This window comes from Malaclemys terrapin, chromosome 21 (genome assembly GCF_027887155.1).
Source record: "Malaclemys terrapin pileata isolate rMalTer1 chromosome 21, rMalTer1.hap1, whole genome shotgun sequence".
NCBI lineage: Eukaryota > Metazoa > Chordata > Testudines > Emydidae > Malaclemys > Malaclemys terrapin.
The window spans coordinates 9,310,080-9,548,379 of record NC_071525.1 but is presented as its reverse complement, the minus strand read 5'-3'; the positions used below and the strand labels follow the sequence as shown (position 1 = coordinate 9,548,379).

The 238,300-nt window shown below is 54.6% G+C and overlaps 6 protein-coding genes across 13 annotated transcripts; 1 reads left to right on the top strand and 5 right to left on the bottom strand.

The window, feature by feature from the left end:
• Positions 1-6,246: 6,246 nt before the first annotated feature.
• Positions 6,247-46,017, bottom strand: LOC128827184 (junctional adhesion molecule A-like). Its single transcript, XM_054010976.1, has 9 exons — positions 45,899-46,017; positions 28,304-28,363; positions 19,916-20,029; positions 16,694-16,849; positions 14,421-14,542; positions 14,233-14,335; positions 10,216-10,338; positions 8,457-8,619; positions 6,247-7,813 (listed from the first exon to the last, which is right to left on the bottom strand). The coding sequence occupies exons 1-9, from the start codon at positions 45,954-45,956 to the stop codon at positions 7,759-7,761; spliced, it is 954 nt and encodes a 317-aa protein (XP_053866951.1). The 5' UTR covers positions 45,957-46,017; the 3' UTR covers positions 6,247-7,758.
• Positions 46,018-61,145: 15,128 nt separating this feature from the next.
• LOC128827030 (thiosulfate:glutathione sulfurtransferase-like) lies at positions 61,146-70,497 on the bottom strand. Its single transcript, XM_054010721.1, has 4 exons — positions 70,364-70,497; positions 64,476-64,598; positions 62,553-62,715; positions 61,146-61,933 (listed from the first exon to the last, which is right to left on the bottom strand). Exons 1-4 carry the CDS (start codon positions 70,473-70,475, stop codon positions 61,879-61,881), a joined length of 453 nt encoding a protein of 150 aa, XP_053866696.1. The 5' UTR covers positions 70,476-70,497; the 3' UTR covers positions 61,146-61,878.
• A 7,007-nt stretch (positions 70,498-77,504) lies between these two features.
• Positions 77,505-90,439, top strand: LOC128827004 (immunoglobulin superfamily member 11-like). The gene is made up of 7 exons (XM_054010645.1): positions 77,505-77,602; positions 80,564-80,724; positions 81,965-82,169; positions 83,447-83,602; positions 84,052-84,174; positions 85,068-85,224; positions 88,868-90,439. The coding sequence occupies exons 1-7, from the start codon at positions 77,521-77,523 to the stop codon at positions 89,223-89,225; spliced, it is 1,242 nt and encodes a 413-aa protein (XP_053866620.1). The 5' UTR covers positions 77,505-77,520; the 3' UTR covers positions 89,226-90,439.
• A 78-nt stretch (positions 90,440-90,517) lies between these two features.
• Positions 90,518-117,326, bottom strand: USF1 (upstream transcription factor 1). Of its 6 annotated transcripts, none has more exons than XM_054010648.1 (11): positions 117,288-117,326; positions 102,356-102,444; positions 101,660-101,709; positions 100,859-100,977; positions 99,223-99,324; positions 97,695-97,893; positions 96,835-96,922; positions 96,443-96,501; positions 94,737-94,831; positions 92,184-92,312; positions 90,518-91,734 (listed from the first exon to the last, which is right to left on the bottom strand). In XM_054010648.1, the coding sequence occupies exons 2-11, from the start codon at positions 102,361-102,363 to the stop codon at positions 91,645-91,647; spliced, it is 939 nt and encodes a 312-aa protein (XP_053866623.1). In that variant the 5' UTR covers positions 102,364-102,444; positions 117,288-117,326; the 3' UTR covers positions 90,518-91,644. The 6 variants fall into 6 exon arrangements, with proteins under 6 accessions (XP_053866623.1, XP_053866621.1, XP_053866624.1 ...); XM_054010646.1 differs by lacking the exon at positions 117,288-117,326 and adding an exon at positions 117,171-117,275; XM_054010649.1 differs by lacking the exon at positions 117,288-117,326 and adding an exon at positions 117,171-117,275 and having other exon boundaries at positions 97,701-97,893.
• Positions 117,327-125,099: 7,773 nt separating this feature from the next.
• On the bottom strand, positions 125,100-179,583 carry ARHGAP30 (Rho GTPase activating protein 30). 2 transcript variants are annotated; one of them, XM_054010941.1, is made up of 12 exons: positions 179,146-179,583; positions 165,566-165,668; positions 161,364-161,508; positions 153,616-153,698; positions 149,060-149,167; positions 148,409-148,536; positions 144,113-144,284; positions 143,435-143,535; positions 142,340-142,417; positions 138,821-139,309; positions 129,053-129,279; positions 125,100-128,166 (listed from the first exon to the last, which is right to left on the bottom strand). In XM_054010941.1, exons 1-12 carry the CDS (start codon positions 179,252-179,254, stop codon positions 126,088-126,090), a joined length of 3,822 nt encoding a protein of 1,273 aa, XP_053866916.1. In that variant the 5' UTR covers positions 179,255-179,583; the 3' UTR covers positions 125,100-126,087. The 2 variants fall into 2 exon arrangements, with proteins under 2 accessions (XP_053866916.1, XP_053866917.1); XM_054010942.1 differs by having other exon boundaries at positions 143,435-143,532.
• Positions 179,584-189,430: 9,847 nt separating this feature from the next.
• Positions 189,431-237,035, bottom strand: NECTIN4 (nectin cell adhesion molecule 4). 2 transcript variants are annotated; one of them, XM_054011406.1, is made up of 9 exons: positions 236,688-237,035; positions 206,522-206,875; positions 203,669-203,959; positions 203,045-203,165; positions 200,597-200,748; positions 199,235-199,385; positions 195,707-195,785; positions 194,814-194,903; positions 189,431-193,152 (listed from the first exon to the last, which is right to left on the bottom strand). In XM_054011406.1, the coding sequence occupies exons 1-9, from the start codon at positions 236,752-236,754 to the stop codon at positions 192,883-192,885; spliced, it is 1,575 nt and encodes a 524-aa protein (XP_053867381.1). In that variant the 5' UTR covers positions 236,755-237,035; the 3' UTR covers positions 189,431-192,882. The 2 variants fall into 2 exon arrangements, with proteins under 2 accessions (XP_053867381.1, XP_053867383.1); XM_054011408.1 differs by having other exon boundaries at positions 199,235-199,382.
• Positions 237,036-238,300: the final 1,265 nt, after the last annotated feature.

The following is a 238,300-nucleotide window of genomic DNA, read 5'->3' as shown; positions in this document are numbered from 1 at the left end:
GCCCAAAGAACGCGACCCCCGCTCGGCGCTGATGGGGGCGGGGCTGCACCCAGGGACTGAGGCCCCCCCCAAATCAGAGAGGCTGCTGGGAGAAACCTGCCCCCCCCGCCCTGCCCCCAGCCCAGCTCACCCCCCACCCGTGTCCTGCACCCAGCCTCCTCCCCACGGCCCAAGGTCCCCCCCCCACCCCCGTCCCTGCCCCCAGGCTGATCCCCCCCCACACCTCCCCTGTGGCCAGGAACCCGTCTGGCCAGGTCATCTCTCCCTCCTGCATCACCCAAGCCAGCCTTCCTCCCAACCCCTGTGGCCCGGCCCAGCTCACTCCCCACCCCATGGTCCCCCCTTCTAGGATGACCAGATAGCAAGTGTGAAAAGTCGTGTCAGGGGGTAGGGGGTAATAGGTACCTATGTAAGAAAAAGCCCCCCAGATCAGGACTGTCCCTATAAAATCAGGACATCTGGTCACCCTACCCCCTTCCCAAGCCCAGCCCCACTCCCTGCCCCTTGTGGCCCAGCGCCGCACCCTGCCGCCTGGTCTTAGTGTGCCAGGGCGGCCTGAGGCTGGGTGCTGGGGAAAGGCTCCCCTCCCCCCCCCCAGGCTCTGGCCCTGTCTCTATTCCGGGCCACATGAGCAGGTCTGAGCCAGGCAGCGCAAACTGAAGTTCCAGGTGGCAGCAACAGTTTCACCAGGAGAGCAGGAGAAACAGCATTTCCCTCCCCCAGGAATCCTGACATTTGGGAAATGTTATCGGTAGAACAGAAAGTCCAAACATATTCCATTCGGTGACCTCAAAACATTTTGATCCTGCTGAACCATCATCATGTAATGTAACATATGAAGTACGTCATATGCACAGATGCTATATAGACCAGTGCAATCAGGTCACAGATTTATGGGCAGACTTTATAGGCATGGAGGAATAAATTGGCAGGTTAAGAACATAAGAACAGCCATACTGGGTCAGACCAAAGGTCCATCAAGCCCAGTATCCTGTCTTCCGACAGTGGCCAATGGCAGGTGCCCCAAAGTCAATGAACAGACAGGTTATCATCAAGTGATCCATGCCCTGTCACCCAATCCCAGCTTCTGGCAAACAGAGGCTAAGGACACCATTCCTGCCCATCCTGGCTAGTAGCCATTGATGGACCTATCTTCCATGAATCTATCTAGCTCCCTTTTGAACCCTGTTATAGTATTGGCCTTCACAACACCCTCTGGCAAGGAGTTCCAGAGGTTGACAGTGCATTGCGTGAAAAAATACTTTCTTGTGTTTGTTTGCTACCTACTGATTTAATTTGGTGCCCCCTTGTTCTTGTATTATGAGGAGTAAATAACACTTCCTTATTTACTGTCTCTATACCACTCATGATTTTATAGACCTCTATCATATCCCCCCTTAGTCGCCTCTTTTCCAAGCTGAAAAGTCCCATTCTTATTAATCTCTCCTCATTCAGGTCTATACACCTAATCATTCTTGTTGTCCTTTTCTGAACCTTTTCCAATTGCAATATATCTTTTTTGAGATGGGGCAACCACATCTGCATGCAGTATTCAACCTGTGGGTGTCCCAGGGATTTATATAGAGGCAATATGATATTTTCTGTCTTATTATCTATCCCTTTCTTGATGATTCCCAACATTCTGTTTGCTTTTTTGACTGCCGCTGCACATTGAGTGGATGATTTCAGAGAACTATCCACAATGACTCCAAGATCTCATTCTTGAGTGGTAACAGCTAATTTAGACCCCACCATTGTATATGTATAGTTAGGACTATGTTTTCCAATGTGCATTACTTTGCATTTATCAACATTAAATTTCATCTGCCATTTTGTTGCCCAGTCACCCAGTTTTGTGAGATCCTTTTGTAGCTCTTTGCAGTCTACCTGGGACTTAACTATCTTGAGTAGTTTTGTATCATCTGCAAATTTTGCCACCTCACTGTTTACCCCTTTTTCCCGATCGTTTATGAATATGTTAAATAGGACTGGGCCCATTGGTTTCCATTAGCCAGCTCCAATCAGCCTGATTCAGAGAAAGGTGGAGGTAGTCAGTGGTTGCAAAAAATCAGTTTTTCTTCTCTGTGTGTCCCTACAAGGTGTGTTGATTGCTACAATATTACTTGTGGTGAGGGGGACAATGGGGCTCACCTCCCGGGTACTGTGGACATTGTTATCACTGGTGGACGAGGGCCCTTCGTTTTCAGTTTTTATTTATTTTTTCCTGGGAATTGATCAGTGTTTATTACCACAACAACAACAACAACAAAAAGTTCTAATAATTTTTATGGGTAAACATCGGAGTTTATTTTGGTGGTCTGAAAGATGGGGAGTATTCAGTAGATTACTGCTTTAAATTCCATTAATCAATGTGGTTTGCTGCAGAACTAAAGCACAAGGCCACCTCTGAGTTTAAGAAAATAATATATCTCTGATCCCCAAATAAAAGTTATCATTTGAAGAAAGAGTTTACTATTGTAGACTTAGAACTATTAGCCTATAAATATTTACAGTAAAATCTTTTTTATCCAGCATGTTAGGAGTATGGGGGATGCCAGTAAGTGAAAAATTCCAGTTAACTAAAAGGGAGGGAGGGAGTTTGGGTGCGGGAAGGGAGTGCAGGGCTGGGGGTTAGGGCACGGGAGGAGATGCAGGACGCAGACTCTGGGAGGGAGTTTGGGTGTGGGGCGGGGCTGGGTGGGGCGGCGCAGGAGGGGATGCTGGATGTGGGCTCTGGGAGGGAGTTTGGGTATGGGAGGGGGTAGGGGTGTGGGAGGGGTTTTGGGGTGCCGGATCTGGGGGGCGATCAGCTTGGGCGGCTTCCTGCAAGCAGTGACCTGTCCTTGTTGCTCCTAAGTGGACATGCTGCAAACGGGTCTGCAGGCTGCCCCTGCCCCAGCTTAAGTGCTGGCTCCGCAGCTCCCATTGGCCACGGTTCCCGGCCAATGGGAGTTGCAGGAGCGGCACCTGGGGGCGGAGGCAGCACGCAGAGCCACCTAGCCACGCCTCTGCCTAGGAGCAGCAGGGACAGATGGCCGTTTCCAGGGAGCCACACGGAGCCAAGTAGGGAGCCTACCAGTCCTGCATCAACCAGAGCATAAACCGGACTTTCTATGAAAATTTTAAATGCTGGTTTATAGGGCTTTCTGGTTGGTACAGGGCCAGATAGCACCGTTTTTACTGTACATTTAATAATTGGGCCACACAATTTGCAGCACATACACTCAACTTCATCCTTTTCTCCTGTTTTTGTTTTTTTTAAACTTTCAAATACTTCCTTGTGTTCTGAAATGTAGTCTCATACAGATTTTCATTTTCTTCCCATTTTAGTGTGTCAAATCTTTAAACCATTATCTGCTAACAGCTTGAAATGTGTACCTGGTGGGCATGAGATTCATCAGTACGTTCAGAGGTGCACACACTTCAAAGCTTGCTTGCGTGCGTGCCTGTTTGTTTATTGTGTGTATCTTCTAGACCCGCGGTTCTCAAACTTTTGTACTGGTGACCCTTTCACATAGCAAGCCTCTGAGTGCGACCCCCCCATCTACAGTATATAATTAACACCATTATAAATGCTGGAGGGAAAGCGGAGTTTGGGGTGGAGGCTGAGAGCTCGCAACCCCCCATGCAATAACCTCGCGACCACCAGAAAGGTCCCCCCAGTTTGAGAACTCCTGGGCTAGACTGTGGCAGCGTCTCAAACAGGTGCTGGCTCACAGCAAAGCTGCCCTGCCACTAGGTCTCCCCCTCTTCCTCCCACAGCGGGGGTCTGTCTCAGGCTCCTCTGAGGTATTTACGGTGGTTGCATATAGAGCAGGCAGCTCACTGTAAGAGCTGCAGGTCTGTGGCTCAGCACCTGGTCGATTGCTGGCCTCCCTGGCCACGGGGTCTGCCCACTGCAGTTCCTTCGCTTCCAGCCGGCACCTCTACTGATCCCCGTTGTACCCCTCTGGCTGCATCCCCCAGGCAATCTTCATAGAGATCCACCGCCTCTTCTCCCCCCAGGCCCAGGAGCTCCAACAGCTCCAGTCTGCTCTAGATCAGTGTTTGGAGCATGTGGCCAGCATACTCCATTGGGCAATTGCACGCAACAAAGGCAAGCTGCGCAATCAGGAAAAAGCATTTCAAAAATATGTGGGGGGTTTTAAAGGGATGGGAAGTTGTTTCCAGTCTCTGTAGGCTGGGTCACGGAGTTCACAACTGTGACCAGAGCAGCCACTGTTTGGTATTGTGGGACAGCTGCTGGAGGACTGTAAGGGTCAGCTCTCCTACTGGGTTGACTGCTATAGGTCGACCACAGTGCAATGCCAGTAGGGAAGGTGGTTTTCCAGAATTGCCTTCATGGAAGCAGGAGACAGTTTGAGCCTAGACACACACAGCTAGGTTGGTGCACAGTGGCTTACATCAACCTCACTTTCTAGTGTAGAAAGGCCACCTCCCTGCAGGATGTAGCCGCATTTACACTAGGGTTTTTGTCAACATCACTATGTTGCTGGGGGAGGAGGCGTCACATTCCTGCCCCTATAACTTTACTGTGTAGACTAGGCCTTAGTTTCTGTTTAAGTTTTGCACTTAACTTAAACCTGACTTAAGCTAAAGCAAAATAAGTGGCTCTTAAACTGAAATAGAAGCGTCCACAGAGAGGTCTGCAGCAATTTAACGGCCTGTTTCAGACAACGCCTTAAGTTAAACCAGGGCAGTTTTCTTGTGTAGACAAAAGCTTAGATCATAGCTTAAAAAGAACCAACTTCCACGTGCTCCGGAGTTCCCTGTTCCCCACTGCTCTCTGGAGCAGAGCCTCCGAGGTGTTGGGATCTGCTGGAAGATGCCACCCGTTCATTGTGTTCCACTTCCCGCTGGCAGAGGGGAGACGTTTGCCAGGATGTGACAACACCTGTGGATTATTCAGAACAACTCCAGGGGATGCTTGTCATGCTCTAGACCAGGGGTCTCAAACACGCGGCCCAGGGGGTTATTTTCTGGGGCCTGCGAGCCCCTCGCAGCCCCCCAGCCCTCCCCCAGTGTTTACCTAGAGCAGCTCCGGCCGGACATGCACCGGGGGCAGGGCAGGCTCCCTGCCCGCCTGTCCTGTGCCACACTGGGAAGAGGCTGGAACGTGGGGAAGGGGGGGGACGGAGGGGCTGTGTGTTGCTGTTGCTTCAGGCAGCGCCCCCAGCAGCTCCTATTGGCCGGGAACGGAGAACCGTGGCCAATGGGAGCTGCTGGGGGCGGTGCCTGAAGCAACAGAAACAGCCCCTCCGCCCCCCCTTCCCCACAATCCAGCCTCTTCCCGGAGCAGCGTGAGGGCAGGGCAGGACAGGGAGCGTGCCCTGCCCCCAGTATGCGCTGGGCCAGGCCCTGCCCCCCAAGTCCCCTGCCCTGAGCCCCCTGCCTCATCCCGCACCCCTCCTGCATCCCAACCCACTGCCCTGAGCCCCCGCTGCACTCTGCCCCCCTGCTGTACCCCTCATCCCTCCTGCATCCCACACCCCAACTCCCTGCCCTGAGCCCCCCCAATCCCCCTCCTGCACCCCCAGGGGGCAAAGCTGGGGTGGGGATTTTGGGGAAGGGGTTGGAATGGGGGCAGGGAAGGGGCAGGCCTCATGGAAGGGGTGGAATGGGGGCAGGGCTGAGGGTGGCAGGGGGGAAAGATGTCAGTAATGCAGCCCTCGGGCCAATGTACTAGTCCTCATGTGGCTCTCATGGTCATTTGAGTTTGAGACCCCTGCTCTAGACGAGGGATTTTCAATGGGTGGATCACAACTGTCCCAGAAGATCAGGAAAGGCCAGCAGTAGGGTCATGAGGCGTTGAAAATATTTCAGTCTAAACCAAAGAAAAGTCTCGCTCCCCCCATCCCCACAGCCCCTAACCCTTCAAGATCAGGTATTCTCCACCCTCCCACACATCAATTCTATATTCTAAGTGTAGGTCTGTGCTTAAAACCCCGCGGCAGCACTTCAATGTAAATACTCACTATAGCACTGGGAGGGGTTCTTTCAACACTGGAGATAATCCACCTCCCCGAGAGGCAGTAGCTCGGTCAACAGAAAAATTCTTCCATCCCTCCAGCTCTGTCTGCACTGGGGGTTAGCTTGGCATAGCTACGTCTCGGAGGGTGGGGTGGGGGGGAATTTTTCACACACCCCACACCTCCCCCCCAAGAGACCTAGTTTTGCTGAAGCAAGTTCTGCATGCAGACCAGCCCTAAGCATGGTCAGAAATGAGACTTTTTTATTGTTATTGGGGAGGTTGTGCAATTTTTTTAATGTGAATAAGGGCTCACCCATGTGAAGAAGCTGAGAAACAGATCCGTACAAAGACTTTAATATAATATAAAACCTGGCTAACCCTGAGCAATTTCCACTGTTGTCTTGTTGCCATCATACAATCATAGAATATGAGGGTTGGAAGAGACCTCAGGAGGACATCTAGTCCAACCCCCTGCTCAAAGCACGACCAACACCAACTAAATCATCCCAGCCAAGGATTTGTCAAGCTGGGCCTTAAAAACCTTTAAGGATGGAGATTCCACCACCTTCTTAAGTAACCCATTACAGTGCTTCACCACCACCCCTAGTGAAATAGTGTTTCCTAATATCCAACCTAGACCCTGCCCCCCGCCAGCAACTTGAGACCATTGCTCCTTGTTCTGTCATCTGCCACCACTGAGAACAGCCGAGCTCCACCCTCTTTGGAACCCCCCTTGAGGTAGTTGAAGGCTATCATCAAATCCCCCCCTCACTCTTCTCTTCTGCAGACTAAATAACCCGTTCCCTCAGCCTCTCCTCGTAAGTCATGTGCCCCACCCCCCTAATCATTTTCATTGCCCTCTGCTGGACTCTCTCCAATTTGTCCACATCCCCTCGGGGCGGGGGGGAGGGGGAGGGAAAAGAAGATGACGGATGGACCCAAACTGGACGCAATATTCCAGGTGTGGCCTCACCCGTGCCGAATAGAGGGGAATAATCACTTCCCTCGAGCTGCTGACAGTGCTTCTACTAATACAGCCCAATATGCTGTCGGCCTTCTTCGCAACAAGGGCACACTGCTGACTCATATCCAGCTTCTCATCCACTGTAATCCCCAGATCCTTTTCTGCAGAACTGCTGCTTAGCCAGTCAGTCCCCAGCCTGTAGCAGTGCCTGGGATTCTTCCATCCTTCACATACGTCCCACCCCTTATCAGAGCCATGTACTACATCGGAGGAAATGCTAGAGAGCTCTCTTTTCCAGGAGTGGCTGCAGAGAAAATCCCCCGTGCAGAGGTAGCTGAGGGGCACCCAATATGTTATAGAAATAGCAGGCTACAGCTGGAAGTGGCAGATTCAGCTGGAGAATGAGGTGGGGTAGCAAAATGACCATCAAATCTACCTCCTTGAGAGCTGAAGAGCAAATGGATGGGGTCCCAGATTCCCAGGGGAGGTGAGGGAGATGGAGTCAATGGGGGGGTGCAGATATCTCCCCACCCCGAATAAAGTACCTGAACCCCCCAGCTGCTATCAGGGACAGGGGGAGTGACTACATTTGGAGCAGGTGAGACACTGGGCTGGAAGGTGAGGCAGAAAGTAGAGTGACAGCTTCTCAGACAAGTGCGTTAGCCAAGAGCCCACCAGGGCCCAGAGCGTTCCCATCCCAGCATTAGGCATCAGCAGCAATGGGACGACGTTGCAGCAAGGAAGCAAAGGAAGAATCTTCAGGGAAAAGCCAGCTGCTGGGTGTGGAGGGACAGACACCAGCCCTCGTGGAGTCGTTCCCACTTCACTTCCCTTCCTTCTCAGACCATTCCTTGTAGCTGCCTTCGTAGTTACGAGCCCTGAAGAGACAGGAAGTGACATGTGGCTTCAGAATGGGAGATGGGAGGGACTAGCCACAGCTAGATGGACCCGCTGCCTCTGGAGTGGAAGAGACAGACCCAGCCCAGCTGTGACTGTTCATGGGCCAGAAACCCAAGTGGGACCAGAACATCAGAGGCAGAGCTGTGCCCAGAACTTTGAGAAATAACCTGTCCCCAAGCACAGGGTCATACGGATGAATTTGAAGGGTCCCTGAGGAACCAAGGTAGCTGTGGGAACATCCCCTATGGGATTAGCTAGGAATTATTCTGTCCTCTCTCTCAGTAGCTAACCAAGACTTTGTCTGTGGCCCTAGTGAGAATGTGGAGTACCACCCCCCCCCCTCTAGTGGGTTTACTCCAGAATACACCAATATAAGCAAGATCAGTGCTGAGGGATATCTGAGCCCTCCTCCTCCACCAGACCCAATGATTTCTCTATTAATAACCCTATATGTGAGAGCTTAGGGGGGCGCTCAGAAGGGCTGGAGTCCATAGGAACCAGGGCATTTTAAGCACCTACAGCCCTTGCCTCCAAACCCACAGAGCCCGTGGTACGTTCACAATCTCCCTGAGAGTCTGGTGCCCCATGGTACAAGAGCCCAAAATGGAGGGGCAGGCTCACTTGGCATAGCCGAGGGTTATGGCGATCTTTGTGGCCTGAGCCGCTCTCCTCCCCCTCTGGCAGTAGAAGATCAAGTTCTCATCATCCATCCGTGGCTTGTCCATGCCATATTTCATCTTAAACGCCTCAGGGTCCATCTTCAGGGCTTCCTCGACTTCTGACACTGGGTGGGGGAAAGAGAAGAGGGAGATGATCGCGATCAGCAGTGGTGGTGTATCACATCTCCACTAGATGGGGATGTGACACTAGCTATTGGAGTTACTCCTTTAGCTCAAGTGGTAAAGGTCTGTATCTTGATGCTGAAGTTGTGGAGCTAAACCCTGATGATGATGATTGTGGGCGATTGCTACACTGCTCCATAAATACAGGCGATGATGCTCTTATGTTTATGCATGCAAGTCCCACGTGCTTTACAAAGGGACGCAAGCTACCACTTTTCCCACTCCTGAAATGCAGCACCCTCTGTGGTGAAACACAGCAAATGACCAAGACACGGAAACTCTGAATGTCCATTTAGGACAGGAAGTGAAGTAGAAGCCTGCATCCATTTAAAACCACCAAGGTAATTTAAGGAAGGAGAGAATTCCAAGCTGGAATTTGGCCGGGGTTACACCCTGTTAGGAGTGCTAGTAATGCAGAATTCAGGCCTGTATTTTTGCCTGAGATAGAATTTTAGATTTGTTTGCTCATTTAATTTTTGATACATTTATATTCCTACTAATGTGTAAACAAAGGACAGACACTGTGCATGTTGCTTCTGCCTAGCCAGATATGTTTGTTAGTATAATGGGAACAGATAACAACAGTTAAAGTGTTACTGGGTATAATGAAAGTATACTATAGGAGTGCACATGTTAACACTGCCTCAACCTCTATCTTAAGGGAAGGTCAAAGAACCCGTTGGGAAGGGCAGGAGGGGATGGGGGGAAGGTATAAAACACTAAAAGGCCAAAACCCCCCAGACTCATGACCCCTAAAACGGAACATGACCATCAATTGTAAGGGGGGGGGGGACCCCAAGCGTGCATTGCAGGTATAATTCTGCCTGCTAACGTGGGGAGAGAACGGAACACTGGGGAACAAGGCTCTGCAGTGTCAAAGTTATTGACATGCTGCCTTAAAACCAACCCCAATAAACATCGCATTGCCTGCACTTCGGACTTCTGGTCTTCTGCTTTCTGTCTGCGTGACAAGAAGGGAGGGGGTGAAGGAAAAGCCCTCTACACACCCATCTGCTTGTGCACACATAGTGTCTTCATTGATCCAGCTTTGGTCTCACATCACTTCCCCAGCAGAGGAAGAGCAGGGAAGAAAGAGCACCCGCTGCTGAGTTACTAACTCCAGGGCTCTAGTGCTACGTATCAGGAACGATGGGCCTGGAGTCCTTGCAGCTGACCTGGGGTTGGCTGGCTCAGCCCTCAGGCAGGCTAATGAGCCCAGCTGGGCTGTGGCAAAATCGCCTGATTGGCTCTTCCATTGGCTGCAAGGAGACTACAGATATGCACTTAAACTCAGCGGCAGGTCGCTGACTCCTCTATGCGTCTGCCCGCAGCTGCAATCACTCCTGTGCCCGCCTTGTTTCCAGTCCTGCTCCAGCCCTGCTCAGTTCCTGTCTCCAGCTTTGACCCTTGGCTCTGACCGCTCATGCCCTGGTCTGTGACACTACATGTTGCCCTCTGCAGTGCGGGGGGGGGGGGAGAGACGCTCCCTCTACGTGCAATCGAAGCCCTGGTTGCTGGCACCCACAGCAACCCCTCACCTGGAATATTGACCGAGCTGGCGATATGGCCATTTGCCACCTCCTCCGGCAACCGCACGTCGATAATCCGAGCATTCCTGCTGTCGACCAGCACTTTCATGTCCTTGTGGGAAATGACGTTTCCTTTGTGGAAAGCAGAAACCAGCAGTCACTTCTTCCGCTCCCCTCGCAAGCCTCCTCCCCCAGCAACCAGGGGCAAACCCCTCTGCTCCCCCCAATCACAGGGACGGAGAGTTGGGGGGTCATCCACAGCTGCAGCAGATCAGCCCTTGCAGCCCCTCACATGGTCTAGTCTCCTCCCCGTGTGAGGCCCTGTACACTGCTCTCAGTGAGAAACTGCACTTCACACCACCAGGGCCAGTGCCGTATAAAAGGGCCTTTGTCATATCTGTCAGAATTCTCATTTACACAAGCTCTTGGGCAAAACTGGAATTAAACTTAAATTGGTTGGGTTTAATGTAAGTATTTTGGAAGTCCAGGGATTGTACAGCACTTCTCAGGGAGGATGGCCTTGACTAATCCAATTTCTGGACGATAGTAGAAACTTCTGGGGATGTTTTGGGACAATACATGGGAAGTGGATTACCCAGGGAATACTTGGGAGGCTGGGGGAAATGCAAATGACCCACCTCCATCTATCCTTTAGAACAGTGATTCCCAAACTTTAACAACCTGTGAACCCCTTTCACTAAAATATCAAGTCTTCCAAACCCCCTCCTAAAAATGAATATTTCCAGGAATTTTCTCCTTTACCTGAGTATAAATTATAAAAGCAGTGATCTTGGAAATATAAAATTTGTTTTTATGGCATGCTTATTACACACTATTTATTATTTATCATTACAGTATGTTTATTATATTATGAAAATGGCAACACTCTTCCAAGATCTCACTTGCGTAGCTTGTATCACTTTGAATAAGCCTGTTATAAGACAAGGCTCCTATGTTTCATCAAGGAGCATCAGATGTGAAACAGCAGGAAGGTACTGTATTTAAGAAGCCAACTCAAAGAGTTCCTCCTACACAAGCATTCAGGTCTTGAGCAGTCCAGGCAAACAACGCATGTTACAACAAAGCTTAAACTTGTTGTTCATAATAATGTTAAAAACAACACTAGCTGTCTATTTAATTTAAAAAACAGCAAAAAATATCCACCTCCCTTTCCATTTCTTATAAGGAGTCTTGAAGTTTAAATCTCCTCAGTGTGATAGAGATGCTTGCTTTGATCTGCTTAGCTCTTGGAAGTCCAGGGGCTCCGGGCTACTGGACCTGTGCTGCCCAGGATCCCTGGGGACAGCTCTGCCTGCCATTAAGGAATCCCCCCCCCTCCCCCCCCAACTCCCTGTAACATTTCACGAACCCCCAGGGGTTCACAAACCCCAGTTTGGGAACCACTGCTTTAGAAGCTGCACTTGAAGCAGAGATTGTGTTGTCTGGTGGATTATCTGATCAAGGTCACTTCAAAGAACCCAACTGGATAAAGGAGTGACTCTCAGTGTTCTCTTCTGAACAGAGTGTGGGATAAACTTGACACCGCAAGGAAACCCCTGAGCGGGGCTGGGAAGGGCTGCTCCAACCAGAGCCTACATTGGAGGGGGTGATCTCTAGTAAGCTTATTAGCAGACGTTTAGGTTTTTTAATTGTTTTTTCATATGTTTTCTCTGCAACACTTTCGCCTCAAAAATTAATAGGCTCGTGTAGGAAGAACTGCAGTGCCTAATTAGCGCCAGGGCTTGCCAGGGCTGAGCCCCGGCATCTCCAGGTCTGGCAGTTCAGAGCCCCGGCATCTCCGGGTCTGGCAGTTCAGAGCCCCGGCATCTCCGGGCTTGCCTCATGAGTTATGAAAGTAAAAAAAAAAATTGCTTGAGCCAACTTCCCCTTTGCCAGGTGGGTGTTCAACCTGCCCCCTGCCCTGGCCCACCCCTACACCACCCTCGCCCCACCTGCTTCCCCAAAGTCCCCGCCCCCATTCCACCCCCTTCCCCCAAGTCCCCACCCTGCCTTTTCTCCACCTCCTCCCCTGAGCACGCCCCCTCCCCCCTGGAAAGTCCAAAGCACCGCCAAACAGCTGTTAGGCAGCAGGGCAGCGGGAAGCGCTGGGAGATAGGCGGAGGCGTGGCGACACAGTGCACTCAGGGGAGGAGAAGAGAGCTTGGCTGCCAGTGGGTGCTAACCACCCACTAGTTTTTCACCATGGATGCTCCAGCCCCAGAGCACCCACGGAGTCAGAGCATATGAGCCCCAGCACCGCTTTCATTACAAATTAAGCGCTGAAGAACCATGCGGTAACTTCTAGTTGTAGCAATTCCACTGTTATTAGTCTCTGAGGGGAAAGCCAGCAGGCCTGCTTGGGCAGACTAACCCAACACAGGGAAGGCAGGGAGCTGCAGCAGTCTGGAGAGACCAGCCAGCAAGGAGAGAGACCCATGTCTCCACCCTAGAGAGATGACAACCGGGGGAGCTGCAAGTCAGGTGCCCTTGCTGGGCCAGTGAGGTGCAGGTGCCCTGAACTGACACAAGAATCAGGCCCCTTGTCTTTAGTAGGAGTCACTCATGGGCAAAATCTGGCCCCTACAAGGCAACAGCAGAGCCGGGTTGTTCCTTTAGCCATTGATTTTCCAGACACAGGATTCATTTGCTCCTGACATGCTGGAGCAGGGTTCAGGCTGTGCAAGACACCGGGGAGTGTGTGCACCAAATTCGGCTCTCGTTCACACACTGTAAAGTTGGGTGTAACCTCTCTGACTGCTGTGGGCTGTATGCAAAGATACACACACACACACACACACGCACACACAGAGAGAGAGAGAGAGAGAGAGAGAGACCTGAATACAGAGCGTGGAAGTGAATTTTCCCCATAGCCGGCCCTGGACCTGTAGACACGGCCGAGTCCAGTACTGAGGGTTATTGGGGGAGATCTCCCAGCATTGCTCCAGCACCTGCAGCTTTGTCTAGATGAGGGGGAAAGGTTTAAAAAAGGCACGGGGGTAGCTCAGCCCATTTGAAACCCCACCCAGTGTGGATGCAGCTTACCACCTCCACAGTCACATCAGCAGGTCGTGCTGCAGTGTAGCCCTTGTCTAGCCAAGGGGCTCTGTCTACACACAAGAGTTGTCCCAGGTTAACGATATCAGTACAAGAAAGGGAATAAGTCACCCCAGTCTGAGGCACCCTCACACCAGTATAACTGCATCCACAACTGGGATTGTGCCAGAATGACTATCTGTAAAAATAAAAATCACACCCCCCCACTCCTGCACTGCCTCACAGCAATTATACCAGGACGGATGCTGTGTAGATAGGAAAAAAACCCACTGTTTTCCCTATTGAGTTTAACCCCAACTGAAAACCCCATTTAGCACCAATGTAGACAGTCTAAAGCCTTCAGCTCAGTTTGAATAGGTCAAGTTACAGCCTCAGCTTTAACCCAACCAGTTCAGCATCTAGGCTCATGGGAGGGGCTGAGCGCAAGAGGAAGAGGGCAGCTCTAGGGAACGGGGGCTGACGGCACGGTAGCTTTTTAGAGGAGGGGATGGTTGGAATGCTTGTCACTGGGGCTGGGCCCAGCAAACACACCTATCCCCAACTTCAGTCACTCCAAATCCCAGGGTGCACTAGACTAGGGCAGGAGCCTCCTCTGGGTCTGTACTGAGGTCCAGCTCCGGAGGTCACGTAGGAGGCAGGATATGCCAAGAACCACTTGTCGGCTCTCAGGAGACTCCGTTCTCTGCGAAGGTTGCTCTTTTAGCAGGGCAGCCCAATGGGCTTCTGGTTCCAGGCTCTCCCCAGCCCTTGCAGCAAAGCACATGCCTGTTTTCCCATCAAGACACTTGGGCACTGTCCAATCTTTAATCTATCGCAGCCAGTAGTACAGGGAGTAGTTGCAGGAGGCCGGGGAAGGGGCAGTGACACCACTGGCTATTGTAAGCTTGCAAGTGTCTTCCAAAGAGCCCAGTGCAGACTTGAGCACGCAACCACCCACCCGCACGCAGGCTCTGCAAGTCCCCATTTCCTTACTGGCGTCCAAGTGGATGGCTTCCAATTTCTGAGTGGTCCCAACGTTGTTCTGAGCCTCGCAAAAATAATTCCCCGTGTTGAAGCTGGTTACGGGCTCATTCATCTGGAGTGGGAAAGAAGGCGTGAGGGAGGCATAGACAGAGGCATAAACTCCCCACGAGTCAAGCAGCCCCCTGCCCCATGCATACCAGCACTCCTGTCTTGGTGTCGATCGCGTAGCAGGAGTTCCTGAATTTCTCGTTGATCTTGGGGTTGGAGGTCATAAGGACGTCGTACCTGTAGCATTGGCAGGTAGGAGGTGGAGAGCCATCTGCTTCCATGCATGTCAGCACAAGGCAAAGAGGCACATGTTACAGATGACCCTTGAACCCACCGCTGTGACCCCCTGCCCTAAACACACCCAAGACGCGGTCATCTGTATTTGTTAAGTTGCGTTTAGTCTAATCCGGTCAGTCATGGGTTAACAGAGGACCGGCTCAGTGACACGAAGGCAAACAAATGGCCAGCTCATTTTAAGTGAAGTAAATGGCAAGCAGCAGCCATGTCTAGCTTGACAGTCCGTTGACTCGTGAACTAAGTCAGTGGCTGGGCCTCTTCCATTGGCAGGGCTTTCCTGGCACTGCTCCAGGGCTGATCAGCGACGTTCCAGAGCTCAGGCCAGTGTAACTGTCATCCCCCGACAATGCACCTTTCATTGCGATGGGGAAGGAGTGAAAAGCGGTTCCTTCCTGACCCATGCAGAGATCCTGTGCTGCCCTGAAGCTTGATTCTACTCATGTCAGCACAACTCCAAATAGTAGTGGACTTTTCTTTAAAACCCAGCCACACTATTGTCTGGATCTCCTGGGACACGTTCCACAGAGAGCAGCAGTTCCTTGCGTGGGTTCTGAACCAGCTGCCCTTTAATTCAATAGAGGATTAATGGCTGGCTCTTCCATTGCCCTGCTCCCTGGGCAGCCATTTAAACCACAATAAAATGGGTGTGGAATGCAACTAAATCAGAGCAGCTCTCGGGGTTCTGGTGCAAACGACTGTACGAAGAGCAGGGAGACAGAATCAGGTGCCCGGCGTTCAACATAAATGGCAAGTGCACGTGGGGAGAAGTGTCACTGACCAGAAATTAATGCTTTGACTACAAGCCCTGCTGGGGGCAGTAGCCACCCTGCTGACAGGTGAAAGGTGCGATGCTGGCCGCGTGGGTGAAACCAGCGTCCCTCCCACTTTGATGGAGCAACTTGTAGAAACAAAATGTTTGACCAAAAGTGCTGCGATCCTGAAGGAAGGAAACAGAGTTTGGTCCAACACTGGGCTCCCATTCGGTGACTGACTTTGCAGCGCTGGTGAAAGGTGCTAGACTGACAGCATTTGTGAGTGAGGCTCTGGGTACGACCACAGAACAGGCACTGTAAAAGTAGTGTAATCTTCCCCCCCTAATCTTTTGCCAGGGACCTCAGCCCAGCCATGAAGGGACCAGTTCTGGGGGGAGGACTGGTCAGTCTCCATTGGTCTCTGCAGACAATACACCCAAGGTTCAGATTGGTGCTGACAGTGAGTCTTCAAGGTGTGAAGAAGTGGACTGACAGCACATCTGTATGAAGGGGGATCTCTGCTTAAATGACATTCGCATGTAATGCAAGATAAGCATGGACTTGCCCACGTCAGCAGGGGGAACAGTTACAGTGTCAGACTTCCTGAGTGCGTGTTACAGAAATAATGGTGCCCCCGTGTAGCTAGGATTGTTTCTTCATTGCCACATAATGGGCTATGTATTGACCCGTGCGAGGCAGTCCTCGAGAACCAGTTGTGTTTAATGATTCTGAAGACGTGGAGCCAACAGAACTGGAGGCTTTTGAAACCATTGGATAATCCGGGCATTAGGCTTTCCCCAGGGCCCCCCTTCGAACCTGGCTAGCCTGACTGGATTACAGGATACTTGCCACTGCCCAAAGCAGCCTTATTCCATGGCTCTATTCCAGCAGGACTGACGCTGCTCTCAGCAAGGCCCTAAAGCTCCATTCATGCGCCGCTCTGGCCCTGCAGGTCCGTGGTCAAGGGACATGGGTGAGAATTTCAGAGAACCGGGTTTAGACGATTGAGGCTTCCCTACAGTCTAAGTCCAATGTGGAAAGAGTCTTGTTTCAGTGACCTCAGGCTAGTTTGCTATCCACTGATGATACCATGGTGTGCGGAGAGCAACATTGTTCAAATAAGCCATTGGACTCTTAGTAGGGAAAAATACTACCCTCCTTGCGGCAGGAGTCAGTGGGGAGGTTCCCCGGCCTGTACCACGCAGGTTAGAAGTTCATAGTGCTCCCTTCGAATCTTAAACTCTATGAAAACACACTCCTTGCTCACAATTGGCAACATGCCCCCAGGGGCCCCCTCTCTCCGAGACTAGAAGCCCTGGAACTTTAGCCATGGCAACCGGTCCCAAGTTGTAATTACAGGAAGGCAATAGTACCTTGGACGATGAGGTCAACTTCTGACTTTCTTAGTTGGTAACTGTCCCCGTTCCCGGACCAGAGGACCTCGCAGATGTACTTCCCCGTGTCCTTCTGAGTCACCGAAGTGAAACGAATCCCCGTGGCTGTGACCTGAGCACGGTCTTTGTAGGGGTCTGCAGAGAAAGGGGAGACAGTGAGAAGCTGAGAGCACTTGGAGGTGGAGGAATACAAGTGAGAGCCAGAACAGGCTGCTGGTGTGGAGAAGGGGAGGAAGGGCAGCCCCATGAACCAGCCTTAGAGCAGAGTAAGAAGAGCTGATTAAATGGGGTTCAGTTCAAATACAACAAGAGGTCTCCCCATTGCAGAAGGAAGCTACACGCCCCTATGTCCAATAGCCAAGCCAGCCCAATCACAGCTGGCCGGGGGATGGAGGGGTTTGTTGCAGGGTTTAAGGGATAGGTTCTGTTATGCTGTGCTGCTGGCGGATATGGACTAGCTAGTGAGCAGGTTACTCCACCCCATTTCTTTCCTCGTAGCTTTTCCCACGAGTGCTCAGTGCTTTTTAAGAAATTAGTTAGCAGTGGTAAAGCTGATTCCAGGCAAAGCAATCTAGAACGCTGTGTGTGGTTACCCCAGTCACATTAAAAGACTGTTCTCAAGCTGTTCAGCTGACATGGCTGAGCGACAAAGGGGTCTGCAGAAGGCGAGGAAGCCATCGCTAGGACAGAGGACACAAAATGGCTGGTTGGTTCTCGCCTGTCTTCGTAACACCTCAGCACATCTGTACACCACAGCTCAGCCATGGAAGCGTCAGTGCATGCTGGGATTCCTGAAACACCTACCCCACAGGGTCCAGCTCTGTCACTAGGAGAAGGCGCTTCTGGCTAATTTCCAGAGGTGAAGCACTGCACTGCGGGAAACAGTAGCTGCTGCCAATGCCTGAGGCTTCCTGCCCGTATTGGGAAGTTATGGACTGAACTGGTTCAGAAGGACCCAAGCTAAAGACCTCACTTCGGATCAGGGTGGATAAAATCAATGATTTAAAAAAGTTTAATTTAAATTGGATACAGAATTATTTTCAAAAATAAACCTATTTAAAAATAAATGTCAAATTATTACACCCTGTATTAAGGCCAAACTTACTATCGTCTATTAAAATAATTTAAATTAAATTTTAAAAAAAAGGAACAGTATGTTCACTGCTGAAGTTTTAATGAAAGTCTGAACTGGTGGAAGTCACTGGCTAAGGTCTTGAAACCAGAGTTTATTGACATGCTGAACCAGCTTTGGACTGCACATGCAGAAGAAGCTACTGCTGAGAGAATTTTTTTTCCTATTTTCAGTTTATTAACTAATTCATCGGAATGAGTAGTTCATTCATTTAACCAACTGGGAGCTGAAAAAGCAGAAGAGCTTGTTTTCTTCTTGCAGACTATGAATAAAAAGTAGATGTAAGAGAATGAGATCTACTAGCTCTAAAATCTTGCCATGGTGACCAGAAACAATTAGTTCAATTCACTAAAGTTGTACTTTGTTTAATAAATTAGTTTTAAATGCTAAACATATGGTCAAACTTTTCTTATTTATCCAGTGCACATAAGGTGGTTTTATTTAACTGCTTAAAAAACGTTTAAATGCTGAGTTTGTGCCTTTTTATTTGAATTCTGATCTCCAGAGTTTGACACAAATCAATCACAATAAAAGTTAAATCAAGTAAATAAGAAATGCAGAATTCCCTATTTTCAAACAATAAAAAATGTAAACTAAGAATCTGAAGAAATGTATGTTAAGCTATATAATTGCTTAACTAAATGTGGATCCACCTGCTTAGCAAAGAGCACCAGCAAACTTGGGGTAACGCTATATTTAGTTGCAATTGAACACATTTTAATGAATAGCAATTACTAAAAATCAATGCTTCTTTAGGAAAATAACCAGGGGCAGAGGCAGCCTCCCAATTCAACAGGTGAACTATACTAAGCTACTGAGGGGGCACCAACCACCTGCAGCAGCACCCCAGCACTAAAACTTTAATCCCAGCCCTGGTGTGGTGGAGCAGGCTGGAGAGAGAGTCTGCCCCACACTCATCCGCACTGCAAGGGTTGTCAACTTTCTAATAGCAGAAACCCGAACACCCCTACCCCACCCCTTCTCCAACGCCCTGCCCGGCTCACTCCATTCCCCCTCCCTCCCTCTCCCCCACCCTTGCAGGGAGTTGGGGTGCAGGAGGGGGTACGGGCAGGGATGAGGGCTTTGGGGCACTGGAGGGGGCTCCAGGCTGGGTCAGGGGGATGGGATGCTGAAGGGGTGAGGGCTCCAGGATGGGGCCAGAAATGAGGGGTTCAGAGTGAGGGAGGGGGCTCAGGGAGGGGGTTGGAGCATGGGAGGGAGTGCAGGCTCCGGGAGACAGATCAGATCAGGGTGTGGGCTCTGAGTGGCACTTACCTCAGGTGGCTCCCGGGAAGTGGCCAGCATGTCTCTCCAGCTCGGGGGTGGCCAGGTGGCTCTGTATGCTGCCCCCATTGCGGTACCTGGCCAATGGGAGCTGCAGAGCCGGCGCTCGGGGTGGGGACAGCATGCGGAGCCCCTGTGGCCGGCCCCAAGCCAGAGGGACATGCCGGCTGCTTCCCAGGAGCTGCGCCGTGGAGCCTGCTAGCCTTGCTGCACTGCCAGCCTTGCTGCACTGCCAATTGGGTCCCTTTTCCACTGGGTGTTCCGGTCGAAAACTGGATACCTGGCAACCCTACCTACAGCGGTGGCTCATGTCTTGCAAGGCAGGGCCCGGCTTCCTGCTCCAGCATTGTGACCTGGTGCATGGGGTTGTAGCACCACTCAGGTTTGGCCTCTCCATTAGACAAAGCAAAACCTGAGTGGTACCACTACCCCATGCACCAGGTCGCAACACCCAGAACGGGGATGCAGAAGCTGATGTTGCAGGAAGGGTGCAGGGCAGGCTCACTCAAAAAATATTTCCCCCCTTCCCCTCTGCCCACTGGGGCCTCCCATTCACATAAGTTATTTCTGTTTTTGCACCCTTGGTTTCATGCTGTGGGTGCAAGTGCAAGCATCAACCCATGCTAAAGCCACCCCAAATGCAAAACAAGATAAAAATCAATAATTTAAAGCAATCCACCCTGCCTCAGATGCTGCAACCAGCTGGTATAACCTGTGCTTATCCAACACCTGGCCCAGAGACCGTAAAGAGGCCCTCAGACATTCCGTACAATGGACTCACGTACCTGTGAATTTCGAATTGTAGTAGAACAGCACTATTGAAGAGCCCTTTTCAAACTTCCACTCGACCCTGGATGTTCCGCTTTGCGATACGTACGCAGTACAGGGTATATCAATTGCTGGAAAGAAACGGCAATAAGTCAGCATTTGCACTGCACCCCAAAGGTAATGTCATGTAATAAGATCCTATTTGTAAACACTTGGCAGAGCTAAGCCACGAACATATTTGTTTTAAAATGGACTGGGAGCCAGATTTTCATTTATACCCAGGACTAATTACAACGTAGTGTGAAGGGATCATCCTTCCAGAATCCCAAGGGCTGGAAAAAATGCCTAACAGTGAGAGGCTTAAAGAGGATGTGCACGGTGGAGTTTGGGAGAGCAGGTAGGAATGTTGTGCAGGGTAGCCCGATGGCCCTGAGCTCCATGGCACTAATGTGGAGCCCCAAGTTTCCTGGGTACCAAGTTTCTTGCATCTGTAGATGGTCTAGGTGGGTTCCCCAACATGTTCCTGATACATCTGTGATTAAAGTCCTTACCAGAGAGGGGGAGGAGAAGAGCACTTGGGTTCCTACCATCGTCTCAGTTCTGTTATGTCTGGTGGTGGAACCACAACCTTCTTGTTTATCAGGTGTTTTACTGGGGAAAAAGACCAACTTGAGCCTGAGCTCGAGCAGCCGCAGGTGAAGCCTGGCAAGCGATGTCATGTATGTGAACGTTAACATATGGCCCCACAGCCCCAGACACATCCGCATTGTCACAGTCTGGTTTGATTCTATCCCAAGTACTAAAGACTACAACCTGTCTCCAGGAAGGCTCACTCTGACCTATCCAGAGTCAGTCAAGGCTCCTGGGAACTCTATTGCCTGTGGTGAGATAAGAGATTTTTTCCCTAGCTCACCAAGGGGCCCAGCTGAGTGAATAGGGATAGCGTGTAGTCTAGGCTTTCCGCCATTTCCTCCTGGGATCTGCCCCCAATCATCCAGCCGTCGAGCTGAGGGTAGAGGTGAATGAGCCTTTGCTACCGCGAGGCACTTTGTGCCACAGAGTCCGAAGGGCAGAACGTTGCACTGATAATGATGGGGCCCCCACTGTGAGCTGGATGGATGGCTATGTGGAAGTACATGTCATGTCAGCAGAGAGCCACCCACCAGCCTTGAGCCTGAAGAGATGGGATGATGGAGGCAAATGTCACCATCCTGAATTGGGCTCATGTATGTGTCCAATCTTCTCAGGTCTAGGATGAAGCTTGAATAGGACAAAAACCTCCTTCCTTCTTCAGAAGATATAACAGGAGTATAACCTTCTTTCCCAGTGCTCCATAGGTACCTACATGCCATAGAAGAGATGAAGCAACTAGTACACTTCTGTTTATAATAGGTTCTCATGACAAGGATCCCTGAAGAAGGATGGGGCAGGGGGTAATGCGTGTGTGACGGGTTGGATCACAGAAACCCCCTTGGGAGCTGCCACCCGATGTGCAAAGACTACCCCTGCTTCTGTTTTCCCTGCCAGCTCAGGACTCCAGCACCCTGTCTTGCTGAACCTGACACTCCCGTCTGGCTCCAGACACAGATCCAGGGTCTGAATCACTTGTCCCAAAGCTGCAAGTTTACCTGAAAACAGCTCACAGTAGTGTGCTTGTCTTTAGCACTCAGATGCCCAACTCCCAATGGGGTCTAAACCCAGATAAATCCGTTTTACCCTGCATAAAGCTTATGCAGGGCAAACTCATAAATTGTTCGCCCTCTATAACACTGATAAAGAGATATGCACAGTTGTTTGCTCCCCCAGGTATTAATACATACTCTGAGTGAATTACTAAATAGAAAGTGATTTTATTAAATACAGACAGTAGGATTTAAGTGGTTCAAAGTGGTAACAGACAGAACAAAGTAAGTCACCAAGCAAAATAAAATAAAATGCGCAAATCTATGCCTAATCAAACCGAATACAGATAATCTCACCCTCAGAGATGCTTCAATAAGTTTTTTCTCAGACTGGACACCTTCCAGGCCTGGGCACAATTCTTTCCCCTGGTACAGCTCTTGTTGCAGCTCAGGTGGTAGCTAGGGGGATTCTTCATGATGGCTTCTCCTCTCTCTGTTCTCTTCCCCCCTTTATATATCTTTTGCATAAGGCGGGAACTCTTTGTCTCTCTGGGTTTCCACCCCCCCTCACTGGAAAAGCACCAGGTTAAAGATGGATTCCAGTTCAGGTGACATGATCACATGTCACTGCAAGACTTCATTACTCACTTGCCAGCACACACATATACAGGAAGACTCACAGGTAAATACAGCCATCTGCAGACAATGGGAGTCATCAAGATTCCAAACCATCATTAATGGTCCACACTTTACACAATTACAATAGGCCCTCAGAGTTACATTTTATATTTCTAGTTTTAGATACAAGAGTGGTACATTTATACAAATCAGATGATCACACTCAGTAGATTATAAGCTTTGTAATGATACCTTACAAGAGACCTTTTGCATGAGGCATATCCCAGTTACTTACATTCACTTATTACCGTATTTTCTCTAAAACTATCTCAGTTACATTATATTGACTTATCAAGTTTTTTATAAAACCATATAGACTGCACAACGTCACAGCGTGGAAATGGATAGGGGAGCCACGGGCAATTTCTAGCACCCATTTGTTGGCTCTGATGGCTGCCCAGGCCCAGTGGAAAGGCGGTTCCTGAAGGTGGACACAGGCTCCACACTGACTCCAATGCAACTCCCAATACTCCTGTCAAATCTGCTGCCTCAGAGGGAGTCTGGTGCACTGAGGTGATGGGTGCCCCCAGGAGTATCTGGGATTCTCTCTTTGTGGGTACTCTGGCTGTCGATCCCACTAGTAGGATGGTGTCCTCTGCTTGGGCTGCTACTTGAAGGGTTCCTTTAGGTGTGTAAATCCATAAAAAACACAGAGCTTTCCTTGAAGGACTGAAATACTTCGCTTGTTTTCTGGCTGAAGAGCTTCATCCCATTAAAGAACAGGCCATCTATCGTGGCCTGTACCCATGAGGCCATCTCAAGGACGACCATGGCCATACCAGATGCGTTCTTGGCCGCCTGTAGGGATGCTCTCATGACCATCTGGCCTTCCTTGATTATTTCTTTCAACTCGTCCTGGTTATCTTGAGGGATCTTGGATTGGGAGAGGGTCACTCACTTCCTAATGAGAAAGGTGTATTTGGTGAACAGGGTCTGGTAATTTGCCAGCTGGAGGGAGACTGATGAGTATGGCCTTGTGACCATGGAGATCCAACTTTCGGGGTCTGTCATTAGGCATGCCTTTCGTGGACTGTGATTTCTCCTGTGCTGCCGCAACAGCCAGGAACTCTGCATTTGGATGGACATAAGTGTGTTCAAAGCCCTTTGGGGGCACTGGTATCTGTTCTCCACCCTTTTCAAAGTGGGAGGAAAGGTGCCCAGCATTTGCCACAGTCCTTTAGCCGGTTCCAGGAGCCCCTTGTTAATAGGAAGGGTGATTCTGGCCAGCATGATGGTGCTCAAAATAAAGACTTCTCTTGTATAAATGTAGTCCCAGTATCCAAGGTCTCTGCATGCAGAAAAGGAGGTCTTGAAAAGTTTTAAAATCAAATCAATCACTGGGGCTGGTGTCACTGCTTTGTCCTTGAGTGGAGATGGGGATCGTTGCAATTCCTCCTTTGCTTCCTGCTCTTGTGGGCCCATGTGTGGTTCTGGTGTGGGTGGCCTGGTTAATGATGCCACTGGGGAACGGGATCACCTCCTTTCTGGAAACATGGGAGAGGGATCTTGCTCCCAGACACAAGAGCTGATGGTCCCCAGAAAGGCTAAGGTGACGTCATATGGGTACTAGGCTCCCCAGCAACCTCTTTCGGGTCTGTGATGTTATCTGATTAAAATATGACCATGTAAACCATTGTTGCTACCATTGTTATATAATTGCAGCAAATCTTATACAAAGTAGGACACATGGCCAGAAAGGGTTAAGCAGCCTGCAGGCTATATAACCCAAAGCCAACCTTTAGAGACATGAGTATGTGAATGGTAATTAGGGCCATTCCATGGTAGATAGATTTGCATTTCAAAGTTCTAGCCTATGTTAGAAATTAAAGGTGATACTATTTTTATGTTTACTTATATCTGTTTACATGGCTAACATTAAACAAGTCAGTTCCTGTCTGTCACTATAGCTCAGGGGTAGGCAACCTATGGCTTACATGCCGAAGGCAGCACGCAAGCTGATTTTCAGTGGCACTCACACTGCTCGGCTCCTGGCCACCGGTCCGGAGGGGCTCTGCATTTTCATTTTAAATGAAGCTTCTTAAACATTTTTAAAACTTTAAACCATTGTTATATGTAAAAAGTAAATAATTATCTATTATAGACTTATAGAAAGAGACCTTCTAAAAACGTTAAAATGTATTACTGGCACGCGAAACCTTAAATTAGAGTGAATAAATGAAGACTCGGCACACCACTTCTGAAAGGTTGCTGACCCCTGCTATAGCTATTGATTCAGAGATCAAAAGGGGATATTAACATTTAGATGAGTCTTGGGTGAAATAATGTCACTGTCTATATATCACTTTAAAGTTTGTGATAGACTGCGTAATGGATAAACTGCCTTATGTAAATCCATGTAGCTAATTACCTGTAATGCTTAGGAAATAGGTCCACTTCAAAGTATCCGTGATTGCCTATTGTTCACCTAAGGACTCCGAACTGTAAATATGCCTTGGGTCCCAATCCTTTATCTCAGATCTGCTTGATGCTTCATGCAGGGGAAGCTTAAGCCCAAGACTGAGACCCCTGTCCTGACTGGGCCACCCTGAATATAAACATTGGACTAGAACCTATGCACAAATTCTGAAGACTCTTTGCAACTACAAAGCTCACCATCTCTGCTATGAATCTGAATCTCAAGAATTGTACTCATGACTGTTTGGATACTGATCTTTTAACCAATACACTCGCTCTCTTTTCTTTTTTAATAGATGTTTGTTTGGTTAATAAGAACGGTAAGATCTGAAATATTCATTTACCTGGGAGGTAATGTGTCCAATCCTTTGGGATTGGTAGAACTTATTTATATGATGAATAAGATTTTCAGCAATCCTCATCATATTTGACTTGCGCCTCTGGGTGGAGGCCTAAGGCTGGGTTGCTTTAAGGAAATGGTGTTGGCTTCTGGGTAACCAGTGAGGTGTTATAGAAGCTGTTTTGTGCTGGTTTGGTAAATCTAGGTATTGGAATATCCACCAGCTTTGCGGTTGTCTGTCCCATTCTCTGCAGTTCACACTAATTGAGTGACCTCAGTTGGCTCCCCCCGGGACTCCGGTCACAGGGTCTCACTCCAAAGGAAGAGGGGGATCTCTACTCAATTTGAGCAAGGCCGAGTACATGGGTTAGGTGAGGAGGAGTATCTCTGAACAGCAGTGCCGCCGGACGATGTGCCATTGGGGCTGGTTCCATTAGTCTCTTCAGCACAGGGAACATGTCTGGAGGTGATCCAGATTACTCCAGGGCAGACACCTGTGCCAAGACTGGTGCTGGGTCCCTCATTCCCTGTGCCATTCACAGCCTATGTAGACAATTCAGATGCTTGGTCCTTTGAACAGATGTTTTGTTTCCTCCTTCTGGGACCTTCCTTCACGTTTGGTGCTACATATGGGCTCTGTCCAGTCCCACGAGTGCGTCTCATCTTTATGTACGGGCACGGATGCCACCTTTACTGCCTGGGAAGCCAGCGCCAGAGTGACCGATGCAGACACCAGGGTTGTCTGTGCTAAGAGCATCAGTACCGCGGCTTTCAGTACAGAGGCCTTTGCCAATATTGAAGTGGTTGGCATCAAAGTGACTTGTGCCAGCTCTGCCGATACTCTCTTCGCCTTTTGTCCAGCACTCAATACTAGACCATGATCTACGCTCAAGATGTTATACTAATAGAATAAAAACCAGCAGGATTTTATTAAGAGGGATAAGGCAAAGATGCCACATTTATTGTAAATATACTGATAAATCAAAAGATAAAAGTAAACAACGTTGTTTGACTACTTATTTCTTACCACACAGGGAGGTTCATTCCCACAATCATTCATTCAAGTTCTGTATAGGTGTTATAGTTACCAGCCTAGAAGTTGCTCATGCCAAGTTACTGGCCAGGTATTTTGGTCATGAGGATGGAGCCGAGTGTGTCAGGTGCACCTGATGCCCCTGGAGGCTGGCAGCAGAATCCAGAGACTCAAAGTCCTCAGTCTTTAGAGTCCATTCTTATAGGAATTAATTCCTATGTTAGTCTATGGGAGCTGTTTCATCCTGCTGTTGCTGACTCAATCAGCAGATGGCACATTCCTGTCCAAAGTGGCACATTCCTGGTGGCTCCACACTGTCCAAAGTTTGTTTCTCATCCTTCCAGGTGATGAGGTGGATCCCAGTTTACCCTCAGGGGGTTGTCTGGTCGTCATACTCGACACATTCTTCGGCAGATGGATACTCCCTTTCTAGGCTGGCACCTCCCTAACCATCCATGTATATACCATATTTTAATTTACTGTCTCCACCACTTTCAAATGAATTAGAACACACCCTGAGACTCCCGGCCCTTTAATCACAGAGGGTGGGGGTCTGTCCTAGGAGCCCTTGAATGAAGTGAAAATCACTTAACAGCTTATAGCATTTGTTTACATTGTATCAATTACTTCAAGAACAAAAGTCAATTAACTTGTTTGTAAGTTTTACATAGTAGTAAAGTATCTTTCACAGGATAGACATAATCAATGGTTTCTACAGACAGTAGCTTACAAGTTTTAACAGAAGACCCAAGAGATTTTTGTACTTGGTGAAACTGTTGGATTTTAAAGTGTGGGGGACAAATTATGAGGGGGTCACTGTCACTTGGGGGAATCACTGTTAGTACCTTCTTTAATATCCCTACAAAGAGAGCGCTGGCCGATACCGGCTAAACTAGCCTGACACTGGTAATGGCCGTCATTTCTGTGTCTGAAGTGACCCATGTGGACTGCTCCAGCATATGCTGCCTGAGCAGAGTGTCCCTGGATTTGCAAGTCCTGGATGAAAAGGACTTCCCACGGAGCACCAATCCGGGAGGTGGCCCTGCCACAGGCAGAAGCTGCCTTGACTGTGTCCATCCTTGACAGGCATGAGTCCATCACAGGATAGGCAAATTTTGAAGTCCGCCTTGAGATGTGGCAGCTTGCATGAGGTATGAGGGGGAGGGGTCCTCACTAACTTTTTTTTGTTTTTTAAATGTCCACATGAAAGGAGTGTGAAGATGAAGATTTTTTCACAAATCTGATTTAAAAAAATAACGTGTTCAATTAGGGGAAACAGTGGGCCAGGCACTCGCTCGGTCCCGTCTTGCTGCCATGGGCATCAAAGGGAAGTGAGGGAGGATCGCGTCTGCTCGGCCTTTTACGCCCTTAAACAGGAGCATGAAGGGAGTGGGAAGGAGGGGGGAAGAAGATAAGCGGCTCCAACAAGCTCAGGTAGACAAAAGAAACCGAACTCATGCCCAGGAGACACACGTGCAGCTGCAGTGGAATCCACACGGACACCAAGTCGAAGAAGAGCTGACCTTACAACATCTTAGGGACAAGCGGTCATGACTAGATCACATTCAATACGTGCAAAGAGAATCACATCTAAACCAGTAATTTTTTTTTTTAATATATATTTATATACACACATACATATACACACACACACACACAAAACTGGTGCTGTACAAGGGCCCGTTTCCCAAAGCTGAAAACAACTGAACCAAACCAGCTGGCAGGAACCAACCCAGAGATAATCTTTGCAGTTTGTGAGCTCCGAGCCATCAGTGCTCCTAAAGATCACTACGCTGACTTCTGCTGGAAGGAAGCAGGACCACAGTAGCAGTTTGTCAGGGTGAGCGCTTGAGCACAGACACTACAGCGAGGGAGGGATTCTCGTGTCACTGTAGTTAACCCACCTCCCCGAGAGACAGTCGCTAGCTTAATGGAATAATTCTTCATTCACCAAGTGCTCTCTACACCGGGGCTTAAGTTAGCATAGATGTCTCTCAGGGGGGGTGGATTTTTCATACCCCTGAGAGCTGTTGCTATGCCAATGTAAGTTTTCAGTGTAGACCAGCCCTCAGCCAGAGATCATTCCCCAGCTGGGAAAGGCCAGTGGGTGGAACTACACCTTGACTGCACTGTCAGCAATCAACAACTTCTCCATCACTAGCAATTTTTAAATCAATCGTTTTGTCAGAAGATCTGCTCTAGTTCAAACAGGAATGAATTCAAAGAATACCTATGGCCTGTGTTATCAAGGAGGTCTGACTAGATCACGGTGATCCTTCCGGCTTTTGAATCTATTAATTTAGCACTCTGCACTTACAGTCATTCTCATGAACTTGAATGGTTTGTGTGTCCATCACCTGGGCTGATATCAAGGACCCTGTGGGAAGGAGAAAAAATACGATTAGGAGAGATGTTTGTTTACAAACCACAGACCCCAAGTGATCCCAGAGCCAGCAGAACAGCTGCCAAGCTCAACCCCACAGAGATTCAGCTCTCCTATGAAGGATCAACACCTTAAGAACATTCTTTTCTACCTCATTTTCTTGGAGAACTCTTACCCTTACAGTAGTTGCCAAGGGTCTGCACCCCATTGTGGGAAAGGGGTTTTAGTCAGACTGCTTCAGGCTTTGCTTTCTGGTTGGTTTTTGTTCAGACAAATTTAAATGTTTGTATTCGGTAAGGCCTTACGACGCTGAACAAGGATCACTAGGACCACTAGGCTACACACTGCACGCGTACAGACCAGTCCCTGCCCCAAAGCGCTTACAATCTAAAAAGAACAGGAGTACTTGTGGCACCTTAGAGACTAACACATTTATTAGAGCATAAGCTTTTGTGGGCTACAGCCCACTTCTTCGTAGCCCACGAAAGCTTATGCTCTAATAAATGTGTTAGTCTCTAAGGTGTCACAAGTACTGTTCTTTTTGTGGATACAGACTAACACGGCTGCTACTCTGAAACCTTACAATCTAAAGACAGATACAGATTTCTTCCCCGCTTCCTCTTTAAACAATTGCCCCCAAATCGCCTCCCCAGTATCAGCAGCACTCTTCTTCCCCACACAAAACCACTCAGCTTATCTCTGATCCACTGAGAAAGAGCCCAAATTCACTGAAGTGTGCACAGGCTGGTTCCTCTTCCCCACACAGCTTTGCACTTTGCATAAGCAAAAATGACTGGTACGATGGCAATCACAGTTTCTAGCACTGTTACAGAACTTTTATAGCACCTATTGCCCTTGACATGAGTGCAATCTTAGATCTATAAATACATTGTGATTGCCATTGGGGCTGAAGCCACAATGCCCTAGTCTTGCCAGGACCACCAAACACACAGACAATTTTATATTACACTCAGAGCCCTGAGGTTCTGGCTCCGATGAAGAGCAAGTTCCAAATGGGATGAGGAATACTCCGTGCTGGTTCTAGGCCAGAAAACAAAAGCGATCGCACATGGCTATGACGGGCTAGGACAGAGGAATCTTTCCGGGAGCTGGGGCCCTGACAATTCAGATTTAAGGATTCTCACCAATACCCTGAATTGCACCTGTGCCCCAAAAGGGAGCTGGTGCACTGCTCTGAACGTAGTTCTGGGCAGCAGCATGTTCCCCAACTGGAGTTTCTGGGTGAAATCCCAGAGCAGTCCTACACTGAGCTCCCTCCAGCCCGGAGAGGCCAAGGGCACAGACGCGATAAATCGACCCCCCCAAGCGCTCTCCCGTCAACTCCTGTACTCCACCGGCGTGAGAGTCACATGCAGAGTCGACGGCGGACCGGCAGCAGTCGACTCACCACAGTGAAGACACCATGGTGAGTAGATTTAAGTACTTCGACTTATCCCTAGCAGAACCGCTGGCACTTCCTGCGTCGCGAACAGGTCTATGTGGGGTGAAAATCGAGTGTGCAATGTCCAGCCTGAGGGACCATTTGTGACCGTGAAACCAGCGGCTGAGGCGGTCGGCTAGCTCGTTTTGTGCTCCTGGAAGGTGCAACGCCTCTAGGTGTATCAAGTGGGCGATGCAAAAATCCCACAGCTCGAGGGCTTCCTGGCACAGGGGAGAGGAGCAAGCACCACCCTGTTTGTTTCTATAGAAACATCGCTGCAGTGTTGTCCGTCAGCACCCACACACATGCGCCCTGCATGTGGGCTAGAACGCTTGCCTTCAGCTCCCTTACATTGATATGCAGCGATAATTCTGTGTGGGACCATAGGCCTTGGGTTCTGATATTGCTCAGGTGCACTCCCCAACCGAGAGCTGAGGCATCCGTGACTAGGGATAGCGTAGGATGGGGTTTGGCAAAGGGTACTCCCGCACAAACAACGTGTGGTTGCAGCCACGAGTGGAGAGATTCGAGGATGAGAGTGGGGAGGGTAACTATCGTGTCCAACGGGTCCCAGCCCGGCCTCTGCACCCGCGCCAACCATGCCTGGAGGGGCCGAAGGCGTAACCTGGAGTGCTGGACCATGTATGTGCAGGCTGCCATATGCCCCAATAGTTTCATGCAATTTCTGGCCGTGGTTGTGGGAAACCGGCAAAGGTTTTCGATGTCTGTGAGTGCTTGGAAGCACAGCTCCGGCAGGAACGCCCTCGCCTGCATGGAGTCCAAGAGAGCCCCTATGAATTCTATTCTCTGAGTTGAGGCCAGTGTGGATTTGGGCACATTCAATATGAGGCCCAGCCTGTGGAATGTGGCCTGGGGCAGGGACACATGCTCTGCGGCCTGGGCTTGGGACTCTGCCTTGATGAACCCGTCGTCTAGGTATGGGAATACTTGCACCTGACACTGCCACGACTGCCATACACGTGGTGAATACCTGGGGGGCCGCCGAGAGCCCGAACGGGAGCACCCTGAACTGCTAGCACTGGCCACTGACCATGAATAGTCTGTGGGCCAGGATAATATATGGAAGTACACATCTTTCAAGTTAAGGGCGGCATACCAGTCCCCCGGATCCGGGGAAGGAATTATGGCGGCCAGAGAGATCATGCGAAACTTCACCTTCCTTATGAACGTGTTGAGATCTCGCAGTTTCAGGATAGGCCGGAGCCAACCCTTGGCCTTGGGGGATAAGGAAATAGCAGGAGTAGAACCCCTTGCCCCTGAACTCCTGAGGAACCTCCTCTATTGCCCCTGGAGCAAGGAGCGATTGCACCTCCTGCAAGAGGAGTGCTCGTGAGAAAGGTCCCTGAAAAGGGACAGGGATGGGAGGGAACAGAATATCCCACCACTACCGTGCTGAGGACACAACAATCTGATGTGATCTGGGACCAAGCACAGTAGAAGCGGGAGAGTCGATTCACAAACGGGGGGGTAAGGATCAGAGAGACTGAAACTGATGCTCCGTCCTTGGGCGGATCTTCAAAAGTTTGGCTTCAGGCCAGGGGGCTGTTTGGCCGAACCCTGGCTTTGGCCTGAGGACTGTGGCGGGCCTCCTATTATTTCTGCCCCGTCTCCTTGACGATTCTCATCTACGATGCCCAGAGTAGAAGCGGGACGGGGGCTGAGGCTTAAAAGGATCCCCAAAGACTTCAAAGTTGCCCGCGAGTCCTTAAGGCTGTGCAGGCGAGAGTCTGTATTTTGGGTGAACAGGCCTGCACAGTCAAAGGGGAAGTCCTGTACTGTGTTCTGGACCTCAGGTGGTATTCCGGAGACCTGGAGCCACGCACTGCACCTCATTGTGATGGTGGCGATGGTCGGAGCCCACGAGTCTACCGCGTCTAACAGCCTGGAGGGAGTTTCTGGAGACAACCCTGCCCTCCTCAAGGAGCGCGCTAAACTCTTTGTGCGAGTCTTCCAGGAGTGCCTCCTGGCTCTTTGCCAACAAACTCCAAGAGTTGAAAGCATAGCGGCTGAGTACCACTTGCTGTTGGCCACTCAAAGCTGGAGCCCCCAGTCAACTAGGCTTTTCAGCCAAAAAGGTCCAGTTCTTAGTGTCCTGTGACTTAGGCGTGGGACCCGGCTGTCCTTGCCGCTCTTTGTGGTTTGCCATATCGACCACCAGAGTCCCCGGTTGGGGTGGGTGAAAGGTGTTCGTACCCTTCCTGCGGCACAAAATATTGTCTTTCCACCCCTTTAGCGGTGGGTGGTATAGAGGCTGGAGTCTGCCAAAGCACCTTTGTGGTATTTTGGATCATTCTTATGAGGGGCAAGGCCATCCTAGAAGAACCCTCAGGGGCAAGGATGTCCACCAGCGGGTCAGACTCCCTCCATGACCTACTCTGCCTGGAGATTAAGGTTTAGGGCCACCCTCCTAAGGAGATCCTGGGGACCCTTGGTGTCCATCACTGGTAGGGTGGTGCCCACCCCTGCCTTGTCAGGCGAGGAGGTGGCGGCCCGTGGGGACAGGGTCTTCCTGCCATTCTGGCTCTCTGGAGGTTGGGTCAGGTACCTCGGAGCCTCCCATGACAGGAGGTGGCTCTAGTGTCACTGATGTCGCTGGATCGGGTGCTGCGCCTGAGCATGACAGCCCAGGGTCCCTGTCTCATACGGGGGTGTAGCGAGCCAGCAACGTTGCTGGGGGGGCCCCATGGGGTGCAGATACCACCGATGCCAGCCTGGAGCCCTGACCCTGAGCCTGGTGGTAGGCCCAAGGGGTCCAAAAGGGCCATTGGACTGGGCCCTGCCACTAGGGTGGCCAGGCAACCGATGATTCCACCAGTCTGTGGTGCCAGGTCCAGGAGCGGTAGTGGCTGCATCAAGAGACGGAAGACTCGGCATCTGACTCGGATGAGTAGTCTGTGCCCAACCACAGGAGATGGGAGGGCACGGAGCAGGACGGTGCCGGGGAGCGGTACCAGTGTGATGGTAAGCGGTGCCGTGACATCATAGGCTTGCCACAATGATGAACCAGAGGCGGTGCTGCCATCGGTGCCAGAGCCACATGTGGTGCTGGGCTAGATGTTGTACCCGGGGCCGCCGCTGGTGCCTGGGCTTGCAGGGCCAAGCCCCGCACCTGCGGGGCCGGGGACTGTGCCGTCATGGCAATGAGGTCTCATGCTGCCTCGTAGGTGTCCGGCATGGAGGGACAGTCGATCTCTTCCTCCAAATCCTCCTGAGTCAGGGAGTCCATCAGTACTGGACTCAATGGGCCTCCTGTTGGGGCCGGAGTCAACGGTGCCAGGTCTTGAGGCCCAGACCATGGGTGTCCCACCGGAGGACGCACCACGCTGGAGTTCACTCAAGGCTTCTTGACGGAGGAACGACCCCTGTCCACCTTCTTATGCGGCACCGGGGACAGCAAGCAGTGCTGCATGGTGGCACAGACCTTATGGGTTGGGGAGCAGCACCGGTGCTCCTTGGAGGAGTCCTTCCTCAGTGCCGGGACATCTCGCACTGGGGCGCTGCGCACCGATGATGCCAGTGCTGCTTCCGGTGCCAGCTACGGCTGGAGGGCAGACTCCGTCAGGAGGAGCTTCAAACGCGCTCTCTTAGTCCTAGGTATGAAGCTCCTGCAAATTGGGCACTTATCTGTCTGACCACCTTCTCCTAAGCACTTGAGACAGGAAGCATGCGGATTGCCTGCGGGCATAGGTTTCACACACACCTCTCACATGTCTTAAATCCCTGTGACTGAGGCATGCCCCAGTGCCTGGGGAAACTAGGACAGGGGGAGGGGAAGCCCCCCCCGAAGTAAATGCAACTAAACTACAAACTACCATATAACGAACTAAACTATATACGACTAAGAAAGGGAACCACTAGGTAGGCACTTGCGAATGCAAGAGACTGAGCTGCTCCAACAACCGTCACTGGCGGTAAGACGGAACTGAGCAGGCAGCGGGTCGGCAGGGACCTATATACACTGCCATAAAGCTCCACTCCAGGGGTCTCCACAGCCAACCGACGGGTATCGCTAGGGGAAAATAGCTTCCTATGATTGTGCATGCAGCACGCGTGTGCACGCGCACCTATTGGAATGCACATGAGCACTCACTCGAAGAAGAACTCTTAGTTCCTTTCTCATGCTGCTTTGCCAGGTGTCCTGGTTCCCCAGAGATGTGGCAGGTTTTTAATGGTATCTGCTGCCCCATTTGTTTTACATTTCCTTGTGGGGTTGTTTCCTCCAGATACCTACGACTGGCAGGCAAGTTACCACCCCCCCACCAGCATGAGTATTTGAGACTTGCTAGTGATCTTGTGTGCTTCTGGAGCTTGACACATTTAGCGTGTGCTTCAAATGGATGGGATGCTTCTATAGTGGCAGTCATCTTGGATGCCTGATTGCTAAGAGCTAGTCTTGGCTCTGCCTTGGGCAACTCACACAAGTGCCTCAGTTTCCCCATCTGTAAGTATTCTTATACTTAATCCCTTCTCAAAAGGGGTGGCTTTCTACAGTGTCGTAAGCGTGGGGAAGGTTTACAAGACATGGTTCCTCCCCAAGAAGTTCACAATCTAGAGCCCCACTGATTCCACAACCACACTGGGGTGACAGCTAAATCATGGCTCCTCTTTGTAGTAGAGACAGGTCTTGGGAGGATTCAGCCCTATCTGGGCTGTGTAAGAGCATTCCCATCGGGAACAGCCAAGATCTAGTCTACACCACCAAATGTAAACCAGGCTTTGATTATTCTCAGGGAAAGCTATGTTGTAACCGGGACCAGCGACTGGGCTGTTCTGTAGATGAGGCCTTATAACCAATTTAAATGGTCATAACATCTGGCCATGAGCCACCCATGTTTATGACATTTCCTTCTGTCACAGCCAGGCTAAGAAACTGATTTAGCCTAGTATCTACCAGGATTAAAACAGTTCCTTAACAGTTGTATCCTGTTAATTTTCCTGACCACAAAGATAAGCTATACATTTCACAGCTGCCTCTAAATATGGTTCTTGCAGCGTTCAGGCCGGTGACACAATGGCGATTAGGGTAAGCAGAAGACAACGGTTAATACAGTTTAAGGTCCCATGATCAGGTTTCACTACATCTTGGTTCTTTGGTATACCTTAAGTTAAATGATTTTAACTGTATCAGTATTGCAGGTCCACCAGGGACAGAGCAGGATGGAGAGAGAGAGAGAGAGAGAGAGACTAAGCTAGGCTGGTACTTTGCAAGCCAGGAGAGAATGTCAGAGGTGTAAAATGAAGTGTTAATGGACATTATGGCTGTAATTTGAATCAGGCAGAAAAAGCCTAAGCAGCAATCTGATAACAATAGCTGCTAAATGGCAGCAACAGGCTGGAAATGGGGCAAATCAAATTGCAGTCATTGATTCAAGTCAGGCCTTGGCTACACTCCAGACGCTGTGAAGCGTGAGTGGAGTCTCGCAGCGCTGTATGTAGTCCACCTCTCCGAGGGGAGTAGCGTGCAGCACTGCGAGCGAGCGTGCAGCGCTGCAGGCTCTGATTACACTGGCGCTTTACTCGCTGTGCTCAGGGCGGTGTTTTTTCACACCCCTGAGCGCAGCAAGCTGCAGCGCTGTACAGCGGCAGTGTAGCCAAGGTCTCAGTTAAGTAACTAGAGAGTGAAAATCAGTAATATGCAGCACTAAGCACATGGCAAACTAAATCAACTACATGACAATCAGCAGAATTAACACACAAAGTAGCGGTTCTTTGAGTCAGTGAGTTTCAGTCTGAGCAGTAGTCTGAAGTCTATACAACAACCCGACCCCATTTCACAATTAAACAGATATAACAAAGATGCACCACCGTGGCGAGGTCCAAATGATAACATATAGCACACCCTCCAAGGATGCTGTACCCAGTGGCCTTGCCCCACAGTTCCCTGAGAGCAACGTTTGTGGGAGTCAATCCTTCGCTGGCTGGTCCTGCACCAATGTTTCAGAATGTGAACCACAGACGTGGCATTTTTCAGTGTACACAAAAGCTGATATCTTACTACATTAATAGCAACCCCGTCTGGCATAAGGGACTCTATTCTTTGGAAGACAAGACACAGGACCATAGATTTTTAAGTCCTGAAGGACCAGTGTGGCCATCTAGTCTGACCTCCTGCAGAGCAAAGGCCTTAGAATTTCACCCAGCAATTCCTGCCTCAAGTCCAATAACTTGTACCTGAGCTAGAGCATATATTTTAAGTTTCAGAGTAACAGCCGTGTTAGTCTGTATCCGCAAAAAGAAGAACAGGAGTACTTGTGGCACCTTAGAGACTAACAAATTTATTAGAGCATAAGCTTTCGTGGACTACAGCCCACTTCTTCGGATGCATCCGAAGAAGTGGGCTGTAGTCCACGAAAGCTTATGCTCTAATAAATTTGTTAGTCTCTAAGGTGCCACAAGTACTCCTGTTCTTCATATATTTTAAGACACCCAATCATGATTTAAAGATTTCAAGTGATGGAGAACCCAACAAACTTCTTGGTTCACTGTCCCAGTGGGCAATATGCCCCCTCACTGTTAAAAATGTGCCCCCTTGTTTCTGGTTTAAAATTTTCAAGTTTCACTTGCTAGTCCTCAGATCTGGCATTCTGCCTTTGCCTGCTACATTAAAGAGCATCTGCCTGTTACTCCTGAGGGTATTCAGTGCCAAAAAAAATAAAAATTCTACACACGATATTTTTAAATTCTGCAAGCTTTATTGTCAATAAATAAATGCAGAGGCTCCAGCATGCAGTGGGGAGCACAGGCCACTGGTTGTACGAAGGTGGGAATCACCCTGCAGCCTCCCCACCGCCCACCCCCAGGACACGGACTCAGTGGTGGGGCTGCACTTAGGGTGACCAGATGTTCTGATTTTATGGGGACAGTCCTGATATTTGGGTTGATTTTTTGTTTTTTTAATATGGGCTCCTATTACCCCCCCCCCCCCACTCCCTGTCCCAATTTTTCACACTTGCTACCTGGTCACCCTAGCTGCACCTGACCCAGCACAAGGCCTGGGCCTACTGCAGACACACCCTGGGGCCCTGCCCCTCTGCGCCAGGTGTGGGGCAGGCAGGCAGGATTCAAGTGTGGAGGGGCTCAGTGTGGGGTGAGAGGATTCTGTGTGGGACAATCAGGGTGCAGGCTGCTCCGTGTGTGGGGGTTCTAGGTGTGGGGGGATCTGAATGCACAGAGGCTCGTTGGGGGCAGGGGTTCCAGGTACAAGGGCAATGGGACTCTGCAGGAGCTTCCAGGTGAAAGTGGTTGGGTATCAGTGGAGGAGTCTGGGTGTGAGGGTCTCAGCAGGAGGGTCTGGGTGAGTGGGACTTGGTGGGGGTCTGGGTGCAGCTAGTTGGGGGGTCAGTGGCAGGGGGGTCTGGATGTGGGGGCTCAGGGGGGTGAGGCTTGTCAGGGTGGGGGGTTGAGTGCAGGGAACTCCATGGGGGGTGGTCCGGGTGCAAGGTTGGGGTCCGGAGGCAGGGGCTCCAGGTGCAGGGGGGCTCCAGATGCAGGGGTCAAGGTATGGAGGGCTAGGGGGGTTCTGGGTGTACAGGGTGAGACATGGCAGGGGTGTCTGAGTATGGGAGGTCCAGATGCACGGGGGTTGGGCGGATGGGGGAGCAGCTCCCTGTACAGTGACCCCTCTCCCCACTGCTGAGGAGCGATGGGGGCAGGAAGCAGGGAAGGATGCTGAGCGTCCTGCAGCCGGATCCTACAACACGATCAGCAGGCTGCCACAGCCTTACCCTGGTCTATGTGGCAATGCTCAGGCATCGCCCATGAGCCAGCAACTGTGTGGGGCATTGTGTCAGCTTTAGATACTTCCAGTAAGACCCTCCCACTTGTACAGTCTACAGATATGTCCTCTTTGGTCAGCTGCCCTTGCAGTCTTTACCTTTCCACTGCTGTTAATTCTTCAATATACACTCTTCCCTCTGCCGTGGGGCAGGGAAAGCTTCTCCTTAGGAGCAACGTGGCTGGGGATGGCCTTGTAACTTCAGCTCAAGATCTGACTCTCTGAAGCTGCAAAAATCAGGACCAGAAGTCCCAGCCAAAATTTCCAAAACAATTTCTCGGGGGGGGGGGGGGGGAAATCTATGACCCAGTCTCTGTCCTACAAAGTGTCTCAGCACTTCCTGTATTTCCTGCATCCCTGCAGAAATGGGGCGTGGTTGGCACACTGGGGATGTGGGGAAACTAGTGTGGTTGAGTGATAAGGAAATGCATATTGCAGCAATTGAAGTAAATGGAGGACAAATGGTCAGAACAATAGATTGACTAACTGCTTCCTCACATACCTGCCAGGGAAACCAGTTTCTCTTACAATAGGAGTACAAGGGAAAGCTTCTCCCCCACTCTTTTAAAACTTCCAAGTCTTGTCCAGTGGTACTGATTACCCATCTTTTTGCAACGAATTAGTGCAGGAGCATTTGTACCAGTCACTCAGTGCACAAGAAAGAATTACCCAGCCACTTCAGCCAAGCCTGCTTGCTTTATAAAGAGGTGCTGTTTACTAAGGGCTTGGCTACACTTGCAAGTTAGAGCACATTAAAGCAGCCCCAGGCACCCTAACTCATGATGCGTCCACACTGGCAAGGCATGTAGAGCACCCAGACTCCGCGCTGGAGCACTCCTGGTAATCCACCTCCAGGAGAAGCATAACGCTTGCTGCGCCCCAGCTGGAGTGCCACAGCACCAGTGTTGATGCCCTGATCAGCCTCCAGAAGTGTCCCACAATGCCTGTTCTAGCCAAAGTGATAACCAGAGTGAACTCTACTGCCCTGCCCTCAGGTGACCAACCGTCAGACCCTGCCCTTTAAATTCTCTGGGAATTTTGAAAATCCCCTTCCTGTTTGCACAGCAAGGCGTGGAGTGCTCTCAACAAATCTTTCCAGGTGACCATGCCTCCACGCGCCAGGCAATCCCCAATATGGAGCAATGGCAAGGTGCTGGACTTCATCAGTGTTTCGGGGGAGCAAACTGTCCAGTCCCAGCTGCGCTCCAGCCGTAGGAATTATGATACACCTCTACCCTGATATAACGCGACCCAATATAACACGAATTCAGATACAATGCAGTAAAGCAGTGGTCCGGGGGGGCGGGGCTGCGCACTCCAGCGGATTAAAGCAAGTTCGATATAACGGAGTTTCACCTATAATGCGGTAAGATTTTTTGATTCCCAAGGACAGCGTTATATCGGGGTAGAGGTGTACCTTCGGGCAGAAATCAAGGGACATGATGGAAAGCGGACATGACCAGGACGCACTGCAGTGCAGGGTTAAAGTGAAGGAGCTGCGGAGTGCATACTGCAAAGCGCGCAAGGCAAACTACCACTCCAGTTCTGCCCCCGCGAACTGCCGTTTCTACAAAGAGTTGGACATGATACTTGGGGGCAACCCCACCTCCACTTCAGAGCCCAGTTCAACAAGGCAAGGAGGAAAACAGGAGCAAGGGTGCTGAGGAGGAAGGAGACAGCCCAGCATCCCTAGATGCATGCAGCCAGGAGCTGTTCTCAAGCCAGGAGGAAGGTAGCCAGTCGCAGTGGACAGTGCTTGGGGAAGGACAAACGCCAGAGGTGGTGCCCTGTAAGCAGCTTTTATTTTGGGAAGGAAGTTGTTCGGTGCAGGCTCTTGGGGCGAGGAGGGTTAGGGCTGCATGCATGCCTAGATGCGGAATAGGGCGTTTGTGGGCTCTCTCACATCATGGTAATCAGCCTCAGTAATCTCTTCAGAGGTCTCATGCAGAAGTGAGATATAACTGAGTTCACAATTTCCAAAGGTAAACGGGGATTTAGGATTGCCTCTCCACCACATCCTTTCCACCCAGGCACTAGAGGCAGCAGTGTGGTGCTCATTTCTCTAATCTGAGCTACAGAGGTTTGTTTTTATGTATAATGAACCCAGATTTAGTATAAAAAAAATTTCCCCCCCAAAATCCATACCCCGGAACACCAACATCCCATAGAGCAAAAGCAGATCTAGGTAGTTATAGCTGAGCTCCTCACAACCACCAATGGATTTTAACCTCACACTGCCGTGAAGGTAGATCAGTATTATCCTCATTTTACAGATGGTGAATTGAGGCACATGGTAGCTTAAGTGATTTGCCAAGGTCACACCAGAAGCCTGTGGCAGAGTAAGAAACTGACCCAAGTCTCCTGATTCCTAGTTCAGTGCCTTATCCAATAAGCTATCCTTCCACCCTGCATGAGACTAATTACTGAAATCTTTGCACTTCCAAAGGAGATTTCCCCTCCAACATCTGGGTCAGCAATCACTGTGTCACTACATCCCCCACAGATGAGAAGTTCAGGTTTATGAAAGAGTTATGCTCCCGCTGGGGATTTTAAAGGCTCAGGGAGCAAAAGGCAAGATCTCTGACCTAACAGGATCCCATTAAGACATAGGCTAGGTCTATACTACCCGCCTGAATCGGCGGGTAGAAATCGACCTCCCGGGGATCGATTTGTCGCGTCCCGACAGGACGCGATAATCGATCCCCGAATCGGCGCTCTAACTCCACCAGCGGAGGTGGTAGCAAGCGCCGCCGACAAAAAGCCCCAGAAGTCGATTTTGCCACCGTCCTCACAGCGGGGTAAGTCGGCTGCAATACGTCGAATTCAGCTACGCTATTCACATAGCTGAATTTGCGTATCTTAAATAGACTCCCCCCAGTAGTGTAGATGTACCCTTAGTCTAGACCAGTTTCTCCAGAGGTTCTTACATCCTTTTGAAACTCCCGCCCTCTGTCTGCACTATTGAGACGACCCGTGCTGATACCTCTACCATTAACAGTCAAGCATATTGCCCTTATTACTAATGTTTTAGAGATTAAATCTGTAAATACATTTTATAGGAAAACAGGAAAAATGACTAAGTGCTTTTTAACCCACTTAAAGAAATATCTCTGTGTGGACAGACTGGAGCCTTGAGCCTTCTGCAATCTGCATTTGTTATAAGCACCTCCATCAGGAATTAGGGCCCCATTGTCCTAGGCAAGGTACAAACAAATCAGACAGTCCCTTACCCAGAAGGCTCACAGTCTAAGACAAAAGATTTGACTTGTGAACAGACAGGAGGGAGGAAGAAGGGATGTTAGGTTAGTTGTAACAATGATCTTAGTACTCCCGAGTGATCACTAGTCTAGTGTCCTCACATGGTAGTGATAAATAGGTTTCACAAAGATAGACTAAGGATGGATTTAAAAGACATAAGGCGGGGACTGCAAATTTAGATGAGGATTTCTTCTTACAAGTAATGGGAAAAGCAGACACGCAGGTTTATTACTAACCCATTAACACTAGCATGTAATTAATGCAGAGGAGGAGACCGTGCTCATACATCATAAGAATGTCATTACAACAGCATCATGTGCAAAGGAGACAGCAAACCCCCATGATTTAATCAAGAGGGATGGTTAAAAGGAACTGGGAGGTTTTGGAACACAGAAGTGGTCAATTTGTCTGACTTCATCAAGACAACCACCTGGAAGTAAAAAAAAAAGGGGGGGGGGGGGGCAAAAGCCAAACGCTGATTGCAGGAGCTACACATGCATTCTGGAATTATTTGTAGTTTTAATTCAAAGTTAAATTTACACACATGTAACATGCATTACTTAAGACTAAAAAAAAAAAAAACCTTGCTTTTCAATGGAAAGAGAGGCTACCTTAAAAAGGATGCTGGCAGGTCAGCTTTGACCCAGAAATTAAACAAGCACAAATGGTTTGTTTTTCTTTAAAAGTAAGTTTTAAAAACTAAAATCACAAGTTTCCATTGATTTTTAGAAATTCAATGGAAATGGGCAGGGTTTAATGTTTTTTAAGTGACCAGCAAAAGGGGAAAATATGTGTTGGATTGTAAAGAAACAATGCACAAAAAAGGCCTGAATTGATTTGTGTTTTAATAATGGGTTTTGTATTTTTGCCCTCCCCCCCCCCCCCCCCCATGAGAGATTAGAGCTTTTGCTGAACAAATTCACTGAGTCACTAAAGAATTAACCAGATTTTGACATCAAACAGAGCTATTGAAAGGAAACTGTTTTCCATGACTTCCAGTTCGTTAACTTGGTGATGTCTCATCCCTCTTCTCTGGAATGGTTGTTGATTCCCTCCATTCTTCACTTATCCACCCTTGACATTTTTCACCCCCTTCCATCTGAAGGTCCACCCTGCCAGCTTCCCCCTGCCCCCATGCTGACCCCCAACATCTGCTTCCTCCACTCCTGTTCTTGCATTGTGGTGTGTTCCTGGCAAAACCGCTATGACCAGGCTAATTGCATGCACTACAAATTCATTCTCTCCTGTTCTACCATCTTCCTACATGAACCACTCTGCTACTCCATCTTAAATGAATCCCATGCCTCCAATCCCAGCTGCCTTTTCACCACTTTTGGGTATGTCTACACTGCAAACTAGAAGTGTGTTCTTAACTCAGGTTAGCTAACTTAGGATAAAATAGCAGTGAAAACACAGCTACACAGCATGTGTTAGCATCTGGAGTTAAAGTCTTGCACTGGTAACCCAAGCTAAAAGACAGGTTACTGTGTCTTCATTATTATTTAAACCCAAATTAGTGAACCTGAATTAAGAATACACTTTTTTCCCCAGCAGTGTAGCCCTCAATCCTCAAACCTTCCTCTCCTCCTGCATCTCGGCTTCTCTCTCGACACAGGATCTTATCAATTTCTTCCCAGGAAAAAACAAAACCCTGACATGACCTTCCCTCTCCCATCTGCTTGCCCTTTCTTTACCTTGCCCTCCCACCTCACAACCCTCTCCTCCTTCTCCCTGAAGACAGACAGAAGTTTCTTATCTTCTTTCCTTCTCCAGACCCTCCACTTGCCTCACTGACTCCATCCCACATGCCTCACACCCAGTCTCATACCCTCCCTTACTCTTCTCCGGCTCTTTCCTCCCACAATACAAACATGCCTTAAAACACCCACCCTTCTCCCTCCATTACCGTACCATTGCCTCTCCCCCTTTTATCTCTAATCTCATTGTGTCATAACTATAAAGGGAAGGGTAACAGCTGTCCTGTGTACAGTACTATAAAATCCCTCCTGGCCAGAGACTCCAAAATCCTTTTCCCTGTAAAGGGTTAAGAAGCTCAGGTAACCTGGCTGGCATCTGACCTAAAGGACCAATAAGGGGACAAGATACTTTCAAATCTTGGGGGTGGGGTGGGGGGGGGGGGAAGGCTTTTGTTTGTGTTCTTTGTTTGGGAGTGTGTTCGCTCTCGGGACTGAGAGGGACCAGACATCAATCCAGGTTCTCCACATCTTTCTAAACAAGTCTCTCCTATTTCAAACTTGTAAGTAAATAGCCAGGCAAGGCGTGCTAGTTTTCCTTTGTACATTTACAAGTTGAGAAAACCTTTTACTAGAGTGTTTATCTTTGTTTGCTGTACTTTGAACCTGAGACTAGAGGGGAGTCCTCTAAGCTCTTTAAGTTTGATTACCCTGTAAGGTTAATTTCCATACTGATTTTACAGAGATGATTTTTACCCCTTTTTTCTTTAATTAAAAGCTTTCTTTTTAGAACCTGATTGATTTTTCCTTGTTTTAAGATCCAAGGGGTTTGGATCTTGATTCACCAGAAGTTGGTGGGAGGAAGGAGGGAGAATGGTTAATTTCTCCTTGTTTTAAAATCCAAGGGGTTTGGATCTGTATTCACCAGGGAATTGGTGAAGGTTTTTCAAGGCTTCCCAGGGAGGGAAAAATTGAAATGGAGGCAGCGGAACCAGAGTTAAGCTGGTAGTTAAGCTTAGACGTTTTCATGCAGGCCCCTACATTTGTACCCTAAAGTTCAAAGTGGGGATCCAGCCTTGACACATTGAATACATGATCTACAATCCCTGGCTGGAATTCCTCTCTGCCAATTCCATCCTAGACCAGAAGCAGCACTTCGGGGGAGGGGGGAGCCTTGCAGGGCCTATAGCCACCCCAAAATTTGCCTTAGCCCTCTCTCCCCACCCCACCAGCCTCCGTTCTCCGGTCACCCAGCTCTGAAGGCAGAGCAGAGGCTGCTGGCCGGGCATCCAGCTCCAGCAGCATTGGAGAATTAAGGCCAAGCATGGGGCCTGAGACTAGCCCCCCAGCCTGTGTCCCCACTAGCTGGGACACGATGCCCAGGGTAGGTGAAGGGCTGGAGCTCTCCACAGCGGTCTGGACTGACTCACTCCAGCCTGGGCGCCTGGACCCTGCCCCCCCCCCTACAATCACTGCTATCCGAGGATTCTGCTGGCCCTGGAGTCAGGTCCCCACACCCAGGCAGCTCCTGCCAGCTGCAAGCAGCCAATGCCCCACACTGCTCAGCTCCAGTTTCAGACCTGGCTGGAGGTCGGGCCTCAAGGCGAGGGGGGGCACAGCTCCCCAATTTTCTGTCTGGCCCACCTCTAATAGCTTGAGAGCTTTCAAAATTAGTTAACACCTATTTAAAGCAAATCCTGATAGATTTGCGTTAATAGCTCTTTCTAGAAGATTCATACACCCTTTTGGGTTGAAAAGACTCCAGTTCTCTCATCCTCCAGCAAGGACAGGGACCACAAGACTTGATATTCCTGATTGTAAAGTTACAGAAAGCAAATGAAACTTTACAACATTCGGGCTGTTCTTATACATCATAAAAGCAGCACAAAGGAAACAGCTTTAAATAAACAAAGCTTTCCCAGCAATATTTGCAATCCAAGCATTCAAAGTGCCTGAAAACACTGGTACAATGACAGACAGGCTACCCAAAAAAATTTTCATTGTTTAAGTGCAAGAAGTGAATAACCTCAATGGTGAAAACCAAACTGGATTTCTAGAGTGCTTCCATTTTCCTGAGTTTGAGACGTTCTTGTTAATACAGGAAACGAGATTTGTTTAGCAGCATCTAGGATTTGTGACTTAACTGGGTCTCCAACTGTGAGCACTGTGGAAACAGCCTCCTGCAATCAGTATGTCTGGACAGGCCCCTGCATGCATCTGATAAGGAATCATCAGCATTTTACAACCGGTGTTTAACTCACAAGGAAAGAAACTTCTTCCCCCAATTCAGACCAAGCAAAAATTCAGAATGAAGCATCGCTAAAATCCACCCTCCCAGGCCTTTAATCTGCCCAGAAGGGCCCTGGCAAGGGCTTTACAGAGGTTCAAACTCAAAGCACCAAATAGAACAGGAGTACTTGTGGCACCTTAGAGACTAACAAATTTATTAGAGCATTAGTTGTCTTACCAACTCCCACCTGTTCATGCTCTCTGTGTATGTGTGTATATATATCTCCTCAATATGTTTCACTCTATATGCATCCAAAGAAGTGGGTTGTAGCCCACGAAAGCTTATGCTCTAATAAATTTGTTAGTGTCTAAGGTGCCACAAGTACTCCTGTTCTTTTTGCGGATACAGACTAACACGGCTGCTACCCTGAAAGCACCAAATGTTTAGCACAATCCTCAAACCCCAAAGGGAATAGGGGTCAATGCAGGGTGGGGACTCAGCTGAGAAAAGGAGACTCAGCAACAAAACGAATGATCTGCGAAGCAAGGAGCGAGACCCCGGAGCAAAGGAGCCATGGGCAGCCCCAGGGTACTGGGGTCCCAACACCTCAGAGAGAGACAGACACAGCTTCATGTACCACCACCACCAGGATCATGCCAGGCAGACACCCCCAGCGGGATGAAAAGTGAAGCTCCTGAACTGCCTCCTGCCCCGGCCTCACAGCCCCTACCCCCCCCTCCTCTCTCCCCTCCCCCCGCCCGCCTCACTGCCCCTACCCCCCCCTCCTCTCTCCCCTCCCCCCGCCCGCCTCACTGCCCCTACCCCCCCTCCTCTCTCCCCTCCCCCCGCCCGCCTCACTGCCCCTACCCCCCCCTCCTCTCTCCCCTCCCCCCGCCCGCCTCACTGCCCCTACCCCCCCCTCCTCTCTCCCCTCCCCCCGCCCGCCTCACTGCCCCTACCCCCCCTCCTCTCTCCCCTCCCCCCGCCCGCCTCACTGCCCCTACCCCCCCTCCTCTCTCCCCTCCCCCCGCCCGCCTGCCTCACTGCTTTCCCCTCCCCCGCCTCACCGCCCCGCGCCCCCTCGGTCTGACCGCCCCGGCGCGGCACTCACAGGAGCTGACGCTGAGGAGCAGTAAGTGGAGCCGGCCCCACGCCCCGGGCCCAGCCATCGCCGCGCACCCAGATACCCACGGAGCTCTGCGAGATGCCGCTGCCTGACTGAGCCCCACCCGGCCCCGCTCACCGCCTGCAGGTGAGGCCCCGCCCTCTGTGCCCCCATTGGCTCCCGGCCCACGCCCACCGCCCCGTGCACCCCGCCCCCACGTACTGATTGGATGCCGGTACGGTGTCGTCAACCAATAATATAGTCAACCCTGTGCCCCGATTGGCTAGCACACCTACAGCTCCGCCCTGATTGGCTACCGGTGGGGGCCCTTAACCTCGCCCCCGTGAACTTAGTCCCCGCCCCAAGGCCCTCCCCTCCCCCCGCCAGGACTCTCAGGTTGCCATGGTGACGGAGGCCACACTCTGCTCGACTGGCCCAAAGAACGCGACCCCCGCTCGGCGCTGATGGGGGCGGGGCTGCACCCAGGGACTGAGGCCCCCCCAAATCAGAGAGGCTGCTGGGAGAAACCTGCCCCCCCCGCCCTGCCCCCAGCCCAGCTCACCCCCCACCCGTGTCCTGCACCCAGCCTCCTCCCCACGGCCCAAGGTCCCCCCCCACCCCCGTCCCTGCCCCCAGGCTGATCCCCCCCCACACCTCCCCTGTGGCCAGGAACCCGTCTGGCCAGGTCATCTCTCCCTCCTGCATCACCCAAGCCAGCCTTCCTCCCAACCCCTGTGGCCCGGCCCAGCTCACTCCCCACCCCATGGTCCCCCCTTCTAGGATGACCAGATAGCAAGTGTGAAAAGTCGTGTCAGGGGGTAGGGGGTAATAGGTACCTAGATAAGAAAAAGCCCCCCAGATCAGGACTGTCCCTATAAAATCAGGACATCTGGTCACCCTACCCCCTTCCCAAGCCCAGCCCCACTCCCTGCCCCTTGTGGCCCAGCGCCCCACCCTGCCGCCTGGTCTTAGTGTGCCAGGGCGGCCTGAGGCTGGGTGCTGGGGAAAGGCTCCCCCCCCCCCCCCCCAGGCTCTGGCCCTCTCTGAAGTCCCAGGTGGCAGCAACAGGTTCACCAGGAGAGCAGGAGAAACAGCATTTCCCTCCCCCAGGAATCCTGACATTTGGGAAATGTTATCCGCAGAACGGAAAGTCCGAACACATTCCATTCGGGGACCTCGAAACGTTTTGATCCTGCTGAACCCTCATCATGTAACGTAACATATGAAATACGTCATATGCACAGATGCTATATAGACCATTGCATTCAGAAATGGGTACAAGAAAAACCATAATCAAATACGTTCAAGTGCTTAACAAACTATTAGATTTAAAGCAAAGTTTCTCTCCACATGCTTCCAACAGCATTACTGACCAAACTCCAAGTCAGGACCCCTCCCGCAGAGTCTAATGGCTGCTTCTTTTGTTTTCTTAGGCGCAAGGAGTGAGATGGATGGGTGGGGTAGGGGAGAGAGGGTCCCTTGGGGTATTTGTCTCTCGTTTTAATAGTTTCAGTCCCCTCTTGAAAAATGCCCATGACCCAAAGGAGCTGGGGATGAGGGGTTTGGGGTATGGGAGAGGCTCAGGGCTGGGGCCGAGCATTGGGGTGCACGGGTGAGGGCTGCGGGGTGGGGCCAGGAATGAGTGGTTCAGGGTGTGGGAAGGGGCGCTGGGCTGCGGCAAGGGGTTGGGGTGCAGGAGGGAGTGAGGGCTCTGAGCTGGGGGTGCAAGCTCTCAGGTGGGGCCTGGGTGAGGGGTTTGGGGGGGGGCTCAAGGCTGGGATTGGGGAATGGGGTTGCGGCGTGGGCTTACCTCGGGCGGCTCCCGGTCAGCAGCGCAGCGGGGGTGCTAAGCAGGCTTCCTGCCTCTCCTGGCACCGCGAACTGTGCTGCGCCCCAGAAGCGGCCAGCACCAGGTCCGGCTCCTTGGCGGAGGCACTCAAGCAGCTCCGCGTGGCTCTCACCCACAAGCACTGACACACACACACACAGCGCGCCGGTGCTTGGGATGGGGGCTGCGTGTGGAGCCCTGTGCCCCCCCCTCCACCCACCTAGGAGCCAGACCTACTGCTGGCCACTTCTGGGGCGCAGGGTAGTGTCAGAACAGGTAGGAACTAGCCCGCCTTAGCTGGGCAGCACCGCCGACGGGACTTTTAACAGCCCGGTCGGCGGTGCTGACCTGAGCCGCCGTAACCCGCAGCTTGAAAAACACTGCACTAGGCGATCTGGAGACTATGCAGTACCAGCAGAGAGCTATGCAGTCTAAGTCCCCTAGTGGATCTGCAGGGTATACCAACAAGAGGAGTTCTTTTGCTGCTAGCGTTAAGCTCCCAAACGACAAGAGTGGTCTACATGGGATGGGTGGCCAGCATGACTACAGCAATTGGGATGTGAATTTTTTTCACACTCATAGCTATGCTGGCAAAACTGTTTAGTGTAGACCTAGACCCAGCCTTAGGCTCCTAAATCATTTAAGTGCTTTTGAAAATGGTCTAATTGACTGCAGCTAAATCGATCTGAGGAATATTTATATCGGTTTAAGGGTGTCCACTCAGCCTCATGCACTGGGTTAACAAAACATAGTTTTCATTACACCTTGTTAAAACAGTACAATTTTGCATGTCTCTTCCCCTCTTTCTCTCTCTATCCCCGTCTTCCGTTTTCCATATTCCTGTCGTTCTTTCTCTGTGCTCCCTCTGTCCATCGCCTTTTAGCTTCGCTACCAAAGGCTGTGGCGTTATAATTCAGCTGGTTTTGATTAAGCAGCATCATAAAAATAGGTCCATCATTTTTATTTACAATGGAAAAGCCCTTTCCTGGCTTCCCATCCCTCCCCCCCACCATTCAAAAATGGGTTTTCCTCAACTTTGCAGGAGAACCCACACCCCAGAGTGATGTAGCTGTGCTGATCTATCTTCCCACCCAATGACACAATATTACACCTCTCACCTGCCCCAGGTACTAATGTTACATATGCCTCGTGTTATCCCATTGGTTTCCATTAGCTGGCTCCAGTCAGCCTGATTCAGAGAAAGGTGGAGGGAGTCAGGGCTTGCAAAAATGTTTTTCTTCTCTGTTACTCTGTGTGTCCCTACAAGGTCTGTTGATTGGTACAGTATTACTTGAGGTGAGGGGGACAATGGGGCTCACCTCCCAGGTCCTGTGGACATTATTATCACTGGTGGATGTATAGGGCCTTCGTTTTCAATTTTTATTTTATTTATTTTTTCCTGGGAATTGATCAGTGTTTATTACCACAACAACAAAACCAGGTGAAACTCAGTGCAAAAAACTTCTAATAATTTTTCTGGGTAAATATCGGGGTTTATTTTGGTGGTCTGAAAGACAGGGCGGGAGGGGGGAAGTATTCAGTAGATTAATGCTTTGAATTCCATTCATCAATTTGGTTTGCTGCAGAACTAAAACACAAGGCCACCTCTGAGTTTAAGAAAACAATATATTTCTAATCCCCAAATGAAACTTTTCGTTTGAATAAACGGTTCACTGGTGTAGACTTAGAACTATTAGCCTATAAAGATTTACAGTAAAAGTATTTTTATCCAGCATGTTGGGGGAATGGGGGGTGCCGGTATGTGAAAAATACTGGTTAACTAAGAGGGAGGGAGTTTGGGTGCGGGAGGGGGCACAGGGCTCGGGGTTGGGGTGCGGGCTCAGGGAGGGAGTTTGGATATGGGAGGGGGCTAGGGGTGCGGGAGAGGTTTTGGGGTGCCGGATCTGGAGGCGATCAGCTTGGGTGGCTCCCTGCAAGCAGCAACCTGTCCCTGCTGCTCCTAGGTGGACATGCGGCAAGCAGGTCTGCACGCTGCCCCTGCCCACCTCGAGCACAGGGTTGGCTCTAGGCACCAGCAAAGCAAGCACGTGCTTGGGGCAGCCCATTTGCAGGGGCGGCAGGGAGCCAGCCTGGGAGCTGAGAACCAACAGGGGTCCCTGGGAGCTGTAGTTCCTTGGTTAGCTCCCTGCCTATAGAGCCAGCCCTGGAGCAGGGAAAGAACTACATTTCCCAGCATTCCCTTGGCCACTACCAACAGGAAAGAGGGAGAGGGAGTGAGGAAGCTGAGACCTCATGCTGCAGCCTGCTGTGAATGGAGAGCTGCACTGGGAAGGGCAGGGGTACCATATTTTAACATTCAAAAAATAGGACACTCCATGGGGAGGGAGGGTAGCCCCACCCTGCCACCATCCCCTCCCTCTGACTGCCCCCCACAGAAACCACAACCCATTCAACCCCCTTGCTCCCTGTCCCCTGATCACCCCCTCCCGGGACCCCTGCCCCAACTGCCCCCCAGGGCCCCACCGCCTATCTAAGCCCCACTGGTCCTTGTCCCCTGATTGCCCCCTCCTGGGACCCCACCCCCATCTAAGCCTCCCTTCTCTTTGTCCCCAACTGCCCCCTCCTGAGACCCCCCCAACTACCCCCCTAGAACCCCCACCCCCTACCTGTCCCCTGACAAACCCCTGGGACTCCTATGCCTATCCACCTGCTGTCTGTCCCCTGACTGCTCCCCCCGAACCCCTGACCCATCTAACCCCCCCTTCTCCCTGCCCCTGACTGCCCCCCCGAACCTCCGCCCCATCCAATTCCCTGTGCTCCCTGTCCCTTGACTGCCCCCCCAGTACTCCCTATCCCTTCTCCAACCCCCCAGCCCCCTTACCGTGCCACTCAGACCAGCGTGTCTGGCTTTGCGCAGCGCCAGACACGCTGCTGCATACATGCTGCCGTGCTCCCCTGCGGAGCCACCGGCCCCCCCCATCCCCCAGCACCTGCCTTCCGGATTTGAACACCTCAAAATTCAGGAGAGCTCAAGCTCAGTTTGGGCAGCTGTTACTTCATTTCTCCCAAATCAAATATACTGATCCACTGTAACTTGCTATAGAAGAAGTAGGATAAAATTGAGCAAGAAATGCTTCCCAGTGGTTATTAGGACTGGAATTGCTATTTTCAACAGCCATTGCCTTGTTTGTTTGTTTGTTTGCTTGTTCTAAAGGAAGACAGTGATTGCATTGGCAAATTCCCCATCAAAAGAAAGAATGGAACAAAAGAATAATAAAGGCACCTCAACTTTTCCTCATTTATGTAGGACAGTCTTATAATGTGCATCCAGATAACATCCAATCACACAAGCTGAAAATTGTTCCACTTTACTGCAGTTCTGTAACCATATGGGAACCAATCCTGTCTGTGTTCTGGGCACACCTAAAATTCCTGCTGAATGACCTGCTCTGGGAGCGAGTTACCAGTGACCCAGGGCTGCGGCGGAAGGAGGGTGCAGGTGCGGGGGGGGGGAGAGCCCAGGGCTGGGGCGGCAGGAGGTGTGTGGAGGGGGCAATGGTGGGGGGGTAGGGGAGAGCCCAGGGGTTGGGTGGGGGGGTGCGGCAAGGAGCTCAGGGCTGGGATGGGGGGGCAGGCAAAATTTTTTTTGCTTGGGGCGGCAAAAAACCTAGAGCCGGCCCTGCTCGAACGCTGGCTCTGCAGCTCCCATTGGCCGCGGTTCCTGGCCAATGGGAGTTGCAGGGGCGGCGCCTGTGGGCGGAGGCAGCGGGCAGAGCCGCCTAGCCACGCCTCTGCCTAGGAGCAGCAGGGACAGTTGGCCGCTTCCGGGGAGCCACGCGGAGCCAGATAGGGAGCCTGCTGGCCCTGCACCAACCAGAGTATAAACCGGACTTTCTATGAAAATTTGAAATGCCGGTTTATAGGGTTTTCCGGTTGGTACAGGGCCGGATAACACAGTTTTTACTGTACATTTAATAATTGGGCCACACAATTTGCAGCACATACACTCAACTTCATCCTTTTCTCCTGTTTTTGTTTTTTTCAAACTTTCAAATACTTCCTTGTGTTCTGAAATGTATTCTCATACAGATTTTCATTTTCTTCCCATTTTAGTGTGTCAAATCTTTAAACCGTTATCTGCTAATGGCTTGAAATGTGTACCTGGTGGGCGTGAGATTCATCAGTACATTCAGATGTGCACGCACTTCAGAGCCTGTTTGTTTATTGTGTGTATCTTCTAGACCAGTGGTTCTCAAACTTTTGTACTGGTGACCCCTTTCACATAGCAAGCCTCTGAGTGTGACCCCCCCCCCCCCCCCGTAAATTAAAAATACTTTTGAATATATTTAACACCATTTTAAATACTGGATGCAAAGCAGGGTTTGGGGTGGAGGCTGACAGCTCGCGACACCTTCCCCCCCCATGTAATAAACTCGTGATCCCCTGAGGGGTCCTGATCCCCAGTTTGAGACTCCCTCTTCTAGACTAATACATAGCCTTACCTCAACAGGCAGCTTTGCATATACATACAGACCAATATACTATCATAATGCATGTATCTCATGCAATTTATTGTATTTTCCTAATAAAACAAGCTATTTTTTATTTATTTGAATGATACAAAAGTAGAGTGAAAAATCAGAAAAAAATGAATAATACTTTTTCTAAAACCTGGGAAATTTTCAGTAAAAATCGGTTTGAACTGAAAACAAAGGGGCTTATGGAGGTACGGCAAATTGATCCTTGAGGGTTTGCTGACCTCTGATGGTCATTGCTAGACAGACAAGTTAAAAAAATTCTGAACAGAATCATAGAATATTAGGGTTGGAAGTGACCTCAGGAGGTCATCTAGCCCAACCCCCTGCTCAAAGCAGGACGTAATCCCCAACTAAATCATCCCAGCCAGGGCTTTGTCAAGCCTGACCTTAAAAACCTCTAAGGAAAGAGATTCCACCACCTCCCTAGGTAACCCATTCCAGTGCTTCACCACCCTCCTAGTGAAAAAGTTTTTCCTAATATCCAACCTAAACCTCCCCCACTGCAACTTGAGACCATTACTCCTTGTTCTGTCATCTGGTACCACTAAGAACAGTCTAGATCCATCCTCTTTGGAACTCCCTTTCAGGTAATTGAAAGTAGTTATCAAATCCCACCTCATTCTTCTCTTCTGCAGACTAAACAATTCCAGTTCCCTCAGCCTCTCCTCATAAGTCATGTGCTCCAGCCCCCTAATCATTTTTGTTGCCCTCCGCTGGACTCTTTCCAATTTTTCCACATCCTTCTTGTAGCGTGGGGCCCAAAACTGGACACACTACTCCAGATTAAGCCTCACTAATGCCAAATAGAGGGGAATGATCTCATCCCTCAATCTGCTGGCAATCCTCCGACTTACACAGCCCAAAATGCTGTTAGCCTTCTTGGCAACGAGGGCACACTGTTGACTCAGATCCAGCTTCTTGTCCACTGTAACCCCTCGATCCTTTTCTGGAGAACTGCTGCCAAGCCACTCGGTCCCTAGTTTGTAGCAGTGCATGGGATTCTTCCATCCTCAGTGCAGGACTCCACACTTGTCCTTGGTGAACCTCATCAGATTTCTTTTGGCCCGATTCTCTAATTTATCTAGGTCCCTCTGTATCCTATCCCTACCCTCCAGCGTATCTACCACTCCTCCCAGTTTAGTGTCATCTGCAAACTTGCTGAGGGTGCACTCCATGCCATCCTCCAGTCCAGATCATTAATGAAGCTATTGAACAAAACCAGCCCCAGGACCGACCCTTGGGGCACTCCGCTTGATACCAGCTGCCAACTAGACATGGAGCCATTGATCACTACCCAACCATCTAGCCAGCTTTCTATCCACCTTATAGTCCATTCATCCAGCCCATACTTCTTTAACTTGCTGGCAAGAATACTGTGGAAGAATGTATCAAAAGCTTTGCTAAAGTTAAGGAATAACACATCCACTGCTTTCCCCTCATCCACTGAGCCAGTTATCTCCTCATAGAAGGCAATCAGGTTAGGTCAGGCATGACTTGCCCTTGGTGAATCCATGCTGACTGTTCCTGATCGGTTTTCTCTCCTCGAAGTGCTTTCCCCTTTGATAGAGACTTGTATCCATGGATCTCTGATCTTCACAACTCTCTTGAGGAGTAGGTAATTATTACTATCACCCCCATTTTACAGGAGGCACAGACAGATTAGTTAATTTACCTAAGATCACTCAAAGTATGTGGCAAAACCACACATTATCATTAGCTCCTGAAGTTTCCAGCCAAAATCAGGGCCATGAGGGGTTCTCCCGTCAGCATAGTGAATCCACCTCCCCGAGAAGCAGGGAAGAATTCTTCTGTCAACCTAGTGCTGTTTACATGGAGACTAAGTTGGCTTAACAATGCCGCCTAACTGACGTAATTTTCTAGTGTAGACAAAGCTGGAGCCTCCACTCTGCCCCATAAATGAAAAATGTTAAAGCCACGATCTGGTGTGTAAAGCTTTGGTTTAGTCTACACTTATAACTTATACTAGCATAGCTATGTTGGTCAGGGATATGAAAAAACATACCCTTTAGCAACCTAGCTCTGACCACAAAACCCCCAGTGTAACCACAGCTATGTGACAGAAGAGTCGTGCTTCTGTTGGACAAACCAATATAATTTGGGGAGGGGGTGTTCTTACACTGGCAAAACTCCTCCTTCTGTCCACATATGCTGCATCTACACTAGGGGGCTATGTTGGCATAGGGTCTATAGCAGGCTGTGTCCACACTACAGCGCCACAGCTGTGTTTCTGTAGTGAGGACACTTCCTCCGTTGACAGAAGGGGTTTTTCCATTGACATAGTTAATCCTTCTCTCCATGAGACAAGTATTCTTTCGTCAACATAGCCACATCTACACTTCTAACTACGGTGGTCAGGGGATGACATTTTTCAAAGCCCTGAGCAACATAGCTAGGTTGATTTTAATTTTTAAGTATGGACCAGGCCTTAGGCATCACCCTGACTACACCGACATAAGCTCTATGTCTCTCATTGCAGTGGGTTTATTATGTCGGCATAGCAGGGGAATTACATTGGCGGGAGGAGCATTTCAGTATGTTCACTTCCACTGTTTTGTTGACAAAAGCTGACTCTTGTCAACAAAAATGTGTAGCGTAGACAAGGCCTTAGAGTATGTCTACACTACGGAGGCTATACCAGCATAGTTATGCCAGCATTGTCTGCTAACGTAGACACAGCCTACACTAGGCATTTTCTTTAGGGTCATGTCTACATTACAAACTTTGGTCAATGCAAGTTACATTGTTAGATAGCCGCTGCCGTTAGTATATCACTCGGGCATACACATACTTGCCTGCTTCCGTCGGCGCTCAGCGTACTCACCACTAGTGCTTGTGTCCATGCACAGTGTGGTGCACCATGGGTAGGTATCCCAGTAGGCCACACGCCACCATCTGGTGCAACGTCTTCTGGGAAGATTTCACTACATGTTGTAGGATAGAAATAACTCACCCAGGGATCTCTGGGAACTAGGGTTCAAGTTCCCAGCATGCACCTTCCTCCATCCCATAATGCCCTCCTTATCCCATAATTGTTGTGGGGGTTTTTTAAATCCCACGAACCCAGCCCACACTGTTTTGTGTCCGCCATCTCTTTGGGGAAGCATGGAGCCTGCACAGCTATGTACTGGTCTCATGAACGTTGCAAATACAGGACACACAATCCTCTGGTACTATCGGAGCTGCAGGAAGAACTGAACAGTTTCTTCAAAGACAGTTTGTTGAGGGACATAGCGAAAAACATTTCAAGGTTGTTGGTGGCATTTATGGCACAGCTGCAATGGTGGAACCGCTTCTGGGCCCAAGAAACAAGCCCTGATTGGTGGGATCACATAATAATGCAGGTCATAACGCCATGATGTTTTGTTCAGATATGAATATTTCAGAGTTACGAACAACCTCCCTTCTCAAGGTGTTTGTAACTCTGAGGTTCTAAGGTACAATACAAACTCCTAACATAAATTAACCAAACAGAACTTGAAATTTAGAAAGGCAGCAAACAATTCTGTCCATTTCAGAGCACAACTAAAGTCCATTTTGGCTACACATACACAAACCTATGAGAGGCACGGCTGGTGTACGTGAAGCTGTGGTTGTCCTTCCTGTGCGCTGGCCTGGAGCGGCAGGGGTAGGGATGTGGCCCTGGTGAAAATTGGATAGTTGGGAGGGGGCAGTTGCAGGGAGCTGCCACCATGGAATTCTCCGTGGATTGCAAAGGGAGGTGAACCTGTGACTACTGCACTTGTAGGTCAGCTAGAGACCACAGCATTTGTGTTTGCGGCCCTGAGATGCCCCATTCTATCCTGGTGCATCTGCCTCTCCTGCTGGGATTCATGCCTCTTTCTCCATTTTCTCCCGTCCTTTCTATCCTGCTTCCACCAGGCACTTTGTTCATGGTCCAATGCAGCACTAGCTCATCATGTTCTCCCTAGTCCTCTTTTTTTCTCCTCTGCATCAGGCTCTGGCATGCTGCGGGTGTGGAGGGGACACCCCTCAAGGCTGCAACAGCAGCAGCTACAGATAAAACAGACAGAGATACCATTGTAGTTATTGTCAGTTGTTGGCTCACGTGTGTCCTCTCTCTCTGCTGTCACGGCTCTGGCCAGGTAGCCAGCCCAGCCAACCTCGAGCGAACTGCCCAGAAAGACCACAGACTCGGTTTAGTGGTGAAGGCACTCAGCCAGGTATTGAAGAGCCAAAATCCATGTGCTGTGTATGTAAAACCCTGACACAGGCTCTGTGAGCAACTTTTTACAGGCCCAAAGTCCAAAGTTTGGTCAAGAGGCCTAGGGGCCTAGCAAACAGTGAACAATATTGGCGAACAGAAGCTGAACAAAGAAGAGACAACCTTGTTTTTTACTAAGATAAGCATAAGCAAAACGCCAGATGGGGAGCAGTAATTGGCACCCTCATCAGAAACTACAGACATACCAAAATATTGAAGGGGGCCTCTATGTCCACTCCTTCTGCAGGAAAAGGTAGCCAATACCATCCCCACATACCAACCTTGATTTCATGGAGAGGTTCAAGCATGTCAGTATGAGATATGACCCCTCCCTCCCAGATTCCAGTGTCTGCCTTTAAACACAACAGGCAACCTGAAAAACAATTTCTATTGTCATATACTTTTCAATGTCTTTTTGCTTTAACCCCCAGAAACGTACCTGTTGGACAATTAGAGGAGCTACCTCATTCCTATGGACCCCAAATCAGAATTCAACATATATATTTTATAATTATACACTTTATACATTGTTTAAAGGAAAACACCTGTGTACGAACAGTATGTTACATGTTAACCTGAAACCATGGGCGGAGACATTATGTAATCTTTAGTCTATTGGCTTACTGTGCTTATCTTGTCTTGCTGCTAGGCCTATCTAGGGGCTTGGGACCTCCCACCCCGTCACTTCCCTCCGCCCATGAATATTCCATATAATCAATTGTAATCAATAGCTTGGCAGTGTCTCTGAGCCTAATAAGCAAAGTGACACTCCGCCAACGCTGTGCGTAATAAACCCACGTGCTTGATTCTACACGGTGTCCATTTTGTCCATTCAGGTACATTGCCAAGAAAGCACGGTACTAGCACCCCATAGCCACTACAGGGACACTAATATATGTATGCTTGTGACAAAGGACCAGCTTAGTGAGTGGTGGGACTTTCCACTGCCCCCTAGGCCACATGAAGGGTTAAAGCGAGGCATCTCAACATTTATAGACTGAGACCATCCATCTGGGATAAACAACTTACGTGTTTGTTACCTCCCCTTTTACCTTTCTCCTGAGGTTTCAGACAAAACATCCCTTTTTATTCCTTCTGTCAAACCAGCTTATGTGCCAGGCGGGGTTGTTCTTGTGCTGGAAGCTGGTTACATATTCAGTGTGGTTTAGCAATAGTAGCAATACCAGTGCTGAGTTCATGCACTGGATGCTGATTTGCAGGCAAACGTCTGCTTTTGACAAGCAGGGCCGGCTCCAGGCACCAGCTTCTCAAGCAGGTGCTTGGGGCGGCCGCTCCGGAGAGGGGCAGCACGTCCAGGTATTCGGCGGCAATTCGGCGGACGGTCCCTCACTCCGCCTGGGAGTGAAAGACCTCCCGCCGAATTGCCGCCGCAGATCGCGATCGCGGCTTTTTTTGTTGTTGTTTTGGCTGCTTGGGGCGGCCAAAACCCTGGAGCCGGCCCTGTTGACAGGGCCTGACTTTTGCTCATAGCGTAATTTTTGCTGATTTTGGTTGAGGCCCCAGGACTTGCACCAGGCCCATGCTTCAGGCTCTCTTTTTACTACGGTAGTTACAATCACAGCAGAAAGTGCAAGTTTCAAAACGCCCCTCCCTTATTCCCATAAAATGTTGTAATAAGACATAACGCTGACTGTAATGATTGTGATGATTAGCTTTGGAGTGCCTTGCTCCAGTCCCTGCCATGGCGAGTACAGCCTGCCAGGGGCCGGGCGCAGGGAAAAAGAAGAGGGCAGTAAGATTTTTGGCTGTATGAAACAATAACATTTTGGACCCTATTTCTGCACTGAAACTTGGCACGGTTTTCCACAGGCAGTGGTGATTTTAGCTGCTAGCTCGCTCACGAGGGTAACAAAGGCGCAGAGCACAGCTGCTGCTGGTGTCCCAAAACTGCCAGGGTTTGTGAGTCACTAGCCTGTTTGGTGTACTGGTGCCAGCTGAATTCATGGCCGAGTGGCATGGGAAAGTGTTCTACTGCAGAGGAAGAAATAAGGCTGCTACCCTAGAAACCTGTGGGAGAGGATCACAGAGTACCTCCGGGAGTTTCAAGATCTCTCAAGAGGCTACATGGGACATCCCTGTGTACATAAACAACCCCTCCCCTGCCTCCCCTAGCCCAGCAGAAGGAAAAGCTGATGCCAACTCTGTTTGTTGTACTTCTTCCTCTTCTCATACAAATAAAATGATGAAAAGTTGATACCTGTGTGTTGAAACATTGCCAGGAAAAATGCATGCACGCACTTACGCAAGGTTCTTCCCCTTCAGCAGGCTTGTGCATGCTTGCCTGGTGTGACTGGCTAGACTGTGGCAGCATCTCAAACAGGTGCTGGCTCACAGCAAAGCTGCCCTGCCACTGGGTCTCCCCCTCTTCCTCCCACAGCGGGGGTCTGTCTCAGGCTCCTCTGAGGTATTTACGGTGGTTGCATATAGAGCAGGCAGCTCACTGTAAGAGCTGCAGGTCTGTGGCTCAGCACCAGGTCGATTGTTGGCCTCCCTGGCCGCGGGGTCTGCCCACTGCAGTTCCTTCGCTTCCATCCGGCACCTCTACTGATCCCCGTTGTACCCCTCTGGCTGCAGCCCCCAGGCAATCTTCATAGAGATCCACCGCCTCTTCTGCCCCCAGGCCCAGGAGCTCCAATCTGCTCTAGACCAGAGTGCATTTGGAGCATGTAGCCAGCATGCTCAGCAGGGCCGGTTCCGGCTTTTTTGCCGGCCTAGGCAAAAAAGCCACCCGCCCCCCCCCCCCACCGCGGCAGGGGAGGGCGCTGAGCAATCCCCTACCGGCCAGAGCGCCGGGAGGAGGGCGGAGAGCCCCCGGCGGCCAGAGCGCCGGGAGGAGGGCCCGGCCAAGGCTCTCCGCTCTCCCCGGCGGCCAGAGCACTGGGGGGGAGCGTGGCGAGCCCGGCCGGGGCTCTCCGCTCTCCCCGGCAGCCAGAGTGCCGGGAGCAGGGCGGAGAGCCCGCCGCAGCTCTCCGCTCTCCCCGGTGGCCAGAGTGCCGGGGGGAGGGCGGAGAGCCCCCGGCGGCAGGAGCGCCGCGGGGAGGGCGGCGAGCCCAGTTGGGCAATTGCACGCAACAAGGGCGAGCTGCTAGGTGTGCTCGCCCAGCTGCGCAAGCAAGAAAAGGCATTTCAGAAATATGTGGGGTGTTTTAACGGGGGGGAGGGGGAAGAGTTGCTTCCAGTCTCTGTGGGCTGGGTCACGAGTTCACTATTGTAACCAGAGCAGCCATTGTTGGGCATTGTGGGACAGCTGCTGGAGGACTGTAAGGGTCAGCTCTCCTACTGTGTTGACAGCTGTAGGTTGACCAGGGTGCAATGACAGTAGGGGAGATGGTTTTCCAGTATTGCCTTAATGGGGCACTTCATGTCAGCTGGGGTTACCATACATCCGGATTTTCCTGGACATGTCCGGCTTTTTGGGGTCTCAAATCCCCGTCTGGGAGGAAATCCCAAAAAGCTGGACATGTCCGGGAAAATAGGGAGGGAGGGCCCGGCGGTGCTGGGGCTGGCGGTGCTCGGCCGGGGCCGGCGGTGCGGGGCTGCTTGGCCAGGGGCCGGCGGTGCTCGGCCGGGGGCCGGGGCCAGTGGTGCTCGGCCAGGGCCGAGGCCGGGGGTGCTCGCCCGGGAGCTGGGGCCCCAGGGCCCGAGCCGAGCCGGGCGGGAGATGCCGGGGCCAGAGCCTCTTGGCCTGGGCCGGCCGGCCGCCAGAAGGAGCTGCTCGGCCGGACTGGGCTGCGCCGTGCCCCGCCCCCGCCCCAGTTTACCTGCTGCCTCCCTGTTTCAGGCTTCCCGCGAACATTTGATTCGCGGGAAGCAGGGGAGGGGAAGGAGCAGGGGGCGGACTGTTCAGGGCAGGGGGCAGAGTTGGGGTGGGGACTTTGGGGAAGGGGCCGGGGCGGAGTTGGGGCGGGGCTGGGATCCTGTGGAGTGTCCTCCTTTTTTAAAATTAAAATAGGGTAACCCTATAGGAGACAATTTGAGCCTAGCCACACACAGCTAGGTTGGTGCACGGTGGCTTACATCAACCTCACTTTCTAGTGTAGAGCAGGCTAGGGTGTAGAAAGGCCACCTCCGTGCAGGATGTAGCTGCATTTACACCAGGGTTTCTGTCAACATCACTATGTTGCTGGGGAGAAGATGTCACACCCCTGCCACTATAACATGGGTGGGTCACGACTGTCCCAGGAGGTCAGGAAAGGCCAGCAGTGGGGTTGTGAGGCGTTGAAAATGTTATTACAGTCTAAACCAAAGAAAAGTCTCGCTCCCCCATCCCCACACCACCTGACCCTTCAAGAGCAAGTATTCTCCATCCTCCCACACATCAATTCTATATGCTAAGGGTAGGTCTATGCTTAAAACCCTGCAGCAGCCGCACTTCAGTGTAAATACTCACTATAGCGCTGGGAGGGGTTCTCTCGACACTGGAGATAATCCACCTCCCCGAGAGGCAGTAGCTCGGTCAACAGAAGAATTCTTCCATCCATCCAGCTCTGTCTGCACTGGGCTTAGGTTGGCATAGCTACATCTCTGGGGGGGGGGCGCACAGTGGATGTTTCACACAGCACATGCCACCCCCCCAAGAGACTTAGTTTTGCCGATGCAAGTTCTGCATGCAGACCAGCCCTAAGCATGGTCAGAAATGAGACATTTTTTATTGTTACTGGGGAGGTTGTGCAATTTTTTTAATGTGAATAAGGGCTCACCCAGTGAAGAGGCTGAGAAACACCGATCCGTACAAAGACTTGTTTAGTATAACATGAAACCTGGCTGACCCTGAGCAAATTCCACTCTTGCCTTGCTGCCATCACAGACGTCCCACCCCTTATCAGAGCCATGTACTACATCGGAGGAAATGCTAGAGAGCTCTCTTTTCCAGGAGTGGCTGCAGAGAAAATCCCCCGTGCAGAGGTGGCTGAGGGGCACCCAGTATGTTATAGAAATAGCAGGCTACAGCTGGAAGCGGCAGATTCAGCTGGAGAATGAGGTGGGGTAGCAAAATGACCATCAAATCTACCTCGAGAGCTGAAGAGCAAATGGATGGGGTCCCAGATTCCCAGGGGAAGTGGGGGAGATGGAGTGAATGGGGGGGTGCAGATATCTCCCCACCCCGAATAAAGTGCCTGAACCCCCCAGCTGCTATCGGGGGCAGGGGGAGTGACTACATTTGGAGCAGGTGAGACACTGGGCTGGAAGGTGAGGCAGAAAGTAGAGTGGCAGCTTCTCAGACAGGTGCGTTAGCCAAGAGCCCCCCAGGGCCCAGAGCGTTTCCATCCCAGCACCGGGCGTCAGCAGCAATGGGACGACGTTGCAGCAAGGAAGCGAAGGAAGAGTCCTCAGGGCAAAGCCAGCTGCTGGGCGTGGAGGGACAGACACCAGCCCTCGCGGAGTCGTTCTCATTTCACTTCCCTTCCTTCTCAGACCATTCCTTGTAGCCGCCTGCGTAGTTACGGGCCCTGCAGAGACAGGAAGTGACATGTGGGTCAGAATGAGAGATGGGAGGGACTGCCTCTGAAGTGGAAGAGACAGACCCAGCCCAGCTGTGACTGCCGAGGGGCCAGAAACCCAAGTTGGACCAGAACATCAGAGGCGGAGCTGTGCCCAGAACTTTGAGAAATAACCTGCCCCCAGCACAGGGTCATATGGATGAATTTGAAGGTCCCTGAGGAACCAAGGTAGCTGTGGGAACATCCCCTATGGGGTTAGCTAGGAATTACTCTGTCCTCTCTCTCAGTAGCTAACCACGACTTTGTCTCTGTGGCCCTGGTGAGAATGTGGAGGATCACCATCCCCTCCAGTGGGTTTACTTCAGAATACTCCAGTATAAGCAAGATCAGTGCTGAGGGATATCTGAGCCCTCTCCTTCTCCACCAGACCCAATGATTTCTCCATTAATAACCCTATACGTGAGAGCTTAGGGGGGCACTCAGAAGGGCTGGAGTCCATAAAACCCAGGGCATTTTAAGCACCTACAGCCCTTGCCTCCAAACCCACAGAGCCCGTGGTACATTCACAATCTCCCTGAGGGTCTGGTGCCCCATGGTACAAGAGCCCGGGGGGGACGGGTAGGCTCACTTGGCATAGCCGAGGGTCATGGCGATCTCTGTAGCTTGAGCCCCTCTCCTGCCCATCTGACAGTGGAAGATCAAGTTGTCGTCATCCATCCGTGGCTTGTCCACGCCATACTTCATCTTAAAAGTCTCAGGGTCCATCTTCAGGGCTTCCTCGACTTCTGTCACTGGGTGTGGGAAAGAGAGAGATGATCGCGATCAGCAGTGCTGGTGTATCACCCTGGAGAAAGATGTGTCACATCCGCACTAGGTGGGGATGTGACACTGGGGATGTGACACTAGCTGGTCCACTAGAGGATAGAAGCCTACTGCTGCTACTAGCTAATGGAGTTACTCCTTTAGCTCAAGTGGTAAAGGTCTCTATCTTGATGCTGAAGTTGTGGAGCTAAACCCTGATGATGATGATTGTGGGCGATTGCTACACTGCTCCATAAATACAGGCGATGATGCTCTTATGTTTATGCATGCAAGTCCCACGTGCTTTACAAAGGGACACAAGCTACCACTTTTCCCACTCCTGAAATGCAGCACCCTCTGTGGTAGAACACTGCAAATGAGTGAGACACGGAAACTCTTCACATCCATTTAGGACAGGAAGTGAAGTAGAAGCCTGCATCCATTTAAAACCACCAAGGTAGTTTAAGGAAGAAGAGACAATTCCCGAGCTGGAATTTGGCCGGGGTTACACCCTGTTAGGAGTGATAATAATAATGCAGAATTCAGGCCTGTATTTTTGCCTGAGATAGAATTTTAGATTTGTTTGCTCATTTAATTTTTGATACATTTATATTCGTACTAATATGTGTAAACAAAGGACAGACACTGTGCATGTTGCTTCTGCCTAGCCAGATACGATTGTTAGTATAATGGGAACAGATAACAACAGTTAAAGTGTTACTGGGTATAATGAAAGTATACTATAGGAGTGCACATGTTAACACTGCCTCAACCTCTATCTTAAGGGAAGGTCAAAGAACCAGTTGGGAAGGGCAGGAGGGGATTGGGGGGAAGATATAAAACACTAAAAGGCCAAAAAAAAAAAAAGTGCACCTGTTCCTGACCATAGCACAACCTCGCTCCTTACCCCTCCCATGGGATACAAAAGAGGTGGGACAAAACCCCCAGACTCATGACCCCCAAAATGGAACATGACCATCAATTGTAAGGGGGGGGGGGACCCCAAGCGTGCATTGCAGGTATAATTCTGCCTGCTAACGTGGGGAGAGAACGGAACACTGGGGAACAAGGCTCTGCAGTGTCAAAGTTATTGACATGCTGCCTTAAAACCAACCCCAATAAACATCGCATTGCCTGCACTTCGGACTTGCGGTCTTCTGCTTTCTGTCTGCATGACAAGAACCAGGGGAGGGGGTGAAGGGAAAGCCCTCTACACACCCATCTGCTTGTGCACACATAGTGTCTTCATTGATCCAGCTTTGGTCTCACATCACTTCCCCAGCACACTGGAGAGCAGGGAAGAAAGAGCGCCCCCTGCTGAGTTACTAATTCCACTTTCTCCAGGGCTCTAGTGCTACGTATCAGGAACGATGGGCCTGGAGTCCTTGCAGCTGACCTGGGGCTGGCTGGCTCAGCTCTCAGGCAGGCTAATGAGCCCAGCTGGGCTATGGCAGAATCGCCTGATTGGCTCTTCCATTGGCTGCAAGGAGACTACGGATCTGCATTTAAACTCAGCGGCAGGTCGCTGACTCCTCTATGCTTCTGCCCACAGCTGCAATCACTCCTGTGCCCGCCTTGTTTCCAGTCCTGCTCCAGCCCTGCTCAGTTCCTGACTCCAGCTTTGACCTTTGGCCCTGACCGCTCATGCCCTGGTCTGTGACACTACATGTTGCCCTCTGCAGTGCGGGGGGGACGCTCCCTCTACGTGCAATCGAAGCCCTGGTTGCTGGCACCCACAGCAACCCCTCACCTGGAATATTGACCGAGTTGGCGATATGACCGTTCGCCACCTCCCCCGGCAACCGCACGTCGATAATCTGAGCCTTCCCGCTGTCGACCAGCGCTTTCATGTCCTTGTGGGAAATGACATTTCCTTTGTGGAAAGCAGAAACCAGTAGTCACTTCTTCCGCTCCCCTCGCAAGCCTCCTCCCCCAGCAACCAGGGGCAAACCCCTCTGCTCCCCCCATCACAGGGACAGAGAGTCAGGGGGTCTGCAGCAGATCAACCCTTGCAGCCCCTCACATGGTCTAGTCTCCTCCCCGTGTGAGATGATTCCTAGCTACACCGAGACCCTTTACACGGCTCTCAGTGAGAAACTGCACTTCACACCACCGGGGCCAGGGCCGTATAAAAGGGCCTTTGTGTAAATCAGAATTGTGACAGATATGATAATCTCTTGGGCAAATCTGGAATTAAGTTAAACCCGACTGACTGAAGTTTAAGTATTTTGGGAGTCCAGGGCATTGACAATGCCAGTGTTTGTATTCTATTATGGGATTGTACAGCACTTCTCGGGGAGGATGGCTTTGACTAATCCAATTTCGGGACGATATTAGAAACTTCAGGGGATGTTTTGGGACAATACATGGGAAGTGGATTTCCCAGGGAATACTTGGAGGCTGCGCCCACCTCCATCTATCCTTTAGAAGCTGCACTGGGAGCAGAGATCCTGTTGTCTGGCGGGTTACCTGTTCAAGGTCACTTCAAAGAACCCAACTGGATAAAGGAGTGACTCTCAGTGTTCTCTTCTGAACAGAGTGTGGGATAAACTTGACACCGCAGGGAAACCCCTGAGCGGGGCTGGGAAGGGCTGCTCCAACCAGAGCCTACATTGGAGGGGGTGATCTCTGGTAAGCTTATTAGCAGGCGTGTAGGTTTTTAAATTGTTTTTCCATTTTTTCTCTGCAACACGGTTACCTTAATCAATAGGCTCGTGTAGGAAGAACTGCAGTGCCTAATTCGTGCCAGGGCTTGCCAGGGCTGAGCCCCGGCACCTGTGGGCTTGGCTGTTCATAGCCCCAGCACCTCGGGGCTTGCCGCATTAGTTCTGAAAGTAAAAAAATTGCTTGGGCTCTGGTATCTAATTGCTTGAGCCCCGGCACCTCTTGCATTACAAATTAAGCACTGAAGAACCATGCGGTAACTTATAATTGTAGCAATTCCACTGTTATTAGTCTCTGAGGGGAAAGCCAGCAGGCCTGCTTGGGCAGACTAACCCAACACAGGGAAGGCAGGGAGCTGCAGCAGTCTGGAGAGACCAGCCAGCAAGGAGAGAGACCCATGTCTCCACCCTAGAGAGATGACAACCGGGGGAGCTGCAAGTCAGAGCGGGTGCCCTTGCTGGGCCAGTGAGGTGCAGGTGCCCTGAACTGTGACAAGAATCAGGCCCCTTGTCTTTAGTCAGAGTCACTCGTAGGCAAAATCCGGCCCCTATAAGGCAACGGCTGAGCCGGGTTGTTCCTTTAGCTATTGATTTTCCAGACACAGGATTCATTTGCTCCTGACATGCTGGAGCAGGGTTCAGGTTGTGCAAGACACTGGGGGGGGGGTGGGGGGGAGGAGGTGCGCCAAATTCTGCTCTCGTTCACACACTGTAAAGTTGGGTGCAACTCCTCTGACTGCTGCGGGCTGTATTCAAGGGCACACACACAGAGAGAGACCTGGATACAGAGCGTGGAGGTGAATTTTCCCTGCAGCTGGCCCTGGGCCTATAGACACGGCCGAGTCCAGCACTGAGGGTTATTGCGGGGAGATCTCCCAGCATTGCTCCAGCACCTGCAGCTTTGTCTAAACGAGGGGGAAAGGTTTAAAAAAAAGGCACGGGGGTAGCTCAGCCCATTTGAAACCCCACCCAGTGTGGATGCAGCTTACCACCTCCACAGTCACATCAGCAGGTCATGCTGTAGTGTAGCCCTTGTCTAGCCAAGGGGCTCTGTCTACACACAAGAGTTGTCCCAGGTTAACGATGTCAGTACAGGAAAGGGAATAAGTCACCCCAGTCTGAGGCACCCTCACACCAGTATAACTGCATCCACAACTGGGACTGTGCCAGAATGACTATCTGTAAAAATAAAAATCACACCCCCACTTCCACACCGCCTCACAGCAGTTATACCAGGACGGACGCTGTGTAGATAGGAAAAAACCCACTGTTTTCCCTATTGAGTTTAACCCAACTGAAAACCCCATTTAGCACCAGTGTAGACACACTCTAAAGCCTTCAGCTCAGTTTGAATAGGTCAAGTTACAGCCTCAGCTTTAACCCAACCAGTTCTGCATGTGCTACAGGTCAATTGCTTTGGCCTGGCTAGACCGTTAGACGGAGTTAGTTCGACTGAGCCAGGTAACTCAATCCAACATCCCACCTGGATACGGCCACGGGGGGATCTACCACGGAACGCAGCCCTGCAGTCCCACCCTACGCACGGTTGTGATAAGCTTTGTACAAAATGCCGTGCAAGGTCCCATTGGAAAACTGATAACTCGCTGCTTAATGACATGGTGAAATGTGTGTGGCAACATTATCATGAAATCCCCCCAAGGAGATTATTAGCACACCTTCAAAACCAGCCAGCCCTGCCTAGGCAATGGTTGTTGAACAGGTCTGTCCTCAGAGGAATGAGTGTTTACCTCAACTTACATATAAGTAATAAACAGGGTCCTTGAGACAGCAGGGGGGGAAGGGGCAGGAGACAAAGCAAATTTAAATCTCAGCAAACAGAGATGAGTAGAAAGGGCTCAGAGCCTCCTTCGCCCTCAGACTCCAGGTCGCCACCTTTACTGTTTGAAAAAACTTTGCTTGGAGGAGTAGTCATCAGAAGATTGATGGGACTATAAAAGAAAGGGGCAGAAAACCCCAAGTTCTCTCTCTTTCCACTAAGACAAAGGCACCAGCACCTTCTGGCCTGGGGGAAGAGATCCTGGCCAAGGAAAGGGTCAGTCACCATCTGGCTGGAAGACTGGGGGTGAGAGAGGCCATCTGAACACAGCCTTGAACCAAAACTTAATCTAGTAAATTTCAGGGAGACAAGGTGGGTGAGGTATTGGACAAGCCAGACCTGAAGAAGAAGCTCATAAGCTCGTCTCTCTCACCAACAGAAGTTGGTCCAATAAAAGCTATTACCTCCCCCACCTTGTCTTTCTAATACCCAGGGACCGACCCGGCTCCAACACTGCTGCATACCAATGGAAGATGAAGTTTTAGATTGGATGTGCGTTTTCACTTTTATTTCCTTGTCACCATCTCCAGCTTTATCGCCTGTCTTTGAATTCACTTACAATCCTATCTTCTTTTGTGACCGGACTGGTTTTATTTTTTAATCTCAACCAACCCAGTTGGCTTAGTTTAAACTGAACTCTTTGGCAAGTCCGGTGAAAGTAGCAAACTGTTGAATATTGACTGTACAGGAACAACGCAGTGTTAATATCTGAACTGTCCAGGAGAGGGCTTCACAGTGCAGAAGACAGGCTTTTGGGGGAAATTCAGGACTGGGAGTGTGCTGGGGGCACCCATGGAGTACTAAACCAAGGCTGATGGAAGCCAGAGGGTGACAGGTGTGTTGCTGGCAGGCTGTTGGAGCAGGGTATGACTTGTAGGCTGGTAGGGAGCAGCCCAGGCTGGGAGCTACAACATCAAAGCATTGTGAGGCAAGCCCAGGTTGCACAGCAGGTGGGTAACACAACCCCTGACTGGTCTGGATTGCATCCCAGGATCATAGGGATACTAGGGGCAAAACTGCATCTACACTGGTGTTAGATGGTGTTTCAAATTGAGCTGGTTACCCCAAGGCAGCCAGCCCCATTTATAAAAGTGCCTTTTCCCCTAGTCTGGACAGGTGCAGGTATAGCCCTCACAGGTATTTTACAACTGGGTCATGAAGCCCGGCTTTGCACAGGGTTAGATGAGGTGACCGTCTACACTCACGCCCCCCACCCCCATGGCAATGCACTTCTCCTTATCCCTGGAAAGCACCCAAGGAATGTTATTGTTTCATTTCAAAAGCCAAATAACCCAGAGCTAATTACTAGTTACAGAAGAAAACAGCAATTCCTAGCCGTGGGTGACGCAGGTGACCACTCAGTGCCTCTGATTCTCCATGGTCATTACTTACCGGTGGGATCTCCCGGCTGGAACATATAGCACACGTGTGTGTGTGTATTTGGGTCCCAAATTAATGAGCCCGCTCCAGCCCTGTGCCTGCCATGAGTACACTCACCAGCAGAGCCTGACAACTGGACCCAAACCCGACAGGACCTGACTACCAGTGTCAGGGTTGGGTCTGAAAACAATCTGACCCCGTGGGGCTCAGGTCAGGCAGTCTCTGATCACCTCCTCCCGCCTGTGGGGTCAGCACAGTGGCGTCCGCATGCCCCACTCCTCTGCCACTTGGCTGTGCTGTGTGCATGCCAATGAGTCACAGCGTCTCTCACTCCACCACACCCACAGCGCAGCAAGGCAATGGTGGCCGGCCGCAGCAGGGAACGTAGCCACAGCTGTGTAAAGTCCACAGACAGGAGACGGGAGACAGATCACAGGCATGGGAAGCAGGAAGTCCCCACCAGACCAACCCGCAAGGACAAGGTGGACATGATGCTGCCAGAGGTTTAGGGAGAAGCATCAGGTTCAGGTTAGGTGGAGTCTGAAAATGACTCAAGTCAGGTTCGGGTCAGCTGAGCTTAGAAGCTATGCCCTTATCTGGGCTAGGATCTAAAGGGGTGATGTTAGCACATTAACTATTATGTTTTAGAAGTCTAGTCTAGACGAGGCAGTGTGCTGGCTTTAACACGTGTTAGCCTGTTTGCATTCAAGTTTAGGAGGGAGGCTAGGGTTAGAATCAACCGGCTAACACGTGTTAAAAATACAGCTTGCCTTGTCGACACTAACGTGTTAGTTGGCCGATATAGCTTAACCAACACACTTTCTCTCCTAGTGAAGACAAGGCCTAACTCGGCCAGTTTGTAATGTAATGTAATTAAACGGTTTACAAAGCTTCATTTTAACAGAAGAGTTTTTTAAAAAAATTACGTCTATGAAAGTGGCGAGGAGGGAGTGTGTTTGGGAGAGCAGAGAGCACGAGCAAAGGGCTAGCTTCTGAGAGAGCCCCACATCAGAGTGCCCCACAGTTCAAGCATCCCCATGAGAAGTTTAAATCCCGTCTCCCCCTCAGGTGGAGGGGGGACTTGAACCAAGGGTCTCCCACATCCCAGATGGGTACCCTAACCGCCAGGTCAAAAGTCATGAGGGAAGTCATCCTCCTCCTCCAGCCCTTAGCTCACCGAGAGGGGCCCGATCCGGCAGGCAAGGTCTGAGCACACATGGGATTGGGCCCTGCGGGTGAGTTAGGTGTAAGGCAGAAATTTAGGCACCCAGGGAACATTTACTGCAAACATTTCTGTGCTAAGGGCATCTAGGCACCTACAAGGTTCAGAGACGTCTGAGTGGGGGGGTTATGAATCCCAGCCTGGCTTGACTCTGGGATTTAGGCACCTGAAGTGGCAGTTTGGTGCCTAAGTACTTCGGTGAATCTAGCCCCACCGCTATAGGGAATGAAAAAGGCCCTGAGGTCAGGGGGATGAAGCAAATGTGCAGATTCTCCTCCCTCACAAAGCCTTGGGCTGCCCCCTGCAAATAACACAACGGATCCCGGGGGAGCGGCTGGGCAGGAGTTTGCAAGGTCCAGCCCAGCCCAGCCCATCCCCGTGGGGGTGGAACCCAGGGGCCGGGGTCCCCGCCAGGACCGTGCACACGCGATTCCCTGCCCATGCTGCTATGGGGCAACTGCCTCCAGGGCTCTGCCCCCCTCCAGGCCCAGCTCCGCGGGGGGAGCCTCTGGCGGCCAATGGGGGGGCTCCCTTACCTCTGTCCATGCTGCCCGGCGCCGGGGTGCTGCTGACTCGTGCCAGCCCCAGGGACCTGCCCGCCTGTCCTAGGAGCTTCTGCAGCTGAAACACGGGCCGGCTCAGCGGCATTGCTCCATTCACCTGGCAGGCGGGGCTGCCCGGCAGGCACCGTCCACAAACTCCTCTGCCGCCACCACCACCCGGCAGCGTTGGTGGCTGCCCAGGTTCGATGCCGCGCCAGGGACAAACCTCGCCCCAGCCCCCCACGGACCCGATCCTGCTCCCCCCACGGGACGGGAGGCCGTGCCGGGCTGGGCCCCTCTGGGAGCCTCTCGGGTGCTGTGGCCAGGAAGAGAACAGAGCATCATGGAGCAGAGCCCTGCTGGGGCTAATAATGAGACCACAGGGGCTGATCCCTACCGCCCCCCCCCCCCACACGCTGCCCCCCACCCTGGGTTCTCCCCCAGCCACGCAAGGCGGAATGATGGGCACCATCGCCCTCCTGGCACCATCATTTACACGAGCATAACGCCAGTGTAGTCCCGCTTCGCGATGTGCTGAGCCAGGGAACAGGGACTCCGGCCCTGAGCCAAGGTGGAAATCCTGACTGGGATTTTCAACCGAGCCAAAGGGAGTTAGGCACTAAAACCTCTTTGAATCGGGGCTCTTTACTGCCCAGGGGGTGGTTCGTTATGTAGACTGTAAGCTTTTTGGTGCAGGGATTGTCTGCTGCCCTCGGGTAATATAGTGATTGGCACAATGGGGATCCAGATCTCAGTGCGGGTGTCTGTGGCGACTAGCACTGTGGGGGCCCAGATCTCGGTCGAGGTCTGTGCGGCGTCCGGCACAATGGGGGCCCGGATCTCAGTGCGGGTCTCTGTGGTGACCAGCACTATGGGGGCCCGGACAGAGCTGGCCTTACCATGAGGCGAACTGAGGTGGCCGCCTCAAATGCCAGACTGGGGGTCGGGGGGGGGGGGGCGCCACTAGGACCCAGAATTGAGACCTTTCAAAGTTTTGGCCCAAGCTAGGGAGCGTCATTTGAGCTCCCCGCCTCAGGTGCCAAAATGTTGTGGGCCGGCCCTAAGCCCGGTTCTCGGTCGGGGCCCGTGTGGCGTCCGGCACTATGGAGGCCGGGATCTCAGTCTGGGTCTGCTTGGCGTCCGGCACTATGGGGGCCGGGATCTCGGTCTGGATCTGCGTGGCGTCCGGCACTATGGGGGCCAGGATCTCAGTCTGGGTCTGTGTGGCATCAGGCACTATGGAGGCCCAGATCTCGGTCTGGGTCTGTGTGGCGTCCAGCACTATGGGGGCCAGGATCTCGGTCGGGGCCCGCGTGGCGTCCGGCACTATGGGGGCCGGGATCTCGGTTGGGGCCCGCGTGGCGTCCGGCACTATGGGGGCCGGGATCTCGGTTGGGGCCCGCGTGGCGTCCGGCACTATGGGGGCCGGGATCTCGGTCGGGGTCTGCATGGCGTCCAGTACTATGGGGGCCGGGATCTCGGTTGGGGCCCGTGTGGCGTCCGGCACTATGGAGGCCCAGATCTCGGTCTGGGTCTGTGTGGCGTCCGGCACTATGGGGGCCTGCATGAATGAATGCTGAACAATTATTAGGCACTTTAGAAAATCCCAGCTTAGACCCACCCCTCAGTGCCCCTTGGCACCGTTATCAGGGGGTGTAAAGTGAGTGACCCGGGCCGGGTGAGCGCTCAGCACTACCAGCCCCCCAGCCCTGCAAGGGAGGGGGAAGTCGTGTCAATCCCTCCCCACGGGGGCTGGATCATCCAAGGTCGCCTTTGCCGTCTACGTTTGCAGAAGGGGTTTGGAATTTTACCCCGGTCCCTGAGGGCTCCTCCCCTTGTCCGTCCCAGGAGGCCCGGGCTGCGAGAGGCGGGACACGGCTGATGAGCCGGTTCCTCCCGGGCGATCAGGGCGGCGCCACCGGGGCTGGGCGGCCCCTGGCCCGGGCGGCCCGCAGGCTGCTTTGCCCACCCTCCGAGGGGGTTGCCCAAGTCTAAAGCAGCAGGGGCCCGGTGTTACCCGAGCCGGGGAGCTTGGCACAGGAGAGCTTGTCCCGGGATACGAACCAGCGCCTGCTAACCCCTTCCTGCATCGCTTTAACTGAGCTGCTGCCAGCAACAGCTAAAGAAGGAGCGTGGGCTCGTCCCCAGGACTCCTGGGTTCTAGTCCCAGCTCCGCTGTGTGACCGGGATAAGGCCCTTCCTCTCTTTGTGCCTCAGTTTACCATCTCACCCTGCATCAATTTCGATTGAGTTCTTCGGGGGCATGGACTGTCTCTGTGCAGCGCCAGGTACCAGGGGTCCCCCTCTCAGCTGGAGCCCAGACCTGCTCCTGATATACAAATAATAATCCTGGCTCTTATCAGTAGATCTCAAAGTGCTTTACAAAGGCAGTAAGTAAACGTATCCCCATTTCACAGATGGGGAAACTGAGGCACAGAGTGGGGCAGTGACTCACTGAAGGTCACCCAATCAGGCAGTGGCAGCGTTGGGAATAGAACTCAGGTGTCCTGCTTCCCTGTGTTTTAGTTATGGTCAGTGCATGGAAATCTGAGAACCCCAGCTGGGCACTAACCTCCCTTGTAGAAACAAGAGAGCTGGGTTAAAAAATGAACACAGCCTTAACATCAAAGCCAGGCATGTTAGGGAAGGGCTGGCCCTTTAAATGGGCAACAAGAACATTGACAAGTGGTAGAATAGCTAATGGGTTTCAAATACACATCAACAGTATCTATCTATCTATCCCCATACACCCCCTCTATCTATCTATCCATCCCCTTACCCCCATCTCTCTCTCAGTGGTTCTCAACCGGGGTACACGTATCCTTGGGAATACGCAGAGATCTTCCAGGGGGCACATCAACTCATCTAGATATTTGCATAGTTTTACAACAGACTACAGACTAGCGAAGTCAGTACAAACTACAATTTCATACAGAAATGACTTGTTTATACTGCTCGATATACTATACACTGAAATGTAAGTACAATATTTCTATTCCAGTTGGTTTAATGAGAAAGTCAGCAATGTTTCAGTAATAGTGGCTGTGACACTTTTGTATTTTATGTCTGATTTTGTAAGCAAGTCATTTTTAAATGAGGTGAAACTTGGCAGTCAGCAAGACAAATCAGACTCCTGAAAGGGGTACAGTAGTCTGGAAAGGTTGAGAGCCACTGATCAATTAATCGATCTATCTACCTTCCTACATAAAGCATTCATAAGGGCTGAGGTTTTCTGATAATTGGTCTTTCATTATAATTACTGTGGAATTATTTACCATGCACACCAGAGGAGGGTAAATGAGACTCAGGCTCTAATGTTACCAGTTTTGCTCGTTACTTTGGGGTACGCTCATTTATTAGGGTTACTCTTCTGGGTGTGTGGGGGGGTCTGTATTTCTATCCATGTACTGCTTGTGTCACTTGTGTTCTCATACGGAGCTCTACTTCTCCCTTCTGCAAGTCCCCTCCCAGTGGAGCTCTCCTGCAGGCCCTAGGTTCCCCAGGGCTCCGTTCTTCCAGCCCCTGAATCAGCTGAACACCCACACACACACACTAACAGAGCATCCGAAGAAGTGGGCTGTAGTCCACGAAAGCTTATGCTGTAATAAATTTGTTAGTCTCTAAGGTGCCACAAGTACTCCTGTTCTTCTTTTTGCGGATACAGACTAACACGGCTGCTACTCTGAAAACTAACAGAGCGTGGCTGAGAGGACCGGGTTAATCAGCACTCCCAAGCTGGCCCCTTATATGTCCCTGGACTCAGCAGGCTGGCTCGAGCAGCACTTCCAAGCTGTCACCCTCATATGCCATGGGCATCGCAATAGCGTACGTCTGAGCAGACTGGGTCGAGCAGCACTTTCAATCTGCCGCCCTCCTATGCCCCAGGTTCAGCACGTCCCTATCCCCACTTTCACGTTCCAATTGTTCTGGTCGTAACTCACTTGATGAGGAAACCCCACAGGATTTTTGGGTGCTGCAGGGATCTTTACCTTAGGTACGAGGAGTGTTGCTGCTAAGGTGACCAGATGTCCCATTTTTATACGGACAGTCCTGTTTTTTGGTACTTTTTCTTATATAGGTGCCTATTACTCCCCACCCCCCGTCCCGTTTTTTCACAGTTGCTATGTGGTCACTCTAGTTGCTGCAGAGCAAATGGGGAAGCCAAAAAACACCTGGGAGAGAGAGAGAGAAGCAACCAGCTTAACCATGAAAGTGATTTACTGCCAGGTAATAACCACAGGGGAGCCAAACAAACAAAACAGTTATAATATTAAATCTAACTTAAACTTGATTATAAAAGTCAGGTTTAGAAAACTGTAAGTGATCATACAAGTCAGGGTCAGAAGGCTACACTTAGAGAGAGAGAGAGAGCTGGGTTCTCACCGCTCCGTGAAGCTTGACTCGATCAGGGTTCCCAGGTGGTGGTGGTAGCTGAGGGTCCGGAGTGCTGGAGACAGGCAGAGCCCCCAGCACGATCAGTCAGGAGAAGATGAAGTCCCAGTGGAACTGATGCAGCTGTTGGATCCAGGCATCAGATCATTGACTTGAACATGGGTAGGGGTTTTTTGTAGGGAAACAACAATGGTTCAAGGGAGAACACTAGATTTGTTTATGTGCAAACAAGGGAGTATACCAAAGTTGTTTTGTTCAGGCTAGACAATAGAAACTGCTCATTCCTGGCTATGGACGGTGTTCCTTCCAGGGAGCTCACAATGCAACTAGGCAGCTTCAGTGCGACGTTATTGACATGAACTGTGACCATATAGATCATTGTTGCAACCAAGGTCCTATAGTTGCACCAGATCTTGTACAAAGGAGGTCCAGTAAGGTGTCTATGGAAAGGTTATGATTTGCTGGTTATGATTATGCTGTCTGTAAGTGTGTATCCTTTTTGTAGATGAAGTTATGAATATTGGCTATGTACTTGTATCTCAATGTGTTTTGATTCTACCTAGCCTCAGTGAAGCATTTGGTCAGCTTCTTGAGAGAGGACTATTCTCAGAAAGTGCCCAATCAAGAAACACTTAACTGACAATGAACTTTAGGAGATGCCAATCCACATCTGAGCTTTCCTGGGAACTAATATGTAAACAATGGCTTCGGCCTGTAAAGAATTGAGTCATGCATGGACATGTGACTTGCCCATGTGACTCCAAACTCCATCTTGTTGCTGTGATTTTGCACAGGAGAACCAAGGGGTTTCTGCCCACAAGAGAGAGAATATAAAAGGCCCTGGAAACCCCTCCATTTGGTCTTCAATCCTGCTTCTTACTTCTGGAGGAACCTTGCTGCAAAGTGAAGCTCTGAACGACCCATCCCAGCTGTGGATGTACGCCAGAGACTTGATTTGAATTGGTCTCATAACTGTTGAGCTGGGGGCATGCAGGCATGGGTTCATTAACATCTGGAGCAGAGATCCCCCATCATGCAGTGCTTCCCTGCTTTTCTGGTCCCAGAGTTCAGTGTGGTTCTTGCCTTGGAATCTCTGTTCTCCAATCTGTATGCTAATGGGGATGCCTCCCTGTCCCATCCTTGATGCAAATGCGGCTAGGGGAGTTGCCTTAATCCTGTCACCCTTGGCCGGAGGGGTTTAGGTGTTTCTCCCACGGCCTTTTCATTGCTTTTTCTAAGTCTTTCTTCTGATCGGCTTTGGTTCAAACGGAGGCTGTGGGTGGAGGGGAAGGTCCTTCGTGAGTCAGCCAGGCTGGGTACTGCACCCTGGTTCCCCAAGCGCACAGAGCTGACAGGGAACACTAAAGTTAGGCATACACCAGAATTTTTACTCCAGTGTTTGCTAAATGCTAATCCAGACACTTGTAAACATTGGGCCAAATCACAGTTAGGCCTTGTCTGTACCCAAACATTGAACTACTTTAAAGGTAGCAGACGCTGACTCTGTGGGTGCTCCAGCCCCGGAAAAAATGGGGCAACCTCCCTATGAGAACCTCCCCCTCCCCCCAGCTCCTCCTGCCCGCCAGTGGGACCCGCCAGTCAGCACCTCACTGCACCTCTCACCCACCACAATCAGCTGTTTTGCGGCATGCAGGAGGCTCTGGGGAGGGAGGGGGAGGAGTGAGGACACTGTGTGCTTGGGGGAGGGGTGAAACGGGGCGGGAAGAAGCGGGGCAGGGCAGGGGTGGGAAGAAGTGGGTGGGGCCTGGGGGGAAGGCATGGAGTGGGGGGGGGGGGGCTTGGGCAGAGCCGGGGGTTGAGTACCCCCCCAGCACACTGGAAAGTCAGCACCTGTGGTAGCAAGGTAGTTAAAGTGGTACAAGGCCCGCTTCTCTGCTGTGTGTGGTGGAACACACAGCTGTAAAGCATGTGTCATGTCCCCCTCTAGTTCCATATGCAGGATAACAGCTTTCTACTGCTGCCAGCAAAAAACTCGAGTGGGAGAGGCATGTGCAGCCATGCTGAAGGGCGCAGGGGTTCAAATGCTACTGCTGACCCCTGGGGAGTCATCACACACATACGACAGGGGTGCGGCCTGGAGAATTGGGAATGGGAGCCGAGCCTTTCACTTCCACATCAGAGGAGCTCTCCCCCCCCCCCCCGACAAAAACCACCCTTGCAGCTGGCATGAAGGGTCACCCACACTGGCAGCCTCAGTGGGGGGGTCAGGAACGGCCTGAGCTAAGGAAAGTCATCTCTAGGGGGGGTTCCCTTAGGTCCAGGGGGAGGGGTGGAATGGTCTGAAGAACCCTGGTGCTGGCACCTTAAATCCATGTTGGCGGGGCCCTGGGTCTGATAGGGAGGGACTCAAGAGATGGCTGCTACAGGGGGAGGGTCAGGAGGAAACTTCCCTGGCGGCAGGGTATCCTGGGGTCTCTTCCATGCTGGTGGTGGCCTGGAGGCAGGATACCGGGCTAGATGGGCCCCTGCTGTGCTCCACTCTGTCAGTAACTGTCCCTATTCTCTTTCCGTAAGGTGTTAGTGATTCCCCATTAAAATGGGGAGTGGGGGGAACTGGGCCCTGGCAGCTTGTGCTGAGAAGGGGGGTGGGCACCGTCGATTGTGCTTGTTTCCATTGAGCCATGCCCTGGATTCGGGAGAGGGAGGGGACTAAAGGCGAGTTCAGAAGGGAACAGACAGAGCGAGACTGGGAGCTGAGCACAGCATGGGATGGACGCGCTGATCTAAGTGCCACAGCCATGGCCCCGAGGGAGAGGTCCAGACCCCGCGGCCACCCCATCGCCCCCGCCAGCCTGTGGCTTCTCCACTGCTACCTGTCAGGTACCCTGGGGGCACAAGGGGAACCAGATGGGGCGAGGGAGAGGGGACAATTCCTCCCGTGGCCGGGATGGTGACCCCACACATTCGCCTCCAGCCCCTTCTGGGCCTGATCGCTACTCAGGTCAAAGCCCCTGCAGATTGCGATCAGCGGGGTGAGCAGGGCAGCCTGGGGGCTGGAGGGAGGAGGTTTTGCCCAGCATGGGGGGGGGGTGTCAGTCTCGGGGGCTGGGCGCTGGGAGGAGAGATGGACTGGAAGTCCCTGAGCTAGGTGCCAATCCCAGATCTTTCACCACCACCACCCCCCATGCCCATGGCCAGGGATCCCTGCAGCACCTTGCACGGAGCTCTGTCTCATCCCCTCAGGCTCCTGGTGATGCAACCAGCTGCAAGGGAGCTCTGGCGTAACGCGTCCAAGGGGTGTGAGTAGGGGGTGGCACAGGGTGCCCCCGGGGAGGCAGAGAGGTGAGACCTCTGGTAGCTGCTGCCTGACACACACTGGCATCCTGGATGAGGGGCTGGTTATGCCCGGCTGGCCCAGCTGGGTGCTAGTCCCTGCTTTGCCACAGATTCCTTGTGTGACCTGGGGTAAGTTGCTTAGCTTCCCGTGCCTCAGTTTCCCCTGTGTGCAATGGGGATAGTCTGGGCAGGGTGACACTGCTATTTGCCCTGCAACATTCGTCCAGGGCCTGCTAATACTTCTCAGAGGGGGCAGCAAGTCTAGTGGTTAGAGCAGCAGCGGGGGAGGGGCTGGGAGTCAGGATTCCTGGGTTCTATTCCCAGCTGGGGGAGGGGAGTTACCTAGTGGTTAGAGCAGCAGCAGGGGAGGGCTGAGCACCTGGACTCCTGGGTTCTATTCCCAGCTGGGGGAGGGGAGGGGAGTCTGAGAGCGGGGCAAACTACAAATCTGGACTCCCGAGTTGTATTCTCACCTCTTTCTTACCCCCTTGAGTTACCGTGGGCAATTCACATAATCACCGTGTGCCTCAGTTTGCCACCTATCAGTTACCCCTTGAGCCCTCCAAGTGGCAGATCTGCCATAACTGCCTTGTGTTACCAGGCTAAATCACGGTCCATCCATGACGCCTGCCTGGCGCCTTAGAGCTGCCGCGGTGCAGTGGCCTTTCCTAGCCTGAGAGGCTTCTTTGTTCTGGGTCGCTGACATGGGGAGGGAGGGGGGTGTTGATGACACCCCCCACGGGTGTGTGACCAACCACTAACCCATCTCCCAGCAACACACCAAGGAGCTGGAGACGACCCATGGGCTGGGGAGGGGCGGGAGCCCAGCTGACTGGAAGCCCAGCAGAGCGGCCTTTATGGACGCTGGTGTGGAGGGAAGTGTGGACTAGCGGTTAAGACACAGCCGGGGCACTCAGGGTGCCTGGGTTCTAGTCCCGCCTTGTGGGCGAGTTGCTTTCCCTTCTCTAAGCCTCAGCTTCCCCATCTGTCACATGGGGCCAGCAAGCTTCCCCATGTGCACAGCTGTCTGGGAAGTGCTTGGAGATATTAAGGGCTATGAGGCAGCAAAGTCTTTCTCATGGGGGCCTCTATCGCCCCCACCTGGAATGGACAGGAACCTCTCATGGGGGGCCACTCTTTCCAGGCCGCCTTTGGGGGCCCATTACTGGTGTTCGCTGCACTGTGCTGGGGAGGGGCTGTCTTAGCCGGTGGGCACCTTAGTGACCAGGCCAGGGCCCCTCAGACATGGCATCAGCGCGGCTGCCTGTCCCGTGGCCCCTTGCACAGCGCTTCCTAATTAGTGCCAATTACCCTGAGGAGTTGTCATGCCCCTCCCCCCCCCATGCCTCCGTTAATTATCTAGCATGGGAATAGAGCAGGCAGATGGTTCCCACTTTGTGCAGTTCCCTGGAGCAAATGTCCACAACAATCCCCTCCCCGCCACTGAAGGACAGTGCCCCATTGTTCAGCCCCCCCCATCTCCTGCATCCAGCTGAGATCCCGGGGAGGGGGGGTGTGAAGCGGCGTCCCAGCCTGGAACGGGTTAAGCAGGCTGGAGCTGATGTGTGACGGCTCCTAATCGCTCCTCCGGCCCCGAAGGGGTTAACCCAGCCAAGCTGGGATCGAGGCAGGACAGGAGACAAATCCATGTTAATTACCGAGTGGGACTAATTACTATTGATGGTTCATTGGCAAAATGAATTGGCCAAACATAGTTGCCCGGTGCAAGCCAGACAGACACACTGGCTGCAGCTCCAGACTTATTCCAACTCCTCAGTCCAGAAATCACGCCCCAAATCTCTTGTGCGCTGGCTGCCCCTTGCGTGTGGCTTCGGGCCAGCCTGGTCGCTCTTGCTTGGGAATCCCCCAGCCAGCCTTGGGCTAGTTCGGTTTCCCCGCAATCGGCCCAGCCTCAGCCCTGACTTTCTCCTCCTCACGGTTTCTCCAGGGTTCCTCAGGTTGGAGCAAAGATTCAGCCAGGGTGAAATTCCCCTCGGCAACCAGGGATAGGCCCCATGTACCGCTAGGCCCCGTGTAATGCCCAGCTCTGCCTGGGGGACCCTGCGCGGGTGAGGGCTGCGTCTCTGGGAAGCTGGGTGGCTAATGCGGGCCAGTGGGGAATGCAGCTTTACGTGGACTCTTTGTTCATGGATCACTTTGACAGTCCTCACGGTAACAACCACTGGGCTGGCACAGGCCGGATGCTAGAATTGTTCTGGCCCAGCATGGTCAGGAACCGTTCCTGTGCGCAGCTCTAGGCCGTGCCAGCGTCACCCACTGCCTGGGGGTGTCAGGTGCCCTCACACCGGAGGGTGGAGGCTGTTTCAGCCACACAGGCCCTTAGCTCTGGTTGTCCCTTGTCAGTCCCTGCATTGGCTGCTGGCAGCCATCCCGGCTGGGGGAGCTTGTCTGTTTTTCACTCCTCTGGCTCTGAATCTTGGCCAGGCTTCCAGCTTTCGTTGCCAGGATCCTCCGTGCTGACTCCACCCGTTGTGCCTTTTCCAGCAGTGGGCGCGGTGAAGGTGTCGGTGGGCGCTGCCAGCATCCAGGTGGCGAGGGGAGGGAACGCGCTTCTGCCTTGCAACTTCCACACCACGGCCTCGCTGAGTCGCCTCAACATCATCTGGACGGTCACCCCGCTGGCGGAGCCAAACCGGCCCCAGCAGGTAGGTGGAGCGTGGCCCTTTTCCTTCCCGTCTGTTGCTGGAAGGCGGTTAGCTTCGGTACAATCAGGGATTGAGGTCCCAGTCAGGGATCGGGGCCCTAGGATGCTGCACACTGTCCTTGCCCAGAAACCTCACAGCCTAGGATGGTGGCCAGACAAAACAGGTGGGAGAAAGCAACGGAAGAAAGGGGGTGCGAAAGCAACGGCGTGGGGGGAGGGGGAATCAACACACGAGGACAAATTAACTTGTGATGCCCAGTAAACAGCCATCCCGGTTCACCAACTGCTGTCAGATGGCAGAGTCTTGCAGGCATCGCAAGAGAGAGGAGCTGTTGTGAGCGCGCTGTGCAATTTCTCAAAACTGGGGCACCATTAACCTGTGGAACTCCTTGCTGCAGGATACTAGTGAGGCTAACAGTTTAGCAAGGTGTTGACACACAGGAATAATAGCAGCAGCTGCAGGCACGCTGTCTGGATAAAACAAGAAGGGGCAGATTTCAGGGTGGAGCTCGCTAAGGAGTCATGAAGGAGTTCTGCTCCCCCACACCCCGCTCTGCCCTGCCCTGCCCCCATGGGGTACTGCTACATTGCTGCTTAGGAGCATTGTATGGAGAGGGCAATGAGCCACCTGCCCCTCTCTCACACTGCAGATCACAGCCTGGCCTCGCCTTTCAGGCCACCAACCTAAACAGTGACTTTAAAAGCAGCCCCCTCTCCCCGTCACGAGGGGGAAGGCAGTGCTGGGGCGAAGGTGCTGCCTGGAAGCACCACCCTAGGATGCACTCTTGAACAGACCCCTGTTGGGCTTCATCCTCCTTTTCAGTAGGCCCAGTCCTGCTCCTGCTGACACTGGGCTTGGCACTAGCCCCTCCGGGTATAAGAACATACAAACGGCCACTCTTGGTTAGACCAATGGTCCAGCTAGCCCGGTATCCTGTGTTCTGACAGTGGCTACTGCCAGGTGCTTCCGAGGGAATGAACAGAACAGTGCACTTATCGAGTGAGCCCCAGAGCATGAGGTTGTGTCCCTGACTATCTTGGCTAATAGCCATCGATGGACCTAGCCCAGCTAGTTGGTGGCAGCAGTGGGATTTGACGTAGACACTCCTGGCTCCCAGCCCAATGCTTTGCCCACTGGCCCACACTGCCTCTGCGAGTGCAATGGAAGTGCCCTGTGCTCAATGAGGGAACAAGGGGAGGCGTCATGGCTGGGTTCTTCCCTCCCTTCCCCTCCACCCCAGGTCCTGGCCTATGAGCAGGGAGAGGTGGTGGAGAGTCTGTCCCAGTACACGGGCCGCGTGGGCTTCGCCTTCCCACCCGCCCAGAGTGCCACCATCTTCCTCAACAAGACGCGCAGCTCGGATAGTGGGACGTACCAGTGCAGCGTCATGAACCCACCCGACCGGGACACGCCCAACATCGGGGTCATCCAGCTCTCCGTGCTCGGTACGTCCCACCCTCATGGGGAAGAAGCCCTGCCCTCCCCTCCCCCCAGCATCCCTGCCTTTACACTGTCTACTGGGTGCTTGTCTCAATGTGTGTGTGTGTGTGTGTGTGTGCAGGTCTTGGGGTGGATCTGTCTGTCTCTGTGTGTAGCTCTTGGTGTGTGTGTCTGAGTGTGTGTGTGTGAGTCTTGGGGGGCCTGGTTGTGTGAGTAGGTCTGCCTGAGTGTGTGCAGTTCTTGATATGTGTGCGTCTGTATGTCTGTGCAGGTCAGGGGTGTGTATCTGTCTGGGTCTTGGGGTGTGTGTGTCTGAGTGTATGTGTGTGTGGGGGGGTTGGGGTGTGTGTGTCCCCATGTGGCTGGGAGTGAGTGCTAGTGTGTGTGTGTGCCCCTATCTCAGTGGGTGCATGTGCACACACATCTGAGCAGCTGTCTGGGTGTGTGTTGTGTGCACACTTTGCTGTGTGCCTCTGTGTTACTATCTGTGATATCATGAGATTTAGTGTAAAGTGTGCACGTGGGAGTAAAGCCTGTGTGTGAGCATGTAGCAGTGTGTGTGGCACCTTGGTCTGACGCCTGGGTGTGTCTGTACCATGAGGGTGTATGTGTGTGTGTGTTTGTGTGCATAGTGTTTGCGCTCAGCTGATTTGTCTGGGTATTGTGTATATATATGCTTGTGTGTGGGAGTGCATGGGCATTGTGTGTGTTCATATGCACTGAGTGTGTTCACTGTGCAGTGTGTGTGTGTGTGTGTGTGAGTGCATGTGCACTGTGCCCTGTGTTGTGTGTGTGTGAGAGAGAGAGTGCATGTGCACTGGGCTGTGTGTGTGAGTGCAGGGCCGGCTCCAGGCACCAGCTTGGCAAGCAGGTGCTTGGGGCGGCCACTCCGGAGAGGGGCGGCACGTCCAGTTATTCGGCAGCAATTTGGCGGACGGTCCCTCACTCCCGCTCGGAGCAAAGGACCTCCCGCCGAATTGCCGCCGCAGATCACGATCACGGCTTTTTTTTTTTTTTTTTTGGCTGCTTGGGGCGGCCAAAACCCTGGAGCCGGCCCTGTGTGTGTGTGTACATACCTGAGTGTGTGGCTCTTTGTCTGTAGCTGGGCCAACCCACCCCCCAGCTCTCTGACGAGTGCTAACAACCCCCAGTGCCGGGGCTCTCAGTAGCTGCTGTGGGCACTGGGAAACCCAAGGGCCCTGGGGGGAGCGGATGTATGTGGGGGGGACTGTCCTGTTCACAGCAGGTCCCCCTGACAGGGCACTGGTCTGTGTCCTCGCAGTGCCCCCCTCCAGCCCCGAATGCTCCAGCGAGGGGAGTGGGGAGGAAGGGGGGGACGTCCACCTGTCCTGTGCTGTGCGGGAAGGCGTGCCCGCCCCTACCTTCAGCTGGGAGAAGATCCCCCCCGACAAGCAGCCCCTGGTGATGAGCTACACAGGTACTGGGAACGGCGGGGTGGGGGAGGAGTGCAGCATGGAGAGGGGTCTGGGTCCCATCAGGGACTCGCCCCTGAGCACGTGAGCCCCACAAGTACCTGTGCCAGGGTCACATGCCACAGTACCTACGTCGTGCACACAGGGCAATGTGGCATACACGGTGTTGCACCCAGACATGCAGAGTGCCAGATGCCATGTGACGGGCATCTTCTGGCAGAAGAAGCCAGTGGGGAGTGGGAGGGGATATCTAGTGGCTGGACCACAGAGAGGAGAAGAGTCTTGTCCCACCACCGGCTAGGCAGCCGTCCCCTTTAGCCCATGTGGCAGAGGCCCCTGTACTTGGCCCCCAGGGAGCTGGGTTCTAGCCCCGGCTCCCCAGCTGGCCTGGGGGTGGCTCCAGTGTAACCCGCTCCCTCTCGTTTGTCCCCTCGCTCTCCGGCTGGCGGGGCAGAGGCGCGCCGGGCCCTGCTGACCCTGCAGAACCTGACGGCCGCCACCTCAGGCCTGTACCGCTGCACGGCCTCCAACGCGCTGGGCTCCGGCTCCTGCGCCCTCCAGCTGCGCGTGCTCCTGGGTGAGTCAGGGCCAGGGGGAGGGAGGGGAGTGGATCCCTCTCATCAACACTGGGCACTGATTGAACACTCGCCAGTGCCGGCGCCCCACTGGAGAGCTTGACCCCAATGAGCCCTCTGATTGGCTACCCAGACGCCAAACTGGTCCCAGCTGTGAAGCCAGCTAAATGCTCCAGCCATGGCTTGAGGCAGAGAATGTCCTGCTGGAGCCAGCTGCCCACAGTACCCCGCCCTGTCCCTGGGGTAGGGCCCTTGCCTGGTTCACTAAACCTGGATCAGATCAGAGCAGCTTGCATTTGGGGCTGAAGCTCTAAGAGGGGAGATGCCCACAGCCAAATCCAGCATCTCTGTGCCTCTAAATCCCTGTGGCTAACGGCTTGGCCTGGTCGGAAAGGATCCGTGGGAAGGTTTCTCTGTCGGAAAGGGCTGATTCGTTGACAGCAAAATGCGTCAATTTCGATTTGAATATGGAGACGGCCAAGACGCTCCAGGTTGGCCCATTCCGGACGGGAACGTCTCGACTTTTCATTTCGAAGCCACATTCCGGTTCAGGATTTCTGTCCTTGTACAGTAGTAGGGGGGAAAGGAACCTTTTTAAATAATGAAACTGGAAGGAAACATTTTGATCAACCCAACGGTGTCTTTGTTCTGGAATTTTATTGCCTGGGAAATGTGGAAACTGTTCATTTTTGTTCTGTGCCGGAAATTTTTTTCCAAACTTGCGGAAAACCTGATTCCCGCCCATCTCTGCTGACAAATCCCGCACTGGGGCCGTCTGCTTTGGCCAGTCCAGGTCCTCTGCACCCCCTGCTACCAGGATCCGCCTTTCCTGCCACCCGACCATCTAGGCAGCAATTGGCCACCGAGCTGTTGGTGACCTGTCGCTGTGTTTCAGCCCCGCAGGGCACGCTGGGCATCGCGGTGGGTGTCACCGTCACCCTGACCATGGGGCTGGTGCTGCTGGCTCTCCTAGCCCTGGTGCTGTGGTTGCACCACCAGAGCGTGCGGAAGTGGCCGGAGGAGGAAGTGGAGGATTCGTACAATGAGATCAGGTGAGCTCAAAGGCGGTGGGGGGAGGGATGAGGATGAGAGGAGGGGTGAAAAAAAGCAAAGAGAAAGGCAGAGCAAAGCGGTGGGGAGGAGGCATGAACTCCACTCCCAACAGGGGCACGTAGCTGCTTGATCTCCAGGGGTTCAGAGGTCTTGGGAAGGGGTGTGGGCAATACGGACACTCTTCGAGAGACAAGGGATTAGACTGAACCCCGCTACGGCTCCTCTGCACCCCTCAACCGTTGGGGGTGCTTCCCCTTGCACCTAATCTATTATGATGGCTGCTGTGCACTGCTCCAGAGGTGGCTGCATTTCAGTGCTGGGTGAACTGATTCTCGATGTAGGGCCTAAGTCACATTTCCACTAAGGCCCCTACACTGCACTCTAGCAGCATACCCGTTATCCTGAAAGGGGCCTTAGAGTAAACGAGAATCGGGCCCCTTGGGGACCGTCTCAGAAGAGCTCAGAAACGCCAGGGGCTGAGCTCTTGAAAGTCTGGCTCCACAGTGTTCGTAACATCCTTTAGCTCCAGGCAGGGGGGAGTGCCAATAGGTTCAGGGTGCTGGAGCCGTATCAGCTCCCGGAGGGATCGAAACTCACAAGTCAGGCTCCCAAAATCCCGAGATTGTCTGAAAAAAACCATGCGATTTGATGACAAGTGTGTGGCTCTTCTCCTTCTGATTCCTGAGCCTTTCGAAGGCACATTTCCCGGCTTTGCCCTGAAACCGGCCATTTCTGTAAAACGTAAGCCCAGAGTGTCCTGGCCACAGGACTTCCAGGGAAACAGCAAAGAGCTGGGAGTCCTTTCCACGCTCAGGCTGTGTGAGTGTTACCATGGACAGCGAAAAAGAAATTGCACCAGAGCCTCTGAGCTGCCCAGCCCTGCTGTGAGTGCCTGGGAGAGTCGGTCATTTGGATTTTCATTTAAACCACAGCCTGGCAGCAGGATAGAGACACAGCAGCGAGGAGGGATAGTCCAGGAATGAGCAGGCTCTGGGGAGCCAGGACTCCTGGGTTCCCACCGGCTAGTGCAGGGGTTCTCACAACACACTTTTTGGTGGCCTCAGAATGTGGCCACCAACCCTTGCTGGTGGCTACTCTGTCAAACCGCCTCCCACGGCCCTTCATCCAGAGCCGGCCCCGGGGAAGATGGGTCAGGAACTCAGGAATCCCAGGCTCTCCATGCCCCGGCCAGATGGGAGTGGGAGAGCTTCCCAGGGGTGCGTCCCAGCGACCGAACGCCGCAGACGCCTCCGCTGACAAGTGCTGCCTCCAGCACCGTGCAGGCCTCCAAAGGCACTGCCTGGAGCCCCCCAGGAGCTGCGAGTCCCTGCCACCTGCCCTCGGTAACAGCTCTTCAGGACCAACTGCTGGGGGCTGCAGGGAAGGGCTTCGCTCCCCCCCAGTCTCCACCCACGCTTTGGAGGCTGTCGTGGCTGCGAAAATCTCCACTGGTGGCTGCATTGGAGAAACGCTGAGCTAGTGACTCTGGGCAAGTCAGTTTCCCCACTTTTTGCCTCGGTTTCCCCATCAGTACAATCCTGTCCCAGTGGCCAATCCTGCCATGGGGTGTGTCTGTGAAGGGCTGTTGGTTGGCCAGTGTGCATGCTTGTGAACACACGTGCACACGCACACACACACCCCCTCCCCAGGTGGAATCTGTGGGCAAAAGCAGCTTTTATCTGGTGTTTAAAGCCTTCTCCCCTCTTTTGTGGAAGGCTGGACAGGATCAGCCTGGCTCTGAGATTTCTGTGTGTTGCCTGATTTTGTGCTGAACTGTTTGCAAAGAGGCCTGGCTGAGAAATGCACCAGGGACTGGAATAGCATAACAAACCAGGGTAAAGCAAATGATACGGGCTGGATGCAGGATTCGGGGGGGCGGGGGAGTGTGTCTCCGGCCCGTACCGTGCAGGAGGTCAGACGAGACGGTCAGAGTTGGGCCTTCTCTGGCCTTAACATCTATGGCTCAGTTACCTCCCTGCTGCTGTTTGCAGCCTCTGCCCTGTGTTGCCAAGTGAGTCTCATGACATGTGTTTTTCTTAAAGCCCCAGCAGCCGGAGTCCTGTGATTTTAGGAGACACTGCTCAGCTTTCACTGGGGCAAAAAAGTACATTTCTGGCTTTTACAGTTGTGTAGAAAAGCTGGAAACTGTGACCCTGAATGGCTCAAAATCTACAAACAAAACCTGATACAGATGATTTAAAAAATATTGTATTATTATCATTACTTATTAGGTGTATTACGGTAACACCTGGGATCCCCAGTCCTGGACCAGGCCCCCTTGGTGTCAGGAGCTGTACAAACACAGCCCCCTTCCCCAAGGAGCTTCCAATCTGCAGGGAACAGGGTGGGGGGTCTTAATTAGGGGTGCTCTCCCCTTGCAATCAGTGATGACCCCAGTACTGTGCTAGGGGAGCGAGGTTGGGGGGGGGACAAGGAGAGGGTGAAAGTGGGGTACAAAGTATAAGCCAAGAGCCAACAGCTGGCGCCCAACAGACCGATGGGGGTGTACGACACCAGGCCGTGTTCTCCACCCAGCAGCAGCTTAGCTGGGGACAAGTGTTTTGTGGAAGGCTTTGGAGGTGTTTACAAGGAGCGTTCCCCACGTGAATGGGGCAGGAGGGGAGCGAGCATGAAGGGCTTGCTTGAAAAATCTCAGATTTGAAGCAGCTGTGATTTTTTCAGGGGGAGGGCGGGGGATGTGATTTTGGCACACGTGGCGGGTGCCAACGGTGCTGATTCGGGGATCACTGCGGGAGGTGCGCTGGCCAGTGCAAGCCAGGAGCTCGGACGGCATCACGCTGGGGCCGTCTCACCTTGGCAGCATGACTCTGAAGTGAAGGAGGGGCAAGGTGCTGCAGAGGGCGCTGGCCGGAGGCGGGCAATTCTCATCCACACACCTCCAGGAGCTTCCCCCAGCCCCAATCCCTGACGCGCTCCTTGAAAGCCGTGTCCTTGTAATAGAGCTGGGGGAGGGACATCCCGTGATGAGAGCCCAAATGGGGCGCGGGGCGATGATTAGCAGGGGTCCTAGGGTGGATGGCGTTTAACAGGCCACCACATGGCACAGCTGTTTAGGCCAGGAAGTGAGGCAGACGCATCCAGGCCGCTGAAAAGCAGGGGGACTTTGCGGTGGTCGCGTGGAGGGACCTGAGCTGCAACGTGGCCAGATCTGGAGAACAGGGCTGGGGGAGCTTCACCGCTGGCAGGCAGCCGGCCAGGCTGGGCTGAAGGGGCCTGACTTAGTGCGATGCTGGGGTCAGCACTGACTGGGAGGGGAGCATGTCCCCCACTGTGCTCCCGCCCCACCCCCTTCAGCACAGCACCCCCCCACAGCGCCCCCGCCCCACCCCCTTCAGCACAGCACCCCCCCACAGCGCCCCCACCCCACCCCCTACAGGACAGCACCCCTTATTGCATCCACATCCCACCCCCTGCAGCACAGCACCCCCCCCACCCTGCACCCGCAGCACAGCGCCCCCTACTGAGCCCACACCCTGCCCCCTTCCACACAGCACCCCCTATTGCACCCCAGCTCCCCCCCCCCCCGTCCCTTGTTTGCCCTTCTCAATGGGCACTGCTGCTTCTGTGCTGCCGTCACGCCCAGGGCAGAGGCTGACGTTGCTGTGCACAATGTCTCCCCAGAGTCGACAGCCTCTCACCGCGGCGTCTGCTCGTAGCCAAGACTCTCGCCAGCGACATCCCCATGGCCAACCAGGCTGCAAAGCCCCTCTGGATCTTCACCAGCTCCACCCCCAACACCACCTACGCCAAGCGCCAGCGCGGGCTGGGCGAGGGGAGTCAGGCGGCACCGCCCGGGGGGCTGCGACAGCCAGCGTGGGCAGCGCCCCGGGGCAGGAGGAGGAGCAGCAGCAGCCTCTCCGAGGAGGGGTCCCTGCCAGGCAGCCAGGCAGAGGAGGAGCCAGCCTGGCACCCTTCGTGCCACCGAGAGCCAGCCCCAGCCAAGGCGCTTCCCCCCAAGCACCGCAGCTTCCTGGTCTAGGGGCAGCGGGTCCAATGGGCACAGAACGTGGGGGCCGATGCCGGCAGCCAGGTCTCCCTGGGCAGGCACATTGGCCTCTGTGCACATGCAGCAGCCTTGGGCCAAGCTGCTCCCACCCTGCCATCAACCCCCCGCAGCCAGCCCCATGTCCCTTGGCACTCAGCCCCCAGGCCCTTTCCCTTGGGCAAAGCCCCCATGCTGGGTAGCCCCTCTTCTGGGGAGGCAGCTGGCCAGCCCCCCAGCCCTGGGGCCAGTCAGGTGTCAGCCGTGGAGGCCTCTACCTTGAACCCAGGTCACATACAGACTGGGTAGACACAGGGTTAGCTTCCCCGTGCTGCCCCTGCATGGCCTCAAGAGCCCCCCCTGCCAATCTGGCCAGGCCGCTGCCCCTCCACGTAGCCCGCTGCCGATGCCAGCTCAGATGGGAGCAGCGACCTCACCAGCAAAGGCTATCTTGCCTGGCCCGTGGGTCAGTGCCCTGGTCCCGGCTCAGCCCCCCAGTTGCAGGCCTCCGCCGCGCAGCACCTCCTGCTGCTGAGGGGCCCTGTGGCCAGTCACAAATGCCCCCAGGCCTGGCGAGCTAGGGAAGGGGATGGGCTGGAGCCAGTGTGGCCAGAGCTGTTTGGGTTCGGAGCATCCCCTGTCTTGGGCTCGCGGCTATTCATGGGAAAAGGCTGGAGAGACTCAGGTGATTCTGGGACCTTCGGCCAAGGCCATCTGGGCAGGCGAGGGGATAGTCGTGGGCCCCTTTGAGGGGTCTCAAGCTGGGCCCCTTACATCACACGTCATTTCTGAAGATCTTACCCTGAGCACCCCCACCGCAGCCCCCATGCTTGGGCCCTAGGCAGAGGGCAGGAAACATGAAACCACAGAGGAAGGAAAAGGGAAGCGTCTGCTCATGGGGCAAGGGAGAGAACAGAGGCAGTTGGGGAAGGGCAGGGGATCCCCAACATTCAGGGGGTAATTGCCTCTGTGAAGCCAGGATGTTCTTTATCTCGGCCCCCACCCCACAGGGATGAGCCAGGACCAGACACTGGCTACTGCTGCATCCTTGGCTCCCAGAGGGGGAAAGTCAGGTCCTACATGGGGATCCTCCTGGGGAAAGTTCTGGGGCCTGTGCACTGCAGATCAGTGATCGAAGTGGCCCTACAGGTGAGCTGGCCCTGTGCTTCAGTAGCCCAGCCCCGGGGGCTGGAGGGGGTAGCAGCAGGGGTCCTGCCCCCTCTCCCGCCCACCCCTTCCAGAGCTGGATTGGGGGGTCCCTGCCAGTGAAATAAAAGCAGCACCACATGGAAAAACAAATCACTATTTTTATTTATTCTGCTTTTTAAATTCAGAGAATTAAAAAGAGTCAGAGACCAGCAGAACCAGGCAGTGCCAGCCATGGGAGGGGATTGGGGGGGGGGGGGCAGGGGCTGCCCCCGGTACAACGTCATCCGCCTCCCCCACAGCGAAAGGATCAGTGGCTCAGCTGACAGCACCTGCAGGGAAGGCCAGCCGGAGACAGGCTAACGCACTCCAGGCACACCCGGGGAACAGCAGTGTTTCCCCAATGCTGGTAGCTGCCCTCCCTGGCACATGCTCGAACAGCCCAGGCTGGGGGTGGTGAGGACACCAGGGAGGAACGGCTCAAGGCAGCACATGGGTGGGGGCGGGTGCCGGAGCCGGCTCCGGGAGAAGTGACCGGCTCCCTGTAGGAGCAGGGGGGGGAGATGAGCCGGGCTGGGGAGAGGAAAGTGTCAAGGCAAGGGGTGAAATGGGACAGAGTGTGTCTGTCTGCTCAGCCGGTGGTGACGAGGACGTGACAGCACGCGGGAGAGAGGATACGCGTGGGCGGGTGCGTGGGGCTGATGGGTGGACGTGCTACTGTGCAGGCCTGAGATTGTGTGCACATGCGCGGGAGAGCTACCAAGGGAGACGTAGCTGTGGGCGAACACAAGCATGCGTGGCATCGTGACTGGGCACAGAGGCCCACGCGCGCGCCCTGCCTGGCTGCCCACAAGCAGGGGCCACGCCGGGAGCAGAACACCAGTTCGTTCCACCACAGCAATAAAAATACTTTTTAAAGAGACAGCGTCAGCTTCTTTATTCAAACCAGCTCCGCCGGGGAGGGGGGCAGCAGGCCGAGTCTCTGGCCCAGGCTGGATGGGAGCTCTAGGGGGAGGCAGGGCAGGCGGAGGCTCTGGGTCAGGCTCGGGGGAGCTCTGAGGGGAGGCCCGAGCGCTGGGTTCAGCCCCAGGACGCCGACGCTGCTGCTTTCGGGTCTGTACAGCAAGAGCGAGGCGCTGCAGTTCAGGAGCATCGGCAGGCGAGAACGGTCTCCTGCGGGCAGTCGTGACTGGGGGGGTCCCTCCTCGCCTTGTGCCTTGGCAGACCCCGAGGCCGGGGGTTCAGCCGCTCCCCCCACGCCCCTCGCCAGTCAGTGGGTGTCGTTCTTGATGATGATCTCCACCCCGTGCTGACGCAGCTGCGCCCGCAGAATCAGGTTCTTGTTCTTGAGATCTTCCACCTGGAAGGGGGAGAGGGCGTCAGGCTGGGGACCTGCCCCGGCCCTGCCCTAGCCAGAGGTGGGTGCTGCCTCCTTCTTGGCTAGAAGCTCCTTCCCCAACCCATCCCCTTCAGCTGTCCTGGGCACACGGGGTACAGGAACAGTGCTGGGCTGGCTAGCCTGGCACAGCCCCTTCCTCTGCCCAGCGGCAGGATAGGCTCTGCCTGACGCTGGGCTGAAGGCGGAGCCCAGTCCCTGGGGCCCATTCAAGTCCTGGTAGCTGCCAGGCAAGGAGGCCAATGAGCAGCAGAATCAGAACAGAGTCACCCGACCCCTAGCCATGGCACACCAGACAGGTGGCCGCTGCTCCCAGCCCCCCTCCAGCTGGGCTGGATTGACTCTGGTGGCCGAACGGGGATGGCTGCCCAGGCCCCAGGGCCAGCTGGCCCCCAGCAGCACCCCATACTCACCTGCTGCCGCAAGACGTCATTGTCCATCTGCAGCTGGTCGAGGCCCTGCAGCTCCTCGGAAAGGCGGTGGTTGCTCTGCCGCAGCTCCTGGATGTAGTCACAGGCTTTGGAGAGGATCCCTCCCTTACTCTGCAGAACAGAGACACGGCTGGGAAGGGACGGGGGCCAGAGCAGCAGGACATCGCCACTGGGGCTGGCTGGGAACCATCAGCCTCGGCCCCTGCTAAGCTGAGGTTTCCTTACCCCTTTCACCAGGGCAAGGCCCTGTGTGGAGGCTCCCGTTCCCAATCAGCAACGGGTTTAAACTAAACTGAAATAAGTATTCACACTGGAGCTAAAGCGGCACAAGTCTGGGTGCACACACGGCCTCAGACAGCTCCTCGCTGCATCTGCCCCTTGCCAGCCCCAGTGGCCAGGAGCCCAGCTCTCAGTGACAATCACCCCAGCCAGGGATTTGCTTCGGCCCGAACTTGGGAACAGACGTCTCCACAAGTCCTGAGCACGCAGGAAGGGGGCTGCACTCAAGCATGACCATGGCCATGCTAGGCTGTGGGCTGGCAGGGGACGGGGCTGCACAGAAACATTTGCCCCCAGTTAGGTTGTAAATTGGTTTCATCAGAGCAACGCAGCCCCATGTGGATGCAATGAATATGATTTAACCCCCACCCCGAGCAAGCTAGTGCTGTTAGGAATCAAGTGACACCAGACAGACGTGAGCCAGGCTGGAATGAATCCTGGGTCCAGGCAGGGATCTGCACCTGTTGAGGTCAGTTAGCTTCCCAGCCCTTAGTTAATCTGCTGCAGCGGGTGCATAGGCCGGGCTGGATTCATTGATCCAGATTCCCTGTCACCTGGTCCCTTGTGCAGCCACTTACACCAGTGCAAAGTGTGTCGCACACAAGGGGCAAGGGCCCGTCCCTACAGGGGGAGGCGCTGAGTGCAGAGCTACGCACTGGCTTCGGCGCACTTCGTGAGCACTTAAACTAGTGCCTTGAGCGCACAAACCACCACCTGGGAACGAGGCGCGGTGGGGGTGGGGTGATGCTGTGGGAGGGACACGAAATAGTCTTGCCAGGTAGCCCAGAGCCCAGCACTGCGGGGGGGAGGGGAGTTACTTCCATACACTAGGACCCAGAATCCTCCTCCCTCCGTCACTCCAGAGCCACCTGGAGCTTAGAGCAATTCTCCTCGCTCTTCAGCTGGGCGGCTCTCTCCCGCTCGCCCTTTCGCCCAGCACGAACATCGCCCTCTGCAAAGCGCTGCCCAGCCGTCAGCAAACACCGCTGGGCATGGAGCTTCCTGCCCTGGTGCAGCCAGGGAGAGTGAGGCAGAGACGCTGTGGCCCTGGGCAAGGAAACGCGTCTGCCGACTTCAGGGCCAAGAGTCAGTTGCTGCTTTTTACCCTCTTGCTAATGCTGCACAGCCAGCCTGGCCACGGGGGAGGGAGCTGGAGGAGTCGGGGGAAGCGATCCCCTTTCTGACAGCCCACCAGGGCCAGCCTGGCCACGGGGGAGGGAGCTGGAGGAGTCGGGGGAAGCGATCCCCTTTCTGACAGCCCACCAGGGCCAGCCTGGCCACGGGGGAGGGAGCTGGAGGAGTCGGGGGAAGCGATCCCCTTTCTGACAGCCCACCAGGGCCAGCCTGGCCACGGGGGAGGGAGCTGGAGGAGTCGGGGGAAGTGATCCCCTTTCTGACAGCCCACCAGGGCCAGCCTGGCCACGGGGGAGGGAGCTGGAGGAGTCGGGGGAAGCGATCCCCTTTCTGACAGCCCACCAGGGCCAGCCTGGCCACGGGGGAGGGAGCTGGAGGAGTCGGGGGAAGCGATCCCCTTTCTGACAGCCCACCAGGGCCAGCCTGGCCACGGGGGAGGGAGCTGGAGGAGTCGGGGGAAGCGATCCCCTTTCTGACAGCCCACCAGGGCCAGCCTGGCCACGGGGGAGGGAGCTGGAGGAGTCGGGGGAAGCGATCCCCTTTCTGACAGCCCACCAGGGCCAGCCTGGCCACGGGGGAGGGAGCTGGAGGAGTCGGGGGAAGTGATCCCCTTTCTGACAGCCCACCAGGGCCAGCCTGGCCACGGGGGAGGGAGCTGGAGGAGTCGGGGGAAGTGATCCCCTTTCTGACAGCCCACCAGGGCCAGCCTGGCCACGGGGGAGGGAGCTGGAGGAGTCGGGGGAAGTGATCCCCTCTCTGACAGCCCATCAGGGCCAGCCTGGCCACTGGGGGAGGGAGCTGGAGGGATTGGGGTGGGGGCAACCCCCTCCCTGTCAGCCCAGCAGAGGCAGCCTGGGGAAGGGGGAGGGAGTTGGAGGGGTTTCTGCTGACAGCAGTGAAACAGTGACCGTGATCTTTACAGCTGATATCATTAGGGTTCAGTGTTGACATCCCTAAGGGATGAACAGGGCAGTTGACGGCCCTGGCACCAGCAGTTCCCACCTGGTTCTAATTGAGAGGGGCTGAATTCGACACTGGCGTAGGGAAATGCAGCCAATGCAGTTTGGCCCCCTTACGCCGGACTCTGGACCGTGACCAGTTCTTCCAGGGGGGCTAGCTTACCTGCCCTGACTTGGTGTTCTCCATGGAGCAGTCTGGGATGATCTTGGAGAGCTGCACAATCCAGTTATTGATCTTGTCCCTGCGGCGGCGCTCCACTGGGGTAGGGAAAGAGGGGATGGAATTTCAGGAAGGTTCCCAAGCTTACAGCAACCCCAGCCCCACGGCCTCTGGGACTGCAGACAGCTACCCTCACCTCAGCCCAGGTTTCCCTAGAGAGAGCTGTGCCCTGAGAGCTGAACACCACCCTCCTTGACAGATGTCTCTACACCCACCCTGGCCATGGCTGAAGGCAGGATCCTGGGAGGAGAGAGAAAACGGGAATGGGAGTATGGCAGAGAAGAGGATCTGGCGCGGGTTGGATTGCAGAGGGGAAGGGTGGAGAAGGTAGGATGCAGGCTGGAGATGGGACCCCAGGCTCGTTGGGGTGACACTCTAATTAGGCTCATTAGGACAAAGAGCCCAATGGGTGGGGCAGGAGTGATTAATCCTTTCCCCTGCCAGGATGCTTCCATGTCTGGTGCAGTGGGAACAAAGCCCCCTGTCTAAGGGGCAGGCACAGCCGCTTTGTCGTGCTGGGAGAACACTGTCATTGGAAACCCGGAGCTGAGGTTAAGCTTAAGGACCCAACCCTTTGACAAACGGGCAACGCACAGGCCAGGCACCCAAATCACCTTAACTCTGCCCCCTAAGCCTGGGGGAGGAACCTGAGGCACCATATCTGTCTAGAAGAGTGGTTCTCAACCCATTTACCATATGCGGTCCACAATTTGTTATGTGGGCTGCATCCAATACTATCTGGGTGGCCCTGAGGATGTCACATGGGCCGCAGCTGTGTGCTGATTGGCCGCAGGTTGAGAACCACTGGTCTAGAACATGCCACTTCCCTGAACGCAGACATTCGAGTCCTTTACTGGGATCGCAAGCTCTGCCCTTCGTACAGCCTTACACTGTGCGCGGAGAGCCGCGGGAGAGGCTGATGAGGCCTGAAGGTCCCCAGCCCCTGCTCTTCACTAGAATGCCCTGTGCTGCCGGTTACACTGAGAGCTGGGCACGTGCACATTCGAGCCCCCTGGGCCCACCTCGGGGCAGGAAGGCCCTGCCCTGGGAAGGGAAGCCAGTGCGACAGCAAAGAGCCTTCTTATTACCCACAAGGGCAGCAGCTCATCCAGACGTCCTCCGAAAGGCCTTATGCCGAACGATGCTAGGGATGGGACGAGGACAGAAGCGTGGCCAAATTTAAGATGCCTACAGCTGTAGCCTGAGCGTCTTCAAACCCTTGCTCCCAAAGTACCATCTTACAGGGAGCCTGCAGAGGTGGGGAACATACGGGGTTTTCAGGGTCAGCCCTAGCTAGGAGCGGAACTACGAAGGGATGGCTGGAGGCAGAGTTAAGGCCTGTTTGGGTGCCCTACCTGTGCACTTCCAGACTTTCAAAGGACTGAGTTGGTTTTAAGTTTAAGCTTCTTAGCCACGGATTTCCTGGGCTGATAACTACAGCGCTCCCACTGATATGTGCTTTCCATCTTAACAGAGCTTTGCCATCTGGGTGGGAACAGATCAAGAGTTAACCAAGGGAAACTGCTCCCTACATCTACCTCTGAAGGCAAGATTCCCCTCGGTCTAAAGCTACTGTCAATGGAGGACGCTCTTGCTTCTCCCCGCCCCAAGCCTCAAGCCTCCCCACCGCCCAGGGCCCCTGCCCCTACCTTCATTGTGTTGTGCTCGGCGTTTCTCATCCCGGGTCGTCCGAGGAGCTTCGGACTTCCTGAAAAGCAAATAACCCCACCAGACAGTGTAACGCAGACACTCCGCACTAAACAACGAGCCCCATGGCACATCTCAAAGCGCTTCACTCAGGGTACAGGCAACATCAGCCCTGTTTTACAGGGAGGGAAACTGAGCCAGCAAGCCAGTGGGACAGCCAGGAACAGAACTGGGAAATCCCGACTCCCAGCCCCACAGCTGCTCCCCATAACTGTGGATCAGAACAAAGACTCCCAACTCTCCCCACAAGTGGGAGACATAAGAAAGAAGGCTACTAGGGAAGGAGGAGGAAAGCAGGGTTAGAAGCCGCGCATGGGGCTGGACAAACACTCACGGAGAGTAGGGGTGATTCCTGGGCGCGATAGATCTCTGAGCTCCGCCCTGCAGAACTTCCTGGGGTGACATCATCACGAAGAACTGCCCTGAACAATTGGAAACACAAGAGACGGGATCACAAGGGGAACGTTCCCACAAGGTAAGCGAGAAAGCCGTACGCGTGGGGCGAGGGAGCACCGCTGACCCATCTCTGGGGTGACCGCACTGGCTTCATGCGCTGCCAACGTATCTGGACACAGGAGGGAAATGCATCTGCAGCAGCTGCTCTGGATGCAACAAACAGGGTTTGTTTAGGTGACGCTCAATTTGTGGCCTGGTTTTGGGAGGTACCAAGCAGCCACAACTCCCAGAAGTCAGTGGGAGGCAGCAATCCTCAGTACCTCTGAGACTACGGATTTGTAAGGGGCAGGATTTAGGTCTAGGAACAAGAGGGGACGAACGGAGCCAAATCAAATCAGCGTTGAGGTGTCTTCTCTGAATGTAAACCTCCCCATTGCTAGGAACAGCTTTGGGGAGAAGCAGAGAGTGAAACCGAGAAGCAGCAAAAGGCAAACTGACCAGTTTAGAATCAACCTCCCAGCACAAAGCAAGCGAAACCCCACTGGCGCAGAGCGACCCCGCTCTGATGTGCTCTGTGCTGGTGTAAACAGGAGGAGGCCCCTGCTCTCCAAGGCAGCCTCCAGGCTGGGCAGCCCTGCAAGGCACGCCAGGGAAGCCCATCGGCGTGGTAGCAGCAGAAGGCTGCACCGCCAGCATCGAGGACTCCACAGCTAACCCACGTGGCAGCAGGCTGCACAAGTCACAGGAGACAGGCCCCGAGAACGCAGGCTGGGTGTTCCAGCCCCCAAGTCATCCAACCTGTACCAGTGGGTGTGGCCTGCCCCAGGAGGGCCTCTGAGTTCTGGGTGGTCACCACCGCGGTGGCCGTGGTCCCCGCACCGGCGGAGGTGCTGGTGTCTGCCACGGCTGTTGTGGGGAAGTACGTGTAGTGGGTCTCCGTGGCTGTGGCTTCTGTTTCAACAGCATCTTCGCTGGTAAATGCACCCTGGATAACAGCCTGGAGCAGAGAGGGGCAAAGGAAAGCAAGATCTAGAGCAGAGGGTCCCAAACTGTAGGGAGTGGGTCCCCAGGGGCAGGACGGGGTTATCAGGGAGGCGCAGGACCCAATGGGGCCACACTGCAGGGCTGGTGTATGGAGGGGGCGTTGGCTGGCAGGGGAAGCAGGCTTGGCTCTGTGTGGGTGGTCTCAGCTGTCGGGTCAGGCTCCCTGCCTGCCTCACTCCCACACTCCCACAGCCCCCAACAGGCAGTTCCCTTCCTCTGTCAGGGAGGCCGGTGGGGACTCTGAGTGGGCAGCAGAAGGCTGCACCCCAGGAGTACTGACCCCCGAGCCAGACACAACCTCCTCCCGACCCCAGCCCTTCAGCACAGCACCAGGCACAGAGCCCTGCGTGCTGCCCCTGCCGACAGAGCTCCCCCATCCCTCCTCCACTGTGGCCGCAGGACACAGAGCCCCATGTGCTGCCCCGGATGACACAGCCTCTCCCCCCAGTCCAAGAGCTTCCCTGCTCCCAACCCCCAGACAGGGGACGTGAACAGGGTCGTGCTGAAGGGCTGAGGTCCAGGGGGGAGCAGTTCCCACTGGGTGCAGCCCTCAACTTCCCCTCCTGAGCCCAGCCCTTCAGCACGACCCCATCCGCTTCTCCTGCACAGTGGGGGAACGAGATGGGCAGGAAACTGGGTCCTGGCAGCTGAGACCCCCCAGACCGCTGCAGGAGCGGGCGGCTGTGGGGGTGGTGCACAAGGGACGTGAATTTCCAAAGAGGGAAATTCAGGAACAAACCATTGGGCACCTCTGATGCAGAGTGACCCCTCCCCCAGATCCCGTTTTGCACAGCTCAGTGGAGGGACAGCCCTGTGGACCGCAGTCATCTATGCGCTCACAGAACGGCCAGGGCCGGTGTCCGGCCCCCAAGGGCTCCTCCTGCCCTGGAGGGATTCCTGCTGGAAGGGAGAGTTTGGCCTGCATGGCCCAATCGGTGCCACAAAGAACTGGGCTGAGAGCCACAAACGGGATCGTGACCACCCCCAGGAGAATGACTTGGGGTAACATGACCTGGGCCAGACTGGAGCTGGGAGCTGAGGCGTGAAAGGCTCCACGTCCCATGCCCTACCCCCAAACCATCCCAGCCCCCAACACTGGTTAGCCATCTACTACCAGGAGCTCTGGCCTGAACGGGGCGTTACCAAGGCCTTGGATAGACGTGATGAGCCCTGAGTGAGCTGCAGTACAGGACTCGGTGCATTGGCACCTCCCCAGCCTGCCAGACACCTGCAACGCCACCTCCTCCTGTCACCACAGCGGCTCCTTCTCAGCGCCACTCACCTGGGTCATGGACTGTGCTGCAGGATAGCCGCTGATGGCGCCGGTGCCCTCCGTCTGCCCATCCAGCTGCCCCTCCGCCACCTGTATCACCCTATACATCACCTAGGGGAGAAAGCCAAGAGGCTGTTCATGCCCTGGGTCTCATTCTCCGGGATGGAAAAAAGGCAGCCCTAGGACCCCCCCATCTCCACTCCGCCCTGCAGCGAGACGGACAAGGGAGCAGGGCGAAGGGAAAGCCCTGATTGGCACATGTGCGCGCACACCTGCCCGAAAGCGCCCCGGTCACCCTGGCTGATCTCTAACGTGTGCATGAGGCTTCGCTACGAACACGCGAGCAGCCACCTACTGTGGAACCCGTCCGCTGGCCTCACAAACCCTCCTGCCCCGGGGTCTCGTGTCCCTCCGTAAGGCAATGGGAACGGAGAGCAAGGACGGCAGGCTGGGGCCGAGGGCCAAAGCCCCAGCGCCCTGCAGTGGCATTACAGCACTTAACCAGAATACACCCCCTGCCCATAGGGACGGTCTCTACTCGATCCCACTGCTACCCAGCCCGAGTCCCTGCCAATACACTCCATGCCCAATGCCAATCTGGCCATCAGTCTACCCCGGTGCTTGACCCAGCAACTCCAGTGCCACGCAAGGCTGCTCACGGCCCAATGGTTCTCTGTGCTTTCATCAAAGTAAGTGCCCAGCGTCGCAGGTGGGGGGAGAAGCCTAGATGCCACTAACCCAGCGTGGGCAGCTGTCCCCAGTCTCAGCTTGGGACGGGGTTTGTTTCTATGCCTGTCCATGAACCAGTTGGTGGTCACCTCGTTTGCACAGATCATTACCCAGGTCGCCCTAGCCCCGTAGTGGGTGCCTGTAGACTGCAGCCAGACTCCCTAGTGACCTCAGGCAGGGCCTCAGACTTCCTTACAGTGCCAACCAGGTCTGGCCAGGGAGACTGTATCACACACACCTGCCCTCCCATTCATGGCCATGCAGAGCTCCTCCCCGCCCCTAACACCCGGGGCAATGCGCGACATGGCAGGGTGTATCATGCTCTTTTATCTGCCTTTCATGCAGAAGTGGGGAGTGCTCCCAGCTCCTGACAACGCCCAGAGGAACGGCAGAGGCTCAGCACAGAGCACCAGACCATGGACATTTAGCTTTTCTGGAGCTCTGCATTGTAGCCCTCACTGCTCCTCCTTTTCCCATGCCCATGCGTCTGTCGCCTGGTCCTCTCGTCCCACCCCCAACTGCACTGGTGGTTATCCAGGCGCCTCAGACATCCCAGAATCAGGAGACCCAATTCCCCCCACTTGGTGCACCGTCCCTCCTAGAGGCGCAGCAATCTGGCCCAGCACAGATGCAAACGAGGGGCCTGGCCTAGCTGGACTGGACACTAGGTTCTTGTGCACTTGGGTTTGCTCACAGAGCTGCAAGCCTTCCGCACTGGCTGGCATATACCAGCATACGGCCAAGGAGTAAACACGCGGATCACAGGGGTTGTGTTTCATTTCTTCATCCTGCACCCCTCCGGCAGGGCGTTGCCAGGTCTAGGAAGAGTCACCCCCACCCAGCCTGAGGGTGTCTCCCCCCAGGAGATAAAGAGACTGCAGACAGCTGCTGCTGCAGGGAGGCCGTGCAGGCGTACCTGAGTCCCGCCATTCTCTGTGCGAAAGACATACTTGATGTTGGGGTCGGAGAAAGTGGCCGCCGACTGGATGCTGGCAATGGCAACGCTGGTGGGATCTTCGCCTGTCGCCACTGCACCTTCAGGAAAGAAAACAGGGGCGCACATGACAGGGAAGAAATCATCAGGCAGCAGCCACGGAAGGTTCCCCAGCCCCCACCCCCAATGCCCTGTCCTGGCCAGCCAGTTCCCAGCTTCTATGACAGGTCCTGAGCTGCTGAGACCAACAGCTGAGCAAGATACAAGCAGGACCATCCGTTTCTCTGGAGATCAAGAGTGAGCAGCATTCCTGCTAACAATTCTGGAAGGATATTAAACCTCATGCTTCAGGACTTAAGCCAGTCTCTAACAGAGACGTAATGTGGGGGGCAGATTATCCCACCTCTGCTACAGCCTGGTTCTTACATCTGAAGCAGCTGGTACTGATCTCTGTCACAGACCAAGCTGGCACTCCTAGGGGACTGATGCTATCACAGCTGGAACCCAATTCCACCAGGACCTGCAACCTCCCCTCCCCAGCCATCTGAAATCAATTCACAAAGCCCGCCAGACAGCCGTCAGATGGCAGAGAGATCCTGGCACCTCCAACGCGGGTTGCATTGGAAATGGTGACACAGCACCGCCAGTTCCCTGGGAACCCCACCCTGGGCCTCGGCAGTGAGAACAACAGTGCCGAATCGTGGCATTTTCCTAGGCAGAGCTTTGGCTGCAGAATGCCATGGGGAAGGTCTCCCAAGGCTGGGAATGGAGGTCGCCCCTCACCTTCCTGGATCTGCACAGTGCCCTCTTCAGTCTCAGCCGCTTTCTGCTGTCTGCAAAGGGAACAAGCCACCAGTGAGGCCAGAACACAACAAGAAGCACAAGGCTCCCGCAGCGGTGGCTGGTGACATGGGGTCAGTATCACAGGTGCTTTGAAAAGTGGAGCCCCAAGTGGAACACGATTAGCCAGAGGGGGAATCGACTTGGGGAAGAAGTCAATGACCATCTTTTCTGTTCCACATCTGGGTTGACTACAGTGAAAGTTACTTTTTTTTACTGCTTGTGTTTTTACATCAAAAATTCAGGTCTCGTCTACCCAGAAGACTTTCTTGGGTATGTCTACACTGCAATCAGGAGGCGTGACTGCAGCATGTGTAGGCATAACCACGCTAGCTCGCTAAAAACAGCACTGGAGCTGGGCGGCTAGTGGCTACATTGTTATCTGTAGCCAGTTTGCTCGATTCAAGCTAACTCAGGTATGTCTACATGTGCTGTCCGGATTGCAATGCAGACATACCCTCAGAGAGAGCTCATCAACTGAGTCAACAGAGTGAAAGTTGAGCCACTGAGAGGGGAAGGGATTTGTAGACCACGTGTTCGCAGCTCTGTAGTTGCTAACGCTTATTTCATGTCAGTGGCAGAGTAACATTTGGACAACCACATATTGGTTAAAGATGCATCTGTCTCTCTGGTACTTACCCCTTCATCTCTTTGCTCTGTTATGCATCAGAAGGGCAGGTCTCGGAGTCTCCCCGTGCCTCTCACTTCACAGCCTTGTTTTCCAAACCCTGAGGGAAGGAGGAACACAGATTCTCAAAGGCAGGAGCCACACGCTGAGGACTGACACCCCACACTCCTCCTCCAGTCAAGAGCCTCTAACTGCCTAGCAATCTCTCCTCTTGGGTGCCCCACACAGAACTGATCGCCTTTCCTTCTTAGCCTTCTCGCTGCCTCCTCTGAGTGGAGATATCGAACAATCCTTCCACCTCTCAGCCTCACAAGCTAGCGCCGTTTTAGACTCTTATCTCCTTCTCCTCAACCATCTTGTCGGGCATCCTGTATAACTCCGTCCAGAGAACATCACACGGCACTTCCTGCACCCAGCCCGGTATCTTGGTTTTGCTTAGAAAGACATCCAGTCTTGACTTTGGCCTGGTCTACATGGGGGGGGGGGGGAGGGAGAGGGGGAAATCGATCTAAGTTACGCAACTTCAGCTATGTGAATAACATAGCTGAAGTCGACGCACTTAGATCTACTCACCGCGGTGTCTTCACTGCGGTGAGTCAACTGCTGCTGCTCCCCCGTCAACTCCACCTGCACCTCTCCCTCCGGTACCGGAGTCAACAGGAGAGCGCTCGGCGGTCGATTTATCGCATCTAGACTAGACACGATAAATCGACCCCCACTGGATCGATCGCTGCCCATCAATCCTGCGGGTAATGTAGACAAGCGCTTTCAGATGATGGAGAACCCATCACATCCCCGGGACGTTGTTCCAAAGGCTACTTCCCTTCACTGGTGAAAACATGCACCTTATTTCTAGTCTGAATGGGTCTAGCTTCAACTTCCAGCCATTGGCACCTGCCTTTGCTTGTTTGATCCAAGAGCTTTCCACTCTCAGATCTCTTCTCCCTGCGTAGATACATATAGACCAGTGGTTCCCAAACATTTTCATGCCACAGCCCCCTTTGGGACCACCTCTGGCAATGAGATCTCCAGGCTGGGCCCAAGGGTAGACAGTGAGCCTACCAGGGGTGCCTCCCAGAAGTTTCTCTCATAATACACTGATGGGGGAGACAGGAAGGAGGCTAAGTCCTAACCCCAGGAGGGGGGAGATCCTAAGGGGGGTTGGCTGCTGGAGTGGCTAGCTGGGCTGAAAGAGGCATTGGGGGGTTTGGGAGAGTAGGGAAAGGGACTTGTTGGGGTCAGGGGGAAAAGCTCAGGCCAGGCTCAGGGAGAGGCACCGATACCAGGTGCAGGCGGTGCTGAGGTGGGCGGAGGGTGCATACTCGTGCCGCAGACGGCTGCTCAGCCTGCCCCAGTATCAGAGGCGCCTGCCTGGCCCAGACAGTGCCAAGTACCAGTAGCTGCTGGGGGAGAAGGAACAGGGGATCCGTGCATTGTCCCTGTCACATGGTGCTGATTCTCCTGCCCCATGCAGGAACACTGGGATGGGTCCCCCCTGCCAGGGGATCTCACCAACATGACCTCGAGGAGTTACCCGTTGAGCCTCCCCAAGGGTATTGGTGCCTCTCCCCAAGCCCGGCCAATTAAATGGTACCCACCACGAGTGATATGTGTACGGCTGTGGGCACCACACAACACCATGAGGGTCTGGCACACCCACCCCTCCGTAGATTTTCAGTGTCTGACCACTACCCCCCTGGTATCCTTTGGGTCACAGCCCACAGTTTGGGATCCCCTGAGAGACTAATCAAGTAGCCACTCAGCCTTCTCTTTGATCATCTGAATAGATGGAGCTGCTTAACTCTCACTCTAAAAGCAGGTTTGCCAGGCCTTGGATCATTCTTGTAACTCATTTCCGACCCCACATCAATTTTCAACCTCCAGGTCTGGTCTCCACACTTTTAAAAGAACCCACTATTCCTGAAATAGTCACACTAATGCCATAGACAAAGTTACCACCACCTGCCCAATCCTCCCCAACGTTCCCCTGCTCGTACAACCAAGAAGCACGTTAGCTCTCGTTGCCATGCATCATGGTGGAAGCTCATGTTCCTTGGTTTCCACCAGGGTCCTCAGGTCCTTTTCAGTGCCTCTGCTTTCCAGAGCACAGCCCCCAAACGTAGGTAAGCGTGACCTGCGTTCTTTGTTCCTAGATGTAGGATCTTCCATTTGCACTCAGTTTACCAATCAATCCACATGGTTCTGTGTACGTGACATGTCATCAATTGCCACTCCATCAACGTGTATGCCACCTGCAAACTTTACCAGCAAGGATTTTATATTTCCTTCTAGAGCGTCGACAAAAATAATAAGCTGGGCTGGGCTAAGACCCAATCCTGCAGGGTGCCACTAGAAACCAGCCTCAGCTGATGATAATTCCCCATTAACAAGTACATGTTGAGATCTATCACTTACACGCTTTCACCCCCTTTACCATGCGCTACTTTTATCTTGTATGAAGCTCAATACCAAATGATGTATGTCCAGTGCTCCGTGGTAAAACCATCTCCTCCTCCTGCCTCCTCGAATCCCATTTAATGACTTTTAATGTGTCAGCCATCCCCCTTCTCCAGTTGGTGGCCCTGCACCCTCTCACCCTCCATACACCTCCACCCATTTCCTCCTGCTCCTTCTCCTCTTCTTGGTTTTGCACCTTCTGTTCTGCCCCATTGCTTAGGATAGCTTTCCCTCTGCCATGACTCCTTCCTGCTCACACCATCCCAGACCCAAAGTGCTCTTCCTGCCAGAGACAGGACCCTGTTCTGTGCTCTGAGCAGCACCACAGGCAATTAGAGCTATCTAGTAACAAGGTTCCTGTTACACCCGAAGGAGACACCTTTGGGGGCCCAGATCCAGTACCGGGTTTACCATGGCGCCAGTGGTGCCGGGCCCAGAGTCGGAAGGGGCCCCAGCCAGCCCGATCCCCAGGAAAGCTGCCTCAGGCCCCGCCCTGCCTCTTCCCCAAAGCCCCCGCCTCTTCCCACCCCTTCCCCGCCTCTTTCCCACCCCTGCTCCGCCCCTGCCCTGCCCCCACTCCAGCCCTTCTGCTGAGGACTGCAGCAGGGGTCGGGCACCCGGGTGGCAGTAAGTGGAGGAGCAACCCGGCCCCAGCCTCCTCTGCGCTGCCGGCTCCCAGCTGCGCCACCGGTGAGTGCTGGGGGGCGGTTCTCCCCTTCCCCCCAGTCCCAAGGTTGGGAGCCAGGGGAGCAGAGCGGGCTAGGGCCAGGTCACTCCACTTCCCGCCGCCCCATGAGTGCGGGATCGACCTGCCCTGCAATCACTGGGCGGCAGGAAGTGGAGCGACACAGCCCCAGCACGCTCTGCCGGCTCGTGCTGGGGGATGGTTCTCCCCTGCCCCCCAAGCCTGGGGAGGAGATGGAGCGGTGGGGAAGGGGCATGGGATGGGGAAGAGAAGGCAATAGGGGAAGTGGGGGCCTAGCATACAGATCCCCTTGGCAGCAGCTGGGGCTCCCCTGTTAAACAGGCCCATCAAGCCCTCACCCTGACAAGCCCCACCTCCCCTGCATCTGTACCACCCCAATGAGCCCCCCAGACACCCTCCCCACTGAGCCCCTACCACCTACACCTGGACCCCACCCAAATGAACCCCACCTCCCCTGCACCCAGACTCCCTCCCCCGCCCCGAGCTCCAACCACTTTCACTTGGTCCCCCCTGCAGACTCCCATTGCCCCTGCACCTGGCACCTCCCTGTGCATCCAGATCCCCCACTGAGCTGCCTGCACCCAGACCCCCCTCCCCCCCCGAACCCTCTTACCCCCATCTGGATATCCTCACACTAAGTCCCTCTGCATTTGGATCTCGCTGCCAGGCTGAGTCTCCCTGCCCACATGTGGTGAGCCTGGCACAAAAGAGGCAGGGCCCCAGGGTGTTTTTGTGGCAGGCCTGGCCCTTGTGCTGTGTCAGGGTCAGGTTCAGCCTCACTGCCAAGTCCCTGTCCCAGGAGGGTGGGGGAGGCTGCAGGGTGTTCTCCCACCTCAGTGGCCTGTGCTCCCCACTGCCATGCTGGAGCTTCCCCATTTATTTATTGTAAAAAAAAAAAAATTGCAGAATTTTAAAATATTATGCACAGAATTTGATGGAGAATTCCCTCCGGAATATGGGGCGCTGTATAGCTGTGAGGGTGGGACTGTGAAGGGGGTGCTGGACAGTAGGAGATCTGTGGGTGGGGGAGCTGGGCAGGGGGTATGGTGTCCAGGATGCTGTGCAGTTGTGGAGGGAGGTTAGCAGGAGGGGTCCCTGGGCAGTGGGTGCTGGGCATAGGGATCTGTGGGGGAAGTCTCTGGGTGAGGGGGTCCTGGGCATAAGGGCAGGACACTGGGCAGAGGGACAGCTTGGAAGGGGCATGTTGGCAGCGCAGGGCTGGGCAGACCAATGTGCGTCTAGCAGTTTGGGTTTGTAAACAGTGCCCTTGTGCTGGGCCGAGTGGGGCCACTCCCTCTGTGCCTCATTGCCCCCAACTGGCCCCTCGCTCTGCAGACCGCCCTCCATCACAGGCCCTATTTCCTCAATGGGGGCCCACAAATATGTTTGGCACCGGGCCCACAAAAAGCTAATCTGGCCGTGCCCAGATTATTAGCGGTAACCCCCCATCACCTGCCTTACTTATATCTTATCCCCATCACTCACTGTTCAACCAAGGATCTTCAAGTGCCTTAGAGACAAAATTTTGTCTCCCTGCACCGCACAAAAGCAGCGGTTCCACTCTCTGCTACAGCTGCCTTCTCTTCTCACACCCACCACCAACCCCCCAATCGATCCAGGATCCTCCTCCTTGTTTTTAACACCCTCATTGGACTTGTTCCATCTCACTTCCTGGACCATGTCTCTCCACTGCCACTCCACTGCTGATCTGACTCGGGCCTCCTCTGCCACCAGGAGCGAGAGTGCCTTCTCCTCTGCAGCATCTGTCTCTCCCCACCTCGCTGACTCCTCAGCTTGTTTCAAATCTCAGCAGAGGCTTCCAAAGCTGCCTCAGGGATTTGGGTGGCCCTTAGTCCCCACTAAAATTAACAACACAACTTTGTCCCCTTTATGTCCCCCTCTGCTATCTTTTTATGCGACTCTTAATTAGACAGAACCTGCTTCCACTGCACTTGGGGTAGAGGCCCTCCGGGGATCAGGCAGCAGAATAAAAGGCCCAGTTTGTTTCAGCACATACTGATTCTGGGATAGCCAAATCTCGGCTTGAAGTGAACTGAAGGAACACCATAAGGAGAGCTCACTGCATGTAGCTGCGAGAATACAGTTTGGATGAACACACAAATACACCTCGCCTCCCCACAGCCTTCACCTCGACATGCTAACACACACAGAAGCTACAAACTGCCTTGTCTTCACTAGGAAGCTACCGCAAGTCAGGAACACACCTTATTTCCAACTGAAGACTTGCCCCAAGTGCCCTGCTCTGAGCACTAGAGAATGCTGCCTCCTTTTACAGTCTGCTCTGAACTCTGCAGGCTCCCTGTCTCCACAGAGAAACTGGAGCAGTAACTCAAGTGTCCCCTCTGCTCCTCATCCACCCCACCAGCCGTCTCTTTAGAGCTCTGTTTCTCTTCTCCTCCTAGTCAAGTGTTTTGGTTGGCAGCTGCCTGGCCTGCTGTTTATTTTAGGCTTCTTGCTTCCATGTTGCATAACAGGGATCACCCCTGCTCAGTGTACTCTGCACATGAATCATCTATTAACATGCCACTAAGCAGGGAAATGATTGATTTTACCCTCCAGCTGGCGGAGTCCGGAGTCTCACGGTTTGTTGTAAGGGCTGTTGAGTTCCCAGCCTTGGAGAGAGGATTTTAATATGGGGGGCGGGGGAAGCTAGTTTGTGGACAGTGCTGGGGAAGGGAGATGAACTGACTCTCTGGATACCGAACCCCTCTGGTTTAGCTGTAGGAAGGTGACAGCATGGACGGCAGTTGTTCGAGCTTCCTCTCCAAGGCCCTAGCCTAGAAGAACCTGCTCTAGTTGATTAAAGAGCGGCCATCTCCATGACCCCATTCTTTGCTTGGCCCTTCAGCTGAGATAGCCAACAGGGGGCCGATAACATCAAATAGGGGGCCACGTCTGCGACGAGGACATGAGTTCCACTAAAAAACAGGCTGAGACTCGGCATCTCCGTCAGCAGAGGCGCAGGATTGACTGGTGGCTAGAGCACCAGCCTAGGATGTGGAAGAACTGGGTTTAAGTCCCTGCTCTGCCACAGACTTGCTGTGTGACCTTAGGAAAATCCCTTAGCTGATCTTTGCCTCAGTTTCCCATTGGTACAACAGGGATAATAGCCCTGCCCTGCCTCACCGGGGGATTGGGAGGATAAATTGTGAGGTGCCCAGATACTAGAGTAATGGGGGCCAGATATGTCCCTTAGATAGAGGATGTGTCACACAGTCATTAGATGGAAAGGACTTAAGAGGGTAAAGATTGATTTAGCTTAAGTGGGCAAGGGGTCGATGCAAGCTAAAAATCAATCTAATCAAATAAAGAGCGTCCACCCAGAATTCTGTACCAGTTAACTACATCAATTCAAAACCAAGTACCAGGTGAAACCCTGCCACTTCGTGTTTAGTCCCTATTGTTGCGAGGTCAGAGTTTATCCCAACACCCTGAGCCAGCTTAGTGTCTTGAAGACAAGGATCAATTTGGCCCCTTATATTATTGCTGCCCTTACTGCAAGCAGCAAATGCCAGTTCCAGGGTTGTAACAAAAAAACAGACAAAGAAATGTCCCTAAACATCTCAAATAAGATCACTACAATGGGAATGCTCACCCCAGCATGTAGATCAGGGGTCGGCAACCTTTCGGAAGTGGGGTGCCGAGTCTTCATTTATTCACTCTAATTTAAGGTTTCGCGTTCCAATAATACATTTTAAGGTTTTTAGAAGGTCTCTTTCTATAAGTCTATAATATATAACTAAACTATTGTATGTACAGTAAATAAGGTTTTTAAAATGTTTAAGAAGCTTCATTTAAAATTAAATTAAAATGCAGAGCCCCCCGGTATGGTGGCCAGGACCCGGGCAGTGTGAGTGCCGCTGAAAATCAGCTCGCGTGCCATGCATGCCATAGGTTGCCTACCTCTGATGTAGATGCTCACTCTGGGTTTACACTGTTCAACTGGCAGGGGACAGAGACAGGCCATAGTTTTGCCCCAAACTGAGGTACTGTGAAGGATTTGGAGCTGCCCTGTGATAACTGATGAATACTGTATGTTGGCCTGGTTATTGGGGTGTTTACATGACTTTGGGCTGGTCTACATTGGGAATTTACTTTGGCATAGCTACGTCTCTCAGGAGTCTGAAAAATCCACAGACCCTGAAAGATGTAGGCCTGGTCTACACTCCCTGGTTAGATCGACATAAGCTGCCTTGCGTCATCCTAGCTATGGAAGTGGCTTCACTTCAATGTGGCTCCTGCTGATGTAAATGCCTCTTTATGCCAATTTAGTAACACCACGTCCCCAGGCAGCATAGAGTCACGGTCGATGTGCCAACACAGTGTCAGTGTAGACATTGGATTGCTTACATAGACTGGTACTAGCTTTCAGGAGCCATTTCACAATGCCCTACACTGACAGTCCACTCAATACAAGCGCTCCTGGTTAGGACACACACTGCTGACACGAGAAGTGAAGTGTGCACACACACAAGTGATCTAAAAACAGTGGTGGCTCAATGCTGATGTAAATTAGGTTGACATAACTTTGTAGTGTAGTCATATCTGTACTATGATGATCTAACCACTGGTGTATGGTGCACTAGGTCGATGGAAGAATTCTTCTGTTTACCTAGCTACCGCCTCTTGGAGAGGTGGGTTAACTAGGCCTGGTCCACACTAACCCTCCACTTCGAACTAAGGTACTTCGAATTCAGCTACGTTAATAACATAGCTGAATTCGAAGTACCTTAGTTCGAACTTACCGCGGGTCCAGACGCGGCAGGCAGGCTCCGCCATCGATGCCACATACTCCTCTCGCCGAGCTGGAGTACCGGCGTTGACGGCGAGCACTTCCGGGATCAATCCCAGAAGATCGATTGCTTACTGCCGGACCCGGAGGTAAGTGTAGACCTACCCCTAGGGAGATGGGAGAATGCCTCTTGTCATTGTAGAGGGCACTGAAGTGCTGCAGTTGTGCTACCTTAGCATTTTAAATGTTGAGATACCCTTATCTTGCTGGCCTTAAAGATAAAACACCAAATATCATGAGAGGCGATCAAGAGTTGGCAACACTGCTAGGAGGTCAGAGTAGATGACCTAGTGGTTCCTTATGACCTTAAATGACATGAAATGTTTCCATGAAACATTTATATTAATCCCCTGAAAACATTTCACCCCACTATATCAATATGCCCCTGGGATGCTGGCAAGCCAAACCTTGAAAATGCAGTTAACTAGAATTAGAAATTAAACTGACTAGTTCAAATGCATTGTCCAAGCTGGGTGGGTAAGTTAACTACAAGCAAAAGGGAATGGAAAGGTAATACTGCATTTTAAAAGTTCCACTTTAATAATCTAAGGTGTTATCAGTGAGCAGTTTGCAGATAGAGGCAAAAGGCAGCATCCCTTTAAGGAAAGGATCTAACAAAACCACTGGCTTGTCCTATTTTTATGGTCTCTCTCTCTCTGGTGATATTTTGGAATGATCTTTCACAGCTGGAAGAAGGAAGTATGAGCAAGCTAACGACAGCAACTGACAACAAGCTTTTTTCTTTAGCCAACTCACTGAACAGGAAATAAATGACCATTAAAGTGAAAAGCTGGGGCATATTTTGTAAATAGACATTTTACTGAAGAAGAGGACGCTCCTGCAGTGTTAACCCCTATTTCTCTAATGCTATTGCGACAATTTAAGGGATAGACCCAGAAAAGAGACTGTTGGCAGCATGCAGAACTTTGTTTGAACTCTCAGGGTACGTCTACACTACCCGCCGGATCGGCGCGTAGCGATCGATCTATCGGGATCGATTTTATCGCGTCTACACTACACGCGATAAATCGATCCCCGATCGCTTTCCCGTTAACTGCTGAACTCCAGCTCGGCGAGAGGCGGAAGCAAAGTTGATGGGGGAGTGGCAGCCGTTGATCCCGCGCCGCGAGAACACTGTAAGTGATTCTAAGTCGATCTAAGATACGCAACTTCAGCTATGAGAATAACGTAGCTGAAGTCCACGCATCTTAGATCGATCCCCCTCCTCCCCCCGTGTAGGCCAGGCCTCAGAGATCCCTGATGAAAGGAGCCTCCCAGATCTCTAGCTGCAAGACATCCTTGCTGTATATGGATTCCTGCTGAACATGGATTCCTTCCAGCTCTTACACCCATAATAAAGACAAGGCTTGAAAAAAAGGTACCAGTCATCTACTAGCCCGAGAAAACCTACTAGGCCAGAGTCCAACATAAGAGAAGGGGTGGCACTGGCAGGATCCATGGGAGATACCTGTGGAGGGGTCCGACACTTCTACCTACCAGACAATAGATAGGCCTGGGAGCGGGGCTGAACTCCGTGCTAGGCATTATAGGCCCAGCTTTGTTCAGAGAATGTTCCTAGCTCTCACAGACATAGGAGAAGATTGAAAACCTGACCAAAGCGTAAGTGGTGCCTGCCAGAGTCCGCAGACACCCTGGAATAAGAGCCAAGAGGGGTGAACTGCCCCATTCATCTTAACGGCAAAACCTGTTGACGTCATAGAGAAAGGCAGAGCCCCATGTGAAGTGTACTTGGGTCCCAGACTGGGCAGCAGACAAAGTCAGGACTCCAGCGTTCAAGTGCCAGTTCTGCTATTCATTGGCTGTGTGACCTTGGGCCAATTATTACATAAGAATGGTCAGACCAAAGGTCCACCTAGCCCAGTATCCTGTCTTCCAACAGTGGCCAATGCCAGGTGCCCCAGAGGGAATGAACAGAACAGGTAATCACCAAGTGATCCATCCCCTATCGCCCATTCCCAGCTTCTGGCAAACAGAGGCTAGGGACACCATCCCTGCCCATCCTGGACCTATCCTCCATGAACTTATCTAGTTCTTTTTTTAACCCTGTTATAGTCTTGGCCTTCACAATATCCTCTGGCCTCAGTTTTCCTATCTGTAAAACGGGGATGATTGCACTCACAGCTGTAAAGCCCCTGGGGATTTATGAATGAAAAGCTCGGTATAAATGAAACACTAAGTGTGCTACCAGCTTTCATGCTAGCTCCAGCTAGGACCAGAGTGTGTGATATATTTGCAGTTTAGCTTTCCAGAGGAAACAGAAGGAAGGTGCTCTCTTCTCCCCTCCTCCTGCCCCCAAGATCCATGACTACGTGGGGTAGCAGCAGCAGCAGCAGAAGGTAGCTCTAGCCCTACCTGCAAGAGGATGGCGGTCTCTGCTACAGTACCCCTACCCAGCGTCTCTTCTGAGTCCCCCTTTCCTGTGCGCCTGCTCTAGTGCTACTTCCACGCATAACTTTTCCAAGCGGCAGATGTGACAACTCTTGTCTGCGGCTACCACGGGGCTCTGCCCAGCTGCATGAAGAGTGACCAGTCTCATTCATTTTGCTCCAATCCTGCTTGGGCAAGCTACAAGCGGCAACAAGGACAATCTGCAAACTCAGGCCAACGCAAGTGCTGAGGGTCCCATTTGAACAGTTTCCTCTGCAGCCAGGACCAAAATCATTCAAAAAATTAAACATAACAAAATCATGAGCTAGAGAATTCTACAGAAGTTGATGCCTTAGCCTCTCTCACCACCCTGCTCTCCAGGGAAAGCTGCCAACTCACCACCAGCAAGCAGACTTTGCCAAGCCCTAGATACAGATTTTAAAATACCCACTGTATCATTATTATTTATTGTTTGTAGCACCACATTTTAATAAGCTGAGGCGTTATGAGTAGGAAGTTTGCAGTTAGAGGTTAATAAATGGTTTGGTAACTAGACAGTATCGTTTAAGGAAGAGACCAATCTATCAAACAATTGATTAACCCCTCGAATAAAGACTCCGCAATCATCTGCAGAAGATCCAACTCTCACAGCCGTATTCGCTCTGCAGAGTAACAGGAGTGAAAACTCAATGGGTGTGATCTTTTTTAGATTCACTTTTCCATCTTCCCTTTCTCCCGCCGAAAAAAAACCCAACATTTTAAAAATAATCTTTACCTCCCAAGGGTATTTTGTTATTTACATTTTTTAAATAAAGTTGAAGTTACAGAGTCAACTTCAAGGATCACACAGAAACAGGAGTTTATCACCAAAATCACTTCAGACGTGGAAAAAAAATCTTAAACTCAAACTTCTGACCCCTCACCTTCTGTTTCCTTCAATCATCTCTCCCCACTTGGACACTGGATGCCAGTTTCACTTTCGCATTCTTGATAGTGCAAGGCTTGGGTTTCAAACAGGGCAGGGGAACGTCTATTTACCTTTGAACAACTGTTTGCACTAGACCTTTTTTCAAAACACTTGAAGCATTTCTATTGGGCACAGGCTTGTTTGAGGTTTTTTTTTTTTAAGTGATGGGCCAAGTTTAACATAGCAGCTGATTTTGTTTCAAGAGCAACAACTTAAATGTATGCAGAAGCTAATCTTACCACAATATCTATGTGCTAACAGCAGAAAGTTCCTCGGCAGAGGTCTGTGAATGCTCTTGCTAAATAAAAACAGCACAGCCAGTGGGGCACTCACTTTTGTGCACCTTGCACAAACACACAAGACTGATTTATTTTTAATGTATCAACAAGCAGCGCATGATTAGGCCCTGATACTGCAAGCAGGCCCCTTACACCCAGGAGAAGCCACAATGCCCACTGTAAGAGTCCACCCACACAGGGCAGATTGCAGGATCAGGGCCTTAGATATTTGGAAGACTTTCCACTGGTGCTAGTACAAGGATATTTTAATGAGCATCTTGTTGATTCGGGGAAAGTCCATAGAGAGATTTGTTTGTAAAGCTCTCAAGTTTAGGAGTGTGCCTAGAACGGTTAAGCATTACACACCTCTCCAGTCTAGAGCTACTGCTAAAATCACCACCAGCAATCTGCTGCTGTCAACACCTACCCCTACTTCACTGGATTCTCTCACCTGAGTCAAGTTCCACATCCTCACATTTAACACTTAACCGGAGCCTGATACTGGCTATATCTCTGCTCTTCCCCTGCCTCTGCATTTTCTCTCACCTGCTCCCTTTGTCACCTTGGAGACAGACCTGTCCTCGCTTACAGACAACCCCCCAACCTAAAGCAAATACTCACCAGCAACCACACATCACTGAACAAAACCACTGACCCAGGAACCTATCCTTGTAACAAAGCCCGATGCCAACTCTGTCCACATATCTATTCAAGTGACATCATCATAGGACCTAATCACATCAGCCATACCATCAGGGGCTCGTTCACCTGCACATCTACCAATGTGATATATGCCATCATGTGCCAGCAATGCCCCTCTGCCATGTACATTGGCCAAACCGGACAGTCTCTACGCAAAAGAACTAATGGACACAAATCTGACATCAGGACTCATAATACTCAAAAACCAGTGGGAGAACACTTTAACCTGTCTGGCCATTTAATGTCAGACCTGCAGGTGGCTTACAACAGAAAAACTTCAAAAACAGACTCCAAGGAAAGACTGCTGAGCTGGAATTGATATGCAAACTAGATACGATCAATTCAGGATTGAATAAGGACTGGGAATGGCTGAGCCATTACAAACATTGAATCTATCTCCCCTTGTAAGTATTCTCACACTTCCTATCAAACTGTCTGTACTGGGCTATCTTGATTATCACTTCAAAAGTTTTTTTCTCTTACTTAATTGGCCTCTCAGAGTTGGTAAGACAACTCCCACCTGTTCATGCTCTCAGTATGTGTGTATATATATCTCCTCAATATATGTTTCACTCTATATGCATCCAAAGAAGTGGGCTGTAGCCCACGAAAGCTTATGCTCTAATAAATTTGTTAGTCTCTAAGGTGCCACAAGTACTCCTGTTCTTTTTTTGGCTTCACATAGTTTCCATACCACTCCCTGTGCTCAGACCAGTCATACATGCAAAGCACTTCACCTCTCCACCTTCAAACCCAATTCCTGTGCAAAGCCTTCCAAGTGCTGATACCTTCACCACAATATCACTGCACAAAATGGCCTGAAACTGTCAACCCTGTGCATCGTATTTGCCTGGTCTACTAACAAAATTGCACTAAAGGGTTTTTTTTTTAAAAAAAAATGATTTAGTTAAACTGGAGCAAAACTCTGCATAGACATTTTAAATTTGATTTAAACCTGGTTTATGTTGTTTAGCTTGTGTCAGTAAGTTTACATGCACAAGCTACACAGATATATTGGTTTAAAATTGGTTATAAGCATTAAATGAGGGATTTACATCAGTTTAGCTTTACTCAAACTTCATTTAAAAATGATTTAACTAGTGCAACTTCTGCAAAAGATTATAAGGCCTTGTTTACACACGGAACCCACATCAGTTTAGAGGCCAATTTCAGTTGAACAGTGCAAATCCTTTCGTGGACACTTCTATCACTTTAAAACTGGCTGCATGGTTTAGCTTGCACCTGGCTGTTTCCTGAGGGAAGCTAAACCAATATAAGCCAGGTTTAAATCACTTTAAGAGCATCTATACAGGGTTTTGCGTCAAATTTAAAATCACACCTTTAGTTAAACCAGTGTTACTTTGTGTTTAGACCAGCTGTAAGCGCTTTGTCTGTTTTGTGTTTGCAGCAATCTAAACATTAGAACAGAAAAGTAAACTGTATGTGAGGCCCACATAAAAGGGAACAATAAATCAAGCACAATCATAACAGATCACCCCTGTGCAAACCTGAATGCCATGGCTGCAAGACAGCGCAAGCAGCACCCTGTGTATTCTCTGCACGCACACGCACCATCTCACCACAAAGACTCAGCACAGAAACGCAAACAGTTCTATTCCCCCAGCAGGGGTGGTGGTGCGATATGAGATGATAACAAAAGCCTTTATTATTGTGCGGGGAGGAAACAGGCGGCTAAGCAGCTCCTGATAAGATGTGGCTGATGAATGACTGATGATTACAGAGAAAGGAGGGTTCAGGTTCATCAGGTTAGTGTAAACAGGGGCACTCAGAGGAGGGGATGGACCAATCACACCTGGCAGGGGAGGAGAGAAGAGGTTTGCTGTCTGACATGCACCAGACAGATTCCCCAATAAAATCTTCCCTCCAACACATGCAGAAACCCAGCCAAGGGACAGAGACCAGGGGGGATGAGGCCAAGCCAGTAACAATAAGGCAGTGAGCTATGTCGATTGCTGGCGATGATACACTGGTTTTACTAGTACGGCCCCAGCTTCTCGCATTTGCTTCTAGTCTATCCAGGGTCTTACACCCTGTTCATCACCGCAGCATCTGTTGTTGCAATGCCCAGAGCTCTTCAGAGCAGGGAGTGGGCTTGCAGAGCGCCCGGCAGTGAGGGGACAGGGGACCACCCCGATAATCCAGAAGAGAACTAAGGGGGCCCCCACGGCCTCTCACAAAAGGGGGCAGTCAGGGGGGCTACAGCACACTTGGGGCAAAGGGGGCAACATGCCCTAGCCAGGTGACAGGGGGCTGCACCCCCCAGCCCTGAGGAGTCCCCAGCTCACCACAGTCCCAGGTGCAGCCAGCACCGCCCCGAGACCCGAGGATGGGAGGGAGCAAAGCCAAGCCAGCCCCTCCCCCAACCTAAGTCCACCCCCGGCCTAGGGCCACCCCCAGTCTGGGCACCTCCCAGCCAGCCGCCCCCCACCAGCCGGGCACAGGGGCCGAACTGCGTCAGCAACATTTAGCGCCTCCCCCCCCCCGGCCCCATTACCTGTTTTTTCCCTTTATCCCTCTTGCGCTCTCACCCCCTTTTCTCTCCATGGAGATTTGCACATGCGCACTCGCCCAACGCCCCCTCCCCCCGCACCGCCGCTGCTGCCGCCATTACCGTGCAGGGCGGAAACAGGGCGGTAACCCGGCCCCGCCCCTCCCTGAGCCACCACTCGCCGCCATCTTAGTAAGGGGCGCTCTGCGCAGCTCGTGTCCCCTCCCCGCCGCCATCTTAGTGCCGGGCACCTTGCGTCAGGGCTCCCGAGCGGGCGCCATCTTAGTACGTGACGTTGTGTTCCGTTGTTTCCGGCGGGCGCCATCTTAGTTCGGTGCGCTCGCCATGCCAACTTCCGGCGGGGCTCTCTTAATGCCCCCCCGACTTCCGGTGGCGGGGAATGCCTTGGGCCAAGCGGCGTCTGGCAGGCGCCATTTTGGTTGAGGGCAGAAGACAGTTCCGGCCATATTTGCTAGGGGCAAAGGGCATTCCTGCCCCCAGGCTGCCCCTTGGGAGTGGGGTTAGTTTACTGCCCCCATAGATAGGTGGGGCCTTGGGGGTGTTGCCCCATGCCCTTTTTACTCCCTTCTTATAGAGTTGGGAGGGTTTAACCCCCCCATATTAGGGTTTTACTCCTCTTTAGATTTGGGGGTTTAACCCTTCACCCCTCTATTAAGGTTCCCCGCACCTGATATTGGGTTTTACCCCCTAGGGTTTTTTTTAACCCGCCTCCCCCATTTTCCGTGGCGTCTCCATTACTGGCGATTTGCAACCACGGCAGCCCGTTCTGTGCTCCTCCGCAAATGCCTTTGGGAGGGCACCGTGCGGGGTACCACATCATGCACCCTCGTGTCCTTCTGCCATCAGCTTTCCCTTCCAGTGCCCGTAGGCACACAGCAGGCGTCGCTCCCCCAGCCTCTTATTAGAGTTGCCAGGCGCCCGGTTTCTGACCGAAACGCCCAGTCGAAAAGGGACCCTGGCAGCTCCAGTCAGCACTGCTGAACGGGCTATTAAAAGTCCGGCCAGTGGTGCAGCAGGGTTAAGGCAGGCTCCCTGCCTGTCGTGGCTCCCGGAAGTAGCAGCATGTCCCCCTCTCCGACTCCTAGGTGCAGGGGCAGCCAGGGGCTTCCGCGCGCTGCCCCCACCCCAAGTGCCAGCTCCGCAGCTTCCATTGGCCGGGAACTGCAGCCAATGGGAGCTGCGCTTTAACTCCCTGACCCAGCGCTGATCACCCTCCCACTTTCCAAACACCTTAGCCCCAGCCTGGAGCCCCCTCCGGCATCCCAAATCCCTCATCCCCAGCCTCACCCCAGAGCACACACCCCTAGCCAGAGCCCTCACCCCCCCACACCCCAACCCCTTGCCCTAGTCCTGATCCCCCTCCTGCCCTCTGAACCCCTCAGTCCCAGCCCTGAGCATCCTCCTGCACCCCAAACCCCTCATCCCTAGCGCCTCCCAGAGCCCGCACCCCAGCCGGAGACCCCCTGTGCCTTAACCCCCTGACCCAGCGCTGATCTCCCTCCCACTCTCCAAATGCCTCAGCCCCAGCCCGGAACACCCTCCTACACCTCAAACCCCTCATCCCCAGCCACACCCCAGAGCCTGCACCTCCAGTCGGAGCCCTCACACACCCCAACTGCCTGCCCCAGCCTGGAGCCCCCTACCACATTCCACACCCCTCAGCCCCAGCCTGGAGCCCCCTCCTGCACTTCAAATCCCTCATCTCCAGCCATACCCCAGAGCCTACACCCCCAGCCAGAGCCCTCACCCCCCACCCCAACCTCCTGCCCCAGCCCGGAACCTCCTCCTGCACCCTAAACCCCTCCTTTCTGGCCCCACCCCAGAGCCCACACAACCAGCCCAAAGCCTGTACCCCCTTCCACACCCCAACCCCCTGCCTCAACCCGGAGCCCCCTCCCATACGCCGAACCCCTCGTCTCCACTTCCCAGCCCAGAGCCCCCTCTTGCACCCCAAACTCCTCATCCCTCGCTTCACCCCAGAGCCCGCACTCCCAGCCGGAGCCCTCACCCCCTCCTGCACCCCAACCCCCTGAGCCAGCGTGGTGAAAATGAGCGAGTGAGGGGTGAGCAAGCAACAGGGGGCGGGGGTGGAGTGAGCGGGGGATGGGGCCTTGGAGAAGGGGTGGGGCCTCGGAGTAGGGGCAGGGTGTGGGGCAAGGGTGTTCTGTTTTGTGTGAGTAGAAAGTTGGCAACCCTAGTCTCTTTGAACGTGCCCAGCGAATCAAATCAAATCAAATCTTTCTTTTCATGAGGCAGCGGTTCTCAAACTTTGGATCAGGACCGTCGCCAGGGCTGGCGTTAGACTTGCTAGGGCCTGGGACTGAAGCCGGGACCCAAACCCCAATGCTGGATTCCCGAGCTGCACTGCCCGGTGCAGTGGGTCTCAGGTTACAGGCCCCCTCGCCCAGGGCGGTGGCACTCAGCGGGGCTCAGGTGTCGGTCCCCACTCCTGGGGTCGTGTAGTAATTTTTGTTGTCAGAAGGGGGTCTTGGTGCATTGAAGTTTGAGAACCTCTGTGATGTAAGGTCTCCAACTAGCCTTTGCTGAGTTCCAGTCACCTCCGATGCTTTGTGATGTCATTGGTTACACTGTCTACCCAGGTATTTTCAGAATTCTTCTGTAATACCATAATTTGAAGGATTGTAATTTCTTTATTATCCTTTATCTGAATGTCCATGTTTCACAGCTGTAATTTAGCACAGACCAAATGTAAGTTATTAAGAGCCGGAATTTAGTCTTCAGATTTAAGACTCTTCTCAACAGATGCTCATTCTTCCAGAATGTCTCTTTTCCTCTTACGATTCTGGTGCTGACTTTAATATCCTCATCCAGACTATGGGATATTGAACAAAAATACCCTTATATTGGATTTTATTTTAACCCTAATTAGGGTTTTTTTTTTACTTCCTCTGATATATGGATTTTTGTACTCCCTGATTGTTTTAACACTCCTTGCCCATAGTAAAAGTTTGTTTTTTACTCCCTGCAACATATAAGGGAGGAGGGTTACGAATCCCTGACAGGGCTAATTGTTTATTTCTCTGTGGATGTAGGGCATTTTTCACTCCCTCTATATATGGGGTTTTATTTACTCCTTGTCTGTGTTGGGGGGTTTTACCCTCTGCCTGTAAAGTGTTGTTAGTTTTTTTTTATATATATCTCCTCTACTAAAAGGATTTGCTTACTTCCCCTTTATATAGGCAGTTGCCTAGTGGCTAGAGCACTGGACTGGGACTCAGGAGACCTGGGTTCAATTTCTGCCTCTGATCTGCTGGGTGACCATGCCTCCCTGTGCCTCAGTTTTCCCATCTGTAAAATGGGGATAATGTTACTGACCTTGGCATAGGTGCTGGCTCCTGAGCGGGTGAGGCACCCAGCTTATCTGTGACAAACTCCACTATGGGGAATGAGCCAACCCAGATCTACCTGTGGTGAGTTAATAGCCTCACTAGCTGGGCAGGCAGTTAATTAGATAAGAAGCTGTTGGGCTTATGAGGACTCGAGGAGGAATTTAGCCCCAGAGCAGAGAAAGGTCCAGAGGACAGAGACTATTCAGGGGAGCTGGTTCGGAAGTGACTATCAGTGGTGTCTCACCTCGCTGGAGAATAGAGGTTTAGGGAGAGAAGAATGGACTTTCAGGCAAGGGACCAGAGCAGCCCAGGAGAACAAACTGGGCGTGGGACCTCCTGGGGGAGCTACCAGGATTTGGTTCAGCACGAAGAGGCTGGGACCTGGCCGAACACCCAGCAGAAGCTCAAGTTCAAGGCAGGGAATCCAGCCTGAGAGTGCTTTGGGGCTAGAGGGGTGAAACATAAGACTGATTGTCCCAGGGTGGGGATCCGGTGGAGCAGCTGCATGAAGCTTTCAGTTATGCCTTTGTGTTGTGCTTTTTCATTAAATAAGTGAGTCCCTCTGAAGAGGACACTCCTTAATAGTGGAAACCCTGCTTGGACTTGTTTATGCCCCAGGTGAAGGGAAATTGAGGCAGGAGCTCACCTGTAGCACCGTGCCTGACCACAGGGGGCGTGCTGGGGGACCACACCCACCGCCCTGGGACAATCAGTCTTATGTTTCACCCCTCTAGCCCCATAATAGACCTCATTTGGTTTGGGCCTCAGACCAAAAAATAAAACAAAACCAAAAAACTGCTTGGCTTGAACCAAAACTGAATATTTTTATTTTTTCTCACCAAAGCAAAACAAATCGTTGGTTTGTTTGGTTCGACCTGAAATAATTGTCCTCGGTATTTGGTGTTTCAGGTCATTTCAGGTTGTTTTCACCCCTTTTGTTGTTTTCGTTTTAGGAAATAAATCAGCTAAATGAAACCCTGCCTCGAAACAAACAGTTGAACTAGTGCCTTTCCATATGAACGGTTTCCACTTGTTTGATTTTTGTTTTCCTTTTATCAAACCGCTTTGCCCTGAATTCATTCATAGGTTTGGTGCCCTGAAAAAATGCATTTTTCAGCAAATTTACTATCTCCCCCACACCCACACACACACACCCCACACCTCCCCCCCCCCCAATATTCATCCTGCTATAATAAGGACCCCCTCCTAAAATCCAGACCCAAGTACCGAGGTAGGGTCTGATTCTCATTTATACTAATGCCCTTTAACTCCACTGTGGCAGGGCCTTAAAGTGGGTGTATGTTACACTGCAGCGGGGTAGACAATGCTGCTCGTTGGTGGCTCCGTTCCTGTTTCTGGGCTGAATGCTCTTCACCTCATGGGAGGTTCTGCAGAGGTGCATTTTGTCTCCCCTCCTGTTCGGTGGGAATGTGGGGCCGTGGGGAGGGCTAGGAAGGAGGCATGGGCTGCAGTGCTTTCGGGATGCTCAGTATCTGATCCAGCCAGTGCTATTAGCGGTCTAGCCCAGGGTCTCAGGGAGATGAGAGCGAGCTGGCTGAAGCTCAATCCTGGATCAGACTGAGGTGATGCAGGTAGGACAGGGAAAGCAACTAGATGGGAAGGCGAGGCTAGTATCTCCCGCTCTGACTGGGGGCATGAGCCCACAACCCGGGACCTGGGGTTCGCAATCTGGGGGTCGTAGTGGATCTCCAGCCCAGAGCCGGCTTTAGGAAGTGCGGGGCCCGATTCGAACAATTTTGCTGGGGCCCCGGCAGGGATGACTGAGGAAAAAAAAAAACACGTAAAAAAACATGTGGGGCTTGTTCTCACCAGGCGGCACTCGTAGTCTTCGGCGGTTTGTCCTTCACTCGCTCCGGGTCTTTGGTGGCACTGAAGGACCTGCTGCCGAAGTGCTGCCGAAGACCCGGAGCGCTGCCGGGTGAGTAAAAATTAAAAAGGAGCCTCGAGCCAGGGAAGGGATTCTCGGCCACTTGCCCCCACCATGGCGGCCCTGCCACTGGGCGCGGGGCCCTCTTAGGCGCGGGGCCCGATTCGGGGGAATTGGTGGAATTGGCCTAAAGCCGGCCCTGCTCCAGCCGCAGCGGGATGATCTGATAGGAGCAAGATCGTTTTTCCCCTCTGCACCTGACCAGGAGATTGCAGCCGTTTCTTCCAGGTGCGGGGGCCACGCAGCGTAATCCATGTTTTGGCCAGCTCGAGCCTGCGTTGCTGCAGTGTGCTCTCCATGGGGCCAATCTGGAGAGTCAAGCAAGTGCAGAATGCGGCACCCAGCTCCCTAAGCAGTGCTGCTTGGGGGCAGCACGTCACTGGTGCGATGTGATCTGCGTCTAGACTGAATGTGAGCTGCTGAGTTTGGTTGATAAAGCCTCAATGGGGCTGGGACTTTGCTGGCAGAGAGACCATCCTGCCGCAGCTGCGATCAGGGGAGACTGGACAGCCTTTCCCCCTGACCTGAAATAGCCCAGGTCTATTGACCTTCAGGGCCTACTGCAGGACACATCTGTTTACACCAGCTGCTACAGAGCGGGGTTGGAGAGACATCAGGCGACGGCAGCGGGGGATCTCATCTTCATAGAATATCAGGGTTGGAAGGGACCTCAGTAGGTCATCTAGTCCAACCCCCTGCTCAAAGCAGGACCAATCCCCAGATAGATTTTTGCCCCAGATCCCTAAATGGCCCCTCAAGGATTGAACTCACAACCCTGGGGTTTAGCAGGCCAATGCTCAAACCACTGAGCTAACCCTCAATTTTCTCAATTATAGCAGGGGTAACTAGAGCCTTAGACAGGGCTTCTTTTAAATTTTTTTGTCTAAACCTAATTGTCTTTTCCCTTCACCTTAAGAGTCCTGTGCACTGCCAGAGGAGGGGGAACAGGTCTGGGTGGAAGGAAATGAGAATCAGGCCCGTCATTTTTAAAACCTCACTCCTGCCCCACAGTCCTCACCTATTCCACCCCGGGGCTTCACATAGTTCTGCTGGTGTTGAACCTTCAGTGAGCCTAGCTCCTGTCCAGCCAGCTCAGCAGAAACACCTACTGCCCGGCCTGCGCCATTCCTTGCTACTCTAGTCTGGCTATCCCATGAGCACCTCGGCCCAATGAGACCAAGCATTGGCCCTGATCCTGCAATGGGCCCCTGTGCCCATGCAGAGCCCCATTAAGTCAACAGGGCTCAGCGCAGGGAGCTGGGCATGTGGAGCTCCTGGCAGGATCGGGGCCTGAGTGGTTTTGGTGAGGTGAGCCAATGGGGATGAAGGCCCCAGCCCTTACTGGGTTGGGCATGGAGAGTGCACCCCCCCAGTACACACACACACATTTTCAAATCAGACAGGATTTGAACCCAGCTCTTTGCCTGCAGAAGGCCTAGTTGGCGATGCCTTTTGAACTCATTTCATTTGCACACCCTTTAAAGTGACACGAGCCCTTTGTGCATTGTATCGGCAAGGCACGACATGGCCCCGTTCGGCCCAGTTCACCCCAAGCACCCGCGGTGCCCTACTCTGGTGTGGTGTCTCTGGATTGCCCATTGAGGAGGACTCAGCAGCACAGGGCCAGAGGATCTCGTTTTAAAAGCCACCACCACAACTGCGCAGATTTCTTCCAAACTATCTTTATTAGTCCGTGATAAGGTAGAGTAGCTACGAATCGTTGTCAAACCCAACCCAGCTGCCATCTCAGATTAACAAGGAGTTAGAGAACCCAAAGAGACCAATGAAATAAGACTACTAATGGAGCAACGTGGAGAGAAAAGTGAGTGGAAATCCAAGGACTCGGCTGCCGCTTTCATAAATGCCAGGCAGCAGGAGGATGGATGTTAGAAGTGGACATGTACTGTACGTCCCACCTAGCCCAGCAACCAGCTGATTCAGGCTCATTTCCTACAGTAGATTTTCTAGGGCTTTAGGCAGTGTCCCTGCCTAGAAACCTGCCATCTGCCCAGAGAAAAGGGACAGGCTGGGCTGCAGAGGTGCAAGATCTCCTACATATGTGCTAACCGTGCCCCAGAGGGGGGAGGGATAGCTCAGTGGTTTGAGCATTGGCCTGCTAAACCCAGGGTTGTGAGTTCAATCCTTGAGGGGGCCACTTGGGGATCTGGGGCAAAATCAGTACTTGGTCCTGCTAAGGAAGGCAGGGGGCTGGACTCGATGACCTTTCAAGGTCCCTTCCAGTTCTAGGAGATGGGATATCTCCATTATTATTTATCAGAGAGGAGTCCAGCCACCGATAGCTGATTCATTCTTTGGCCTCTCTGTTGAGCCTGGCGACCACAAATAAGGAGGCCGAGCAGTGCCAGTGATTTCTCTGAAATTACAAGGAGCTGACTATAAACAGCTGATTGTCCTACCTTCTTTGAGGAACAACCATCAGCTGCTGCCATTACGTTTCAGAGGGGTAGCCGTGTTAGTCTGAATCTGTAAAAAGCAACAGAGGGTCCTGTGGCACCTTTGAGACTAACAGAAGTATTGGGAGCATAAGCTTTCGTGGGTAAGAACCTCACTTCTTCAGATGCAAGTTACTCCACGAAAGCTTATGCTCCCAATACTTCTGTTAGTCTCAAAGGTGCCACAGAACCCTCTGTTGCCATTAAGTTGTAACCCGCCTGGGCAGGCTGAAGTTTAGCAATGAAAGGTTCTGTGACCTACCGGGCTGGTCCCTGCCGCTAAGGGTTGCAGACTAACAGGAGGCAGGGGAAAGCCCTGGGGCTGAATTCAGGAGAGAGGAAACTTCCTTGACCTGTTTATTTCCTAAAAGCAAAAGAGGAGATGACTGCAAAGGGGTGGGGGAGCTGGGAGCAAGATTGCTGTGGTTTCAGCCCAGTGCCGTCTCTGGAGAGACCCTCCGCTGCTCTTGTTTTAAAAATCATGACCCCGTGTCTCCAGGGCTGGTGTTCCCTCGCCCGGGGATGGAGATAGGAACTGGTGACCTCACTCAAAGGTGCTGCTGGCCCTCCCTCGCCCGGGGATGGAGATAGGAACTGGTGACCTCACTCAAAGGTGCTGCTGGCCCTCTGCAGCTCCCAGTGACCAGTGGGTTTTGTGAGTTCTGAGCACCTTGGAGAATCCAGCCTCGAATTATTGACAGGAGCACCAGCCCCAGGGCTTTCCCCACCCACCCAATGCCAAGCTGGGCCAGGTTCAGCCCGGGTGGAAGTGGATCTAGCTGGCTGGAGCAGCCCTTGTTCTCGTCTGCGCTGCAGATGAACATCACTATTCTGGAGGAGACGCGGAGGGAATGGCTGGCTCAACGATCGTGTCTGAGCAGCGTTCGCTCTGGCTGAGGCTGGAGCTCATGTGGCCTATCGCAGTTCGGAGGGGTTGCTCCTGGAAAGCAGACCTCTCCCCTGCACCACACAATGTTTCTTCCTGCTGCACAAACCCACCCTCCCAGCCCCGATCGTCTGGTGCCAGCCACCCGCAGCAGGGCTGGACTCGGAGCAGCGGGTGCAGGATGGTGCATTAAGGCCGTAACCCACGTTGGTTGAGATTTGGCAGCCCACCAGTCAATGAGCATGGAACTGTCCCCGCCACTCCCTCACAACTCCGACCCTCCGCAGTCCCTGATTTCAAAAGCCAGCGACCGCCGCTGCTGCGGGAGAGGCCCCACTGCCTCTTCCATGTCTGACGGTCGCTGGCCAAGCCTGGGCATGCTCAGCCTGCTCCTTGCTGTGGGCTCCTGGGCGAAGGGCAGTGGCTCCTGGCCAGGCGCCAGGTGCGGTTCGCAGGCCGTGTCAGGCAGGGGCGGGTGCTTGCCCAGAGCCAGGGCGTCTGGAGACAGTAGCGCGCTGGTGCAGCTCAGCGGCCTCAGGGAGCGCTGGCCCACAGGCTTTAGGGCAGGCCTGGGGAACGGCGGGGGCTTCTCCACCTTGGGAACACCGTGCATCTCCCGACCATCCCCCGCGCAGTAGGTCTGCATCCTCCGAACCGGGGCCTGGGCCAAGTGCCTCTGCTTGGCCAGGGCCACCGCCGTGTCGAAAGACATGCTGCCGCCGTTACGCCAGCTGGCTCGCCTCTGCTTCTGGAGGGAGGTCTCGGCAGGCTCGCGGCTCTCTGTGCTGCTGGGGCACTTCTCTACAGGGCTGGGCGGGGGAAACTCCTCGTTCGACTCTGTGCCCTCTGCGACGCGGCAGCACGCACCCAGGCTGACAGGGTGCGACTGCCTCTGGAGAGAGGCCCCCTTCTCCAGGCTGGTCTCCCCACCGCTGGAGCTCTTCTCCGAAGCAGAGAGCTTGGGCCACGTGGATGCTTCACCCAGGTGCATCTTCATCTTCACAGTAGGAGGCATCCTGGCAAACTGAGGCTTGGGGGGCACTATGGGGACGGATTTCACCTGCTGGACTCGGACGGTGCTGGAAGTGACTCTCATGGGGGCGCTCCCGTCGGGGCGCACCCCAGCCGGTGTGTCAGGCTCGGGGAGAGCGGGAAGCTCTGTGGGCTTCAGTGGCCCAGATTCCAGGGGAAGGCTTGTGGGGCCACTCCACAGCAACGAGGAAGCGTCAGACCAGGACGCAAGATCCAAGCTAGTCTCAAGCAACGGAGCAGCCTCAGGGTTGCTCTCGTACCCAGGGGCGGTGGGGGCTTCATGGCCTGTCCCTAGCAAGGAGATGGAGACCTGGGGACCACTCTGATCCAGGGGGACAGTGGTGGTCTCGAGGCCTGTCTCTAGAAAGGGGGCAGTGGACATGGGGCCACTCTCGCATATGGGGACAGTGGGGAGCTCGGGCCCTGATCCCGGTGAGAGGGCAGGTGCGGTCTTCATTGCAAGAGGCTGAGGTGGGCCCTTTCCACTCTCCGGCTGTTTGGTCTCTGGTGTGGGAAGAGCCGAGCCCCCTTGGCCCTCCTGCGCTCTCACTTCCTCTGGGGCACATCCGTCGGCCTCCTGGCCTGGAGCACACGGAGCCAGCTCTGCCTCCCTTAGCCTTGGGGCCTGCACTTGCTCATCTCCGGCATGGCTGGCTTGGGCTCCATGGCCTTCGCTCTCCGGAGCCCATGTGCCCTGGTGCTCCCGCACTGGCGCTACATCAGTGGTGGGCTTAGTTCTGGGTGGGCCAGGGCCTGCTTCAAGATCATCTCCCCCTGTTACATTTATGTCTTCTTCTTGATGGATGGCTGGGCTGGACTCCACAGCATCTCCCTCAGCCCCGTCCCCTTCGAGCCCCTCTGGCTGGCGAAGGGGGCCGTGGGGATCTTCGGCGGCTTCCTTGCTCCGACATGGCGTGGCTAGTTCTGGAGCATGAGGGCTGTCTGGCAGAGGCACCTTGGTGCTGCTGCCTTCTTTGGACAAAGAGGAGCCATTGGTGTCGCTAGCTAACGGCCCTTCCTCAGCAGGTCTTGGGGGCTGGTTGCTCAGCATCTCTTGAGCCATTTCGCCACCCAGCGCCCCATCTGGAAGAGGCACATCCCACCCGTGCTCCGTACCGAGCTGTCGCAGCTTCTCTAGGTCAGAAGCTAAGGGGCTGAGGTCATCGTAGGCGCTCAGGAACACGTCCTCGGAATCCGTCTCCTTGGAGAGCTCCTCAGTGTCGGAGCAGCCGGTGGCCATGTAGTACTGCTCCTCATTCATGCACTCCTCGATGGAGAGGTACTCCGGGGGCGGCTCCACCGAGAACTCCGGCTAGGGATTGAAAGCACGCAGAAGGGTCACTACGCAGGCTGGTCACACCACGACCGCAGGCGCTGTCACTGGCACGAGTGTGGCCTTGATTTGGCTGATGGAGGTTTTAACAGCCTCCAGTTTCCCTGGGGGGTGGGCACGGCTGGCATGGGGTTCTCAGCCGGGGCCCCTCCGCTCTGCATTCACTTCCCCACTGGGCCTGTCGTAGCCAGAATTTGCCTCTCTGGTTTCCCAGGAGAGGGAAGAGGTGGCTGGGGGGCGTGGGTGAGGGGCATTGCCCCCTCTTCAGGGCAGGGGTCTTGCCTCCTTCCCTAGCACTCTTTGGGTGCTACAGAGACGGCATGTAGTAATGAGGGGACAGCGTTCCTACAAGGGGGCTCAGACAATGGACCGATTTCTACCAGGTATGGAACCTGTAATTAATGTGCCTACAGGAAGCGGTAGCTGCATAATACAATCTATCAGCTGGAGTGTCTGCCTGTCCATCTATCTAATCTATCCATCCTCCTACTCACCCCCTGTCTGTCTGTCCATCCCCATACACAGTCGTTTAGCTGTCCATCCAGCCATGCCTTCCTTCCTCTCCAACACATCCCTCTATTTATCCATCCCCAGCCTCATCCCTCTAGCTATACATCCAGCCATGCCTCTCTCCTCCCTTCCTCCCCATACATCTGTCTGTCTGCCCATCCTCACACCCACCCCTGTCCGTCTGTCAGTCCTCATACACACCCCTCTAGCCTTCTGTCTGTCCACCCCCATGCACACCCATCTGTCTAGCCATCCCTTTCGCTCTTCCTACAACTCCTAGCTCACTGCTTCAGTTTCTAATACACGGCTGGTGCTAAAGGCCAGGATATAGATTTCAGCACAACCGGGAACTTACATTCATGAACCTGCTCTCCATGTCGTCATCCATTCCTGGGAAGCCATCCAGCATGTCCCCAGCAAAATCGGAGGTGGTCTCTTCCAGCAAGCTCTTCTCTGGCTGGTCGCCTTCCGTGCCACAGTCCTGCCAGGTGTCCTGGTTGTCGAGAAATGAGAAGGAGTCCTGCACCTCCATGGACAGCCTGTTCTCCTCCGAGTCCAGAGCACTCGCCGGCTTTGTATCTGCTTCAAGAATTAAACACAGAAGATGGATTCAGCAAGGGGCCCCCGCAGCCCTTCTAGCTGAAGGGGGTAACGCGGGACTGTCGTTCTTCACAGGTCCGGACTCCAGCCCTGGGCTCAGGAGAAGACTAGGCCTCCCTGCCCCAAGACTGTTTGATAGCAGCCAGGAAATCAGCCACCACAGCCAGTTACCATGGCAAGAGTGGTACAGAAGTTACTGTGAACTATGCCTATTGGATGTGGCTTTCTGTCCCCCTCTAGCAGGGGCTAGGCCAGTTTAAGATTGATGAGCCTACTGCAGCCTTGGCTAAGTCTCTTAGTTCAGACAATGGGCGCTCGCGCGTGATGAGTCTAGACGTCCCAGGTTCGATCCCCACTCCCTTTCTGTTGCCTAAGCAGCTCACTGGGTGCAGATGAAGGCAGAGAATCCGTCCCAGCTTTGTCCACTCCAGGCTTAGCCCCAAAGGGATGGGGCTCCCACCACTTCCCCTCGGAGACTGTTCCACTGGCCAACAGACCTTCAGTGGGTAAATTCTCTCTTGGTGTAACTGAGTGAATAAATGCTACTGCAGTTCATGGAGCTGCACCAGCAGAGAAGTTTAGCCTAAATTCCCCCTTTCTTAACTTCATCACGTTCACAGGTTAGCCCAGAATAATTTGTCTCTGTGGCCACCGCACCCTCCGGACGCTTGGGGAGTGTCACCTTATCTCCAGGGCTCTGTATGCTCTAGAACAAGCTAGCTGGAAATTCAGTGGCAAGGTCCCTGGATTTGGGGGGTGCTCCTGTGCAGCAGGTCTCTGGCGCCTGTAGCAGCTTCATTTAAATATCCAAAATTTGAGGGGTTTTTAATGAAATATGTAAAGGGGGAAGGGAAGTTTGTAGATATTAAGGCCCGAATGGACCATTAGATCATCGAGTCTGATCTGTAGAATTTGACCCCCTTCCTCCTGTGTTGAGCCCAGTAACTTGTGTTTGGCTAAAGGATGTCTCCCAGAAGGCACTTGCTCCGGATCCGAAGACATCTCGAGCTGGAGAATCCGTCACTCCCCTTGGGTGCTTGTTCCGGTGGTTACCCACCTTCACTGTTAGAAATTTGCTTTATTTCTAACTGGAACGTGCCTGGCTTTAACTTCCAGCCACTGGGTCTTGTTCTGGCTTTGGTTGGGGGTGGGGAGCAGGAGACCATTGGAACCTTCAACAGAATTGGGGGCATTGGCTCTTTTGGGGGGCACACACTTGGCCTGAGAAATCCAGTTCAATGAGGGCCCGGGGCATCAAGAGCTCTGTGCTGGAAGGAAGCTGCCCAAGGGAGAGAAGGAAGGAAGGAGACATCCAGGAGAAGTGACTAGGACCAGCTCCATTGCCTTGAAGTTCTGCTCAGCTTCTCCTGTGCCTGATTCTGGGTCTGCACAGTTAGAAAATTGTTCCTACTCATCCAACTGAAACTCCCTTGCTGCAATCTAAGATGATTCTTTCTTGTCCTCCCCCTTTGGTGAATGTAAGAATGGCCCAACTGGGTCAGACCAATGGTCCGTCTAGCCCAATATCCTGTCTTCCGACAGTGGCTGGTGCCAGATGTTTCACCGGGAATGAACAGAATAGGGCAATTATTGAGTGATCTATCCTGTCACCCAATCACAGCTTCTGGCAGTCAGAGGTTTAGGGATACCCAGAACATGGGTTGCTTCTCTGACCATCTTGGCTAACAGCCATTGATGGACCTATCCTCCAGGAACTTATCTACTTAGTTTTGGCACCCAGTTATATTTTTAAGTTTCAGAGTAACAGCCGTGTTAGTCTGTATCCGCAAAAAGAAGAACAGGAGTACTTGTGGCACCTTAGAGACTAACACATTTATTAGAGCATAAGCTTTCGTGGACTACAGCCCACTTCTGCATCCGAAGAAGTGGTCTGTAGTCCACGAAAGCTTATGCTCTAATAAATTTGTTAGTCTCTAAGGTGCCACAAGTACTCCTGTTCTTTTTTTAGTTATATTTTTGCCCTTCACTACATCCCCTGGCAATGATTTCCACAGATTGACTGCGGTGTGTGAAGAATTACTTCCTTTTGTTTGTTTTAAACCTGCAGCCTATTAATGTCATTGGCTGACCTCTGGTTCTTGTGTTATGTGAAGGGGTAAATCCTTATTCACTTTCTCCAGTCATGATTTTATAGACTTCTATCATACCCCCATTAGTCGTCTCTTTTCCAAGATGAACAGTCCCAGTCTTTTAAATCTCTCCTCCTACGGAAGCTGCTCCAGACCCCTAATCATTTTTGTTGCTCTTTTCTGTACTTTTTCCAATTCAAATACATCTTTTTTTGAGATGGGGCAACCAGAACTGCACGCAGTAGTCAAGGTTGGGGCGTACCATGGATTTATATAATGGTGGTGTGATATTTTCTGTCTTATTATCTATCCCTTTCCGAATAGTTCCTAACATTTTGTTAGTGTTTTTGACTGCCGCTGCACATTGTAACCTATTACTTAAATCACCCTCTGTACTACATGAGGGAGGGTAGCTAATGCAACGCCTATTTTTTAAAAAGGCTCCAGAGACTATCCCGGCAATTCCAGGCCGGTAAACCTAACTTCAGTACCTGGCAAATTGGTTGACACTACAGTAAAGAACAGAAATATCAGACATATAGATGAACACAATATATTGGGGAAGAGTCAACATGGCTTTAGTAAAGGGAAATCGTGCCTCATCAGTCTATCAGAATTCTCTGAGTATATCAAGAAGCATGTGGACAAGGGTGATCCAGTGGACATAGTGTACTTGGACTTTCAGAAAGCCTTTGCCAATGTCCATCACCAAAGGCTCTTAAGCAAAGTAAGCAGTCATGGGATAAGAGGGAAGGTCCTCTCATGGATCAGTAACTGGTTAAAAGATAGGAAACAAAGGGTAGGAAGAAACGGTCAGTTTTCACAATGGAGAGAGGTAAATAGTGGTGTCCCCCAGGGGTCTGTACTGGGACCAGTACTTTCAACATATTCATAAATGATATAGAAAAAGAGGTGAACAGAGAGATGGCAAAGTTTTCAGATGATACAAAATTACTCAAGATAGTTAAGTCCAAAGCTGACTGAAGAGTTATAAAGGGATCGCACAAAACTGGGTGAGTGGGCAACAAAATGACAGATGAAATTCAATGTCAATTAATGCAAAATAATGCACACTGGAAAAAAATCATCTCAGCTACACATACGAAATGATGGGGTCTAAATTAGCTGTTACCACTCAAGAAAGAGATCTTGGAGTCATTGTGAATAGTCCTCTGAAAACATCATCTGCTCAATGCTCTGGGTGTCTCTAAACCTCCAAACGCTGGGATTGGATGACCACGGATGGATCACTCAATAATTGCCCTGTTCTGTTCATTCCCTCTAGCATCTGGCATGGGCCACTCTCAGAGATATGAAACTGGGCTAGCTGGACCAGTGGTCTGACCCAATCTGGCTGTTACTTGAATGCAATTGAGCAGGTGGGAACAAGGAGGCAGCCAAGCACCCCATGACCAGCCCCGAAGTGTCATGACCCACAGGTTGCAAACCCAGGTCTGTAAGAGTCCTGGGAGGGTCATCATGCTCCAAGCCTTCACCCAACCAATTAGAGGCCCATAGGCGCCGACTTCATGGGTGCTCCAGGGCTGGAGAAAAATGAGCAGGTGCTCCGCACCCACTGGCAGCCAAGCTCCCGCCTCCTCACCTCCTTCTCCCCGCCCGCCGAGTGTGCCACGTCCCTGCTCCTCCCCCTCCCTCCCAGCACTTCCCATCACCCTGCCACCTAACAGCTGTTTGGCAGTGCTTAAGACTTTCCAGGAGGGAGGGGGAAGAGCAGGGATGCCACATACTCGGGGGAGGAGGTGGAGAGGAGGCAGGGCAGGGGCGGGGACTTGGGGGAAGGGGTGGGGCGAGGGCGGTGCAGGGGTGGGAAGAGGCGGGGTGGAGGGGGGGGGGGGGTCGAGCACCCACCAGGCAGAGGGGAAGTCAGCGCCTATGTAGAAGCCTCACCTAGAACTGGGAATCCCTGAAGCCCAGCTCTGCTAGAAGGCTCTACTCCTGGGTCCCAATTGGTGGAACACCGGAGCTTCTGATTGGCCCACTGCCCCTACTTAAGCAAGAAGACGGAACAGGAAGTTGCCTGTACACTTGGGCTCGGCCCCGCTTTGGACTGCTCACCTAATGCTAACCCTCTCTTGGTTTCCTCCTGCGGCCTGACTCTCCATTCCTGACCTCAGCTCCAGCCTGGGATTCAGAAGACCTGGATTCTCTTTCCACCTCGGCCGCAGATTAATGCTCTGTCTGCGCTATGGAGCTGATCCAGCCCTGCCACGCCGGCACAGCCCTCTAGCCCAGACATTGCCCACACCGGCAAACGGGGGTTTTCTGCTTGCGTAGCAGCACCACTAATGACATCAGCTCCGTTCACAGAAGCCCTCTTTCCCTGACATCTTAATCAACAAGGCTTGAGCTGCCCCACAACATTTTGCCGGCATGGCGATGCTGGCTAGGAGCCTGAAGAAGAATCACCTGCCCTAACTGGTGTAGCGGTGCTGGCAAAACCCCTGGGGTAGCCGCACGTACCCCACAAGAAGGGTGCTTTTGGAGGTGCTGAGGCGATGCTGAGTGAAGAACTCTTTTTGCCATCTAGGGGGCTTTGCTGGCACACGTATAGCAGCCACGGCTCTGTAGAGTAGACATGCCCTCACTGCATCCAGGTCATGCCTCTGTGCCCCTAAATGGGCTGTTATCAGGCGTCATTCATGAGTGTCTGGGAAATGCCTGGAGCCCTCCGGCACAGGGAGGTGCAGAAGGACACAGCATTGTTATGATTGATGGTCTCTCAGTCCAAATAAACCCTCAACCTGTCTCTGCTGCCCCCCAGAGGACACTATCTATGATACTGCTCTGGCCCCAGGCACCGCTGCATCTGAGGCAGGAGCGATGGAAGTGCCCTAACGTGGGAGGGCCACCGGTGCCCGAACTGTGGCCCTGCACCCCCACGCTGAACTGCCCCCCCCAGGCCCTGCCCCCACACTGCCCCTTCTCCCCAAGCCCCTGCCCTCGCACTCCCCTCTCCCCTGCCCCATGCCAACTCTTCCCCCCAAGACCCTGCCCCCGCTTGCTCCTCTCTGCCCCTTCCTCCATCACTCTCCGTTATGGCTGGTAAAAAGTGTGTGTAGGGGGCATGTCTCCCTGGCCCCTCACAATCTGTAAGGAATTGATCCTCGCCACTAGAGCCGAATGGATAATTGATTGGTCAGGGAGGGGGCTGGATCTGAAATAAATTCCAGTTGCAACCCAAACTGAAATGCTTTGGTTTTTCTCCTCCAAATAGAACAACAGCAACCAAAGGAGTTTGGGGGCCGAATGAACCATTTTGTTTGACCTGAAACGGTTTGGTTTGATCTTTCATTTTGTTTTTGGGTGTCTTTCACCCTTTGGTAAAATAACTAAAGCTAACTTTTGAAATGAAATCATTCGGTTTGACTCGTTTGCATTTATTCAGCCAAAACTTTTTGCTGACGGTGACCCAGATTTGCAGATCGTTTAGGTGCCTGCCGAAGTATGTGTGTGAGGGGGGCTGGGCACATTTACTCTTCTCTGCTCACAACTCCCCAGTGAGGTAGGACAGGGCTACTGTCTCCATTGCAAAGAGAGACACAAAGTGACTTGCACAAAGTCACGGAGGCCAGGGAAAGGGACGTTGGTCTCAGACGTCCCAGGCTGGCACGCTAACCACTGGGCTAGCCTGCCACTCCGTTGGAGTAGGTGCCGAGACATGCAAACTCACCAGGGCTGGGCAAACGTCATGGTAGAGGTGGAAAGCTTGTGCCAGATTTGGCTACGAGACGACAGCCCTGCCAGCTGTGTGGGGGGGAAGGCCAGGTGAAGCCCTAACCTACTCATGCAGCTGTGGTAGAGGAGGAAAGTGGGAGAGAGGCACATTCAGAAACAACATGGGGTAGAGGAAGGGAAAGTTCCCTAAATACTGCCTGTGGGGCTGAGGTCTGGCTGGCTCATCAGTGACCTGCCTCCGCTCGGAATGGGGAAGTGAGATGCTGCGGTTGAGTAACAAACTGCTTCAGAGGGTACGTCAACTGCATCTCCTCCCACCCGCGCCTGGGTGTCTGCTGATTCTGTTGTGGCCTGTCTGTGCTGGACTATGAGCTCCCTAGGGCATGGGCTGGCTCTGTGATTTGCATGTACAGCACCTAGCACTATAGGGCCCTGATCCCTTTTTGAGGTCCTTAGACACTGCCACAGCAGAGCAGAACGCAGCCTGCGTGTCAACTCCGGTCATAAGCAAAGATGATTTGAAACAGAACTGGACCCAAGTTTGGGTCCCAGTCATAGGCGCCGACTTCCCCTCTTTCCGGTGGATGCTTGACTCCCCCTCTGCCCCCAGCCCCGCCCCGCCCCCCACTCCAACCCTTCCATGAGGCCCTGCCCCTACCCCCTGCCTCTTCCCACCCCTTCCCTGCCCCATTGCACCCCTTCCCTAAAGTCCCTGCCCCAACTCCGCCCCCTCCCTGCCAATATTCCAACCCCTTCCCCAAATCCCCACCCTGGCCCTGCCTCTTCCCCCGAGCGCACCACGTTCCCGCTCCCTCCCCGGAGTGTGCTAATGCTGCCAAACAACTGTTTGGCAGTAGCCGGGTGGGAAACGCTGGGAGGTAGGCGGAGGAGTTGGGATACGGTGCAATCGGGGGGGAGGAGCTTGGCTGCCAGTAGGTGCAGAGCACGCACTAATTTTTCTCTGTGGGTGCTCCAGCCCAGAGCATCCTTGGAGTCGGTGCCTATGGTCCCAGTGCCTTTCGCAAAGTCTAGGGTTCTGGATCTAGGGTTCTCATTCAGGCCGACCTCTAGTTCTTAACAATCTCAGATGTTCCTCATCCTAACGGTGAGGTGAAATTTAAAAACATGTCCAGGTAAAACTGGTTAAGGCTGGTTAAGCTCTGGAAAGGCGACCCAGGGAGGCCGTGGAATCCCCAGCCTGGTGATTTTTAAGAAGAGGTTGGATGAACCCTTGTCAGGGATCGGCAGGGTTTACATGATCTTGCCTCAGCACGGGGTGAAGGACGAGACGCCCTTCCAGCCCTCCAGTTCTCTGATTCTACAATGTTGCAAGTACACTCACAGCTAGAGCCCTGCGTGGACACAACATTGGTATCCGCATCCGATCCGTGATGCGCAAACATGCTCTGCGGATATAAAGCGGAAAGCCGCAGATTTGCAGGGTTCTACTCCCAGCCCCAGTGCATCAGCTACTGCAAAGAGAAACAGAACCCTGAACTTGGCCCTGGGCAGGGGGAGAAGCTTGTAAGCTGTAAAATCTATTTGCAATTTTCACACCATTGCACGTTTTGGACTCAGGAGATCTTAAAAAACTCAGGTCGATTTCGGCTGAAAAATGCAGGAGTTTGGTACAAAACCCAATGTAAGAAAACCCCAAATCAGCAGTCACATTTCGATTCAATTTGGGGTTATTATCGTTTTTGTTTAAATTCCACTTGAAACAGTTTTTCATTTGGATTTCATCCCCCCCCCCCTGTGGAGCGTGCAACCCCAACACCGGGGCATTGGGCTAGCTCGTGACACTCAGACTGAGACTCGGGAGCGGCAAGTGGCTCCTTAATGTTGCTCCCCCGGCTCTTTGCAGCACCTGATATTAAAACACAGTGTTTTAGGGGGGAGGGATAGCTCAGTTGTTTGAGCATTAGGCTGCTAAACCCAGAGTTGTGAGTTCAATCCTTGAGGGGGCCACTTGGGGATCTGGGGCAAAAATCAATACTTGGTCCTGCTAGTGAAGGCAGGGGGCTGGACTTGATGACCTTTCAAAGTCCCTTCCAGTTCTAGGAGATGGGATATCTCTATTTATTTATATTAACCAGTCTAAGTTATTAACCATGCAGGATGCTTTTACTACGTTCGTTACCAATTGGAGAATACTTGGTCAGTCATTTTGCTGTGAGAATAATATATAGAGAGTAAATGAAAGAATGAATTCACACTCCCGTGGCTCTTTGGGCTAATGTTGATCACTAATTTGGCTCCTGAACCACTGAGGTCTGAGTATCACTGCTCGTGTAACCCACTGGCCAGTATGTATGACCAGCCTTCCTGACTCTATGCCTGAGGATGCGAGTCTGTTACAGGCCCGCATAGGCAGCCTTAACTCTTTCATTCAAGCTGTAGCCACTCCTGATGCCAGCTCCGGAGATCCCCAGTGCGTCACACCAGAAAGTGAAACGGACACGTCCGTCTATTTCACAGAAAGGAGTCAGTGGTGAAATATATTTTAGACTTCAGAGATTCTTTACATTTCTTTCTGCTCTGTAGTACTTAGAGTCTAAGCCCCTTGCACAAGGAACTGGGGTTTGTACAGCTCCTGACGCTACAGAGTCCTGGTCCATGCACTATGGGAGTGGTTTTCAACCTGTGGTCCATGGACCTCTGCAGACTATGTCTAAGATTTCCAAAGGGGCCTGCACCTGTATTCAAAAAATTTTAGGGGTCTACCAATGAAAAAAAGGTTGAAAACCACTGCACTACGGTAATAACAATTTATAATAGGTGGGGAATTTTTCATCTTTATTTTGACAGTGTCCCTATTTGTGCTGTTATACTTTGCTTTTTTGGTTATTAATATTCTAAGGACCATTTAAGGCAATTCAATCCCAAGAATGACGAAAGGATTAGCAACCCTGCCTTGCAGTGACAGACTCCAGGAGCTCCATCTATTTGGCTTAACAAAGAGAAGGTTAAGGGATGACTTGATCACAGTCTGTGAGCACCTACGTGAGGAACAAACATTTGATAACGGGCTCTTCAGTCTAGCAGAGAAAGGTCGAACGGGATCCAGCGGCTGGAAGCTGAAGCGAGACACATTCAGACTGGAAATCAAGCGTGCGTTTTTAACAGTGAGGGACCAGGTAATTCACAGTTGGAACAATTTCCTGAGAGTGGTGGTGGATTCTCCGTCACTGACAACGTTGATCACGACTTGATGTTTCTCTAAGGATTATTTTGGGGCAGTCCTTCCCATGCCCTGGGGGTGTTTGGGTGCCTGCAATTTATTAACCCTCATCCTTAGAATTCTCTAGCACTTTTTCACCTATACATTTCAAAGCACTTTACAAAGCTGGGTAAGCATCATTGTCTGCATTTCCCCAAGGAGGCGTCTGAGGTACGGATGGGGGCCAATGGCTGAGCTGGGTATAGAAAGGAGGGATGAAATGCTGGTCCTCAGGGGAGTTGGGATTTCAATAGGGCCAGGACTTCAGGCTGGGTCTCCTGACTCCCGTCTCATGCTGTATCTACCTTTGGAAATTCAGCACTAAGGCCCAGATCTTCAAACACCAATGGGTGTTAAGTACCTAAACACCTTTGAGGATCTGGGAGTGACTGGGCCAAAGTCACCTAACAGGTGAGTGGCAGAGCTAGGGATGGTGGCGGGATGGAACAAGACAGGACCCTCCCTTCAACATGGACCACGCCTGTGAAACAGACCCGAAATCAAACCAGCTGCTTACCCACGTGATCTTCCTCGTCGAGGGGGAGCTTAGCCGACAGCCCCTCCTCTGCTTCTAGCTCCTTGGACGACCTCTCCAGAGCCTCCTTGTCTAAGGGGCTGTAGCTCAGGGCCGGGCACTCCAGCCCCCGGGTCAGGCGGGACAGGGAGATGTTGGAGGTGATGTGGAAGGGGACGGTGACCGAGAAGGGGACGGAGATATGGACCCCAGCGCACTTCTCTGCCCGGTTCCGCGCAGTCATGGGCGAGCGGCCCTGCGGGGCGCCCCCCACCAGCGAGGCCCGGCCGGCCTTGGGGGTCGTGGGCTCTGATTTGGCACTGGCTTCGCTCTCGGACTCCAGCGTTTGCTGCCCCTCCTCGCCCTTGAATTTCCCTTCGGGGTACTCGTCCGACTCCAGAAAGCTCTCCTCCCGGGAGGAGGGGCTGTCGAAACTCTCGCGGCGCTGGGGGGCCTGCTTCTGTGATCTCTTCCTGCCCAGCCTGGCATTGTCTAGATGCAAAGAGGGAGACAGATCAGAGACCTGAGGGGTGAGTAACGCACTCACCCCACCCCGCATTCACAAATAGGGCGGGTGCCCAAACAGAGTGGCACCGGGGCGAGAGACTGCAGCTGCCCCGCTCCGCGTCGCTAAGCCCCTGTGAAAATCCCGGTGTCCCAGACTGCGTGGGAATCAGGACATTAGCCCAATACCGCCATTTCCCCAAGATTCACTGAAGCAGGAGAATCAGCGCAGGAACGTGATGTTCCCAGGGCCTTATGCGATGCACAGGGGCTGCCCACAGAGACTACAAGTCCCAGCATGCAATGCTCCCTCTTCATCTGAAGCTAGAACCTTGTCTCTGTAGCTGCAGCTCCACATGAAAGACTGGGGGGGAGGAAAGGTGGGATGGTCTGCAGCTGGTCCCTGCCAGGCCAGGATGAGCATGTCAAGGCAGATAGAGGGAAGTCCAGCAGCGATCGCTAAACTCAGAGGCGCCAGGAAGCCACCAGGCTGTCCTCCCACAAGGCCAGATGCCAGATTCAGGCCGGGTGTGAACAGCTGCAACACTGGGGGAAAGGAATGGATTTGCACCAGATTACGGTGGGGACCCGATTCTCAGGTACACTGCGGCCCCTTCGCATCACTCCGGCAGAGCCGAAAGGGCCTTCAAGTGAGTGTGACTGATTGACCCTGGAAGGCAACCGTGTAAAAGGGCGTAATGCCAATGGGGATCAGGCCCCAGGTCTCAATTTGACCCCCTCAAGAGGACTGAACCGAAACGGGGAGAGAAGCAAAGGCTATAGCTAGGGTTGCCAACTTTCTAGGATTGTCCTGGAGTTACGTCACATGATGAAACCTCCAAGAATATGTCCAACCCAAATTGGCAACCTTCACTGTAGGAGATCCCCAAGCATACAAGAACCGGTTAGACTGCGGCAGGCAGGGCAATTTCTGGCAATAGTTTAGACAAAACTCACTGAATGATGTTAAACCGTATTGACTCACAGTTCAGTTTCTTAGGCGCTGGTTGTATTAAATATGCATGTTTAGGTGTCAGTGGGATTATAGGGGGAAGGATAGCTCAGTGGCTTGAGCATTGGCCTGCTAAACCCAGGGTTGTGAGTTCAATCCTTGAGGGGTCCACTTAGGGATCTGGGGCAAAATCAGTCCTTGGTCCTGCTAGTGAAGGCAGGGGGCTGGACTTGATGACCTTTCAAGGTCCCTTCCAGTTCTAGGAGATAGGATATCTCCATTAATGTATTTATAACTTGTCTAGGAGCCGTGGCTCCTGTAAACCTTGTTATGAGCTTCAAAAGACTCTTGAAAGAAATGGGCTAGGAGAGAAGCGAGCTGTTCATTAGGTAGGTTTCCTAGGTGATACTTGGGAGGAGGGGAATGCAAATACCCATCTCTGGACCTGACCTTTGGAAATTTCCCCCTGGGGAGGGGAACTTTGTCTACAAATGTCCTATTCCCAGGATCAAAAGACCCAAATGGCATAAAGGAGGAACTCAGATTCATGGGGCTCTTGTTATGAGCAAAAGGAGTTATGAACTTGTAGCCACGGGAAAACCCCTGGCTGGGTTTGATGAACTGTTCACCAGCCAGAGCCCTTGCTGGAGTTGGGGGGGATCTCTGGCTATTAGCCTGCATGCGGGTAGGTTCTCTGACTGTTTTTAATACGTTTCTTTGTAATGCTTTTCCCTTAAGAATAAACATACTTGCAGTGTGGTAGCTTAACCGTGGTAATTACGTTGTTTACCATCTCCGAAGAGAAAAGTAAAGAAGCCCGGCTTACGCAGTCTGACTGTGCTGGGAAATTCACTGTCTAGGCGGGGAGCCGTGGGGACTGGAAATACCCTGGCCAGGAGGGAGAGGACTGCGCCTCTCTGCCCAAGAGGGGTGACTCCAAGGGAACCCAAAGCGAGACAGTGGGTGTCCTTGCTGGACTATAGAGGGGGATATAGACAAACAGAACGGAGCGGGTTGGGGCTGGGTCTCTCCACTTCCTGCTGCCCAGTGAGTGCAGGGCAGGCCCGACCCCACACTCACGGGGCGGCAGGAAGTGGAGTGACCCGGCCCCAGCCCGTTCCGCTCTTCTCCCCTAGCTCCAGGGTATTTCCCCTGGCTCCCAGCCCCCGGTGAGTGCAGGGCACCCAACCCCTGCTGCAGTCCTCAGAGGAGGGGGGGTGGGGTTGGGGCAGAGCAGGGGTGGGGGCTTTGGGGAAAGGGTGGAGTGGGGGCTGGGCTGGGGAGGTGCAGGGGTGGGAAGAGGCAGGGCGGGGCGGAGGCTTTGGGGAAAGGGTGGAGTGGGGGCGGGGCTGGGGAGGAGCAGGGGTGGGAAGGGGCGGGGCGGGGCAGAGGCTTTGGGGAAGGGGTGGAGTGGGGGCGGGGCTGGGGAGGAGCAGGGGTGGGAAGGGGCGGGGCGGGGCAGAGGCTTTGGGGAAGGGGTGGGGTGGGGCGGGGCTGGGGAGGAGCAGGGGCGGGAAGGGGCGGGGCGGGGCAGAGGCTTTGGGGAAGGGGTGGGGTGGGGCGGGGCTGGGGAGGAGCAGGGGCGGGAAGAGGCGGAGCAGGGCCTGGAGCAGCACACAGCTCAAATTTCCTGGTGCCCTATGCAGCTGCGTGCTTTGCATATGGATACGGACGGCCTTGGCTCCCAGCAGCCACCACTCTCCAGCTGCCCAGCAATGAAGGCAGCGCCGCGGCCAGCAGCAGCACAGAAGTCAGGGTAGCAGAACCACAACCCCCCCCTACAATAACCTTGCAACCCCCCCCCAACTCCTTTTTGGGTCAGGACCCCTACAGTTACAACACTGACATTTCAGATTGAAATAGTTGAAGTCATGAAATTTATGATTTTTAAAAGCCTGTGACCATGAAATTGACCAAAATGGACCGTGAAGTTGGTAGGTCCCTACCCATAAGGGGTGGTCTGGGGAAACTGATTGATGCTTTAGCACCGGGGGATGGGCTAGATGGCCTCCCGAGGTCCCTTCCAGCCCCCCATTTTTACAATGCCCCAGGATTTCTCCACCTACCATCGTTAGCATCCGGCACGGAGCTGAGGGAGTCCATGCTTTTGGCCGGCCGCAAGCTCATTTTAATGGATTTGTCATCTGCAAAAGAAATACAGTACACAGCTGAACAGGAGTGACCGTCTAGCAGTGAATGGAAGACTCTCAGGGCAGGTCTACACGACAGCCGCTACAGAGGCACAGCGGCTGTGCTGCCGTGGTGCCATAGCATGGATGCTTCCTACAATGGAAGGGGTTTTCTGTCGCTGTAGTTAACCCACCTTTCCGGGGGCGGTAGCTAGGGGTACGCCAGGGGTCAGGTCAACCTAACTCCAGCACTCAGAGCGCAAATGTTTTCACAGCCTGAATGACATAGCTGGGTCAATCTAGTTTTTAAGCATAGACCTGGCCTGAGACACCAGCTAGTAAGTAGGGATTGCTGCACTGAGTGGGGGAGGGGGTAAAATGGGACCCAGCCTGGACCACCCCTCCCCACTGCACCTCACAGACCCAGAACTCTGCAGAGAAGACCCCCCCCCCCCATGCACACACACAAACTCTGGGGACCATATCGATTTCCTCCAAGTGTTGGATGAAAAATTATCAAAATGTTTCGTTTAGACTTTATCGTTTTAATTGCATTGCATTGAATTCTATTGCATTGCATTGAATTCTATTGCATTTATTTCATTTCATTCTATTGCATCATATTGCATTGTAGTCTATTGCATTGCTTTGCATTATTGTAACACTGAAATAAGCGCTTTCACCTTATCAGAAAGAACCGCTTGGATATTTCCAAACCAATTTTTTTCCAGACATTTTGGTTTGTGGGGAATTTTGAAATTTAGCTTTTTGTTCGGACAGAAGCAGATTCCAAAATGTGGGGATTTCCCATGGGACGGACACTCCGAGTTCCAGGCAGGGCTATTCCTGTTAGCAGAGGCCAGTCATCATGGGAAAGGCCCTTGTGGAAAGTCCAGCAGTTGCCTGGGGAGTGCGAACAGAACCAGCAAGGAAGGGAAGAGCCCCCAGAAAGTCAGATCCAATTAACACCTCATTCTCCATTCTTCTAGCCTGCTGTTTCCTTCCTTGGTTCTCTTCCTCCCCAGCCCGTACCTTTCTCCTCTGCCTTGGCCGGCTTGCGTTTGGAGTCATTGCTGGATCTGCCCAGGTTGAAGATTGACCTCCATTTCTTTACCTTCAAGGAGCCTTTTCTTCTGTGAAGAATGGCAGAGGTTAGACCAGCACCCACAGACAGGGGGCTCCAGTGTGGAGGGAGCCCGTGTATGCGGGGTGTGTGGGTGCTTGCACCACTGGGCCCTGTTGAGTGGGACACGTCAGAACTCTCTGTCACGGTCTGTGTGGGTGCTCTGCGTGTGCTCCCTGGTGGGCTGTGTTAGTCCAGCTCCTGTGTATCTCTGACCCTTTCATGGTGTGTGCATGGGAACATGTGTGGGTATATTCACTGTCGCCCCCTAGTGAATGGAGCCTGTCAGTGCTACTTGTCGACAGGCAGAGCTGGTCAATTCGCAAGCCATTTGCCCAGCAGGCACAGACCTGTGATTTCCATTTCTCCTCCTGCGTGCCCCAGTCTATACATGGTCAGGGACCATCCCCCTGGGGAATCAGGTACATTAGAGCACAGATGATGTGTGAAAGCATCTAGCGCTTGGTGCATTTCCTCGTTCCAACCCCTGCTCCCGGGGACCGATCTGCATCCAGGGAACCGGGGATTAAACCCAGGCAGCTGGTAAAGCCCAGACGGAGAAGGGAGGGGAGGGACGGGGCCCGTACTTGTGGTCGTTGAGCTCGATGATGGTGTGGTAGGGGCGGATCTGCGGTGGGCCGTCTCCCTGGTTCAGCATGGTGGGCAAGTTGTAGGACATGGTCTGGCTGTCGGGGTGGACTCCTGGCAACCCCAAGCCGGACAGGAGGAGGGATTTCCGGAGGTTCTCACGGTCACTTCCTAGGATGGGGAAACAAACACCCGGATGATTCAGCTGGTGCTCTGGGGCTGGGAATGGGTGCCAGGAGCTGCCAGCAGGGAGTCTCGGGTCCAAAGACAATCACAGCCAATGGGAACCAAGCGCCTCCCAGTCCCTTAAGGGAGTAAAACCAGCTAGAGACAAAGGGAGTGACCAGCCAAGGCACTAAGCCGCACAGCCAAGCCAGGGCTAATGCAAGCGGCTAGTGGGGCTGAGGATAACAGCTGCAGGTTGTGGGTGTTGGAGACAAAAAAGCCAGGAGAAGCAGTTGTGAGTGTGATTTTGGGAGGAAGCAGAGAGGCAGGGCTTCTTGGGCACAGAGCTGCTGGAGGGGCAGACATGGGGATTTCTGAGCAAGGAAACTGCCTGCTGTTGGTTGTTTCTCCTGCAGCAGGAGTCTGTGGACATGCTCTATAAACAAACATGATTCCACCAAAGAATATCCCTGCCTCAGCACTGATCTCTCCTCCTATCAGAAACAGCCCCACAGGCCCTGAATATTGGCAACCCCCTTGGGCCAAAGGGGCAACACCGCCATGAGCTCAGAGGCAGTGTGGTCCAGTGGCAAGAGCACTCAGCTGAGACTCTGGAGACTGGTGTTCTATTCCCAGCTCTGCCACTGATCTCACTGGGTGACTCTGGGCAAGTCACTGCCCCACCCTGTGCCTCAGTTTCCCCAGCAAACTCTTTGGGCCAGGGACTGTCTCGCTATGTGTCTATGCAGCACCTGCCATGATGGGATCCTGATATTGTTGGGGGCCGCTAGGCAGCTGATGTAATATTAGTAACACGTTACAATTGTCTCATACTTCAGTGGCTCTTCTGGGATCCCTCCAATTTGCTTCAAGAGGCTGATGGGCCAGAACCAGAAGAGACAAGGAGGCAGATACTTGCCATGCCCACCAGGGCAGAGGGGAGAAGATGAGAGATGGAAAGATAAAGCCAGGCTCAGGGGGCTGGTGAGACCTGAGTAAAATCGCCCAGATCCCTGCTGCTGTGTCTCATAGAATATCAGGATTGGAAGGGACCTCAAGAGGTCATTTAGTCCAACCGCCTGCTCAAAGCAGGACCAAATTCCAACTAAAGCATCCCAGCCAGGGCTTTGTCAAGCCGGGCCTTAAAAACCTCCAAGGAAGGAGACTCCACCACCTCCCTAGATAACGCATTCCAGTGCTTCACCACCCTCCTAGTGAAATAGTGTTTCCTAATATCCAACCTGGACCTTCTCCACTGCAACTTGAGACCATTGCTCCTTGTTCTGTCATCTGCCACCACTGAGAACAGTCTAGATCCATCCTCTTTGGAACCCCCCTTCAGGTAGTTGAAGGCTGCTATCAAATCCCCCCTCGCTCTTCTCTTCTGGAGACTAAACAATCCCAGTTCCCTCAGCCTCTCCTCATAAGTCATGTACGCCAGACCCCTAATCATTTTTGTTGCCCTCCGCTGGACTCTTTCCAATTTTTCCACATCCTTCTTGTAGTGTGGGGCCCCAAACTGGACACAGTATTCCAGATGAGGCCTCACCAATGTCGAATAAAGGGGAACGATCATGTTCCTCGTTCTGCTGGCAATGCCCCTACTTATACAGCCCAAAATGCCGTTAGCCTTCTTGGCAACAAGGGCACACTGTTGACTCATATCCAGCTTCTCGTCCACAGTGACCCCTACGTCCTTTTCTGCAGAACTGCTACCTAGCCATTCGGTCCCTTGTCTGTAGCAGTGCATGGGATTCTTCCGTCCTAAGTGCAGGACTCTGCACTTGTCCTTGTTGAACCTTATCAGGTTTTTTTGGCCCAATCCTCTAATTTGTCTAGGTCCCTCTGTATCCGATCCCTACCCTCTAGTGTATCTACCACGCCTCCTAGTTTAGTGTCATCTGCAAACTTGCTGAGAGTGCAGTCCACACCATCCTCCAGATCATTAATAAAGATATTAAACAAAACCGGCCCCAGGACCGACCCTTGGGGCACTCCGCTTGAAATCGGCTGCCAACTAGACATGGAGCCATTGATCACTACCCGTTGAGCCCGACGATCTAGCCAGCTTTCTATCCACCTTACAGTCCATTCATCCAGCCCATACTTCTTTAACTTGGCGGCAAGAATACTGTGGGAGACCGTATCAAAAGCTTTACTAAAGTCAAGGAATAACACATCCACTGCTTTCCCCTCATCCACAGAGCCAGTTATCTCATCATAGAAGGCAATTAGGTTAGCCAGGCACGACTTCCCCTTGGTGAATCCATGCTGACTGTTCCTGATCACTTTCCTCTCCTCTAAGTGTTTCATAATTGATTCCTTGAGGACCTGCTCCATAATTTTTTCAGGGACTGAGGTGAGGCTGAGTGGCCTGTAGTTCCCCGGATCCTCCTCCTTCCCTTTTTTAAAGATGGGCACTACATTAGCCTTTTTCCAGTCATCTGGGACCTCCCCCGATCGCCATGAGTTTTCAAAAATAATGGCTAATGGCTCTGCAATCTCATCCGCCAACTCCTTTAGCACCCTCGGATGCAGCGCATCCGGCCCCATGGACTTGTGCACGTCCAGTTTTTCTAAATAGTCCCGAACCACTTCTTTCTCCACAGAGGGCTGGTCACCTCCTCCCCATACTGTGCTGCCCAGTGCAGCAATCTGGGAGCTGACCTTGTTTGTGAAGACAGAGGCAAAAAAAGCATTGAGTACATTAGCTTTTTCCACATCCTCGGTCACTAGGTTGCCTCCTTCATTCAGTAAGGGGCCCACACTTTCCTTGACTTTCTTCTTGTTGCTAACATACCTGAAGAAACCCTTCTTGTTACTCTTAACATCTCTTGCTAGCTGCAACTCCCAAGTGTGATTTGGCCTTCCTGATTTCACTCCTGCATGCCTGAGCAATATTTTTATACTCCTCCCTGGTCATTTGTCCAATCTTCCACTTCTTGTAAGCTTCTTTTTTGCGTTTAAGATCAGCAAGGATTTCACTGTTTAGCCAAGCTGGTCGCCTGTCATATTTACTATTCTTTCTACACATCGGGATGGTTTGTTCCTGCAACCGCAATAAGGATTCTTTAAAATCTCCATGGATGGGGAGGGTTTCCCCAGCCCCAAAGCTGGGGGCCGATCAGGGTATCGCTGGGCACATTAACTGCCTGGGGTCAAGAAGGAAATGGCTAGGCAGCAGTTCTGCAGAGAAGGACCTAGGGGTTACAGTGGATGAGAAGCTGGATATGAGTCGACAGTTTGCCCTTGTTGCCAAGAAGGCTAATGGCATTTTGGGGTGTATAAGTAGGGGCGTTGCCAGGAGATCGAGGGACGTGATCATTCCCCTCTGTTCAACATGGGTGAGGCCTCATCTGGAGTACTGTGTCCAGTTTTGGGCCCCCCACTACAAGAAGGATGTGGAAAAATTGGAAAGAGACCGGCAGAGGGCAACAAAAATGATTAGGGGGCTGGAGCACACGACTTAGGAGGAGAGGCTGAGGGAACTGGGATTGTTTAGTCTCCAGAAGAGAAGAATGAGGGGGGAATTTGATAGCAGCCTTCAACTACCTGAAGGGGGGTTCCAAAGAGGATGGAGCTCGGCTGTTCTCAGTGGTGGCAGATGACAGAACAAGGAGTAATGGTCTCAAGTTGCAGTGGGGGAGGTTTAAAAAACTTTTTCACTAGGAGGGTGGTGAAGCACTGAAATGGGTTACCTAGGGAGGTGGTGGAATCTCCTTCCTTAGAGGTTTTTAAGGTCAGGCTTGACAAAGCCCTGGCTGGGATGATTTAGTTGGGGATTGGTCCTGCTTTGAGCAGGGGGTTGGACTAGATGACCTCCTGAGGTCCCTTCCAACTCTGATATTCTATGATTCTATGACATCCCCAGCTGGCCCTGTGTTCGTCGAGTGGTGGCAGGACAGGCGCGCCACGCATCACCGCAGCCAGGACTCCAGCCCCAGTGACCACAGCCCTTCCCGGGCACTCTCTCCACGGCTCCTCTTGCATCCTGGAGAAGGGCTGGGCTGGCCCTGCGGCACAGAGCCAGGTACGGCATGGCCTGCCAGTCACCTCCATACGGGGCAGGTGACCTGGGTGGTGCGAAGCTACCAGAGCTCAGCGCCAGGGTGGGGCACCAAAGGACCTACCGCAGAGAGGGGCGTCTCTGAAGAGCTGCTCCACGTGGGTGAGGATGAACTCCACGACGATGGACTGCACCCGCACCTCCATGAAGGCAGCCGTGCCGTTGAACCCAGAGGCCTCGATGTCCTTAGATCTGGAGGGGAGGGACGGGGGAGGCATGGCTGAGAAGGTGAACGCTGCTGGGATCCAGCCCACCTCTTCCCCTCACACTCTGCCCGTTCCCCGCCGCAGGGCAGAGATTCCAGGCAGCGGGGCACCCTTTGGCTTTGGGTTGGGGCTAGCGTGCTGCTAGAGGAGCACAAAGCAATTCGCCTGGGCGTTTGGGGGTCACGGGTCAGTGTCTCAGGAGAATGTGGCAAGAGGGGGATGTCCTGTTAAAATGGTTTCCTTTCCCCTCCCCTCGCCAACTGCCCCCCACACCCTTCTCCTGTCCCTATCTGCTCTCCCCGGCCTCACTTCCTCCCCAGCTTTCCGTTTCTCCAGGTTGGTGTCACCCTCCATCCCCATCCCTCCCAGCTACAGGCGCTGTGGCACCGAGGCTGGTCCCCTTCACCCAGGGAACCCTCCTCCCTGCCTCTGACACTGCCTCAGCCTGCCCAGCATAACCAAAGCAACAGGCGTCCCTGGCTCCCCCAGCTCCACCTGCTGACTCTCACCTGAGCAGGTTGGGGGCCCAGACGATGGCCAGGTTCCTGGCGTGCATGTTGGTCTGGGAGCTGTAGGAAGCCATGTGAACCAGATGTCTCATCAGAAACTCCAGGGTCCTACAGCAGCCAAGGCAAGAGGAGGAGATGCTCACCATTCTGGGCTGGAGACCGGTGTCACACAGGGATGCCAGGCGGGATCAGACCCATCTAGCCCAGTGTCCTGTCTCTGACAGTGGCCAGCACCAGGTGCAGCTGGGGAAGCTGTAACCACCACACAGCAGTGGCTGTGGGACAATCGGCCCCCATGGTCCCACCCTGGGCTCTAAGAGTCGGAGATTAGTGATCGATCTGGAGCAGCGTTACTCAAACTGGGGTCCGTGGACCCTTGGGGGTCCTTGAGGGTATTCCAGGGGGTCAGCGGGCCCCACTGATCAACTCCTCCCCCTCCCTCTATCTCCCAGAGGCTACTGAAGCCAAAACGGGAGATGTTAGGTGCTAAAAGTCCAGCGGCCAGTGGGGCTAAGGCAGGCTCCATGCCACTCCCGGAAGCGGCTTACACATCCCTGCGGCCCCTGGCGGGGAGGGGGCAGGGGGTCTCTGTGCACAGCCCCTGCCCCGAACACCAACTCCGCAGCTCCCATTGGCCAGGAACTGCGGCCAATGGGAGCTGCGGGGGCGGTGCCTGCGGGCAGCGCACAGAGATCCCTGCCCCCCTCCCCCCAGGAGCCACTACTAGAGAGACGTGCTGGTCGCTTTCGGGAGCCGCCCGAGGTAAGCGCTGCTCGGCCGGCGCCCGCACCCCCTCCTGCACCCAAACTCCCTCCCAGAGCCTGCACCCCAACCCCCATCCCATCCTGGTGAAAGTGAGTGAGGGTGGGGGAGAGCGAGCAAGACAGAGGGAGGGGGGATGGAGTGAGCAGGGGGCAGGAAGAGGTGGGGCAGGGGCGGGGCCTGGGGCTGAGCAGGGGAGCTTGGGGGGGTCTCTGAAATCAAAATGGCGGTCCTCAGGTTGTTAAAATTTGAGAACTGCTGCTCTGGATAGTCCTGTTGCCCAAATCCTGACCAATCCCCCATGGAATCTTGTTGAGTTCTGGGCATCAGTGACATCTTGTGGCAGTGAGTTCCACAGGCCGATCACATGATGCGTGAAAATGTTTGGGATTTCCCATCTTCCTGTGTCATTGCCTGTCCCTTGTTCTTGTGTTTGGGGGCTTCCATTCGCCCAGTCTCCTAACCCCCACTAGACTATTCAGTCCCCTCTCATTCATCCCCTCTCTAAGGTAACAGGGTTGACCTCGTCAACACTTTTCATAGCAGAGCGTCTCCAGGTCCGGGATCATCCCATCGCCTTTGTCTGACCCCTCTAGTTCTGCACTGTCCCATCTATGGCGGTGAGTCCAGGCCTGCACAATACTGGACTGGCGGCGCTGAAGATGGCACGCCCGGTTTATCCACAGGACACACAGCCCCTGGTTTTCACCCGAGCCCTTCCGCTGGATCCTGGCTGATGGAGAATCCCCCTGGCAGAAGTTGTGGAGTGGCTCTTAAAGGACCACTGTGACATTGTGCAGTCTATATGGTTTTATAAAAACTTGATAAGTGAATAGAACGTAACTGGGATATGTTTCATGCAAAAGGTCTCTTGTAAGGTATCATTACAAAGCTCATAATCTACTGAGTGTGATCATCCTATTTGTAGAAATGTACCACTCTTGTATCTAAAACTAGAAATATAAAACATAACTCTGAGGGCTTATTGTAATTATGTAAAGTGTGGGCCATTAAGGATGGTTTGGAATCTTGATGACTCCCATTGTCTGCACATGGCTGTATTTACCTGTGAGTCTTCCTGTATGTGTGTGTGCTGGCAAGTGGGTAATGAAGTCTTGCAGTGACATGTGATCATGTCACCTGACCTGGAATCCATCTTTAACCTGGTGCTTTTCCAGTGGGGTGGGTGGAAACCCAGAGGGACAAAGGGTTCCCACCTTATGCAAAAGATATATAAAGGGGGGAAGAGAACAGAGAGAGGAGAAGCCATCATGAAGAATCCCCTAGCTATCACCTGAGCTGGAACAAGAGCTGTACCAGAGGAAAGAATTGTGCCCAGGCCTGGAAGGTGTCCAGTCTGGGAAAAACTTACTGAAGCATCTCTGAGGGTGAGATTATCTGTATTTAGCTTGATTAGACATAGATTTGTGCATTTTATTTTATTTTACTTGGTGACTTACTTTGTTCTGTCTGTTACTACTTGGAACCACTTAAATCCTACTGTCTGTATTTAATAAAGTCACTTTTTATTTAGTAATTAACTCAGAGTATGTATTAATACCTGGGGGAGCAAACAACTGTGCATATCTCTCTATCAGTGTTATAGAGGGCGAACAATTTATGAGTTTGCCCTGCATAAGCTTTATGCAGGGTAAAACGGATTTATCTGGGTTTAGACCCCATTGGGAGTTGGGCATCTGAGTGCTAAAGACAAGCACACTTCTGTGAGCTGTTTTCAGGTAAACTTGCAGCTTTGGGACAAGTGATTTAGACCCTGGGTCTGTGTCTGGAGCCAGACGGGAGTGTCTGGCTCAGCAAGACAGGGTGCTGGAGTCCTGAGCTGGCAGGGAAAACAGAAGCAGGGGTAGTCTTTTGCACATCGGGTGGCAGCTCCCAAGGGGGTTTCTGTGATCCAACCCGTTACAGTCACATCCCAGTGGCAAAAGTTAAAGCAGCCCTAGGCTGCTCTAACTTGCATCAGGGCTGGTGCAGACCCATGGGGCCAGACCCACTCCACAGCCCGGTGCTGAGCGAAGGTCTGACACAGGAGAGACTCTGGCCCATAGAGAGTAGCAGCAGCGGAGCCAGGTTCCCTCCCAATGCCCTGCCAACGGCTATTAATCCAGACCTCGGCCCCGTGGGCTGGCTCCACCTCGGTGACGTCTCTGCCTGAGCCAGCTGAGAGTCGTAGGGGGGCCATGTCCTCAGACACAAGACCCCGGGGGAGACCCAGCCTCAGCTCCTGGAACATCTGTAGGCTCCTTTCCAGGGGCCAGTAGGAGGTGCGAGGCCCGGCTGGAGAGAGGCTGTGCTCAACATTGTCCTAGCTCTGCTCCAGTGATCAAACTCCGGCTCACCCCGATGGGGGCTGATGCTGAGCGCAACGGACAACGCTGCCAAAGGGTGGGGAGCCCCCCAGGTCCCCGATCAGCAGCCGTGCTGCAGGGGCTGGCCACAGAGAGGAGAAGCCGGCCGCTCCTCTCCCTGCTTGGCCAGACAGCTCCTAGGTAACCCTGCTACAGGCTCTCCTCTGACTCATAGGCGTGCGCATGGGGTGTACTGGGTGTGCCCAGGCACACCCTAATGCAGGGGTGGGCAAATGGCTCCACTCCCTTGTGCGGCAAGCCACGGGGTCTGCGCTCCCGGGCCGGAGCGTCCGGCCGAGTGCAGCAAAGCCGCCAGCCCCTCCCCCGCCTCCCTCCCTCCCCTGGAGCCATGCAGCGCTCTGGGGGCCAGGGCTCTGCGGGGAGTCAGACACACTCCCCCCTCCCCTGGAGCCACGCCGCCACGCATGCAGCGCTCTGGGGACTGGGGCTGCATGCTCCCGCAGGGCAGTGTTTGGCTCCGCGGTGAGGCTAGGAGCCTCATCTCATGGTAAGGGGTCCGGGGCCAGGGAGGTTGGATAAGGGGTGGGGCAGTCAGGAGACAGGTAGGGGTTAGGGTCCTAGGGGGGCAGTTAGGGGACAAGGAGCAGGGAGGCTTAGGTAGGGGGTGGAGTCCTGGGGGGAAGTTAGGGGCAGGGGTCCCAGGAGGGGGTAGTTGGGGGGGGGGGACAAGGAGCAGGGGGGGTTGGGGATTCTGAGGGGGGAAGTCAGGGGGCGGGAAGTAGGAGGGAGTGGATGGGGGCGGGACTAGGGCAGGGGCGGGGCTCCCTGGGTGCACACCCTAATGAAATGGGCTGCGCACGCCTATGCTCTGACTGGATGGTCTTGGGCGAAGGGGCTACGCGGGCTGCAGGAGAGGACAGGCCAAGAGCCTGAGCTCCCCGCTGGGTGACGTGGCCCCCCTGTATGATCTGCAGCACACGGGGGATCAGCCAGAGCTCTCCGGCAGTGGGAGGGCCGGAGAGCAAGGGGCTGAGGCTGGGGCAGTGTGTAGCTGACCCAGGTGACTGTTGCTGACGCAGCAGATTGTTGTGACTGATATCGCGGTTGGGGTAAATTAGTCTGGGACTGACAGGCAGCGGGGAGCCCACCCCACAGCTGGTGAAAGGTCCCCGACCGGCAGCCTGGAGAGCGCAGGATAAGGGCAGGCCAGGCAAGTGTGTTCCACCCCAGAATGCCACCGCCCTGACCTGGAGGCGCCAGCCTGGGAGCAGAAGGGGAGCTGGGTCCCCCATGGCCTGTGCCCTTCGATCTCCAAAACTCAAGGGGTTTTTGTGTGGCTGAGCCCAGGTAACCCTGCCCTGGCCACCCGCAAGGGCTCCCCGAGGCTTTTGCTCACACGTCACGCTCACTCCTAGGGGCTCTAGGGTGGGCGGTGGGGTGAGGGTCACCCCCCACCCTCCACCGTACCTGTAGTGTGGGGATGGAAGTTCCTTCAGCACCTCTTTGATTTTCACCAGCCGTCCCTCCTCCATCTGGATGGCCACGGCATCCTGGGAGAAAAGCAAGAGTCGTAAGAACATAAGAACAGCCATACTGGGTCAGAGCAAAGATTTTATAGGGACAGTCCTGATATTTGGGGCTTTTTCTTACATAGGCTCCTATTACCCCCCACCCCCTGTCCCGATTTTTCACACTTGCTCTCTGGTCACTCTAGTCCAGAGGCCCCAGTCAGTCTCGTCCTACGGGAATCCTCGCTCTTAATCATTTATTTACTGAGATCATTTCTATGGCACCCTGGGGAGCAGGCAAGCGGGGAATGGGGGCAGCCTGCACAGAGATACCAGCAGGGATTGAACTCACAAACTTTAGCCCCAAAACCGAGAGAGTCAGTAACAGATGGTTACAGTCCCTAGCACTGGCCATTAGAGGGCGACATGATCACACCCAGGGCACCAGCGATCCCTGGCCCGCTGCAGTGGATTGAACAGGTCAATGTGCAGACTCCCTGCACCACATCATAAGAACATAAGAACGGCCATACCAGGTCAGACCAAAGGTCCATCTAGCCCAGTATCCTGTCTACCAACAGTGGCCAATGCCAGGTGCCCCAGAGGGAGTGAACCTAACAGGCAATGATCAAGTGATCTCTCTCCTGCCATTCATCTCCACCCTCTGACAGACAGAGGCTAGGGACACCATTCCTTATCCATCCTGGCTAATAGCCATTAATGGACTTAACCACCATGAATTTATCCAGTTCTCTTTTAAACGCTGTTATAGTCCTAGCCTTCACAACCTCCTCAGGTAAGGAGTTCCACAAGTTGACTGTGCGCTGAGTGAAGAAGAACTTCCTTTTATTTGTTTTAAACCTGCTGCCCATTAATTTCATTTGATGACCCCTAGTTCTTGTATTATAGGAATAAGTAAATAACTTTTCCTTATCCACTTTCTCCACATCACTCATGATTTTATATACCTCTATCATATCCCCCCTTAGTCTCCTCTTTTCCAAGAGGAAGAGTCCTAGCCTCTTTAATCTCTCCTCATATGGAACCCGTTCCAAACCCTTAATCATTTTAGTTGCCCTTTTCTGAACCTTTTCTAGTGCCAGTATATCTTTGAGATGAGGAGACCACATCTGTACGCAGTATTCGAGATGAGGACGTACCATCGATTTATATAAGGGCAATAATATATTCTCAGTCTTATTCTCTATCCCCTTTTTAATGATTCCTAACATCCTGTTTGCTTTTTTGACTGCCTCTGCACACTGCATGGACATTTTCAGAGAACTATCCACGATGACTCCAAGATCTTTTTCCTGACTTGTTGTAGCTAAATTAGCCCCCCATCATATTGTTTGTATAGTTGGGGTTATTTTTTCCAATGTGCATTACTTTACATTTATCCACATTAAATTTCATTTGCCATTTTGTTGCCCAATCACTTAGTTTTGTGAGATCTTTTTGAAGTTCTTCACAGTCTGCTTTGGTCTTAACTATCTTGAGCAGTTTAGTATCATCTGCAAACTTTGCCACCTCACTGTTTACCCCTTTCTCCAGATCATTTATGAATAAGTTGAAGAGGATCGGTCCAAGGACTGACCCTTGGGGAACACCACTAGTTACCCCTCTCCATTCTGAGAATTTACCATTAATTCCTACCCTTTGTTCCCCGTCTTTTAACCAGTTCTCAATCCATGAAAGGACCTTCCCTTTTATCCCATGGCAGCTTAATTTACATAAGAGCCTTCGGTGACGGACCTTGTCAAAGGCTTTCTGGAAATCTAAGTACACTATGTCCACTGGATCCCCCTTGTCCACATGTTTGTTGACCCCTTCAAAGAATTCTAATAGATTAGTAAGACACGATTTCCCTTTACAGAAACCATGTTGACTATTGCTCAACAATTTATGTTTTTCTATGTGTCGGACAATTTTATTCTTAACTATTGTTTTGACTAATTTGCCTGGTACAGATGTTAGACTTACCGGTCTGTAATTGCTGGGATCCCCCTAGAGCCCTTTTTAAATATTGGCGTTACATTAGCTAACTTCCAGTCATTGGGTACAGAAGCCGATTTAAAGGACAGGTTACAAACCTTAGTTAACAGTTCCGCAACTTCACATTTGAGTTCTTTCAGAACTCTTGGGTGAATGCCATGTGGCCCCGGTGACTTGTTAATGTTAAGTTTATCAATTAATTCAATTTCCTCTGCACTCCACGGCAGAGAGCAGCGCCCCTAGGACAGGGGTGGGCAAACTACGGCCCGCAGGCCAGATCCAGCCCACCAGCCATTTTAATCCGGCCCTCAAGCTCCCGCTGGGGAGCAGGGTCTGGGGCTTGCCCTGCTCTAGTGCACCAGCTGGGGAGCAGGGTTGGGGGCTGCTCCATGCGGCACTTGGAAGCAGCGGCATGTCCCCCCTCCAGCTCCTACACGTAGGGGCAGCCAGGGATCTCCACTGTGCACACTGCCCCCGCCCCAAGTGCCACCCCTGCAGCTCCCATTGGCCGCAAACTGTGGCCAATATGAGCTGCAGGGGCGGTGCCTGTGGACGGGGCACTGCACAGAGCCACCTGGCCGCGTCTCCACGTAGGAGCTGGAGAAGGGACATGCCGCTGCTTCCGGGAGCCGCTTGAGGTAAGCACCGCCATGAGCCTACACCCCTGAGCCTCTCCCCACACCCCAACCCCCTGCCCTAGCCCTGATCCTCTCCTGCTCTCCGAACCCCTCAATCCCAGCCCGGAACACCCTCCTGCACCCCAAGCCCCTCATCCCCAGCCCCACCCCAGAGCCTGCACCCCTAGCCGGTGCCCTCACCACCCCCGCCCCACTTCCCTGCCCCAGCCCGGAGTCCCCTCCCACACCCTGAACTCGTCATTTCTGGCCCCACCCAGGAGCCCGCACCCCCAACCAGAGCCTTCATCCCCTCCCACACCCCAACCCCAATTTTGTGAGCATTCAAGGCCCGCCGTACAATTTCTATTCCCAGATGTGGCCCTCGAGCCAAAAAGTTTGCCCACCCCTGCCCAAGGGGCTAGGATAACAAAGGCTGTGATTGGCGGTAATTCTAACGGCTCAAGCGTATCAAGGGCAGAAGCAAAATTACACAGAGCAGATGAGCTTCCCAGCATTAATGCCACCAATACAGCGAGACGTACCATAAAGGTGCCCTCAGAGCCCTGGATTCATGACACAGAAACCTTCCTTCAAGCAGGAGATTGATGTATTGGAGAAGGTTCGGAGAAGAGCCATGAGAATGATTTACTGGATAAGAAAATCTGCCTTATAGTGAGAGACACAAGGAGCTCAATCTATTTAGCTTAACAAAGAGAAGATTAAGGGGCGACTTGATCACAGTCTGTGAGTTCCCTGTGGGGAACAAATATTTGATAAGGGGCTCATCAGTCCAGCAGAGAAAGGTTGAACATAATCCAACGGCTGGAAGTTGAAGCTAGACACATTCAGACTGAAAATAAGGCACACGTTTTTAACCGTAAGAGTAATTAACCACTGGAACAATTTACCAAGGGTGGGAGATTCGTCATCACTGACCAAGTTTCACAGAATCATAGAATATCAGGGTTGGAAGAGACCTCAGGAGGTCACCTAGTCCAATCCCCTGCTCAAAGCAGGACCAACACCAGCTAAATCATCCCAGCCAGGGCTTTGTCAAGCTGAGCCTTAAAAACCTCTAAGGATGGAGATTCCACCACCTCCCTAGGGAACCCATTCCAGTGCTTCACCATCCTCCTAGTGAAATAGTGTTTCCTAAAATCCAACCTAGACCTCTCTCACTGCAACTTGAGACCATTGCTCCTTGTTCTGTCATCTGCCACCACTGAGAACAGCCGAGCTCCATCCTCTTTGGAATCCCCCTTCAGGTAGTTGAAAGCAGCTATCAAATCGCCCCTCACTCTTCTCTTCTGCAGACTAAATAACCCCAGTTCCCTCAGCCTCTCCTCGTAAGTCATGTGCCCCAGCCCCCTAATCATTTTTGTTGCCCTCCGCTGGACTCTCTCCAATTTGTTCACATCCCTTCTGTGTGGGGGGGGGACCAAAACTGGACGCAATACTCCAGGTGTGGCCTTACCCGCACCGAATAATCACTTCCCTCAATTTGCTGACAATGCTTCTACTAATAGAGCCCAATATGCTGTCGGCCTTCTTGGCAACAAGGGCACACTGCTGACTCATATCCAGCTTCTCATCCACTGTAATCCCCAGGTCCTTTTCGGCAGAACTGCTGCTTAGCAAGTCAGTCCCCAGCCTGTAGCAGTGCCTGGGATTCTTCCTTTCTAAGTGCAGGACTCTGTTTAAACCAAGACTGGATGTTTTTCTAATAGGTCAGCTCTAGGAATTATTTGGGGGGAGTTCTCTGGCCTGTTCCACACAATGGTCCCTTCTGTTCCAGAAGGGACCATTGTGATCATCTGGGGTCAGACCAGATGATCACAATGGTCCCTTCTGGCTTTGGAATCTATGAATCCCCCCCCTTATAATAACCGATTTTGCAAACGGAATATTCTCTGATTGTTTTCCCCGTGTTTTAGGATTCTACAGTGTCCTTAGAGAGCTCATTGCCGGTTAAAAAACAAACGTCCTTTCCTGCGTTATGCCTAAGGCCTCCATGATACACAGCATCAGTAACTCACGAAGTGCTTTACAGAGGCACTCGGGATCATTAGTCCCCATTTTAACAGAAGGGGAAACTGACTTGCCACAGTTTAGCCCTTAGCAGAGCCAGGGCTAGACCCCAGGTTTGCTGAGACCCATACTGGGTTTCTAGCCACTAGGCCAGCCCTTTCTTTGTGCTAGCTGCGCTCTCGGTCTCCTTGCTGCATTTCTCTTAGATTGTAAGCTTTGGAGGCCAGGGCTTGCCTCTTTGTTAGACATGTGTACCTGGCCTGCTGGGTAACCCTGGGCACTGTTCTGTGCCTCAGTTTCCCCATGTGTAAAATGGGGGTGCTGATCCTGACCCTCCTTTGTAAAGCTCTTTGGGATCTACAAATAAAAAGCACCAGATAACAACCAGGGGTGATGAGGATGAAGAGTAATATCAGGCAAATAACATTAAAAATAGCAAAATAAAGCCTCCGTTACTGCAGGGTCTATCTGCCTGTGGTTATTAGAATGGAAAGAATGTTAAAGATCACATGGACTGACACTGTTCATGCCGGGCCGTGACTTGTATTTCTCTAGCTCAGCTCACTGAGTTTCACTTTGGGGTCAAGGCAGTTTCAGTTTCCAGATCACTCGCCCAATGAGCCTCCGACTGTTCCACATGGCAGGTCACATTTGAATAGAGTCAGAAAGTCTAGATTCATAGGTTCCAAAGACAGAAGGAACCACTGTGATCATCTACCCTGACCTCCTGGATAACGCAGGCCATGGGATTCCCCTGAACTACTTCCTGTTTGAATGATAGCTAGGGCCCTACCAAAGTCATGATCAATTTCACGGCCATCAGATTTTAAAAATCGTAAATTTCATGATGTCAGCTATTTAAATCTGAAATGTCACGGTGTTGTAATTGTAGGGATCCTGACCCAAAAGGGAGTGGGGGGGGGGGGTCGCAAGGTTATTGTAGGTGGGGGTGGGGATTCTGGTGGTACTGCTACCCTTACTTCTGTGCTGCTGCTGGCAGGGCACTGCCAACACCCGCCGCTCTCCGGCTGCCCAGCTCTGAAGGCAGCACAGAAGTAAGGGTGGCAATATTGCGATCCCCCTAAAATAAGCTTGCAACCCCCCTGCTACTCCCTTTTGGACCCCCAATTTGAGAAACGCTAGTCTCCCCCATGAAATCTGTATAGTGTAGGGTAAAAGCACACACAAGACCAGATTTCACGGTCTGTGATGTGTTTTTCATGGCCACGAATTTGGTAGGGCCCCAATTATAGCCGATTTTCTAGAAAAACATCTAATCCTGGTTTAAAAATTGTCAGTGATCGAGAATCCATCACAACCCTTGGGAAATGATCCAATGGTTAATTGCTCGCACTGTTAAAAATGTACACCTTATTTCCAGTCTGCATTTGTCTTGCTTCACCTTCCCGACGTTGGATCGTGGCAGACTTTTCTCTGCTAGACTGAAGAAACCATTATTAAATATTTGTCCCTCATGTAGGTACTGTACTACAGACTGTGATCAAATCACCCCTTCACCTTCTCTTTGTTAAGTGAAATAGATCGAGCTCTTTGAGTCTAACACTATTCAAGACATCGGTGGCCAGAACCCCACTACTTTGGGGGGAAATTAGAAACCCAAAATGGAAAAAATGGGGGGCACGTGGAGCCCCTGCCATCTGATTAGCACAGCCACAGCTGTGCCTCAACTTTCTGGGATTTTCTTTTCCCCCCTACATGAACATTTCAGCAAGACCGACATGAATTTGAGAAAACTTTCAGTGTCGCAGAATCTGCATAAAATTTGTCCCAGTTCTAAGCCTAGCCCCTGCAAACCCTAACCCTAACCACGTCCGTACTAGCCATCTAGCCCCGTATCCTATCTTCTGACAGTGGCCAGTGCCAGGTGCTTCAGACAGAATGAGCAGAATATCCTCTGTGTGGTCCAAGTGATCCATCCCCATTCCCAGCCTCTGGCAAACAGAGGCTAGGGACACTTCAGAGCATGGGTTTGTATCTCTGCCCATCCCGGCTAATAGCCATTGATGGACTTATCCTCCATGAACTAATCTACAGTAGAACCTCAGCATTACGGACACCTCAGGAATGGAGCTCGTTCATAGCTCTGAAACGTTCGTTATGGGATGCTCCTCAGGGCAGACTGCTCAGAGCGGGGGCTCGGGATCCGAGGCTCCCCTCATAGCAATTGCTGGGGCCTTTCAGCAGGACCTGACTCACTCTGAGACTGTCCTTTTAAGAAGAGGACACCCCAGCGATTGTGGAGCATTTCACAATCTCATCTGTCCCCCAGTGGCAAGGGCTGCTAAGGCTCACATCTGCTAAAACACGGGCGCTGAATGGAGCATGCACCTGTACCCACGCGCGGGCCTCAGGGGAGACACGGAAACACCCTGATTTGCACACGCAAGTCAGAGCACACGCAACGTCGCCCACGCCCTTCTGGGGGGGATGGTCAGGATGCCAGCTGCTGCTGATTTAATTCCCAGTGCTTCACCGCTGTGAGGACCAAGGCAGACGTGACATTGCCACAGCCGGGAGCCAAGACTGTTGGGTTCTGTCTTCGCTGCAGAGGTTCCTACTCGGCTGTTGCTCCCTCCACACACAAACCCTCTCACCCCGAGTTTGGTGGGGCATTAAACCTAGGCTAGCTGGCTCAGCTGGGGTACAGATTAAAGGCTGAGCGAGGCTTTCACTGGGGCTAGTAACCTTCCCACTTTGGAGTGTGGACGCAGGCTAAACCTCTTGAGTGCTGATAGCCCTCCTGTGTCTTCCCACAATTCCCCCTGTGTGCCCAGAAGGACAGACAAGTTCTCCCACAATGCACTGGGAGCACGTCACTGCACTTAGTACTCACTGCCGCACTAAGACCCGTGGGGGTCCCCCCAGCAGGTGTGACACACACGGGAGTGCGGAACAGGGAGAACACAGGCACTCAGGCCGGGTTCTGCAGTGCGGCTGCTCGCTCTAGTGCTAGGCCGAGCCCGGGGCTCAGCCCCGGGTGCCGATCACCGGAGTTAGCGCTGTGGTGGAGACATCCCCGGAAGGTGGATTGCAGGGCTAGACTCACAGCAAACTTGTCGTAGAGCTGGTAGGTGAGCAGGGGGTTGGGGAGCTCCCGGAAGTAGGCTTTGCAGAGGGAGCTGACGCAGTGGATGTCCTGCAGGTACACATCTTTGTTGAGATCGGGGCAGCGGTCGCTGTCAAACTCCTGCCTGCGAACCAAGAAAGGGAGGAGAGTGATTGCACTGGTGGGCCTGGGGGAGATGGGGAGCAGCTAGGGATGCCCGCTGAGGTTGGACGTATTCCTGGAAGGAGGTTTCATCACATGACATCATCTTTAATGAAAGATTAATCTTTGAGTCCTGGAGACTCCAGGACAGGAGTGGCAGAAAAGTGTGTGTGGCCCCGAACCGTGGCCCCGCCCCTTCCCTCAAGGCCCCACTCCCACACCGCCTTTTCCCCCCAAGACCCCACCCCCCTGCTTTCTTCTCCACCCCTCCCGCCACCCTCATGACTGGTAAAAAGCAGGAGGGCCACGACCCCCTGTCCCTGTCCCCCCGTTCACATCAGGGCTCCACGGGCCACATGCACAATCCACACACAGGAAAGGACACCCAGAGCCAGTCCCCGCACGCCAGAGGCTGGGGCCAGCTGAGTCCCCCTGAGCCCTAGGACCTTGGTCCCTGTTTCTCTTTGTGCGCGTCACACTGGAGCTGGCGGGCGGGGGGCGGTGTGTGGAACATATCTGCTCTAATGCTGATGGAGCGAGTGAGCTACCACTAGCAGTGGAGCCGTGGTGGGAGGTGGCAGGTGACGACGAGGGATCGGTCTAGACATGTCGACAGCCCCGATCTAGCTTTAATGTAGCTCGCTCGGGTCTCAGAGCAGTGAAACTGCGGCAGCACGGGCTGTACGAGCCCACCTGAAACTCTGGGTAATTGCCACGAGGTAGCTATGTCAAAGCTAGCTTGGGGATAGCTACATATGACACAAAGGCCTGGTGGTGCCAATGAGCAAAGGGTTCACTGTTCTTTGCAAGAAACCTCCTGTCTCAGACCTGACAAACTCACTACACCCCAGACATCGCTCTCATGGTATTTATCCACCAAGGGTACCATGTGAGGTCTCTACTGAAAGCTTGTAACGTAACGATACTTCTAATCACTTCGAGATGTGTGTATGATTGATCAGTAAGGAATAATGGAACTATATTGAAAACTGCACCTTGGAGGGAAAGTGGGTCACCAGGGAATCATATGTCTTGGTGCGGGCCCGTTCCAGCGGGAGGAAGATGTTGCCCCTCCCAGGCTTGCCAATGACGCAATGTATCGCTCCATTGTCCACCATCACAAAAACCCAGAGAAGTCAATGGAAAACCATCAAAGGCAAACTATAAACACTAAAGCCACGTGGAGGTGAAAAGGAGCATGATACAGACAGGTGCTCGCTCCATCCGGGAGTGAAGGCAAAAGACTGGTTCAGCGTTACATTGTGCAGAGAAAGACACTCTGCAGCCATTCACTGAGGAGATGTTTTGTTGGGTGGGGATGTTTCAGGAAGGATTGGCCCCTGGTTCCAGGGAAGCCACCCGGCTCTGCAACCATCTGAATCTTGCAGGGCGAAACCTACTGTATTGGCTAGGAAAGGGAACTATTCATAAGGGTAGGACCCAGGTCCCGTTTTATGATGTTTTGTATTGTAACCATCTGTTTCCAACACTGTCTCTTCTTTCTAGTGCAGGGGTGGGCAAACTACAGCCCGAGGGCCGCATCCGGCCCTCCAGATGTTTTAATCCATCCCTTGAGCTCCCGCCGGGGAGCGGGGTCAGGGACTTGCCCCGCTCCGCGCGGCTCCCGGAAGCAGCAGTATGTCCCGCCATCGCCGCTCCCATTGGCCTGGAGCCGCAGCCAATGAGAGCTGCAGGGGCGGTGCCTGCAGATGGGGCAGTGTGCAGAGCTGCCTGTCTGCGCCTCCGCGTAGTAGCCAGAGCAGGGAGGACATGCTGCTGTTTCTGGGAGCTGCTTGAGATAAACGCCGCCCAGAGCCTGCACCCCTGACTCCCTCCCAGGCCTCAACCCTCTCCCCCAGCCCTGATCCCCCTCCCGCCCTCCGAACCCCTCGGTCCCAGCCCGGAGCACCCTCCTGTTTCCCCAACCCCTCATCTCCAGCCCCATCCCAGAGCCCACACCCCCAAGCAGAGCCCGCAACCCCTCCCACATCCCAACCCCCAATTTTGTGAGCATTCACGGCCTGCCATATAATTTCCATACCCAGATGTGGCCCTTGGGCCAAAAAGTTTAACCAGCTCTGTTCTAGTGAAACCTCTGTTCTTTCTTAAATAAACCTGCTTTCGGTGTATTATAAGTGGGCACAAATGCTGTGTGTTATACAGGAGTGGTGATTTAAGGTAAAATTGGTATACCTGGGTGCACTGCTTCTTTGGGGGTAGAAGATCTGGGATTTGTGTGAGTATCATAGAATATCAGGGTTGGAAGGGATCTCAAGAGGTCATCTAGTCCAACCCCCTGCTCAAAGCAGGACCAATTCCCAACTAAATCATCCCAGCCAGGGCTTTGTAGCCAGTGTCGGGGGGGCTGGACATCACAGGGGGACCCGTCAAGCTGCCGATGCTTGAAGGGGACTCAGGGATTGGGGTGCACTCTTGTTAAGCTGCATAGCCTGGAGGAAAGCACTTGAGTGTCTGACGGCTGGTGGTGGTTAGAAAGCTAACCCCCAGCTACCGCTAGAGGCAGGGTGTAAGAAGGTGACTCACAGTCCAGGGGTACCCCAAGAACCATCACAGTACCCGAACTGCAATCACGCCCCAGGACTGCAGGCTAGCCCCACACTAGAGCTGGGTGAACATTTCTCAGCGGAGCCATCGTCTGTCAGAAATTGTAGTTTCATCCAAATCTAAACATTGTGTGGGAACGTGTCAATTTCAAGGACATTTTTGATGGGAAAAAGTCAAAACAAACCACGTCAGCTTCCTTGTTTCAGTAAGGAAAAAACGTTTCATGTCAAAATTCCCATTTCGCTTTGATTTTTAATTTATAGCAATATATTACTTTGTACCTATATTATACTTCATATCTAATATGATATTACAGGGCAGAGGTTTTCAAACTTTTTCCGTTTGTGGACTCCCTAAAAAAATTTCAAATGGCGGTGCGGACCCCTATGGAAATCTTAGACACAGTCTGCGGACCCCCAGGTATCCGCAGGCCACAGGTTGAAAACTACTGTTCTAGGGTGTTGACATTATCCGGAAGAAATAATGGTACCTGACTGAAACTCAACATTAGCAAAATGAAACGTTTCGCTGGCTCCAGATCGATTTTTGTTTTTAGAATTTTCATCTGAGGGAAATTTCAAAAATTTCAGCTTTTCCTTCCAATTCGGAAAAAAACCAATTTTGAACTGTCAGAATTTCCTGTGGAACAGAAATCCCAGTTCCCAGCCAGCTCTAATGATCTCTAAGGCCCTGCAATGTCCGGGACCTAGTTCTAACTGTGTTTTGTCCCCACAGTTCAGATCAGCTGGGAGGGCCTCTCAAATAACGCCCTAGATTTGCATTCTCAGAGGGGCTGTTTTAGCTTTGCAATCTGCTTCCTCCATAGCACTGCAGGAGTCTGAGTCTGTTTGACATTCAGAGCACAGGTTTGGCTCTTCCCCCAGGCTTTTGTCCTTCGGGGCAAATTTGAAGCTGATCTGTATTTCACTGCTGGATGTGAGTTTTCCAAGGTTGAGACGACCTGCTAGTGACGCGTGTTGTTTTATCAATTACTGTTCAGTGCCCAGAGGTGCGTGATGGGAGATTACAGAAAAGAAAAGAGCTCAGTACCTTTAAAAATTCCTAGCTTCATAGAGTTTAAGGCCATTAGATCATCTGGTCTGACCCCCTGTATTACACAGGCCAGAGTGTTTCACCCAATTACCTGTAACTGGGCCCAATACGTGTGTCTGACTATGGTGCATCTCCCAGAAAGGCAGCCTGGCTGGATTTCAAGACAACAAGAGATGGGGAATCCCCCACTTCACTCAGGAGTTTCAAACTGGCCCTTTTAGGCAGGTCCCGAGATGAGCATGTAGGAGCGTTGGGCACCCAGCTTTGAAAAGTTCGCCCACAGCTGTTAATGAAGGGCCCCTCAGAGCCACGTGTTGTGTCACAGAAGCCACGAGCGTGTCAGACACATGGGAAGCCCCTCCCCCCACACACATGTGCAAGTGTCCCCTCCAATCCGACGCATTTTCACCCCCAGTCCTTACCTCAGCTTCTGGATGTTTGAGGAGACCCCGGAGAGCCTGTAGATCCCATCCACAATGCCGTGCTGCTCGACGAACTCCGTGCAGCTCCTCAGTACCTGGGGGACTGGGGGGAGAGAGGAGAGTCAGCCGGAGCGCCGCAGCCCAATCCGGGGGGGGGGGGGGGGGGCTGACTAGAGCCACGACCACGAAATGGCCAGAGCCCCGAGTGACCCCCCCATCTTCTGTTCTGGAGCGGGGTGATGTCCCCCTTTCACCGCTCCGCCCCAGCGGAGACGCATGATGCCTTGCTCTCAAGTGGGCAGCTGGGGAGGAGTTTCCACCTCTCCGGGCCTTGGGGGTCAGCCACAGCCATCAGACCCACGCTGATCTCCCAAGGGAGGTTGGAGTCTCTAGAGGGGTGCAGTAACTGCAGGCAACCACCTGGAGGAGACCACTAACGTGGGGCTGTGGAGTTAATGAGGAACAGCTAATCCACTTTACATTCACACCTGACTTTACTCCAGATTAATTTTCCTGTGTAGACAAATTCCTGGCTGCAGGGGCTCTGAGAAGCAGCTGCCCAGGGCATCACAGCAAAAGGGCCCTGGCGAGGAGAGCCCCAGGGGCACTCACCAGTGAGCCGGGGCTGAGGAGTTTCTGCCCCCAGCTCCCTGAAAGGCAGACTCTGCTCCACCTCAGGCCTGTGCAGCAAGGGTTGGTGGCCTCCCCAGAATCCTTTGCTCTGACTGTCCTGAGCCCTCCTTGCAAAGGGTTCTGGGAAGCGTATGGAAAATAACCACCCCTGCCACACAGGAACCAGCAGACATGGGGGGCACCCTGCCGGATCAGGGAAGGGGGCAGGCTGTGGAGATGGCTGGCAGGGAGAGAGCGGCAAGTGTCCACGGTTCACCGCCCATTCCTGCGGTCCTCAGAGGCCAGACCTGGGAGCAGGGGGGAGGGTTCCCCAGGCACTGCACCTTGTTAAAGGGGTAGCACCTGTCACGCCTGAGCTCAGCCACCCTAGCGGGACCCGCCTGCCTCTGCCCGGGGCAGCCTCACAGCTCTCAGCTATGTACCGTCTCCCTGCTCCAACACCAGGGCTGCTCCTGGGTGTCTCATGGCCTCAGTGGAAACCCTCTGCTCCCCTGCTTCTGCGTCCTGCGCTGCATAGGTTGAAGTGTGTGTGAGAGAGAGACCATCGCCCCTGTTGGCTGGGATTAGAACAGCATGACTGCATATCCAGGCCTTACAAGGCTAAGGGAGACCAAAGCATGACACTAGCTACCCTGTGTGTGTGTGTGACCGTGACCAGTCACTTACTTGACCCCGTGCCTCAGTTTCCCATCTATGAAATGTCCATTTAGATTCTTTTGGGAGCTGTCACTTATATGTACGTGCAGCACCTAGCGCTGCAATTCAGTTGGGGCCTCTACCATAATAGAACTAACAAATTATAACAATGTACTCATTGCAATTACCATGGAAACGCATGGATTCTGTCTTGCTCTCTGCGTCACGTGCATGGCTGTACATAGGGTACAGATCCCTCCCTACCCCACAGATCCTGCTTATGGGACCTTTCAGTACAAGGCGTTAAGCGAAAAAGGAACAAATCTGCGTCTGCTGGCTTGGTCTCTGGTTGGGGAGGTTTGACTGGGTGGAGTCACCAGCCGATTTCATTTCTGCACACCACACAGGAAATGAAATGCACTCCCAGAATGCGGAGTGAAATCGCTGTGCTCAGCCAGCGTGTGTGTGTGTCCATGCAGGCAAAGGGGCTAGAGACACACAAAGGGTGAGACACCCTTTTAGTCAGAAGTTGTATTGACTCAGCTTAAACCCAGTTTCAAAACCCATTCTAGTTAAACTGATGCAAACTCATGTGTGGATGTTCTTGTATCAGTTTAAAACTGCTCATAGCAGTGTTGTGACTGTACCTTTACCAGCACAAGATACACCAATATGTCAGGTTTCAATCAATCTACAAGCAACCACACACAACTGGGCACTGATTCCAATGAACTGGCTAGCTAGCTGTCCCTGTCTCGTGATATTTGGTGTCTTAAAGCTCCAGCGGCTGGAGTCAGGGGATTGCATGAAGAGCTCAGCTTTCATGCAAAAATTCCTAGGTTCTAAGGCCTCACAGTTGCAGAGAAAAGCTGGAAAATGTGACCCCTGAAGTCAGCAAAGAAACAGAGCCCACACTGGATTATTTTTAAAAACACTGCATGATTTTGAAGCCGATCTCAAGTGGTTTTAGCGGCTGTGCTCCTGATTTTTCAACGCTTGCGGTAGGTGTCTACACTCAGACTGGAACCAAAAGAACTAGATCAGGTGTCATCCTCCCTTCTGGCTGTCTCAGTCCCAGCCTGCGTATGGAGACTCCCGGCTCGATTCTGAACATCTTATTTCCATTCAATTGAAGCTGATTTTTTACCGATTTTAGATGCTGGGGAGGGAGGGAGCAGTGCAGAGAACTGCAATCCAGGATCCTAGATCCAGACCCACTTGGGGGTCCCCATGATCCCACCCATCCCCCTGTTTAGGGTGGCAGTTGCAGGGGCACCTATACAAGAGATGTCTTCTGGGGGCCGAGCACTAGTCTCTTAGCGCAGGGGAGCGCTTCCCCACACCAGACCAATAGACTGCTTTGGTTTGTCCCAGAGGAGGGAGGGCTCTTCCCCCACTCACCCAAGCAGAGGGCTCTGTGGGGGGCACATAAAGACCCACACCCCTCCACCCTGTAGCAGAACCATGAAGGGGCTAACCCCCCCTCCAGTAGACACCCTAAACATCTCTCACCCGGTGCTCGCCCTAAATATCTCCCCCCGCCCATGCTCATCCTAAATTTTTCCTCCCCCTCCTGGTGCTCACCCTAAATTCCTCCTCCACCAGGTGCTCACCCTAAACTTCTGCCCCAGTGCCCACCCCAAATATTTCCCTCCAGCACCCAATTAAGGCAACCTGTGACCCCAGCCCCTGCACCTCTGCCCTGTCCTGTTTGGTTTGCAGTATCAGGAGCAACGTACACAAGGGATGGATTTGTGGGAGCCCTGCCCCGCTTTTCTCTCTGGACCGCCTTGGGCCTCCTGCTTCCACAGACCAATAGCCCCTGCCTTAAGCAAGTGGGGTCCATCCCTGAGAAGGGAGGACACGGTGCCTTTACTCTCAGAGGACTTTGGGGTGGGGCAGGCTGGAGATGTGACCCCAGCAGAGCCAAATGACTGCAGAGAGAGTCCCTGCTGTGGTTGTGTCATTAGGGGCCCCAAAGCAGCAGGTATCAGCATTAACCTGTTGAGATGCATGGGGCAGCACACACCCCTCAGAGCGATGGGCTTAGGCTCTCTGCAGACTCAGGCAGCATCGATGTAGCACTTACACCAGGTCACATTTTCAAGATTTTCTTTGCGGCCGTAAGGGCTAGAAACATCACCTTTTTGAAAGCAAGCACTGAGACTCTAGTGTTATCACATGCCTTTGGGAGCTGGGGCCCTAAACAGGGGCCTGTAGTGCTTATACCTTCATCAGGCCTTGGGTGAGAGACTAGATCTGGTTATTATATGACTGCAAACAGCTAAAGAGGACCCCTCTTTGGTACATGTAGCAGGAGCCTAGGCCATGCAGTTCTGAGTGACCATAACTGTGGCTGGCTGGCTACTACTGTATATACGGTATATACACCTGCCACCTTGCAGCTACGGCCTCTGCAAATGCCCACCTCCCACCAACTCTTCTGAGTGTGTCAGTGAGCTAAGAGGTCCTCCAGAGCGGGCGGAGCTAAAGCCCAGGCCCCCATGCGCTCCATCGCCCACAGCTGCGATTGCCACGCTGCGGCACGTCTGACCAGCCGCTCTGATGACTGAGCAGACCAACGCAACCAACACTTCATCACGTGCTGATTTCACAAGGCACATGCCAATGATCTAGACAATTAACAGATGCCATCTAATTATGGCCCTGCCATGGCTCTTTTCCTGCAATATTTCACTTCAGGAGCAGCATTGTACGAACACCAAGCAATCGCCTGCTACCATCGTCTCTGCAACAAGAGACAGAAAAGGGATCGCAGTCAATCGGGGCAGAGCGAGGCCTCTCACAACCTCTAGCACTCCCTGATCGCCTCTCTCTGGGCTCATCAGCTAAGAGGGTTGACCTCGTTAGCACACAAATAAGGGAAAACCCAAGGTACTGCAGGAAGTGGCGGCTGTGACTTATAGATGCATCCTTTTCTTGTTCTCATTACTGAACAACTCCCTGGCACGGTGCTAGGGGAACCATCCTCTGACTGAGGTCCTGGCCGCTTCTGTATGTTTGACATGCCATGGCCCTGTCACTTTTTATGCTCATGTCCTGCCCACATTTCAACTGGGAGAATGAACATTCTGGTCCCCCACATTCTCCCCCACTTTCAGTTGGGCACAGTATCCCCCCCCCTTAGAATCATAGAATATCAGGGTTGGAAGGGACTCAGGAGGTATCTAGTCCAACCTCCTGCTCAAAGCAGGACCAATTCCCAACTAAATCATCCCAGCCAGGGCTTTGTCAAGCCGGGCCTTAAAAACCTCTAAGGATGGAGATTCCACCACCTCCCTAGGTAACCCATTCCAGTGCTTCACCACCCTCCTAGTGAACTAGTGTTTCCTAATATCCAACCTAAACCTCCCCCACTGCAACTTGAGACCATTACTCCTTGTTCTGTCAATTCCAGACTGCCATGCAAGCATTGCCGTGCAGCTGTTCAACCTTCCACCCCAGAGGTGGCTGCATTTCTTCTTTGGGTGAAGCGCTACTTGTACAGAGTTAGGTCCAAACTATCCCAAGTGGCCTTTGACGCAGTTTCGGGGAGCCCAGCGTGAGACACAGAGGGTCTGGTTTCCAGAGGGGCTGCCAACCCACTGCCCCCATGTGGAGTTGTGGGTGCTCAGCGCCTCTGAAAATCACATCTCTCTGGTCTCACGTTGGATGCCCCAGAACTGACACCCCATCTCAGTGGCGGCTGCTTTTGAAAACGCTGGCCTTTGAGATCACTTGGGGCATGACAGTCTCTCTTCTTAGCTGCTTCCCACTGAGGAGTATGGAGCCATTCGAATCCCAGTGAGGGGTTGTAATTCACAGGCCAGGACCTGATTTGTCTCCTAGAACGCATTATATCCACGGGACGACTGGCCCTGTGCAACCGGACCTTCGACATTAACGGCCTAGAAGGAGCCCAGTTCCTGCTGTCGGAGGCAGACACCTCATAGCAACCCAATCGGAAATGTATCAGGCTCCATCTCAGAGCTAGTTAGGTTGTTTGCCCCCTGCTCTTTCCACCAGGAGGCTGGTCCATAACCCCCTCCGCCCGGTTCTCATTTCCAGCCTAAATTAATTCCAGGCCAGTTTATCCCCATTTGTTCTTGTGCCAACCGTGTCCTGTGGCTTTAATAGCTTTTCTCCTTCCCTGGTGTTTCCCCCCTGTGTATTTATAGACAGCAATCACATCCCTTCTCATAAACCAGCCGAGCCGGTTGAGTCTCCTCTTGTTATATCTCTGATCAACCTAGTTCCCTTCTCAGCACCTGGAATTTCCGAGGTCATCCAGGGACAGGAAACAGACACAGGTGGAGTATCAGGGGTTTCTGGGCACAGGTGAGCACCTTGGAGTGACGGCACATGGTGCCCTCCTAAGCTACCCCTGATCATATCACGACAAGTCAGTGACTCCTGACGTAGCCGACCTGCCCATTCGAGAAGCAGTTTAGCAACAAGACCGGCCTGACACCAAGAGGCAGAAACTCTCCTGCCTCCACCCGAGGCACAGGCTGCTGCTGACCATGTGTGTAGCTGGAGGACAGGATAACGCTCGCTGAGCATGGCTCCTGGCGCACCAGCCTCCACAGTAAAATGTGGTTCCTGCCCGACCAGGTGATTTCAGCTCAAGCAGCCTTCCTGGAAAGTGACTAACAGCTGCGGGCTCTGCCCTTGTGGGGACGGGGAAATTACTGGGAGGCGACTGCAGGGCGGACATGCACTGATTCCAGCACCCGCTCCCACTCAGGATCTCCGGCAGCTGGCTGGGTCTGTCACGGAGTCCAGAATCCCGCATCCCCTCCCTTCCACCCCCCTCAGCGCTGCCCAGCAACTCAGGAGCAGACCAGAGTTACTGCAACATTAGAGCCTTTGTTGCAACCTGATGATCACATCTGTGACCCGACCTGTGTGTGACCAGGCGCCTGGCTGTTAACCCCTGCCTCTTGCTGCTCACTTGCCAGGGGATGACGAGAGGCCAGAATAAGCAAATTTAGGAGCCTAAATCCAGATTTAGGAAGCCCACTATGACTAAGTAACACTTGGCGGCTCCAACAGCGATCAGGGCCCCCACACACATTGAAGAACAGCCCCTGCCCCAAAGAGCTTGCAGTTTGAATAGACAAAGCATGAGAGGGGAAACTGAGGCACAGAGAGGCCGTGATTTGCCCAAGGTTGCACAGCTGGTCAGAGGCAGAGCCGGGACTAGACCCCTGAAGTGTCCGAGTCTGGTGCCGCGTCCATTAGACCACGCTGCTTTTGTGGAGCTACATTGAAATCTGTGGAAGTTAGAAGCCTAAATATCTTTGAGGATCTGGGCCACTACAGGGAGAGATGCTGCAGGCAACCAATGAGGAGAGGGAGCGATAGGTGAAGCAGTCTGGCTTCCAGAGGTGCTGGGTGTAACCCACTGCACGGGGGTGGCAGGAAACCTGCTGGATCCACAGGGGCCTTGCGCAGGGGTTTCAACAGCACCCAGCGGCTCAGGAGAGCGGCTCGGGAATTACACAACAAATCGGTTTTTTCACCGAAAAATGCAGATTGGTCAAAACCCAAACTGGCTCACGGGCCAGGGTTGAGTCTCCCAACGGGAAGACACCTTGAGGAAAGCAGCCCTGAAATGGCCAGCCGGGGCTGACATTTTCAAAACGCACCAGACCAGTTTTCTGTCTCAAAGCGACCCTTTGGTTTGAAATTTACGCTAATATGACCAAAAAAAAAAGTTGAAATCCAAACGAAATGTTTCCTCTGACCCCACAGGAAGAAATTCGCTTTTTTCACTGAGGAGGATTTCCAAGATTTCGATTTTCCATCCCAGTTCAAGAGGGGGAAACATTTCAAAATCACCAGAGTATTTGTGAGATGGGAAACTTGTTCTGCTAGGGAGCCCCTGTCCTCTGGCCTTTTCAGCTGCACAGGCCCAGCTGGCAGCCCTGGAGGGGCCTGGCGCAAGTCCCGCTGAGATGATGGTCATTAAAAGAGCTTTCACAGCTCCCAGCTTACAAATTGAATCCTTTACCTAACTGCCTGCGGGCTCCTGGCTTTGCCAATGTCAGCTTTAGACACCCCGTGCCTCAGTTTCCCCATCTGTAAAATGGACATAGCCCTAATCACCCCCTTTTAAATGGGCCTGAATTCCTCAGGCAAGAGGCACTGGGATATAACTGGAAGTCAGCATGGTTCTAGCACAGGTGTGGCTGCGGGTGACAAGACTTCCCAGCATGCAATGCTTTAGTCAGCTTGAAGCAGCCGGCCGCAAGCAATGCATGTTGGGATACCTACCACTCGACCAGCTGCAGCTCAGCATTGGGTGATGCCAGTCTGCTCCACGTCTCATGAACACCTGTGGGTGTTGCTCTCGGGTGTGGGACAGGGCCCTGTAGAGCACCCCCTGTGGTAGCCCCGGGTCCCTCAGCGTGTTTACTAAGCACTTCCACTAGGACCTTGCTTGCATTTCCTTCGGCAGCACCCGCGGTTGCTCAATCTGCAGTGATGCAAGTGCCCTTGTCAGCGAGAGCCCAGCAACTGCAAAACAATCAGCATGTTTCACGCCTCCACCCCCCTCTTGCTGTGCATCGAGCTGCCTGTTCTGCCCAGTGGCAGGGCCTGGCACCCGCTACAAAGAGTAACTTCCTGTGTGTAACGTGTGAGCCTCCTCCACATCCCCACTCTGGTGCCACCTCTGTCAGAAACGACCCTGAGAACCAGGGGGTGGGGCAAGGACACTGCAGGGACGGCTCTATCCCTGTGGGGGTGCCAGGGGCACTGCAGGGAGGGCTCTATCCCTGTGGGGGTGCCAGGGGCACTGCAGGGAGGGCTCTATCCCCGTGGGGGTGCCAGGGGCACTGCAGGGAGGGCTCTATCCCTGTGGGGTGCCAGGGGCATTGCAGGGAGTTCTCTATCCCCGTGGGGTGCCCGGGGCACTGCAGGGAGGGCTCTATCCCTGTGGGGGTGCCAGGGGCACTGCAGGGAGGGCTCTATCCCTGTGGGGGTGCCAGGGGCACTGCAGGGAGGGCTATATCCCCGTGGGGGTGCCAGGGGCATTGCAGGGAGGGCTCTATCCCCGTGGGGGTGCCAGGGGAACTGCAGGGAGTTCTCTATCCCCGTGGATGCCAGGGGCACTGCAGGGAGGGCTCTATCCCTGTGGGGTGCCAGGGGCACTGCAGGGAGGGATCTATCCCCGTGGGGGTGCCAGGGGCACTGCAGGGAGGGCTCTATCCCTGTGGGGGTGCCAGGGGCATTGCAGGGAGGGCTCTATCCCTGTGGGGTGCCAGGGGCATTGCAGGGAGTTCTCTATCCCCGTGGATGCCAGGGGCACTGCAGGGAGGGCTCTATCCCCGTGGGGTGCCCGGGGCACTGCAGGGAGGGCTCTATCCCTGTGGGGGTGCCAGGGGCACTGCAGGGAGGGCTCTATCCCTGTGGGGGTGCCAGGGGCACTGCAGGGAGGGCTATATCCCCGTGGGGGTGCCAGGGGTATTGCAGGGAGGGCTCTATCCCCGTGGGGGTGCCAGGGGCACTGCAGGGAGTTCTCTATCCCCGTGGATGCCAGGGGCACTGCAGGGAGGGCTCTATCCCTGTGGGGTGCCAGGGGCACTGCAGGGAGGGCTCTATCCCTGTGGGGTGCCAGGGGCGCTGCGGGGAGGGCTCCGTCCCCATGGGTGCCAGGGGCACTTTAGTGAGGGCTCTATCCCCGTGGGGGTGCCAGAGGCACTGCAGGGAGGGTTCTATACCCGTGTGGTGCCAGGGGCACTTTAGTGAGGGCTCTATCCCCGTGGGGGTGCCAGGGACACTGCAGGGAGGGCTCTATCCCCGTGGGTGCCAGGGGCACTGTAGGGAGGGCTCTATCCCCGTGGGTGCCGGGGGCACTGCAGGGAGGGCTCTATCCCCGTAGGGGTGCCAGAGGCACTGCAGGGAGGGCTCTATCCCCGTGGGGGTGCCAGGGACACTGCAGTGAGGGCTCTATCCCCGTGGGTGTCAGGGGCACTGCAGGGAGGGCTCTATCCCCGTGAGTGCCAGGGGCACTGTAGTGAGGGCTCCGTCCCCATGGGTGCCTGGGGCACTGCAGGGAGGGCTCTATCCCCGTGGGGTGCCAGGGGCACTGCAGGGAGGGCTCTATCCCCATGGGGGTGCCAGGGGCACTGTAGGGAGGGCTCTATCCCCGTGGGGATGCCAGGGGCACTGCAGGGAGGGCTCTATCCCCGTGGTCCCCAGGGGCCCTGTAGGGAGGGCTCTATCCCCGTGGGGGTGCCACGGGGACTGCAGGGAGGGCTCTTTCCCCTTGGGTGCTAGGGGCACTGCAGTGAGGGCTCTATACCCGTAGGTGCCAGGGGCACTGCAGGGAGGGCTCTATCCCCGTGGAGGTGCCAGGGGCACTGTGGGGAGGGCTCTATCCCCGTGGGTGCCAGGGGCACTGCAGGGAGGGCTCTATCCCCTTGGGTGCCAGGGGCACTGCAGGGAGGGCTCTATCCCCGTGGGTGCTAGGGGCACTGCAGTGAGGGCTCTATACCCGTAGGTGCCAGGGGCACTGCAGGGAGGGCTCTATCCCCGTGGAGGTGCCAGGGGCACTGCAGGGAGGGCTCTATCCCCGTGGAGGTGCCAGGGGCACTGCGGGGAGGGCTCTATCCCCGTGGGTGCCAGGGGCACTGCAGGGAGGGCTCTATCCCCGTGGGGTGCCAGGGACATTGCAGGGAGGGCTCTATCACCGTGGGGGTGCCAGAGGCACTGCAGGGACGGCTCTATCCCCGTGGGTGCCAGGGCACTGCAGGGAGGGCTCTATCCCCGTGGGTGCCAGGGGCACTGCAGGGAGGGCTCTATCCCCGTGGGGGTGCCAGAGGCACTGCAGGGAGGGCTCTATCCCAGTGGGGGTGCCAGGGACACTGCAGTGAGGGCTCTATCCCCGTGGGTGCCTGGGACACTGCAGGGAGGGCTCTATCCCCGTGGGGTGCCAGGGGCACTGCAGGGAGGGCTCTATCCCCATGGAGTTGCCAGGGGCACTGTAGGGAGGGCTCTATCCCCGTGGGGATGCCAGGGGCACTGCAGGGAGGGCTCTATCCCCGTGGGTGTCAGGGGCACTGCAGGGAGGGCTCTATCCCCTTGGGTGCCAGGGGCACTGCAGGGAGGGCTCTATCCCCGTGGGTGCTAGGGGCACTGCAGTGAGGGCTCTATACCCGTAGGTGCCAGGGGCACTGCAGGGAGGGCTCTATCCCCGTGGAGGTGCCAGGGGCACTGCAGGGAGGGCTCTATCCCCGTGGAGGTGCCAGGGGCACTGCGGGGAGGGCTCTATCCCCGTGCATGCCAGGGGCACTGCAGGGAGGGCTCTATCCCCGTGGGTGCCAGAGGCACTGCAGTGAGGGCTCCGTCCTCGTGGGTACCAGGCACACTGTAGGAAGGGCTCTATCCCCGTGACCCCCAGGGGCACTGCAGGGAGGGCTCTATCCCCGTGGGGTGCCAGGGACATTGCAGGGAGGGCTCTATCACCGTGGGGGTGCCAGAGGCACTGCAGGGACGGCTCTATCCCCGTGGGTGCCAGGGCACTGCAGGGAGGGCTCTATCCCCGTGGGTGCCAGGGGCACTGTAGGGAGGGCTCTATCCCCATGGGTGCCAGGGGCACTGCAGGGAGGGCTCTATCCCCGTGGGGGTGCCAGAGGCACTGCAGGGAGGGCTCTATCCCAGTGGGGGTGCCAGGGACACTGCAGTGAGGGCTCTATCCCCGTGGGTGCCTGGGACACTGCAGGGAGGGCTCTATCCCCGTGGGGTGCCAGGGGCACTGCAGGGAGGGCTCTATCCCCATGGGGGTGCCAGGGGCACTGTAGGGAGGGCTCTATCCCCGTGGGGATGCCAGGGGCACTGCAGGGAGGGCTCTATCCCCGTGGTCCCCCGGGGCACTGTAGGGAGGGCTCTATCCCCGTGGGGGTGCCACGGGGACTGCAGGGAGGGCTCTTTCCCCTTGGGTGCTAGGGGCACTGCAGTGAGGGCTCTATACCCGTAGGTGCCAGGGGCACTGCAGGGAGGGCTCTATCCCCGTGGAGGTGCCAGGGACACTGTGGGGAGGGCTCTATCCCCGTGGGTGCCAGGGGCACTGCAGGGAGGGCTCTATCCCCTTGGGTGCCAGGAGCACTGCAGGGAGGGCTCTATCCCCGTGGGTGCTAGGGGCACTGCAGTGAGGGCTCTATACCCGTAGGTGCCAGGGGCACTGCAGGGAGGGCTCTATCCCCGTGGAGGTGCCAGGGGCACTGCAGGGAGGGCTCTATCCCCGTGGAGGTGCCAGGGGCACTGCGGGGAGGGCTCTATCCCCGTGGGTGCCAGGGGCACTGCAGGGAGGGCTCTCTCCCCGTGGGTGCCAGAGGCACTGCAGTGAGGGCTCCGTCCTCGTGGGTACCAGGCACACTGTAGGAAGGGCTCTATCCCCGTGACCCCCAGGGGCACTGCAGGGAGGGCTCTATCCCCGTGGGGTGCCAGGGACATTGCAGGGAGGGCTCTATCACCGTGGGGGTGCCAGAGGCACTGCAGGGACGGCTCTATCCCCGTGGGTGCCAGGGCACTGCAGGGAGGGCTCTATCCCCGTGGGTGTCAGGGGCACTGCAGGGACGGCTCTATCCCCGTGGGTGCCAGGGCACTGCAGGGAGGGCTCTATCCCCGTGGGTGCCAGGGGCACTGCAGTGAGGGCCCTATCCCCGTGGGGTGCCAGGAGCACTGCAGGGAGGGCTCTATTCCCGTGGTGGTGCCAGGGGCACTGCAGGGACGGCTCTATACCCGTAGGTGCCAGGGGCACTGCAGGGAGGGCTCTATCCCCGTGGGGTGCCAGGGGCACTGCAGTGAGGGCCCTATCCCCGTGGGCTGCCAGGAGCACTGCAGGGAGGGCTCTATTCCCGTGGGGGTGCCAGGGGTACTGCAGTGAGGGCTCTATCCCCGTGGGGTGCCAGCTCCCCCCAGGACTCTGCCCCTCAGCCCTCCAGCTCTAACAGGTGAAGGGGAGCCATGTGGCCCATGCCAGGCCCAGCCTCCAGCCCTGGCACTGGCCAAATCACTGAATCTGAGAGCAGCAGCTAGGTTCTGTCTGTTTTACCTTTGGACTCCAGACCGAGGCATGGGCTCCCTGGGCACTGGAACCCTGTGGTTACCCCACAGAGCATGCTAGCCTCCCTGCCCCTGCCAACAGGCCCCAAGCTCTGAAGCCCCTAGGGGGGGCAGGGGTCCCCCTGGGCTGGGATGCTTTGCTTGGAGACACGGCCCCTGAGATGTGTCTGTTCCCTGACTGCAGAGGCCTGATTCGGGGACCCGGGTTTCCAGTGGGATTGTGGGAATGCTGCAATTCTACATGCCAAGCTAGCTTGTACTGACGGCTCAGCGCCAGCCCAACACCTGGCACGACAGGGCCCTGTGACGGCTGCAGGCCAGCCCAACACCCGGCACAATGGGGTCCTGTGACGGCTCAGGGCTGGCCCCATACCCGGCACGACGGGGCCCTGTGACGGCTCAGAGGTGGACCCATATCCGGCAAGACGGGGCCCTGTGACGGCTCAGGGCTGGACCCATATCCGGCACGACGGGGCCCTGTGACGGCTCAGAGGTGGCCCGATACCCAGCATGATGGTGCCCTGTGACTGCTCTGGCCCCATACCTGGCACGACGGGGCTCTGTGACGGCTCAGGGCTGGCCCCATACCCGGCACGACGGGGCCCTGTGACGGCTCAGAGCTGGCCCCATACCCAGCACGACGGGGCCCTGTGACGGCTCAGGGCTGGCCCCATACCCGGCACGACGGGGCCCTGTGACGGCTCAGAGGTGGCCCGATACCCAGCATGATGGTGCCCTGTGACTGCTCTGGCCCCATACCTGGCACGACGGGGCTCTGTGACGGCTCAGGGCTGGCCCCATACCCGGCACGACGGGGCCCTGTGACGGCTCAGGGCTGGCCCCATACCCGGCACGACGGGGCCCTGTGACGGCTCAGGGCCGGCCCAACCCCTGGTGCAGCCTTGATTGCGATGCTAAGTGAGACCAGGATTCTGCAATACTGGCTCAAAGCTGCACCTGGACGGCTCCTGTTCCCTCTGCCCAGGCTGCTCTCAGGCAGCGAAGCGGGAGGCTCAGGAACACGCCCAGAGAGGCTCAGTGCAGGGGCAAGCGGATGTTCACAGAAAGCCGCTGCTGCACCAGCCCCACTGCTGGCGGCGAGGATGGCTCTGTGCTGGAGACACCAGCCCAGCAGGACTGGGGCTCCGGGAGGGTCCCCACCAAGCAATGGGTCAGCCCCCAGAGAGGTGTCTCCTGGCCCATTCCCTGCTGCCACCGGAGGAGCAAACCGCCCTTACCTTCCTGGCCAGAGTGTTGGAGGTGCTCCAGCAGGTCACACCCAAAGACCCGGTCCTTGGCTGCTCCTTTGCGTTTCACCTTCTGCCGGGCTTTCATGGCGAGAGACATGGGGATGGTTGGACCAGCCCGGGGGCTTCCAGGCTCTAACGCACAAGCCCCAGCCCTTCCCGCTGGGACCACCTGGCCCACATGGGGGCTGGGCGGGCCGGTGAGGAAATCCTCAGCCCACAGCCCCTTTGATGGCTGCCATTCACCGAGCGGCCCCGCGGAGGTGTCTCTTCCTCAAATCCACCCCATAGTCGCCTCTACAGCATCAACCTCTGGCTGCCGAAATCTTCGCTTGGGCTGGATCCAAACGAGAAATCAGTCCAGAGAGAGTCTGTGGCCTGGGAACGAAGCCCTGAAAACCCAGCCCCAGGGTGTGGGGAGCCCCTGGCCGGGCGGCTCAGCAGCGGAAGCAGCACCCAAGAGAGGAAGCTGCCGAGGCCCAGGCCTGACGTAAAACGCGTTGCACCGTTGCACTCCTGTTCGCTGTCAGGGCTGGGGATCGGCACCCGGCAGGAAGTGAGTTCTGCTGCCTCCAAGCTAACTTCCTGCCCAAGCATCTTCAAGAAACCACAGGGTGCAGAACAAATACCACACACACACAGACCCACCCCGCCGGGGTCGCACGCATGCCCATGGACGGGAATCCAAAGCTGGCACACGTGGATTCACACCTACGGCCTGTCAGCCTCAGACACACGGAGTCACTCACCCACGCATCAGCTCCCATGCACACATGGACTCACACACACACACACACACACCATGGAAGGGGATCCAAATCCAACACATGCAGACACACACACGGCCACACACACGAACACCTACAGAGAGTCACACACGCACACCTTGGAAATAGATCCAAATCTAACACACACACACGAGTCACAAACACAAGGGATCCAAATCCAGCAGACACACACAGAGTCGTACACACACCTTGGAAAGGGCTCCAAATCCAACACACACAGAGAGACTCACACACCCAAGTTTTGACGTTGAGTGGTGTCTTCTCACCTTCGTCTCCCTCGATACCAGTCCTGTGGTCTTAGACTCTTGCCAACCCTTCGTTAGCTTGGGAGAGAGCGGTGCTACTACAGGCCACCTCCCTGGATGGAGCCCCCCCGGTTCACTTCTACATCCGGAGAACTGGGAATGGCGCAATCCCTGCGTGTACCAATAGGGGCGCCCTTAGGAACCAGTCTTCGCGTGGGTCACCAGGCCGCGGTGCTGGGTGCTGTCAGAGTGGAGACCCCAAGCACTCTCCACAGGCAGGAGAGCATCCCACAGCCCAGGCAGGGTTACTGCCCGGTGGGAGGGGAGTTTAAAGGCCAGCAAGGCCCGTGCTAGTGAAAGGCAGGTAGAAATGCGTTGTAAAAGGCTAGCAGCCTGCTGCACGGCGCGCCAGGGAGCGATTTGTCATCGCTTTGGCTCTCATGCAGGTTTAACAAACTCCCTTGGAGTGAGGGTGGGAACAGCAGGTTTCGACACACGCCCGCCCGCCCCCACCACTGAGCTCCAAGGCAGGAGCCAAGGAAGGCTGGCCCAGATCCCAGCTCTCAAGAGTTTCCTCAGTTCCCTTTATAGAGCTGAGGGGCTCCCACCGTCTGTGTCGTGGCTCAGTCCTCCAGCGCCAGCCTCCCCCTCGGCCCCTAGCCACAGACGCTGCACACCGGGAAGATGCTGCATGACGCAGGACAGGGATCGGCTCCTCCAACAGCATCGACTTGGGCTTGGAAGGAAACATTTCCATTGGCCCTGAGACTTTGACACACACTGATACACATACACAGATACTCATATGCTAATACACACACCCACGCACATACACACGGATACACACACACTGATACACATATACACACTGATACACACACAGCTACATACACACACTGATACACATACACAGATACTCATATACTAATACACACACCCACGCACATACACACGGATACACACACACTGATACACATATACACACTGATACACACACAGCTACATACACACACTGATACACATACACAGATACTCATATACTAATACACACCCACACACACATACACACGGATACACACACACTGATACACATATACACACTGATACACACACAGCTACATACACACACTGATACACATACACAGATACTCATATACTAATACACACACCCACGCACATACACACGGATACACACACACTGATACACATATACACACTGATACACACACAGCTACATACACACACTGATACACATACACAGATACTCATATACTAATACACACACCCACGCACATACACACGGATACACACACACTGATACACATATACACACTGATACACACACAGCTACATACACACACTGATACACATACACAGATACTCATATGCTAATACACACACCCACGCACATACACACGGATACACACACACTGATACACATATACACACTGATACACACACAGCTACATACACACACTGATACACATACACAGATACTCATATACTAATACACACACCCACGCACATACACACGGATACACACACACTGATACACATATACACACTGATACACACACACAGCTACATACACACACTGATACACATACACAGATACTCATATACTAATACACACCCACACACACATACACACGGATACACACACACTGATACACATATACACACTGATACACACACAGCTACATACACACACTGATACACATACACAGATACTCATATGCTAATACACACCCACACACACATACACACGGATACACACACACTGATACACATATACACACTGATACACACACAGCTACATACACACACTGATACACATACACAGATACTCATATACTAATACACACCCACGCACATACACACGGATACACACACACTGATACACATATACACACTGATACACACACAGCTACATACACACACTGATACACATACACAGATACTCATATACTAATACACACCCACACACATACACACGGATACACACACACACTGATACACATATACACACTGCTACACACACAGCTACATACACACACTGATACACATACACAGATACTCATATACTAATACACACACCCACGCACATACACACGGATACACACACACTGATACACATATACACACTGATACACACACAGCTACATACACACACTGATACACATACACAGATACTCATATGCTAATACACACCCACACACACATACACACGGATACACACACACTGATACACATATACACACTGATACACACACAGCTACATACACACACTGATACACATACACAGATACTCATATACTAATACACACCCACACACATACACACGGATACACACACACTGATACACATATACACACTGATACACACACAGCTACATACACACACTGATACACATACACAGATACTCATATACTAATACACACACCCACGCACATACACACGGATACACACACACTGATACACATACACACACAGCTACATACACACACTGATACACATACACAGATACTCATATACTAATACACACCCACACACACATACACACGGATACACACACACTGATACACATATACACACTGATACACACACAGCTACATACACACACTGATACACATACACAGATACTCATATACTAATACACACCCACACACATACACACGGATACACACACACTGATACACATACACACACTGATACACACACACAGCTACATACACACACTGATACACATACACAGATACTCATATACTAATACACACACCCACGCACATACACACGGATACACACACACTGATACACATATACACACTGATACACACACAGCTACATACACACACTGATACACATACACAGATACTCATATACTAATACACACCCACACACATACACACGGATACACACACACTGATACACATATACACACTGATACACACACACAGCTACATACACACACTGATACACATACACAGATACTCATATACTAATACACACACCCACGCACATACACACGGATACACACACACTGATACACATATACACACTGATACACACACACAGCTACATACACACACTGATACACATACACAGATACTCATATGCTAATACACACCCACACACACATACACACGGATACACACACACTGATACACATATACACACTGATACACACACAGCTACATACACACACTGATACACATACACAGATACTCATATACTAATACACACCCACACACATACACACGGATACACACACACTGATACACACATACACACGGATACACACACACTGATACACATATACACACTGATACACACACACAGCTACATACACACACTGATACACATACACAGATACTCATATACTAATACACACACCCACGCACATACACACGGATACACACACACTGATACACACATACACACGGATACACACACACACTGATACACATATACACACTGCTACACACACACAGCTACATACACACACTGATACACATACACAGATACTCATATACTAATACTCATATACTAATACACACCCACACACACATACACACGGATACACACCCACACTGATACACATATACACACTGCTACACACACACAGGTACACACACACACTGATACACATACACAGATACTCATATACTAATACACACCCACACACATACACACGGATACACACACACTGATACACATATACACACTGATACACACACACAGCTACATACACACACTGATACACATACACAGATACTCATATACTAATACACACCCACACACATACACACGGATACACACACACTGATACACATATACACACTGATACACACACAGCTACATACACACACTGATACACATACACAGATACTCATATACTAATACACACACCCACGCACATACACACGGATACACACACACTGATACACATATACACACTGATACACACACAGCTACATACACACACTGATACACATACACAGATACTCATATGCTAATACACACCCACACACACATACACACGGATACACACACACTGATACACATATACACACTGATACACACACACAGCTACATACACACACTGATACACATACACAGATACTCATATACTAATACACACCCACACACATACACACGGATACACACACACTGATACACATATACACACTGATACACACACAGCTACATACACACACTGATACACATACACAGATACTCATATGCTAATACACACCCACACACACATACACACGGATACACACACACACTGATACACATATACACACTGCTACACACACACAGGTACACACACACACTGATACACATACACAGATACTCATATACTAATACACACCCACACACATACACACGGATACACACACACTGATACACATATACACACTGATACACACACAGCTACATACACACACTGATACACATACACAGATACTCATATGCTAATACACACCCACACACACATACACACGGATACACACACACTGATACACATATACACACTGATACACATACATAGCTACACATATACAACAACACAGGAAGAAGAACTCCACATGGACTCCGCCTGAGGGTTGAAATGACAGTCTGGACCTATACATAGAATGCTTCCGCCGACGTGCACAGGCAGAAATTGTGGAAAAACAACATCACTTGCCTCATAACCTAAGTCGTGCAGAACGCAATGCCATCCACAGTCTCAGAAACCACCCTGACATTATCATCAAAGAGGCTGATAAAGGAGGTGCTGTTGTCATTATGAACAGGTCTGACTACCAGAAGGAGGCTGCCAGACAACTCTCCAATATCAAATTCTACAGGCCACTTTCCTCAGATCCCACAGAGGAATACACTAAGAAACTACACCATCTACTCAGGACACTCCCTACACTAACACAGGAACAAATCAACATACCCTTAGAGCCCCGACCGGGGTTATTCTATCTACTACCTAAGATCCACAAACCTGGAAATCCTGGACGCCCCATCATCTCGGGCATGGGCACTCTCACTGAAGGACTGTCTGGATATGTGGACTCCCTACTCAGACCCTACGCCACCAGCACTCCCAGCTATCTCCGTGACACCACAGATTTCCTGAGAAAACTACAATGCATTGGTGACCTCCCAGAAAACACCATCCTAGCCACCATGGATGTAGAGGCTCTCTACACAAACATCCCACACACAGATGGAATACAAGCTGTCAGGAACAGTATCCCTGATGATGACACAGCACAACTTATTGCTGAGCTCTGTGACTTTATCTTCACGCACAATTATTTCAAATTTGGTGACAATATATACCGCCAGACCAGTGGCACCGCTATGGGCACCCGCATGGCCCCACAATATGCCAACATTTTTATGGCTGACCTGGAACAACGTTTCCTCAGCTCTCGTCCACTCATGCCCCTTCTCTACCTACGCTATATTGATGACATCTTCATCATCTGGACCCATGGGAAGGAGACCCTGGAAGAATTCCACCATGATTTCAACAGCTTCCACCCCACCATCAACCTCAGCCTGGACCAATCTACACGGGAGGTCCACTTCCTAGACACCACCGTACAAATAAGCGATGGCCACATTAACACCACCCTATACCGAAAACCCACCGACCGCTATGCCTACCTTCATGCCTCCAGCTTCCACCCCGGTCACACCACACGATCCATTGTCTACAGCCAAGCACTGAGGTACAATCGCATCTGCTCCAACCCCTCAGACAGAGACCAACACCTACAAGATCTTCACCAAGCATTCTCAAAACTACGATACCCACACAAGGAAATAAAGAAACAAATCAACAGAGCCAGACGTGTACCCAGAAGCCTCCTGCTACAAGACAGGCCCAAAAAAGAAACCAACAGAACTCCACTGGCCATCACCTACAGTCCTCAGCTTAAACATCTCCAATGCATCATCAGTGATCTACAACCCATCCTGGACAATGATCCCTCACTCTCACAGACCTTGGGAGGCAGGCCAGTCCTCGCCCACAGACAACCTGCCAACCTTAAGCATATTCTCACCAGCAACCACGCACCGCACCATAACAATTCTAACTCAGGAACCAACCCATGCAACAAACCTCGATGCCAACTCTGCCCACATATCTACACCAGCAACACCATCACAGGACCTAACCAGATCAGCTACAACATCATCGGCTCATTCACCTGCACGTCCACCAATGTTATATATGCCATCATGTGCCAGCAATGCCCCTCTGCTATGTACATTGGCCAAACTGGACAGTCACTACACAAGAGGATAAATGGACACAAGTCAGATATCAGGAACGGCAATATACAAAAACCTGTAGGAGAACACTTCAACCTCCCTGGCCACACAATAGCAGATGTAAAGGTAGCCATCTTACAGCAAAAAAACTTCAGGACCAGACTCCAAAGAGAAACTGCTGAGCTCCAGTTCATTTGCAAATTTGACACCATCAGTTCAGGATTAAACAAAGACTGTGAATGGCTATCCAACTACAGAAGCAGTTTCTCCTCCCTTGGTGTTCACACCTCAACTGCTAGCAGAGCATCTCACCCTCCCTGATTGAACTAACCTCGTTATCTCCAGACTGATTTATACCTGCCTCTGAAGATTTCCATTACTTGCATCTGAAGAAGTGAGGTTCTTACCCACGAAAGCTTATGCTCCCAATACTTCTGTTAGTCTTAAAGGTGCCACAGGACCCTCTGTTGCTTTTTACAGATTCAGACTAACATGGCTACCCCTCTGATACTTGTCATCATATACAGATACCCACACTGATACACATACACATATACTCATATACAGATACACACACACTGATACACACACACACACAGATACAAACACATACATACTCATCATATACAGATACACACACACTGCTACACACACACACAGACTTTGACACCCATCCACACCTGCATCCACACTGCAGAGTGGTTGTGTTAGCAAATGACAGGTTGGGCTCACTTGGGCTTTATCATCTAGCCCTGCAGGAGTGGCCAGCTTGAATGCCCAGCACCACTACACCCGAGGGAGGGGCTTGTGTGTGTGGACGAAAGGCTTGTTGCCAGAACACAAGCTGACTTTGCAGTGAAGACAATCCCAGATGCACTCCCAGACGCAATCACAAGTCCATGGGTCCAGATCTAATGCATCCAAGGGTGCCGAGGGAGTTGACTGATGTGATTGCAGAGCCATTGGCCATTATCTTTGAAAATTCGTGGTGATCGGCGGAGGTCCCAGACGATTGGAAAAAGGCAAATATAGTGCCCATCTTTATAAAAGGGAAGAAAGAGAACCCGGGGAACTACAGACCGATCAGCCTCACTTCAGTCCCTGGCAAAATCACGGAGCAGGTCCTCAGGGAATCCATTTTGAAGCACTTGGAGGAGAGGAAGGAGATCAGGAACAGTCAACATGGGCAAGTCATGCCTGACCAACCTGATTGTCTTCTCTGATGAGATAACTGGCTCTGTGGATATGGGGAAAGGGGTGGATGTGATATATCTTGACTTTAGCAAAGCTTTTGATACGAACAACAAGGAATCCGGTGGCACCTTAAAAACTAAGATTTATTTGGGAATAAGCTTTCGTGGGTAAAAAACCTCACTTCTTCAGATGCATGGAGTGAAAGTTACAGTCTCCCACAGTATTCTTGCCAGCAAATTAAAGACGTATGGATTGGATGAATGGACTATAAAATGGATAGAAAGCTGGCTAGATTGTCGGGCTAAACGGGTAGTGATCAACGGCTCAATGTCTAGTTGGCAGTCGGTATCAAGCGGAGTGCCCCAGGGTCGGTCCTGGGGCCAGTTTTGTTCAACATCTTTATTAATGATCTGGATGATGGGATGAATTGCACAATCAGCAAGTTTGCAGATGACACTAAGCTGGGAGGAGAGGTAGATATGCTGTAGGGTAGGGATAGGGTCCAGAGTGACCTAGACAGATTAGAGGATTGGGCCAAAAGAAATCTGATGAGCTTCAACAAGGACAAGTGCAGAGTCCTGCACTTCGGAAGGAAGAATCCCAGGCACTGCTACAGGCTGGGGACTGACTGGCTAAGCAGCAATTCTGCAGAAAAGGACCTGGGGATTACAGTGGACGAGAAGCTGGATATGAGTCAGCAGTGTGCCCTTGTTGCCAAGAAGGCCAACGGCATATTGGGCTGTATTAATAGGAGCATTGCCAGCAGATCGAGGGACGTGATTATTCCCCTCTATTCGGTACTGGTGAGGCCACACCTAAAATATTGCGTCCAGTTTTGGTCCCCCCACTACAGAAGGGATGTGGACAAATTGGAGGGAGTCCAGCGGAGGGCAATGGAAATGATTAGGGGGCTGGGGCACATGACTTATGAGGGGAGGCTGAGGGAACTGGGGTTATTTAGTCTGCAGAAGAGAAGAGTGAGGGGGGATTTGATAATCCTTCAACTACCTGAAGGGGGGTTCCAAAGAGGATGGAGCTCGGCTGTTCTCAGTGGTGGCAGATGACAGAACAAGGAGCAATGGTCTCAAGTTGCAGTGAGAGAGGTCTAGGTTGGATTTTAGGAAACACTATTTCACTAGGAGGGTGGTGAAGCACTGGCCTGGGTTCCCTAGGGAGGTGGTGGAATCTCCATCCTTAGAGGTTTTTAAGGCCCGGCTTGACAAAGCCCTGGCTGGGATGATTTAGTTGGTGTTGGTCCTGCTTTGAGCAGGGGATTGGACTAGATGACTTCCTGAGATCTCTTCCAACCCTAATATTCTATGATTCTAACAAAACTACACACATAAAACATATGTGTGCACACACACACACACTCACATGCAATCACATGCATGCAAACACACAAACTCACATCGGCATGCATAAAGCATGCATGTAAATACAATCACACACGTAAGCACACAATCACAAGTGCATGCATGTACAATCACATGCATATGACCATGTAACTATATGTACACTCGCACAAGTCACCGGTCTCAGTCGCTCCCTCTCCCTCTCCCAGTCTCACACAACCCGGCCATGGGCACCAAACCCAGTCACTGCCCATGTGGGTGGAAGCCAAGTGCTCATATTTATTCCTTTTCTCCGCTCCAGCTCCGGGCCATTTGCTCTGAGGTTCTCTGGTCTCTACCCTGCCCGTTTGGCTGCTTCAGCCAGGCCAGGAGCCCCCAAGGAGACAAACAAAAGGGACTAACCCGGAAGTCCCAGGGTGCCAAATGGGGAATTTATTTACGAAACCAGCAGTGCATATAACAAAAAAGAACGCGCATATACATTTATATACACATAGATAGGGAGCTCTATATACACACACATTTACAGAACTTGGAATCCCCTCCGCTAACTCCAGAGACTACCCCCAGACCCCTCGGAATCAAAAATACAACACAATCAAACCATCCCTGCCCCTCTGACATCGACCTGGGCTCGTGCCCAGCGTAGCTCTCGGGAGATGGGTATTTCCTTCCCCGCCAAACCCATGCTCAGAGAGATGGGTGCTGGCAGCCAGCCTGTTTGTCTGTGCGTCTCTGCTGCTGGTGGCTTTGGAGACGGGACTCCAAATTGCACCTTTGGGATTTTTTTAAAACCCGATTTCCTTTCCTTTCCCGAGACAGTTTGAAGGTAAGAACCAGTCTCATGCTTTGAGGCGCCAGATGGCAGGGATCCGGGGGCATGGCAAAGCCAACTACTAGCACCAGGGCTTGCCTTTAGCTGAAGGATCAGGCATTGGCCATTGGTGGAAGTGGGATGCGGGACGTGGCGTCTGCGCCACTAGTCCCAGAAGTCAATGGAAAGACGCCCACTGACTTTGGTGGGCTTTGGATTGGGGTCTAGATGAACCCGTGGTCTGGTCCAATCTCACAGGGGGTGAGGAGACCGGATGAGACGGGCCAGGTGTCTGAGCCAAGGCAGCAAACCCTCTGTTTCTACAGCGTGGAAAAGCCCCATCCCCACTCTTCCACTTTCCCATCTCTCTCAGCTCCCCCAGGGCATGCCCTCTTCCCGCTGGCCAGGCAGATAGGGAGCGTTACCTGCGTACCGAGCAGGGCTTTCTTGGAGCCCTAACTCCACCCCTGCTGAAGCCAGCAAGGGTTTTACCTCGGAGCCGGGTTAGGCCGACGCTCATTGCTTTCGACCCCACCACCCTGGATCTTTCTTGCCCTGAGAGTGGCCCATGGAGGGGCAGCAAAACATAGAAATAAACCATACATAAAAACGTTATAAATATTGCCACCAGGGGGCAGCAGCATTCCACACCAGGCCAGACTCGGCCTGGAGTATCCTTGATCTGATTCCTGGTACCCAGAGACCAGGATTCAAATCCGTCCCCGGCGCCCTTCCATGGACTTCACGCTGCGGGAGGTTCCACCCGGGCTGACGCGAAGCCCAGCCACTCCTCCGGGCCACATGTGCTCTCCCGTTAGGGTCACCAGAGGTCTCGATTTTATAGGGACAGTCCCGATTTTTGGGTCTTTTTCTTATACAGGCTCCTATGACCCCCCACTCCCGTCCCGATTTTTCACACTTGCTGTCTGGTCACCCTATCTCCTGCTGTCGGGGACGGGGTCTGCTCGGCAGGGGCCCTCCCCAAAATATTGGCCGTGGGAGGAAGACGACACAGAGCCTGATCGAAAGCCCGGGGGTGGGCGGGGCAGGGGTCAATGGCAAGGCTCCGGTTGGTCCTTCTGTGGAGTCTCCTGTGCAGGGCTGCAGCATCAGCGTGGGGATGAACCAGCCTCTTTGCCAATGACCAGATCATCGGGGGGAGAGGTTTGCCACTGACTCCGAGGGGAGCAGGGTGGGGCCACCTTGGGGGAACCGTGGCCCAGCATCCGCTGAAGGGTCACCAAACCGTCGTTCTGTTAAGGAATTAGACAAATGGCCCAACTTCCCCCTCCTTACAAAAACTCCCTGCCCCGGTGAGTGTTGGGTCTGCAAACAGGCCCCTACCCCAGCAGGAACGAGGCCATTCCTGGGCAGGGACAGCCCTCGGGCTTCAACCCCAGCTGCTCTGCCAATGCCAGCACCCTGCGTGGGCACAGAGGAGAGCGGGACCGGCGGGCGCGATGATCTGGCCATGGGGCTGTGTGGACCAGGGCTGGGAGAATGCACTGGGCCCGGGTTCAAACCTGCTGGGGTCCCACTGGGGCTCAGCCTGTTTGTACTCTGCCAAGGAGAGAAACCCCAGGGAAAGACTCAAACGCAGCCCAGCTGTGTAACCCAGCAGGTGTCACCCAGCTCAGGGGCCTTCGCCTTTCGGTTCACACTCGGCCTGTTAGCTCTGCAGGTCCCCAGTTCAATCCCTGCTCCCGACCACGCGGGCACACAGGGTGAGGCTCGGCTTTGGGGGGTTGGGGCCCCTTTCACTAGAAACCCAAGGGTTTAAAATACTTGTGCGTTACACTGAGGTGGGGGAGGGGGAAGCCCCATGGCTTTAAACAACCAGGAAAAAAACCTTTGGTGAACTCGAACCCTCTCAAAGTATTTGGAGACCCTCAGAGCCCCGCTCCCCCCACCAGAATCCCAGGACCAGAGGAGTTTTACCTCCATTAAACCACCCAGGGCGAGCACCCCTGAACCCCGGCTGGGCCCAGATTAGCTCCTGGGGCCGGGCCCAGTGGCGCTGGTGAGGCCAGGGGGGCAGCCCTCTCCAGTGTTCTCAGCAGCCCCATCTGTAACTATGGGACCCAGGCAGGGAGCTAGAGGGCAGAAAGAACCACAGGGGCTGTCTGTGTCCCTCAGTCTTGGTTCAGACCCTCCCACACCCCAGTGTTCATCGCACCCCTGCCTTGCCAAGATGCTGAGCCCCATGGGGCGGGCTGTGTGCATGGGGCTGAGGCAGGCGCTGCGGTTCCTCTTGCCCAGCTGGTGGCGCCGATTCCCCCGCCCTCAAATGCCCCTGCTGGGGTGTCTCCATGGTCACTTGCCCTTGACTCCAGTCCGCCCGCGGCCATTGGTGGGCACCGCAGAGCACGGAGACATCCCAGGAATGGCACAGGAAGCCGGGGGCTCTCCGGGGAGCAGCGTGGGGCGGCCTGTCCCCAGGGTCGCCCAGAGGACAGACTCGGCAGAGGGCTGGGGTCCCACCCTCGCACCGTGCTGGGGGCGCGGCTCTGAGTGCCGCCTGGGCCAGATGCAATGGCTCTGACAGCGCCCCCTACAGGAGGCAGCGTAAAGTGCCCTCTCCACCTCTGATCCCACAGTTGTTACCCCCAGTCGGATGTAGGCAGCCCCCCAAGCCATCAGAGCCGATCCTGACTAGTCCTGCCTCTGGGGATAGAGAGGACAGGGCAGGCAAATACCATATCCTCCAGCCCCACTGCGGCGAGGGTCGGAGGGAGGAGCTGACTTGTGAGCAGCATGGGGCCCTCGGGGCCAGCCAGGAAACATCCCATGCAGAGAAGCTAGGAGGCTGTTGCATGAAGCAAGGACCAATGGGGGGGCAGGGGACCCCCCCATTGGCCAGGGGCCCTTTTGCCCCACAGTGAACCTGATCCGCCCTCCCCAGAAATCCAGAGCCGGGGCAGGCTGTCTGTACAAGGGCTCAGTAGGTCAGTCGCAGCGGGAGGGGCTGGCAGGCTGCAGGGGGCATCCGTGTGTCCAGGGCCCGGCCCTGCACGGCACCAGGCCAGTCTGTGCCTGTGGCCCTGGGCTCACACCAGGTGGCCCCGCCCGTTGATGTAGATGCCGTTGGTGGTGGGCTTGGCCCGCAGCGTGCCGTTCTCCTGCACAAAGTGGGTCATGGCCGCCTTGATGGTGTTCTCCTCCCGCTCCTCCTCCTCCTCTTCCTCCTCCCTCTCTTTCTCCTTCTCCTCCTTCTCCTCCTCCGGGGCGGGCGCTGGGGCCGGGGGCTGATCCGTCTGCGTCTCAATCTCCCGCACCGTCGACAGGGTGGAGTAGCTGCGTCCCTCTGCCTCCTCGCTCTGAGTCGGGGGAGACAACGGCTGAGCTGGGGGGAAGGCACTTCCCGGAACACTTCCTCCCACCCTCACCCTCTGGCTGCTCGCTAATCCCTGCCAGGACCGGTGAAAGGAAGTTTCGCGCCCTAGGCGAAACTTCAACCTTGCGCCCCCACACCGCCCTACGGCAGCTCCCTGCTCCCCCCCTCCGCTCTGAGGCGACCCCCCCATGGCAGCTCCCCCCCCGCCCTGAGTGCCCCCCCCCCCCCGCGGCAGCTCCCCCTGGGCCAGGGAACCGTGCGGCAGCTCCCCACCCCACCCCAGCTCACCTCTGCTCTGCCTCCTCCCCGAGCACGCCGCCCCTGCTCTAATTCTCCTCCCCTCCCAGGCTTGCGGTGCCAAACAGCTGATTGGCGCTGCAAGCCTGGGAGGCGGGAGAAGTGGAGCGGCGACCGCGCGCTTGGGGAGGAACGCTGTAAAAAAAATGGGGGGCACTGCTTTTTGGTGCCCCAAATCTTGGCGCCCTAGGCAACCGCCTAGTTCACCTTAATAGTAGCACCGGCCCTGATCCCTGGGGAGATCCCGGGGCAGCCACTGGGTGGCGCTCTGGCTAGGGACAGGGCTGTCTAGCCACTGGCTGAGCAGAGCAGGTCAGGACTCGGAGGAACAGCATTCCCCCCACACACACACCTGCTGGGAAACCCTCTCCCCTCCTGGGGAGAGCCATAGGAGTCCGAATATCCATTGTCAGTGCATGATTTGTGGCCCTCCCAGCCCAGGCCAGTAGGGGTCAGCGTAACCTCAGCCAGGAGACCTGCTCTTTGGGGGCTGGGCCATGCAGCTGGGGTCTGAGCCCAGCTCCCCTTTGCTCTGGCAGGGTTCAGGGCCCGAGGCACCAGGGGTTTGCTCTGGGCTGAAATGTGATGATGGTGAGCATGCATGCAAGTGGGTAGGGGTGGGCGTAGGCTGGACGGGTGTGCAGGCACGGGGAGGGGGCTTGTGAGTGTAAGACGCACGACTGTGTCCCCAATCGGAGGCGTGTGTGTGTGTGAGCCAGCGGGTGTGAAGCCATGTGTGCGGAGGGATGCGTGTGAGGGTGTCTGGGTGTGTGGAAGCGGAAGCGTGTCCACACGTGTGCCAGAGCAGGGAGCCCGTCTCTGCAGGCCCGAGGGGGGCCGCGTGGCCCTGCTGTCACTGCCTGCAGCAGGCCGACCTTCTCCCGCCTGCTGGAAGTGCCAAGGGGCCTGTGGCTGGCGCAGCACCAGCCGGTGGCAGAGGGCCACAGGTGTCCAGGCCGCTTGGCATCAGGCCAAGATATGATTCATGTCTCCCTGGCTGCACATGGGGCTTTGCACTAGGGACCACCTGCCCCCCAGCGTTGGCCAGGGGGAGCCACAGGGAGGTGCATCATGGGGGCCTGGACCATCGCTTTCCAAGGCAGCCTGGGCTCCCGTAGCTCAGGCCAAGCCACCGGCTGCAGGGGCTCCAAAGGGTGGGAGGGGTCCCCCTGGACACCAATCCCCGTCCAACTCCTGACCCCACAGGACTCTGCATGGGGCTCCCGCGGCCACCTCCCCAGGGGCTGCGACTCCGAGCTCCAAGGGAATCAGCACAGGACAGGAGCAACGGGAGCCGCCCTGCAGGGCGAGCTGAGTGAGAGGCCCCCCCCCAGGGCCGCGCCTCACCATGACGGAGCAGATGCTGGTGCCGCGCAGGCTGTCCCCCCGCAGGCTTCCCTGCCGGCTGTCCCCCCGCAGGTGCAGGGTTTCCTCTGTCTGAAAAACAGAGAGAGAGGGAGGGTGACAAACGCCTGGTCCCGGCAGCCTCCCCCCCACCAGGGCCAGCCAGGGCAGGGTGAAAGAGGCAGTTTGCCCCAGGCCCATGTTCGAGAGGGCCCCCGAGCCCGTGGCATTGGAATCAGTGGCGCTGCGGCACTGGGTGTCAGGGCACAAGGCTGCTCCTTGGCTCAGACCCATCGCGCTGCAGGGGCAGCCGAGCCAAAGCGGAGCGGCGCTGCGACCCTGCATGCGGGGTCCCCATGCCCCACACAGGGAGCCAGGCCCAGGCCCGCGGGATGGGTGAGTCACTGCTGCAGGGTCCTTGCGGGGCGGGCTCTGCCCCCAGCCCAGCACCTCCCGTCAGTGTCTCTGCACCCATGGCCAGGATTCTTCTATTGTCTCCAGGGTCCTTTTTGGGGGGTGGGAGGAGCTCGGTTTCAGATTTTGCCCTGCTCCCCCAATTACTTCTATAGGGCTGAGTAGCCGCCCCCAGTGATCTCCTATGGGGCCAGGCAGCTGCCCCCCAGTGACTCCTACAGGCTCCGCGTAGCTGCCCCCAGTTACACTGCATGAGGCCTGGCCCCACATGGGGTTGGGTTGCCCCGTCTACCGTCCCCAAACCTCACTCGTCTTTCCACATGTTTCCTGCAGGGGGTGCTGGGTTCTTTACTGAGCCAGCTCCCCTGCAAATCGGATGGGGAGAAAATTCATCATAATAGTGTGGGTGTGGGGGCTGAATATCCCCGCCAGTGCCCCACTCCCTCCCCATTGGGCTCCGCCCACTCTCCCGGCCCCCTCACCTGGTTGCGGGTGCTGGCGCTGTGGCTGGAGTACAGGCGCCGGATGGAATTCTCCCTCGTTAGGGTCAGCTCCTCCTCACTGCCGGGTAGAGAGACACCAGGGTGAGCAGTGAGATCCGCATCCCGGTCAGCCCCGGGAGCCCCGTGGCCTGGCTGAGTTGTGTGCTCTCATCAATCCCCATGGCTGGGCCTCCAAGGCTGACCTGCTCCCAGCCTCCTGTATCCTGGCTGGCAGAGGTTAGCGCAGTGATAAGGGAAGCCTGGGGCTCGATTCCCACCAAGAGCAGCCTGAGGCAGGATCCGGGTGCCAGAGTTTGGGTGGCTGCTCAGTCAGGGGCAAGGAGGGAGAGGAGACCATCTGCAGGGCCTGGATCAAGGTCTGTCTAAGCAGAGCCCAGGTCACAGTCAGTCAGCACCTTCTCCACCTCCAGGCAGGGCAGAGGGCTTGTACACCTCCAGGGGCTGAACCGACCAGGTAAAGCTGAGTGCTGGGTCGTCACTGGGGTGAAGGGCGGCATTTCAAACCGCACTAGGCCCAGTCAGGGGTCAGAACGACTCCCAGGTGACATCTGATGCGGATCATGGTGCTGGAAACGCAGCACAACCCTCGCAGGGAGCAGGCAGCTGTAGTTTTAATGTGACACCTCGACCTGCTGGCAGGGGTTAAAACTACAACTGCCTGGACCATGCTAGGACTTAGTCACGGGGGAGCACCGGGCTGGGCTAGCAGGGGGCTGTGGGTCGGGATTGAGGGGCAGAGCTGTGGGGGGGATGGGGGACCCAGGGCTGGGCTAGCAGGGGGCTGCGGGTGGGGATTGAGGGGCAGAGCTGTGGGGGGGATGGGGGACCCAGGGCTGGGATAGCAGGGGGCTGTGGGTCGGGATTGAGGGGCAGAGCTGTGGGGGGGATGGGGGACCCAGGGCTGGGATAGCAGGGGGCTGTGGGTTGGGATTGAGGGGCAGAGCTGTGGGGGGGATGGGGGACCCAGGGCTGGGATAGCAGGGGGCTGTGGGTCGGGATTGAGGGGCAGAGCTGGGAGGGGGGACCCAGGGCTGGGATAGCAGGGGGCTGTGGGTGGGGATTGAGGGGCAGAGCTGTGAGGGGGGAGCGCAGGGCTGGGCTAGCAGGGGGCTGTGGGTGGGGATTGAGGGGCAGAGCTGTGGGGGGGATGGGGGACCCAGGGCTGGGCTAGCAGGGGGCTGTGGGTCGGGATTGAGGGGCAGAGCTGTGGGGGGGATGGGGGACCCAGGGCTGGGATAGCAGGGGGCTGTGGGTTGGGATTGAGGGGCAGAGCTGTGGGGGGGATGGGGGACCCAGGGCTGGGATAGCAGGGGGCTGTGGGTCGGGATTGAGGGGCAGAGCTGGGAGGGGGGACCCAGGGCTGGGATAGCAGGGGGCTGTGGGTTGGGATTGAGGGGCAGAGCTGTGGGGGGGATGGGGGACCCAGGGCTGGGATAGCAGGGGGCTGTAGGTCGGGATTGAGGGGCAGAGCTGTGAGGGGGGAGCACAGGGCTGGGATAGCAGGGGGCTGTGGGTCGGGATTGAGGGGCAGAGCTGTGGGGGGGATGGGGGACCCAGGGCTGGGATAGCAGGGGGCTGTGGGTTGGGATTGAGGGGCAGAGCTGTGGGGGGGATGGGGGACCCAGGGCTGGGATAGCAGGGGGCTGTGGGTCGGGATTGAGGGGCAGAGCTGGGAGGGGGGACCCAGGGCTGGGATAGCAGGGGGCTGTGGGTTGGGATTGAGGGGCAGAGCTGTGGGGGGGATGGGGGACCCAGGGCTGGGATAGCAGAGGGCTGTAGGTCGGGATTGAGGGGCAGAGCTGTGAGGGGGGAGCGCAGGTCTGGGATAGCAGGGGGCTGTGGGTTGGGATTGAGGGGCAGAGCTATGGGAGGCGCCCAGGGCTGGGCTAGCAGGGGGCTGTGGGTCGGGATTGAGGGGCAGAGCTATGGGAGGCGCCCAGGGCTGGGCTAGCAGGGGGCTGTGGGTCGGGATTGAGGGGCAGAGCTGTGAGGGGGGACCCAGGGCTGGGCTAGCAGGGGGCTGTGGGTGGGGATTGAGGGGCAGAGTTGTGGGGTGGGGACCCAGGGCTGGGATAGCAGGGGGCTGTAGGTCGGGATTGAGGGGCAGAGTTGTGGGGGGGGGGGAGCACAGGGCTGGGATAGCAGGGGGCTGTGGGTTGGGATTGAGGGGCAGAGCTGTGGGGGGGATGGGGGACCCAGGGCTGGGATAGCAGGGGGCTGTAGGTCGGGATTGAGGGGCAGAGCTGTGAGGGGGGAGCGCAGGGCTGGGCTAGCAGGGGGCTGTGGGTGGGGATTGAGGGGCAGAGCTGTGGGGGGGATGGGGGACCCAGGGCTGGGATAGCAGGGGGCTGTAGGTCGGGATTGAGGGGCAGAGCTGTGAGGGGGGAGCGCAGGGCTGGGCTAGCAGGGGGCTGTGGGTGGGGATTGAGGGGCAGAGCTGTGGGGGGTGGGGACCCAGGGCTGGGATAGCAGGGGGCTGTGGGTGGGGATTGAGGGGCAGAGTTGTGGGGGGGGGAGCACAGGGCTGGGATAGCAGGGGGCTGTGGGTTGGGATTGAGGGGCAGAGCTGTGGGGGGGATGGGGGACCCAGGGCTGGGATAGCAGGGGGCTGTGGGTGGGGATTGAGGGGCAGAGCTGTGAGGGGGGAGCACAGGGCTGGGATAGCAGGGGGCTGTGGGTTGGGATTGAGGGGCAGAGCTGTGGGGGGGATGGGGGACCCAGGGCTGGGATAGCAGAGGGCTGTAGGTCGGGATTGAGGGGCAGAGCTGTGAGGGGGGAGCGCAGGTCTGGGATAGCAGGGGGCTGTGGGTTGGGATTGAGGGGCAGAGCTGTGGGGGGGGGAGCACAGGGCTGGGATAGCAGGGGGCTATGGGTCAGGATAGAGGGGCAGAGCTGGAGGGGGGGAGCGCAGGGCTGGGATAGCAGGGGGCTGTGGGTAAGGATTGAGGGGCAGAGCTGTGGGAGGGGGGAGCGCAGGGCTGGGACAGCAGGGGGCTGTGGGTCGGGATTGAGGGGCAGAGCTATGGGAGGCGCCCAGGGCTGGGATAGCAGGGGGCTGTGGGTTGGGATTGAGGGGCAGAGCTGTGCAGGGGAGGGGGACCCAGGGCTGGGATAGCAGGGGGCTAAGGGTCAGGATAGAGGGGAATCGGCAGAGCTTGTGGGGCAGGGCGGGGGGCGAAGTTTGCCCAGCTGCTCTCTGCACCAGACCCAGCTGTAGCCAGCACCATCCGTCCCACGCTGCCCACCGGGGCTCCCATCCGGTTCTTTGCAGCTGCTCGCCCAGCCCAGCTCGGGAGCCGGGTCCCCAGGCCTGAGGCTCACCACCCAGCGAGCAACGGTGACTAAGCTTCATACTGGGGCAGGCTCCCTGCTGCAATGATTTCTGCAGGGGCTCAAGGGACCCTCTGGAGGCGAGGCAGAGGGACCAGCCGAGGGGGGTTGGTGTATCTCCGGGGCGGGGGTGGGGGCCGTGTGTGCCAGGGCGCCACCCCTCGCTCCGTCTCTTACTATTTCTCGGAGATGCGCCTGGTTTTCCGTCGGTGGTAGAGGGTCATGAACACGACGACCAGGACCAGCAGGCAGAGCAGCACGGCCGCGATGACGCCCACCACCACCACCGAGGCCGAGACCACGTTCACCTTCTGCAGCTCGCTCTCTGCTGGGGGGGACAGACAGGAAGAGGCTGAGACGGCAGCCTGGGGGGCATGGCACAGCCAGTGTCCAAGCAACAAGGGTGGGCCTGCAGGAACCCGGATTCCAGGGCTAAAGGGGCATCAGACTAGACAGACAGATAGGTACTTTGGATGGACAGATGGGTGGACAGACAGATGAATGGATGGAGAGATAGATGGATGGACGGATGGATGAATCAACAGATGGATGGATGGATGGATGAGTGGACAGATGGATGGATGGATGGATTGATGGACAGATGGATGGACGGATGAGTTGACAGATGGATAGATGGATGGATGGGTGGATGGATGAGTGGACAGATGGACGGATGGATGAGTGGACAGATGGACAGATGGGTGGATGGATGAGTGGACAGATGGACAGATGGGTGGATGGATGGATGAGTGGACAGATGGATGGATGGATGGGCGGATGGATGAGTGGACAGATGGACGGATGGGTGGATGGATGGGCAGATGGATGGATGGATGGGTGGATGGACGGATGGATGGGTGGATGGACGGATGGATGGGTTGGTGGACAGATGGACACCTGATGTTTAGTTATCAGCCCCAGCTCGTGCTAGCTCTGAAGATCCAATCTGCTTCTGTAAGGCTAAGGATTCCCTACCCTGCTCCCTGCAGCACAGCGCCCCCTAGCAGCACTCAGGGGCTCAGCGCGCAGAGCGCTCCCTGCTGTATCACCATCCCTGCCTCGTGCGGCGCTGGGCTCTCCAGGGAGGGCTCCCTGCACAGGTGCTGACCCAGGCAAGTCCTGACGCTCTGCCAGACTCCGGAGCCCCCCGACACTGAGCAGCACTGGGCCCTAAAGCAATTGCTGGGCAGAGGGGACGAGATGGGCAGATTCCCCCAGGAGAGCTCAGACTCTGGTGAGGGGAAGGTGCCCGAACCCAATGGGGCTGAATTTGGACCCACATGCAGAGGGCCCAGGGCGAGCCCAGGGCCAGCGCTCTGACTGCACCAGCAATGGGTGGGCAGGGTAACCCACAGCCCCCACTCCAGCTGCTGGCTCCAGGATGGGACTGACACTGAGCATCACAGGCGGGGAGCTGGAGAGCCCCAGGGAGTGTCTGCATCCAGCAGCCCTATTCTACCCATCAGAGCCAAGCCCCCTCTATCACCTTATCAACCCCACCACAAGGGGCGCTGCCACCCTGCCTGCCCCAGACTCTACCTTTTATGCTGATGCTGGCCCGAACCTCCTTGGCCGCAAACCTGTTGGCGACCTGGCAGATGTAGACGCCTGTGTCGTCGGGGGTGAGGGGTCTCTGGAAGAGGAGGGTGGCCCCCTTGACCTTCACTCCTTCGGGCATGGGGCCGTTGAGCCTGGGGAGCAGAGGGGCAGAGTCAGTGGGGGGAGCTAAGGGGGGAGGGCAAGGGGTTGAACAGGCAGGGAGCAGCGATCCCATCCGCTTTAACCAGGGTCTGTGCAGCAGCTGTTCCCAGCTGCCATCCCTGCCCTAGAGCAGGGGTCTGTGCTGGGCGGTGGGGGGGTTTCCAATGGAAGGAGGTGCTAACGGGGGCTCTATGGGACAAGCTGAAAGCCCCTGGAATAGAGAGAGAGACAGAGACACACAGACACAGTAAGACACATGGACCGACACGAGAGAGCCCCCCAGATAACTTCTTGTGGCCCCCCCCAGCCCTGTGCCCCACGGCTCTCCCTGCAGCCCTGTGGCCTCCAGTTGCCTCCCGGGCCGACGTGCCTGGATGGGCGGCTGTGGTGGGTGGGGCGAGCCGGGACACCGTGAACAATAGGTGCTGAAATCAAAGGGCTCCCTGCCTTTTCCCACGGTTCCTGCGCGGCTGATCAGTGCCGGGGCCTGCCCAGACACAGCCCGAAACGCCACGCTGCTCCTTGCGTCACCACACTGGGACTGAGTCGGCATGACCCGGGCCACGGGTTCCATCCCACACGCCAACACACAGACACACACGCATGTGAACAGAGGGACATGTGGACATACGCACATAACACGAATCCCTGCGCAAACGCGCACACATAAATGCCCCCACACATGCACACGTACACACACACACACACACACACAGACCTCCAAACACAAATTCATCTCTCCAAACCCATCTACACAATGTATAGTGTCAACACACACAGACACACATGCCTATCCAGGCACCCACCCTCTAATTTGCACACACACGGGCACAAACACACACACACACACACACGAGGCAGACACATGAGCACAAATACAAAAACACGTCCGCACGCAGCCACACAACCTGGCTTTCGGAGTTCAGCATGGGGAGAAAGCTCCAACCGTTGGTTATGCAGCACACCCAGTGCAGTAACACCCGGAGGCTGACCCAGGCCAGCGTCCCATGGTGCCAGGAGCTGGCACATACCCTCCTTTTAATTGCAGCTGTGGCACTGTGCACAGGCCCTCCTTGCCAGCCTCTAGGCATCCCAGTCAAAGGCCCTCTCCTCGCAGGGCCTGGCCAGAGCCCCCCAAGGGAGCCAACTAGCCCCACGTTCCCCCATGCTGCCCCTTTGCCTCTCCTCCCTGCGGGTGCATGTGGCCCCAGGCTGCCTCCAGCGACCTACGGCATGTCCCAGCCAGTCCCTGCCACCCCAAGGGCTCCCAAGACAACAGAGATGGCTGGGCAATGACTCAAGTGTTTATGGAGGACAGCGCTTCCCTTTGAATGGCTCCGTGGGAGCTGTGCACTCCAGCCTCCTGGATTCCCAGCCTCTGGGATCATGAGCGTTGTTGGCTGGGAATGCAGCCGCAGGTCTGGGACCGGGCTAATGGGCACCCAGCCTTGACTGGCAGGAAGAAGACGGAGGTGAAATTGATTTTGTGGGCTGGAGTGGGAGGGCACTGCTCAGGGGAAGCTCGCAGCCTTGCAGTCCCAGCTGCCGGAGGCTTGCCCATGTGAAATCACAGGCAGCATCTGGCAAACCTCAAACAACTCAGCTGGGACTGACCGGCTGACATGCAGAATATGCCACCCAACTAGAGATTGTGAAGAGCATGTTAGACAAACCCCTGTCAGGGATGGTCTCAGATCATGCTTAATCCTGCCACAAGTGTGGGGGACTGGACTAGATGACCTCTCGAGGTCCCTTCCAGTCCTAAGATTCTACGTCACCAACTCGCTGGCTTTGAGGTAGCCATGAACGAAGCCAGGCCTATGGCTTGGCCAGAGAGGGCAGCCATCGACCGGCACGTTGACCCAGAACACAGCCCTTCTCGGAGCGCCAATCCTCAGCGTGAGCTGGTTGTCATCGGGATTCGAACCCGGGACCTCCAGAACTAAAACACCAGCTGCTGCTGGAGTAACTCCACTAACTGGTAGCTGTAGTAGGCTCTCCTGTGGGTCACACCAGCTCCTCATGCCCGTATTCTGGCTGGAGGCGGGTGGGGAGTGGGCACCTCCTTGGAGTCTGCAACCATGGCAAACTCCCCTATGAGACCCAGAGCCCGGTCCGGCCGACCCCCTGAGGCTGGGCGGCGAGTCCAAACCTTGGGGTGCTTCTCAGACCTGAGCCCCCCCCCACCCTCCAGCATCAGCTCCCGACAGAGGCACAGGCCAGCCCTGCCCCGGGAGCTGCGCTGGGAAGGGGAGCCCTGCCCGCAAGAGGTGGGCTCACACTTACCGGGTCCAGTTGTAGGTGGGTGGAGGGTTGCCCTCGCCAAGGCACTTCAGCGAGACGCCCTCTTTGCCCGCCTGCCAGTCCTCCTCCTCCTCGTGCCCTCGCACTGAGGCGTCCGAGAGATCTGGGCAGGGTGAGGGCAACAACCGTGAGAGGGGAGAGAGAGAAACGCCCACCTGAGCCCTCCCTTCACCCCCCTGCCTGCGCCCTTCCCATCGCTGACCCCACGCCCACCTTGGTCTGTGCAAACGTGTCCCCCATCCCAAGCCCCTCAACTAACCCCCTGGGACCCCATGTGATCTGGGGTTCCCCTTCAGCCCCCCACCCCAGGGTATATGCCCTCCCACTCAGATGGCAGCTCCCCTTGGGTGTCTCTGCTCCTCCCCCGCTCCATAGCACCCCCCAGTGGGTCTCTGCCCCCCATGACAATCCCCAGGGGGTCTTCGTCCTACCCCATGCCAGCCCCCTAGGGGGCCACTACCTCCGTGGCAGGCCCCTAAGGGTCTCTGCCCCACCCCCATGGCACCTCCTGGATGGGATCTCTGCCCCCCACGGCAGCTTCGCCGTGGGTCTCTGCTCTTCCCCATGGCAGCCCCCCAGGGCTGTGTCCCCCGAGATGGGACGTACAGGCGACATTCAGCACGTGGGTGATCCTCTTCTCGTGCGGCAGCCCCGGGTGGCTGACGACGCACGTGAGCGTCTTGCCGTTCATGCTGCGCCCGGGCACCAGGAAGAACTCGCTGGTGACGGAGGCCGAGCGGGGGTGCAAGGACTGGCGGGTGCTGTTGGTGCCGTGCACCTGCGTCTCCCAGGTCACGGTGGGCATGGGGTTGCCCTCGGCTGTGCAGGAGGCGGCCAGCGTCCTCCCCTGCCCTTCCTCCAGCCGGGGGCCGGGGTTCAGGGATGGCAGCGGGGGCACTGCAGGGAGAATGTAGAGCGGTGACGGGGGTGTAAAAGGCAGCATCCCCCGGGAGCCCACGCAGTCTGGAATTTGCACACACACCCCGCCAGGTTCCCACACAGCCCGGCTACTGCCCACCCCGCACCCCCTGGGCCCCACACAGCCCGGCTACTGCCCACCCCCCACCCCCTGGGCCCCACACAGCCCGGCTACTGCCCACCCCGCACCCCCTGGGCCCCACACAGCCCGGCTACTGCCCACCCCGCACCCCCTGGGCCCCACACAGCCCGGCTACTGCCCACCCCCCACCCCCTGGGCCCCACACAGCCCGGCTACTGCCCACCCCCCACCCCCTGGGCCCCACACAGCCCGGCTACTGCCCACCCCCCACCCCCTGGGCCCCACACAGCCCGGCTACTGCCCACCCCGCACCCCCTGGGCCCCACACAGCCCGGCTACTGCCCACCCAGCACCCCCTGGGCCCCACGCAGCCCGGCTACTGCCCACCCCCCACCCCCTGGGCCCCACGCAGCCCGGCTACTGCCCACCCCCCACCCCCTGGGCCCCACGCAGCCCGGCTACTGCCCACCCCCCACCCCCTGGGCCCCACGCAGCCCGGCTACTGCCCACCCCCCACCCCCTGGGCCCCACGCAGCCCGGCTACTGCCCACCCCGCACCCCCTGGGCCCCACGCAGCCCGGCTACTGCCCACCCCCCACCCCCTGGGCCCCACGCAGCCCGGCTACTGCCCACCCCCCACCCCCTGGGCCCCACGCAGCCCGGCTACTGCCCACCCCCCACCCCCTGGGCCCCACGCAGCCCGGCTACTGCCCACCCCGCACCCCCTGGGCCCCACGCAGCCCGGCTACTGCCCACCCCCCACCCCCTGGGCCCCACGCAGCCCGGCTACTGCCCACCCCCCACCCCCTGGGCCCCACGCAGCCCGGCTACTGCCCACCCCCCACCCCCTGGGCCCCACGCAGCCCGGCTACTGCCCACACCCAACCCCTTGGGTCCCATGCAGCCTGGCTACTGCCCCCCCCGGCCTCACGCAGCCCGGCTACTGCCCCGCCCCCGGCCTCACACAGCCCAGCTACTGCCCCACCACGGGGTCCCACGCAGCCCAGCTACTCCCCCACCCCACCCCAGGGCCCCACGCAGCCCGGCATTTGCACACCCCCATGGGTGTTTGCACACCCAGCTACTGCTCCCCTCCACAGGACCCCATGCAGCCCACCTACTGCCCCCCACCCCCATGGGGTCCCACACAGCCTGGCTACTTCCCCCTAACCCCACCGGCCCCCACACAGCCCAGTTACTGTCCCAGGATGAGGGGTTTGGAGATGCAGGAGGGGGCTCCGGGATAGGGCAAGGGTTTGGGGGGTGGGGGAGTGAGGGCTCCAGCTGGGGGTGCAGGCTCTGGGATGGGACTGGGGATGAGGGATTTGGGGTGCAGGAGGGGGCTCCAGGCAGGGCAGGGGGTTGGGGTGCAGGGGAGTGAGGGCTTCAGCTGGGGGTGTGGGCTCTGGGGTGGGGCCGGGGATGAGGGCGTTGGGGTGTGGGAGGGGACTCCGAGCTGGGGCAGGGGGTTGGGGGCCAGGGAGGGAGAGGCTCCGGCTGGGGGTGGGGCCAGGAATGAGGGGTTTGGGGTGTGAGGTCCCGGCAGCGCTTACCGCAGCTCCGAGGAAGCGGCCACCAGGTCTCTGTGGCCTCTATGCACGTGGGCGACCAGGCGGCTCTGTGCGGTGCATGCTGCCTTTGCGCCCGGAGGCACCACCCTCACGCAGCTCCCATTGGTCATGGTTCCTAGCCAATGGGAGCTGTGGAGCCGGTACTGGGGCGGGGGCAGCACGTGGACCTCCGAGTGCCTGGCTGCCCAGTGCCCCAGCGCCTAGGGGCCACAGGGACCTGGCAGCCGCTTCTGGAAGCCAGGCAGAGCTACGGCAGACAAGGAGCCTGCCTTAGCCCCGGGCCCCCGCTGTGCTGCCAATCGCACTTTAAACGGCCCGGTCGGCAGTGCCAACCAGAGCCGCCAGGATCCCTTTTCCACCGGGCGTTCCAGTCGAAAACCGGACGCCTGGCAACCTTAGGCCCCCGCCACGGAATCCCATGCAGGCCCAACTCCTGTCTCGGGGTGCCCTGCACAGGCCCTGCTCCTGCCCTGTGGGGGCCACTCGGGGCCTGGCTCCTGCCCCCCAAGGGACTCGCACTCCAGGGGGCCCTGAACAGGCTCAGCTCCTCCCCCAAAGGGCCCCACGCAGACACCCCAACCACCCCTCCAGGGCCACCCTTGCATACCCAGCTCCCCCTACACTCACTGTATAGCCCCCACACCTTCGGGGTCCCTCAGCCCCGACACAGGCCTGGCCCGGAGACCAAGCGTTCAGGTCCCCTGCAGGCTGGGGCTCAGGGCTGCTCCCATCCCTGTGGCCGGGGCACCCCCGCATACCCCCGATCTCTGCAGTGGCCTAGCTGGCTGGAGCGGGGAAGGCAGCTCTGCCCACAGCTGGCCCAGCAGAGCCAAAGGCACCTGTAGGGCAGAGCCAGGCAGCCCCGGTGCCCCGTGCCCAGACCCTCACCCAGCACGCTGAGCGTCATGCTATCCTGGAAGTTGCCCGACGGGAAGGTGATGAGGCGGCATTCGTAGGCGCCCTCGTCGGCCTGCACGGCGTTCTTCAGCACGATGGCGCCGTCCTCCAGCGGCCCCGGTGCCCACCGCAGCACCCGCCCCGCGTAGGGCTCCTGGACGTGCTCCCCGTACTCCAAGTTCAGCACCGCCACCTCCACGTTCTGCCCGTCGGCGCCCTGCTTCAGCCACGTCACCTGCACCACCTTCTCGCCCTCCTGCGCCCGATAGCGGCACGGCAGCACCACGTCCTGGCCCAGCACCACGGTGACGCTGCGCTCCATCTCCAGCACCCCCGCCAGGGACCCTGCGGGCACAAGAAGGGGAAGGGTTAACCCACGGCCCCCAGGGAGGGAAGACACCCCCCCCCCAGCCACGCAGAGCAGACTGGAGCTGTGCCAGGATCCATGAAGGTGAAATTCTCTCTTTGCCCACAGAAGAGCACGGGCAAGCTCCCCCCCCACACACACACACACAAGCCCCCAGTCTACCCAACCAGGGGGGATGGGGACCCTCTGGGCTCAGCCCGTGCTAGACCAAACTGGGCCAGGGGGTCCTACTCCACAGAACAGGATCCCAAGCCTCTTTGGGATCAGAAGGTGTGGAGCTTGCAGGATGGCAGTGGCACTGTGAGTAGCAGGCCCCTGGGAGGAGAAGGCAGACACTAGCTCCCCTTCCTGGCCACAGAGACAGTGGGGGACCTCCTGGGACATTCCCCCGTACTGGGAACAAAGCTCTCTCAGGCAGGCACGGACGGGACAGATAGTGCAGTAGACTAGGAGTCAGGATCCTGGGGTCTAATCCTGGAACTGCTACTGATTGGGTCCGGGACCTTGGGTAAGTCACATCACCCCCCGCTGCCTCAGTTTCCCCTTCTGTGTCACATGGATGACTCGGCCTTGCCTCCCAGCACCCTTGCGAGGGCTGAATTCCTGCTCTGAGCCCGTCAGGACTAGAACCCAGGAGTCCTGATCCATGCCTGTGCTGTGCCCACGAGGCACTCCGTGCTCTTCAGCCCCCCAGCGCCACTAGCCCCCCGACATTATGCAAACACGCCCCACTGAGCAGCTGTTTTGCCAACAACAGTACACGGATGTCCTCGCTTTTCCCTGGCACTGGGCTGAGTCGTGGCAGCTATGTGGTGGGTCCCAGAGTGTGTGGAAACGTTTCCATAGGACCCAGGACAGTCCCTCTTCATCCAGGAATCATTGCACCAATTCCTCCAGCCTGGCATCCCCCAGCATCCCATTGTGATCAGTGTCTGGGACAGGCCCAGGGCAGTGGGGGACTTTTTACCATTTTCTGAAGTGCCAGCTGGTGGCAGAGTAGTTGCCTCCATGCACCAACCGGCCAGTCGGATCAAAGCTGCATTCCTATAACGTGCCCTAAGGCCACGTAGTCACACAGCCACCCAACTGGGAACGCTACTTGGGCCCCTCCTCTAACCACAGGACCTCCCTCCCTCCCAGAGCTGGGAACAGAACCCAGGAGTCCTGAGGCCCAGTCCTGGTGCACTAACCATACTAGACCCCTGCAGCCATCTCAGAAGAGACCAAGGGACCATTCAGCCCCCTATCCTTTGTTCAAATTTCCTTGACCTCCCCGCATCTGTCTGTATCCAGCTGTTGCCTCTTGTTTTACACTCAGATTGTCAGCTCTTGGGGCAGGGGCAGTCTCTGTCCTGTATTTGTACAGCACCTAGCGCAACGTGGGCCTGGCCTGTGACTAGGGCGCCCAGGTGCTACTGTAATACACCTAATAAATAACATACTGCGCCTGCACTCTGGGGTCTGCTCCATGGCTGGGGCTATGGTAAGGCAAACAATAAATAAATAATAAAGAATGACAAACAACCCTCAGTCCTTCCTGACCCCGAGCTGGCATCAGCCCCCGCCCTGAAGCATGGGTTGGATAGTTCATGTGACCCTGCATCCTTGCCGACAAGTCTGAGCGAATCGGCTCCTGCGAGGAAGGCGCTGACTGCATTTCCGACGGGCCGGCCCACAGCGCACACCTCTGCGGATCGCTGCCTCGCGCAGGGGAAGGGCGTGCTGCGCTCAGACCTGGCCTCTCTCCAGCCGGAGCCACCAGCTGAGGAATGCTGCTCCCTCTGGGGAAGCGGACGGGCCAGCGAGTCCAGATAAACCGGCCTGCTCAGATACCAGGGGCCGTGCAGCAGCTTGTGCAGATTCCACTCCCTTCCTCTCCCCACATCCTCCCCTTCGCCCCAACTCGAGGAGGGGCCTGCGAGGCTGGCTCAGAGCTGGCTGAAGGCAGGGAGAGCCCTGCCCCGCTGGAGGGGGCTCAGGCACTCCCCACCTCCTTGGTGGCTCCCCTGGGAATTTCGGAATGGGGCTCGGTGCATTTCCCCTGGTTCCCCAGGCACCAGCATTGCTGCCTCTTAGGCTAAGCGCTCTCAGGCGGATACCCCAGCCCGTCCGATATCACAGCCACCTGCACTGGAGTCCTGCCCACCCCCACCATTCCCAGCTGTGCAACTGACACATACAGAAAGGGACAGGTCCCATAGCTGGGCCAGTAGCCCGGGAGTGCGGGGCCAGAGGAGTTAGAGCCCAGCGTCCCCCACTTGGCCCTATGGCTGCTCGTGGGAGCTCTCTCCAGGCCAATGGGCCCCCAGGGAGCGGAGAAGTTGCTTTGTTACATTTAGAAGCCATTGAAAATAACTGATGGGAGATCCCACCTACTGGGAGTCAGGGGCCAAGTCCCTGGCTGGGCTAAGTTCAGCATTCCTAGCGCGATGCTCGTTGACACCAGTCGGAGTCTGGCGCCCTGGCATCTGGATTTACCCATTGAACAGCAGGGATTCTCCATGCAATCCTGGAAAACATGCCGCTCTAGAAAGATCCAGTCCACCAGCATGGGTTCTAGATCTGCCCATTTGAATGCCAAGGGTTCTAGATTTAGAACAGCGCACGAGCCTTTGGGGTTCCAAGATCCATTTTCCTTTGGAAAAACCTGCACTCTTAGCTGCTGCTGCTTTAATATTAATTATCATTGTTATTATTACACATAATTATTAACAATTATTACTATTGTTATTATTCAGTGACTTCCACTGAATTGGAAACTGGTGGGTTCCAAATCAGTTTTGATCAAGTGAAAAATGGCTACAGAAAACTTAAACCAAACTTTTTTTTTCTCTTCTAAGTACAGATTTGGTGAAACCCCAAAGGCCCATGGACCCTCCCACCACAACTCGGAAAGGCACCGTCATAGGAATGGGTCAGTCTGACTCCTCTCGTTGCTAGCAGATGGTGGAATTCTCAGGTTGTAATTGTTATTCGACGTGATGGAGGGAACCGTCCCTGTAGGTTCTCAGTGTGGAGATGGGTCACATGAATCTGATGATCACAGATTTTGAAGCCAAGGGAATGTTAGATCCTCTCGCCTGACCGCCTGTAGCTCACAGGCCAGTAAATTCCAGTTCCCCCTGTACTGAGCCCAGTAACTTGACATCCGCTCGGCATCTGAAGACATCACAAGATGGAGAATCCACCACTTCTCTTGGGAGTTTGTTCCACTGGTCAATCACTCGCAATCTCAGACACGTGCCTTGATTTTTAATGAAATTTGCCTGCCTTTAACTTCCAGCCATTCGTCCTTGTTCAGCCTTTCTCCACTAATGAGCCCGTTAGTACCCAGGATTTTCTCCCAGGCTGTTACACCATGATCAAGTCACAGGGTGTGTAAATCAAATACACAGTTTGCGCTGTATGAATTAGTTACATACATCGTCCAATCAGCTAACAGCAACGAGGCCGTGTGACTTAATGTAACTAGCCGACAGCACAAATTGCAGATCTCACCATGGAATATAAAAGGGATCCCCATTGGATACCATGCGACATTCGCTTTCAGGAGTCTGTGAGCGCAGGTGCTAAAAACGCGCTGCAGGCGAAGATTCGCACTGCCAGCCCCGGGGCCCGGGAACGGCCCCAGTTGGGGAGCGTGGAGGGGTCCCACTTGCACGGCTGGATCAAAGGAAAGAGCGTTCTTGGGAGCCAACCGTGTGGGGTGAAACTGCAAATCTCCAAGTTGGAGGCTTTGGAACTGTGGCTACCAATATTCTGCACAGCCTGGAGCTTCCCATGGGAGACCTTACCCCGTCCTGGGGCTTGAGCGTGGGGCAGCTGCTAGGGTGAAGCCCTGACCCCAGTGGCACAATTCCCATTCAGTCTGATGGGCCAGGGTTTGCCCCTAGCGGTGCCTTAGGGAGACGCCCTCCCTGGAGTCACTGGCCAGTGAAATTCACTCCTGGGCAGAGGGCGCTGCAGACCCTGAGGGGTTGGACTGAAGCCAGACTGGGGCCCAGCCAAGCCTTGCATTACAAAAGACCATCTGCAACATAGCCAGGGCCTCCAACTGGCAGGTAACAGAGCCTAGGTAGCTACTACACTCGCTGGCAGCCCAGCTCCCCCATCAGTGCTGGCAGGAGACAAAGAGCGAAATGTCCAGCGGAAGTTCCCATGGTCAGGCAGTGCCCAGGCCCGGTGCCCCCTGCCCAGCTGGGACCAGTGCCCAGTATGTAAGAGGGAGGTGGGGAGCTCATTGCCCACATCCCCCTCCTTCGCTTGCTGTCCCTGCACTGCCCTGCCCGCCTGAACTCTTGCCAAGGGACCAACTCAGCTGTACAGGTCCCCGCTCTCGCTGTGCCCAGGGGTGTCGCCTGCGTCCGTGGGTACGTCCATCCCCACGTGAAGGTGTGATGGAAGCAGGGGGTAGCAGCGGTAGTGTAGACGCAGCAGTACGGGCTTCAGCGCCGGCTAGCTCCCGGGGGCGTGGCCTGGGGCGGCTAACTGGCTACACGGCTGCTGTTACCCCAGCTAGATTACTGTTCACATTTATCCGACAATTCAGTATTTGGCCATTGCTTATCCATACAGCGAATCACCCCTCCGGACATTGTACTTATCACAGCATTTACTCAATGGATGCTAAGCATACGCAGTCTCGGCTCATGAGAGACTGTTTCCGTATGCTCATTTTAGCATTAAGCTTGTAGGTTGGTTTGTAAGTGATCAGTGATAAATGTAGTAAGAAAACCAAAACAGAATAGATTCAGTGTATTTTTAAACAAAGCTGGAAGGGGAACCACTGGAGGTACTAAAGTCTAAGCCTGGAACTCTGTGCAGGATTTCCCAAACACTTCTATAGCACAACATAAATAAGAAAGCTCACCCACAAAAAGACATATGGGGCTGAGAGCGAGTTGTGTCAGTCACCACCCATCTGCTACCTCCCTACGTGGCACTTGCAGCGTAGATGTATTCTGGCTGCGTGTTTCTGTGCATGCCCGTGTGTGCCTCCTGGTACGTAGCACCCGGCTTTCTCGTGCCAGCTGAGTGTGTGCATGAGAGAGCGCATGTGGGCATGCCTCTATGTCCCGTATGGACCCTGTACCTGAATATATACACAGGGTCGTACTTAGGGTGACCAGATGTTCCAATTTTATAGGGACAGTCCCAATTTTTGGGTCTTTTTCTTATATAGGCTCCTATTACCCCCCACCCCCATCCCAATTTTTCACATTTGCTGGCTGGTCACCCTAGTGGTACTCAGGGCAGCGCGCCCGTCCCACCACCCGCACCGCCAGGGCCACGCTGCTGTTTTCAGTGGGAATTACCCCTCCGGCCGCAGTACACAAATACCCTGTGTGTCTTGTGTTTCTGTGTGCGTCTGTGTCTGTGCTTCCACAGTGTGCATCCATGTCTCCGCATGTGGGTGTCCGTGTCCATGTTTTTGTGTCCATCCATGTCCATATGTCTGTGTGTGTCCATGTCCGTGTGTGCACACATGTCCATATCTGTTTATGTCCATCCATGTCCATGTATCCTAGTCTCTGGGTATATGTGTCCATGTGCATGTGCAATCCCCCATCACACGCTGCAATCTCCCACATCCCACCCAATCACACGCTGCAATCCCCCGCATCCCTCCCAATCACACGCTGCAATCCCCCATCACATGCTGCAAACCCCCACGTCCCACCCAATCACACGCTGCAATCCCCCACGTCCCACCCAATCACACGCTGCAATCCCACCATCACATGCTGCAATCCCCCACATCCCTCCCAATCACACGCTGCAATCCCGCCATCACACGCTGCAATCCCCAACATCCCTCCCAATCACACGCTGCAATCCCCCATCACACACTGCAAACCCACACGTCCCACCCAATCACACGCTGCAATCCCCCCATCACACACTGCAAACCCGCACGTCCCACCCAATCACATGCTGCAATCCCCCCATCACACGCTGCAATCCCCAACATCCCTCCCAATCACAAGCTGCAATCCCCCATCACACACTGCAAACCCCCACGTCCCACCCAATCACACGCTGCAATCCCCCACGTCCCACCCAATCACACGCTGCAATCCCCCCATCACACACTGCAAACCCCCACGTCCCACCCAATCACACGCTGCAATCCCCCACGTCCCACCCAATCACACGCTGCAATCCCCCCATCACACGCTGAAAACCCCCACGTCATGCCCAATCACCCATCCCACTCTGGGCTCGTGCCATACAATACCTCTGTGCCCCTATACAGCCCCTGGCATTGCCATGCCAATTATCACCCCCGTGAGCTGGGTCAGGTTTGTTCTCATTCTACAGAGGCAGGCCCTTGCCCAGCGAGTCAGTGACTGAGCCGGAATAGAACCCAGGCGTCCTGCCTCCTCTGCACTCTCCGGCGCAAGCCAACGTCAGCGCCCCCGGCGACGCACAGCCCGGAGCCATGCAGCAAACATCCCGGGGCCAGCGCCAACAGCCCGTGTTTGTTCAGCCTCCAGGAAAGAAAACACCGCTGTGAAGAAGCCTCCTGGGCAACAGAGCCCCAGCCAAGCCAGCGCTCTTGCACCATGGGGACGGGCGCCCTCCCCAGCAACACCATGGAGGGAAACAACCATCCAGCAAGCGCAGACACTCACTGGCCTCAGCACATTTTGCACTGTGGAGGCCCTGTTCTTGGTTAGGGTCTGGGCAGCGCCGGGCACAATGGGCCCCTGATCTCGGTCGGGATCTGCGCCGCACCTGGCACAACGGGGCCCTGCTCTCGGTCGGGATCTGCGCCGCACCTGGCACAACGGGGCCCTGCTCTCGGTCGGGGTCTGTGCAGCGCCCGACACAATGGGCCCCTGATCTCGGTCGGGGTCTGTGCAGCGCCCGGCACAATGGGCCCCTGATCTTGGTCAGAATCTGCGCAGCACCTGGCACAGTGGGGCCCTACTCTCAGTCGGGGTCTGTGCAGCGCCCGGCACAACGGGGTCCGGATCTCAGTCGGGATCTGCACAGCACCTGGCACAACGGGGCCCTGCTCTCGGTTGGGATCTGCGCAGCACCTGGCACAACGGGGCCCTGCTCTCGGTCGGGGTCTGTGCAGCGCCCGGCACAACGGGGTTCTGATTTCAGTCGGGATCTGTGCACAATGGGCCCCTGATCTCGGTCGGGATCTGCGCAGCACCTGGCGCAACGGGGCCCTGCTCTCGGTCGGGGTCTGTGCAGCGCCTGGCACAATGGGGCCCTGCTCTCGGTCGGGGTCTGTGCAGCGCCTGGCACAATGGGGCCCTGCTCTCGGTCGGGGTCTGTGCAGCGCCCGGCACCACAGGGCCCTGATCTCGGTCGGGGTCTGTGCAGCGCTTTGTGTACAGGGCCTAGGCCCTGCTGTGATATCAACAATAAATAAGTGACACAATTTTGTAATAAGCCCTAACCGATATCTAGCCCTTTTCAGGGTAGATCGCAGAGCGCTTTACAAAGCAGGTGAGTGTAATTATTGCTATGTTACAGATGGGGAAATGGAGGCACAGGAGGGGAAGTGACTCACCCACAGTCACCCAGCAGGCCAATGGCAGAACTGGGAACAGAAACCTGTTTTCCTAGATCACAATCTAGTGCTCTACCCACTAGACCTTGCTATTTCCCTGGGCACTCAGGACCCCGGGGGCTCTGAGCCAGTGAAGGATTAGTAATAAACATGCACCATTCTTTGCCCTTCCTTGGCATCTCCCCCGCTTCCGAGTCCCGCTCGACACACCTGCATTCATCAGCCCCAGTACTGTTCTGCCCGCTTCACAGCTGGGCAGCCCGCCCAGGCATTCGGATGCCACCAGCTCCACGTGATTGGCTAGGAAAGGCGTTGAATGCCCTGGGATGGTGCAGGCAGAGGGGGGGAGGGAGTCCTCTGGTTGGTACCTTGCCCTGCCCCCTGTGACCCAGAGCGCGCGCGCGCACACACACACACACACACACACACCTGCACGCTGGGAATCAAGGTCTCTGAATCAGCTGACCGTGAGCTCCCAGTGCGATGTTGCGGCCAAATGGGCTAATATCCTGGGAGGCGGAAGCAGGGGAATGGGGAGCAGGAGCAGAGAGGTTATTTTACCTCCGTCTCTGGCACTGGTGCGGCCGCTGCTGAAACCCTGTGTCCAGTTCTGGTGTTCAAGGATGTTGATAAATTGGAGAGGGGTCAGAGAAGAGCCACAAGACTGATGAAAGGATCAGAAAATCTCCCTTACAGCGATAGCCTCACGGAGCTCTGTATGTGACTTAACAAAGAGAACGCTACGGGGTGACTTGATCCCCGTCTATGAGTACCTAGATGGGGAACAAATATTTAATAACGGGCTCTTCAGCCTAGCAGAGAAAGGTCGAACACCATCCAACGGCTGGAAGTTGAAGCGAGACACATTCAGACTGGAAATAAAGTGTAAATTTTTAACCGTGAGAGTAATTAAGCCCTGGATCAATTTCCCACGGTCGTGGTGGATTCTCCGTCACTGCCCATTTTTCGATCACGCCTGGCTGTTTTTCTAACAGATCTGCTCCAGGATGTTCTCTGGCCCTGGGTCATGCAGGGGGTCAGACCGGATGATCTGTGAATCTATGACTCTCTCACACACAGACCCGAATGCCCCGGTTTCTGCTGCCCAAGCCATGTTGCTGCAAACTTAGCACAGCCCCTCACCCTGTTCCCACTGCCCCAGCAGCCCCAGCATCGCCCCCTGGAGCCAGCGGCGAGGAATAGCCCTGGCAACAAAACCTAGGCCCTGCTCTTTCCCCACGCAGACCCTGAGCGTGGGGTGAGCTCCTGGCTCTCAGATCCACCATGTCAACAGGGCACCAAGGGTAAGATCCCCCTCCTGCCAGGGGGGTGTTGCTCCTTCGATGTGCCTCTAGGCGCTATTCAACTATCCCTCAGCAGGGTGGGTCTTTGCTGCCCTTTGGAGGCCGGCCCGTGAGTCAACTGTCGGCGCCATCCAGAGAAGTTCTTCTAGCCCCACCAGAGTCAAACCTCACGGCCAGCAGCACGAAAGCAGAATCTCTTTCCCAGAATGCTCCAGGCCGTGCTGCCGGATGGGGGCGGGACAGAGAGGCCTCGGTTTTCTTGAGAACAAAAGGGACGTTGGGAAGGGGCATCGTCTGCTCGAGTGGTCCAACGTGCCCTGCGTGAGTCTGGGCAAGGGGCCTGACCCTATGGAGCCACTTCCAGCACTGCCCAGAACTGCAAGGCGACGGGGACTCAGGCTGTCCAACCCACCCCTTTCGTTTGGTAGAAAGGGACTTGCCAGACCAGGGGCCCATCTAGCCTGGCATCCCGCCTCCGACAGCATCCAGATCAGGGGATTAGAAACTCCTAGTGGGCAATGGGCGAATAACCTGCCCAGAGGGAGAACCCTCCCCCCAGCTCCTGCCCCAGGCCCCCCAGCAGAGCACAGAGCGATTTGGGGCAGGGCAGATGAGACCCCGCCCCATAAGCCACAGAGCATCAGCAATTCCCAATGACTTCCCCAGGTGCTTGGCACCTCTCAGGATCGGGCCCTTTGTACAGCCCCTCCGCGCTGCCCCGCTGAATTGACCCCCTGGCGAGCAAGAGACCTTGCCGCACTGACCCTGGGACGTGCCAGCCACCCACCGCAGGGCAAAGGGGGCTCAGCCCAGAACACCTCCCTGCCACAGATGCCAGAGGCAAAGCCGACCCGCTGCGTGCCCCACGTTGCCAGGGCATTAACAGCTATGCTCAGCCCACTAGTGGCTTCCGGAGGGTCAGCTAAGGGGCCCGTGGCAGGACTCCGATCCCATCAGTATTCCTGCTGGCTCAGGACTTTCCCCCAGCTGAGGACGCGCCCTGGAACTAAATGCCCCATTGTAGCAGAGGATCATGTGCGAACATGGCTGCAAACGCTTAGCTCCACACATTACCCTTAACTCTGACCCTGCATCCCTCATGCATCTTCCTCACTGGCCCAGAATCCCCATCCCAGTCCAATGTCCCCCGATGCAATCCGGAACTCCCCTCCCATCCGAGCATGCCCTCCCAACTCTTCCACAACCAGCTGGTGCTCTTTAACCTCCCCGCAGAGGAGCATGAATCCTTGCACTGAGCACAAGGTCCTTCACTAGTGCAAGGACCCACGCTCAGCTGCAAAGCACGAGAAGAACCACGCATCACTAGGCTACTCTAAGGCCAAACCACAGAGCTGAGGGAGAACACCGGGCACATCAGAAATCTGCAGAGACAGTGCACAGCGGCTCACCAGCTCTGGCCCACACGCAAGGAACCGTGGGACCTGGCAGGTGTTTCTGTCACATCGGCCAGTGCACAGCCGCCTTGGGATTTTGTTTCCAGCTTTTCACGGCTTTCTGGGATCAATCAATAACAACCAGACCCTAGCTCCCAACCCCCGATCACAGAATAGGCTTGATTCCACCAGGACTTCGGGCCAGATTTTTAGAGATATTTCAGTGCCTGAAGATGCAGACAGATGCTTAGTGGGAGTTTCAAAGACACCTAAATAAATCTGGCACCTGACACCCTTTGACTTACCATAGGAGTTTAGGCACCCAACTTGCTGAGGTGTTCCCCAGCCCCTGGGAGTTCCTTCAATGTATGCACGAGGGGGGGCGGGAAACACGACTTGCAAAGTGAAACCAGCGCGCCTGTCACCCCAGGGCCTGCGGGCATCATCCCCCTGCTCACTCCTGTGGTTTCAACGCTGCATGGCACTTTTCCCAATTGAGGCTTCCATGGTGTTTGCTTAACACGACCAACAACAGCCCCCATTCGGGCTCAGAGGGACATTGCCTAGCTGTATATGGAGATATACCTATCTCAGAGAGCTGGAAGGGACCCTGAAAGGTCATTGAGTCCAGCCCCCTGCCTTCACTAGCAGGACCAAGTACTGATTTTGCCCCAGATCCCTAAGTGGCCCCTTCAAGGATTGAACTCACAACCCTGAGTTTAGCAGGCCAATGCTCAAGCCACTGAGCTAGCCCTCCCTCCAGCTGGGCCTACTGCTGGTGCCTATTCTGTGATCGGGGGGGGGGGGGGGGGGTTGGGAGCTGGGGTTTGGTTGTTATTGATTGATCCCAGGCTTCGGGGACAAAGGGCACAAGGGCCGCCCGGCCGTGCAAAGCTCCTGGCCCTGCGAGCGCCAGAACAAACAGCAAAGAGGTTTGGGAGATCAGCACCGCCGTGGCTGAGCTGCCAGCTCCACGCGTCAGCAGTGCTGTCTGACATCACTCAGCACCCGGGGCAGGAAGTGGCCTGCAGCACCACGCACTGGAGCAGGAACCGCGCCCCCCTGAACTCGGGTCCCGGCAGGAGCCGGGAAGGAGCTCCAAACACTTGGCTTCTTCGGCACTTTTCACACCCGAGCTCAGATCCTGCCTCTGATTTGAGATCTGGAGCAAGGACCCTTTGGGTAAGCCTATGTTCCAATCAGCTGTGGAGCCAGTTCCCCTTGCAGCCTGTCCCCCCAGGCCGTCTCCACCAAAACTGGGTGAATCAAAAGGAATCATCGCTCCCCAGTGCGTGAGAAAGGAGCCGCCAAACCAGAAGAACCAGATCTCCGCCCAGGTCACTTTCCTTTAACCCTGTAATCCCCTGCTAGCTGCCATGCCGAGAAGCCTCCAGCCCGGGTCGGGAGAGTCCGGAAGGGAATGGAAACTGGCCCAGTCTTAGCCATTGTATCTGCTTCCTGGCGCCTTGGCTGCACCAGCAAAACCAGACCTGCGATTCCCTCCTGCTCCGGCCCCAGTCCCTGCAGCATCCCTGCTGGGAGAGGCTGGAACTGGAGCAACAGCGGAAGAGTTAGGTCAGACAGAGCTCAGGTGCTTCCAGCGTCTCCCAGCAGGGGGCGCTGTGGGGAGCAGGGTAGGAGCGTTGGCTGCAAGGGGGGAGCGCCCGGCTCCCAGCCTCCCCAGCAGGAGGCGCTGCAGGGAATGATGTCCAGGCTTCAGCACTCTCACCTTCCTGGAGCGGCAGCTCTGCAAGTGGGGACTGCCGCAGGCCGGGAACGCCCGGAGTGGGGGTCGCCAGGGCCAGAGACCCGGCCACATTCCCCACTCTGGGAATTGTAAACCAGCCTGGCTCCTGACGTCTGCCCTAGCCTTCCCATGGCAGGTGGCCCTCCCTGCCCTGCAGGGGAATGTGGGGCACATCGCACACACGCCACACGCATGTATGTCGGCGGGCACTCCTGTAGGGGGAGATGGGAAGGCGACGACAAAGGATGTTCCCCTGGGGGATCACGCCTCTCTCCCCCCACCACCAGTTCCCTGCTGGGGGGGAGCCCATCACCTCTCTATGCCCCGTGAAACTTGACGAAGCCCAGCTGCTGTCTGCAGGGAGCCCAGCCGCATACCAAGGGTTCGCCCAGCCCATCCGGCCCTGCCAATCTCCCTTGCCTCCCTCGCTGTTGCTGTAGCCACAGCCACGGTAAACAGAGCCGCCCTGTCCTGGTAAATAAACGGGGTGGAGCTGGGCCCCTGGGGATTCCTGGCTCTTCCTCGCCACCCCTGGGGAAGCCCGCAGCCAGCTGGGGCTGAACGGCCCCTGCACGTAGGAGTGGTGCTGCAGGCGTGACCCGGGTCCTCTCCCATCCCAGCAGCTGGGCATTAGGTCACATCTAGGGACTGTTCTTGGGCACAGGCGGCAGAGCTGGGATAGCCACAACGTCTGTGCTCCACGGGGAGGGCAAAGCGATGCCCCTGCCAGCTTGGCAGAGAGCGGGCACCTTCAGACTGGTGGCCCATCCTCCCTGCTGGCTGCTCTGCCCACAAGAGCCCCCATTACACACCTCATGGCCCCCTCTAGTCCTGCCCCCCAATCAGTTCCATCTCCCGTAACACGCCTGGCCGATTGCACTGAGTGCCGCAAAGGAGGCAGTGTGGCCTGGTGGTTAGCGTGGGAGACAAGCCGTCGAGACAGCTGGGCCCCGCCCTGCTCCTGTTGGAACCTCCCACGCCACAGCCCTAGCTTCCCTCTCCCTTACACCACTCCTGATTTACCCAAGGGCATGCAAGAGGAGAGACTCAGACATACGCCCACCTCAAAGACTTCACTGGGGGGCAGGTTGGAGCCCTGGGGTTCTGCTTCTAGCTCTGCCCCTGGCTGTGCGCAAGTCACTGCCCTTTGCTGTGCCTCAGTTTCCCTATCTGTAAAATGGGGACAACATTCCTGCTGCACCTCCTTCCCTAATGAATGAACGTCTGTAAAGTGCTTTGAGCACCTCACGATGGAAGGTGCCATAAAGAGTCAGGTATCACGTGAAGGGAATCCTTCCTGACCCTTGGGGTGCTGCCCTGAAGCATGACAGTGGAACCCCCTCCCTCCGCAGAGATTCTCCTGCAGACCAGAAGCATTGGTATTATTTACATACATTTTGGTAGCACCCAGGGGCTCTTACTGAGCTCAGGGCCCTGTTGTGCCGGGCGCTGCACACCATGCAATAGCATTGGCATCTGGGAATAGGTGATGATGTAGAAAGATTGTCTCATTTTCATGCTGGACATTTTCACTCAGGCCCCCAGGCTCCCATGTCTCTGTTCCCCACACCAGCTACCTACAGCCTGTGGGTTAACACCCAAAGTATTAACTTATTAATAATTATGTATTATTATTATTAATAATAATACTTATTATTTGTATTACAGTAGCACCTAGACACTCCATTCTTGGACCCCATTGTGCCAGGTGCTGTACATTTTATTAGGTGTATTACGGTAGTGCATAGGCATCCTGGTCCTACACCAGGACCCCATTGTGCCAGATGCTGTACATTATTTATTAGGTGTATTACGGTAGCACCCAGGAGCCCCAGTCATGGCTCCCCTGGTGCCAGGTGCTGCACAAACCCAGAACAGACAGACTTTCCCTGTCCCAAAGAGCGTCCCAGCTAGTCAGGTTCCTTCCGATCCTCCCTGAGCGCTCACCTTGGTTCCCAGCCCTGACCTGCCCTTTCCACTCCAGCTGAATGAGAGCAATAAATAGCCGTCGGTAGCACACTCGGCCCTCCACATTATAACAACATCGCCTTGCTCCTACCCAGCGCGATTCAAACCCTCTATGGGGGTGTCTACACGGCTCACTGCGCCTGGGCTCGGACGCAGGTTTGAGCCCAAATCGCCCTTCTGTCCGCATCCACATCAGAGACTTGGGTCAGCGAGCACTCAGGACCCGGGTCCTAGGACCTGCTGGGGGGTGGATCAGAGCCGAGTCCTGCTGAGACTCGGGGCCAACCCTATCATCCTGCCGTGTGGACGCAGCTCAAGCCGCAGGCCGGAGTCAGAAGGTCTGCACGGTGCAGTATGGCCGTGTTAGCACGGCTGTGAGACCTGAGGCCAGCCATGGAAGCCCGGGTTTACAATGCAGCGTGGGCGCTCAAGTGCGGACTTGGAAACATGAGTCCACTTACCCAGGTCCCCTGCTGCTGGGGCCGGGCTGGGGCATGCACGGTCCCCAGACGTGGGTGGGAAGCCTGATTCGCCCGCGTCCTGCCCCGGTGCAGGGCGGCAGGGGAGGGGGGTTCTGTGTGATGCTGGTAGGGGAGGTGCTTTGCCAGAGACTGAAACATCAAGGGGCATAAATCACCAGGCGGTGCCATCCCAGTCCCAGGCTGCATGGAGGGGAACCAGGGAGGCCTGTGGACAGGCGGGTTCCTGCCACAGCTTTTCCTGCTGCCCCTACCCCGGGGGACAAGGGGGCTGCTTTAAATGCATCCTGCCTGGCACTCCTGGGCAGCTCCCGTGCTGCTGGCCTTAGCAGCAGAAGGCCAGATGCTGGCACGGAGTCTCCCCACTCCACCCCTCTCTGTTCCCTAGGCTGGGAGGTCACCAGATGGAGTCAGACTTGGCTTCCTTGCCCCATTGAACGGGAGTCTGGGAGCAGCAGCTCTGTGTGTGTTGCATGCATGTCCCCACGTCTGTGCGTCCACACACACGTCACAGGGTGTGTGCAGGACTGCACGTGCACGTAACTGTGCAAGTGTGTGTGTGTGAGTGTGAGCACACAAGTGTTCCTGCGCAAGTGAGCGTATACACAGCCACACTCTCACACATGTGCTTGTGTGAATGCGCACACCCACTTAACAGGGCAACTGCACGAGCCCACGAGCATGCGCACCTGCTTGGGCACACAGGTGTGCACACAAGTGTGTGAGCACACAAGCACATGTACCTGAGTGTGCAAAAGTCCATGCACGTGCAAATCTGGACTGAGTGTGCCCAGCAGAGACCCAGAATACCGGCAAGTTCAGGAGGGAGCACTTGAAAGTTGTGCCACGCTGGTGTGCGTGCTGCACGTGCATGTTGGAGGTTGTACTAACGAACGTGCGAGGGCACACAAGAGCACTGATGTGTACCCATGTGAATCCATGCTCTGCCTGTGGTTCGCCTGTGCCAGTCTCTGCCCAGGGACCAAAGTGACCTGGTCCCATTCTGTAGGGAGGGGCATGAAGCCATAGGCTCCTCCTACCAGGGGGAGGGGCACAGCAGGCTCTCAACATCCAGATCCACCCCCAGCCCTATGGCGCAGAGCCAGCTCGTCACACCAGCTCCCACACACTGCCTGAGCCTGCCAAGCTGTCGGCTGAAATCCCCAGAGGCTGCACTCGCCGAGGGGCGAGATGGGGGGTGGGGAGGCACAGAAACCACCTGCCATTAATCTGCAGCTCCCAGCCCCATGTCATCCTAATCCCCACTCTCAGGCCCGGCTCCCCGCCCCGCCAGGCTCGAAGCTGCTGGCTGAAAGGTTTAGCTGCTCCCAGACATCTAGCCGGGGGTCTGGGAATCCCCGAGGTGGGGGTGGCGAGAGGCGCCTGCCTCAGGGAGCCCAGAGTCACCGAGCAAGGAAGGGGGTGTTACTTGCTCAGGAACAAGGGGGGCAGTTACACCCTCCCCCTGAACTTGGTTCCCCCATCTTTTCACACATCTATATGCTCCACATCCCCGCAGGATGCAGTTTAACCCCACACAGCGTCCCCCTCCCAAAGCACTGACACCCCTTTGCCCACCCCCAGAGCTGTTCAGTCCCAGGGGGCTGGATACACAGATCCCGGAGGGGCCCAATCAGAGCCCAGGGCTGGGTTTCCCTCCTGACCCCAGCTGGCACATAAGCCCTGCAGGCTGAAGGTGGCCAGGCCTTGAAGCCGGCCCCCCCTCCCCCACTAACCAGCATAAGCGCAGACCCAGTTCTACCTCCCAGGTCAGTTAGGACATGGTGACCCCCCACCCCGCCACTGCCACCCAGGGTAAGGACAAGGGAACCAGGCCGCAGAGCCCTAGAACGCTGGTTCTGCCCTGGCACGGAGCCTCTGGGGGCGGCTGGGGCAGCGGGCACACAGAACGGGCCCTGGAGAACATTGGGATGGGGGCTGGCCTACACTGGAAACGTACGGTGGCCCAGCTGCAGCTCCGAGGGGGTGAGAAATCCACTCCCCAGCCTAAGCCCAGTGCAGCCAGTGCTAGGCCAATGGAAGAATTCTTCTGTCCACCTCGAGGGCGGGAGACACCCTCCGTCACTGTCGGGAGCGTCTGCACTGAAGCGTTTCAGGTGTAGACCAGCCCAGAGGGTTTACACTGATTCGGAGCACTGAGCCTCCCAAATCCCCTCTTGTGGAGCCAGGGGAGGGCCCTGTGCTGGTGCCAGCACGGTGGGTGGGTGGTGTGGGGAGCTCACAGCTCCCCTCAGCCCAGCCTCCTGCAGGAAATTCGCAGCTGCTTTAGACCCAGCAGGGGGCGCTGTGGTGAGTGGGGCTGGAGCACTGCCTGTAAAGAAAGCATCCAGCCCCAGCTCTCCCAGCAGGGGGCGCTGCGGGGATGGGAGTGGGGCAGGAGCACCAGCCTTGTGGGGGGGCTCCGGGTGTGACTACATCACTGTTTTACTTTAGCAGATCCTCTGAAGGTTTACCAAGAATGAAGCCAAGAACCCTCCCGGCAGAAGCCAAGAACCGGCCCACGCTAGATCCCCTCTCCTCCCAAACAGCCAGTCCCTTTAATATCCGACAGGCCAGGAAACAATGGGCGCCCCAGGTCCTACCTGCTGATTAACATCACGCTGGGTCTTTAGGAGAATTAGCTGCCAGCTGGGCTTATGTCAGCCCCCCATTGTTCTGGGTGCCCGGATCCAGCCGGGAGCTTCCCTCTGCCTTTCACACAGAAGCGTCTCACGTCCATGCACCCTTTCCCCACACAAGCCCTCCGGCTCCCCGCACCAGCCAGCAGGGCTGCCCTGCTCCAGTGTGACTGCTGCCTTCTGAGCCTCCATCTCTGCTCTGGGATGGTCTGCAGGGCCACGGGGAGTGGATGGAGCCCCGGTTCAGCCACGGCTCCCGTCCCCGCTCTGTGCCTCAGTCTCCCCCCAAGAGAGGGCTGATGCTGCCCTGCTGCACAAGGTTAATTCATCCAGGCCTGAGAGCCTCCCGGAGAGGGGCCTGAAGAAGGGCCAGGGCACAACACCTGCCAGCGTGAGACGCACCCACAGGCTGTCAGCACTGCCAGGGGGTAGCTCCCATCCAGACCCTATCCTACCTCATGCGGTGGAACCCCCCAGCTCCGCCCATCCTGGGCCCGCACTGAGGCGAGGGGCAGCGACAGCTCGGCTGGCGTTTCCCCAGCCCAGGGGCAGGCCGCAGCTCTCAGGGCTGGGAACCCGGATGCTTGAGCCCTGAAATTGATGGGGAGCCAGAAAAGGAGAGAAACAGGTCCCTGATCCCGATCCCATCCAATCTGGAGGGGTCTCCCCGCGTCGCATGCCCCGTGGCACAGGGGCAGCGCGCTGCCGGCACAAAGGAGCAGCCTCTTCCAGCAGTTGCAGACTTTGCTCTGTTTGCACCAGTAAAGCCCGACCACTGGGGAACACGCACTTCTGGCAAGGAGCCGCCCGGCATCCCACAGGAGGCAGGGTGGCTCTGAGGGCTGCGTGCGGCACAGGCTCGGAGGCCGTGGCTGGAGCTCAGTTCAGAGCCCATGCCAGGGGGCCGTTCTCCTCCCCCTTAGCAGCGTTCTGGGCATGGAACACTACCGAGGAGTCCCTGAGATGCGCCAGGACGCCCCGTCCCTTCCAACCAGACTTTCCCGCAATGCAGCAGAGCCTAAAACTGCTGTCAAGCCGTAGGGACGAGAGACACAAAACCCCTGGGAGATGGCTTGCTCTCTGCTGATCACTTGCCAGTGCACTGGGTAAAATGTGAGGTGGCAAAGTTTGCAGATGATACTAAACCGCTCAAGACAGTTAAGACCAAAGCAGACTGCGAAGAACTTCAAAAAGATCTCACAAAACTAAGTGATTGGGCAACAAAATGGCAAATGAAATTTAATGTGGATAAATGTAAAATAATGCACATTGGAAAAAATAACCCCAACTATACATACAATATGATGGGGGCTAATTTAGCTACGACTAATCAGGAAAGAGATCTTGGAGTCATCGTGGATAGTTCTCTGAAGACGTCCATGCAGTGTGCAGCGGCGGTCAAAAAAGCAAACAGGATGTTAGGAATCATTCAAAAAGGGGATAGAGAATAAGATGGAGAGTATCTTATTGCCCTTATAGAAATCCGTGGTATGCCCACATCTTGAATACTGCGTACAGATGTGGTCTCCTCATCTCAAAAAAGATATACTGGCACTAGAAAAGGTTCAGAGAAGGGCAACTAAAATGATTAGCAACAGAGGGTCCTGAGGCACCTTTAAGACGAACAGAAGTAGTTAAAGGTGCCACAGGACCCTCTGTTGCTTTTTACAGATTCAGACTAACACAGCTACCCCTCTGATACTAAAATGATTAGGGGGTTGGAACGGATCCCATATGAGGAGAGATTAAAGAGGCTAGGACTTTTCAGCTTGGAAAAGAGGAGACTAAGGGGGGATATGATAGAGATCTATAAAATTGTGAGTGATGTGGAGAAAGCGAATAAGGAAAAGTTATTTACTTATTCCCATAATACAAGAACTAGGGGTCACCAAATGAAATTAATAGGCAGCAGGTTTAAAACAAATAAAAGGAAGTTCTTCTTCACACAGCGCACAGTCAACCTGTGGAACTCCTTGCCTGAGGAGGTTGTGAAGGCTAGGACTATAAGAGAACTAGATAAATTCATGGAGGTTAAGTCCATTAATGGCTATTAGCCAGGATGGTTAAGGAATGGTGTCCCTAGCCTCGGTTTGTCAGAGGGTGGAGATGGATGGCAGGAGAGAGATCACTTGATCATTACCTGTTAGGTTCACTCCCTCTGGGGCACCTGGCATTGGCCACTGTCGGCAGACAGGATACTGGGCTGGATGGACCTTTGGTCTGACCCAGTCTGGTCATTCTTATGTTCACTGATCTAGCTTGGAGCACCACAGGCTGGGGCTCCCTGCTCTTCCCGGCCGCTCTGCTATCCACTGGATCTCGGTGATCCGGGAACAGCTCCCAACACCAGGCAACCAGCACAGCTCCTCCTCATGGTCCTTGGATCGCACCAGCCTCCCTGGGGCATGCAACCCGCTCTCCCCAGCATGCGTTCAAACCAGCCCCTCCAGATCCAATCTTCCAGGCAGATTTCCAGGAAAAACAAGCATGCAAAGGCCCCAGCAGGAAGATACAAGGACGTACACAGACATCGCCCTCGCAATTGCGTGCACGGCGATTTACCGCACAGCAACTGCATGGATTGTTTCTCCGCCTGCATTTCTGTGCTCCCCATCAGCCAACCCCCTCCTCCCTGCAGCCAGCCCCTTCCCCCCCGCCCTAGGAGCTGGTCCAGGTTCACAGAAAAGGTTGGGCGTAGCGGGCCCTGCGTCCCATCACCGGCACACGTGCCGACGAACACTGCTCTTCGCGCTCTCTGGACGCGGCCGGGAAACGCTCCTTCCCAGCATCAAAGCCCTAACGCTGCTTGTGCAGAGGGGAGCCTCCCCTGCTGCTCCCGGGGAAGAGGCCTGTTGCTTTGGAGACAAAGATCCAGAGTTCTAGTCCCGGCTCTGCCAGGGTATAAACGTGTCTGGGGTCTGGCACACGTTACAACGCCCCCTGGCGCTCTCTAGTGCCTCTGCAACGTGGCACCTGCGTGTGTCTCCTCGCTGCCTACTGCTGCCCTAGTAAGGGGATGGCCTGGCCTGGCCTCTACGGAGGTACCCAACGCCCTTTGAGGTGCTGGACTCCGAGAGCTCCCGGCCCAGGCCAGACGGTGCCAGGGGTGTCTGTGGCAGTGCCCGGGCAGCTGGGCTGGAAGCAGCACAGTACCCGTGCACCAGAGGAAGGAGGGTCAAACAAAACTAAAGGAGCCCCAAACTGGCTCCACCAGCTCCCGGCTCCTTTGGTTTGTCAGCGAAATGCAGGGCAATTAGCCCTGTATTCCCCAGCGCTTGTAACACCAAAGCCCACGGGGCTGCAATCAAGTTAATTGGCCAAACGAGGGCTGCAGCCTGCTGGCTTCGCTGCTTCAGCGCTGGTTGCCCAACCCGCAGAGGGGACGGTTGGGCCTGGCCCCCTCTCGCCCCAGGGCCCTATAAACCTCTGCAAGGGCAGGGAATGAAAGGCACCGTAGCACCCACGGGAGAAGGAGGAGGAGTGCGGGGTAGGTCGAGACTCTGTGGAGGGGACCATGCTGGGGCTGGGGGGACCATGCTGCTGGCATCTGCTCCCTAGAACCCCTGAGAGATTGGGGGGACCCAACGGTTGGAATGAGAGATCAGACCCCCCCCCAGTTTGGTTCACGCCCCCATTGCACAAGCACCTTTGTTTTGCTGGCACGGGGAGCTGGCAAAGCTGCTGGGCCTGGCACAATCCCCGAGAGGGCAGGAATGCGGAGGGCGGGGGACACCTGCAGCTGACTGTACCACACGCCCTTCAGAGCCTCCAAATGCCCACCCCCCGTCACACCCCCACCTCCTCCACTGCCCTTCACACCACCCTCGGTCTCTCTGCCACAGCTTGCTGGGAAGAGCGGAAGGTCAGATGCCCAGCACAGGAGATGGGCAGCCAGAAGGGGGCAGAGCCTTGCTGACTAGGGGACAGAGACAGCTGCTCTGGGGTCCCTCAGGCAGGACGTGCAGCTGGCGAATCTCACTGCACTGAAGGTCACCGCAGCCTCCACGCTGCAGCGGTCCACACCCTGTCCGACAGATGGACGGATGGATGACTGGGAGCCAGGACTCCTGGTTCTTTCCATTGTCTTGGCAAAAATTCACCGAGTGGCCCTGGGCAAGTCACTTCCTCTGCTCCGTGACTCAGTTTCCCCACCTGAGACGAGACGAGACAAACCCAGCTGTGGGGTGGATGAAAGGACAGATTCCCTGACATTCTGGGGTCCTGAGCTGGCCGGAGTTACAGACCCGCCAAGCGGCTCCTTCCTCCTCTGGTTTGACCCCCAAAGTCAATGCACAAAACCCAGAAATAAGCACCCCCCAGCCCCTGCAGTGAGAGTGGGGGAGAGTTTCCGGGGCCCCTCCTGCTTTTCGCAACCCAGCCGGCCTGTCCCACCCCCAGTCCCTGCCTTGCGAGTCCCTCCCAGCTCATTATCCCATAAAGCTAACTACACCCGCAGCCTAAGCCGGCGAAACACACCCACTCAACCAGAAAAACAGCCACCGCCTGCTCCTCTCCAGCTCTGTGCCCAGCATCCCCGGGGCCTGCAGGGAAAACGTAACGCAAAGCCGCACAAAGTAGGGACCAGGAGTCGGTTGATTGTTGGTCTACGTGAGCCCAGCCCCGGACTGCAGTGCCTCTTTCGGACAGGCTCAGCCGACAGGCCAGGCAGTGAATGAAGGCAGGACTTTCCCGGCTCTTCCAGCTCATGGATGACAGGGACCAACACATACGCAGCCTCTGTCCAACGGCCCCGACGAAGGGCTCCGACGGAACGGAGCAACCCACGCTAGAGCGGGGCGAGATATTTACGACGGGCCGTTGGAAAAGGCCTGTGTCTCGTCATAACCGACACGCTCCATTCGGAATGAAACGTCCAACGGAAACGCTTCCAAATGGGGGAGCTTGTTTCGCCTTCTGCATTCTGTTTCATTTCACTTTGGGTGCCATCCTCCACTTGTTGGATCTACAGATAACGAGGGTGGCTGCGCTAATTGCATGGCTGGGGCTCCACAGGTCCTCCATTCCGCCCCCTTTCCTGTTTTCCAGATTTCCCCCAGACCAGTTGGGTTCTGCCCCCTGGTGCCTAGAACGTTCCCTGAAATTTTGGAATTGATCATCTGTGGTGTTGCAAAGTCATCACCATGTGACAGACAGACAAGGCAGGTGAGGTAATCTCTGTCATCGGACCGACTTCGGCTGGTGAAAGAGACAAGCTCTGGAGAAGAGCTCTGTGTCGCTCGACGGCTTGTCTCTCTCCCCGACAGAAGTTGGCTCAATAACAGGTATTCCCTCCCCTGCCTTGTCTCTCTAACATCCTGGGACCCACATGGCTACAACAACTCTGCATACAACATGTCGCAGACAGACAGACTGACAGACAGAGAGATGCCATCAAGTAGAGGGTAAGACCTTCGCAAGCTCAGCCAATGAAATCGACCGTATGATACTGTTGCGATATTACTGGATCATTTCATTTCAGTGTTTCCGAACCGGAATGTTTCGTTCCGTCAAATATTTCGAGTTTTGGACTTTTCATCGCGATTGGGGGGAAAAACAAACTCTGGACTGTTGGACTGTCCCCAGGAGATAGAAATTCTCTTTGGTTTGAGCATTGGCCTACTAAACCCAGGGTTGTGAGTTCAATCCTTGAGGAGGCCACTTAGGGATCTGGGGCAAAAATCTGTCTGGGGATTGGCCCTGCTTTGAGCAGGGGGTTGGACTAGATGACCTCCTGAGGTCCCTTCCAACCCTGATATTCAAGGATTCTTTTCTCACTAGCTCTGATGCACTCAGAGCCCTGGCTCAGCACGTGGGTACCAAGAGGGAACGGATCCAGGGCCATCCTTAGGCATACGCGGCTGCGTAGGGCACTCAAAAATTACGGCACCATTACAGATCCAATGATTCCTGCGGGTGCGAGGCCGGCTGGCAGGCCTGGTGGTTATTTGAAATTCTGTGGGAACTTTTTGGCCCAATCTTTCCCGTTATGGGTGGAGCCTCACCCCATGTGCATGCACAGTCCCTTCCTCTGGGAATACAGCACTGATCGCTTTGGAGTAAGGCTGCTTGGTGTGAGTTGAGGGAGCAGATTCGTGGTCAGCGTGAACGTCTCTCAGACACACCACGGCGAAGAACAACTGTCAAAGTTCAGGCCACCTTGGTCAGCCACATGAGAGATGTGGGACTGGTTCTTATTATTACTGGTGTTACAGTCGCATCTAAAGGTTCAACCGAGAACGGGGGTGGGGGGGGCGCTGTCATGCAGGGAGCTGCACAGCCTCTGAGTGAGACCAGGGGGCCCCGCCGTCATGCCAGGCACTACACAGATACACAATAAGAGACAGTCGCAGGTCCACTGAGCTCACAATCCAAGGCCCAAAGTCAGACTAGAAGTTGCCAAACCCTATAACGACTGGCCCCATGGCTGTACCCACACAGTCCCGGCCCTGGCAAGCTCACAGTCTGGGTAAACAAACCACACCCAGGGTGATGAACAGGAGGGATTATTGCCCCATTTTACAGAGGGGGAAACTGAGGCGCAGTGCTGGGACTTGAACCCAGGGCGGCTGATGTCACCCCAGAGCTTACCCCATACCCAACCCATCAGCGGGTCACCGTGGGAGGCACTGGGCACATTGGACAACCTCCCCCACCCCCAGCACAGCCTGCTCGGACCCCGGGGAAGGTGAATTCAGCGGGCGGGGTACAGAGTTGCCAGACCCCCAGAGAAGCACCACTGAGAAATGACTGCAGGCAGGGCAGCTTCCCGGGACCCCCAGCTCCGTGTCCCTGGAGGCTTCAGATAAAGGTTGGGGCCCTCTGGCTTGGGGGAAGACGCCCCTGGCTCAATCTGCTCTTAAGCCGGGAGCCCTGCAAAGGCCGGTGCCCACTGGCGTGCTCTGCTGCCAGGCTTGGTCTCATCCCCTCGCCTGGCACAGTTAGTGCCCTGCTACGCTGGAGACTCACTCCCAGCCCTGGTCTCCTTCCTGCTCATCCATTTGTGCCAGGCCCACTCCCCCTCCCACACCCTTCCTGCAGTCAGACCTGCCCCCGGGAAGCCTGCAGCTCTCCCAGGGCAGTGGACAGATTTCCCCTTGGGAGGACCGGGCCAGTGGGTGGGTTGGGGCCCGTCCCCCATCCGCGGGCTTTTGCTAGAGAAATTAGCCCGTTACCATATGCCCCGGGGCAAGGGGGAGAAGCGAAGGAATCCTGGGGCTCCCCAGATCCTTCTCGGGACCAGCTGAGCTGCCCGACAGGTGCACGGGACGCAGGCCCAGCCCGATGCAAGGGGGAAACCCACAGCTAATTGGCCTGCTCTGCGCGGTTACAGGGCTGGGGAGTCAGCGGCTCAGCAGTTTTATTGGCGGTGACGAACGACCAGCTCCAACGGCCGGGGCACGAGTGGTTTTGGCTCCTGCCCACTCTCCGGCCGCACAGGCTGGGTTTGTGCAAAGTCTCCAGTCTCGGGGTGTCACATTTCCTCCTGCCCTGCAGGGCGAATGCCGCTGAATCAAACCAGAGTCCTGGGGAACTGCTGGAGGTTTCAGGCCCTGGGGCTCCCCAGTTAGCCGTTCAGGGGAGCCCCTGCAGTGGGATCCACCCCGGTTGGGTGCAGGGTCCATCCTAGGGCAGCCAAAGCGGGACAGAGCCCCTCGCAGTGACAGCACCCGTTCCACGCGGCCGGGGAAATGGGATCCGAAGCCCCCATCCTCGCGCAGAGCCCCACCACAGACCCGAGCGAGCCCCTACAGCCACTCTCTTGGATTCACTGCAGAATCCTGGCCCCATTGAGGTCCGTGGGAGTTTTGCTGTTGATTTCAATGCAGCCAGTTCACCCTAAGCTCTCAAGGCCAGGACCCATGCTGACGATCTAGTCCGAGCACCTGCATATCCCAGGCCCGACACCCTCCCCCAGGGATTCCCACACCCCGGTCCCTTCCCATTGCTCCGGTGCGAGCCCGAGCGGCTCTGTCAGACAGAGATGCCCCGGCTGGATTGAAAGATTTCAGATGGCAGAGGCAGCTATTCCACTGTCTCCTTCTCACCCTGTAAGCACCTTCGATTAGTCTGAATCTCTCTAATCCATTGACCTCCTCCGTCCCCTAGAGAGGGAGGGACAAGTCAGCCGGGGTGTAGGAGCCGGAGAGAGTGGGGCAGTACAGTGCCAGAGCCCAGGCTGGACTCCACAACAACCATCGGGTTACGCCAGCCGAGAGGAAGTCTGAGCCAAGGGTCTCACCTCCCTGGCATCGCTTCATAGACTCCAAGGCCAGGCGGGAACATTGTGATTGTCTTGTCCGACCTCCTGGCTAACCCAGGCCGAAGATCTGCCCCCCGAATAATCCCTAGAGCTGATCTGTCAGAGAACCATCCGATCTTAACCAGGTGATGCTAGGCACACAGGAACGGAGACAGATGAGCCCCGAACAGCAGGAAGGAGATGAGCATCTTTATGCCACAAATCAGGGAGAATTATTTTCTGTATTACTTCAGGGTCTTGCACAGACACCCAGCGAGAGACGGTCCCTGCCCCCAACGAGCTCACAGTGTAATCAGACAAAAGGTGAGGGGGAAACTGAGGCACAGAGCAGGGGTGGCACTTACTTAAGGTCTGTGGCAGAGCCAGTAACAGAACCCAGGTGTCTTGAGTCACAATACAGTGCCCTTGCCACTAAGCCAGACTGCCCCTCGGCAGTATAGCATAACAAACTCATTCCTCATCTTGAGTCCCTCATGGAGCTGTAACCCCCACCATAGGGCACCAGCGGGATTTGAACAAGGACCTTGAGCAAAGAGACCAACCACTGGAGATAAAGGAGAAGCTCCAATAGCTGGTAGCAGTAGCAGGTTGTTATCCTCTAGTGAAGTAGCCCTTGTTGGGGGAAGCAACACTCACCGCTGGCGCATAGTCAGGGGAGCTAAAAGGTCAGCCTTGCCTCATTACAAATGGGGGAAGATCTGGCCGCAGTGCGATTCCCAGGGGTGCAGGGCATTGTTGTGACACAGACGTGTCCATCCCACCACACATGGTCCTGCACACCCATCTACCTGCACTCCCACAGCTAATCAGCTGGCTCAGTAGGCATCACACACACACACACACACACACACACCCCTGGCTGCTGACTCCCAGCCGGGGGAGTGACTGACTCCTTTAGTGCTTGTGACTGGAGCTCATGCTTCTGGGGCCTGATCCAACTCCCACCAGAGTCAAAGGAGAGGTTCCCTTGGAGACTGGACAGAGCCCCCAGGGCCCCCAGGCCACTTGCACACCCGCCTGCCGCCTCTCTCTCTCACATACACACACAGACACACACACTGTTTACAGCAAGACCCACGCTGATCCTCACCAAGCGCGGCGCATTAAACAATTAGCAGCCCTCTGGCTGCTGAGAGCTGATTACGGAGCATGGCTTTGGGAGGAGACGCCTGGCTTCCCCTATAGCAGGTATTGCGTGTGATCAGAGCGAGGATGTGCCCGGACACATACAATAGGCAGAAAAACCAAGAGAAAGGGAATAAGGGAGGGGAAGACAATGAGTTCTGGAGCCACCCCCACGCCCAAGAGTCACTAACACTGGGAGAGACAAGCAGAACATGGGGAGGTGTCAAGGAATCCTGGAGCTGGAAGGAGGAAGATTATAACCTGGGCATCTCCCCCCCCACACCAGCTTCCCTCAGCCCCTGCCAGGCTCTCAGGGGAGAGTAAAGCTGGAACGTTCGGATCCAGATCCAAACCGGTTCCTGGGAGCTGGGGTTTGGATCCAAAACATGGAGCTGGATTTGGGTTCTAAAGCATCTCCTGTGTCAGGCTGGCCCGGTCTGGGTTCCAGAACCTTCCTCCCGGGCACAGTCACGCCAAGTGAGTGAGTCACAAATTCTGCCCCAAATCTAGTTGGTTTTAAACCCCTCCACTCACACACACACTGAGATGGAACGAAACACGCCCAGGATCGTAGGTTTCATAGGCTTCAACTGGGAACAGGTGGCTCCAGACAAGTGACAGGGGCTGGCACATGAGAACCAGGAAGTGAAACTGACTAGCAAAGTGTCTGTTTTCATCAGACCAGCTGAGGGGGAAAGGGGGAAAAGAAAACAGTGAAGAGGGCACATGATTCATCACGTTCTTTCACCTTTAATCAGCTCAGAAGCGGAGAAGGAGGCAAGGGGGGGAACAATCATTAAATCATAGACACGTAGGGCTCGAAGGGACAGGGAGAGGTCATCTCATCCATCCCCCGTACTGAGGCAGGATCAAGAACCCACAATAGCCGGGTCCACACCTAAACGCCGGATCCAGACAGCCTCCAGCTTTGAACCCAGCTCTGAACTTGGAGGATCAGGCCCCTCTCTAAATGAAAACAAGCAACGTCTCTTGACCCAGTCTGCAAAAGCACAGACCCTCCCGTCACCTGTCTGGAAAGCAGCTAATGAGTGTGCAGTGATGAAATGGACGAGGTTCTCCTCATGGGGCAGGAATGTACAGGCAGCCTCCCACTAAAAGGCAACACTACAGGGAGACAGCCTTGAAACTGATGAGGAAACACCTGCTCCTCCCCAAGAGCTGACGGAATGAAAGCGCTCGGTGATTGTTATCAGCACAGCCCTGGCCTCCCATCCCCCCTGCGGTGAACAGCGCCCGGGTGCCCGCAGCGGTGGCAGAAATGGCTTTGCCCGGTTAAATCCCTCCAACATTCTCCAGCTGACGAACAGAGGAAACCGGAAGCCTTCCCCCATAATTAATAAAGGATCATCGTCATTATTATTAATATGCATTGATTAGAGTGCACTTAGGGAAGCAATGATTAAAAGAGGTGGGTGTCAATTAAACATGCAAATTAGCTCTTTGTGGGCATTGAGGGCAGTGGGCTGTGAGAGTCGCAGATCAATGGTCGGAGCTGGAGGCTCTTGGGAGCAGCTAGCAGCCCACGGGCAGGGGGTGGGGGTCATCCCCCCTGCCCACTTTGCCCCCGGTAGGGTCGGGGTTGGTGGTTGTTCCTAGCTGCTAGCCAGAGGCACTCAGAGCTGACACCCTGTCTAATAAGAACCTGGTTGGCCAGGACCACACCCTGCCAAAGTGCCACCTAAAAGTCAGTCACCAGCCAGCGGCCTGGTCCTAGAGACAGGTGCCAACTGCGTCCCGTTCACACAGCAGCTTCCGCTCAGCTACACAAGACAAGGAAGGCCCGAAGCCTGCCCTGAGCACACGCAGTGGGCCTGGTGCCCTGGCCAGGGCATTCTCTGGGCTCCCTCCCCCATATCTGCCTTTGCCCACTGCAACAGCTGCTCTGCCATCATAGATCCCGGGGGGCACATCTTGGCGCATCCACTCTCCGCACACTGAGCGAAGTCAGACAAGCTGCCCGATCCACTCTGCGCCACGTGCCCTCGTTCACACCCGTGCAAAACGGGCGTCACGTGCTACTCAATGGGCCGTGGACACCCGCGAGGCCCGGCTGTGAACGACTGCCTGGGCACAAGGGAAGGAGGCCCGGGCCCATTCTTAGCCGGTGTCAAGCGGAGTTGCCCTCCCGGCTTCAGTAGAGTTCTGGGGACTGACACCAGCTGAGGTTTTGGCCCGTTTCCTACGCCAAGAACCGAGACGTCAGGGCGTCAGCATTTCCCATCTGAGCCACCGTGGGGCACAGAGACCCCCAGCAGGTCGGGGCCCCGTTGTGCCGAGCGCTCTACAGACACAGAGGACCTGCTCACCTGCCCGGCCCTGCCCAGCCCGGCTTGTTATGATCCTGCCGTGCTCTGAGTCACGGCTGCTCCGGAGCCACCACCACAGGGCTAAAGCCTGAGTCAGCAGCTCTGCTGACAGGGGGCAGGGCTGGGAAGGGGCAGCTTTGTCGAGTCACTGCGAGGCTGCCAGGGCGGGAGGGGTGCCAACACGTAGCACGGGGGGGGGGGAGCAGCGAACCCCGGCTAGGGTGGGCCTGGGGAGTAGCTTGCTCTATGGGGCCCATCTCTTGGGGGGGGGGGGGGGTCACACACACACACCCCCTTGGAAGGCAGCACCAATGATTTCACTTCTAAAGAGCCCTCTGCAAGGGAACAAGTTTCTTATCCCTTGGAAGTCCCTTTAGCCAATGGCCCACTGCCTGCCCCCCACCCCAGAGCCAGCCCCCAGCCCCGCAAGGCGCTCCCTTCGCTTGGGGTGGAACTCCGGGTGCACAAGCTGGTCAGGGGAGGGGGGTTGCTCGGTTTGTGGGGGTTGCAATGGGGTGTGGGGGGAGGCCTTGTAGGGGGAAAGTGGGGAGGGACTCTCCATGCAGGAGAATGTTTGAAAACACCTGACAACCAACGGCCACAACAATAGCACTCTGCACAAGCACACGGGGCCCGATCCTGTCCACGGGCCCGATCCTGTCCAGGCCACACACACACCCGCCCTGCACTGGGTTTCCTGCAGGATCTGAGCCGCGGGATGAACTGCAATCAGGGGGGCTACACAAAGTAACCCCCCCAAACCCGAAGGGGGTTCTCAGGCGGAGATCCAGGGCCCCACATCGCTGCAGGGCGGGGTCCGGGGCGCACGGAGGGCAGAGGGCCAGAGCCAGGCAGGCAACTCTGGATCCAATCCCGGATCCGTGTTTCTGGGGAGCTGGGAGGGCGCCGGGGAACCCCCGAATCTGGCCCCCGCGCTGAGGCAAGACCAAGGCAACCTCGCTCCAAGTTGCTCAGGACCTTTGCCCCGAGCCGGTCTACGGGACCGGGCGACTCACCGGAGGCTGCGAGGCAGAGCAGCAGGAGTTTCCAAGCCGCGGGTGCCGGGGCGAAGGACCCGCTCATGACGTCGCTGTCACGACACGCGTGGGAAACTCACAGCGACACGCGTGGGGAACTCACAGCGGCCCCCCCGGGCCGGGATCTTCCTCCGTGAGCGAGCGCGGTGCCTGGCGGGGGGGGTTGTCCCCTGGGTGGGGGTCCCTTGCAGCTGGGCGCGCGGATCCCCCGGGGGCCGGGCCTCGTGCGCTCAGGGCCCGCTGGGTCGCTCGCTCATGCCCGGCCGCTGGTTGAGCTCCCCGCTCGGCCGCGCTGCGCTTCGAGGCTCCCCAAGCTGCTCGCCCAGCATCGCCGGGGCGCGGGGGGGTGGGGGGGAGGAACCTGTCTGGCAGGTCGGAACAGGTGTTTCTCCAAAGGGGCGCGGCCTCGTCCCGGGGAAACCAGCCCGAGCCCTCCTCGCTTCGCTGGGCGGATGCGAGAGGCTCCGGCTCCGGGCCCGCCCCGTGGGATCGGGGCCCCGGGTCTGCCAGGTGGAGCGGGTGGGGGGCGTGAGCTGGCTGACTGCCCAGCCTGGCCCGGATGGACCCCCAAGAACTGGGGTGAGGAGGGGGTGAGTCCACTAGGGGAGGCAGCGGGGTCCTGGAACAGCTGAAGCCCCCGGGGCCCATGGCCTGGGTGTGCAAGGTGTGCCCAGCGTTAATACCCACCTCTGGGCATCCAGCGCTGGCAAAGGGCTTTCCGGAGGAAGTGTCACTGTCACCGGTTTACGGATCTGGGGAAACAGGCACGAGGGCGGGGTTTGCCCTACATCCCCCAGGAGCAGCGCCTTTCCCCCGGACCGCCCCTCCAGCCCTGCTGGGCTGTCTCCCCGGAGCTGGCCTGGTACCACCCAGCGGGTTTCTAAGGAGTGTTTCTGGTTCCCTGCTGTGTCTGAGGGGGTGGGGGAAGGGGCGAGGGTTGTTGAGTCCAGAGTCCAGCTCCAGACTAGGCCCCAGCGGGCTGCCACCAGGGTTCATCCCATAGCCGTGACGGCTGGCCCAGGGGTTAGGGTCTGAGTTAAAATCTGTGGTTCAATTCCCGGCCCCACCACAGATTCTCTGTGGGACTTGCGGGCTCGATCCATGTAGGTTCAGTGGGCAACACCAAACTTCAGGTGCCTGCCGCCCACCGTGGTCCTCAGCCCTACGTCCGGCCCCCAGCCCGGGCTCCCTGTACCATGCCCAGGGGGAGCTTGGTGCCTGAGAATGGGCTGCACAGAAGCCAGAAATTGGAGCAGGAAATGCCAAGGAGAGGGGTCTGGCCTGAATCCTGCCCCTCAAAGGGCTTTAGGCACCTCCGTCTGCTCGAGAGGCTCAGCCGTGAGCCCTCTCCCGGTGCCGAAGTCGGGGCAGCCTTTGCTCACCAAAACCCATTGGCCTCTGGGGTTCACAGGGGAGCCTCTCTCAGTGTCTCCCAGCGAAGCTGGTTCACGTTGTAGGCTGGACTTCAACGACAGGGCCGGAAGGGACCCCAGAGAGTTCTGCAGTCGCTCACACATTCAAACCAAGGGTCTAGCAACCAACGTCAAAGGAACGTAATGAAAACAACAAAAGCAGAAGTAGCATTTTCCCCA

What these genes read in the sequence shown, in the direction of transcription:
- LOC128827030 (XM_054010721.1), bottom strand. Translation starts at nt 70,475, where the DNA reads ATGCCGCTGAGCCGGCCCGTGTTTCAGCTGCAGAAGCTCCTAGGACAG. An exon ending in GCCGGGCAGCATGGACAGAG is followed by an intron (nt 64,599 to 70,363) that starts GTAAGGGAGCCC and finishes CTTTCCACAAAG; the next exon opens with GAAATGTCATTTCCCACAAG. An exon ending in ATGACCCTCGGCTATGCCAA is followed by an intron (nt 61,934 to 62,552) that starts GTGAGCCTACCC and finishes CTGTCTCTGCAG; the next exon opens with GGCCCGTAACTACGCAGGCG.
- LOC128827184 (XM_054010976.1), bottom strand. Translation starts at nt 45,956, where the DNA reads ATGGCTGGGCCCGGGGCGTGGGGCCGGCTCCACTTACTGCTCCTCAGC. An exon ending in ACACCAAGACAGGAGTGCTG is followed by an intron (nt 14,336 to 14,420) that starts GTATGCATGGGG and finishes TTCCCACTCCAG; the next exon opens with ATGAATGAGCCCGTAACCAG. An exon ending in CAGCTCGGTCAATATTCCAG is followed by an intron (nt 8,620 to 10,215) that starts GTGAGGGGTTGC and finishes TCCCCCACCCAG; the next exon opens with TGTCAGAAGTCGAGGAAGCC.
- LOC128827004 (XM_054010645.1), top strand. Translation starts at nt 77,521, where the DNA reads ATGGCCCCGAGGGAGAGGTCCAGACCCCGCGGCCACCCCATCGCCCCC. An exon ending in AGCCAAACCGGCCCCAGCAG is followed by an intron (nt 80,725 to 81,964) that starts GTAGGTGGAGCG and finishes CCTCCACCCCAG; the next exon opens with GTCCTGGCCTATGAGCAGGG. An exon ending in GATTCGTACAATGAGATCAG is followed by an intron (nt 85,225 to 88,867) that starts GTGAGCTCAAAG and finishes ATGTCTCCCCAG; the next exon opens with AGTCGACAGCCTCTCACCGC.
- NECTIN4 (XM_054011406.1), bottom strand. Translation starts at nt 236,754, where the DNA reads ATGAGCGGGTCCTTCGCCCCGGCACCCGCGGCTTGGAAACTCCTGCTG. An exon ending in GGCCAGCATCAGCATAAAAG is followed by an intron (nt 199,386 to 200,596) that starts GTAGAGTCTGGG and finishes TGTCCCCCCCAG; the next exon opens with CAGAGAGCGAGCTGCAGAAG. An exon ending in CCAGCATCTGCTCCGTCATG is followed by an intron (nt 193,153 to 194,813) that starts GTGAGGCGCGGC and finishes CCCCCGACTCAG; the next exon opens with AGCGAGGAGGCAGAGGGACG.
- USF1 (XM_054010648.1), bottom strand. An exon ending in AGAACACCAAGTCAGGGCAG is followed by an intron (nt 92,313 to 94,736) that starts GTAAGCTAGCCC and finishes TCTGTTCTGCAG; the next exon opens with AGTAAGGGAGGGATCCTCTC. An exon ending in ATGACGTCTTGCGGCAGCAG is followed by an intron (nt 91,735 to 92,183) that starts GTGAGTATGGGG and finishes TCCCCCTTCCAG; the next exon opens with GTGGAAGATCTCAAGAACAA.
- ARHGAP30 (XM_054010941.1), bottom strand. Translation starts at nt 179,254, where the DNA reads ATGTCTCTCGCCATGAAAGCCCGGCAGAAGGTGAAACGCAAAGGAGCA. An exon ending in TCAAACATCCAGAAGCTGAG is followed by an intron (nt 161,509 to 165,565) that starts GTAAGGACTGGG and finishes CTTGGTTCGCAG; the next exon opens with GCAGGAGTTTGACAGCGACC. An exon ending in AGCTCTACGACAAGTTTGCT is followed by an intron (nt 153,699 to 161,363) that starts GTGAGTCTAGCC and finishes CTTTTCTCCCAG; the next exon opens with GATGCCGTGGCCATCCAGAT.